The sequence below is a fragment of the Hylobates moloch genome, unplaced genomic scaffold, assembly GCF_009828535.3.
Source record: "Hylobates moloch isolate HMO894 unplaced genomic scaffold, HMol_V3 SCAFFOLD_10, whole genome shotgun sequence".
In the NCBI taxonomy this organism is placed as follows: Eukaryota; Metazoa; Chordata; class Mammalia; order Primates; family Hylobatidae; genus Hylobates; species Hylobates moloch.
Genome location: NW_026652285.1, coordinates 28,838,412 through 29,119,005, shown reverse-complemented (window position 1 = coordinate 29,119,005; position 280,594 = coordinate 28,838,412). Strand labels below are relative to the sequence as shown.

At 51.5% G+C, this 280,594-nt stretch overlaps 5 protein-coding genes, 2 long non-coding RNA genes and 1 pseudogene across 28 annotated transcripts; 5 read left to right on the top strand and 3 right to left on the bottom strand.

Annotated features, from left to right (window-relative positions):
- Positions 1-10,424: 10,424 nt before the first annotated feature.
- Positions 10,425-64,723, top strand: PLEKHM1 (pleckstrin homology and RUN domain containing M1). Its single transcript, XM_032163930.2, has 12 exons — positions 10,425-10,563; positions 18,293-18,381; positions 22,663-22,910; positions 25,405-26,031; positions 32,460-32,835; positions 42,866-43,136; positions 47,030-47,947; positions 50,453-50,598; positions 55,085-55,278; positions 60,405-60,468; positions 60,997-61,154; positions 62,653-64,723. Exons 2-12 carry the CDS (start codon positions 18,334-18,336, stop codon positions 62,762-62,764), a joined length of 3,162 nt encoding a protein of 1,053 aa, XP_032019821.1. The 5' UTR covers positions 10,425-10,563; positions 18,293-18,333; the 3' UTR covers positions 62,765-64,723.
- Positions 21,711-21,757, top strand: LOC116476014 (U7 small nuclear RNA; annotated as a pseudogene).
- A 2,860-nt stretch (positions 64,724-67,583) lies between the features above and the next one.
- ARHGAP27 (Rho GTPase activating protein 27) lies at positions 67,584-106,903 on the top strand. 5 transcript variants are annotated; one of them, XM_032163927.2, is made up of 20 exons: positions 67,584-67,732; positions 68,137-68,270; positions 68,728-68,859; positions 70,180-70,854; positions 94,927-95,334; positions 95,745-95,927; positions 96,170-96,250; positions 96,323-96,406; positions 96,516-96,581; positions 96,754-96,821; positions 97,141-97,231; positions 98,032-98,136; positions 102,778-102,876; positions 103,802-103,913; positions 104,039-104,161; positions 104,245-104,343; positions 104,546-104,623; positions 104,713-104,847; positions 104,981-105,086; positions 105,190-106,903. In XM_032163927.2, the coding sequence occupies exons 4-20, from the start codon at positions 70,198-70,200 to the stop codon at positions 105,365-105,367; spliced, it is 2,673 nt and encodes an 890-aa protein (XP_032019818.1). In that variant the 5' UTR covers positions 67,584-67,732; positions 68,137-68,270; positions 68,728-68,859; positions 70,180-70,197; the 3' UTR covers positions 105,368-106,903. The 5 variants fall into 5 exon arrangements, with proteins under 5 accessions (XP_032019818.1, XP_058301598.1, XP_032019820.1 ...); XM_058445615.1 differs by lacking the exon at positions 96,516-96,581; XM_032163929.2 differs by lacking the exons at positions 67,584-67,732; positions 68,137-68,270; positions 68,728-68,859; positions 70,180-70,854 and adding an exon at positions 90,618-90,798.
- Positions 106,904-158,331: 51,428 nt separating this feature from the next.
- On the bottom strand, positions 158,332-176,713 carry LOC131384522 (uncharacterized). Of its 2 annotated transcripts, XR_009215448.1 has the most exons (6): positions 176,657-176,713; positions 169,123-169,220; positions 164,231-164,362; positions 163,021-163,189; positions 159,999-160,159; positions 158,332-158,580 (listed from the first exon to the last, which is right to left on the bottom strand). It is a non-coding gene; the product is annotated as an uncharacterized LOC131384522 (long non-coding RNA). The 2 variants fall into 2 exon arrangements; XR_009215449.1 differs by lacking the exons at positions 158,332-158,580; positions 159,999-160,159 and adding an exon at positions 161,605-161,708.
- A 7,320-nt stretch (positions 176,714-184,033) lies between these two features.
- MAP3K14 (mitogen-activated protein kinase kinase kinase 14) lies at positions 184,034-237,419 on the top strand. The gene is made up of 16 exons (XM_032163925.2): positions 184,034-184,217; positions 210,241-210,516; positions 211,715-211,784; positions 213,641-213,851; positions 213,960-214,574; positions 216,049-216,186; positions 226,211-226,340; positions 226,543-226,674; positions 227,190-227,294; positions 229,563-229,726; positions 230,221-230,371; positions 233,031-233,384; positions 233,589-233,695; positions 234,106-234,250; positions 235,530-235,630; positions 235,992-237,419. The coding sequence occupies exons 2-16, from the start codon at positions 210,261-210,263 to the stop codon at positions 236,154-236,156; spliced, it is 2,844 nt and encodes a 947-aa protein (XP_032019816.1). The 5' UTR covers positions 184,034-184,217; positions 210,241-210,260; the 3' UTR covers positions 236,157-237,419.
- Positions 230,981-238,434, bottom strand: LOC116474981 (uncharacterized). 5 transcript variants are annotated; one of them, XR_009215445.1, is made up of 5 exons: positions 238,353-238,434; positions 237,393-237,618; positions 234,269-234,571; positions 233,459-233,674; positions 232,526-233,374 (listed from the first exon to the last, which is right to left on the bottom strand). It is a non-coding gene; the product is annotated as an uncharacterized LOC116474981 (long non-coding RNA). The 5 variants fall into 5 exon arrangements; XR_009215444.1 differs by having other exon boundaries at positions 234,269-234,539; XR_009215447.1 differs by lacking the exons at positions 237,393-237,618; positions 238,353-238,434 and adding an exon at positions 230,981-232,350 and having other exon boundaries at positions 232,534-233,374; positions 234,269-235,536.
- Positions 238,435-238,535: 101 nt separating this feature from the next.
- On the top strand, positions 238,536-246,314 carry SPATA32 (spermatogenesis associated 32). Of its 6 annotated transcripts, none has more exons than XM_032163926.2 (5): positions 238,558-238,668; positions 243,483-243,537; positions 244,285-244,324; positions 244,633-245,609; positions 246,194-246,314. In XM_032163926.2, the coding sequence occupies exons 1-5, from the start codon at positions 238,656-238,658 to the stop codon at positions 246,279-246,281; spliced, it is 1,173 nt and encodes a 390-aa protein (XP_032019817.1). In that variant the 5' UTR covers positions 238,558-238,655; the 3' UTR covers positions 246,282-246,314. The 6 variants fall into 6 exon arrangements, with proteins under 6 accessions (XP_058302147.1, XP_032019817.1, XP_058302143.1 ...); XM_058446160.1 differs by having other exon boundaries at positions 244,612-245,609; XM_058446161.1 differs by having other exon boundaries at positions 238,639-238,668; positions 243,452-243,537; positions 244,612-245,609.
- A 6,993-nt stretch (positions 246,315-253,307) lies between these two features.
- FMNL1 (formin like 1) lies at positions 253,308-278,934 on the bottom strand. Of its 8 annotated transcripts, XM_058446149.1 has the most exons (28): positions 278,377-278,934; positions 269,934-270,017; positions 268,192-268,305; positions 267,352-267,425; positions 266,918-267,001; positions 266,449-266,577; positions 265,824-265,841; positions 264,380-264,488; positions 263,243-263,319; positions 262,960-263,053; positions 261,960-262,034; positions 261,533-261,643; positions 260,001-260,150; positions 259,391-259,492; positions 258,987-259,239; positions 258,446-258,739; positions 258,130-258,254; positions 257,277-257,479; positions 256,602-256,836; positions 256,383-256,451; positions 255,729-255,809; positions 255,520-255,649; positions 255,212-255,375; positions 254,895-254,996; positions 254,655-254,750; positions 254,298-254,418; positions 254,024-254,123; positions 253,664-253,843 (listed from the first exon to the last, which is right to left on the bottom strand). In XM_058446149.1, the coding sequence occupies exons 1-27, from the start codon at positions 278,503-278,505 to the stop codon at positions 254,032-254,034; spliced, it is 3,315 nt and encodes a 1,104-aa protein (XP_058302132.1). In that variant the 5' UTR covers positions 278,506-278,934; the 3' UTR covers positions 253,664-253,843; positions 254,024-254,031. The 8 variants fall into 8 exon arrangements, with proteins under 8 accessions (XP_058302133.1, XP_032019811.1, XP_032019805.1 ...); XM_032163920.2 differs by lacking the exon at positions 254,024-254,123 and having other exon boundaries at positions 253,309-253,760; XM_032163914.2 differs by having other exon boundaries at positions 253,653-253,760; positions 254,024-254,418.
- Between the last annotated feature and the right edge of the window lie 1,660 nt (positions 278,935-280,594).

The window sequence follows — 280,594 nt, the reverse complement described above, 5'->3', positions numbered from 1 at the left end:
TCCTGGTGGGAGGGAGATGCTGTTGCGACTCAGAATATTGGGGGAGGGCCACCCCCATTCGAGAAGAGTGAAAATCCTGAGCCTGAAGGAGTGGAGCCGGTTGGAGCCTAGGCTTTAGAGGATGGCGTTCGAAAGAGGGTCTGGCGCCGCCCTGTGGACTGTTCGGGCTCGCAGGGTTGAAGGCTCGGAAGACTGAGACCTGTGAACTATGGGGAGGCTCCATGCGGATGGGGCCACAGCCCCCGCCGGAGCCCCCACACTAGTCCTGGACTTCTCCGCTGGCTTACAACATGAGAGCTCAATAAGCTCCTTATTTAACGCACTATTGTATCAGGTCCCTGTGGGAGCCACTGGCCCTATAGCCTAATAAAGGAGCGGGTGCACGCATTGGATTGGTGAGCTACCGCCACGGCAACGCGTCCTAATCAACCATCCTAAACGGCGGCTGGAACAAGGTTCTCGCAGCCCTGTGCTTGGGCTTGAACGCTGGGCCGGCCGCTGCGCTCTGTGGCTCCCTGCAGGCCTGCGGATCGGCCAGGGGGGCTCCTCCGTTCCTTTTGGGCCGAGGCTGAAGAAGCAGTGGCTGCACCAGAGAAGGCCTTCTGGGTGAAGGTGGAACAGCACGGGGCCCGCGGAACCACCTAAGGCGACTTGAGACGTGGGCTCGGAACTGGCAGCCTTTCGTTTCTGCTTCATTCCACGGCCAGAGCAAGCCACGTGGGCAAACCCAAAGCCAGGGGGCAGGAAAGTACCCTCCACCCACAACAAAACCATGGCAAGCGGTGGGTGCAGGTAGGGCCAATAGTCTATCTATCCCGGTGAGTGAGGAGGCCTGCTTTGGGGGTTGCACAGCCTGGGTCTGCTTTTACAGTGGTGTCTGTCACTATGAAGACTCCACCATGGGTCGTCGCCATCAGGTCAGGGACCCTGACAAGGCACGAACTGCATCTTCCTCTGCACACAGCTCTGCTCCCTTCCCCGCCATGCGTAACACCAAGCCCAGCCCTGAGGGATGACTCAGGAATATTACTGAGAGCATTTTAGGCCATTCCTTCATTATCCCCATGTGACTTGTTATGAAATATAGACTGACTTCCTGAAGATCAGCACATAGTGCTAAGTATTTGGCTTGTAATCTGTAGAGACTCTGCCATTTGGAGCTGGGATCTGTCCCGAGATCTGTCAGACACCAAATCCCGTATCTACTGCCACCCAAAGGGACCTCCAGAAGAAAGGGGTTATACAGAGTCAAACACCAAGGCAGGTTAGTGAAATTTCTCTAGAGGCCATTTAAAGCTGGAGTCTCACCACCTGAATTGCCCTCAGAGGAAGGCTGTCTAGGGCACAAACCTAGTCAGGGGTCCACATGGACTTAAGGACAATTTTTTTTTTTTTTTTTTGAGACAGTCTCATTCTGTCATCAAGGCTCGAGTACAGTGGTGTGAACTCAGCTCACTGCAAGTCTCAACCTCCTGGGCTCAGGTGATCCTCCCACCTCAGCCTCCCGAGTAGCGGGGACCACAGGCTCGGGCCACCATGCCCAATTAATTTTCTTTTAAATTTTTTGTAGAGATGAGGTCTCCCCATGTTGCTCAGTCTAATCTTGAACTCCTGGACTCAAATGATCCTCCTGCCTCTGCTCCTCAAAGTCCTGGGACTACAGGTGTGAGCCAACGCACCTGGCCTCTTAAAAATAATTTTAAAAACAATGAGGTTCACCGTCAGAGCACCTGCTGCTCTACCAAGTCCCTTGGCCCCTCTCAACAGGGCAAAAGCAAGATCAGCCCCAGATGTTCTGCTTAATGACCACCTTTCCCAGGAGACTTTGCTCTTTAAAGGAGAACCACTTAGAGATATGAGCAACCTTAAAGAATGCCACTAGCACTAGTGAATGCCAGGCATGGGCCACGTGGGTGGAGAGTATCTTTTAGGGCAGTCACTCATGGCAAATTATTTTCGCCAGCCCCCAAAAGTGACTATTCGATGTCCAACTATGTCAGGCCCAGGCTGATAGAAGTAGAGGCATGAGGAACCTAGGGTTGTTTTGAAGTGCCTTGGTTATGGTATATGTGGAAGATTTTAGAGCTTGTTGTAAAAAGTGATGACCCATGGCTCTCCAGGCTGGGTCTGGGATTGCCTTTGTGGATTACAAGAGGATATTATGCAGCAGTTTTTAAAAATGAGGCAGACTGGGGCAATCTATCTCCAAGATGCATAGGTGCTGTTAAGGGAGCAAAGCAAGATTTAGTAGGGCGTGTATAGTATGCTACTCTGTGCTGTGCATTATCTGTACAGAACTGTGAGGTCTGATACAGTAGCCACTAGCCACATATGGCTATTTACATATAAATTTAGGTGGGCCTCGTGGCTCATGCCTGTAATCCCAGCACTTTGGGAGGCCAAGGTGGGAAGATAGCTTGAGGCCAATAGTTCAAGACCACCCTGGGCAACATAGTGAAACCCCTTTTCTACAAAAAATTTGTTTATTTATTTATTTATTTATTTATTTATTTATTTGAGACGGGTCTCGCTCTGTCACCCAGGCTGGAGTGCAGTGGCGCAGTCTCAGCTTATTACAACATCTGCCTCCTGGGTTCAAGTGATTCTCGTGCTTCAGCCTCCAAGTAGCTGGACTACAGGCACGCACCACCATACCCAGCAAATTTTTGTATTTTTGGTAGAGACAAGTTTTTGCCATGTTGGCCAGGCTGGTCTCGAACTCCTGACCTCAGGTGATCTGCCCGCCTCAGCCTCCCAAAGTGCTGAGATTACAGGCATGAGCCACTGCGCCCAGGCAAAAAATTTAAAATTGTAAAAATCAGCCAAACATGGTGGCATGCATCTGTAATCCCAGCAACTTAGGAGGCTGAGGTGGGAGGATTTTTTGAGCCCAGGAGGTCAAGGTTGCAGTGAGCTATGACTGCACCACTGCACTCCAGCCTGGACAACAGAGTGAGGCCGTGTCTCAAAAAATAAATAAACAGGAGTTTGAGGCCATGTTCACACACCGCTGCAGTCCAGTCTGGTAAACAGAGCAAAACACTGAGTCTTTAAAAAAAAAAAAATTTTTTTTTAAAGTCAGCTCCTAAGACACACTAGCCACATATCAAGTGCTCAACTGCCCCGTGTGGCTAATGGCTACCAAACTGGGCAGCACAGGTAACTGTTTTCATCATTGAAGTTCTGTTGGACAAGAATACCTCTGGAAGCACACACAAGAAACTGGTAATGGTGGTGGCCTTCGGGGAGGGAAACTGGGAGGGTGCAGGGCTGTATGCCCTTTTGTACCTCTTGAATTTCACATCATGTGTTTGTATTAGGTGTTTACAAATTATTTTAAAAACATACTGGGAATTAGGAATCCCCATATGTCATCACTGCAGTGGGACACTGATTCCCAAAAAATTACTTTGCAATTTGCTTAAAACAAATTAAGCTAATAGCTATCATGATTTCATATTTAATATTTTTTCACAGCTTAGAGTTTTTTAGCTCCTGTTGCTATCTCTCTGCTCTTATGAGCTCACAGGGTGACAAAGTGAATTAGTAAGTAGCAGGAGAACATTAAAGGAAAAATTCCTGGGCAACATGGCAAAACCCCAGCTCTACAGAAAATACAAAACATTAGCCAGGCATGGTGGCATGTGCCTGTGGTCTTAGCGACTTGGGAGGCTGAGGTGGGAGGATCGCTTGAGCCTGGAACGCGGTAACTCAATCCCAGCAGAATCCCAGGGAGCGAAGGTGGCACATCCCAAAAGAAAAACAAGAAGGAAATTCTATTACCAGAAGACAAAGGGATGAAATGAGGGATGGAGAATCAAAGACTGAAGCTACTAGGGTTTGTTTTTATTAATACTTAATTTTTTCAGAGGCGAGGGTCTCACTATGTTGCCCAGGCTGGTCTTGAACTCCTGGCCTCAAGCAATCCTCCTGCCTGAGCCTTCCGAATTGTTGGGATTACAGATGTCAGCCACTGCATCCAACTTTGGTTCTTGTTTGTTTGGTTGGTTTTGTTTTGTTTTTTGACAGAGTTTTGCTGTGCCACCCAGGCTGGAGTGCAGTGACTCAGCCTCGGCTCACTGCAGCCTTGACCTTCTTTCTGGCCTCAAGTGGTCCTCCTGCCTCAGCGCCACCCCCCACCGTCCTCCAATATCTGGGACTACAGGTGCGCGTGACCACGCACAGCTAATTTTTAAATTTTTTGTAGAGATAGGGTTTCGCTATGTGGCTCAGGCTGGTCTCCAACTCATGGACTAAGTGATCTGCCTGCCTTGGCCGCCTCCCAAAGTGTGAGCCACCGCGCCCACCCATTGAACATTGAAGCTAGCAAACCCTTAAGCCTAAACCAGTAACAGTTTTTCACAAGTTCATAGATGTTACTGTGGTGGATAACATACAAATTCATTTAAAAGCACGTGTGTCCGCATGGTAATTTTTGGTCCTTATTTTTATTTTTATTTTTCAGTTAATGGATATTAAAGATACAACTTTTTTTTCTTTTTTTTGAGACAGGGTCTCACTCTGTCACCCAGGCTGGAGTGCAGTGGCATGATCAGAGCTCATTGCAACCTCCACCTCCTGGGTTCAAGAGATTCTCCTCCCTCAGCTTCCTGAGTAGCTGGGATTGCAGGTACATGCAACCACACCTGCCTAATTTTTGTACTTTTTGTAGAGATAGGGTTTTACCATGTTGCTCAGGCTGGTCTTGAACTCCTGAGCTCAGGTGATCCACCTGCCTCGGCCTCCCAAACTGCTGGGATTACACACATGAGCCACCACGCCCGTCCTAAAGATATAACTTCTATCATGAGGAGGTCCAAGAACTATTCTCTTTTTCTTTTTTTAATGTTAGAAAGGGATTCTTAACTGAGTATGTGCTGCAGCAAAGGGAGGGGAAATTAAGCAAGAAGAGAAGGGAGCCAGGAAATAAAGGCCCCAACCCAGGAAGCAGTTTAGCAAAGTTCAGGATGACCACATGTGACAAGTTTAGGGGATAACTTGAGCACATGGAGGACAGAACTTGGAGAGGGCACTGCGAGCATGGGCCCCACCTGCTCCGCCAGAGCACTGGAAGAGAACGAGGGCATGATAATGGCAGATGGCACTGAAAGAAAAGGAGAGAGCATGAGGCACCCTTGGGGAAAGCAGCCATCGTCAGAGTGTATTTTATTTTTATTTTATTATATTTTGAGATGGAGTCTCACTCTGTTGCCCAGGCTGGAGTGCAGTGACATGATCTCGGCTCACTGCAACCTCCGCCTCCCAGGTTCAAGTGATTCTCTGCCTCAGCCTCCCAAGTAACTGGGACTACAGGGGGGCACCACCACACCCAGCTAATTTTTGTATTTTCATTAGAGACGGGGTTTCTCCATGTTGGCCAGGTTGGTCTTGAACTCCCGACCTCAGTTGATCCACCCACCCTGGCCTCCCAAAGTGCTGGGATTACAGGCATGAGCCACCGTGCCTGACCTCACAGCACATTATTAAGCTCTGTGGTGAATACTATTTATATAGTCACAATTCTGTAAACACTTAATTTTCTACAAATTGTGGCATAACCAAACCTCAAGAATGGACAGGGCTGGGGTGTAAAAGAGCTACGTCCTTGCCTGGTTTACTAGGAAGGCAACAGACAGTGTCTAAAACTATGAGACAGCTGGGCGCGGTGGCTCACGCCTGTAATCCCAGCACTTTGGGAGGCCAAGGCGGGTGGATCACGTGAGGTCAGGAGTTTGAGATCAGCCTTGACAACATGGTGAAACCCCACGTCTACTAAAAATACAAAATTAGCTGGGCATGGTGGCACGTGCCTGTAATCCCAGCTAGTAGGGAGGCTGAGGCAGGAGCATTGCTTGAACCCAGGAGGCGGAGGTCGCAGTGAGCCAAGATGGCACCACTGCACTCCACACTCCAGCCTGGGTGACAGCGAGACTGTGTCTCAAAAAAATAATAAAATACAAACAATGAGACGTGCAGGAGATGTGGGGAGAAGCACCAGAAGATTCCGCTGAAAGCCTGCTCCCCAGAAGGGTGGGAACAGTGGGGACAATGAACTGCTGTTTTTTGTTTGTTTGTTTTTTGTATTTTTACTAGAGATGGGGTTTCACCGTGTTAGCCAGGATGGTCTTGATCTCCTGACCTCGTGATCCACCCACCTCGGCCTCCCAAAGTGCTGGGATTACAGGCGTGAGCCACCGCGCCCGGCCTGAACTGCTGTTGTTCGTTATGTTTCATCCCCATTCCGTTTCATTTTATTGAATTGTAAACCATGTGTATAACAACACTTTTTAATCAATTTCTTTAAAAAGAGAGAGTGGAAAGAAATAGCTTCCTACAACAGAACTGAAGAGCACACCAGTGATTCCAGTGTCCAGAGAGGAGGGTGCATTAACGCTAGTTTTATGATTTCAATCAGATGCCAAGTGAGAATATATCTGGGGTTCAGACAAGAAAGGCTCTCATTCAAGTGCTCAGAAGAGCAATGGAAGGCAAGCACCTGCCCAACTGGCAGGGTGAAAATTAGCCAAAACTAGAATAGTAACAGCTGTTCATCTTTGAGCACTTACTACAGGCCAGAACTTGCATTAAGGATATCATCTTTTGCTTTTCTTTCTTTTTTTTGTTGTTGTTGTTGTTATTGTTTTGGAACCGTCTCACTCTGTCATGTAGGCTGCAGTGCAGTGGCGCAATCTCAGCTCACTGCAACCTCAGCCTTCCAGGTTCAAGCGATTCTTGTGCCTCAGCCTCACAAGTACCTGGGACTACAGGCATGCACGACCATGCCTGGCTAATCTTTGTATCTTTGGTAGAAATGGGGTTTCACCATGTTGGCCAGGCTGGTTTCGAACTCCTGGCCTCAAGTAATCCACCCACCTCAGCCTCCCAAAGTTATGGGATTACAGGCATGAGCCACTGTGCCCAGCCGGGATATCATATTTAATCCTCACATCAACTGACATTAGCCCCTATTTGCAGATGAGGAACTGAGGCTCAGAGAGGTTTTGGCACTTGCCTGAGGTCACACACTCTGGGCTCTCTGCTTGGGGCTGAAGGCCAAGGGGCGTTGTGACTTACTTCTCTTTCCTGAACATCGATAAAATTCAATTTAGAAATTTCTGTCTTCAGTGCTATCTCAAGGGGCCTGTGAAAAATGCTGACTCGGTGGCAGCTGTCTTAGCCCCATACTCATCGGGTTGCCCTGAGCCCCACACTGTTTTAAGGAAGTCCCAGCAAATAATATGGGGTAGAGGTGAGATTCAAACCTAAGCAGCCCTGGCTCTAAAACCCACTGAACAAAGCTGAAACTAGAATCAGAAAGAACTAGGTAAGAATCCTACTTCTAGCACTTACTACTTCTGTGGCTGTGGGCCCCCCAAGTTACTTAACCTCTTTTTTTTTTTTTTTTTCTTTTTTTAGAGATGAAGTCTCGCTCTGTCACCAGGCTGGAGTTCAGTGGTGTGATCTCGGCTGACTGCAACCTCTGCCTCCTGGGTTCAAACAATTCTCCTCCTTCAGCCTCCCGAGCAGCTAGGACTACAGATGCGCGCTACCACGCCCAGTTAATTCTTTGTATTTTTAGTAGAGACAGGGTTTCACCATGTTGGCCAGGAGGGTCTGGATCTCTTGATCTCATGATCCACCAACCTCGGCCTCCCAAAGTGCCGGGATTACAGGCGTGAGCCACCACACCTGGCCACTTAACCTCTTTTAAGCCTATTTTCTCATCCATACAATGGAGATAATGGCAGCACCCACCTTTCAGGTGGCTGGTAAGGAATATAAGGTGAACACAGGTGCCTATGTGGGTTCTTCCATTTTCCATAAATGTTAATTCCCTTACCCCTCATCTCTTAGGTTAGTCCCGGAGGACAGATTTGAAAACAGAAAGTAACTGCCAAAAGGGATTATTTAGGGCACAGATTCCCCCCTTTCATTATCCTTTAGGTCCTCAGTGGTGAAGGCAGGGGACAGGAGAGGTGGGATCAAGCCCAAATTCTTGGACCTCATCCTAGAGTGACTCTTTAGGGTTAGTGTGGGGCTTAGGAATCTGCATTTTGGACCTGTCCCCAGGGCATTCTGATGTCTGCGGTTCTCCTGTCTGGCTTTGAATAACTCTAGGTAGTGCTTTAAATCTAAGCTGACAGACCAGTGGGATGTGAACCATCCTTGCAAATAGTTTGAGCCCTTCCTGCACTGGCCTCCAACTTTGCCTTGCTCAGTCTTCAGCTCCCCTTCCATTCTGGCCCTCTTCCCTTACCCTTTCCTTTTTCACTTCCTTTTATTTTTATTTATTTTTATTTTTTGTTTTATTATTATTAAAAAAAAATTTTTTTGAGACAGGATCTCACTCTGTCACCCAGGCTGGAGTGCAGTGGCATTATCTTGGCTCACTGCAATCTCTGCCTCCCGGGTTCAAGCAATTCTCATACCTCAGCCTCCCTAGTAGCTGAGACTACAGACGCACACCACCACACCTGGCTAATTTTTGTATTTTTAGTAGAGATGGGGTTTCACCATGTTGGCCAGGCTGGTCTCAAACTCCTGACCTCAAGTGATCCACCCGCCTTGGCCACCCAAAGTGCTGGTATTACAGGCATGACTCACCGCGCCCAGCCTCCTTTTTCACTTCCTACCTTCCTCCCCACCTCTGGGTGCACCCTCCCCTGAGCTCAGCCTGTATTCCTATCTGCTGGCCACTTACCAGCCAGTCCCTTCACCTGCAATGCCCTTTACTCACCTAGAAAGCTCATATCAAAAGTCGCCTCCTCCAGGATACCTCTCAAGTTCTCCTCTCTGGTCCCTTGGCCCTTTGCAGGTACCTTTTTTCTTGTGCAAGTCACATGATAATGTAAAGGTTTTTTTTTTTTTCCCCCATCTGGAGCCTGCCTGGTCCATTTGTGGAAACATGGCTTTGTGTTTGTGGAAACAAATGGCTCATGGTCCATTTGTGGAAACATGCATTTCCCTCTCCTCCGCCCCCCTCCTTCATGATCCATGCTTTATGCAGCTTCCCCAAGGCATGCAGAGCAAGCTGAGAAGAGGTAGACAAGCCTGCAGACCTTTCAAAGAAGCAGGGTAGCTTGGGAAGTAAGAGTAGACCAGGAGATAGGGGCTCCTAAAAAGCAGACAAGAGATTACCGAGGGGTTCCCCACAGCTCCAGCACACAGCCGCTGCACAAAAATGCAGTGGAATTACTGAGGGACATTATGTGCTTGATGGGGGACAGGGAATGCTTGTGCCAAGCCACCAAGGATCATGCTGTGCCAGTTGTATACTATCCTTTTGCTAAGGTGAAAGGATTTCCCTACTAAATCCCTTACTTTCCACTTTGTTTAAAATGAGTTGTTTTTTTTTTTTTTTTTTTTTTTTTTGATACGGAGTCTCGCTCTGTCGCCCAGGCTGGAGTGCAGTGGCGCAATCTCGGCTCACTGCAAGCTCTGTCTCCTGGGTTCACGCCATTCTCCTGCCTCAGCCTCTCCGAGTAGCTGGGACTACAGGTGCCCGCCACCACGCCCGGCTAATTTTTTTGTATTTTTAGTAGAGACGGGGTTTCACCATGGTCTCGATCTCCTGACCTCGTGATCCACCCGCCTCGGCCTCCCAAAGTGCTGGGATTACAAGCGTGAGCCACCGCGCCCGGCCTATAAATTTTTTTAAAAATGAAAAAATTAGCTGGGCGTGGTGGTGCCCGCCTGTAGTCCCAGCTACTTGGAGGCTGATGTGGAAGAACCACTTAGTCTGTGAGGTCAAAGCTGTGGTGAGCCGTGATCGTGCCACAGCACTCCAGTCTGGGCGACAGAGTGAGACCCTGTCTCAAAAACAAAAACAGAAAGGAAGAAAGAAATCCTCTACATGGGCTAGAAGAGAATAACCAGGCCCCTAAGCTTCATGCCAGGCGGTGCTAATGGGTGAGTTACACACTGGAGAGTGCCCAAGGGGACCTCAAGGCGTTCCCTTGGGATAAAGTGTGGTCAAAACAGCTATTTTTATCCTGAAAGCGCAAGGCGGAGGCTCCAATTTGGGCCCGGGCTCCGCCCCACGGGCTGCACTGCTGCCCTCGGGAGGCAAAGATAGGGCAGGCGTTATTAGTCCCACTCACAAGTGGGAACTCTTCAACTGAGGGAGGCGAAGTGACAGCCCCAATGTTGCACAGATGGTTCTGAGGCCAAACGAGGTCAGGAATCCAGAAGCCAGGATCTAGTTTGACGCAGATCTGCGGGAGGCGGGCGGTAACGGACGCGTTCCCCCTGACACCGGTGCCTTCGCCTCTCTGTGCCCGGCAGGCGCCCCCGGTTCCCCAGCCTTCCAGACCTCGCATCTGCACTGGGGCTCAGCTCCCAGGGACTTCCGGGAGCAGCTGGCCCCGCCCCAAGGCTCCTCCGGGCCGCGCGATTGGCACCGCGGGCCGGGGGCAGGGCCGGAGCGCCGAGCCAACGTGATGGCGTCAGGGGCCGGGGGCGCCGCTTCCTGTTGTCAGTGACCGAGAGACCGCATCGTCGGCTCGGAGGCTGAGGGGCTGCCGCGGCCGGGAGCGCCCCTCGCCTCGCTCCTCGCTCCGCTTGGTGAGTTAGGGGGTCAAGATGCGAGGAGGGCGGCGGAGGGGCGGCGGGGTCGAGGCGCGAACGGGCGGTGGGTCTCCCGCTCCCTCCGCGATCCCCGGCCCCTGGTTACCCTGAGACTGCCCGGCTTCAGAGCCCTCAGCCCTGCCCAGCCCGCGCCCGCCCCGCTCCGACCCAGCCTTCCCCCTGCACCGCCGCTGTGGCCCCGTCCCCTCCGCCTATCCAGCCCCCAGCCCGCGCCCGCATCCCCTCACCAGCGGTCTTGTTTAAATGCAGCTTCACTGGTGACCTCACTTTACCCCGGTTCCAACCCCGATCTCGGCCACGTCCCTCCGCCTCGCCCTGACACACCTCATCCTCTCTCCTGACCCCTCTGGTAATCCCGATGCTCCGCGCTCACCTCCTCGAGACCCACCATTCAGGTTTCCCCTTTTCTGGCTCAGCTTTCTTATCCCAGTCACCCCCATCTCCTGTCCAGCTCCCCAAGATCTGCTCATCCCAAACATTCTACCTCTGCCCTCTCATCTGAGACCCACCCCCAAAGTAGGTGCCCTGTTGAGCTCACCGCTTTCTTCTGGATAACTCCGATCTCAGTCTTATTCCAAGTCTTAACTGTGTCTTCACGTCCTTAGTCTCCTAGCCCACTGTATACCTTCCTTTGCATCTCCTGCCGTACGGAGGACACCCCATCCCTAAGTCTTTGCCAAACTGTCCCGAACTCTTGCTGCCTCCATTCCTACCACCCTCACCCAATCTTGTTAAAAATGACATCTCCATGTCCTTTCACCCCCGCTGACCCACCGCAACTCTTCACCCCAACTCTGCGTCCATTCCTTCCCTCGACCCAACTCCCATTCAACCTGAAAACTTAGTGCAGAGTCGCCTGCCAATTCCACCAGCTGCCCCTCAACAGCCAAATGTAGGTGCTCACTCAGACCCGCAATTACAGACTGAGCAGCATGATTGGCGGGTGCAGGGCCTCAGGTGGTAAATAAGGGTGGAGGAGCAGTGGGCTCTCCCCAACTCTTGGGTGGGGCGGGGGTTTTTCCTGGCATCTGGTCTCCTGTACCTGTCCTCAGGGATTGTGTTTCTGGCATTCATATTAAATGACTTGTGCTGGCTGCTGGAATGGTAGGTATCATTCAGATATCTGGAAGGTGAGAGATGACCACTTACTCAGCTCACTTAGCACAGAATGATGGAAGCTGTCACTTCCTTCTGGTTGGTGTTCTGGCCCTGGAGAGCCTCTGGGAAGTTCTGTGTGGTGTTGGCTGTGGTCACAGAATATTGTTCATGTTCCTTTTCTTGGCACTTGTAAGGGCCTCTCCCTGCCAGAGCTGATGGCAGATCAGTCCTGATGCTGAATTCAGGGGATATGATGGGTGCCAGAGGCAATGTTACCTGTTGTGAAGAGTATAGGTGAGTAGGTCCCGGGGAGGCTGAGGCCTAGGTGGGTACAGAGGCTCTTGAATCGCTTTCTTTTCTTGCAAGTGCTGGATCATTGACTTTTGGCCATTTGGGTTCCATGAACACAGGGAACCATGTTATCTCAGAGTAGCTGAGGCAGAAGGACAGTCCAGAGGCACCCAAGTCCCATGCTCAGCATTTATAGTTTCCTGAGGGCTTTTTGGTACACATTTTCTCTGAATCCTGAGGATCCAGTGTCAGATGGGTGGGTTATTTGATTGCAGGTTTTTTTTTTCTTTCTTTCTTTTTTTTTTTTTTTTCGACGGAGTTCACTCTTGTTGCCCAGGCTGGAGTGCAGTGGCACGATCTTGGCTCACTGCAACCTCTGCCTCCCAGGTTCAAGCAATTCTCCTGCCTCAGCCTCCCGAGTAGCTGGGATTACAGGCATACACCACCATGCCCGGCTAGTTTTGTATTTTTAGTAGAGATGGGGGTTTCTCTGTGTTGATCAGGCTGGTCTCCAACTCCAGACCTCAGGTGATCCACCCACCTTGGCCTCCCAGAGTGCTGGGATTACAGGTGTGAACCACCGCGCCCGGCTGATTGCAGTTTTAAAGGGCCCCAAAGAACGTTGTCTCTGCTTGCCATTTATAGTCGTATTCCTTTGAAAAGTGAATGCTGTTTACCTTCAATGTCCTCCCATTAATATGCAGTATATTTAAGTTGTTTTCAGCCTTATTGGCAGCTTGGCTTAATGACAGGAGCTCCACAGTTGCCCCAGCACTTAAGAGTTATATACCCCAACTTCCCACAGTGTGTGAAGTGGAGGTACTTGCACCATGCCTTGTTTTTATTTTATTAATCAATTCATTCAACAGCTTATTTTTTGAGCACCAGTGTGTGCCAAGCACTGTTCTAGGTACTAGAAATACAGTGGTGAATGGGTCAGGCAACGGTGCTGTTTTCATTCATTCAGAGTTTGGTCCTCGTCAGAATCCTCTGGGATGTGGGACAAGAATACAGGGAAGCTGGGTGATATTGGATGGAAGGAAGGAGGGAGGAAAGAAAGATAGCCAGTGTTCACTGACTCCACAATTCTGCCCTCATCCACTAGCCCTGAGTCTGGGAATCACAAGCTAGAAGTTTCTCACCCTTCATCTGGTATTTAATTGCTTCAAAGCTCCAACCCCCACCACTCCACCCATCACAGAAATCCAACTTTCCTCAGGTGGACAGAGGTGCAGTTTCCTCAGTCAGCACTCACATGCCTGAAAAATCAGCTGCCTTTCTGAATCAGAGGATAACTTTGTCATTCTTTTCCAATTGAAAAAACATGACTCATCAATTGGTAAGCAGTTGGATGGCTTAAAGCCAGGCTGTGGCTCTGAACAGCCAGTTACACAATTGAGGCAGTGGAGAGAAGGCCATGGGGAGTGGCTGAGAAGTCCCTCAAGAGAAGAGGTTGCTGTTCACTGATGGTAGAGTGTTTTGAGAGTGGTGAAACCAGGTTATCCCTTTCTTCTTTTAACGTAAGTCTCATCCAAGTCATTCTCTTTTTTTGCTTCCTTGATCTCTGGAGGAAGTGAAATTGGACATATAGAGAAGGCCAGGCAGTATAATGCAGGAAACCATCCGGAACTGTTCCTTCCTAACTATGTTGGAACATTTAAGAAAGTATAGCTCTGAGACTTTAGGAGCATTGGTAGGACCTGGGCTCAGCTGGTTGGGGCTATAAACCTGATTGGCAGAACTATTTCTTGTTGGTTTTAGAACTTCTGTGATGAAATGGAGCTTCTGAGTACCTCTAAAGAAGAAGTAATAGTTTGCCTGAATTTGAGCCAAAGACCTGAGGCCTTTTGGTCCAGGGAAAGATGCAGGAGTTGGGATGAAGAAACCAGAGAGTTCTGTCCCTTACCCGAGGCCCATTGCTACTGAGCCTCAGTTTTGTCCTCTGTAAAACAGGGATAATCAGTCTCTCACGGGATTGCGGCAAGAATTACATGAGGTTAGAGAGGGACATCAGAGAAGCTTGCTTTCTGCACTCTGGAGAGCTATGTGAGGGTGAGTGAATACATAGGGTGGCAGTAGACTTGGTGTGGTTTGGGGCTTCCTAAATGGCACCAGTCACCTCTCCCCTGCTAAGCTTTCACCCGTCATGTTCAAGAGCCCTTTGGTACTGTTGCCCAGCTTTGCCTTACTCCCTTCAGGTAGGTCTCCTTGAAGCCACACCTCTCTTCAGTTTGGTTCTTTGTGTCAATAAAGAGCATTTTGAGGACAGAAAGTGGAACCAGTTCCATCGGATGGTAGATTCAGAATCTGGGCCACCAGGGTGGGTGACGCAGTGCTGTCCCCACAGTCAAGAGACACAAAGCCTCCTTCCGATTCCCGCCGTGAGTTCTTATGTCACTGACCATCTGAGCCCTGCCTCCCTGAGCATGATGGAACAGATACGGATAGGTGGGGTGCTATGGCTGCCTACAAACAGAGGTGTCCTGCATTGTGGCCGGAACCCCAGAGGCTCAGTCCTATCTTGTGAATTTTCAAGTGGCTCTTCTGCTGGATTTCTCTGAGCTCTTGTCAGTCATTTTGTGGCATTTCTGACTCTGTTTTAGGCCAAGTGACCCTTCTCTTGTCTGGCCCTGTCTCTCTTAGCTTCAGTTTATTATTATTAATTTTTTTTTTTTTTTTTGAGACGGAGTCTCGCTCTGTCGCCCAAGCTGGGGTGCAGTGGCACAATCTCGGCTCGCTGCAAGCTCCGCCTCCTGGGTCCATGCCATTCTCCTGCCTCAGCCTCCCGAGTAGCTGGGATTACAGGCGCCCACCACCACGCCTGGCTAATTTTTTGTATTTTTAGTAGAGATGGGGTTTCACCGTGTTAGCCAGGATGGTCTCAATCTCCTGACCTCGCGATCCACCCGCCTCGGCCTCCCAAAGTGCTGGGATTATAGGCGTGAGCCACCGCGCCCAGCCAGCTTCAGTTTATTATTTATTTATTTATTTATTTATTTATTTATTTATTCTTGCTTTGCTGCCCCAGCTGGAGTGCAGTGGCACGATCTCGACTTACTGCAACCTCCGCCTCCTGGGTTCAAGTGGTTCTCCTGCCTCAGCTGGTATGGTAGCTGGTATTACAGGCATGGGCCACCATGCCTGGCTAATTTTTGTTTTTTTTTAAATTAGAGACAAGGTTTCACCATGTTGGCCAGGCTGGTCTCAAACTCCTGACGTCAAGTGATCCTCCCGCCTTGGCCTCCCAAAGTGCTGGGATTACAGGTGTGGGCCATGGCACCTGGTCTATTTTGTTTTCTTAGCATACTGTTACTTGGCCAGAGCACTCACTTACCAATGGCCTGCCCCTCCCGGTGAATACTCTATTACTCTCAGCTAATTAGTTAATGAGGTCTTAATGGGCTTGGGCTATAATTCAAATTATTGGGTCTAAGTCCTTAGGGTCCCGGCCCTGTAGCTGGCTAAGGGAAGGGCAACTTTGGGGCTTTGGGCTGTCTAGAAGGGTGGGCCTGAGGGCCTCAGGCCACTGGAAATTGTGGATTGGGATTGGAGCCTAGGGTTTCGGAGCCAGAGAAGCCAGACGTGGCCTGCTGAGCTGCAAAAGGGTAGCCTTGAAGGAGTATGACCTCAAGACCAGGCCTGTTTCTGGAAGTGACCCTAGATGCAGAGTCACTGCAGCATACAACCGCCTTTTCCTGTCACCCCATGGCCAGAATGTGGAACTGGTCTCCGGAGGAGGGCCCTGAGAATCCCTGGGTAGCTGGGAGCAGACTGTGGTGAAGGGTGAGGCAGTCAGACTGAGGGCTCTTCTGGCCATCTGCAGCACCCGGCCTGTTACTGGGTCTGCAGGAACCATCCTCCATACACACCTGCTTCCTCCTGAGGGGTCTGACTTAGGGAGGTTGGCTCTGGGTCCTGACTCCCTGTGTCATGTTTGCCCTCTGCTATCCCCAGAAGCCAGAGATCCAATCGGAGCACCTTCCACCATTTAGGGCCAGCCTGCCTGTCTGCTTTCCAAACCTCCTGCTGCTCCAGGACTGTCCAGGAAACCTTTCCTGCCACACTGGCCTTAATGTTCCCCTGCACCCCCTGTTCCCGGCCCCCAGCAAAAGGGTCTTCCCAGACTACCCCTGGAATCCTAGCTCTGAGGTGATGGCACTGTTGATGAAAAAGCCAGACTCTGTTAAATATTTGAAGAGGTTTATTCTGAGCCAAATGTGAGGGCCATGACCTGTGACATAGTCCTGGGAGGTCCTGAGAACATGTGCCCAAGGTGATTGGGGTACAGCTTGATTTTTATCCAAGTTACAGGCAGAAGTTACAGGCAAAGACATAAATTAATATATGTAAGGTATACATTGGTGGGGGCAGGGTAAGGTGGATTAAAAGATTTCCTGATTGGCAATTGGTTGAAAAAGTTAAACTTTGCCTAAAAAGTTAAAGTCAGCAGAAGAAAAGCTTGGGGTTAAGATAAGGTGGGTTGTGAAAGCCAAGGTTCATGTTATGCAGATGAAGCCTTCAAGAGAATAGATGGTAAATGTCTCTAAGGTGTCAGACTCTTAGTTAAATCTCCTGTAAATCAGGAAACGGCCTAGAAAGGGAAGGGAATCGCTGCAGGATATAAATTTTCCCCACAAGAGATGGCTTTGCAGGGCCATTCCAAACTATGTAAAAAATATACTTGGGGGTAAGATACTTTGATTTCCTTAGGGCCCGTTATCTCCCATGTGATGGTAGACCAGCATCAGGTTGGAGTTGGTATCTTAATTGCCGAGAGTCTGTTCTGTCAGTCTTAGGATTCTGTTTTAATGTTAATGCTGGTCAATTGTGTCTAAGCTCCAAAAGGGAGAGGCTAGGATGAGGCATGGCCCACGCCCCACTTCCTGTCATGGCCTGAACTCAGTTTTCAGTTTTTTCAAAATCACTTTGGCCAAGGGGGGCCCATTCACGCAGTTTGGGGGCTTAGAATTTTATTTTTGGCTTACAGCACTCACTCAGGAATCAGATTTTCCTAGGGCTAGGGTTGGCTTCCTCCTGGGGGCTGGTGGTGGAGTCAGGCCACTTATCAGCCCTAGGACCTCAGGAACTTCCTTGACCTGGGTCAGCTGCCATTTCTTTATCTGTCAAGTGGAGACAATAAAACAGCAGTCCTAGCGCTATAAGTTAGGCAATATATATAAAGAGAATCGAGCCCATTTAACTTTTCTTGGTTTTGTTAACTTCTTTGTGCGGTGATTGTTTGAGAGCTGAGACAGCCATCACCTTTCCCTGCGTTCCCGTGATGCTCAGCCAGGTGTTCGCTAGAGATTTGTTTACATGTGAATGTGCCTGCCTAGCCCAGGTCTGTCCAAGTTGCTGGGGTAGGACCAAGCCAGCCAGCAGCCCCCTCAGGCTCAGGCTGTAAGTCCCCACCCCACCCCACCCCACCCACTCCCAGGAGGAAGCCGGCAGCCCTGACGGATTTAACCACTCACTGACTTCAACTCTTCCTGCATACTCATTTAGGCGATGACATTCTTGGTCTGTAGGTTTAGGTGGTCACTCCACGGGGATGACAGATACCAGGTACAACATATCAGGTACAGGTACATATCGGGCCCTGTGATAGGCGTTTACACATTCTCCATCTGAGAGGTCTGTGCATGCCTCCCTGGTTAGTGGCAAATTGCGATGAGACCTCGTGGTCGTCCCGGTTAGACAAGTCCCTGTCTGTGCTGCTCAAGCCAGACCCTGGAAGCCCAAATGAGAAGCAGAAGTGTAGCAAGGGAGCCCTTCCCTTTTGAAGCCGTTCCAGTTGTACTTTTACTGCTGAGCTGACAGACATCGGACTGGGACAGTAGTGAGGGGTGGGGGCAGGGTGTTGCAGGACCCAGCCCCTGAATGTGATGTGTGAGCCTGTGAGCCCCTGGCTTCCTGGTCCCAGTGGGTTCCTGCCACCTTCAGCTGCAGCCTCCCCCTCGAACCTACAGCTCCGTATCTGAATCAGCCTGTCGTTCCCTGCCTACAGGTTTCGATCCTACAGGGCCCTGGCTTTCTGGGCAGCATTTGATGTGAAGCGCCCTTACCACCCACTCCTTGGGGTGGACCCACCCCCGGCACCCAGGACTCCTTGCCTCCCAAGGACTGAGCCCCCTGGGCTTTCCTTCCATGTTTCTTTCCTTCAAATCTATTATCAGTTTTTACTTTTGTGTTCCTCAAAGGCCTTTTTGGTTGCAGTTTGAGTAAGAGAGGCTGACCTCCTACTGCTTGCTGGGAATGGCCTCTGGCTGGCGGGGAGTTGCCTGCCCATTCATCTGGCTGCCATCTGTCTCTTCAGGTGTCATGTGATTCTCTGAGGGAGCAGCTGCATGAGTGGAGATGCTCTCAGTGGTGGAGAATGGACTGGACCCCCAGGCTGCTATCCCGGTAGGTGGGCAAGGGAGGATCAAGGGTGGGGAAGGGCTGCAAGGGACAGTTGTATCATTGGCTTGGCTCACTTCGAAATGAATGGGCACTGTCCTGCAAGAGAGACCAGGTTGAGAAAAAGTTACAGCATAAGCAGGCTCCGAGGAGACCCTGTCCTTTCTAGATCACCTTATTGGTGATAAGATGGAGATTTATGAAAAGCAGTGGGAATTTAAGATCAGTAACCTGAAGACCAAGGATTTCCCTTCAGCCCTTCAGCCCTCTGCCCATAGGCCATGATTTGGTCACAGTCTGGCCAAAGCACTGAATGGGTGGAAAACAGATATTCCCAGGCACTGGTTTGTTGTTTCAGTAATGGGGGTAAATTGGTAACTTACATGTATCTGAACACTTACCATTTTCTAGGATATTCTAAATATAATTATTTGTGAGCAGTTCACTGGAGCCCCCTAGGACCTTTTCTTGGACAGCCCTTTGCACCCTTCTGGGCTATCTTGGGTACTCCAGATGGAGCTCTCTGTTCTCTTGGAGAGGCAGGAAGTCAGGTAGCTTTGGGGCTGGTCCCTTAGCAGCATCCTGAGATGGCTTTCGGGGAGAAGCCAAGATTTCCCTTTCCTCCCCACTGCTGCTTCCCAGCTCAGAGAACTCTGCTTGAAAGAAACTATAGCCCTGAGAGACATGCTTTTCCCCATCCTGGCCACAGGAGAGTCCAGCTCCACCTGTTTCCCAGCTGGCTTTCATGCAGAGGCTCTTCCCTCCCCTCTGCACCCTCACTCTCCCACCCCCAGTGCCTGCCGAATCCCACCCCAGGACCCTCCAGAGCTAGGGCAGAACCCTGGCCAACTCAGCCTTCTAACAACAGCTGCACAAACTGACTCCATGAGGGTATGCGTTTCTTGAGGGTATGCCTTATTTCTCCCCATATACCCTAACCCAACACCTAGTAGGTGCTCAACTGAACGAAGTATGTATGTACTTTTAAAATATAATATACTAATAACATCTTGCATTTAAAAGAACATTTAAAATTAGACTATTTCAAGATTAAAAACTTTTGAGCTTCAAAGGATACTATCAAGAAAATGAAAAGACAGCCCACAGAATGGGAGAAAATATTTGCCAATCAAATATCTGATAAGGGTCTAGTATCCAGAACCTATAAAGAACACATAACTCAACAATAAAAAGACAAATAATCCAGTTATAAAATGGGTAAAGGATTTGAATAGACACTTCTCCAAAGAAGATACACACATGGCCAATAAAGATGCTCATTATCATTAGACATCAGGGAAATGCACATTGAAACCACAGTGAGATACTACTTCACATCCCCTAGGATGGCTGTAATAAAAAAGGCAATAACTAGTGCTGGCAAAAATGTGGAGAGATTGGAACTCATATATTGCTGGTGGGAATGTAAAATAGTGCAGCCACTTTGGCACATAGTTTGGCAGTTCCTTGATAAGTTAAACATAGGGTTATGTATGCAATTCCACTCCTAGATATATACCCAAGAGAACTAGAAATATAAAGTCCACCCAAAAACTTGTACATGGATGTTCATAGCAGCATTATTGATAATAGCAAAAGAGTAGAAACAACCCAAATGTCTATTAACTGATGAACGGATGAATAAAATGTGGTGTATCTATGCAGCAGAATATTTTCTGGCAATAAAAAGGGATGAAGTCGTGATACATGCTACAGCATGATGGAAAATATGCTAAGTGAAATAAGTCAGATTCAAAGGGTCATATGTTGTATTGGTATCTATTCATGTGAGATGTACAAAATATGCAAAGCCACAGAAACAGAAAATAGATTAGTCACTGCATTCACTTCGTATTCCCCTTTCTCCCAGCCCCTGGCAATCACTAATATACAGTATTTCTTTTTGGGGTGATGAAAATCGTTATTTGTTTGTTTGTTTGTTTTGAGATGGAGTCTCAATCTGCCGCCCAGGCTGGAGTGCAGTGGCACGATCTTGACTCACCACAAACTCCACCTCCCAGGTTCAAGCGATTCTCATGCCTCTGCCTCCCAAGTAGCTAGGATTACGGGTGTGCACCACCACGCCTGGCTAATTTTTGTATTTTTAGTAGAGATGAGGGTTTCACCATGTTGGCCAGGCTGGTCTCGAACTCCTGACCTCAGGTGATCCACTTGTCTTGGCCTCCCAAAGTGCTGGGATTATAGGCGTGAGCCACCGTGCCCGGCCAGAAAATCTTCTAAAATTAGATAGTGGTGATGGTTGCACAATTGTGTGAATATACTAGAAACAATTGAACTGTATACTTTAAATGGGTGTATTTTATGGTATATGAATTATATCTCATTAAAGCTGTTATATTTTTTCAAATTTAACTTTTCAAAGAATGTTAACATTTATTGTTTTGGCTGAAATCAAAATAAAAAATTAAAATATATATCCATAATCCTATCACCCAATAATTCAAACCAGTTTTTCTTTAATCCCTTCCAGTCCTTTTCCAAACACTTGTGATTTTCACATACTTATAATTATGCTCAATTTTTACTCTATATTTCCAAAACACTCTATGTACATTTTGTGGTGTATTCATTTAACAAACATTTATTGAGTATTTCTATGTGCCAGGCATAGTGCCAACTGTTGACACAAGGATGAATAAAACACTAGTCTTAGTGCCACACTCAGCTCTTTTATATATATGTTTTTTGTTTTGTCTTGTTTTGTTTTGTTTTTTTTGAGATGGAGTTTCACTCTGCCACCCAGGCTGGAATGCAGTGGCACGATTTTGGCTCAGTACAACCTCTGCCTCCCGGGTTTATGCGATTCTCCTGCCTCAGCCTCCTAAGTAGCTGGGATTGCAGGTGCTCACCACCACACCTGGCTAATTTTTTTTTTTTTTTTTTTGAGGCGAAGTCTCGCTCTGTCGCCCAGGCTGGAGTGCAGTGGCGCAATCTCTGCTCACTGCAAACTCCACCTCCCGGGTTCATGCCATTCTCCTGCCTCAGCCTCCCGAGTAGCTGGGACTACAGGTGCCTGCCACCACTCCCAGCTATTTTTTTGTATTTTTAGTAGAGACGGGGTTTCACCGTGTTATCCAGGATGGTCTCGATCTTCTGACCTTGTGATCTGCCCGCCTCGGCCTCCCAAAGTGCTGGGGTTACAGGCGTGAGCCACCGCGCCCAGCCCACACCTGGCTAATTTTTGCATTCTTCGTAGAGACAGGGTTTCACCATGTTTGCCAGGCTGATCTCAAACTCCTGACCTCAAGTGATCTGCCTGCCTTGGCCTCCCAAAGTGTTGGGATTACAGGTGTGAGCCACCACACCCAGCCTCTTTTTAGAATTTATCTAGTAGGTTTTCTGGTTTTCACCAGAAACCACTTCTCTAAAAAAAAAAAAAAAAAAAAAAAAAAAAAGTAGTCCTGTCCTCAGGAGAATCCTCATAGTACTATAGTACTATAGATCAGAAAGTATTATTTCCACTTTAACAGATAAGGAAATTGAGGCTCAAAGAGGTTAAATGGAATGTCTGAGGAGGCCCATCTGGTTACGGACAGCTGGGACTGAGCCTAGTCCTCTGGCTTCCAGGCCTAGGATCTTTCTTTTTTTGAGACAAGGTCTTGCTATGTTGCCCAGGCTGGAGTACAGTGGTGTAATCACAGCTCACTGCAGCCTTGAACTCCTGGACTCAAGCAGTCCTCCTGCCTCTGACCTCCCAAAGTTCTGGGATCACAGGCTTGAGCCACCACGCCCAGCCTAGGATCTTTCTTAACGTAAACCATGCTCCTGTTCTCCTCGTGTTTTTGTTGTTCTAAAGCAGTATGGGGTTTTTTTGGTTTGTTTTTGCCTCTTGGCTTACTGATTCTCTACAGAAGCTTGTCCATGTAAAAAAGGTGGGAAGCCCCACCCTTGTCCTAGATGGACTTACCCAAGCTCCCATCACTGCAGCTATGATGGGGCCAATATTTAAACACAAATTCTATGGCTCTAAGTTCACTTAAGTTTAGTCTAAAAAACAAAAAGTATCTACACTAAAGGACATATGAAACAACAATAACAGTAATTATCTCTGGGTAGTGTGTGTGATTTGCCTTTTCTTCTCTATGCTTTATCTTTCTTTGCTGTAGTTAACAATGTGCTAATTTTGCAGAAGGAATCTACAGACACACCCATAGATGTGTGTGCATGTGGTTGCACATGTATTTGGCACCAGGTAAAGGATTACACTCTAGGAACTCTCCATAGGATTTTCTCCTAAAGGCTTGTGTTTTGTGTGGTGCTGCCTAGGTCATCAAGAAGAAGCTGGTGGGATCTGTGAAGGCCTTGCAGAAGCAGTACGTGTCCCTGGACACGGTGGTCACTAGTGAAGACGGAGATGCCAACACCATGTGCAGTGCCCTGGAGGCCGTATTTATCCATGGCCTGCACGCCAAGCACATCCGAGCTGAGGCCGGAGGAAAAAGGAAGAAAAGTGCCCACCAGAAGCCTCTGCCCCAGCCTGTCTTCTGGCCCCTCCTGAAAGCTGTCACCCACAAGTGAGATTTAGCTGTAGAGGTTTTGCTTTGCGGAGGAGCAGCAGAGTATGGGACACTTGGCTTTTCCTCCCCAGCTGTTCAGGAAGCCAACAGAGGTGCCCTATGTTCTAGCATAGAGATAGGGTGAGGTAGGGGTTGAAAGTGTCTTCTAGAAAGGCTTATCTCTAGACCAAGCTTCCCAGCCAGTGTGCCAGCAGATCTTGAGACCCTCAGCACTCAGGCAAGAGCCTGTGGCTGCTTTGAGCCCTGGGACTGGTCACCTTTAGCAGGAACAGCCTTTTTTGCCACACTGGGGCAGAGTTACATAGTTGCAACAGAGGTTGTGTGGCCTGCAAAGCCTAAAGAATTTACTGTCTGGCCCTTTACAGAAAACGTTTGCTGACCCTGCCTTAGATTATTCAAATCCGAATTGTAAATCTTTTTTTTTAGTTTGGGGATCGGAGTTTCGCTCTGTCACCCAGGCTGGAGTGCAATGGCGCGATCTTGGTTCACTGGCACCTCCGCCTCCCAGGTTCAAGCAATTCTCCTGCCTCAGCCTCCTGAGTAACTGGGACAACAGGCGCGCACCATCACGCCCAGCTGATTTTTGTATTTTTAGTAGAGATGGGGTTTTTCTATGTTGGTCAGGCTGCTCTCAAACTCCTGACCTTGTGATCCGCCCACCTCCGCCTCCCAAAGTGCTGGGATTATAGGCATGAGCCACCGTGCCCAGCCATTAATGTTATCTCTTAAGGAGGTATGGGGTTATTTTTATTAAAGAGTGGAATCACGAAAAGCATATGAATATTCACCCTGAGACACTTAATCTCTTTGGCCCCTAACTGTCTGGGCTTTTGAGCAAGTAGCTGGCACTGTGCCTCTAAGGACTATTAAATGCCACCTTCAGCCCAAAAGAAGCCTTGCCAGTCTCTAATCTTCCTTTCCATGCCAACTGCCACTGCCTTGTCTCACGTTCTTCTTTCCTGGGTGACACTGGCTTTCTATTTATACCCCTTATCTCACTCTGTCTTTCCTTGAGTCCATCATCTGGTCAACATTTACTGAGCTGAAGCTCCCTGGAGCTACTCACTGAGCGTAGTAGAGTGCGGTCTACATTCCCATGGAGGAGATAAACCCATGCCAGGGACTGTGGTAGCTCAGAGGGGCATGTACATCAGACTGAGGCATTCCGGGACTGAGTTTGGTACACCTGGGGTCTGATCTCCTTATGCAGAACATCTACCCTGCAGTCTGCATGACTGTGGTCAAGTCACTTTTCTAAACAAAAATCTGTAGCCCACAGGCTCCCAGATGCTAGCCTGGAGACTGATTCACTAGGTTGGGGCTCCAGAACTTGTATCCTGCTCAAGTTCCCCAGGGGATTCTTGTGCATGGCTGGGTGTGGGGCCATTGCCCCATGTTGCCTTATTGATTTGATATTTAAGACCCTCTCTTTCCTGGCCTTGCAACCAAACCACCCACTCTTCCACAACATGCTATAATTGGAGCGCTCCCCAATCCTCTTACAGGGTTGTTGATTTCCTACCCTTTATGCCTTTTTTCATCAGTCCCTTGTGCCTGAGTGCAGGGACCATGTCTTTACCCTGCATCTTCACTGCTCCAAGGACTTTGCACTTAAGGAGCAATGACAGCATGCCTTGGATGAGCAGATGTGTCAGGGGCCCAGTGGTAGTTGGAATGAACATGGAAATTACCTTTCACAATTCCAATCTCAAAAAATATATATATGTAATATGTAAATATATATAATTTATATTTATATATTATATATTTATATATTATATAATATACTTATATATTTATATATTATATATTTATATAAGTATATTATATATATATAGTAATTTTTATATATAATATATATAATAATATATTTAAATATATTATTAATATATATAATATATATATTTATAATATATTACAATATATTTTATAATATACATAAAATATATTTATAATATACAATAATATTTATAATATATAATAATATATTTTATTATAATATATAATAAAATATTATATTTATAATATATATGATAATATATATATTATTATAACTGGAGTGCAGTGGTGCAATCTCCGCTCACTATTGCCTAGGCTGGAGTGCAGTGGTGCAATCTCCGCTCACTGTGACCTTTGCTTCCCAGGCTCAAGCTATCCTTCCACCTCAACCTCTCGAGTAGCTGGGTAGCTGGGACTACATGTGCAAGCCACCACATCTGGCTATGTTGTTGTTGTAGAGACAGAGTTTCGTCCTGTTGCCCAGGCTGGTCACGAACTCCTGAGCTCAAGTGATCCGCCTGCCTTGGCCTCCCAAAGTGCTGGGATTACAGGCGTGAGCCACCACATCTGGCCTAAAACAATATTACCCAATATTTTTTCATGCCTGTATCTATTTGCAGTGGTTAGTCCTGGTTCCTGCTAACCAGTGGATAAAAGCACATCTCTGTGATTTGGAGTAGTTTCTTGAAACACGTCTGTTCTCCCTTCCCAGACACATCATCTCAGAGTTGGAGCACCTGACGTTTGTCAACACGGATGTGGGCCGCTGCCGGGCATGGCTGCGGCTGGCCCTGAACGACGGCCTGATGGAGTGCTACCTGAAGCTGCTGCTGCAGGAGCAGGCCCGCCTGCATGAGTACTATCAGCCCACCGCCCTGCTCCGGGATGCTGAGGAGGGCGAGTTCCTCCTTAGCTTCCTGCAGGGCCTCACGTCCTTGTCCTTCGAACTCTCCTACAAGTCTGCCATCTTAAATGAGTGGACGCTCACCCCACTGGCCCTGTCTGGGCTTTGCCCGCTTTCTGAGCTGGACCCTCTCTCTACCTCTGGTGCAGAACTACAGCGGAAGGAATCTCTGGATTCCATTTCCCATTCCTCAGGCTCTGAGGACATCGAAGTCCATCACTCGGGCCATAAGATACGGAGGAACCAGAAGCTGACTGCCTCCTCCCTCAGCCTGGACACGGCCAGTTCATCCCAGCTGTCCTGTAGCCTAAACTCTGATAGCTGCTTACTCCAAGAGAATGGCTCCAAGAGTCCAGACCATTGCGAGGAGCCCATGTCCTACGACTCAGACCTGGGCACAGCAAATGCTGAGGACTCAGACCGGTCTCTGCAAGAGTGAGTACCCTGCCCCCACTCCTTCCCATCTTCTCTCCTCCCTCCTTTCTTTCCTCTCCTCCTCCCTTTCTTCCCATAGCATGTGATTGTCTGTTCCTGAACTCTATTAGTAATTAAAGAAAGCCAAGGGAGTCATCGACTTCTCCAGGGACTGGAGTCGCTGGGAACTATAGCAGGAAATACAGGCATAGTGGAGAAAGTGGACTTAGAACAGCCTAGAGCTGGTTTGGGCTCCAGCTCTGCCCCGGTGACTTTTAGCAAGTTACTTGGCCGGGTGCGGTGGCTCATGCCTGAAATCCCAGCTCTTGGGAGGCTGAGGCAGGAGGATTGCTTGAGCCCAGGAGTTTGAGGTCAGCCTGGGTAATGTAGCAAGATCCCACCTCTAAATTAAAAAAATAAAATAAAGCCAAAACTAAAAACAAACAATAACAACAAAAAAACAAGATACTTAGTCTCTACAAGGCACAGTGTAAAATATTGTTGTCTTCATCTAGAAGGAAGGAAACTAATAGGTCAGAGTACATTTAAAACTGCCAACAAATAGATGAAACATAATGCATAAGAGTGTGACTTCACAGAATACCTCCTGGGGGCCACAGGACCTGAGTGCTGCATGCAGGAGGTGGTGGACAGCTGGGGACAGACAGATGTGTGGAAGAGTATGTGGGGCAGATGAACTAGGCTGAAGAGAGAACTGGGCAGAGCCTTCTTTGCACAGCCTTTGAAAAATTTTTTTGCAGCTGGGCACAGTGGCTCATGCCTGTAATCCCAGCACTTTGGGAGGCCAAGGCAGGTGGATCACGAGGTCAGGAGATTGAGACCATCCTGACTAACATGGTGAAACCCCGTCTCTACTAAAAATACAAAAAATTAGCCGGGCATGGTGGCGGGTGCCTGTAGTCCCAGCTACATGGGAAGCTGAGGCAGGAGAATGGCGTGAACCCGGGAGGTGGAGCTTGCAGTGAGCTGAGACCGCGCCACTGCACTCCAGCCTGGGCGACAGAGCAAGACTCTGTCTCAAAAAAAAAAAAAAAAAAATTTTGCTTAATCTTTTTATGGTTAAAAAAAATCTAAAACGTATACAGTGAAAGCCTTTCCCATTCCTGTTCTCCCTCTACCCTATTCTTTCCTCCCACCCCTAAAACCATAATAATCAATTTCCTGTATATTCTTCCAGATTTCTAAATGCATCTACAACAAATACCAGTATAAAGATTTTCAGCTGGGCGCAGTGGCTCACGCCTGTAATCCCAGCATTTTGGGAGGCCGAGGCGGGCTGATCACAAAGTCAAGAGATCAAGACCTTTCTGGCTAACACGGTGAAACCCCATCTCTACTAAAAATACAAAAAATTAGCTGGGTGTGGTGGCGGGCGCCTGAAGTCCCAGCTACTCAGGAGGCTGAGGCAGGAGAATGGTGTGGACCCGGGAGGCGGAGCTTGCAGTGAGCCGAAATTGTGCCACTGCGCTTCAGCCTGGGCAACAGAGTGAGACTCTGTCCCAAAAAAAAAAAAAAAAAAAAAGATTTTTAAAATTTCTTCCTTATTTATTACTTTCTCCCCTAAAAAGGCAGTATATACACACTGTTCTATATCGTGTTTTGGAGAAGATCTTTTCATATCAGAGCTTCTTCGTTCTTTTATTTTTATTTTTTATAGAGACGGGGGTCTCACTGTGTTGCCTAGGCTGGTCTTGAACTCCTGGGCTCAAGAGATCTTCCTGCCTCAGGCTCCCAAAGTGCTGGGGATTACAGGCGTGAGCCACCACGCCTAGCCTCATTCTTTTTTTTTCTATTGCATATTGTTCTAGTGTATGAATGTACCTTAGTTTACTTAATCAGCCCAGTATTTAATGGGTGCTGGGGCCTGTGTTTTCATAAATAACCTTGTGTACGTGGTCTTTTAGTTCTGCATAGCTATCTCTGTTCAGTAAACTCCCAGAAGCAAAATTGCTGAGCAAAAGTATAGACTAATATGGACATTCCACCAGGAATGTCCTTGTTTCTTAGCCTTGCCAACTGATGGTATTAGTGAACTTTTGGAATATTTGCTCATCTGATAGGTGGAAAATGAGAACTTCTTATTAAAAGCCTCCTTCAGTTGGATCCATGTTGCATCAGCGGAAAAGAAGGTCCCATGTGTTTGGGACCTTCTTTCCACTCGTCTTGTGCCCTCGCCTTGGTTGAGGTCCCTCCAGGGTTCTTACCCAGCATGGAAAGAGCACCAGCATTGGGTGGTGTTATGGACTGGGCTTGGAGCAGACCTAGTTTCAAGTCCTGTTCCACCACTTACAAGCCCAGGAAGGTCAGGCACATTGCTTGTTAGTCAAACACATATAAGAGACTGTCTCATAGGCCCAGAAATGGCTTCTGAGCACATTAGGTGGAGTTTTCAAATGTTAAATGGAGGAATTTAGATAGAATACATTGGGGAGGAACAATCTCTGCCTCCCGTGACCACTGGGACCATGGCATGACAGGCCTGCAGTGTGATCTGGGCACAGGGCATGACCTAGGTTCACTCACCTGTCAGTCCTTCCTGTGTGTCTGCCTCCTCTGCAGACCAGCTAGCCATCCCCTTGTCATATGTCTCGCCTTTATCTCATATGTCTTGTGATTGGAAAATTCCAGCTTAAGGTCACTGAATCAGTAACCATCCTCTCTGTGCAGGAAGTGTTGTCCCGGCTATTGTGGGGAAACTGGAGGGGCAAGGGTCAGGATGTATAGACAAATGCCAGACAGTGGTGTGAGTAACTGGCAAATGTAAGACACACAGATGCACAAACACACAGCCAGCACCAGCATTTGTAGAGCTGGGCCTTGAAGTTAGTCCTTGAGCATCCACAGAGACCAGCATTTCTTGAAGTGTATATTTCAAGGGTAAAATGTTCTCACCCATACTTAGAGTTCATCAAAGTTATTACATTATTTAAATATTTGTAACTTTAAATTAGACATAAATTCCTTGTGCTTATCATTAGACATATAAAATCAAAACATCCACAAATTAAACATAAAGAAAAGCATAAAAGACACAACATTCAAAATGAAATTTATTAATATAAAGCGGTTCTGTTTGGCAGAAACCAAATTGCAGTTGGCCTAGTGAATTGACTGTCCTGAATAGCTTCTTCCGTGTAGATTGGATCTGTATTATAATCATCACTGGATGGCGTAGGTATAGTTTGGAGGGTTTAAGTACTTAGATGTAAGTACTTAGAATGGTCCCTGGCACAGAGGCATCAATAGTGCTCAATTGATGGTATTGTTGTATTTTATTTTATTCTATATTTTATTTATTTTTTGAAACGGAGTTTCTCTGTCCCCTAGGCTGGAGTGCAGTGGCGTGATCTCGGCTCACTGCAACCTCCGCCTCCTGGGTTCAAGCGATTCTACCTCAGCCTCCCGAGTAGCTGGGATTATAGGGGCCTGCCACCACACCCAGCTAATTTTTGTACTTGTTGTAGAGAAAAGACTTCACTATGTTGGCCAGGTGACCTCTTGACCTCAGGTGATCTGCCTGCCTCAGCCTCTCAAAGTGCTGGGATTACAGGCATGAGCCACCACGCCCAGCCTGGGTAGACATATGTTTTTAATTCTCTTAGTTACATACCTAGGGGTGGAATTGCTGGGTCATATGTAACTCTATGTTTAACTTTTTGAGGAACTACCGAATTGTTTTCTGCAGTAGTTGCGTCATTTTACGTCCCCACCACTAATATATACGAGCTTTAATTTCTCCACATCTTTGCCCACCCTTATTATTTTCTGTCTTTTTTATTATAATCAACCCAGTGGGTATAAAGTGGTATTTCATTGTAGTTTTGATTTGCATTTCTCTGATGACTAATAATGTTGAGTACCTTTTCATGTGCTTATCAAACATTTGGATATCTTCTTTGGAGAAATGTCTGTTCAGATCGTTTGCCCATTTAAAAATTTAGTTATTTGTCTTTTTATTGTTGATTTGTAAGTGTTCTATATATATTCTGGATAATAGGCCCTTCTGTATAATTTAAAAATATTTCCCCCCATTCTTTGAGTTGTCTTTTTACTTTCTTGATAGTATCCTTTAAAACACAAACGTTTTGGCCAGGCACGGTGGCTCACTCCTGTAATCCCATCACTTCGGGAGGCCGAAGCGGGCAGATCACTAGGTCAGGAGATCAAGACCATCCTGGTTAATACGGTGAAACCCCATCTCTACTAAAAAAAAAAAATACAAAAAATTAGCTGGGTGTTGTGGCGGGCGTCTGTAGTCCTGGCTAATCGGGAGGCTGAGGCAGGAGAATGGCATGAACCCGGGAGGCGGAGCTTGCAGTGAGCCGAGATGGCGCCACTGCACTCCAGCCTGGGCGACAGAGTGAGACTCAGTCTCAAAAAAAAAACAAAAAAAAACCACACAAGCATTTTTTATTTTTGTTTTTTGAAACAGAGTTTCACTCTGTTGCCCAGGCTGGAGTGCAGTGGTGTGATCTCGGCTCACTGCAGCCTCCCCCCTCCCGGGTTCAAGTGATTCTCCTGCCTCAGCCCCCCGAGTAGCTGGGATTACAGGTGCGCACCACCACGCCCAACTAATTTTTGTATTTTCATCATTCACTATGTTGGCCAGGCTAATCTCGAACTCCTGGCCTCAGGTGATCCACCCGCCTTGGCCTCCGAAGTGCTGGGATTACAATTTATTTTTTATTGCTTTCTTATGCTGTAGATCTCACATCTAAGAAACCATTGCCTAATCCAAAGACATGAAGTTTATACCTCTCTTTCCTTCTAAGAGTTTTACAGTTTTAGCTCTTACCTTTAGGTCTTTAATCCACTTTGAGTTAATTTTTGTATACAATGTGAGATAGCAGTCCAGCTTTTTTCTTTTGCATGTGATTATCCACTTATCTCAGCACAATTGTTGAAAAGACTATTCCCTCCCCATTAAAATGTGTTGGTGTCTGTGTTGAAAATCAGTTACTTTTTTTTTTTTGAGATGGAGTCTCGCTCTTTCACCCCGGCTCACTGCAACCTCCACCTCCCGGGTTCAAGCAATTCTCTGCCTCAGCCTCCTGAGTAGCTGGGATTACAGGCGCCTGCCACCAAGCCTGGCTAATTCTTGTATTTTTAGTAGAGATGGGGTTTTACCATCTTGGCCATGCTAGTCTTGAACTCCTGATCTTGTGATTCTACCCACCTCAGCCTCCCAAAGTGCTGGGATTACAGACATGAGCCACCACACCCAGTCAAAATCAGTTACTTATACATGTATGGATTGGCCACCTATTCTTGACTATAATGTCTTGAAATGTTGTTTGGGGTTAAGATGGTGCAGAGCTCACTGGGAAGACAAGTTTCAGGTAAGCAACTTGAATTCTAAAATCCTCATTTCCATAAGCCCAAATTAAGCAGAGCTTCATGTATCTTCTGGACCCAGTCCAAGCCATCAGGGCAGATGCATGGAGGCTTTGGGGCCTTAGACAGCCTGTGGCCACCTGAACCTGGCTTTGCCCATGACATGCTCCCCTGGTTTTATAAGCAGAAGAGATAGCAAATGGGTTTATTTTCAAAATGGAGCTTGGATCTTCAGAAGCCTCAGGAGAGGGAGGAGCAGTTGCTAGTCAGTGCACATTCCAGAGGGCCCAGGGCATGTTTCTGTGCAGTGTGTATATGTGAGTGTGTGTGTGCATGCACGTGTACCAAGGCAGTAACATTTGCTCCCTGTGGCCCCAGGAAGCAGCACGGAGGAGACAGGGAGTGGCAGTCCCACCATGGAGAGTGAGCAGGGACACATCTCAGGTGTACTCATATCCACCCTCACACACCTGGTATACACTGAGCTCCAGCAGCAGTTTCTGGGGATGTGAGGCTTTGCTGTCTCCACATCTAGTCCAGCTCTGAGGGGACCAGTCCTTGCACCTCCCCTTGCTGTCCCAGTGCCTGCACAGGAACAAAGTATGACCTCGCTTAGGAAACCTGCCTAGCCCTCGCTTCTCCTAGTCCCTGCCCCAGGGCACAGAGTCCTGGCACCTCTACTCCCTGTGCTGTGGAGGAGGAGGCTCTGCTGCATACCATGTTTGGGGATATGATTGCCCACATAACCATGTGTTTGGCTGAGCAAGCTCTCCAGGCCCACAGCTAGCCTGCTCAGAATGCCAGTAAGTCCTCATTCACACCAAGTCCTCTTTCTCTGGGGAGCTTTTTCACCTGAGATCCCAGGCTCCACAAATCACCTGTCCACCCAGTCTGCCTAAATCCTGGCCAGGAAAAAAAACGTGGTGGGAGTGTCAGAGGAGGACTGTGTGAGGGGGAGTGCAGTGGATAATTTAGAGGGTGTGGGTTGTTTTAAATCATAAAACAGCAGTTTTGCATTCTTCCCTCTGCCCCAGTTGCCTTGGGCATTATCGCAGACAACCTGTCACACAGGTTTCTTTGTTTAAAACTTCTAGGGTATTGTTGGAATTCAGCAAAGCCCAGGTAAACTCTGTGCCAACCAACGGACTGAGCCAAGAAACGGAGATCCCCACACCACAGGCCTCGCTCTCCCTCCATGGCCTCAACACCAGCACACACCTGCACTGTGAGGCACCTGCAGAGCCCCTTCCTGCCCAGGCAGCCTCTGGAACTCAAGATGGTGTCCACGTGCAGGAGCTGCGTCCCCGGGCGCCCAGCACCCTGGACTTACAGCAGCCTGTAGAGAGCACCTCAGGCCAGCAGCCTGTCAGCGAGACAGCCAGAGAAGTGGGCCAAGGGAGCAGCCCGCAGAAGGCCCAGACTCATGACGGAGCTGGTCTGAAGCTGGTAGTTTCCTCACCCACCAGTCCGGTGAGTGGTGCAAGCCGTTCAGGGGGCAGTCTTGGGGAATGTCAGCTGACACAGGGTTTCCCCAGCTAGTGACCCTGAGTGGTCTCTGCCTTCTGCCTGTTAGCCTTCCTCTCCCTGCATAGTGATAGTGTTAATAGCATCATGATGATGGGGCTCATGTTTCTTGGCATATGAGCTGTAGATATAAGCCCGGCTGTTTCTTGGCATGTGAGCTGTAGCTATAAGCCCGGCACTGTGCTGATCACTTCCCATGTGTATCTCCTGTCATTTTCACGTCACTTTGTGAAGGTCGTTCTCATCTGACCGCAGTCTCAGCTCTTTAACCACTACCACTCACCAGCGTAAGGCCTTGGGCAAGTCACTTCAGCTCTCTGAACCTTCATTTCCTCCTTAGTACTTGTTATTATTAAATTAATATTTTTTGATTTTTGGTTTTTGGTATTTTTTTCAGATGGTGTCTTGCTCTGTTGCCCAGGCTGGAGTACAGTGGCACAATCTCTGCTCACTGCCACCTTCGCCTCCTGGGTTCAGTGATTCTCCTGCCTCAGCCTCTCGAGTAGCTGGGATTACAGGTGCCCACCTCCATGTCCGGCTAATTTTCGTATTTTTAGTAGAGATGGGGTTTCACTATGTTGGCCAGGCTGGTCTCGATCTTCTTGCCTCGGCCTCCTGAAGTGCTGGGATTACAGGCATGAGCCAGTGCACTCAGCCTATTAAATTAATATTTTTAGAAAATACTAGGCCTTGAACATACTCACTTTGCAACATGACCCAGGTTTTAGAGCTGTGCTGTCTAATATGGCAGCTACAAGCCATGTGTGGCTGTTGAACACTTAAAATGTGGCAAGTCCAAATGGAGATGTGCCATGTGAAATAAGCGCTGGATTTCAGCAACTTAGCATGATAAAAGAATAGAAAATCTCGGCCGGGCGCGGTGGCTCACGCTTGTAATCCCAGCACTTTGGGAGGCCGAGGCGGGCAGATCACGAGGTCAGGAGATCGAGACCACGGTGAAACCCCGTCTCTACTAAAAAATACAAAAAATTAGCCAGGCGTGGTGGCGGGCGCCTGTAGTCCCAGCTACTCAGAGAGGCTGAGGCAGGAGAATGGCGTGAACCCGAGAGGCGGAGCTTGCAGTGAGCCGAGATTGCACCACTGCACTCCAGCCTGGGCGACAGAGCGAGACTCCAACTCAAAAAAAAAAAAAAAAGAATAGAAAATCTCATTTTTATGGATTACAAGTTAAAATGAAAATATTTGGGGGCTGGGCATGGTGGCTCACACCTGTAACCCCAGCGCTTTGGGAGGCCAAGAGGGAGGATTGCTTGAGCCCAGGAGTTGGAGACCAACCTGGGCAACAAAGTGAGACCCCATCTGTACAAAAAATACAAAAATTAGCTGGGCATGGTGGTGTGTGGCTGTACATGTAGCATGAGGCTGTAGTTCATTCTTTTCCATTGTTCTGCAGTATTCTATTGTAAAAATATATCGCAACCTATTATCCATTCTCCTGTTAATGGACATTTGGGTTGTTTCCAGGTTTTGATTATTATGAAGAAAGCTGTAGTGAACATTCTCATACATGCTTTTGGAGAACCTCGGTGCTTATTTCTGTGGGTATATATACCTGGGAATGGAATTTCTAGGTCCTTGGGTGGCTTATGTTTAGCTTTAATAGATACCACCACCAAACAGTTTTCTAAAGTGTTTGTGCTAATTTATACTCATATTGGCAACAAATGAGCATTCTAGTTGCTCTTTATCCTGGCCAATGGTGTTACCAATCTTTTTAATTTTAGCCACTCTGGTAGATGTGTAGTGGTTTTAATTTTCACATCCTTGCTGACTAAAGATGATACCTTTTCATTTGCTTATTGGCCAGTCAATCCTCCTTTATAGAATGTCTGTCCAAGTTGTCATCCCAGTCTTAAATTGAGTTGTATGTGTATGTGTTGATTTGTAGGAGCTCTTTATATATTATAGATATAAGTCTTTTATTGGACAAAAATAGTATATATGTCAAGTATCTTTTTCTAGTCTATAGGGCTTGACTTTTAAACCTCCTAATGGTATTTTTATTGAACAGAGATTCTTTTAATGATGTGCAGTTTATCAGTCTTTTTGTTTATGGTTTGCTTGGTTTTTGTCCCATTTAAGAGATACTCATCTCCCCCCAAGGATCTGAAGGTATTTGCCTATATTATCTTCTAGAAGCTTTAGTGATTTATCTTTCGCAATTAGGTTTATGATCTTTCTGGGATTAATTTTTGTGTGTGGTATTAGAAGTCAAAGCTCATATTTTTCCATATGGATATCTGATTGGCCTCGCTGTGTTTCTTGAATATGACCATGTAAATCACAAAATTGTCAGTGTGGGTCAGAGTCTTCGAATTTGCTACTCTGAAGATGCTTCAGTACATCCTGAAGATTTCCCTCCTGAAAATGAATGCTCTAGGACCCTGAAGGTTGTGACTGCACCTGCCAACTCAAGCTGAAGGCTGAAGAGGAAAGCTCTGCAGCCCCTTCCTCGAGCTGGAGGCAGAGTGACGTCTGCTGGGGATGCAGGCTGTGCGCCCCACAGGACTCCAGAGTGGCACTAACCATGTTGAGTTCACTCCTGCCCATGGTCTAGCTTCTGCTTTGCAGGCTCAGGCATCTTATCTTGCCAGGGCCTCAAAGCTGATGGGACAGAATAGCATCTTTGCTCACTAAGCTCTAACCCACTGGCCTCCTTGCAGCTCTGTAGTCCAAGCGAGCTCCTTCCAACATCAGGCTTCTTTAAAAAAAAATTTTTTTTTGAGGCAGAGTGTCACTCTGTCACCCAGGCTGAAGTACAGTGGTGCAATCTCAGCTCACTGAAACCTCCACCTCCTAGGTTCAACTGATTCGCATGCCTCAGCTTCCCAAGTAGCTGGGATTACAGATGCCTACCACCATGCCCAGCTAATTTTTGTATTTTTAGTAGAGATGGGGTTTCACCACATTGGCCAGGCTGGTCTCAAACTCCTGGCCTCAAGTGATCTGCCCACTTTGGCCTCCCAAAGTGCTGGGATTACAGGCATGAGCCACCATGCCCGGCCCAGCCTCAGGGTTTTACATTTGCTGTTCCTTCTTTCCTGACTCACTTCATTGTTGTCTCAGCCTTCCCTGACCGGACCCCCGTAGCTCAAAAGCACCATCCCCAGTGACTCTCTGTCCCATTCATCTGCTTGACTTCGCTTATAACACTCATCACTATGCGCAATTACAGTATATTATCTCTTTGTCTCCTTGTTTATTTTCTGTCTTCCTTACTAGAATATTAGCTCTATGATACAGAGCACCAGGCCTGTTCACTTCTGTATTGTCAGCACCAAGCACTGTACCTGGGAGAAAGTAGGCATCGATGAATAGTTCTTGAACTCCCAAGAGACTCTTGAGATGCCAATTCCTAAGTTTATTTTATTCCCCCATCCTAGCTATAAGGCTGTTTGGTTCTTTTTCTTGGTATCTCCAGCAAGTACCTGGCCCAGAATCATACAAGATGTGTGAATAAATCATGACCATCCCAATGTCTTTAATATAAAATGACAAAGATAAGTCAAGGGGACTGGAAGGAAGGAGACAAATGTGAAATTTAAGATTATGGACATTCAGGCTGGGTGTGATAGCTCACGCCTCTAATCCTAGCACTTTGGGAGGCCAAAGTGGGTCATCGAAGTGTACCATCGAGTGGACAGGGTGGTCAGGTTGGTGTGATCATGGCAGGCTCTGTCTCTGTGCCAGCTACAGGGGACTCTGATTGCTGGAAGGTTGCTTAGGGAATGTGACATCTAAGTGCTTGGTGCTGAGTCTGATGTGAGAATCTCGGATCCTGCCCCCGTCCTGTGTCTGTCTCACAGGGAAGTTGTGGATTCATTCACTGCTTATTCAGTAGGTAGTCGCCAGGTGCCACTGACGACTGCCAGCTTACGTGGGCCTGCTGGGCTCCTGGCCTGTGGACGGTGCCAGGCTGTGCCCTGCATGTCTGCCCCTGTGGTCCTCATCTTTCTATACTTCTATCAGTTAGCTACGTGCTTTTTATTTGATGTTATTTCGGGGGAGATGTTGGGGTCACTGTCAAGTTTTATAGTGTAGAGACCCCTTCAGTCTTTCTTTTAAAAACATTTATTTTTAATTCATTGAACCCAAAGCACCTACTATAAGCCAAGCACCATGTTAGGTGCTAGGGGTAGAGTGATACAACAGGACAGACAAAGGCCCTTTGGGGACAGACATTAAATTAGACAAATGATTATCCACATCATAATTACACTTGTGCCAAGCACTGGGAAGGAGAGGTGCAGGGAGTAGGGGCCTCTCAAGGGTGACGCATGTTTGGGATCTGGGGGCTGTGAGTTCATTTCAGTTTAACTCCCAAAAGGCAGTGTGAGTTCTAGGACTTGGTCTTAATCACTGTCCCCATGGACCACTTGCCCATGGTATGTGGTTCCCCTTCCACAGTTATGAGTACAGGCAGTTCCTTTGCCTGGCATAATGAGGACAGGCTGGACAAAGTCTCATCCTTCTGAAAGTGTCCCAGAGACCTTCATCTCACTCCTCAGCCACACTCCTCTCGGGGATTCAGCTGTTGTATATGGTGTCATGAGCCCTTTAGTAACACAAGGTGGCGTTTCTCTGTCTTGGGTCCCTGGTGGCAGTTGCAGCTCTGGTATAGATCCTTAGTCGGTGATAGTTTCTCTCCACTGTTAAAGGGCAGGGTGCTGGCCAGACATGGACCCTGAGTGAGCAGGTTGTCGGAAGGTGGTGGGAAAAAAGGAGAGAAGGGGGCCAGGTGCAGTGGCTCACGCCTGTAATCCCAGCACTTTGGGAGGCCGAGGCAGGTGGATCACCTGAAGTCGGGAGTTTGAGACCAGCCTGACTAATATGGTGAAACCCCATCTGTACTAAAAATACAAAAATTAGCCGAGCATGATGGCATGAGCCTATTATCCCAGCTACTCAGGAGGCTGAGGCAGGAGAATCACTTGAACCTGGGAGGCAAAGGTTGCAGTGAGCCGAGATCACACCACTGCGACCCAGCCTGGGCGACAGAGTAAGACTCCATCTCTAAAAGAAAAAAAGGAGAGAAGAGAGAAACACTGGTGTTCATGCGTGCACTCTCTCTCACACCCTCTCCCTGCTCCCCACCCGCCTGGGGCCAGGGGCACACAGCCTCAGAGCTCTGTCCAGGCCCACGTGCAGAAGCTCCAAGGAACCTGCATTTCCACTGTTTTTTCCCCGTTGCTTAAGAGAGTAAAAGATGTTCCCTAGTTTCATTTCCTGGCAGCTGTGCTCAATGGACTGTGTCTGAACATTTCCTAGTAGTCTCTTCCCTCAAAGGAGAGAGAAGTCCTCCCCAGTGAATGTCCATAAACTTTTTTTTTTCTTTGAGACAGACTCTTGCGCTGTTGCTCAGGTGGGAGTGCAATAGCTCCATCCATCTCCGCTCACTGCAACCCCTGCCTCCAAGGCTCAAGCAATTCTTGTGCCTCAGCCTCCCGAGTAGCTGAGATTACAGGCATGCACCACCACGTCCAGCTAATTTTTGTATTTTTAGTAGAGACGGGGTTTCTCCGTGTTGGCCAGGCTGGTCTCAAACTTATGGCCTCAAGCAGTTTTCCTGCCTCGGCCTCCCAAAGTGCTGGGATTACAGGCATGATCCATCACGCCCATTCTGAATGTCCATAAGCTTAAAATTTACATTTGCCTCCTTCCTTCCAGTCCACTTGACCCACCTTTGTTATTTTATGTTAAAGACATTGGGATGGTCATGATTTATACCCTCATCTTGTATGACTCTGGGGCAGGCACTTGCTGGAGATATCAAGAAAACCATTCCAAACAGCCTTATAGATGCTAGAATGAGGGTAAGCACAGAATATTGTGGGATCCCAGTAGGGGCCCTAACCCAGCTAGGGGGTGGGAAGGGGTGGAGGCTGGGGAAGGGTGAGAGAAGTTTCCAGGCAGAGGTGATGGATGTCTCCTGAGCTGAGTCTTCAGGGACAGTGCCCTCTCCCGCCAGGCGCTGGAGATCACACAACTTCCCAGGTATATGTGAGGCTGCCAGGACAGCCACAGGGTTGCCGGGGAGCTGTTTATTCCACCCATTTTCCTCAGGGAGGTCCCCCAGGTCTTGATGACCTAGGCAGACTTTGCTCAGAATCTAGTGTTGTGGCTGGTCCCCAGTGGCTGTCCTGACTGACACATCATCTGTCACTGGCAGGGGGAAGCACCTGCCAATTCTGAGGGCCCCATGGAGGAGTCTCTGGGGACCTAGTTCTGTGAGCCACCCCCCAAGTTGCCTGAGTCAGAACTTGCCACCCTTGGCTTGAGGAGTCATGTAGCATCTGAATGGATCCAACTGTCCAAAGCAACCCTTCCCTGTTTACAAAGCAGGGAGTGCAGTCTTGATTCAGGGACTGGAAATGGCGATGTCAGGGTGAGGTTAGTGGCACTTAACAAAACAGCAGGGCTGGTCCCACTGCTTGTGTGACTCATTTCCTCTGTGTACACAGCCACTTAGAGTGGCCCAGCCAGCTTCCTTGCCTCTACCCTTCCATGTCGAGGCACAGAAAGCCAGGGAGGACTTGAAATACTGGAGAAAAGGAACCAGAATCCACTCCCACAAGCCCACTCACCCCAGATGCTCCCCGCAACCCCATCTTCCCCAGCCAGTGAGCAGCTTCAGATTCAAAAGAGAACAACAAAGGGAAGGGGCAGGGCCTGGCTGCCTGGGTCGCAGAGGCCTGTACAGAAGTGGGCGGCAGAGGCAGAGGCAGCCAATGAGGACCCTGAGGCCTGCTCGCCAGGACTCCCTCATCTCAAACCCAAAAGCAGGACTGAAAAACCCTACATGCTGGGACAGCTGAATACCCACCTGCAAAATAATAACACCCCTTCCCTTACACCTTACACAAAAACTAACTCAAAATGGATCAGAAACCTGAATGTAAGAGCTAAAACTATACAGCTCTTGGCAGAAAACACAGAAGTAAATCTTTGTGATACTGACTTAGGCAATGGTTTTTTAAGATACAACACCAGAAGCACAAAAACAACAACAAAAATAGATAAACTAGACTTTATCAAAACTAACAACTTATGTGCTCCAGAGGGCACACCATCCGGAAAGTGAAAAGACACCTCACAGAATGGGAGAAATTATTTGCAAATCATAAATCTGATAAGGGTCTCGTATTCAGAATATATAAAGCACCTTACAACTTGAATTAGTTCCTAGGGCCGCCATAACAAAGTACCATACACAGGATAGTTTAAAACAACAGACATTGGCCGGGCGTGGTCGCTCATGCCTGTCATCCCAGCACTTTGGGAGGCCGAGGCGGGCGGATCATGAGGTCAGGAGATCGAGACCATCCTGGCTAACATGGTGAAACCCCGTCTCTACTAAAAATACAAAACAAAATTAGCCGGGCGTGGTGGCGGGCACCTGTAGTCCCAGCTACTCAGGAGGCTGAGGCAGGAGAATGGTGTGAACCCGGGAGGCGGAGCTTGCAGTGAGCCAGGATTGTGCCACTGCACTCCAGCCTGGGCGACAGAGCAAGACTCTGTCTCAACAACAATAACAATAACAACAACAACAACAACAAAACAAAAAACAAAAACAGACATTGCTGGGCAGGTGGCTCATGCCTGTGACCTCAGCACTTTGGGAGGCAAAGGTGGGTGGATCACTTGAGTCCAGGAGTTCAAGACCAGCCTGGCCAACATGGTGAAACCCCATCTCTACTAAAAATACAAAAAATTTGCTGGGCGTGCTGGTGCATGCCTGTAGTCTCAGCTATTCAGTGGGGCTAAAGCAGGAGGATTGCTTGAGCCCGCACAGTCAAGGCTGCAATGAGCTCTGATTGCGCCACTGTACTCCAGCCTGGGCAAAGAGCGAGACCCTGCCTCAAAACAAAACAAAATAGGCCAGGCACAGTGGCTCACGCCTGTAATCCCAGCACTTCGGAAGGCTGAGGCAAGTGGGTCACCTGAGGTCAGGAGTTCAAGACCAGCCTGGCCGACAAGGTTTTGTCTCTACTAGAAATACAAAAATTAGCCGGGCGCGGTGGCAAGCATCTGTAATCCCAGCTACTCGGGAGGCCGAGGCAGCAGAATTGCTTGAACCTGGGAGGCGGGAGTTGCAGTGAGCTGAGATTGCACCATTGCACTCCAGCCTGGGTGACAGAGTGAGGTTCTGTCTCAAAAACAAAACAAAACTGATATTTATTCTCTGATAGTTCTGGAGGCTCCTTCTGGAGAATCTAAGGAAGAATCTGTTCCCGCCTTTCTCCTGGGTTTTGGTGCTGCAGGTGCTCGTTTGCATTCCTTGGCTTGTAGACATGTCACTCTGGTCTCCCCTCTGCTGTCACACATGTTCTTCCTCTGTATCTCTGTCTTCACTTGGTGTTCTCCTCTCTTTGTGTATCTTTTCTCCTCCTCTTATAAGGACATCAGTCATACTGGATGAACAGCCTATTCTACTCCAACATGACCTCATCTTAACTAATTACTTCTGCAAGACTCTTTCCAAAAAAGGTCACATTCTGAGGTACTGGGGGGTAGGGTTTCAACATGTCCTTGGGGGGGGGGGTCACAATTCAACCCACAACACAACTCAGCAACAAAAAGACAGCCCCATTTTAAGACAAACAATGGATTTGAGCAGATTCCAATGGATTTGGGTAGATTTCCCAAGGAGAGAAATTGGAACCCTCGTTCATTGCTGGTGGGAATATAAAATGGTGCGGCCACTTTGGAAAACAGCTTGGTAGTTCCTCAAAAAGGGAAACATAGAGTTACACGTGACCCAGCAAGTCTACACCTAAGTATATACCCAGGACAATGAAACATGTCTACACAAAAACTTGTGTATAAGTGATCATGGCAGCATTATTCATAATAGACAAAAAGTAGAAACAACCCAGATGTCTATCAGCCGAGGAGTGGATAAGCCAAATGTGGTGGATCGAGACAATGGAATATTATTTGGCAATAAAAAGGAATGAACACTTAAACATGCTTATATAACATGGATGCACCTTGAAAACCTTCCACTAAGAGAAAGAAGCCAGGCACAAAAGGTCACATGTCATATGGTTCCATCTATATGAGATGTCCAGAACAGGCAGGTGTGTAGGGACTGAAAGTAGATAAGTGGGTGCCTAGAGCTGCGAGTGGCCAGGGGAAATGGGGATGATGGCTAATGGGTATGGGGTTTCCTTTTTGGGTGAGGAAAATTTGCTAAACTTAGATGGTGGCGACGATTGCACAACTCTGTGACTAAGCCAAAATGATTGAATTGGACACTTTATTTATTTATTTTTTTAGAGATGGGGTCTCATTCTGTTGCCTAGGTTGCAACCAGGCTGGAGGGCAGTGGTGTGATCACGGCTTACTGCAGCCTTGATCTCCCTGGCTCAAGCGATTCTCCCGCTTCAGCCGCCTCAGTAGCTGAGACTACAGGTGTGTGCCATCACACCCAACTAGTTATTTTTTGTAGAGATGGGTTCTCACTGTGTTGCCCAGGTTGGTCTCAAACTCCTGGGCTCAGGTGATCCTCTCACCTCAGCCTCCCAAAGTGCTGGGATTACAGGTGTGAGCCACCATGGCTGGCTGAATTACATACTTTAAGTGGGTTAATTTTATGATATATGAGCCATATATCATATGGGCACAGTGTCTCACACCTGTAATCCCAACACTTTGGGAGGCCGAGGCGGGTGGCTCACCTGAAGTCAGGAGTTCTAGACCAGCTTGGCCAACATGGTGAAACCCCATCTGTACTAAAAATACAAACATTAGCTGGGCATGGTGGTGGGCACCTGTAATCCTAGCTACTCAGGGGACTGAGGCAGGAGAATCGCTTGAACCCAGGAGTCAGAGGTTGCAGTGAGCCGAGGTTGCGTGATTGCACTCCAGCCTGGGCAACAGAGCGAGACTCCGTCTCAAAACAAAAAAACAAAAACACTTTAAAACAAACAACTGTTGTCTTCTTTCCCAACAGAAAAACAAGAGCTGGATCTCAGAAGATGATTTCTACCGGCCTTCCCAGGAGCAACCCCTGGAGAGTGCTTCAGACCACCCAATAGCTTCTTCCAGGGGGACTCCAGAGTCAAGGCCTGGTCTCCACAGGCATTTTTCTCAGGGACCAAGAAAAAGCTGCTCCCTGGGGGCGTTAGACCAAGCGTGTGTACCTTCCCCAGGAAGAAGGCAAGCCCAGGCAGCCCCATCCCAGGGGCATAAGAGCTTCCGGGTGGTACACCGGAGGCAGATGGGTAGGTAACCAGGAGGGTCCCGGGTGGGTCCCATCTGCAGGGACCAGGCCTTTCAGAAGGCAGCTCTGAAGTTCTGTTTTCCATTGCTAAAGGGGTAGTGTGTTCCCACAAGTGTTATAAAACCTCATTCCAGAATCATCATAATCATGTTCATTCAGGGAAGCATTTCAGGAAAAGTAGTATATTGTCTCAAAACTGCCTACAGAGGACAAAAATACTGTTTCACCAAATAGGAAAATATTTTCCATGAAAACTATGCAATTTATGATCATAGAAAACTCTTGATTCCACCTGTAGCTCAGAGCACATCTGGCCCCATGAAGCCCCAGGTGTTTTAAATGGTCCTTCCAAACGTGTTTACCCTCAGTAGTTTATGTAACAGCTCTGGGGGGCTTGATCAAATCTGCTATTTGTTTTGTTTGTTTGTTTGTTTTGAGATGGAGTCTCCCTTTGTCGCCCAGGCTGGGGTGCAGTGGCATGATCTCTGCTCACTGCAACCTCAGCCTCTTGGGTTCAAGCAATTCTCCTGTCTCAGCCTCCCAAGTAGCTGGGATTACAGGCACCTGCCACCACACCTGGCTAATTTTTGCTTTTTTTTTTTTTTTTGAGGCGGAGTTTCCCTCTTGTTGCCCAGGCTGGAGTGCAATCATGGGATCTCAGCTCACCACCGCCTCCCGGGTTCAAGCAATTCTTCTACTTTAGCCATCCAAGTAGTTGGGATTACAGGCATGAGCCACCATGCCTGGCTCATTTTGTATTTTTAGTAGAGACGGGGTTTCTCCATATTAGTTAGGCTGGTCTCCAACTCCCGACCTCCGGTGATCCACCCGCTCGGCCTCCTAAAGTGCTGGGATTACAGGTGTGAGCCACCGCGTCTGGCCAATTTTTGCATTTTTAATAAAGATGGTGTTTTGCTATGTTGGCCAAGCTGGAGGATCTGCTATTTGTTTAATGTCCTCCAGTGCTGCTGCTTTTTTTTTTTTTTTTTTTTCTGAGACAGAGTCTTGCTCTGTCACCCAGGCTGGAGTACAGTGGTATGTTCTCAGCTCACTGCAGCCTTTGCCTCCCGACTCAAGTGCCTCAGTCTCCCCAGGAGCTGGGATTACAGACATGTACTGCCACACCCAGGTGATTCTTGTATTTCCAGTGGAGATAGGATTTTGCCATGTTGGCCACGCTGGTCTGAACTCTTGGCCTCATGTGATCCACCCACCTTGGCCTCCCAAAGTGCTGGGATTACAGGTGTGAGCCACCACGCCCGAACTCCCCAGTGCATTTTACAGCAAGGTCAGCTTGATCTCCACACACTATGAAATTCCAGAAAGCCTTAAATGACCGTAACCAAATTTTTCTATAACCCTCATGATGGGTTTCCTCTTCAAAACAAAAAAAGTATGCTCTAGAATCGGTGTCTTTCTCTCCTCATTTTCTGTTTGCAGTGACCCGGCAGAGAATCCTGCCTAGCTCAGGGGGCCTTGCTGTGGGTAGCCCTGGCATGGGTTGTGTGGGTAGAGCCCAGTCTCCGGGCTGGCTTCTGTTAGGTTTGTCTGTTGGTCCGTGTGATGGCTGTGATCTCTAACCTGCCAGCGAAGCTGTGCTTCAGGTCTAGGCCATCAGGTTTCTTGAGGGGCAGGGAACCCCGCTATACAATAGTGTGAAATCTCCAAGGCTATTCCGGGCTGGCAGAGAAAGAATTGTGTGTCCTTTGGACACCCTGGTTGTTGTCACACCCCAGGGAGCAGGGAGCTTTGGGCAACATGATACATAGGCACTCACCTGCTCATTCATTCAGCAAATATTATTGAGCCTCTGTGATGTGCCAGGCACTGTTCTAAGTGCTGGGGACATAGCAGGAAGCAAAGCAGTGTCCCTGTCTTCATGGGATTTAGATTCTAGTAGAGGAGACGGGAAATAAAATTAACAAGTAAGCATAGTGTGTGGTCAGGTGGTAATAAGTGCTATGGAGGACAGTAAATCTCTGCCTGTCTACAGAGGTAGAGAGTGGACCACTGCATATAGGATGGCCAGAAAAGCCCTCACCAATAAGGGGATGTTTGCGAAGATGCGAGGGGAGGGGGAAGGAGGCTTGAGGTGATGTACGTGTTTCAAGCAAGGAGAACAAATGCAAAGACCCTGCGCTGGGGCTGCACTTGACACATCCAGGGACAGTGGAGACCAGAGTGGCGGGAGAGAGGAGATGGGGGCATGGCAGCAAGCGATGAGGTCAATCTGACGAGGCCTGTGGGCCACTGGAAGCACTTTGGCTTCTGCTAAGGGAGATGGCAGCCACTGTGGAGTTTTGGGGCAGAGGGACATGCTCTGACTTCCCTTTAAATAGGTCCTCATGGCTCCTACGTTGAGGGACTACGGGGGAGAAGGGGAGAAAGACCAGTTAGGAGGTTGTCATCACAAGCCAGGCCAGAGATGACAGTGGGTGGGGTGCAGCTGGGGAGAGGCAGGGATTCTGGATGTGTGGAAGGCAGAGCCAATGGGATTTGCTGTTGTAGGCTGCAAAAGAAAGAAAATCTGGGGTAACACCAAGATTTTTAGCCCAAGCATCTGGAAGGATGAATTTTGCTATTTGGTGAGATGAGGACCATTCAGGAGGAAGCAGGCTGGCAGCAGGAATTCATCCTGGACATGTCAGCTGAGGTCCTAGTGGACATGGATGGCACAGGTGGATATATGAATGTGGATTTCAAGAACAAGGTCAGGCTGGCGATAAAAATTGGGAGCTAAAGCCTGAGAGCAGGTAGAGTGGTGAGAAAGTGGCATCTACAGAGAGGAGACAAGGACCCAGGACTGACATCTGGGCACTCTAACGTGAGCGGCCACGAGGAGGACCGAGCCAGAGAGATAGAAGGGTGGGGGCGAGGGCTGAGGAGTGGCCTTGGGGGTTGGCAACGAGGAGGGCATTGGCCATCTCAGAAGCAGTGTCAGTGGAATGAGGGGAGAGAAGCCAACTTGGAGCAGGTTCGAGAAGGAATGGGAGCAGGGAAACTAGAGACCAAGAGGTTTTTTGTTTTGTTTGAGATGGAGTCTCACTCCTCTGTTGCCCAGGCTGGAGTGCAGTGGAATGACCTCAGCTCACTGCAGCCCCCTGCCTCCCAGGTTCAAGCCATTCTCCTGCCTCAGCCTCCCTAGTAGCTGGGATTACAGGTGCTCACCACCACACCTGGCTAATTTTTGTATTTTTAGTAGAGACGAGGTTTCACCATGTTGACCAAGCTGGTCTCAAACTCCTGACCTCAAGTGATCCACCCACCTCAGCCTCCCAAAGTGCTGGGATTACAGGCGTGAGCCACCGCTTCCGGCCAAGACCAACAGTTTTGATGCCTCTTCAAACAGGTTTTCTGTAAAGGGGCCTGAGAAACCTGGTGGTCATTAGGGAAGTGCGTGGAGATGAGAGGTGTTTCTAAGGATGGGAGAAATGACAACATGCATGTGTGCCGATGGGAGTCACCCCACAGAGAAGGAAGAAAGCAGCAACAGATGAGAGAAGGACTGCTCCTTGTCCTTGAGTAGTTGGCCAAGGGAGAGACCTCCTGCACAAATGGAGGGTTTGGCCTCACACAGAAAGAAGCACACTTGGTTCATCCCTGGCAACAGGGGGGAAGGCGTGGGTGTAGGGAACAGGGCGTGTGGAGGTGATCTTTTGGGTGCTCTTATTTTCTCAGTGAAATACAGGACGCAAGAGCAGCAGTGGACGGTGAGAATGGGGATGTTCCCATCCAGCTTTCAGGGTCCCATGTGATAGTGCCCCGTGGCTGGCCTGTGTTCTGGGGACAGTCACTGGCCACACGCACTGCAGGGCATCAGGCAGCAGAGGCTGCCTTGGGCAGGACAGAGACAGGCCCACCAACTAATGTGCCCCTTTTTGCCCCTGCCTCCAGGACTGTCCAACCCATTCCGGGGTCTCATGAAGCTGGGCACCGTGGAGCGGCGGGGGGCAATGGGCATCTGGAAGGAGCTCTTCTGCGAGCTCTCCCCGCTGGAGTTCCGCCTCTACCTGAGCAACGAGGAGCGCACCTGTGTGGAGAACTGCTCCCTGCTTCGCTGTGAGTCTGTGGGGCCAGCCCATAGTGACGGGCGCTTCGAGCTGGTCTTCTCTGGCAAGAAGCTGGCCCTGCGCGCCTCCTCCCAGGATGAAGCTGAGGACTGGCTGGACCGGGTGCGGGAGGCCCTGCAGAAGGTCCGGCCTCAGCAGGAGGATGAGTGGGTGAACGTGCAGTACCCAGACCAGCCTGAGGACCCCCCCGAGGCGCCCCAGGGCTGCCCCTCTCCCTCAGACCTGCTCTCGGAGCCCGCAGCCCTCCAGGGCACACAGCTTGACTGGTCGTCCGCCCAGGTTCCAGAGCCAGATGCCATCAAGGAGTCCCTGCTGTACTTGTACATGGACAGGACCTGGATGCCCTATATATTTTCTCTGTCCTTGGAGGCTCTGAAATGTTTCCGCATCAGGAACAATGAGAAGATGCTGAGTGACAGCCACGGCGTGGAGACCATCCGGGACGTCCTGCCAGACACGAGCCTTGGGGGCCCGTCCTTCTTCAAAATCATCACGGCCAAGGCTGTCCTGAAGCTGCAGGCTGGGAACGCCGAGGAGGCCGCCCTGTGGAGGGATCTGGTCCGCAAAGTCCTGGCATCCTACTTGGAGACGGCCGAGGAGGCGGTGACCCTGGGCGGGAGCCTGGATGAAAACTGTCAGGAGGTGCTGAAATTTGCCACCCGGGAGAATGGCTTCCTGCTGCAGTACCTAGTGGCCATCCCCATGGAGAAAGGCCTTGACTCCCAAGGCTGCTTCTGCGCAGGTGCCGACTTGCTCTGCTGCCACCCCCAGCCTGCCAGCCTCACTCTGCCTCCTGCGGGTTCCTGATTTAGGCTCCCCACCCTTCTGCCTCCCCGCAAATGCCCCCATCCTTCCCCTAGGGATGAGGCCACAGATCAGGCTTGCTCTACAGCTTCTGCTCCTCCCCAGCCCCGGCTGGGGCCAGTGCCCTGCTCATAGGCTGTGGGCCCTGCTCACCCGTCCCTCTCCTGCCACCTCCCGCTGATGGGCGGCAGGCTGGCTACTCACTGCACTGCTCAGGGAGTCCCAGCCTGCTTCATTTTCTTCTTGCTCTACTGTCCTGTTCTTTCAGAGCAGGGGCATGGTTTCCTTCCAGATATTTCTGCTGCTTTTATAAGTGTACACCCTTTTTTTTTTATTACAAAAATGGGCTCGTGCTATTCAGTGCTATCCAATAGAACTTTCTGTGATGATGAAAATGTCCTCGATCTGTGTGTCCAGTGCCATAGCTGCGAGCCATGTAATGCTACCAGGTGCTTAAAGTGTGGCTAGTGTGGTTAAGCAATTGAATTTTCCATTTAAATTCATTTACATTTAAAGGGGACACACGGGGCTCTTGGCTGCTGTGTTGAATGCTGGTTTATATTGGTCCACAACTTGGTTTTTTCCTACACTGTGGATGTTATTCCAAGTCAGTACATCTGCTGTGTCTTCCTCATCATCAAATCTAATACTTCTGTGCTGGGCACTGGGCCAGCTGCTTTATTTGGATTATCTCATTTAAGTCTCATAACAACCCTGTAGAGATCGGCGCTGCTATTATCTCTGTTGATAGAGGAGGAAACTGAAGCACAGAGCTGGTAAGTACCTGGTTGGTGTCTGCTACTGAGCTCACACAGCTAGTAAGTGGCAGAGGCAGAATTTTCCTTTTTTGTTTGTTTGTTTTAGTAGAGATGGGGTCTCCCCCTGTTGCTCAAGCTGGTCTTGAACTCCTAGGCTCAAGTGATCCTCCTGCTTCAGCCTCCCAAAGTGCTGGGATTACAGGTATCAGCAACCATGCCTGGCCAGAGGCAGAAATGGGACCCTGATGGTCAGGCCCCAGAGCCTGTGCTCATAGGCAGGACCCTAGAGGGCATCCCTCTAGGGGCAGATGGCATCCCATCACCATGGGACCCTTAGGTGACCTGTGAGGGGGTTGCCCTGCTGCAGAAGGCCAGAGGAAGAAGCTGAGCCTTGGTTTGGGAGCTGTCCTGTTGGCACAGACTGGAGGGAAGCCTGTTTCAAGCGTCTGAAAGGAAGCGGTCTGCGGTTGGCCCCAGGAGGATGGGAGAAGCTAGGCAGAACAGAGCTTCCTGCAGAAAACACCTGCAAGCCTCGCTTGGCCTCTCCCCTGCCTGCCCCAGCACTCACACTTTGCTCTTCAGCCTGTGGAGGCCAGGCTCTGAGGGGGCCGGGACTCCAGGGCTTGCAAGAAAGGGTTCCTCGCCTGTGGGTGTGAATGCTGCAGGGGCAACTCTCACCATGGCTGCCACCCACCAGCGGGTGGGACTGTGCCACCAGGGAGTTTGGGTTTCCTTTCTACCCAGCAGGCATGGCTCAGTGGCAGACACCAACCACTGGCATCTGGGTTGTATTTAATAATTTGCAGGGTACTTGCAGAACCTTGTCTCATTTAAGCTTTGTAATAACCACACAAAATAGCTGGTAGTAGCTGAATTTTACAGTCACTGAAATGGAACCTTGAAGAAATTAGGTGAAGGTCAGGGTGAGGCAGCTGGTGAGCAGCAGAGCCCACCCTCTGGTCCCAAGGCCCGGGGACCCTTCTGTCTGCCCCTGGAGGAGTCAGGGCACATGTTCAGGGTTTGAGTCAGGGCCTCTGCTTTTTGCCCAGGGCACACCCCACTCCCATTCCCACTGGCCTCGGCTGTGGAGACGCCTCCAACCAAGGGGGCTGAAGCCAGCCCTGCCCCACAGTCCCGAGGCATCAGACACTGTACAGACTCCCCTGCCCCCCGCTGGCTGCCCATCCGCTCCCTGTTGCCAGTGCCGACCCCAGTCCCTGTCCCCCAGCTACTTCGCTGCTTGCCACAGCCCCTACTCTGCTGCTTCGATTCTGGCGCCTGAGTGGAGCGGTGGACCTAGAGGAGGTTGGCATTGCCAAGCCAGCAGTGGGGACACGACACAGGCAGCAAGGGGTAGTGGAGCAGAACTCAGGCTCTAGAACCAGCCAAACCCAGATCTGAATGCCAGCCACGCCACTTCATCACTATGTGACCAGACAGATTTCCTAACCTCTCTGAGCATCCATTTCTTCAGCTATAAAATAATGATAGTTCTTACAGTGTGTTGTTGTAAAGATTGATTAGTAGGTGAATTCTGAGTGGTGGAAATACAAGTGGTGGTTATTCTTGTGTTGGTGCCTACCTTAAAAAAAAAATCAACTAGCAGATCCTTTCCACCACAGCAGCTCCCAAGTTACTAGGAGCTGACTCTGGCCACACCACTCACTCTCCACCCATCTCCCCAGGCTGCTCCCGGCAGATCGGCTTCTCCTTTGTACGACCCAAGCTCTGTGCCTTCTCTGGCCTCTATTACTGTGACATCTGCCACCAAGACGATGCCTCAGTGATTCCGGCCAGGATCATCCACAATTGGGACCTCACCAAGCGCCCGGTAAGTCTTGAGCCCAGCCTGTCACAGCCACTCAGGGCTGCTGAGGGACAGAGGGGTGTTCACTCCTCTTTGCTGCTGCTGTTCATCTATTTAGAGGAGTTTGGCTCCTCTAAACAAGGGAAGCCAGGGTCACTGGTTCAGGCACTGTGATGTGAGGGAGCTAATCAAGAGAAAAGCTTGGTACCTGTTCACAGCCCTGGGCAGAGCTCTATCGGTGGCTGTCTTGGTCCCTAGGAGGGAGTTTGAGGATGGTTTCCTGCAGCTACAAACGTAACTGCTTAAGGCACCAGCAGATAAATGATAGAGAGATAAAATAGATTTGATAGATTAGATAGATAGATGGATGGATTGTGGATGGGCAGGTAGGTAGGTGGATGAGCAGGTGGCTAGGTGGATGGCTAGGTTGATGGGCAGGTAGGTAGGTGGATGAGCAGGTGGCTAGGGGGATGGTTAGGTGGATGGGCAGGTAGGTTGGTGGATGAGCAGGTGGCTAGGTGGATGGTTAGGTGGATGGATAGGTAGGTGAATGAGCAGGTGGTTAGGTGGATGGGCAGGTAGGTGGATGAGCAGGTGGCTAGGTGGATGGTTAGGTGGATGGGTAGGTAGGTAGGTGAATGAGCAGGTGGCTAGGTGGATGGGTTGGTGGATGGGTGGATGGATAGGTGGTTGAGTAGATTGGTGAATGGGTGGATAGGTAGGTAGATGGGTGCCTAGATAGGCAGATGGGTAAATGGTTAGGTGGATGAGTGGATGGGTTGGTGGGTCAGTGGATAGGTAGGTAGATGGGTAGATGGGTGGGTGAATGCGCAGATGGCTAGATGGGTAGATGGTTAGGTGAATGGGTGGATGGGTAGGTAGATGAGTAGATGGGTGGACGGTGGGTAGATGGCTGGGTGGATGGGTAAATAGGTAGGTGGATGGGTAGATGGGCTGGCCAGCGAGCTGGCTATACCTTGGAGCAGTAATCCCTGCCTTTGCCAACCCTATGAGGCCCAGGTGACTGCACTCCCCTGTAGGCCCTACATGGGCTTATTTATTTTATGTTTTTGAAAAGCACTTTTTCTGTGGCTCCCCCCATTATTAAGATAATACACGGTTATTGTTTAACATTTTAAAGTTACAGAAAAGCCCAAAGACCAATCAAAATTCTGTGTCATAACCGAGAGATCACCATTATTAACATTTCGGGGTATACCCTTTTCTGTGCATTTATTGACATATGCATCTATTTTTTATAAAGTTGGGATCACACAGGACTCATACTGCTTTATAAGAAGCTTGGTTCACTTAATATTATACCTTGAGTACTTTTTTATGTTCACCAAATGCTTTTGAATAAGATGTATCCTAAAGTCTTTCAGAATTTTCCTTTTCTCCAGCTGAACTTAGCCACTTTCCTACCAGTGTTACCATGAGCAAATTAGCTTCAGTTTCCTCATCTGTAAAAGGAGGGTTAACAACAGTGTCTGTGTCAGGGTTGTTGGGAGGGCAGGTGTGGCAGTGTGTGCCTGTGAGAACAGTGTCCTTTCCCTCCCTGGGGCCTGTCACACCTCCTGCCTATATTCACCCACCCATCTACCCATCTACCTAATTCATTTGGTCAGTGTCTGCCTCAAGGGGTGCAAATTTGGTTTTCTTCCAAAGGCACAGATTTCTACTAAGACAGACACAGAAACACAAGGAAGAAGCTGTTTGCTCCTCTGGAGAGCCAGGGCCTGCCAGCTATGTAGTCCTGATGTGTGGATGTGTCTTCATCATAGTACAGGGTGATTCTCTCAGTCAGTTCTACCTCAGCCTCCCCCTCCCTGGGGCAGGGAAACCCCGCAGAAGTTGGCTGCATTTTGATTTTTTTGTTGTTTGCCTTGTCCCCACCCTTGCTCTCAGTGTTAAATATTTAACTAACTACATAGAGGAAATTAAGCCTCAAAATCACCAAAAATGCAAAGAACCCTTTAATCATAAAACACGTTAACTATTTACAGGACCCTGATACTTCCGTTGAGCCATCTCCTTATTCACTGCCCTCATCCTGGTGCCACTTCCTCTTCTAACTAGAAAAGTACAATCCTAGCCGGGCGCGGTGGCTCACACCTATAATCCCAGCACTTTGGGAGGTTGAGGTGGGTGGATCACCTGAGGTCGCGAGTTCGAGACCAGCCTGACCAACATGGAGAAACCCCGTCTCTACTAAAAAATATAAAAATTAGCTGGGCGTGGTGGCACATGTTTGTAATCCCAGCTACTCGGGAGGCTGAGGTAGGAGGATCACTTGAACCTGGGAGGCGGAGCTTGCGGTGAGCTGAGATTGCGCCATTGTACTCCAGCCTGGGCAACAAGAGTGAAACTCCGTCTCAAAAAAAAAAAAAGAAAAGTACAGTCCTTCTCTAGGCATATCTGAGATCAGGAAATCCTCAGCTCGCTCTCCCTCTCAAAGATTGCTGGCCTAGGAAAGACAGGGAAATTCAAGATAGAAAGTGGCTGGCCCACAGGTTTGGGGCCTTATTGTTCGCCGTTGCTGTTCTGGCTGACCCACTTGTGCTGAGGTCTGGCTGGCACTGACAAGATGTCAGCCCAGGAGTGGGGCTTCTTTCTGTCTGTCTCCTCCATTCCCACAGGATAGGAACAGTCGCTGGGGAGCACAAAGCCCCTGCCCATCTGCAGTGCTTGGCAGTGTTCAGCACACATTCCTGTGTGTTATTTCACTGGAGCCTCACTCAAGGCCTGGGGCCAGGTCATGGGAAGAGCTGAGTTAGGGTTAGAGGACAGCAGCTTGACCCAAGTCACCAGGAGTTTGCCATTGGGCTGTCCCTAGGCTGGGGGGCTGGTACCTCAGGGCTCCAGGCTACGGGAATAGAAGAGGTTGTCCATTGCTGGGGGAGGTGAGAGATGCTGGTGGAGCTGGGAGACAAGAGGTTAGAGGCCCCCTCAGCCCCCAAATACAGGGGCAGGTCTCCTGAGGGCCAATTTAGTCCCCCAACCCTCAAGGGGACAACAGGGCCACACCAGGAACCACACAGCAGCTGTTAGCAGCTCACATTTACTGGGGATGTGCCACCTGCCAGGCTCTGTGCCAGGAGCTCTCCTGGAATACCTCTTTTAATCTGAATTCAAAATAATCCCATGAAAAAGAAGCCCCAGTCCCGGGCTGACATCCTGCCGAGTGCCAGGCCTCAGCACTAAAGCAGCAGCAGCAGCAAACGAAAAGGCCCCAAACCCGTGAGCCTTAATTGCTCTCATTTTTCCCATTTTACAGATGAAGAAACTGAGTCACAGACAGGGATAAGTTTCACCAATTCATATAGGTATAAAGTGGTGGAGGCATAATTCAATTCCATTCTGACTCTGAAGCCAGACTTTTTTTTCCCTACACAATTTATTAGAATTTGAAAAGGTTGCTGGATACGACAGTCAAATAAATCAATTTCATTTCTATATATCAGCAAACAAATTACTATTTTAAAAGATAATCATTTATAATAGTATCAAAAACAAAGCCACCAGAAATAAAATATGTAACGAGAGGACTAGTTAAGATGTTAAAGATCTGAGCCAGGCCAAAACCAGACTTCTAATCACTATGCACTTGTCGGCTGTGGAGACAACGGCTCCTCTGTCCTTATGATGCAGCGAGGCCACTGCAGGGGAGGCGGCTTCTGGTTAGTGCAGCAGCCTGGTGTTCAGAGATGACAGCTCAGCTTAGACCTGGCAGGTTCTGCAGGCAGGTTGTATAAGCTACGTTAGCCCCTCTAAGCCTCCGTTTCCTCATCTAGAAAACGGGGACAGGGACATCCTCCCTAACGGGTTGTTCTGAGAATGACGGGAGGATGTGGTCAAGTTCCTGACCCAGTGTTTTGCAAATAGTAGGCGCTCGATTACTGGCGTTGGTATTAGGATCAGGGCCAAGGGTAGAACCTTCAACACCCTGTCAGCCAGGAGAGACTGAGATGGATCACTCAGCTGCACACGGAGTCCCGGTGTTGCTACTGGTGTGAGCCGAGGGAGCTCAGGGAAGCCTGTTGGTGAGCTGTGTCTGATCTGCAGCTTCCTGTGGCTGGAGCCTGACTCAGCCCGTCACCTGGTTCCTGAGTCAGGGCACAGAAGGGAGTGCCTGTTTCCTTTAGTCGGGGGAAATCGGGGCTGGGAGGACAGGAAAGAGTGGGAAGGATCTGTGAGGCCCAGAGGGAGGGGGCGTTACCAGAGCAGTCCCTCCCTCATCTCAGCATGATTGGGGAGGGGGCAGTGACCCTTGCCATTAGAGGGACAGTGGGTTTGGGAGTCAGATAAACTGGGTTCAGAGCTTGACTGTACCATTTACCAGCTGGGTGACCCTAGCCAGATCTCTTCATCTCCCTGAGAGCCTCAGTTTCCCCATCTGTAAAATGAAGATAGCCCCTCAGGTAAGTGAGCAGGTCATGTGGCACCTGGCCAGGCAGTGCTCACTGAACAGCCATTCTTTCCCATCCCTAATGCCTGGTGGTACCCCCAGATCTGCAGGCAGGCCCTGAAGTTTCTGACGCAGATCCGGGCCCAGCCCCTCATCAACCTGCAGATGGTGAACGCGTCTCTGTACGAGCATGTGGAGCGGATGCACCTCATTGGGAGGAGCCGGGAGCAGCTGAAGCTCCTGGGGGATTACCTGGGCCTGTGCCGGAGCGGCGCCCTGAAGGAGCTCAGCAAGAGGTGAGCAACCTCTACGTGTATGCGTGTGAGTGCACGTACACACGCACATGCATGCACACAAACACACATACATATATGCACATGTACACACAGACACACACGTGCACACACACCCACACACATAAATTTATACACAAATGCATAGACATCCACACCCATGCACATGCGCACAAATGTACACACATGCAGGCACTTGTGCACACGCACACACACACGGGGGCAGTGCCCAGGGCAAGGCGTCCACCTGGAGGAAACCTGGGCAGAGATCTTCCCACTGGGCCTCGGAAATGATCACATCTTTTGGGGGTGATTTTGGGGTTTTGTTCATGTATCTATTTGTTCACTCAAAAACATGGACTGAGAACATACTAAGCACTGCACGCCTGGCGAGGCATGTGGGCTCCAACACTGAGCAGGGCAGAGCCAGGGCCGACCCGCCGGAAGCCTCTGGCCTGGCAGGGAAGACAGGTGGGAAAGCCAGCAACTCCATCCGGGGGTGAGGGTGAGAGGCAGGACGTCCTGGAACCACAGAGGCTTGACATCCAGCCCAGATCAGAGGAGGACAAAGCAGGAAGGACTTCCTGGAGGAAGTGACTTCTAAGGTGAGACTTGAAAAATTAGGAAGAATCAGAAAGGAGAAGCAAAGGGGGAAAGAGCGTTCTAGACAGAAGGAATGGCACGCACAGGCCATGAACGAAGGCACCGTTGGTGGAAAGCCCAGGGAGAACTTTGGCTACAGTGAGGAGGGAAGTGGGGAGTGTGGCAAGAGGCAGACGAGGGCTGGATGTTCCCACCTCTTCCCTGTACCAGCCAGCCGTCTGGCCCATGCCAGCCGCCCTCCTGAAGTTCTCCAAAGAAGTGTGATCGGGGCGGGGCCCTCAGGATGCCCTTCAGGAAGCTTCTCTTACCCAGGGCCTGGGGCCTTTGGTGCTCAGGAATGGGATGTGATGCTGGGCTTCAACAGGGACTTAGGCCTCTCCATGCCTGTCATAAACGCTTCCTAGTCCTCAGGTCACGCCCAGGCCGCAGTCTTCCCAGGGCTGTGCTCTCCCGGCACCCTCAGGAGGGCAGACCTCAGGCAGAGAAGCCTGCCGGTGCCTACTGCCCAGAATGGGCTTCGAGTCCATCTCTGCTGGGTTTCTGGGGGCAGGGACCAGTTCACAAGCCCCTCCAGGTTCCCCTGTCCGGCCTTCCCTCCCCACAGGGCTGGCCTAGACAGCGCCTCTCTGAAGACTGCCTCCTCCATCCTGGCTGCAGTGCTCCCAGAGCTGGGCCTCCTCAGGGCCAGGGTGTGCCTCGAGCAGGTCCCCAGGGGCTCTCAAGGGGTGCTACAGGGGGCTCTCCCCTAGGCAAAGAAGAGAATCTGGCCCCACAGCTGCCAGCTGAGCCTTGGTCTCCTCTGCAGGGCCTGGAAGAACAGAAAGCCCTCTGGGGACCACCATGTGGGACCCTAGACCCTTAGAAGGCTTCGCCCCAGGAGGCTCTGCCCATCCCAAGCATCACGGGTGACTGGGTCTCCACCTCTTGGCCAGTGCTAACTCACTCCCTACCTCTGAGAGTCCATGACCCAGGGCTCCAGAGAGACTATCCTCCTGCCCACCTAACCAGGTGGTGAAATCTCTGGGGTCAGGTGGGGCCTCATCACCTTCCTTGGTCAAGGAGCCAGGTACCTGCACAGGCCTGCAGACCTGTGTAGACCAGATGCCTGTGGGGTGGGTTGTAGACCCCAGCCCCATTCACCCATCCCCGCCCTGCTGAGAGAGTTTGTTCATTGGCTTTACTGACCTGTCTCTGTGGGCACCAGGGGCAGCCCTGTCTCTCTCTCCCTGACCCTCCTGCTATGCACTCAGCCTGCTTCCCATGCCTGTGGAAGTCCCATGGAAACAGCATGGGGTAGGGGAAAGAGCGTGGGAGGCCCTCGCCCACTGCAAGTCAGGAAAGTTGCTTCACTTCTCTGGGTCCAGCTTTCCCATCTATAAAATGGGCCAGTGATTCCTCCATTCCTGTGGCCTCCTGAGCAGTGGTGAGGGCTGCATGAGGGACCCAGAGTCCGGGCCACAGATGGCCGTGGGTCAGCATCGTGTGTGCCCTGAGGGCACCTGATCCAGCCTTGGTAGGGACCAGAGGAGCTCCCAGAGGAGATGGCATCTGAGCTGAGGGCATGCAGAGATCTTTTCCTTTTTTCTTCTAAAATGTTTTTCTTCTTTACAAAGGTCAATCTTCCAAGCGAGGAAAATTTATGAAAGGGAATAGAGGAGACCATTCAATCAGCCCTTGTCAGAGCCCACCACCACCTGCTTCTGCACCTCACTCCATCCACACACACGTGTTGCCACAACACCAGTGGCATCGTGTGTCTGTTGAACTGGTGCTTAGAAAAATGAGAGAAGAGTAGAAAGGGCAGGGGAGAACCTGGCTTTCCTGGCTAAGAGACCGGTAGCAAGAGGCGGGCAGGAGCACAGCTCACTGACACCCTTGAGGGGCTCTGGGCAGCTGGGCTTCAGGTGCAAGGCCCAGAACTCAAAGGGCCCTCGAGACCTTTGGATTTGATCTGCCACCTGTGGGGAACGATTGAAGGGTTTTGAGCACGGGGCTGTCACTTCCAGTCAGTGGCTTAGAAAAGACCACTCTGAAAAGACCAGGTGCGGTGGCCCATGCTTGTAATCCCAGCACTTTGGGAGGCCAAGAAGGGTGGATCACCTTCGGTCAGGAGTTCGAGACCAGCCTAGCCAACATAGCAAAACCCCGTCTCTACTAAAAATACAAAATTAGCCGGGCGTGGTGGCAGGCACCTGTAATCCCAGCTACCAGGGAGGCTGAGGCAGGAGAATCACTTGAACCCAGGAGGCAGAGGTTGCAGTGAGCCAAGATCACGCCACTGCACTCCAGGCTGGGAGACAGAGCGAGACTCTGTCTCGAAAACACAAAACAAACACACAAAAAGACGATTCTGGCCCCAGTGGAGTGCAGTTGGTGAAGGGGAGCGCCCTGGGTGGCAGCTGGTGCTACTAATTAGCCCAGGGAGTTGCGCTTGGACCGAGTCAGCCAGAGGGAAGGTTGAGAGGAGAGGGCTGAGGCATGGGCAGGTCGTGGATGTCAGGGAGTCAGGGAGGAGCTGTCCTGCACTAGTGGCAGCTGCCTGGCCGGGTTCTCTCCGGCAGACCTGGCACATGTCTCCAAGGGCCAGAGAAGCCCCTGAGAGTGTCCTCTCCAGCCCTTGGGAGGAAGCCATCACAGAAATGCCCCACACCCTGTCCACCCACCAGACCTCATTGTCCCTCCCGACAGCCAGGGAGGGGTGGGCAGAGGAAGAGCCAGGGCTCAGGAGACAGGTGGCACCCAGGCCCCCACCCATGTCCCCCACCCATGTCCCCCCGATCTTCCAGCTCCTGCCTGGCCCTTTCCTTCCCCATCACTTCATCGGTTCCAGGAGCTAAGATTTGACCTCTCCCCTCATCTTCCTCTCTCCCAGAGAGCCCTCCAGATTCCTCTGGTCTCTTTCCCAGGTAGCCAGCCTCACGCCAGAGGACAAAGAGGGTTCTCCTCATTGTGTGGGTGGAGAAACTGAGGCCCCAGGTAGGCCTGGCTGTGCCCCGGTGCATGAGAGTTTCTCTCCTGGAGGCCAGGAGGAGAAGTGGCCTCTCACCCCTGGGTCAGCGCCCTCTCCCCTCTGGCCTTGACTGAGCACTGCAGAGAAGCCACTTGCAAGTCCTTGCTGAGAGGGTGACAGGCCCAGGGCACAGGGGCTCCCAGGGCTTCCACGACTGTGGTCAGAGGACAGATGGCAAAGCTAATTCTCCATCCAGATCAGCCCACCCTCCTGCCAGCTGAGGGCCAACCTGTGTCCCCCCAGCCCGCTGTGTCCCATGTTTTCTTGGTGACAAATGGCAGCTTCGCTTCCTAGAGTGCAGGAAGTTTACTGGGGACACCAGCATGGTAAACTGAGGGGCCAGTTGGCATCTTGGCCTGTGTGGCTGCTTGGTGGGACTCACCCTCTCCACCCCGGATTGGGCTCCCCTGGACCACAGCTGAGGCCACCAGCTGGGACAAGGCCAAGCCCCCATTCCAGATGCTCCACAGCTTGCACCCCGGAGGTCCGGACCCAGGGCTGGCACCATCCTGTCCCCAGATATCTGGGGCATCCTGGGGCAGGTTCCCAAGCATCCTCTGACTTGGAGTAACCTCCCACCCCCAGTACCCACGCAAACACACACAGCCAGGCCAGGCAGGTTTTGCACTAAGGGACTTTCTGCAGGTGTTTCCTCCCCATCAGGATGGGGCCCGCTGGATCCCTCCCGTTGGTGTGGTGGAAACTAGAGCTGCGTTGGCGGCTGAGCCCTTGTTCTCTGCTCCCCCGGCCACCTCTAAAATGGGATCTGCTGTGCTTAGGACATGTCTCAGTTGCTTTCATGTAGCACTGAAACCAGACACTTGAATGTCTGTCCCTCGGCCAAACCAGGGGCCACAGGAGGGCAGGGCCATATCCTGTGCATTGCTGTCCCCAGCACTGTCCCTCGCATGTAATGGTGGCAATAATGACAACAGCCTGCATCTCTAGGCATTTGCCAGGTGGACAGGGGTGCAGGCTCTGGAGCCAGGCCCCTATGTTCAAACTCCAGCTCTCCCACCTACTAGCTGTGTGACCTCAGGCAAGTGATTTAACCTCTCTGTTTCCTCTTCTCAAAGTTGGGATTGTGATAGTACCAGCCTCACAGGATTATTGTGAGGATCAAATGAATGAATGCGTATGAAGCTCTTAGCCCAGTTCCTGGTCCCAGGTGTCTGCACCCATCCTCCTCCTCATGATTAATTACGTGTTTACTGTGAGCTCTGCACCAAGCCAAATGCTTTAAATAAGTTACTTAATCCAAACAACTCCATTTCCCAGAGAGGGAAACCCAAGGTTCAGAGAGGTTAAGTAATGTGCCCAAGGTCCCACCAGCTAGTTAGTTACCTTGAAGACCAGGCCCCAAGCCCAGGCAGGCCCAATTACACTCCTAGCCCCTGCCCCGCCCAGGCGGGGGGTGTCTGCCTGGTGAGCAGCGCCAGGGGAGTGTAAACAAACAACACAGGCTGGCCTGGGTCCTGGAAACCTTTCTAAAGAATCGCTTGTGTTTTGTTTGAAGGCTCAACCACAGGAATTATCTCTTGGAGTCTCCGCATAGGTTCAGTGTTGCTGACCTCCAGCAGGTGAGAGTGTCATGCTTCCCCCGCCCAGACCTCTAGAGAGACTTCATTCCCAGAGAAGTCAGCAAGGAAGATGGAAGAGGGGGTGTCTGTAGTTTACTGAAGAAGACAGCAGTCTGTAGCTTTTCTGCAGCTCAGGGTGGGTTGCCCTGCTGCCCCAGCTTCCTGGGCAGGGACGGATACCCCCAGCACCCCTGGAATAAACAAGCACTCCAGCAACCCCAGGATCACAGGGAAGAGAGTTTGGAATACTCCTATCCCCAAGGGGAGGGTACAGTGGATTTGGGTCTCATCTATAAATCCCATTAGCCCCCAGTGACCTCAGTGCCCACGGGCTGGACGCTGGCATTGCTCAGCCTGATTCAGGGAGGTTTTCTTTTCTTGCCCACGTGGAAACTGCGGGTAGAAGTTCTCCAGGCAGGGTGCCATAGCGCCTCAGTGCAGCTGCTTGAAAGGCCTAGGGCCTCAGTTTACCAGCTCTCCACAGATCGCAGACGGGGTGTATGAAGGATTCCTACTTGCCCTCCACAGATCGCAGACGGGGTGTATGAAGGATTCCTCAAGGCCCTGATTGAATTTGCCTCCCAGCATGTCTACCACTGCGACCTGTGCACCCAGCGCGGCTTCATCTGCCAGATCTGCCAGCACCACGACATCATCTTCCCCTTTGAGTTTGACACCACAGTCAGGTATGCGGGACACTCAGCCAGCTGCCTCCCAGCCCCACCCTTCCCCACACCCACAGCCTGGCCCAAGCACGCAGGGCAGCAGGCCTCGCTCTGTGGGCAGGAACGTATTGAACATCCACTTTGTGCTGTGCCAAGGGGTGGTGCAGTTTTTGGGGCAGCCCATGCTGTGGGCAGTCATGGCCAGCTCCAGTCCAGCTCAGGGGACAAGACAAGCTTTCCCAGGACTCCTCTGCCTCTACGGAACCATCTGTCTTCCTAAAGAAGAGGTGGCTGCCGGCTCTCTGAGTGGAGCCTCCTGGCGCCTCAGTGTATGCATGGGTTGAGGAGGGTTGTATGAGTTACCACCCTGCACTGTTGGCATGAGACCGGGCACAAAGTGGGCACCTGGTGGGTGGTACCTGCCACTGCCACTGTGTCTGTTGCTGAAATGATCCCTCTTGTTCCCACTTATTGCTCATTATCCGCAACCTCTCAATGGAAGAATTTGTCCAGACCTTCCTGCAACCCATGTGGGCGTGGAAAACTGAACTGGGAACATTAGTTCTTTTTCTGTTGGTGTCCACTGGCCAGGATTCAGCCCTGAATGGGCCTGGGGCTGAGTTTTTAAAATTATACCATCTTGGCCGGGCGTGGTGGCACACACCGGTAATCCCAGCACTTTGGGAGGCCAAGGCGGGTGGATCACTTGAGGTCAGGAGTTCAAGACCAGCCTGGCCAACATGGTGAAACCCCGCCTCCACTAAAAACACAAAAGTAAGCCAGGTGTGGTGGTGGGCACCTGTATCCCAGCTACTTGGGAGGCTGAGGCAGGGGAATCACTTGAATTCGGGAGGCAGAGGTTGCAGTGAGCCAAGATCGTGCCACTGCACTCCAGCCTGGGCAACAGAGCAAGACTCTGAAAAATAAATAAGTAAAATTTTTTTTTTTCTTCTTTTTGAGATGGAGTCTCGCTCTGTCGCCCAGGCTGGAGTGCAGTGGCGCAGTCTCGGCTCACTGCAAGCTCTGCCTCTCGGGTTCATGCCATTCTCCTGCCTCAGCCTCCCCAGCAGCTGGGGCTACAGGCACACACCTCCACGCCCGGCTAATTTTTGTATTTTTAGTAGAGACGGGGTTTCACCGTGTTAGCCAGGATGGTCTCGATCTCCTGACCTTGTGACCCGCCCGCCTTGGCCTCCTAAAGTGCTGGGATTAAAGACGTGAGCCACCGTGCCTGGCCATAAATATTTTTTAAATATAGGCAAGAGATCTTTAATGAATCTCAAGCAGCATTTATAAAAAATGCAATAGGACAGACAATATCAGTGTGCATTGTATGACGTATGGGTAAGCACTGTTTCGAGAATCTCCTGTTCCAGAACGGAGAGGCACGGTGTGTGTGCATCGGTTACACAGTACGTCACAGCCGTATCATGGGTTCTGATCAAAAGGGCTAGCCAGCGTGGCCACAGGGCAACCTCCAGCCCAGCCGGCACCAGCAGGCATACTGCTCTCTCCCCAGGTGTGCTGATTGCAAGACCGTCTTCCACCAGAGCTGCCAGGCTGTGGTGAAGAAGGGCTGCCCCCGCTGTGCCCGCCGGCGCAAGTACCAGGAACAGAACATTTTCGCCTGATGCCCACCTGCTGACCCCGCTCTGAAGGCCGGGGGTGAGTGTGGCTCAGCCATCCCAGCTGGGTTTGCCATCAGCCCAGGATACTCACCGTGTCACAGCTGTGTCCCCTTGTCAGGAAGACCCTCAGATGTGACCAGAGCACCGGCCTCCCAGAGAAAGCCCAGGAAGTCCCCGTGATGTCCCCTGGCCCTCCCCCCACCCCTCTGCTGCAGGAGGCGTGGCCCCCGCCAGATGCTCCCTGTCTCGGGGCAGACAGGGCCTTTACTCACCAGGCCCTGGCTCACCAGCGTCCCGGCGCCTCCGTGAGGGCTGCCCAAACACTGTGGAAAGGGGACTTGGGGAGCATTTTCAATTCCACATTCCTGATTAAAAGGTCTAGTTTTTTAAGGTGGGTTTTTCCCATTCATATTTCAACAGAAAGTATTTTTTTATTCTTGACCCTACGTGAGTCACCCATGAAATCCAGACATTCTCACCCCCGGCGGATGCACAGGAGCCACTCAGGCCTGGCCTAGAGGCAGCGGGTGGCTGGCGGGCAGACCACTGCTGGGACAGGGCCTGCAGGCCCACCCGGTGCCTTTCCTAGCCCTCACTGCCAGTGCCAAACCGCCCCTCGGCAGGGCAGGGCCAGTCCTGGTGACCCCACTTCCTCTCTGTCTCCTCTTTACTCCCCACCCCAGTGCGTCTCACCTGCTGAGCCCACCGCTTTCTCAGCGTCAGAGCCCCTAGCTCTTCTCTAGCCTGGGGCCTCGGCCCCATTAGGAGAAGGAGAAATGACTGGAAACCAGCACTGTCAGCACTTTGAGCCCTCCTCAGTTTAGGGAGGGTCGCCGTCTTGCCCACCCCCGATCCCCATGCCCTCCTCACCCCTCTACAGACAGGGGCGCTGCTGCAGATGCTCCAGGCCCACCTTGGTGGGTGCCCAGGGACACACTCTCTGCCTGACTGACCCCTGCCAGGGCACAGATAGGCAGGACCCCAGAGAGGGCAGGCAGCCGCACCCTGCACTGTGGAGAAGTGACCTGGTCCTTCGCCCTAAGCTGTGCAGGGCGTGTGGGGGAACTGCCCTGTGGATGCAGCTGCCGCCTCACAAAGCCATTCAGCATCACTGAACTTGCCCAGCCAGGACACTGGAGACTGAAGAACTTCCCCGGAGCAGGATGCCTTTGAAGGGTCCTTGGGGCTGGTGCGGGAGCCTGGGATTGTTTTCAAAGTGAAGTTCAGACCCTCCAGGCTTCAGGGAAGTGTGGGTTTGCTGGTCTGTCTGTCGCCTTCCCCCACCTCTCCTGGACCTAGCAGGCCCTCAGTCCTAGCTGTCTTACCTGCACTCAGCTTGGAGTCTGGGGCCTCAGGTGGAGAGCCGCATGTCACTGTCAGAGATGAGCCCACCCCCACCCTTCCCTGGGGGCGATTAGCTGCTGAGTCACCCACCCAGCCTTGGAGCTGGATGCCTGTGCAGCAGAACAGAGGCGACGGTGGCAGGCAGGTGGAGGCTGTGCACAGCTTCTCCCGGTCATGGCGCACACCTGTGCCCAGACGCCAATGCCTCCTAAGCCAGGAGCTGGGTTATGCACTGCCATGGCCCACATTAACGCTCCACCACAAGCCCGGCCTAGTCAGAGCCCTCATTGCCCCATCCCTGTGTGGGCAGGAGCCTGGCCTGGGGAGGGCTTGGGCCTGTGAGGATTCTCCCCGAAGGTGCCCTCGGAGGCAGCAGGGTTGAGGCCCTGGGGGGCCCGTTCCCCAGAAGCTGCCAGTGCTTTCAGATGCATTGACTCTTCCCGCCTCCCCTCCCTCAGAAAGGTAGTGCCCACACTATTTTTAAAATGTTATTTTATGCAATACACTGTTCCTAGTGAGCGGGGCTCTGGCCCTGAGGAGTCTTTGCAATGTATTGAAGGAATTGCTGCCGTGTGAGTTTTGAATGATTTTGCAGTAAAGACCTGATCTTTCTCATCACTGGTCTGGCTTCTGAATTCTAGCACTGCCACTGCCTGGGGGGAGACCATCAGCCATCCGTTACCATCTGTCAGGGTCCCCTACCCTCATGTTAGTCCCTGGAGGGGGGGAAGGCTTGGGAGGTCCGTGGCAAACACTTGTAGGCAGAGGGCTTGCATGCCAGGAGTGGGCAGGGAGAAGAGAGTAAGAAAACCACCTTGCCAAGCCCAGCAGTCAGGCTCTCCCTGGGGTAGGATCTCAGGGTCTCTGGGGAGGTGTACTCACACTTGTATAACAACTCAAGCTGATCCCACGCCGGTGGCTTCTTTTCCTGTGACTTAAATGTCAAAGCACAGACCCTTGACACTGGATCATGTGAAACCTCAGGATACAGGGGACATTTCTCAGAGGAGAAATAAAGGAGAGACGGGGCTCAGGAAAGATGGGTTATTTAAGCGGAGCCCCAATTCAGGGCTCATGGTTTTAGGGCTCAAAATGACTTTTACTTGGCTGCTGACCTTCCTCAGAAGTTCCAGGAGAAGCCCAGGGGACCCCTCCAAGGGGAGGCCCACACCATTGTCCATTTTAAGAACAGGAGCAGCAAACAGACTAATTCTCAGGGAAATCAGGTTGCAGTAAAATGGGATGGAAACAGACAACATTCAGGTCTGAGATTTCCTGTCCTTAAAGGCCCCTTTCAGATTACAAGGTGGCACCCTCTGCCAATCTAGGTGCCCCAGCTTCCCCCAAGGGCCTCACCTCCCTCCAGGACAGTAGATGGTAGGCCCGGAGAAGAGAAGAGAAACTGGGAGAGGGAGGCCCACAGCACGTGACCTGGTGCTGCCCTGCCGGTGGGCTCAGGCCCTCTCCAGCCTCAGCAAAGCGCCCCTGAGGGCACTTGTTTCCCCTTCTCCCCTCCCTTTTTTTTTGGATACGGTCTCACTCCAATGCCCAGGCTGGAGTGCAGTGGCGTGATCTTGGCTCATTGCAACCTCCACTTCCTGGGTTCAAGCAATTCTTCCGCCTCAGCCGCCTGAGTAACTGGGACTTCCCCTTCTCTTCTCCCTGAAAGAGGACAGGTGGTTTGGAGATTCCAATCCAACCCCCAAGAGCTTATCACATAATATAAGTAGTCATAATAGCTGATATAGCCAGGCATGGTGGCTCACACCTGTAATCCCAGCATTTTGGGAGGCCAAGGAGGTTGGATCATCTGAGGTCAGGAGTTCAAGACCAGCCTGGCCAACATGGTGAAACCCCATCTCTACAAAAATACAAAAATTAGCTGGGCATGATGGCAGGTGCCTGTAGTCCCAGCTACTCAGGAAGCTGAGGCAGGAGAACCACTTGAACCCGGAGGCGGAGGTTGCAGTGAGCCAAGATCGTGCCGCTGCACTTCGGCCTGGGAGACAGAGTGAGACTCCATCTTAAAAAAAATAGCTGATATATTGTGTACGCTGGGCATGTGGTAAGCACTGCTTAGTGGACCTCATTCAATCTTCCCAATAATCCAGTGAAGTGGGTGTTACTATCCCATTGACAGGAAAGAAATCTGAGCTGCAGAGATAAGGCAGAACTCCCAAGGCCTACCAGCCGCCAAGCAGCAGAGTGGGGCATCATACCTGCCTGACCCCATGCAAAGACCACCACCACTGCCAGCCACTGCCTGGCTGTGCTGCAGGTGGAGAGGGACCTAAAAGGTAGGGAGGGAGAGAAGATTCCTCCAGCCACTATTTTCTTTTTTTTGTTGTTGTTTTTTGAGATGGAGTCTTGCTCTGTCGCCCAGGCTGGAGTGCAGTGGCATGATCTTGGCTCATTGCAAGCTCTGCCTCCTGGGTTCACGCCATTCTCCTGCCTCAGCCTCCAGAGTAGCTGGGACTACAGGCTCCCGCCACCACACCCGGCTAATTTTTTATATTTTTAGTAGAGATGGGGTTTCACCGTGTTAGCCAGGGTGATCTCGATCTCCTGACCTCATGATCCGCCCGCCTCAGCCTCCCAAAGTGCTGGGATTACAGGCATGAGCCACCGTGCCCGGCACCAGCCACTATTTTCTAAGCATGTCGGGCACCAAAGACCAATGCTGAGTTCTGCTGTGTGCTCACCCTGGAGGGTCCCAAGGTGCCACCAAGGCTCAGACACACTGAGATTCTCAGAGGAAGTGTGGACTCACAGGTGGGCAATGCCTAGCAGAGGCAAAGATACAGAGGTAAGGGAGTTCCAGAACGAGCGTGGCCAGATTCAGCTTCCCACCCAACCCTGGGTCCCCAGGAGGTGGTGTCAAGAGAGGCCATGGCCTGGGATGCGGGCCCTTCTTCCTCCCAGAACACTGGCCTGAATCAGCCAGCTCTTGGCACACACAGCCAGGTCCACAGGCACAACTGTTCCTTGGGGCCCCTGAGGGCAGGGGGTGTGCTGGGGCTGTGGCTTGTGATGTCTGGAGTGAGTGCAGGCTCAGTTCAGGGCGAGGCTGCTTGTCCAGAGAGGCAAAAAATTCCCAAACAGAAGACCCCCAAGGCGGAGGGCCCTGGGGCTGGACTCCTGGAGGTTGTTCTGAGCTTACCCTGTGGACGGATTGGAGGGTGGCCCTCCTTCCCCACAAGGATCAAGAAGGGGTGGGGGATGGTGGGAGGGCAATCTGGCCAGGAGAAGCTGCGGGGGAGGCTCCCGGCCTCCCCAGTCCCACCATCTCAGCCCCGCAGCCTCTTTCTCCCTGGAGACAGCCAGGTGTGGCCCAGGATCCCGGGAAGTGCAGGGGAGGGGGTGGCGTCTTCGCTCCTCAGGCGCTGGCCCGGGCCAGAGGGGACAGGAAGCCAGGACACCGGGGATTGTCTCTCGCAACCGCAGCCCAGCCCCAGTCCGGGAGGAAGTTCTGCCGTGCGCTCTCCGCCGGTGCCTCCCTGGTTATATTGTTGAACAGGAAACCCGGCAGCGCGGGAGCCGCACGGTCGAGGAGGGAGCGCGGGACGCCGAGCCCACGCGCGCCTGCCGGGGCAAGTGGAGGCGAAGCCGGCGAGCGGACGCCCCGAGGTGCCCGGGCAGGCAGGGTCGGGAGTGGGGCGCCGAGCGGGGGTTGGGGGGTGGGAGGTGGGGTGGGGGTGGGGAAAGGGGCAGGGTGGGGGAGGGAAGGGCGCGGCAGGTGGCGGGTCCGCACCCGGGAGCTCCGCGCGCCTGCTCCCCTTGTCTCCGCAGTGGGGCGGGAGCTGCGCGGGCCGCATCCCACGGGGAGGAGAAGGTAGGCGAAGGGCTGCCCTCCGTCTGGGGGCTGGAGGGGAGCAGGCCCGGGCCCCCAGCGCCGACCCAGGCGTTGACGCCGCTGTAGCTTGAGTCGCCTGGGCAGTGGACGCAGGGGACCTCCTGGCGACTGGTGCGCGTTCGCGCTCCAGGGATCCTCCCGGCTTCCCCAATCCCTCCTCTTCTCTGTGTTTCCCCAGGGTCGGGGAAGGAACCGAGGCCGGGTCCCCTTCTTATCCAGCCCGAGACATTGAGCTCCGGTGGGTGTCCCTGCGCTGGGAATCCCGCTCGGAGTTTTTCCAGGCCCGGCCGGGCTGCGCCGGGAAAGGCCCTGGTGAGGGAGGAGGTGGGCCCGGAGCGGGCGGGTTTGCAATCCGGTTGAAAGGGCTCGCAGTGGGTCTTTCAGGGTGCAAATGACCTCACCGGGAACGGGAACGCCCGCACGAGACAACCAGCCCCAGCCCGGCATTCCCAGAGCCGCGCACGGGAGGGACGCAGGGACTCCCGGACAGCAAATCCCGGGGGGGTGGGGGGGCTGGGAATGGAAGGGGAAGGCGGAGCAGGGGCGGTCCCATCCTCCTTGGGCTCCGCTCGCGACCCGCCAGTGCCCCTTCAGACGCAGCCGTCCCGGCTCCAGGTGCCGGCCTTCCGCTCTGGGCCTCGTCCCAATGCCCCCCAAGGTCCCCAGCAGAGGCATTCAGGCTCCTCCTCGCCCCACCCAGACACGGCTGCTTTGGGTATCGGTGACAGCACTCCTGAGCGTCCCTGTCCCTCTTCGCTCTACTTGCCAGCTCCGGTTCCGCGCAGCCTCTCTGGCCTCGCCCCTGGAAACCCCGCCCAGGGCGATGGTAGGGGCTTAACCTGCAGCCACCGCCGGCTCCGCCCACCCAGCCCATGGGCTCCCTGAGGCCCGCCCAGCCGACGTGAGTGCGCTGCGGGGTCCAGGGGGAAGGGGCGCCGGGGGAGTGTCCCGCTTGGGGTTTGTTGGCTCAGCACTGGGTAGCTCGATGACCCCGCCTCCGGGGCCCAATGTGCTTAGTGACTCAGTTTACACCCTTTCCTCGTCGAGGAACGCTTGACAAAGTGGCGGAGGAGCCCTGCTGGGGCCCCCGTTGGAACCTGTTCCTCTGCCTCGGCAAGCGGCGGTCTCCTGGCCCCGGGTCCGGGCCACCTTAGGGGGCAGGAGGAGGTGTGGTCAGTGTGGGAGTTTGGAGGGGCCATGCACTTCCGGAGAAAACCACCGACTCATGGCTTTGGTGGAGGGGCGCAGGCAGATTTAGTTAGGCTCTCCCCCATCCCTGACACCCCAAGCCCGGGCGGGAGCGGGGCTTATGACCACCACTCCGGAGAGCTTTGGGTGGCCCTGCTCTGGGACTCCGCACTTATAGTCACTGTCTCAGAGTGCATTCTCCAGGAGCCACTCGTGGGGACACTGTAGGGGTGACAGGGCAGGTGGGCAGGCCACAGGGGCAGGGCCTTTCTCGGGAGGCGGCGTGAGAGCCGGAGAGCAGGGGGTGGTGCGGGCCGGGCTGGGCGGGCCGGGCTCACGTCTGCGGTGATGCAGCTGGGGAAGGAAAGAGAAACCAAGAGAACCGGTTCCCCCGCATTGGCAGCGGAGGCCTCTACACCAAGGTCTTTGGACTAAGCGGGACAGGGACAGCCCCCAGGTAGAGCTGTTCGCTGGGCCCCCTACAGAGCCCGCATCCCAACTCTGACCAGGGGGTGGGGGCGCAAGCTCCTGGAGGGAGGCAGTGCTAGGAGATCCTCTGCGGATTCTCTGCGGGCGGGAGGCTTCCAGGCGGGACAGAGCCGGGGAGCGGCAGTAAATGGGGTGTTCTTCCTACTTGACGGACGGGAAAACTAAGGCGCAGTAAACTATTAAGCAAGCGTGGTGTCGACCTTAGAGCGGGCAATCACCCCTCGTTTTAAAGCCAAGGCTTCCCTCGCAGTCGATTTGGACCAAGACTACCCACAATCTCCCCACCGCAGGACTGAAGCAAGGGTGAAATCTTATAATCAACCCCACAGAACGAAGGGTTGTCCCAATTCCAGCACTGAGTGTAAGAATGGAAGCCTTAGATGTGATTTTACGCAAGTTGCCATTTTAGAGATGGGAAAACTGAGGCCCGAAGGCGAACGGCGAGTGCAGGATCGGGACTCGAACCCAAGTCTGCCCCCGAGTGCGGGGCTATTCCAGGCTCGGTGGTCTTGACCTCCGCGGCCCTCCTTCTTGTTGCCCGCAGGAAAACGCCGCGGCCGCGATGGCGGCGGACGTGGAGGGGGACGTGTACGTGCTGGTGGAGCATCCCTTCGAGTACACCGGCAAGGACGGGCGCCGCGTGGCCATCCGGCCCAATGAGCGCTACCGGCTGCTGCGGCGCAGCACCGAGCACTGGTGGCACGTGCGGCGTGAGCCCGGCGGCCGCCCCTTCTACCTGCCTGCGCAGTACGTGCGCGAGCTGCCCGCGCTCGGCAACCCTGCCGCTGCCCCGCCGCCAGGTCCCCACCCGAGCCCCGCGGCCCCTGAGCCGCTCGCCTACGACTACCGGTTTGTGAGCGCGGCGACGGCCGCGGGCCCCGACGGCGCCCTCGCGGAGTCCGGAGGCAGAGCCAGCTCCCTGTGCGGCCCTGCGCAACGCGGCCCCGTGACCCAGCGCAGCAGCCTGGCGCCCGGCCTGCCAGCCTGCCTGTACCTGCGGCCCGCGGCGCCCGTGCGGCCCGCGCAGTCCCTGGACGACCTGGCCTGCGCCGCCGTCTCGCCTCCCGCCGGCCTCCTAGGAAGCAGCGGCAGCTTCAAGGCCTGCAGCGTGGCGGGCTCCTGGGTGTACCCGCGGCCCCTGGCGCGCAGCGACTCAGAGAACGTCTACGAGGTCATCCAGGACTTGCATGTCCCGCCGCGGGAGGAGAGCGCAGAGCAGGTACCTCCCCGGGCGCAGGGGCGTGGAGGCGGGTGGCGCGCTAGGGACCGCGCCTGCACGGAGCCGGGGCGCGAGGAGACCCGCTCCTCTCAGCGTCGGGCACGACGCCCACCTCTGTCCGAAGACTTCGGATGAGCTCCCTCTCCCCAACCGCGAAACGTGAGGGGTGCAGGCCCGCAGTCCCTCATCAGCAATTCCCAAGCTCCAAAGCTCCCTGGAAGCCCAGAGGTTTTTCGTAATCCAATTGGTGGCAAAATTGCACTTGAACTGATGTGAGGCTGCTGATGGTCTTTATTTATCGCACTTGTGTGAATATTCATGTTTCGCTGCAGAAATGCAAATGAGCTCGATGGTCGGCTGCTGCCCCAAGCCCTGCTGGGAGGTTATATAACCTACTGCAGGTGTGTGCACTATATTATCTTTCCAAGTCCCAGCTGTTCTGTATTCCCAAGCGCATCTGGGCATGGAACGGGGGATTGCGGGCCTGCCCCGGCTTAACGGCCTTGCCGGTCTCCCAGGAGCCTGGGGTCATATGAGAGGGTGGATGTGAAAGTCAGGCGTCTGCTTCCCTTTGAGGGTGCTTCCAGCATTTCAGTTCCTTTTTTTAAAGAACTCTTGATGGGTTTGTTTCAGAAAGACGTCCGGTTAAGTGAGGTTGTTTTTTTTCCCCTCTTCAGAGTCCAATTGTGTTAATCTGGGAAATCGAAAATAGACCACGTTTTAAAAACAGGTCTTACATCCTCAGAACACTCTGGGCGACCCTGACATTTTGAACTTTAGGAACTTTTCAGAGAGGGGCAGCCCTAGGGGGAAAAAAAAGATGCTCAGAACCGTTCTGCCATCTGCCACCGGCCGTGTGATGATCTAGGGGCAGTTCTTTTCCTCTCTTAGGGTCTCGGTTTGTTCTTTAGCCCAAAGGGAGGGGTTGGACAGATGACCTCTGATCCTTGGGAGCCTCTGACTTCTTTCGCTGTGCCTGATGTCATTACCATGAACACTGATGCCCACCATGTGCCAGGACTGAGTCCGGAATGCCTAGACGAAGGAGACACGCCTTAGGCCCGCTGCTGGGTGTTCCCTCCGCCCGACTCGTTATGATGCAGAGCTCAGGTTTTGAGACTAGGGAAAGGGGAACTGGATTCTGCTGGGTCACCTGCCAGCTGCTGACAGCCACTTAACTTACACCGAGGACGCTCCCCCAGGCCCAGTGTCCTCTGGTGTAAGCACAGTACTTAAGGATTAGGGTTGTGAGCCTTAAACGAGGTAAGGCTTCGAAGCGCTTGGCAGCAGCAGGGGGTCCACCCAGGCTGTCTGGGTAGTCCTCGTTTGGCTTCCCTGGGTCTCCGCCGCCTTCACTCGGGCTTCTGCAGCGGCAGCCCGCCGCCTTGTGGCCAGGGTGGGGAACGGCACCCGGCGGGCGGGGCTGGGCACCGCGGCGGGTTCCTGTCTCGCGCCCCTGCCAGCCGGCCAGGCAGCTTCTCTGGGATGGGTGGTTGGATCCCAGCGCTCTTCCCCCACCAGGGCCCCTCTGGTTCCTGCACAGGTTCCCGGTGGCACACTTCTGGGCCTCTCCACATTCTCTGTCCTAGTGACGGTGGGAGGATGCCTGCCCATCTGAGCGGAGCCCCTGGAGGTGGGGGAATGGCCTTGCTCTTTGAACTTCGCATCTGGCCCACGGTCTGGCTCAAACAGAGTGCACAGAGAGTGTGTGTTGAGGAGCGCAGAGGTGCGGCAGCCCTTTCCTATGAGCCAGGGCTCTGTAGGTCTGCAAGGGCCAACACCCCAGGCCCCAGGACCAAAGAGGAAGGAGACTGCCCAGGTCCTGACATCTCCTGAGAAGACAGATCACCCCAGCTGCCAGGGCACCTGCCAGGTGGCCCCTCTGCCTATCCTTCCTCCAGCTCCCAGCAGGTTCCTAGTTGCAGTGGCATATGGAGGGAGGGGCACTGGTGATGGGGGTAGAGGACTTACCCAGGGGGGAATCTAGGACATTGGCCAGAGACAGGCAGCTCCCTGGCCCCACTTGTGGCCCTAATTCACTGTGTGACCTCCACAAGTCACTTTGCATCTCTGGTCCTGTTTCCTCCCCTGTGCGATGGGTGCAATAATACCACGTTCCCTGCCACAGAGCTTTATTCAAGAGGCAGCTGTGGGTCTCCCTGGTGCTCCACCCCCAACAAAGTCCAGGGTAGGGAGTTGGTCCTGCCCCCCACAAGGGAACCCCACCCCTGCTCTTAGTTGTCCCAGGCGGTGTTTGCCCACCATGATCCTCCAGGCCCATTCACTCGTTCATTAGGCATGAACTAGCTGAATACCTGCCAAGCCCTGGTGAGCCTTTGGATCTAGAGAGGACTGAGGCACAGCCACGGTCCTGGGGGACTCACCCTCTTGGATAGGAGGCCAGCAAGAGAAGACATGGGGCCGGGGCTCAGAGTGGAGCATGGGGTTGAGAGTGGGTGCCCACCCGGGCAGGGCCTCATGGGCCCTTGCCAGGAATGTGCACATTATCCTGCAGCCGCTGTAAGCCTTTTAGCAGAGACAGGAGTGGGATTGAGAAAAAAATCCCTGTGGCCAGGGCTTCAAGAATGGCTGAAGCTTTTGGTAGTCTCGTGGGCATGTGGTGGTAACAGAGGTTTGGGAAGTGGATGGGCAGGGTCTGGGGGCTGAGGGAGGTGGGAGGGAAATCGGGTTGAGTTCTAGATTCCCAGTGGGCACTCGTGGGCAGACAGTGGTGCTGCTTACTGAGGGGGGGATGACTTGGGGAGGAGCAGGGTGGAGAAAAGATGGGGCCCGCCTGGATTTAGGTGCCAAAGGGAAGAGAAGCATGACAGTGCTGGCTCAGAGGCCAAGACGTGTCCAGAAGAAGGACACACAGGAAGGTCATGTGAGAGAAAGGCCATATAACACTTATCCTAAGTGACCACTAGACGCTCAGCTGGTCACGGGGCTGCTGAAGGCAGAGGGCAGTGGTCAGTAGTGAAGTGAGGGTGCGAATTGAGCGTGTGGACAATGGGCAGAAGGAGAGAGACACAGTGTGGCCAGAGGGGGTGTAGGGTCATGGATGGAACCGTCCCCAGGTTCAGGTGGGTGGGCAGGAGATGGGGAGGCTAAAGATGGGGAGAAGGTTGCTGCTGAGAAGATATCTCAGAAGAAAATGGGTGCAGAACAGAGGGGGCAGGATGTGGGGATGGCATGGCACAGGGGCACTGGGGAGTGTGTGGGGATGCCCTACTGTCACGCAGCAGCTCAGGGCTTAGGGCAGGCTACCCGGCAGGGCCAGGGACCCCCAGAACAGAGGAGCTGCTGCCATGGATGGTATTTTACAGCCTTGTCACTCCCCGTGCACTCTAATCGCGCATATTGAGCACTTGGGGTGGGCTGGTCACCGTGCTGGACACTGGGGACAAAGTGTGGTAAGATGCAATCCCAAAGGGGCTAACAGTCACGTGGGCTCTTGCTCAAAGGCTTCTAACCCAGGGTTAAGCTCCCAGGAGCTTGGAAGGCAGGCGTAGGCACTTCCATTTGCCTTGAGTACAAACAGAGGTTCAGAGAGGTTTAGTGACAGGACGAAGCTCACACAGCCAGGAAGTGGCTGTGTTCAGGACAGTTCCAAGCCCCCTGACCCCAAGCCCCACCCTGGCCACCAGGTTCAGTTTCAGCCAGGTGGCCTTTAGGGTTGGCCACCCTGTTCCCCTCAACAAGAACAGTACAAGCTGAAGGCAGGCACACGCTCCTTCTTCTGAGCATCCTGTGTGCCCAGCCCTGTTGTGGAAGAGTTGATGCCCCAGGAGAGGGACATCTGTTCTTTTGCTGCCCAGGAGAGGGCAGAAGCAAACCCTTCTGAGAGGGGAGAGAGACAGGGAGAGCTAAGCAGGGATGACTCCTCCCCTCCCCCAAAAAGGCTACTCAGGGAGCCCTGGGAAGCCAGGCCAAAGGCGGTGCAATAAAGGGGCCTCTGAGACTCTTCCCGTGGCTCTGGGATCTCAGGGTGCGGTCACCATCCCCGCCCAGAGGTGGGAAGGCCCAGGCAGGTGGAGCTGGCCTGGAGCCCGCCCCTGCTGCTGGGGCATTGGCTGCTGGGAGGGAAGTTCCAGCCGGGCCGCTGCACCCTCTTATACAAGCAGCCCTGGAGGCACCGCACCTGAGCAGGCAGCCCCGACTGGAAGGAGCCCGGGGCCCTCATTCCTCCTCCTCCGCTGGGAACTGAGTGAGTCCTCGCCCCTGAGGGACTAGAGGGCAGCCACAGCAGTTTCCCCACTCTCTCCCCTCCCTTTCCCGAATCCTAAAACCCACCTGGGGGCCCCTCCTCTCTGGATCCAGGCCCAGCACCCACTTCCTAGGACAAACTCCAAGGGCAGCCCGAGGCCGCTGTGATTGAGAGAAAGAAACTGGCTTTGGGACAGACCCTCCTGTCCCCCTTCGGGGCCAGCCAGGGGGCCTTTGGCAAGGGCGTCGGTAACAGCAGGAAGCTGAGGCCAAGTTGAGGGGACTCCAGCTAGCCCCTTGCTCGTACTTTCTCCTCTGGCAACCCCCACCCCCAACCCCCAGGTGGGGCAGCCGCCCTTGGATGGCCCTGCTGGTTTCTTTACACCTGACCCAGTTCCCTCCCAGTGACTCACCTGCAGCCCCAGGCTGTCCCAGGAGCCCCTCTGCCTGCCTAGGACCTGACTTAGGAGAGAGCAGCTTCTGGGATCTCCCTCCCACCCTCACCCCACACTGCTGTCCACCCAGAGATCTTCCTGCCCACCACCCCCACCCCCCGGCTCTTCTGCAGGCCCCATGATCTCTTCAGGTCTCGCTGGAGCTTGTGCCTGGTTCTCACCTCTTAGTCCCTGGCTCCCTTCACCGCCCAGGGGCCTGAGATGGGCCCCAGGACAAGCCCAGCTGCCCCCTCCCTTTCTTCCCAGGCCTCAGCAGTTGACCTCACTCTAGACCTATTTTTTGTAATGTTTACTTCAATGGTTTTGTGGAGCAGGTGGTGTTTGGTTACGTGAATAAGTTCTTTAGTGGCTATTTCTGAGATGTTGGTGCACCCGTCACCCCGAGTGGTGTGCACTGTACCCAGTGTGTAGTCTTTTATCCCTCACCCCCCTCCCACCCTTCCCCTACTCCCAAGTCCCCCAAGTCCATTATATCAATCTTAGGCCTTTGCGTCCTCATAGCTTAACTTCCATAGACCTGTTTTCTCTGCCCTTCTTAGAGCTGACTGCGTCCAGTACAGGGAGGGGTGGGCATCAGTACTGAATGCCAGCCTGGATGGGTGGTCAGTGCCAGGCCCTGGGGAATGGGAAAGTCCATGATCGTGACCAGTGGGTAGCTGATGACCAGGGATGTGGTCGAGTCTCCATGCCTGAATGTTAGGGAGATTTGGAGCTGGATCTGTGCCGGGGAGTGAGAGGTCAGTGGCTGTTGGTTCATATTGAAGGGGAAACAGGGCTGCCAGGACTAGGGCTCTGGGGCACAGGGGCACAGGTGCTCTTGCTAAAATTTGGGAAGCTCTGTTTCCAGATTGCAGAAGGATTCTGGTGTTGAGGGAACTTCCAGAGCTGTTGCCTGGGCCGGGTGAGGCCTGCAGGACTCTTCTGTCCAGCTGAGGCTGCTGTGGGTGCCCACCCTGCCTCCTCGCCTTCTCCTGGCTGGGGGTCCCCTGTGAGGCATGAAGGGAGGGGGGCATGGGCCCCTGCCTAGGCCTCCGTGTCTGTCTAGGGACTGGGCCAGAGAGAGGAAGCAGAGGTAGCAGAAGGGCCTGCCTGCAGAATCCTCCCAGCCTCCCCCTTCCTTTCTCCTCCTTGGCCCAGTTAAATGTGTAAATCACTATTCTCTTCCTACAAAAATAGCTTAACTCCATTACAAATATTTGAATAATAGGAGGAAATCTCAATCGAATGACTGTTAGCATGTTGGTTTCTTCCCATTTATTCTGCCTTCTTACGCGTATGTCTTGGGCAGTTCCCGTAGAGACATCACAGCGTAATGACGATCGTGCCTTCTGTTTTTTCACTTACCATATTCACCTAGTCAGTGAATGTCAGCCGCTGTACTGGGGGCTAGGGAGCAATGAAAAATAAAGGACAGTTCCTGTCCTCAGGTAGCTTACTGTCCAGGAGAAACTGAACAGCAGATCCAGTGATGATATTGTATGGCATGGCAGTTATGGTATGGAAGATTATGATATGATATGATATGATATGATATGATATGATATGATATGTCTGCAAAGACCTGTGGGGGGCATGTTGGAGGAGCTGCCCTCCCAGAATCTTGTTGGCAAGAGGGAAATCCAAGAGTGCTTCCTGGAGGAGGAAGGTGTTGGCAGAGATGAATTCAAAAGGTTTCTACAGTTCCCTCTCATGAAACCCTCTGGACTGGGTGCCTTTTTCAGTGGCAGATTTTTTTTTCATCAGTGGTAATTAGTTTATTTGAGTTTCTACTCACCTTCTAGTTAATTTTGGCCATTTTATATTTTACTAGGAAAGCATTCATTTTCTCCAGATGTGTAAACTCTCCACTTTTAAAATTTATTATGAATTTCTTTGTGACCAAGTAAATTATTTTGCTAAGTTTTTCCACAGATATGTAAGAAAAATGCATATTTTCTTTTTTTATTTTTATTTTAATTTTATTTTTTTGAGATGGAGTCTTACTGTGTCACCCAGGCTGGAGTGCAGTGGCGTGGTCTCGGCTCACCGCAACCTCCACCTCCTGGGTTCAAGTGATTCTCCTGCCTCAGCCTCCTGAGTAGCTGGGATTGCAGGTGTGCGCCACCACACCGGGCTAATTTTTGTATTTTTAGTACAGAGGTGATTTTGCTATGTTGGCCAGGCTGGTCTGGAACTCCTGACCTCAAGTGATCCACCTACCTCAGCCTCCCAAAGTGCTGGGATTACAGGTGTGAGCCACCACGCCTGGCCGGAAAAATGCATATTTTCTATTTAAGGGATATAAGGTACTATCTGCATCAAATCGTGTTTATTGATTATATTATTCAAACTTTCATTTCCTTTGTATCCTTTGCTTGGGGGCAGGGATCTTTAATTCTGATAGAGATGTGTTATGTTAAACCTTCCACTCAAATTTTCTCTATAAAGCTCTTCTGGTGCTTTTCCTAGTTTTTGCTTTTTATGTTTAACTACGATGCTGTCGGGAGGATGCAGATTTCAAGTGTTCTGTCGTTACAAATTGTGCTTTTCTATCATTACATGGTGTCCCTCTTTATCCTATTATAGTGCTTAACCTTAAATTTCGCCCTTCTATTGTTAATATGACCACTTCTTATTTTACTTTACCTTTTTTTTGTACTTGCTTAGCATTCTTTTATTTCCTACTATTATCATTTTTTGAAACTACTAATTTCTTGTATATGTCACATCACTGTTTTGTTTCGTTTGAGACGGGGTCTCCCTCTGTTGCCCAGGCTGGAGTGCAGTGGTGTGATCATGGCTCCCTGCAGCCTCAGCCTCCCTGGCTGAGGCAATTCTCCTGCCTCAGCACCCCGAGAACCTGGGACCACAGGCCCACGTGCCAGCATGCCCAGCTAATTTTTTTTTTTTTTTTTTTTGTAGTGATGGGGTTTCTTCATGTTGCCCGTCACCACTGTATTTTTATTATTTTCATGGATTTTTGTTTGTTTTTTGAGATGGAGTCTTGCTCTATCACTCAGGCTGGTGTACGGTGCTGCGATTTCGGCTCACTGCAACCTCTGCCTCCCAGGTTCAAGTGATTCTCCTGCCTCAACCTCCTGATTAACTGGGATTACAGGCAGACGCCACCACATCCAACTAATTTTTGTATTTTTAGTAGAGACAGGGTTTCACCACGTTGGTCAGGCTGGTCTCAAACTCCTGACCTCAAGTGATCCACCTGCCTCACCCTCCCAAAGTGCTGGGATTACAGGTGTGAGCCACTGCACCCAGCCTATCACTGTATTTTTAAACCCAAGCTGACTCTTTGTCTTTTAGTGGGAGAATTCAGTCTGTTCACGTTTCATTTAACAACTGATCTACTGTACTTGATTTGATTACCTTTGGCTTATTTGACATTTATTGGTTTACCTTCCAGTTTTTTCCTTCTGATCTCGTTATCGATTTCCTTTTTCTTCCCGTTACACTTTCCATTTCATTACTGGCAGCTGTCCCTTCTCTGGGATTCCTAATCAAACACATTCTTTAGCACATGCCTCACTGGGGATTCTTTTCTCAGCACCCTCATCTGGAGCTTACAGGACCTGTCACTCTGTAGACTCTGGTCTTTTTTCAGCTTAGGAACATCTATTTGTTGCTTGATTTGATTATTGTTTCTTTATTTTTTATTTTTTTGAGACAGGGTCTTACTGTGCCACCCAGGCTGGAGTGCTATGGCACGATCACGGCTCACTGCGGCCTCGACCTCCTGGGTTCAAGTGATCCTCCCACCTCAGCCTCCTGAGAAGCTGGGAATACAGGCGCACGCCATCACGCCCAGCTAATTTTGTTTGTATTTTCTGGAGAGACAAGGTTTCGCCGTGTTGCCCAGGCTGGTCTTAAATTTCTGGGCTCAAGCAATCTGCCTGCCTCGGCCTCCCAGAGTTCTGGGATTACAGGCATGAGCCACTGTGCCCGGACTGTTGCTTGGTTATTGTCTCTTTTACCTTTTCTTTCCTTTGCATGTGAGCTCTCCTGACTGGGTCTCCCCTAGTTTATCTTTGGCCTCTTTATTTCATTCTTGTACTTCTGCTCTGAGGTTTGATATTTCTTCTTGACCTTCCAGGCTGCAAATTTGAATCTCAAGAGTGAATTTCTTCTCCTTCAACTAGTACAATGACATATTTTAAGTTCTAAAAATCAGTCCCTTGTTTTTTTTTTTTTGAGATGGAGTCTTGCTTTGTCGCCCAGGCTGGAGTGCAGTGGCGCGATCTCGGCTCACTGCAAGCTCCGCTTCCCGGGTTCACGCCATTCTCCTGCCTCAGCCTCCTGAGTAGCTGGGAGTACAGGCGCCCCCCAACACGCCCGGCTAATTTTTTGTATTTTTAGTAGAGACGGGGTTTCACCGTGTTAGCCAGGATGGTCTCGATCTCCTGACCTCGTGATCCACCTGCCTCGTCCTCCCAAAGTGCTGGGATTACAGGTGTGAGCCACCGCGCCTGGCCAAAATCAGTCCTTTTTTAAAACCCTGCTTGATTTGAGTCTCCTTAAGAGTTTGTATTCAAGTTGTAATTGCATTCTCCAGCCCCTCCCTTTTGCCAATAGCCTTGAATTTATTTTACTAGATAGTATATTTACAGGTTTTTTTTTTAAATCAAAGCAATGTTTTAAAGTCTATAGTAAAAATCTCACATGTACACCGTTTCCCTGCTCTGTTCTCCATCAACTCAAAAGTCACCCCTTTCATTCATTCTTTCTTCATTCTTCCAAAGTTTCTGAGTACAAACTAGTATAACTATGTATCTGATTACTTAATTTTCTCTCTCTCTTAAGCAACACCGTCCTGTGTGTAAAACAAGGTAAAAAACAAAACAAAACAAAACAAAAACCTTGTTTACTTTTTGTTTTATTTCTTTGACAATGTATCTTGGAGATTGTACCTAGAGAGGTCTGTCTCCTTCCCTACAACTACAAATAATCCATTTTACCAGTCTCCTGTTGACAGGCATTTGGGATGTTTCCCATTTTTTGCTGTTACAACAATGTCATAATGAATACTCTTTTATATACTCTTTTATATATGTACAGGTAGAAGTAGGAAAAATTCCAGAAGTGGGATTTTGGGGTCAAAAGGTAAATAATAGGTATTTGATGAGTATGTCCCATGAGGCGTATACCAATGTGCCCTCACCAACACAAATTAGAGTGTCTGGTCCCCAAAGCCTTGCCAACTGACTGTTGTCAAACTTTTGTTTTCTGCCAACCTGACCATAAAATGTATTATCTTAAGGTACTTTAAATTTGCATTTCTCTTTCCAGTAAGATTATCTTTTCATATATTTAAGGGCTGTTTGTTCCCCCCCCTTTTTTTTTTTCTGTGAATGGTCTATTTATATCCTTTGCCTGTTTCTGTATTGGGTTGTTGGGCTTTTTTCTTATTGAGTTCTAGTAGCTTTTTCTATACTAGGGAAAATAATCCTTTGTCTATTATTACATGAGTTGTAATTCCCTCCCCCACCCTGAGTTGTTTTTTGACTCTGCTAATAGCATTATTTTGCCACACAAGTTTTCTTAAAATATACTTATGTAGTCCAATGTATCACTCATTTATTTTATGGCTTTTATATTTTGAGTCTTCATTACAAAGTCTTTTACATATATATATATATATATACATACAGCATATTTGTCTTTTATATATATACACGCCAGCATAGTATATATTATATATATTTACATGTACATACAGCATATTGAAGTCTTTTATCTATATAGACACATATATAAAATATATAGGCTTATATATATGTATATACATACAGCATATTAGAATTTGTTTTCTTCTTTGATTGTATTTATGGCTTCATTTTTAAAAATGTAAATCTTTAATCCTTTCAGGGTTATTGTGGATGGACAGAGTGAGATGTGGACCCTCCCTTATTTATATACTTGTTTATTTATGTTTATCTCTGGATGGGCAGCCAGTTGTCCTGTGACCTTTCACTGACAAGTTTGTCTTTCCCCATGACCTGTGATGGCATCTTTAGTGCGTCCTGGGTCCTGGCTGTGCTGGGGTCTGGTAGCCGCATCTGGTTTAGTGTGTCCTGGGTCCCGGCTGTGCTGGGGTCTGGTAGCGGCGGCTGGTTTAGTGTGTCCCGAGTCCTGGCTGTGCTGGGGTCTGGTAGCAGCGGCTGGTTTAGTGTGTCCTGGGTCCCAAGTGTGCTGGGGTCTGGTAGCCGCATCTGGTTTAGTGTGTCCTGGGTCCCGGCTGTGCTGGGATCTGGTGGCGGCGGCTGGTTTAGTGTGTCCTGGGTCCCGGCTGTGCTGGGGTCTGGTGGTGGCAGCTGGTTTGGTGGTTCTCTCTGTTCCCCCTGCTGAGCTGTCACAGAGTGAGTTTATATGACTTTGCTCCCCGGAGCTGGGGTCGAGCTGCAGGACTACCCCACTTGGTTGGGGGGGCCCTAGAGTGGAGAAGAGATGGTGGTCTCTGCCAGTGGGCCTGTGGGCATGGGACATCTGTGATGTCAAAACACCAGCAGGAATTCTCCCTGTCTCCTTGGTGCCCTGGCCTTATGGGTAGAGACTACCTGGCCCACCTGTTTGGCCCCCCTCAGCTCCTGGGCGCAAGGGTACAAGAGCCACCCTGCCTTCTCCCCAGGGTCCCATGATGGGCCAGCCTGCCCCAAGGTTCCCCTGGGAGCCTCCACCTCAGACACAGCCTCTCACCTATGCCAGCCAGGTCCCACCACCCACCCACTGCCCCAGCCTCTGCTTGACTCAGGCAGTAGCAGCAGGTGGCAGTTGGGAGCAGAGGGGAAACGGCGTGTTTAAGTGGCCTTATTCCCAGAATCCCGGCTCCAGAGCTGTGTCTGAAAGGGAGAGGAACTACTTTGTAACACTTCGGGGGCAGGGGGAGCTGGAAGGGCAAGTCTGTTTCCAATTGAGAAATAATGAACAACTTTTTTTTCTTTTCTTTTTTGAGACAGGGTCTCGCTCTGTCACCCAGGCTGGAGTGCAGTGGTGCGATCACGGCTCACTGCAGCCTCAACCTGCTGGGCTCAAGCAGTCCTCCCACTTCGTCCTCCCAAATAGCCGAGACCACATGCTTATATGGTAGTGACAATGAGGATGGAGAATAGTAAAAAGTTTATTTTATGAAAATGTCCAATAGGTGGCCTGGTGGTCACACCTATAATTTAGATTTGGAGCCGAAGTGGAGTTGTGAATCAGATTTGTCGCCCAGGCTGGAGTGCAGTGGCGGACTATAGGCGCCTGCCACTGTGCCTGGCTAATTTTTTATATTTTTAGTAGAGACGGGGTTTCACCGTGTTAGCCATGATGGTCTCGATCTCCTAACCTTGTGATCCACCCGCCTCGGCCTCCCAAAGTGCTGGGATTACAGGCGTGAGCCACCGCACCCGGCCAAAAAAATTTTTTTTATGAGACAGAATCTTGCTCTGTCACCCAGGCTGGAGGGCTGTGGCAGAATCTCAGCTCACTGCAATCTCTACCTTCTAGGTTCAAGCGATTCTCATGTCTCAGCCTCCTGAGTAGCTGGAATTACAGGTGCGTGCCACCACACCTGGCTAATTTTTGTATTTTTAGTAGAGACAGGGTTTCACCATGTTGGCCAGGCTGGTCTCGAACTCCTGATCTCAAATGATCCACCTACCTCTGCCTCCCAAGTTGCTAGGATTACAGGTGTGAGCCACCATGCCTGGACACAAAGAATTTTTTTTTTTTTTTTTTGATACTGAGTCTTGCTCTGTCACCCAACCTGGAGTGCAATGGCATAATCTTGTCTTATTGCAACCTCTGCCTCCCGGGTTCAAGTGATACTCCTGCCTCAGCCTCCCAAGTAGCTGGGATTACAGGCATATGCCAACATGCCCCGCTAATTTTTGTATTTTTAGTAGAGGAGGGGTTTCGCCATGTTGGCCAGGCTGGTCTTGAAAGTCTGACCTCAGGTGACCTGCCTGCCTCGGCCTCCCAAAGTGCTGGGATTACAGGCATAAGCCACCACGCCTAGTCAAAAATAATTTTTTTTTTTTTTGAGACAGAGTTTAGCTTTTGTTGCCCAGGCTGGAGTGCAATGGCTCGATCTCGGCTCACCACAACCTCCACCTCCTGGGTTCAAGTGATCCTCTGCCTCAGCCTCCCAAGTAGCTGGGATTACAAGCACGGGCCACCATGCCCAGCTAATTTTTTTGTATTTTTAGTAGAGACGGGGTTTCTCCATGTTGGTCAGGCTGGTCTCAAACTCTCGACCTCGGGTGATACACCTGCCTCAGCCTCCCAAAGTGCTGGGATTACAGGCATGAGCCACTGCGCCCGGCCAATAATATTTTTAAGAAATGAATACAGGCCGGGCACAGTGGCTCACGCCCATAGTCCCAGCACTTTGAGAGGCCGAGGCGGGTGAATCACAAGGTCAGGAGTTTGAGACCAGCCTGGCCAAGATTGTGAAACCTTGTCTCTACTAAAAATACAAAAAATTAGCTGAGTGTGGTGGTAGGCGCCTGTAATCGCAGCTACTCAGGAGGCAGAGGCAGAGAATTGCTTGAACCTGGGAGGCAGAGGTTGCAGTGAGTCAAGATTGCGCCACTGTACTCCAGCCTGGGTGACAGAGCTAGACTCTGTCTCAAAAAAAAATTAAAAAAAGAATACAGTTACTTATTGCCTAGATTTAACACTAGCAAGGAGCCAGCTCCTTGCTGGCTGCTCTACTAGAAAAAAAAAAGAGAAAAGAGAAAAAATAATATTTGCCATGTTTATTTTTATTTATTTATTGCCGATGACTTTAAATTCTAGGCCGGGTGCAGTGGCTCACGCCTGTAATCCCAGCACCTTGGGAGGCCGAGGTGGGTGGATCACGAGGTCAGGAGATCGAGACCATCCTGGCTAACATGGTGAAACCCCGTCTCTACTAAAAATACAAAAAATTAGCCGGGCGTGGTGGCGGGCGCCTGTAGTCCCAGCTACACGGGAGGCTGAGACAGGAGAATGGCTTGAACCCGGGAGGCGGAGCTTGCAGTGAGCCGAGATCGCACCACTGCACTCCAGCCTGGGCGACAGAGCGGGACTCCGTCTCAAAAAATAAAAAAAATAAAATAAAATAAATTCTAGACATCATATTTCACCCCTAAAAACTTCAGCATGCATCTCTGAAAAGTGATGTCTTTCTCCCTAAACACCCTACCATTATTATATCTGACAAAATTAACAATAATTCCTTAGTGTCATCTATGACCTAAGCTATCGTCAGATTTCTGCCTTATCCTAAAACATCTCTCTCACAGCTGGTTTATTTGGTTCAGGATCCCGTCCAAGGCCATGCCTTGTATCTGGCTGTCTCTTCAATCTCCCTTGAAGAGCCCCGCCCTTTCCTTCTGCCTGGACATTGACTCATTGCCCTGCCTGCAAGGTGTCTGTTTGCTTCCTTGCAGCAGTGTTTCCGTCTTCCTCTAACCCTGGTGTTACCTGAGAACTGGTAGGCAGGTCTGCAAGGCTTAGGCTGGTCAGATCAACGGGGCTCAGCGTCAGATGAGGCAAAGCCAGCAGGAGGCAAGGATGATTCTACCTTGAGTGACAGAGGTAGATGTCACTCAGATGCTAAGATCGGGGAAGGAGGAGGGAGAGGACAAATTTGATTTGGGGCACACAGTTTTCGACATGTCCAAAGGACATCCAGATGGCAGTGGGATATGGGAGCCTGGAGACTTTGCTGCGAGTTGTTGATCTACAGCCGGTGGGGCTGGGCTCTCCCAAGGCGGTGGAGTGAGAAGCCAGGTGAGACACCAAGCATGAGGCCGTGGCAGAGGAGGTGGAGCCTGGGAGCCAATTACTGAGCAGTAGCAGAGAAAAAGGAGGAAAACCAGGAGGCCTGGCCCGAGGATGCCCAAGGAGAGGATTTTAAAGAGCAAACACTGGAGAGAAGTCAGGCCAAAGGAGGACCAGATCTGTCATCAAGGAAGTGGTGGAAGGCCTCTAAGCAGTGGGCTGGTTGTCTAAGTGAGGGGACAGAGAAGTTGGCTCAAAAAGGAGGAAGGGAAAAAGGAATTAGTTGTTAAAAGGGGATGCAGAGCTGGGTCCAGGGAACAAAACTTTTTTTTTTTTTTTTTTTGAGATGGACTCTCTCTGTCACCCAGGCTGGAGAGCAATGGTGAGATCTCTACTCACTGCAACCTCTGGGTTCAAGTGGTTCTCCTGCTTCAGCCTCCCAAGCAGCTGGGACTACAGGCACCTGCCACCACGCCTGGCTATTTTTTTTTTTTTTTTTGGTATTTTTAGTAGAGATGGGGTTTCACCATGTTGGCCAGGCTGGTCTTGAACTCCTGACCTCAAGTGATCCGCCTGCCTCAGCCTCCCAAAGTGCTGGGATTTCAGGTGTGAGCCACTGTGCCCGGTCAACATTTTCTTTTTAAGATGGAGAGACCAGCCGGGCACAGTGGCTCACGCCTGTAACCCCAGCATTTTGGGAGGCCGAGGCGGGCAGATCACGAGGTCAGGAGATTGAGACCATCCTGGCTAAAACGGTGAAACCCCGTTTCTACTAAAAATACAAAAAATTAGCCGGGCATGGTGGCGGGTGCCTGTAGTCCCAGCTACTCAGGAGGCTGAGGCAGGAGAATGGCGTGAACCCGGGAGGTGGAGCTTGCAGTGAGCTGAAATCATGCCACTGTACTCCAGCCTGGGCGACAGAGCAAGACTCTGTCTCACAAAAAAAAAAAAAAGATGGAGAGACCAACTGGGTGCAGTGGCTCAGGCCTGTAATCCCAGCACTTGGAGAGGCTGAGGTGGGAGGATTTCTTGAGCCCAGGAGATCAAGACCAGCCTGGGCAACATAGTCAGACCCTGTCTCTAAAAAAAAAAAAAAAAAAAAATTAGCCAGGCGTGGTGGTGTGGGCCTGTACTGCCAGCTACCTGGGAGGCTGAGGCAGAAGGATTGCTTGGGTCCAAGAAGTCAAAGCTGCAGTGAACTGTGATCGTGCCACTGCCCTCCAGCCTGGGCGACAGAGCAAGACGCTGTCTAAAAAACAAAACCAAAAAAAAAAAAACAAAGACATGGAGAGGCCTTGAGTTTGTTGAAATGAGAAAGGGACAAAGGTAGTCAGAAAGGAAGGGTTGGAAATTTGAGGTGAGGCCACTTCCAAGCAAGTGGGAGGCTATGGGGTCCTTCAGGACTGGGCTGGGGAGGTTGGCTTGGACGGCAGGCCCCTGTGCCTTCCACTGAGGGAGGGGGAAGGAATGGTGGGTGCAAACACAGATACGTTTGAGTGGGAAGGCAGAAGGTGACCACTCCTTGGTCTCATTTTCCCACTTCCCTAGTCTGGCTTATCCCTACAGCCTTCGCTGGCTGGGAGGTTCCCTCATGGACCATTTCTTTTTTTTTTTTTTGAGATGGAGTCCGCTCTGTCACCCAGGCTGGAGTGCAGTGGTGCGATCTTGGTTCACTGCAACCTCTGCCTCCCAGGTTCCAACAATTCTCCTGCCTCAGCCTCCTGAGTAGCTGGAATTACAGGCGCACGCCACCACACCCAGCTAATTTTTGTATTTTTAGTAGAGACAAGTTTTCGCTATGTTGGCCAGGCTGGTCTGAAACTCCTGACTTCAAGTGATCCTCCTGCCTCAGCCCCCCAAAGTGCCGGGATTGCAGGCCTGAGCCACCACGCCCAGCCCCTCATGGACCATTTCTGATCCCTCCTGTCCCCAGTGGCCCTGCTGGGTCTCTGCCAGCCTTACTTAGAGCACAAGCGGTGTGAGCCCTGCGGAGGCCCCACCCCAGCTCCCACCCCACCCTGGAGGAGCAGGCCAGGCAGGCAGCCCCATGAGGTCACCCAGAGGCTGGGGACGGAGTCCAGAGCTGAGGGCACCCAGTCGAAACCTGAAGTCAGAAAAGCAGAAGTGCAGGCCTGCTTTCCCCCAATCCCCATGGGTGTGGGAACCCAGGGCCCGCTCGGTTCTTTCATAGAATCAGCCCTGTGACGGGGTAGGGTTGACAGCTCTGTTCTACAGATGAATAAACTGAGGCCCAGAAATTCAAGCAGCTGCTCGGCGAGACGCTGAAGTAGAGTTTAGACAAGAGTCCAAGTTTCTGGACTCCGGCTCCACTCTTTTTCCCTCTGAATCAATGGAAGCTTCTGCCCCAAGCTCAAGAAAAGGGTCTCATCTGAAACCGTTACATTTGGAATCTCACCCCACATCCGTGCAATAAGATTACACTGAGTCAGCCAGGCTGCTCATGCCTGTAAGCCCAGCATTTTGGGAGACCAAGGTGGCGGATCACTTGAGGTCAGGAGTTTGAGACCAGCCTGGCCAACACGATGAAACCCCATCTCTACTAAAAGTACAAAAATTAGCTGGGCACGGTGGCAGGCACCTGTAATCCTAGCTACTCAGGAAGCTGAGGCAGGAGAATCACTTGAGCCTGGGAGGCAGAGATTGCACGCAGCTGAGATCAAGCCACTGCACCCCAGCCTGGGTCACAGAGTGAGACTCCATAAAAAAAAAAAAAAAAAAAAAAAAAAAAAAAAAAGATTATACTGAGCCGTGGCACCTCACCTGGGGGGCACAGTCAAATCACCCAAGGAGGCTTAAAATTCAACACTTTCCCCAGGTCCCGGCCCAAACCACTTCCATCAGAATCTCAGAGGGCTGAGCTAGGCACGGTTCCCTAAAGCCTACTGAGGCCTGAGGCCCAGGACCCTGTGGGGTCACCCCCAGCTCCCCCCGGTCCTGCCCCTGGACATGGAGCTCTTGGCCAGGCCGGGATGGTTAAAGGGAGACCCAGTTTCTGTCCTGGAGAACATGTGTTTGGGGGAGTGACCTGTTGTGTGAACATGGCTGAGCTCCTCGAGGCAAGGATCACCATTCCTTCCGGCTCTCCCTCCACCTGGCCTGGGTGGCACAGAGCAGACTCACTGAGTCAACAAAGGGCACCATGTCCCCTCGCCAGCCCCTGAGCCAGTTCCTGGGCCAAGTCCTGGTTTGGAGGCGTTCATTTTGCCTCTAGCCCCAGAGGACTGGGTCTTCCTAGTGCACCTGCTCCTGCCCCAGCACTTCCTATGAGGGTTTGGGAGGGAAGAGTGAGGTCAGAGTGGAGAAAGGAGGGGTGTTGTGCAGGTGGTTTGTTCTAGAACCTCTCCTGACCCTCCCCCTTGTGCCTCTCAGAGGCCTGAGGGTGTGGTGGAGGGAGGCGGACCCCTCTGGGAGCCACTGTGGTAATCACCTCCTCTCACTGGGGGAAGGGAAGCCCAGACAGGGCCTGAGAGCCAACTTCTGTGGCCAAGAGCAGGCAGGAACTGTGTAAGTTTGTTCACTCCCTATAGTTTGGGGCTGGAGCCCCCTGGGAGACCCACATCTTGGAGGCCCAGCTTCCTACTGGGGAAGAGAAGCAGGTGAGATGCCAGATGAGTTGCTGGCTGCCCATTTGGCAGTCCCAGCCCTGACACTGACACTCCTGGCCCCTGCCATAGGGAGTCACTGCCCCCATTCTACCTGCAGGGCAGTGCTGAGGGCCTGAGTTCCACACCTGTCCTCTTCTCTCCCCTCCCCACCCAGCTCCTCCCTGGTGGCTCAGAGTTTCTGGCCTCTCTGGAATTTACAGAGGCTCTTCCTGTCTCTGGGGCCTGGTTGCATATCCCTTGGTGATCTGTCATATGCCCACACATGTGTGTAGTGTGTGTGTGTGTGTGTGTGTGTGTGTGTGTGTGTGTGTGTGTGTGAGAGAGAGAGAGAGAGAGAGAGAGAGTCCGCATCCCTGGCCTCAGGATGGGGACAGAGATGAGTCAGGTGTGTGATAAGCATGAGGCCTTCAGCCTTCTGTGATTCTCACTGTCCTCCACCCTGGTAGGGAGGAGGGGATTAGTCTACCCCTGGAGTCTGGGCTTCTCAGTCAGGCACAGGGGATGGGACACTGGTATGAGAGCTTCTGCGGGCCGAGCAGGGCATGGGGCACAGTCTTGCTCCTAGTGTGATCTCTCCAAGTGTCTCATGCCCCACATTCACACTGTGCCTGGCTCTGCTTGGGGTCCTTGTCCCCAGCGCACAGTGGGTACAGGAGAGGAGGGGCTGAGAGACATGGCAGGGGAGAAAAAGAGAGCCAGGGCGGGGGCCAGAGGAGAAAGAATAGGCCTAGAGTGGGAGGGTGGGGGTCAGAGCCTGACCAGGAAGGGAGGTGGCCTTCAGCAGGGGTGGGCTGGTGGGCTTAGTGCTGCCTGGCCCTTAAGCCTGGGGAGGAAGCATTTCTAAGGGAGGAGGGAAGATAAGATGGACCCATGGGCTCAGAGGAGGGGCTGTAACTTCTCACTCAGGGCATGTGTCCACTGTACGTGGCTGGGGTCTGTCACCCCCACACAAGGGGGTGAAGGGAAGAGAGGCCAGGAAGAAGATCTAACCTTCCTCCTAGAAGAAGCTGGTGCCTGGCCCTCTTCTCTGGGTCCTTAGAGAGGAGGGGACAGGCACGGGCATACTTGTACATGTATGTTGACACGCAAGTGGGAGTGGGCGCATGTGGGCATGCAGGCGTGGGAGGGCATATGCATCTTGGTGATCGAGTCTGCAGGATACAGACCCAGGTGGTCAGGCGGGCAGCTAGTGGCGTGGTCAGAATCCTTCCTGTCCTCCTTGGGGCTGGCACAGTCCAGACGCCAGCTCCCTGCGATATCACATCTGCCCAGACCCCTTCCTCTTTGGGAACCCTTCCCCTCCCCCCCCCCAACAAGCTTCCTCTTTCCCATCACGCCTTCCCTGGGCCTAGAGGGAGTGGATAACCACTCATTGTCCTGTTTCCGCCCCAGGAGCCACTCCAGGCCAGCCCAGGCCCCCGGCACTCAGCGCCCCCTCTGCTCGTCCTGTCTGTGCAGCGCGCCCCTCCCCCACAGGCTCAGCCGTGATTTTCTCTGTGCAGTTCATGCTGTGGCTGGGTCTGGCCGTGATCTTCCCCTGTGCAGCCCACACCATGGCCGTGTCTGGGCCTGAGATGCGGCTCACTGGTCATTAGAGCACTGAGTGGGGCAGCCAGCAGTGTTTCTAGAAGCATAAAAATACCCTCAACCTGAGGCCCCTCCACAACCCCCCCCGCCCCCCGCGCCCCAACTCAGGCAGCACTTCCGCAGCCCTGACAGGAAATGGGCTAGAGTCTCAGCCTCCCGCCATCTCGGCAACTTCTTGTTTCCCTGTTGCCCTGTGCCAGCACTGGGGTAGTGCCCCTGGGCTCCACCCCCAAAACCTTCCCAGGGCTCTGTCCCGGCAGCTCAGAGGGGCCAGGATGGTGGACATTATCGCCAAAGTGACCAGGAGGCAGAGTCGAGCCTTGCGGGCACAGGTAGGGGACACTGGGGTCAAGGGGTGCCCGGTGGGCCTCTACCCCAAGCCCTGTTAGGAGCTGGGTGAGGTGGGGCTCAGAGCAGGGAGCCTCTTGGAAGTTGGGGCTCATACTTCCTTTTCTCTTTCCTTCTCAGCGGCCCTGCCCATCCAAGAGGTGGTCAGCTTGGGGCAAGAGTGGCAGGGCTGCCACCCGCTTGTGGACAGGGGAGGGAACTGGAGACAAGGGGTGAACCACTGTAAGGAAGTGCCAGGGGGCTGGGCAGCCTGGAGCCTGAGAGCCGGGTCCCTCTTGGCTCCTCCTCTGGCCTGAGGTGGGAAGGCCACTTCTTGTCTCTAGGATGCGACCCAAGAGCCATTGATCCTGTAGTCAGGCCCCTGCTTATGAGCTGCATCTGGGTCTTGTCTGGGCCTCCATGAACAGGAGCCAGGAGGAGGGTAGGGGTGGCAGGCGCTGCCGTAACTCCTTGAAGGCCAGAGGATGTGGAGGGCGTAACTGCACCTGGCCCCAGGAGCTGGTTAGAACCCAGCTGAGGCTCTGCCAGGAGAGAAGAGCATCTCTATCTCAGCACTGTGCGGGGTCTGCCGAGAGTTCTAGAGTTTGAAGGGGCCTGAAGGACACTGCAGTTCAACACCCACCACAAGGCTGTGGCTTCCCTAACAGGGAGTAGACTCTGCTCAGTCACCTCCAGTGAGGGCCCCTCACTACCTCCAGAAGCAGCCTGTGTCTCTGGCAGCCCCAGTCCTCAGAATGCTTCCTTCAGAGGAATGCTGCTGTGCCCCTGCAGCGTGATACCACGTCTTCTCTTCCTTGTGACAGCCCTGTCATGCTGGGGACCTAAACTTCTACCTCCCAAATCTCCTCTGTACCTGCTGGGGACATTCCTTCGTGTGAGGGCCCCATCAGCCTCACTGGCCTGGGACTCCTCGTGGACTCAGAGCCATGGCCTACAGCCTGCCAAGTAGAAATTCCTGCTCCAAAGAGCCTGCTCCTTGTCAGCTCATCCACCCCTGGTGGAGCCTTTCAACCCCTGCCCCAGTGGGTTCAGCTGGGAGGATGAGAGGTGTGTCTGGTTCCTCTGCCTTCTTCTCCCTGCTGCTTCCATCCTGCCCTCCCCAGGAATCTCCTGGTTTCTGTGGCTCCAACCCTCCTCCTCAGAAAGCTCAAGCTCATTCCAGGCCCTCCTGTCATGTCAGGCATGTTTGTTGCTGAAACTGGGCATGGGTTAGATTTGTGTACTCAAGCAGTTTGTGGCAGACCTGCTGTGTGCTTCAGGGCATTGGCTCAGCTGCTGGGGGGCAAATGGAATCAGCTACATTATCCTTAGTCTTGCTCTCAAGAAAATCCTGCCTTTCGGGGCAGAGGAGGTGGGCAGATGGTTGGACAACTGGCTGCCCACCAAGGCAGAACGCCACTGGGCCTCAACAGAGCAGTGAGCAGAGTGCCAGCAGGTTTGACCTCTCCCTGGAGAGGCTTGTCAGCTGAGCACCGTGAGAGAGCAGGATTTGGGTAGGCAGAGAACCAGAAAAGGGAATTCCAGGCTGAGGGAACGGCTGGAGCAAACACATCGAGATGGGAGGATGCCTTTTCTCTTGGGGGCCAGTGAGAGGCCCGTTGTGGTTGGACTACAGGATGCCACATCAGAGCTATGGTGGGAGTAGAGAAAGGACAAGTGGGGTGAAGGGTCCCCTCTCAGCCACACAGGAGCCTGGAGGAAGGAGAGAGGAGCGAAGAAATGATGGGCTGGGATTCCCCAGCTCTCCCTGCCCCCCAGGCGCCTGGGGACCAGCACCCTCTCTAAAACTGTAACATCCTCTTCTTTGACAGCGTTTTCATTTCTTGCCTAGCAGTGATCAGCACTGACATGCTGTCCATTTACTCATCACCCCCACCATTTACACACAGGTGCACTTGAGTGCCAGCTCTGCCAGGAAGGGATTTTTGTCCCTTTCTTCCCTGCTGTATTCCCCGTGCCTCAAACAGTGCCTGGCACAGAGCAGGTGAATCTTTGCTGAGTAAACAAATGTTCTTCTTTTCCTTCTTCTTTTCGTTGTTTTGGTTTGGGTTGCTTTTTTGGCATCAGTTTGGTGAAAAATGTATTTTTTTTGTTTTGGCATCTGCCTAAGGCTCAGGGAGAGGCCACCTTGAACAGATGCTTCCTCTTTCGAGGAGTTTACAGCTTAGTGACGGTGTCACAGTCAGCAGAGGAACTACTGTGAATTTTTAAAAGTTTTGTAGTACAAAATTTTGAGGCTGCAGGAACGTTCAAAGAAAACAAAACAAAAACAAACCCCTATAATCACAGTGCTCAGGAGGGACCTCTGTTAGCATTTTGGAAAGTTTCTGAAAACACAAAATTGAAATGTAGAAATCTGCTTTCCCCTGAAGTATTGTGTATGCTTAGAAAATAGTAGTAATCGGCTGGGTGCGGTGGCTCACGCCTGTAATCCCAGCACTCTGGGAGGCCCTGGTGGGCGGATCACCTGAGGTCAGGAGTTCAAGACCAGCCTGGCCAACAGGGCAAAACCCCATCTCTACTAAAAATACAAAAATTAGCCAGGCGTGGTGGCGCGTGCCTGCTATCCCAGCTACTCGGGAGGCTGAGGCACGAGAATCGCTTGAACCCAGGAGGTAGAGGTTGCAGTGAGCTGAGATCACACCATTCCACTCCAGTCTGGATGACAGAGCGAGACTCCATCTCAAAAAAAGAAAAAAAGAAAGAAAAGAAAATAGTATCCCCGTATGCCATGCTGCTGCCTGGGGTTTGAGAATGTAGTCATCTGTCCCTCTGTGGGGCCGAGGGTGCTGGGCTGAATGTGGGGGCACAGGGATGGGGGGAATCTCGGGAAAAGGCTGGAACCTGGCACCTGAGCTGAGTCCTGAAGAAGGAATTGGAGTCAGCCAGGCAAAAAAAGGGGTGGAAATGGGCCTGGGCAGGCTGCAAATGAGCCTAGGCCTGGAGGAGACACAGCAGGGAAGGTGGGGACCTCTAGCAACTGGTGCTACTGGAGCTTAAAGTTCAAGGCAAGGGGCAAGGAGTGGCAGGAAATAATAGTGGAAGCACAGGCCAGTGAGGGACTGTCTCTTGTGCCTGGTTAAGGGCTTAGACTTTGCCCTGCAGCCAGCAGGGAGCTCTGAGGTGTGAATCAGGAGAGCCTCTGTTCCGGGAGGCCTACGCGTGGCTAGGTTTATGTTCTATGTAATTGAACCCCCAGCTGCCCTCACTCTCCTTTGGGGTGGAGTAAAACAATTCACCTCTCTTTGCCCCTCCATTCTCCAGCCCATCTGGCTGTCCTGTCTCCCTCTCTTGTCTGGAATTGGTTCTGACACCTGCAAACTTCACCTTGGAAAGTTCAGTCCCCACATCCAGACAGGGTACTGATTCCAATCCCAGAGCTTTCTGGGCTGGGAGTAGGGTGGGGTGGGTGCTCTCAGTGGAGCTGTAAGAACGCAGCTTGAACCCGGGAGGCGGCGGTTGTAGTGAGCCAAGATTGCGCCACTGCACTCCAGCCTGGGTGACAGAGCTAGATCCCGTCTCAAAAAAAAAAAAAAAGAATGCAGCAGGGCCCTGAATGGGCACCATAAACAGGGGCACGCCCCAGGCCACTTCTCAGTTCCTGCCCAACCTCTGACTTGCCTCTGTGAGTGCACAGTTGTGAGAACTGGGTTATCGATGTTTTATTATTATTGATAAATATAATTAATGTAATTGACCCACCCATCTGGGGCACTAAATACAAAGGACTTTCAAGAGCATTTTCTCATTCACTCTTCACTACAATTTCCGGAATGGGCAGAGCAGACATTTTACACCCAGGAAACTGAGGCAGAGAGGTAGTGTGACTTTCTGAAGGTCGCCCAAGGGGCTAAAGCTCAGGGAGAGGCCACTTCTGACAGGCACTTCCCCTTTCAAGGAGTTTACGGCTTAGTGATGGTGTCACAGTCAGCAGAAGAACTTACGTGATCTTTAAAAAGCTTTGTTGTACAAAATTTTGAGGCTGCAGAAAAGTTTAAAGAAAATAAAACAAAAACAAATAAACCCCTATAATCGCACTGCCCAGAGGGGACCTCCGTTACCATTTTGGAAGGTTTCTGAAAACACAAAATTCCCCCTTTCTCCTCCAGCAGGTGGACGACCCCCCGGAGCCCGTGTACGCGAACATAGAGAGGCAGCCCCAGGCCACTTCACCGGGCGCCGCTGCAGCCCCCCTTCCCAGCCCGGTGTGGGAGACGCACACGGACGCGGGCACCGGGCGCCCCTACTACTACAACCCAGACACGGGAGTTACCACCTGGGAGTCGCCCTTTGAGGCTGCCGAGGGTGCCGCCAGCCCAGCCACCTCCCCTGCCTCGGTGGACAGCCACGTGAGCCTTGAGACCGAGTGGGGCCAGTACTGGGATGAGGAGAGCCGCAGGGTGTTCTTCTACAACCCGCTGACGGGCGAGACGGCCTGGGAGGACGAGGTCGAGAACGAGCCCGAGGAGGAGTTGGAGATGCAGCCGGGCCTGAGCCCTGGCAGCCCCGGGGACCCGCGGGTGAGGGGCAGGGCCAGAGTGGGCGGTTCTACCTCTGAGCGCCTCTGATCCCGCCTCCTGCTCCCGGAGGCCCGAGGACAGACGGGCGAGGGGTGGTGATGGGTGGGCGGGGCTACCTCTGAGAGGCTGACCCCTTCTCCTGCTCCCACAGCCCCAGGGACTAGAGGGTGAGGGGCGGGGCCATGGTGGGCGGGGCTACCTATGAGTATCTCTGACTCCACCTCCTGCTCCCACAGCCCCAGGGGCCAGAGGGTGAGGTGCGGAGCAACCTCTGAGCGCTTCTGACCCCGCCTCCTGCTCCCACAGCCTCAGGGACCAGAGGGCAAGGGGGTGGGCCTGGTCCAAAACGGCAGGGCCAGCAGGCAGTACTGGCACTCAGAGCCTCTAACTCCACCTTCTGTTCCCTGCAGCCCCCCACTCCCGAGACGGACTACCCCGAGTCGCTGACCAGTTACCCCGAGGAGGACTATTCTCCCGTGGGCTCTTTCGGTGAGCCCGGCCCTACCTCTCCCTTGACCACACCCCCCGGCTGGTCTTGTCATGTCAGCCAGGACAAGCAGATGCTCTACACCAACCACTTCACCCAGGAGCAGGTAGGGGCAGGGGGCAGATGGACCCGGACAGCCTCAGAGTCCTCCCCACAACCTTCCTCACTAGTAGGTCGCCTCAGTGCTCTAAACTGCAGCTCCCACACAGAGTCTAAACCAGCCAAACGCAGTCACCTGCACCTGCCCCTCCAGACTCCCTGGTGCTGTCTTGGAACCTGGTTAGAGGGAACCTTTTCCTCCCCTCTCATGAGCCGGGCTGGAGGCCCTGACCGTTCCTCTCCCCACAGTGGGTGAGGCTGGAGGACCCCCACGGGAAGCCATACTTCTACAATCCAGAGGACTCCTCTGTTCGATGGGAGCTGCCCCAGGTAACAACCTGGGGAAAGAGGGGTACTGGGGAGAGAGGAAGAGATCACATACGACTGTGTCTTTCTCCCCAGGTCCCTGTCCCTGCCCCTCGAAGCATCCATAAATCCAGCCAGGATGGTGACACCCCAGCCCAGGCCAGCCCTCCAGAGGAGAAGGTAGGGGAGGAGCCATTGAGGTCCTGGCAGGACCACCACAGAAGCAGTGGGGGGCTTCTGGATGTCCTGGGAGGAGGGACTGGGTGGGATATATCTGTCTCCCCCATAGGTCCCAGCAGAGCTGGATGAGGTTGGGAGCTGGGAGGAAGTCTCTCCTGCCACAGCTGCTGTGAGGGTAGGCATCGCCCCCTACCCCCAGCCAGGTGGTGGGGCTGGCGAGGAGGGTTCACTGGAGACATGGGCCCAGACCATAGAGAGTGGCAGCTGAGCAGGTGACCAGCCTCTACTCCCCATAGCTCACCCCTTAACTACCCACTCTTGCGCCTGCTGTCTCTTCTCTCTCTTAGACCAAGACCTTGGACAAGGCGGGGGTGCTCCATCGCACCAAGACGGCAGACAAGGGAAAGCGGCTCCGGTGAGAGCCCATCTACACCCAGGCCGGGGCAGGGTGGGCCTTGGTGACGATGTTCACTGAGCACTTCCTGTATGCCAGGCTCTTATTATTCCTCACAACAACTTTGTGAGTGGTCCTCTGTGGACCCTGAGACACTGCGAGATAAAGTGACTTGCTCAAGGTCCCTTGGCTGCTAGGTGTTAGAGTCAGAATTCCAGCCCTCATAATGGGGTGCCCTAGCCTGTGTTCCTAAGCTCTGACTTGTTCCTGGGGTAGGAGGGGCCCTCAGCCCAGGACCACATCTAAGTCCTGCCACCCCCGCTTCCCCACCCCCACCTAGGAAGAAGCACTGGAGTGCCTCCTGGACTGTGCTGGAGGGTGGCATCCTGACATTCTTCAAGGACTCAAAGACCTCGGCTGCAGGCGGCCTGGTAAGGCCAGGCCCTCAGGGCAGGGACCACCCCATCTGCTTTTTTTAATTTTTTTTAATTTTTTTTTTGAGATGGAGTCTCGCTCTGTCGCCCAGGCTGGAGTGCAGTGGTGTAATCTTGGCTCACTGCAACCTCTGCCTCCTGAGTGCTCCTGCCTCAGCCTCTCGAGTAGCTAGGACTACAGGCATGTGCCACCATGTGCGGCTAATTTTTGCGTTTTTAGTAGAGATGGGGTTTCACTATGTTGGCCAGACTGGTCTTGGACTCTTGACCTCAGGTGATCCGCCCACCTCGACCTCCCCAAGTGCTGAGATTACAGGCGTGAGCCACTGTGCCCAGCCCCCATCTGCTCTCTCTAGTCTGGCTTGGAGATGACCAGGTCTGAGAGAGTGGTCCATGAGTGTCAGAGGAGCTGGGCCTTGGCAGGAAGGGGGTGATGCTGGCAGATTCACTCCAAGACAAGTAGTTTTAGCCCATTGGAGATGGGGAACAGTCTTGAGGGTGGCCAGCTCCAGCCTGGAGGGCAGGGAGGCTGGGGGAGGGCGCACCTGCTTGCAGGGATGCAGACTGCACTCCTTTCTTGCCCTCCCCTGGGTGGGTGGGCAGCAGTGGACATGCCAGCCAGCAGGCTTCATGGTTAAGAAGCATCAGGGTCTCTGGGTTCAGGAACCCTTGGGGCTCTTTTCCCCAGAGTTGTTTCCTGGCCATGCCAGTGACCCCATCCTATTCCTAGGGTCAGAGTGCCACAGCAGACACATCTGAGCTGAGGGCTCCCTGTGACCTTCCTCCCTCTCCCACAGAGGCAGCCTTCCAAGTTTTCCACCCCTGAGTACACAGTGGAGCTGAGGGGGGCCACTCTCTCCTGGGCCCCCAAAGACAAATCCAGTAGGAAGAATGTGCTGGAGGTGAGTGGCGGGGTTGGGGAGAAGGAGGGAAGGGGCTTAGTGATGCCTGCCAGCCCTCTGACAACTATTGACCTGGAAATGACCTGGGAGTTTTTGACCCTTAATTCCCTATGATCCAACACTGAGTGCAGCTTTTGGCTGTATTAATAGAGGTAGGAACCCAGAGCCAGAGAGGTGATATTTGTGCAGTTGTTGGCAGTGCTCTGGGACCGTTACTGTAGGCAAGCCCCAAGAAGGAGGACCTGGGAAGAATCGGGGCTACCATTCTCAGGGCTCAAGGCCAGCGCTGCACCCCCGCCCCAGGGGACCTGTCCTGTGTTTCTAACATCACAGATTCTGCAGTTCCCTCTCCAGGAGCTGAGTTAATACTAATCCTTGTCCTGGAGGGTGGTGAGGAGTAGGGCTTCCGGGAGAGGAAATCCTCATGACTAGAATGGCAGCCCTCGCCCCAGCCTGAGAGAGACAAGAGGCTCCGTGTCCTTGGCTGCTTACTGTGACAGGCCTGGTTGGGAAACCTTTTTCTACCCAGGTCTCCTTCCCTGCCCCTGAGCCAGAGCCCCATTTCCGACTGGACTGCATCCCCAGTGAAAAAACTGGGGCAGTGGAGAAGACTACCATGCTACCCCCGCAGGAAGGGAGAGAAGACCCAGGAAGGGTTCTCCCAATGCCACACCCTTCACTGTCCACGTGTTGTCTTGTTTTTAAACTCTTACCCTGACCTCAGTGCCTAGAAGGTTTGAGGCAGATCACAACAGAAACACACGTGGTGAACTGTCAAATTAACTGAAAAGCCAGGACCACGAAAAACAAGTAGGAGATGGGACTCAAGATGGAAAGGAATTAGGGGGCAGATGATGTACGGGTGCTAAGGTGGTGGTTACTAAAGAAAATTTAGCTCCGACTTTCCTGCTAGGTGAGGTGAAAAGAGAAGGGCTATCAGGTGCATGTCTCTTTGTTGCTGAACAAATAACAAAACCCACCCAGATGTTGAGGGAATCAAAGCTTTTTCCTAACCCTTCGCTCTTAAATTTCTTGTGTGTAGCTCCATGAACATGGGATCTAGAAGGACAAGTCAGGTACCCTGCAAAACAGCTCCAGGGAGGTTTAATTCAGGATCCGGGGCTGCTTCAGGTAGCATCATTATGATGAAGGCCAAGAGCATGACCTCATGTCTAAGCTCAGAAAAAGCAGTTCTGCAAGGAACCTGAGTGTGTAGTTTCCTGATTATTCACCAAGCTCCATTCAGTTCTAGAGCCAGGATATCTACAAAGCAAAGTTGGAAAACTGGTTTCATCTCATGAGCTACTCTGATGAGTAGGTCTGGAGTCTTGTGGGGTTTTGTTTTTGTTTTTATTTTTTGTTTTTAGAAACAAGGTCTTGCTCTGTTGCCCAGGCTGAAGTGCAGTGGCACGGTCATAGCTCACTGAAGTCACAAGCCCCTGGGCTCAAGCGATCTTCCCATCTAAGGCTTCCGAGTAGCTAGGACTCGGCGCCTGGGTGGCTTGCCGCCCACACATCACATCTGGCTAATTTTAGTTTTTATAGAGATGGGGGCTCACTATGTTGCCCAGGCAGGTCTCAAACTCATGGTCTCAAGTGATCCTCCAGCCTCAGCCTCCCAAAGGGTTGGGATTACAGGTGTGAGCCACTGTGCCTAGCCTGGAGCCTTCTTGAGAAGAACTCTGAAGCCTTCTCTGGGCTTGGCAGGATAGAGTTCTGTGATCAACTAACAATATCTGCTATGGTGTTAAATTGAGGAGAGATATCACCATTATTATTATTATTATTATTATTATCCAGAGTCTCACTCTGTTGCCCAGGCTGAAGTGCAGTGGTGCAATCTTGGCTCACTGCAACCTCTGCCTCTCGGATTCAAGTGATTCTCCTGCCTCAGCCTCCCGAGTAGCTGGGACTACAGGCGCCTGCCACCATGCCCGGCTAATTTTTTTGTATTTAATAAAGACAGGGTTTCACCATGTTGGCCAGGATGGTCTCAAACTACTGGCCTCAGGTGAGGCCTCCCAAAGTGCTGGGATTACAGGTGTGAGCCACCATGCCGGGTCTAAGACATCACCTTTGCTAGTCATGTTTCTCCCCTGACTTTGAGGGATAGGGATATCCTTCAAACAGTTCTCAATGAAGGTCATCACTGATGGACTTTTGATGAAAGTTTCAGAATAGGGCTTTTTGAGTCGTCTTTGCTGGCAAGGACTGGAAGGCAGGTGCTACTCAGGCCAGTGGGAAGGTGAGCAGGCCTGAATGGAAATCACAAGCCCCTGCCTCCTGGTTGACTGCTGGCCATCCTCTCTCCATGCAGGGGGGCCCGTAGGCAGCTCCAGGGTTTTCCTCAAGAGACTGACCCAAATTTTATATCCTTGAGGATGGATGGCTTTGTTTGGGCCCAGGAAATTTTCACAGCAGGTCTTCCTAGTCACCCCAAGTTACAGAAAACTTCAGCAACATTCCCCCGAAAGCTGCTAGCATTTGCCTGTGCAGTCAGCAGGATAAATGTTTTGTTTATTTGTTTGTTCTTAGAGATAGGATCTTACTGTGTTGCCCAGGCTGGAGTGCAGTGGCTTGATCGTAGCTCACTGCAGCTTCCAACTCCTGGGCTGAAGTGATGCTGTCGCTTCAGCCTCCCGAGTACCTGGAAGTACAGGTGCACACCAGCATGCCTGGCTAATTTTTAAAAATTTTTCTAGATATGGGGTCTCACTATATTGCCCAGGATTGAACTCCTGGTCTCAAGGACTCCTCCCACCTTGCCCCTCCAAAGCACTAAGATTATGGGCATGAGCCATTGTGCCTGGCTGGGGGTGAATATTTTGTGAAATACATTGCTATGTAATGATACAGCTTTGCCCTCTATATGAAACTTGCAAATATGAACTGATTATGTTTTGAGAGAGCTGCCAAAAACCATGGCTGTTGTTTTAGAAGTGTTGTCAAGCCATTCTCTGGGATACTCTTGAGCAAGGTTCTTGTCTGCTTTGATTAGAGTGAGGCTGTGTTATCTGCCTCTTGAAGGTTCTCTATCCTTTGCAGGGGAGGGCTAGGGGATGGGATATGCCATTTTCTTTTCTTTTCTTTTCTTTTCTTTTCTTTTCTTTTCTTTTCTTTGAGACAGGGTGTTTCTCTGTCACCCTGGCTGGAGTGCAGTGGCACGATCTCGGCTCACTGCAGTCTCTGCCTCCCGGGTTCAAGCGATTCTCCTGCCTCAGCCTCCCAAGTAGCTGGGACTACAGGTGCCTGCCACCAGGCCCAGCTAATTTTTTGCATTTTTAGTAGAGACAGGGTTTCACTGTGTTAGCCAGGATGGTCTCCATCTCCTGACCTCATGATCCACCCGCCTCAGCCTCCCAAACTGCTGGGATTACAGGCGTGAGCCACCGCGCCCAGCCTGTTTTCATTTTAAGCAGTTTAAATAGTCTTCAAGTATAAGTTTAAAAGGACAGCCAAAGATAGTCCATTCCAATTCTAGAAGTTGTTTCCTGGGGTCTGAGACAGTTTCTGTTGTCTCTGACTCTCGCTGAACCGAAAGCGCAGGGTTGGTGTGAGCTGTTGCCGCCAAACATTCACATTAACCTGGAACACTGGGTCCTCAGAGCCAGAGGCTGATAAAGAATCCATCTAAGCTACCATCCAACTCAGAAAGGGCTTTGGGCATCAGTCCTGCAGTGGCAAGTTTCCCTCTGGTGTTTTGTTTAATTTATACTTCATGATGAATCAGGCTAACAGAAGATGTGTTGCCCAGGCTGGAGTGTGGGAGGTGGTGGGGACTCCTGGCTGCAGAAGGTGGGACAACGTTTCTGAGTCCTCAGTGTGTGTATGGGGAGGGGCAAGGGGAGACCTTGCTTTCACTGGGATCAGCCATGATCGGCTTTCAAATCCTCTCTCCCTATATTCACTGTTGCTTCTAGTAGACGGGGGTCTCAACATAGGAAGTTTCTGGGTTTGTTTGGTTTTTTTTGAGATGGAGTCTTGCTCTGTCGCCCAGGCTGAAGTGCAGTGGCGTGATCTCGACTCACTGTAACCTCCGCCTCCCGGGTTCAAGCAATTCTTCTGCCTCAGCCTCCCAAGTAGCTGGGATTACAGGAGCCCGCCACCATGCCTGGCTAATTTTTGTATTTTTAGTAGAGACAGGGTTTCACCATGTTGGCCAGGCTGGTCTCGAACTCCTGACCTCATGATCTACCCGCCTCGGCCTCCCAAAGTGCTGGGATTACAGGTGTGAGCCACCGCACCTGGCCTCACATAGGAAGTTTCTTTCACCTAGTTTGCAGGCCAGTGCTCTGCATGAGGCCTGCCGTGTTCTGTGGCTTGCAGGGAGGCAGGATGGGGGAGGGAAAGTGTACCAGACAACTGAGCCATGCAGCTCTGCTCATCACTCACTAGCTGTGTGCCTATGAGGAAGCAGCTAAAACTTGCTGAGCCTCAGTTTGCTCATCTGTAACACAGAGATGCTGTCAGCCACTGCTTTACGTGAGGCAGAAGATCCAAGACTTGGCCTGGGGTGAGGCCCTTGCTCCATTAAGCTCTGAGTGCCTGGGGTCAGGGACAGGTCACCTCTATCTCTGTACCTACCCCCAACTAGGGCCAACCCCCATACCAGAGATGACCCAGTGACTTGTGTCCCTCCAGCTACGGAGCCGAGATGGCTCCGAGTACCTGATCCAGCACGACTCAGAGGCCATCATCAGCACCTGGCATAAGGCCATTGCTCAGGGCATCCAGGAGCTGGTAAGCAGAGCCCAGGGCCTCTAGGGGTGGTGGGGAGGAGGTGGCCATTATGAGTGGGGCCCTCTGCTCAGGCTCAGGGAGCTCTAAGGTACCAGTGGGTAATGCAAATGCAGTCCCCACTAATGGCTAGGATGGCAGGGTAGGCTGCTGAAGAAACTGCCTTCTGTAAGTCTGCGAATCCAGGCCTGGGGTTGGCCCTGCAGGAAGACTCTCCAGGCGAGGGTAGGGGCACATTCTAAAGGAATTTCCCATTTCACGGGAGGCAGAAGGCCAAATAAGTACTCTGTAAGCCAACCAATGGCAGGCTGAAACTAGCAGATACAATTTTAAAGGATTGATTTCAATAGTCGACCATTTTTTTAAGGCTCAAAATACCAATTGCATAAGTAGAGCTAGGACAGGGGCCCTCTGAAAACTACTGACCTGGAAATGACCTGGGGCTTTTTGACCCTTAATTCCCTATGAGCCAACATTGAATGCAGCTTTTGGCTGTATTAATAGAGGTAGGAATCCAGAGCCAGAGAGGTGATATTGGTGCAGTTGTTGGCAGTGCTCTGGCCACAGCTGGAGGTGCAGGCTCAGAAGTGGGAGCCACGTATTGAGGAATGCTGACCTAGTTAGAGGAGCTGAGGAAAATAGAGAAAGAAGGCACCAGGTGGGTAGGAGTCGCCCGGATAGGAAGGGGTGTGGGAGAACAGGATGACTGTCTCTGCACCTTAAGGGCTCCATGCAGCTAAGGGAGGTGAATGTTCTCAGGCTCACTGGTGGAGGTAAGGAGAGTTAACCTGGTTAAGGGAAGAGAGGACTCTTCGCTGAGGGTCTCCAGGCCATGCCTGTTGGGAGTGCATTTCGGGTCCCTTGCCCCATCCTGGAAGGCCCCGCAGCTGGCGCAAGGCCCCGCCTCTCTGAGGCTATGGGAATCCAGTCCGCAGACCTGCCCCCAGAGGAGGAGAGCGAGAGCAGCAGAGTGGACTTCGGGTCGAGTGAGCGCCTGGGAAGCTGGCAGGAGAAAGAGGAGGATGCGCGGCCGAATGCAGGTGTGCGCAAGGCAGGATGGGGTGGGGGCTCCAGGAGGCCTCTCCTGGGGAATGACGATTGCTGGGGCCTGCCTGGCCTGCCCTGGCGCTGCCTCCTGACTCAGTCCTGCCTTTCCCCGCGGCAGCCGCGCCGGCCCTGGGCCCCGGGGGCCTGGAGAGCGACTTGAGCAAGGTCCGGCACAAGCTCCGCAAGTTCCTCCAGAGGCGGCCCACACTGCAGTCGCTGCGGGAGAAGGGGTACATCAAAGGTACCCGAGGCCTGCGGGGAGCGGGGACCCGGGAACGGGGACGGGGCGCAGGCTGGGCAGGAGCTGATGAGCCTCTGCCCTAGACCAGGTGTTCGGCTGCGCGCTGGCCGCGCTGTGTGAGCGCGAGAGGAGCCGGGTGCCACGCTTCGTGCAGCAGTGCATCCGCGCCGTCGAGGCCCGCGGTACGTGCGCTGCGGGGGTGAGGGCGGCAGGCATTGGGATGCCAGCAGGCCTCCTGCCAGGACCGCAGGCTGGAGACCCCTGGATGGACGCAGGGTCCAGGGGGAAAGTACGGGAGGCCCCGAGTGGGAGTCATAGCAGGGACCCGTAGCCCCACCCTACCCCCATCCCTGAACCCGGGATCAGCGCCTCCCTCTGGCCCAGGGCTGGACATCGACGGGCTGTACCGCATCAGTGGAAACCTGGCCACCATCCAGAAGCTACGCTATAAGGTGGACCACGGTGAGGCCCGTCCCCAACCCCTGCCCCAGGGCCTGAAGGCGCAAGGGGTACTGACTTCCCTTCTGTCCTCCTCCCTTCCTCCGCCACAGATGAGCGCCTTGACTTGGACGACGGGCGCTGGGAGGACGTCCACGTTATCACCGGAGCCCTGAAGCTCTTCTTTCGGGAGCTGCCCGAGCCCCTCTTCCCCTTCTCGCACTTCCGCCAGTTCATTGCGGCCATCAGTGAGCACCTGGGGCAGGTGGGGCGGATGGGGTAGGGGCGTGGCGGGCCACCCCTTTAGCAGGCTCCCCTCGCCCAGCCGACACCCCCTACCTCCCGTTCCGACTCCCTCCCTCTAAACCTTCCCTCACCCAGAGTTGCAGGACCAGGCCCAGCGCAGCCGCTGTGTGCGTGACTTGGTGCGCTCGCTGCCCGCCCCCAACCACGACACTCTGAGGATGCTCTTCCAGCACCTCTGCCGGTGAGCCGGGCGGGCCGCACGGGAAGTGGGAGGCAGGTCCCGGCTGGAGCCCCCAGCGCCTCCCCGCAGTTCGGAGCCCTGAACCCACCCACCCCTGCCACAGGGTGATCGAGCACGGCGAGCAGAACCGCATGTCGGTGCAGAGCGTGGCCATTGTGTTCGGGCCCACGCTGCTGCGGCCCGAGGTGGAAGAGACCAGCATGCCCATGACCATGGTGTTCCAGAACCAGGTGGTGGAGCTCATCCTGCAGCAGTGCGCGGACATCTTCCCGCCGCACTGACTGCTGGCTTGTGGGGCGGCGGCCGCGGTCCTGCCACACAAGCTGGGCGGCGAAGGCCACGCAGCCGGGCCTTCTTCTCTCTGGGACCTTCCGCCAGCGCATAGCCGCAGGCCGGTGTGACTTCTGCACCCTCGGTTCTGAGGGTACAGTGACCCCTAGTGGGCAGTTTGCAAAATGTGATTCCTTCCCCTCAACTCCCCATCCCCCCCCCTCCCCTCCCCGTCACGTCCTGTTTGGGGGTTAATTAGGTTTTTTTCTCTATTGCATCGCGCCTACTGTGCGTGTGCGATAGAGTGTGTGGGGGTGAGAGTTTGTTTTCTGGAATGGTAGGTGCTGGGAGGAGGAGTTTGATGGGGGGCTTCCTGGTTGCTTCTGGCCCTCCCCTCGTGGAGGCCTTCACAGAGACCCTGTGAGCCCTGGCCCTGTGCCAGTCATGAAGCAGCTGTGACCACTTCCCCACTGTGGAAACAGGACTGACCCAGCCTTCAGCGTGGGCAGCTGAAGCTATCCTCCTCAGGCCTCAGGGATGACCTCCTGCCTGAGCCTCACAGGCTGGCTGTGGGCCAGTTTCATCTGCTTTCCTGTTGGGGGTCCCCGGCCTCTGCTGTTGCTGACCCACTGGTGTTCTGTGCAAGGCTTCTTCCCATTCACCAAGTGCACACCTTGCATCTGCCGCTCGGCATGCACCAGTTCCACACAGCATCCCATTTTACAGACAAGGACGCTGAGGCCTGCAGCAGCAGTGTGACTTGCTCAAGGTCCAGTGAGTGACCTCATTCCCCAGAAAAGGCTCCTCCCACACCAGAGTACAGCCTGGGTAGGGGGGAAATCAGTTCTTTCAGCTACCACCCCTCCAACCTTTGGGCCTATGCGAAAAGAAAGGAACTAAACTGGGTGTGTTCTGTCTGGACCTGGGGAGGCCCCTGAAGGCAAAGAGGGAAACTGCCCCAACTATTCTGTCCTAGGGGAGGGGAATATAGCCCTAGCAGGAGCTCCCAGCCCCTCTTGGCACTCTGACACACAAGTACGCCCATCTGGGGCCCACTTTGCCATGAAGAGCTGGGCAGGCCTGCAGGGTGTGGGGAAGGAGGACACGACCTCAAGAAAGGAAGCGTGAACCCCAGGGAAACAGCCGGTCCCTTCCCTCCTGAGACACAAGCCACCTCAGCTTGTGGCTCTTGGCCCCCAGCCCCACCAACCCACCTGTTCATTTATTCAACAGACAATGACAGCTGATATTTATTGGACATTTGCACCATGCCAAGCATTTGGCTTGGATTATCCCATTTGTTTCTCACAGCCGGTATTTATTGTCTGCTCTTCTGTGCCAGGTGCTGTGCTCTGGGCAGGGGCACTGCATGGGCTGCCTGCTCTGGTGGAGCTTGTGGTCTGATGGGTGAGGCTGACCCAAGCCCACCCCATTGCCAGCAGGGCCAGGGCAAGAGTACACACAGGGGCCTCATACCATATGTCTAAATATTTAAAAGTTATCAATCAAGCTAACAACTGTTAAATAAAATATGTTCTATTCTCCTACTTTGACAAACGTGTCTTGATAATGACCTGAAAGGCCAGGTTCTAATTTAAACTTCTTTGACTTTTCCAAGTTCCATGCCCAAATGTGGTGGCCGGAGAAGGGCAGGCCTTGGGCTCAGCCTTCCCTCTCATCTTCCCCCCCCAACAGAGCCCTCTTCCCCCAAGCAGAGGCTCACGGGCACATATGTGGACATCATAGTCCATGTGTGCAAACTGCCCATACCCCCTGCAGCCAGCTGCCACTTGGCTACCCCACTGGTGACATAGCCCACCCTTGAGGGAATGGGCTTGGAGCTATTTGGGCAGGGCATGCTGGGGCCCCATGTATCAGAAGCATGTTCTAAAGGGCGGGGGTCCAGGCTACAAGAGGGCTCCCCAGATTCCTCATCCTGTGGGGAGAGCCACAGACACAGGAGCCTTCTCCTGCAGAGGACCCATGGCAGGGACCCCTCTCATTTGAGTCCAAGGGTGAAACTAGACAGACAGTAAGCAGCTAATTACTTGGTTACCACATTTGTATAAGAGCTAGCAGAAGTGTAGAGTGCTCAGAAGGTGTGTCATGGGGTGTGAATGTTCCCCAGGGACCTGAGATGCTTCTGCAGAAGCCACATTTCAGAGAAGCAGTAAAGAATGAAGAGGAGTCGAGCAGGCGAGGGGTTAAGGGAAGGGTGCTAGTCAGTGGGAGTGGCACGGGTAAAGGCTCTGGGGCAGGAAAGCTTGTGGGGAGAACAAAATCTGAGAGACCATTGTAACTGGAGCCCAGAAAACCAGGGAGCATGGGTACGAGGTGAGGCTGGAGAGCTGTAAGGGACAGAGCATATGGGGCCTTATGGCCAAGGACATTGGGTCCCCAAGACAAGGAGCTGAAAGGCAGGGAGATCTTGGAAGGTGTCCGCTCCCCACCTCCTTCACCACCCCAGGCTTCTGACCCTGCCAAGGCCTCAGTGGGCAAATAATACAGCAGCAGGCAGGAATTATCACATTTTTGTCACCAAGGGGAACTTCAGAAATCACCTACCACCAATGAGGAAAGCTCTAGAGAGAACATCATAAGTCACCTGCAGCCACGTGGCAGGTTGGTGGCAGAACCTGGCCCAGAGCTTCATTTGCACAGTCTAGGGACCTACTGTGCCCCTCACCAGAAGTCCGAGGCTCAGTCATATGTCCCCAGCCCTGAGCACATGCATGGTGAGCACTGTAGGTGTGCATCGAATAGGTTTGGAACGAATTGGATTGTTCTGAAACACAAAGAATGTAGAAGTGGTGTCTTCCCTCTTGAAGCTCCGTCTGGTTGGGGAGAGCTATAAAAAGGAGCGACAGTGGCACAGCTGATAAGGGCTGCCACGGGGACCTCTCCCCAAGCCTACTGCCTCTCAGCAGATGCCCTTAAGTCCTCCTGCAGCCTACAGTCTGCCCCTGAAGCTACTCTCAGAAAGGCCATGGTGCCACTTGGTTGCTAAGTCAGGGGACGTGCTCAGTCCTGTGCAAGTAAACACATAAACTGTCTGTTGTCCTTCCTGAGACACACTGTTCCTTTGCCTGCAGCAACATGGGGTTTCCTTTCTCTTTCTTTTTTTTTTTTTTGTTTGAGACAAGGTCTCACTCTGTTGCCCAGGCTGGAGTGCAGTGGTGCGATCGTAGCTCACTGCAGCCTCAACCTCCCAGGCTCAAACCATCCTCTTGCCTCAGCCTCTCAAGCAGCTGGAACCACAGGCACACACCACCATGCCTGACTTTTTGTAGAGATCGATCTCACTATGTTACTCAGGCTGGTCTCAAACTCCTGGCCTCCAGTGATCCTCCTGCCTCAGCCTCCCAAAGCACTGAGATTACAGTATGAGTCACTGTGCCTGGCTTACATGAGTCTTCTCTACCACTCCACCCCTCTCTTCTCAGCTCCCTGTGTGCTCTGCTTGCCCTATAAATGGTGATGCCGCCACCCCCAGATTGTGCCCTTGGCCCGCTGCTCTCTCCCTTCCACATCCCTCATCCATTCCACCCTGCAGAGTCAGCCACCAAGCCTGCACCCATGTCACCCAAATCTCTAGCACCAGCTTGGAGTGCTCTCTTGCGAGTCCTGTGCAAAATCTACCTGTTCAGGAGACACTTCCATGTGGATGGCTGCCAGACACCCAAAGTGCAATCCATCTGCAACAAAGCTCAAACCACCCCTGCTCCGTGTCTCTGAGCATGGCACCCCCAGTCCCCAGAGTCCCAATCTTCTACTCCTAAATATGTCCCATCCTCCATCAGTCTCCCTCATCTGGGTGATCACAGCGGCCTCTGAATGGCTGCTCTCCTCCCCATTTAATCCTCCACCCAGCAGCCACCCCTCCCACCTATGCACACCAGCTGTGCCCACGCTGCCCCGGGACACTCCAGGCTGCTTCTTGCCTGGATACTTTTGGGCCAACAGTCTTCCTGCCTCCTTCCCTTTCCCCTGGCCAGTTCCTCCTCCTCCACCACCAAGCCTCAGTTCACACCTGCCCCCTACACCCTCTTCAGATCTCACCCATGTGTCTCTCTCATCACACTTAGCTCACTGGATACAATTGTGCTTCCGTGGCCAGGCCTTCCCACTGGGCTGTGAGCTGGCAGAAGTTTGCAAGGTTCATCCAGGTCATGGCCTGCATCATTACCTCATTCCTTTTTATTGTATTTATTGTATTTATTTATTTATTTATTTAGTTTTGAGACAAAGTCTCACTCTATCACCCAGGCTGGAGTGCAGTGGTGCAATCTTAGTTCACTGCAACCTCCACCTCCCAAGCTCAAGCAATCTTTCCATCTCAGCCTCCCAAGTAGCTGGGACGACAGGCGTGTACCACCACACCTAACTTTTGTATTGTTCGTAGAGACAAGGTCTTACCATGTTGCCCAGGCTGGTCCCGTACTGCTGAGCCCAAACAATCCTCCGGCCTCCACCTCTCAAAGTGCTGAGATTAGAAGCGTAAGCCACCACACCTGGCCCTCATTCTATTGTCAAATAACGTTCCATTGTATGGATATATCACATTTTGTTTATCCATGTGTCAATTGATGGATGTTTGGGTTGTTTCTACTTTTTTTTTTTTTTTTCTGAGATGGAGTCTCACTCTGTCTCCCAGGCTGAAGTGCAGTAGCATGATCTTGGCTCACTGCAACCTCCGCCTACCAGGTTCAAGCAATTCTCTGCCTCAGCCTCCCGAGTAGCTGGGATTACAGGCGCCTGCCACCATACCCAACTAATTTTTTTTTTTTTTTTTTTGTACTTTTAGTATTCTGGGGGTTTCACCATCTTGGCCACGCTGGTCTTGAACTCCTGACTTCGTGATCCACCTGCCTCGGCCTCCCAAGGTGCTGGGATTACAGATGTGAGCCACCGCACCCAGGTGGGTTATTTCCACTTTTTGGCTAATATGAATAATGCTGCCATGAACACTCACATACAAGTTTTTCTGTGGACGTATCATTTCGGTCAGCTAGGGCTACCATAACAAAATACCATAGACTGGGTGGCTAAAACAACAGAGATTTACTTCCCACAGTTTTGGAGGCTGGAAGTTCGAGTAAGGGGCCAGTACAGTCAGGTTCTGATAAGGGCTCTCTTCCCGGCTTGCGGACAGCCACCTTCTCACTACGTCCTCATGTGGCACAGAGCGAGCTCCAGTCATTTCCATTTATTACAAGGACACTAATCTCACCTTTACGGTCTCACGTGAACCTAATCACCTCCCAAAGGCCCCACCTCGATACCATCACATTGAGGGTTAGGGCTTCAACATATTAATGGGGTAGGAGGCACAAACACTCAGTCTATGACTCATGTTTTAATTCTCCTGTGGAATTTCCAGGAGTTTGCTGGATTAAATTGCTGGAATAAAAGGTAACTCTACCTTTAACCTTTTGAGGAACCATCAAATTGTTTTCTATAGGTGCACAATCTCCCACCAGCTGTGTTTGAGGGTTTCTGTTCCCTCTCGCCTTCTGCAACAATTGTTTCGGGTCTTCATTCCCTCCAACTCCTGGCCCTCCCGGCCTTCCCTCTCTCAACAGGTGACCCACCTCCACCTCCCGGAATGGTGGACACACTTAACATCCCACCACAAAGCTCAGCCCTCCCTCACCACAGCCTCGCTGGCCTCCTTTCCTCGGTACCTCAGAGCAGACATTTCTCCAGGGTACAGCTCATCTGTGTTTTCAGGAAATATCCACGATCACTGGCCCCTCTTCTTGCTATTTAGCTGCTGTCTCAGGTTGAATGTCCCAGGAAACAGAGACGTTGGCAGGGGGCTTGCTGGGTGTGATCTCGGGATCAATGCCTGAGGGGCGGAGCCAGCATGAGTGGCTGAGGGAGAAGCTGAGCTGGGGCGCAGGCCCATCTAAGGCCTCAGCCACCCCATGGGAAGCCCTGGAGCTGGGACAGCCTCAGCCTTGTGTCCCATTATGGCCAGGGGGCCAGGCCACTGGATATGGGCTGCCTTGTAAGGTGGGAGAAGGGAGGGCATGGATTTGGGCAGAGCGGCTCTCTTCAGACCAGGACACATCCTGGAGAAAGGCTCAGATGAGCGCTATTGGCCGCTGACCCTCCCTGCACTTTGGGAAATCCTTGCTCAGTCCTGGAGGACGGCATCTGAGCAGCACCCATGGTGTCCACTGCATCAACTGGCCACTTCCCCTTGCCACGGGAACATGCTGAAGTGCCTCTCTCTGAAACCCGCCACAACCCCACATCTCTCTGCAGCTGCCACCATCCTCCTCCCCCTCCCCTTTGCAGCCAAACTTCTCAGAAGTCATCTACACTCACGGTATCCATCCGCTTCTCTTGTTCGCTTCTCAACCCCACCCCCCGCCCACATCACACCACTGAGTTTTTTCCCCTAAACTCACTGATGATTTCCCATTGATAGCTGCTGGATATTTGGGGGTCTGTGTATTAACTGCCTATTTAGCGGCACTCTATCCTCTGCTGACCACCCCATTCTTGGAAATGTTCCCTTTCTCTTGGCTTGCACATTCCCCTCGTTTTCCTCCCACCTCGGGCCATGTGTCTCATTCTCTGCTGCACAGCCAGTACAGGCAGAGTCCTTGGGGTCCACCCCTCCTCACTGTCCTCCCTCCCTGGATGAAACTGTCTACACTCACAGCATCAGCAACTCACTGATCCATAGTACCAGGCCTGACTGCTCTCTAAGCTCCCAATCCTGGTGTCCTCTGACAACCTGACATCTGCTCCTCTGGGACGGTCCTCAGCCCAAGACTGGATTTGTGATTTTCCCCAAACCTTGTACTCCTCCAGGGTTTCACCTGTCCCAGGCAAAGGCTCCATCATCCCCCAAGTGAGGTGAGCCAGAAACCTGGGAATGTGGCCTACTTCCCCCATCTCATCTGTCTCTCCTGCTTCCTGATCTGTGTCTGTCAGTCCTTCCTGTGTGATCCACCCCTCTCCATCACTAGGGCCCCTTCATGGTCTAAGGGGCTAATATCTCCAGCCTGGACCCTGCAGCAGCTCCCAGCCCCCTTCCCCATCCAGCGTCCTCATTGCCCCCACTGCATCCAGCCTCATTTCAAAACACGTCTGATTAAATTATCACCCTGCCTAAAAGCCTTTCCACTCATCTAAGGAAAAGACCAAGCTTCAGCATGGCCTGCCTTCTCTCGTGAACCAGTGTGAGGCAGTGGCTCAGAGCGTGGGCTCTCGACTCAGGCTCCCTGGATTCAAATGTGAGCTCCACATTGCCCCTGCCAGATGGTTCTGGATAACTGACTCATTCCTTTGTGCCCCAGTTTTTTCATCTGGAGAATGGGGATGTAATAGCAGCACCAGCCTCACAGGTGGTTGTAAAGATGCCATGAGACGATACTCACAAGGCTCTGAGAACGCAGTCTGGCTGCAGTGAACACTTGCTGGGTCCTGTGCCTTACATGCTCTTTGGTTTCCAGACTGCAGCTACACTGGCCTCCCATCGATTTCACAAATGTTTCATACTCCCCTCTGCCCTAGGACCTTTGCATGTGCTGTGCCCTCTTTGCAATTCTCTTCTCCCTTTGCTTAGTCATCTTTTAGCACTGTGCTCAGGTAACTTCCTTGGGCAGCTCCTTCCAATGCCCAGCTAGGTCAGCGTTCTTTGTTACACACCATCAAAGACCCATATGCTTCTCTTATCTAAATTTGTCATTTTACATTCATATATCATGATTATTTATTGCTGTCTGGACCTCCCTGCCATGATACTATAAGCCCAGGATGGTGGGGACTCTGTTGTTGCTCACCATCGTATGCACAGTGGCTGGCACATAAAAGGTGTTTAAGAGACCAGGTGCGGTGGCTCACGCCTGTAATCCCAGCACTTTGGGAGGCCGAAGCAGGCGGATCACGAGGTCAGGAGATCAAGACCATCCTGGCTAACACGGTGAAACCCTGTCTCTACTAAAAATACAAAAAGTTAGCCGTGCATGGTGGCGGGCGCCTGTAGTCCCAGCTACTCAGGAGGGTGAGGCAGGAGAATGGCGTGAACCCAGGAGGCAGAGCCTGCAGTGAGCCGAGATCGCACCACTGCACTCCAGCCTGGGCGGCAGAGCAAGACTCCGTCAAAAAAAAAAACAAAAAACGGGTGTTTAAAAGATACCCATTACTGAGCTGATACATGGAAAGGAAGACAGTTAGAGTTCAATCCCCAGCGCTGCCATTTCCTATAAAGTGATCTTGGGCAAGTGGTTCACTTCAGTGTGCTCATCTGTAAAGTTAGGACATTCACGCCTACCTCAGAAACTCCTCACCATTATAAAATGACATGTGCAACATGCATGGCCCAGCACCTGGTGGTGGAACATTTGCAAAGTCTTCATAGTCTTTGTTCCTCAGGCCCAAGGATAGTCCTGGGTGCTGGGGTGAGACGGCCTCTGTGGTGGGACAAGACGTGGAAGGGCTGTAGAGAAGCCCCTGGGGTGCAGCCAGATCGCCTGGTGGACAGTAGAGCACATTGAGTCAGTGACTCTTTGGTTTTCAGAGCACTGGAACCGTCCTTTTTCAAGTCTTCAGTCCAGCAGTATTGTAGGGAAAGGTACTTTTGTCTGGTTTAGGCAAGAGCATCAGAAGCAGAAGACTGTCTCCTCAGGTCAGTACAGGAGGGGACCCACTGGTATCAACAAGAGAGGCCCTGCTGGGTAGAACTGGAGCTGTGAGTGAGGTACAGCCCCCTGTGTCCTCCAAGAGTGGATGTTCTTGTTTTGTTGCCAGTCTCAGAGCAGGGCTTGGTATATTAAGGGAGATGGCAAATGTCATTCCAGAAGAAAGGGCCAGCCCATGAAGGGCTCCTGTGCACTGCTGGGAGAATGGACTTCATCCTTTATGGCCCACTGGGTGCCACTAGGTGATGATCAGGTGGACAATATGGCCAGGAATGCTTTTCCCTTTTTATAAACTTTTTATTTTGAAAGAATTATTGACTCACAAGAAGTTACATAAGTAGTACAGAGAGGCCTGGTGCAGCCAGCACCTGACTTCCCCTGGTGGTGCCATCTTACGTAACCATTGTGCCTTATCAAAACCAGGAAAGCGATGTAGCTAACTATAGACCTTGCTTGATTTCACCATTCTTTGCATGCACTCATTTTTGTTTGTCTTTGTGTATAATTCCATGACATTTTATCACATGCACAGATTCATGTATAGCCAGCACTGCAGCAACCAGGATACAGAATGTTCCATCATCTCAAAAGAAACTCCTTATGCTTCCCCTTTCCACTGACATCCTCCTGCTCTTTCCCTAATCCCTGGCAACCTTGTCTTTATCCATCTCTATAATTTGATTCTTTTGAGAATGTTAATGGATGGAAAGTTACAGTATGCAACCTTGTAAGGCCGGCTTTTTGCACTCTGCATAATGCCCTTAGGATCCATTCAAGTCATTGTTGACTATCAATAGTTCATTACTTGTTACTCCTGAGTGGTATCCTACAAATATGCTTTTAAAGAGATTTTCCCAGCTGTGGCTGAAGGAGGGAGGGAGGAGACCAATTAGGAAGCTGCTGGTGTTCAAGTAAATATCACAAGACTTCCATCCTGGTCCAGCCCCCACACCACCTCTCTGCCGCCTGGAATTGGCCCTAGAAGTGTTCAGGCTGGACCTCACTTCAGACAGGGTTGAAACGTTGAGGGATTGGGAGTCTTGAAGCTGAGCTGCCAGTAGGGGGCGCCAGAGGCCTTTTGCCCAAGGGGCGATTCCGAGGCGGGAACAGCAGGGAGTGTTAGAGGGAGCTTTGGGCTGCTATGCATGGGGCCAAGAAAATCCTGAAGGCTTGGCCCTCTCTCGACCCCAGCCCCCATGTTTCCGGCCAGTCCTGAGCTTTGAGGCTGGGGGATGAAGCTGATGACATGTAGTCGAGGAGGAGACAAGGTGAGGTGAGGCTTGGACTAGGAAGAGGCGGTCTGGGGTCAGGCAGAGGGAGGTCCCTGTGGGCCTGGGGTTCCCCATCAGAGGGTGGATCTGGGATCAGGCCACCAGGCTGGGCATTGGCACCTCTGCCTCGCCCATCCTTCCCATCCTCAGCAACCAAGGATTCTCCCAAGAGAATCCCTCTCCCAAGAGAATCCCTCTCCCAAGAGAAGTCTCCCCAGACCCTGGAGTGTGTGCTAGCCCCTCTTTGCTCCCGCGCTCTATACCTGGCTCTTGCCTCCCTGCAGGATGCCTTTCCTGATGCCCCACTGCCCTCCACTGAGTGCCTTACCCAGCATGCTCTGGGCTGCGTGGATCCCGCACTTGTGCAGGGTGCAGAGTGGGCGCTTACTAAGCTCTGGCACCTGCTAAGTGCTGAGGAGCCAGGAAGAGATGCCCTGTCCCCAGTATCCCAGGGGCCTTGGCATTCAGCCGCCTCTGACTCCTGTCTGCTTGGTGGAACATTCCTGAGCAGCAGGTACTCTCCTCAAAACCCGCACGGGTCCTCCATGCCCTTCAGAGCTCAGCTCGCTCTCCCTGTGCGATATTTGCCCCATCCTTGGCTGCTTGTCCTCTGGCTGACTCTCTCTGCTCTCACGCCTATCCCCAGCCTCCCGGGATGCCTCTGCTGTCCCTCGCCCCCATTCTCTGCCTCCTGCCCCACCACCATGAAGCCTTCCCCAGGGCCTTGCACATATCAGGCTTAAAAAATGTGAGCCCCCATCTTCTGTGCCCCCACAATGCGTGGGCATGTGGACTTCGTAATAGAATCTCCTTCATGTGGCCTGGTCTCCTCACTGGCACACAACACACCTGTCGCCTCCAGAGGCTTCTCATTCATTTCTGATCACCCAGAGCCTGGCACACAGAAGGAGTCAAGTGAACTTAGATTGAATAAATGCATGAATGTGCCAGTTGTCATATCTTTGAACCCTCCTCCTGTGACTGGTTGCCCGTCTGATTGCTCCTTGGTGGTTTTCCTTGTGGGCACTCCTTCCCCTGTGGCCTGTAAATGCTGGCAGGCCACCCTCCCCTCTGCTCAGCTCACTCTGCCCCCTCCCTAGGCAAGCTCACCCATCCAGCCAGCTGTAACTGCTGCCCTTCTGCTTCCAGGCCCCAAATCCACTCCACAGCCTGGAGCTCTGAATCCCAGGCATACCTCCCACCACTTCCTCTTTATTTGCTTGTCTTTATCTATCCTTCCCCCTATCTGTCTTTCCCACAAACGTTAAGCTCCATTAGAGCAGGAATTTTGTCTGTCTGATGGACGGCTGCATGCCTGGTGCCAGCACATGTTCAGTAAATATGAATGAATGAATCTCCCTCTGAGGTCCTGTAAACACTTCCAATTCAACGTATCTCAGATTGATTTTGTCATTTCCTCTCTCCCCATAATTTCCTTCTCCTGTCTTTGCTACCTCTCTCCTCCCGGTCCCCCAGTTTAGAAATCCCAGTGTTGGCTGGGCGCGGTGGCTCACGCCTGTAATCCCAGCACTTTGGGAGGCCAAGGCGGGTGGATCACGAGGTCAGGCGATCGAGACCATCCTGGCTAACACGATGAAACCCCGTCTCTACTAAAAATACAAAAAATTAGCCAGGAGTGGTGGCAGGCGCCTGTAGTCCCAGCTACTCCGGAGGTTGAGGCAGGAGAATGGTGTGAACCCGGGAGGCGGAGCTTGCAGTGAGCGGAGATCGCGCCACTGCACTCCAGCCTGGGCAACAGAGTGAGACTCCATCTCAAAAAAAAAAAAAAAAAAGAAATCCCAGTGTCACTTAACACATCAACCCATCAAGCAGTCACTGCTTTCCCAGATTCTACCTCCAGTCTTTCCCACTCCACCCCACCCCAGCCCCTGGCTCACTCCTGGCTTAGACCCTCCCCATTTGCCATCTGGATCTCCTCAACTGCTCCTCCCTCGGGCTCTCCTCCTCCACTTTTGCTTCTGTGCTCATTGCCACTTGATTTCTCTAAAACACCACTCTTATTATGTCAACCCCTGCTTAACAACCTCATTGCATCCACATTCCATACAGCTGTGTTTCCCTAAGTGGCGGACTCACAAAGTGAGTGGCACATGGCATGATTCTAGGAGGTTCAAGGACCCCCATACCATGTACCAAAGGTGCACTGCAGTGATCTTTAGTAGTTGCAAGATGAGGAACTTGTTTCTTCTCTAACTGTGTCCAGCCTTTTGAGTACACCAAGGAGAGTCTCCCTGTTATCCTTCACATCTGTTTTTCTCTTGCTAATCTCTCATTTTTGCAGGGATCAGGATCCCAGCCACAGCCACCAGCAGCAAGATATCAAGCTAGAATGGAAAGATAACATGGTCTTAATTTTATTTATTTTACAGTTACCTACTATATGTGACATGTGATATTGGGTCTTTAGTTATGGTAGTAATGTTCCATTAAATAAATTTATCTGGGAGACAATATTGCAAATTGCATATCTATCAAAGAAATAACATCCCAAATATATCAAGAACTCTTGGCCGGGCGCGGTGGCTCACGCCTGTAATCCCAGCACTTTGGGAGGCCGAGGCGGGCGGATCACGAGGTCAGGAGATCGAGACCATCCTGGCTAACATGGTGAAACCCCCGTCTCTACTAAAAAATACAAAAAAATTAGCCGGGCGAGGTGGCGGGCGCCTGTAGTCCCAGCTACGCGGGAGGCTGAGGCAGGAGAATGGCGTGAACCCCGGGGGACGGAGCCTGCAGTGAGCCGAGATCGCGCCACTGCACTCCAGCCTGGGTGAAAGCGCGAGACTCCTTCTCAAAAAAAAAAAAAAAAGAACTCTTGGCGGGGTGCGGTGGCTCAGCACTTTGGGAGCCTGAGGCTGACGGATCACTTGAGGCCAGGCGTTCAAGACTAGGCTGGCCAACGTGGCAAAACCTGTCTCTACTAAAAATGCAAAAATTAGCTGGGCATGGTGGTGCATGCCTGTAATTCCAGCTACTCAGGAGGCTGAGGCACGAGAATCACTTGAGTCCAGGAGGCGAAGATTGCAGTGAGCCAAGATTGCACCACCATACTCCAGCCTGGGTGACAGAGTGAAACCCTGTCTCAAAAAAAAAAAAAAACCACTCTTACTTATCAATTTTAAAAATCAATAGAAATAAAAATGGGCAAAGGCCTTAAAACTTAACAAAAGAGGATATGTGAGTGGCCAATAAACATGAAAAGTATCAATTTCATTAGTCATCAGAGATATGCAAAACCACAGCATGATATCACTATACACCCACAGGGCCAAAGTGAAAAAGACAGTATCAAATGTTGGCAGGATGTGGAACAATTGGAAGTCTGATTTACTTCTAGTGAAGATATAAACTGTAACAACTGGAAACTGGCCATATCTACTGAAGCTAAACATATCTACACTACCCTATGACCCAGGAATTCAATGCCTAGGTATAATTCCAGCAGAAATGAGTACGTGGCATTTACCAAAGTCATGCACAAGCATGTTCATAGCAGCTTTATTCATCACAGCCAAAAATGAAAAATAACCTGTATGTTTTTCAGTGGAATGGGTAATGTGGTATATTCACATAATAGAATACTGTATCAAGTGAAAATGAATTAAGCCACACAAATGCTGAGCAAAAGAAGCCAGGCACAAAAAGAGCAGTTGTTATGTTTCCATTTATATAAAACTCAAAAGCAGGCAAAATTAATCTATGCTGTTAAAGCTTGGAGGGTGGTTACCCTGTGGAGTTGTTCCTGGGAGGGGGCTGCTGAAGACTCGTAATATTCTGTTTTTGACCTGGGTGAAAAATTACTGTGTTCTCACACAAATGAAAAGTGATTGATTTGTGTACTCTTTCATATGTACGTTATGCATGAAGAAAAAATTACTTAAATTTTTTTTTGAGACAGAGTCTTGCTCTGTGGCCAGGCTGGAGTGCAATGGTGCTATCACAGCTCACTGCAGCCTTGACCTCCTGAGTTCAGGCGATCCTCCTGGCTCAGCCTCCTATGTAGCTGGGACCAGAGGTGCATATCACCACACCTGGCAAATTATTTGATTCTGTGTAGAGACGGGAGTCTCACTTTATTGCCCAGGCTGGTCTTGAACTGGCCTCAAGTGATCCTCCCGCCTCGGCCTCCCAAAGTTCTGGGTTTTGGGTTTTTGTTTGTTTGCTTTTTGTTTTTTAACGTGAAACATTTAAAGACAAACATTAAGAAAATGAGCCAGGTGCAGTGGCTCACGCCTGTAATCCCAGCACTCTGGAAGGCCAAGGCAGGCAGATCACCTGAGGTCAGGAGTTCAAGACCAGGCTGCCCAACATGGCGAAACCCTGTCTCTACTAAAAATACAAAAAAAATAGCCGGGCATGGTGGCGGGTGCCTATAATCCCAGCTACTCGGGAGGTTGAGGCAGGAGAATTGCTTGAAACAGCAAGGCGGAGGTTGCAGTGAGCCGAGATCGCGTCACTGCACTCCAGCCTGGAGCAACAAGAGTGAAACTCCGTCTCAAAACAAAAAAACAGAAAGAAAGAAAATGAAAGTTCTAGGCTCTGACAGCTTTAACTTGAAGGTACAGCACAAATAGCAGGTATTTGGGGGAACTTTGCCTTGGATCAAGTCCAAATTGCCATGCCTGGCTTATGAGGTCCTGCATCATATTATAAAGGCAGTTCCGCATGGTAGTTCAGAGCACAGATTTGGGAAAGGGGAGCTTAAAAAATAAGAGCACAGATTTGTGAAGCTGACAAACTTGACTTTGAATCTGAGCTGTGCCACTGGCTGTGGCACTCTAAGCAAGTTACCCAGCCTCTCTGAGCATCAGCTTCCTCACCTATAAATCACCTTAGAGGATGATGGACTTGCTAAGTGGGATGAAGAGGCCCAGCACTAAACACACCGGGTGAGTGGGATAGCTGCCTGCTGCTCCCTGAACCAGCCCTGCTGTTTCACACACACCTCCGCATCCCCAGGTGTTTGCACATGCCATTCCTCTGGAATGCCTTTCCACCTGGCGATCACACTGCTCATCCTTCCATGTCTAGCTCAAGCGCCTCCTCCCATGTGATGCCAGCCCCAGGTGGGGGCTGCATCACTCTCTCTGCACCATTCCACTCATGACATGTGCACGTCCGATGCTAATTATATCCTATTTGGGCTATTTATATGGTTGCTATTCCCGTAGCTGTTGGCACCGTACTCGGTCGGCTTCTAGGAGGAGGCTTTCAGTACCTACTTACTAGACAAATGAAAGAATGGACAACTCTTCAAATGATTCTAATTTCCCTGCAGCTTCCTGGCAGGGAGGGCCTGGTTCCTTTTGCGTGCTCATGAGAACATCAGACGTGCAGCCCTGTATTAGGGACCTTATCCATCTTATGGAGAACTGGCACCACAAGATGTGTTGTGGGTGAGTGGTTATCACCATGACGTCAGCCTCAAAGGTTAGGGATGTCCCCAAGTCATTCCAGTTCCCTTTAGCACCCTATATGGATAGGTCACCCATAACAGCACCTCCAACTTCTACTTCATTGCAGAAGGGTAACAGGTTCCCTAAGCCAGGCACTTGCTGCATAAGAAAGGGATGCTTTTTTTTTTTTGAGATGGAGTCTTGTTCCGTCACCCTGGCTGGAGTGTAGTGGTGTCATCTCAGCTCACTGAAACCTCCGCTTTCCAGGTTCAAGCCATTCTCCTGCCTCAGCCTCCCGAATAGTTGGGACTACAGGTGCGCACCACCACACCCAGCAATTTTTGTATTTTTAGTAGAGACGGAGTTTCACCATATTGGCCAGGCTGGTCTTGAACTCCTGACCTCAAGTGATTCACCCGCCTTGGCCTCCCAAAGTGCTGGGATTACAGGCGTAAGCCACCACACCCAGTGCTTTATTTTAAACTTTTATAAGTAATCAGCAGGTGCAGGGGGAAGAAAGGGGCATCTTGTTCTGATTTGACTTTGCATGTGACTGAGTTCACAGTTCCCTTTGTGGTTTGATAAATTGGGCCATATTCCTTTAACAAGAAAATTGCCATAGAACCCCTTTGAAACCTGTGCTGCCCTCCAAGATCTGGCGAGACAATGAGCATCTCACTTCACCCCACTCCCCTGCACTCGTTGCTCTCCCCAAATATGCAGGCACTTACACAGCACCTGGCTGTGGCCATGCCCGTCCCTCAGCCCTACCTTTTCCACCGGTGGAAGTCAACCCACAGGTACAGTTACCACCAAGTGCTGGCCTTGTGCTGGTCAGAATAAGATGGAAACGGTAAGAACCCTGTCGTCTTATCTCCTATGCGGAGTCAGATACAGACAGAAATTCACAGTACAGGATGGTGCGTGTCGTGGGGGAGGGGCATGGGGCCTGAGGGAGACCAGAAATTTGGGGACGGGTAGGGAAGGCTTCCTGGAGGAGGTTGACGTTTTGATTGCTGGTGAGTTTGCTCTGTCCCACTAGAATGTGAGCTGCATGAGGGCAGGGCCCTCCACCTTGTCCTCAGCTCTTTCCCCAATTATGAATGCTCAGGACCACGGTGAACATACAGGAGCTGTTTAATCAACAACTGCAAAGGAATTGGGCAATTGCTAAGCTAGCTTGGGAGGGCTCCGTGACAGCTGGCCCTTCTGAAGGCATTCTAGGATGGAGGTCCTTGGTGAGCACAGGCCTGGCACGGGGAACCAGAAGGATGTGTGAGGGGGATGGGATGCAGTTGGAGTAGACAGGCAGAGGCTGGAGTGCCCAGCAGGCAGGGCAGGGCCGGGCAGCGGGAGCCCTCGCCCTCCCTCACCCCCTTCCTATTCTGAGACCCCATTGCCCCTGGCTCTTTGTGTATACTTCCTACACACCCTAAATCCCGCCTCGTGTGACACAAGTTCATTTATCAGCACTTATTGAGCACCTACTGTGTGCCAGGTGTGGTGCCAGGGCAAAACACCTACCATGTGCAGCATGAGGCAGTTTCCAGAGTGATTTCCCATCCAGTACCAGTATCCCTAGAGAAAGGGATCCATCCATCCACACATCCCTTTATTCATGCAATCAATGACAGGCAGGGAACACAGCAGGTACAAAGGTCCTGCGTGGGACAGTGCTCAGGCACCGGAGGAGGAGAGGAAGGTGGTCGGAGTCTATGGAGAATGGGAATGTTTAATGGCGGTGAAGTGGGAAGTGGAAGGTTTGAGGTAGGAGCCAGCAGCCAGACTGGGAAAGGCCTGTAGACATCTGGATTAATTCTGCAGTGAGATGCAAATCCACGGAAAGCCTCTACAGAGGTGAGGGATGCATTCTGGTTGACATTTTAACAAGACCATGGGGCCAAACTAGAGTTAGAGGATGTAGAAAGACTGGCATTAGCTTAGGGTCTATGCAGGAGGTAAAACTGTGGAATCAATTGCGGAAGCCATTGTTGCTGTCCCAAACCTTTCTCCCCATCATTTCAGAAAATGGTACCACTAGAACCCTATTGCCCCAGCCAGAAATTTCTAATTTCTGCATCCTTTCTCTCTTTCACCTCTTACATTCGATCAGCTCTGACAGTGTCCAGCAAGAAAGTGGAACAGCTTCCAGGCAGTGCCATGCGTGCATTTCAGGTTAATGTGCACCAGGCAGCCTGGCTATGAGATGGGCTCAGCAACTTCGGCTTCCCTGGTGCAGCCGGGGGAAAAGCGCACAGCTGTCTTTGCCACAGTGAGGTTCTGCCAGCTGAAGACGACAAGGGGAGCAGGAAACAAGAGCTGGGGCTGTTACAAGACAATAATCAACATGGTAGACCACGGACCCCAAGGTGGGAAAGGAGGGAAAGAAGTGGGGGATGGCCGGAGAGATAGTAGAACTTTAGAAGGAGCCTGCCCCAGAGAAAGGGAACTGGAAGGATAAGAGGTGTGGTCAGGGTAAAAATTCAGGGATGGTGCTGTGATAAAAGAGGACAAGGTCTAGGATGTGACCGTGGGAGCGGACAGCTGGGTGCAATGGAGAAAGTAATGTCTGGAGGCGAGGAGGTCGGGATGCAGACGAGGCACCGTGTGGATGTTAGAGTCATTTTGAATGAGGCTGGGTGGACCACAGGCAGTGAGCCAGGAGCTAAAGGTGCCCCAGTGAAGGGGAGTGGCTGGGAGGTGGTGGGCACCAGCACTGGCAGGGGCATGGGTGGTTGGTGTGTTCAGAGGAACCGAGGGGCTGGGCGAGGTGGCTTACACCTGTAATCCAGGCACTTTGAGAGGCGGAGGTGGAAGGATCGCTTGAGGCAAAAGTTCAAGACCAGCCTTAGCAACATAGTAAGACCCTCGTCTCTACACATAGGTTAAAAATTAGCTGTAGGCCGGGCGTGGTGGCTCCCACCTGTAATCCCAGCACTTTGGGAGGCTGAGGTGGGCGGATCACGAGATCAGGAGATCAGAACCATCCTGGCTAACACGGTGAAACCGTCTCTACTAAGAATACAAAAATTAGCCAGGTGCCTGTACAGGTGGCACGCGCCTGTAGTCCCAGCTACTCAGGAGGCTGAGGCAGGAGAATCGCTTGAACCCAGAAGGTGGAGGTTGCAGTGAGCCAAGATTGTGCCATTGCACGCCAGCCTGGGCAGCACGGTGAGACTCCATCTCAAAAAAAAAAAAAAAAAAAAATTAGGTGAGTATGGTGGCATGTGTCTGTAGTCCTAGCTATGCAGGAGGCTGAGGTAGGAGGATTGCTTGAGCCCAGGAGTTCAAGGCTGCAGTGAGCTTTGATCACCCCACTGCACTCCAGCCTGGGTGACAGAGCAAGACCCTGCCTCAAAAAGAAAAAAAAGCAGCAGCCAAGGGTTGAAGGAAGCAGGGTTTGGAATTGGCCTACCTCCACGTCCTGGCAATGAGGTGCTGCCTCTGAACAGGGCTGCTGGGACGCTTCTCCCCGGGGCCAAGAGTGAGAGGTGGGGTAAGAGAAGGATGTGGGGATGGTGGGAGGATAACACTGGAGGGAGGGAGGGTCCCAAGGAGGGTGCAAAGTTAACTATCTGTTAGCACAGGCTAGCTTTTCTAGGATGGCCTTTAACCCCTAAACTGCTCAAATTGAGTTTTGCCGAGGTCTTTCCAGGCCAACAACGCTAGTCTCCCTCAGTTCACTCCCTTCCTCTACACTCCGGGGCAGACCCAGGTGTAAACAGCTGAAGGGCACAGGGGGCAGGCCCCATCCCTTCAGCCCTGCTCCTTTGTAGATAATCTCTGCAGGCACCAGAGAGGTGCCACCTTACGGCACAGAAACTGCTCTTCGACCATCAGGAGGGTTGGGGGAGCCTGGGGCTCTGTATTAGCCACCAGGACCCCCTCATTCTCTGCTCTGTTTGAAGAGAAAGCAGGTGCCTCCCAGAGGGCCACCGCTGCCTTGTCTGTGTGTGCAGGTGGGGCCTGTTTAACGGCAGCATTTCCTTTGTCCTGATAGGCTCGGCATGAGATTTCTACCTTCTGGGCAGGAAATGGGAAGACATTGGCCCTGTGATCCATCGTCTTGGCTTTTTCTTCTTTTTCTTTTTCTTTTTCTTTTCCTTTCCTTTCTTTCCTTCCTTTCTTTCTTTCATCAGGTGATCTCAGGGGACGCTCTGAACAACTCATTTTCCATTCTCCAGCGCTGGGCAGGAGGCGGGGATAGACCCTGGGATAAAGGGGATGAGGCCTGGTCCTGAAACTCCAGGATTTCAACAAATGATCAGTGGGCCAGAGCTGGAATTGGAGTACAAACAGTGAGGGAGTGTGGGATCTCTAAGGAAGCTCACAGGTTGGGTGTCTTCATGGAGTCTGGGCCAGGGGCAACAGAAAGCCTGGATTTGTCTTTCCAGATGGAGGCACTCGCCTAGTGGCCCTGTCACAACTGAGAAAGGCAACACTCCCAGCAATCCCCATCTGAGCATTAGCAACGTATTAGGTCACCCTTTCCAGTGACCTCACCACACCCCTGATGGGTAGGCAGTGCCGCAGCTTCCATTTCACAGAGGAGAGAGCCGTGCCCAGTCTACAGCTGGTTTTGGCCTCACAGTAGCGGGCATGTTATGCATCCATTCACTTATGCATTCAGGGACTGTTTATTAAGCACCTATTATGTGCTAGGCACTGTTGTAGGCATTGAGGATGCAGCAGATTACAATGCAAAGAAACCTCCCTGCCTTCATGGAGCTCACACTCTACCGGGGAGAGAGCTAAATAGTAAAAAGAGCTGAGGTGGTTTAACATCACAGACCACCAGGCGCAGTGGCTCACGCCTATAATCCCAGCACTTTGGGAGGCCGAAGCAAGAGGATCACTTGAGCTCAGTAGTAAGACACCCCCCAATCTGTACAAAAAAATTTTTAAAATTAGCTGGATATGGTTACGCACACCTGTAGTCCCAGCAACTCCAGAGGCTGAGGTGGGAGGAACGCTTGAGCCCAGGAGTTCCAGACTGCAGGGAGCTGTGATCCTGCCACTGCACTCTAGCCTGGGTAACAGAACAAGACCCTGTCTCAAAATAAATATTAATAGTCCAGGCACAGTGGCTCACCCCTATAACCCCAGCACTTTGGGAGGCCAAGGTGGGCAGATCACTTGAAGTCAGGAGTTCAAGACCAGCCTGGCCAACATAGCAAAACCCCATCTCTCAAAAGTACAAAAATTAGCCAGTCGTGGTGGTGCACGCCTGTAATCCCAGCTACTCAAGAGGCTGAGGCAGGAGAATTGCTTGAACCCAGGAGGCAGGGGTTGCAGTGAGCCGAGATCATACCACTGCACTCCAGCCTGGGCAACAGAGCGAGACTGTCTCAAAAAACAAACGAAAACAACAACAAAAAGAAAAATCAATCAATAAATAATATAAATAAATAAATAAATGTCTTCCTAAAACGAAATATCTAAAGATACTGACTAAAATAGAAATACAACTCCCATGTAACTGCCAAACCCGCAAAATAAATAAATAAGATGACTCCACAAATGCTGACCGCCCTGAGGGAGTCTGAGGGCTTATAAAAAGCAAAGGGTTTGGGATTGAAGAGCCAGAGAGACCCAGGAGAAAAGGTCTTGTGCCGGCTTTGAGGAGAAAAGACACAGACTTCAGTTTCTTTCTTTTTTTTTTTTTTTTTTGAGACAAAGTCTCACTCTGTTACCCAGGCTGGAGTAGAATGGCGTGATCTTGGCTCACTGCAACCTCTGCCTCCCAGGTTCAAGTGATTCTACCTCAGCCTCCCGTGTAGCTGGGATTACAGGCACATGCTACCACACCCAGCTGGTTTTTGTATTCTTAGTTGAGACGGGGTTTCGACATGTTGGCCAGACTGGTCTCAGACTCCTGACCTCAAGTGATCTGCCCACCTCAGCCTCCCAAAGTGCTGGGATTACAGGAGTGAGCCACTGTGCCTGGTCAGACTTCAGTTCTTGACGGGAGGAGTGCCAGATAATTTGCAGACATTTAGGACTGCCAAACAGCTAGGAGTGGTGGCATCAGAAGGTGAACGTGGGGTGTCTGATGACAGAGTCTACACACTAGGACTCCACACGCTGCCAGGCTGCAGGGAAAGAGAGGAGAGGGTCTCTGCTAAGGCGGTGGATGTGTGGATGGGGATGGAACAGACAGGAGACATGCTAGGAAGGTCGAAGTGTTGTCCTAGCTGGCATGGACACCCCAGCTTGGGCATGCAGAGGCTGGGGGACTGCTGGGTTGGAAGGGGGGCTCTGTGGGCTGGAGACGTACATGCTCAGGAGGCCCCTTCTCCCCTGCTGGGGGCCTGGATCAGTCCCTGGGGCCAGGGAGAAGGGAGAAGGAGGGTCCTGCATTCAGTTAGCCCAGTGAGGTTTTGCAAGGAGCTGGCGAGAGAGCACTGGGGATGCCGTTGCCCAGATTGTAGCCACCACAGCCCTAGGGAAGTGAAACTTGTTCAAGGCCAGCTTTCTCATTTGTTTGAGGTTGACGTTCAGTGGCTCTCCTGTTCAGGGAGGCAGACAGAGGCCTGGTGGCCCCAGCCCAGGGCCTGAAACACACTGAAACTTGCATGGGGGATGTGGGAGAAAGGAGGCCTCCCAGATGACCCCCCTTCCCAGTGGGGATTCCCAGTTGGGTAGCGGGGAGGGCTGTGAACTCCCAGGGCCTGAATTCACTGGGTCCTTCTCCTTTAACACTATACTCAGGGGGTAGAGGTGGGGGTGGGGCAGGGACTCTGGACTGGCTTTTGGTAGCCGCTCCACCAGGAAAGATTTTTGTGACTTTCATAGGTCACTTCCCTCCTGAGTACTCAGTTTTCTCATCCACCAAATGTCAGGTCAGGCGATCTTGAAGGTCCTCTGCTCCCCCAGCATCACCAGAAAGATTATTCACCTCAAGCTCCTTCTCTTAGCCCCCAACAACGGTCGGCTGGCTGGACGAATGCCCAGGAGGTGTTCTTAAAGATGAGGGTGGGGTCAGCCCGGATCCACCATGACCTCAGTTTGGGCCTTACGGCAGCTAGACCTGCCACCTCCCAACTTGCTCCATTCACAAGCGAAATGGGGAGAGAATGCGGGTGGCTTGGGGTGGGCTCAGGCCCCCTTCACTTTTTTTTTTTTTTTTTGAGACGGAGTCTCACTCTGTTACCCAGGCTGGAGTGCAATGTCACGATCTTGGCTCACTGGAACCTCTGCCCCCCAGGTTCGAGTGATTCTCCTGTCTCAGCCTCCAGAGTAGCTGGGATTACAGGCACGCGCCACCACACCCGGCTAATTTTTGTATTTTTAGTAGAGACGGAGCTTCACCATGTTGGCCAGGCTAGTCTCGAACTCCTGACCTCAAGTGATCCTCCCGCCTTGGCCTCCCAAAATGTTGGGATTACAGGTGTGAGCCACCACGCCTGGCTGAGGGTATCATTATTATGCCCCTTTATGGATGCGGGAACTGAGGCACAGAAGGGCTAGGTAACCTGTCCAAGGTCACACAGCTGAAAAGTGGCCAAACCAAGGCCAGGGCCTGGGGAGCTGGAGCCCTGAGTCTGGGCTTAGTTACCGAGATTTCTTGTCTCCCAATAACTGCCTGTAAGTGGTAGGCATTGGCTCTGCGACCCAAGAGGGGAAAGGTCGTTTGCCAAGGATGATGTCTTTGGCTGTAGTGGACAAGGAGAGCTTTCCAGAGGAAGGACAGGAGAGGGAGTGGGACAGACAGGGTGGGCACAGCCTTGTGGGCAGCCCCGTGAAGAAGACAGGAACTCGGGCTTAGACCCACTGGCTTGCTTCCGGCTGTGACTTGACCTCTCTGAGCCCGGGCTGCTCTGTAAAATGGGTATAACACAGACTCACAGTTTCTTACTTAAAATCTTGGGGCCAGATGTGCTTTGGAATTCAGAATTCTTTAGATTTTAGAAACAAAATTTGGCGGGTGTATAGAATGGCACCCTCAGGGTACCTGGGACCGCATTCTTGTAATCAAACATGTACTTTTTTTTTTCTTTTTCTTTTTCTCTCAGCAAACATACAAGTATTCACGTGCAGCCGGATAAGTGAAACTGCAACTTAATCTCAGGTTGGTTCAGGTCAGATTTCGCCATCCTGTAAGCTCGGTTTTCAGGCATTTGGGGATTCTGGAATTGAGGAGAGGGGAACGTGGTTCCTTAGATCAGGCCTGCGAATCCCCGCACGGAGAGAGAGGGCGCTTCCTCCGCAGGCTTCCCTGCCTGCTGGGGGGCCAGGGAGGAGACCAGCTTGTTGGAAGCGGAGGCGTCTAAGGAGTTTCCAAATAGGAAAACCAGCGGCTGCAGGCCTCAGGACGTGGCCAGGCGAGCCGCAGTCTCATCCCGCGAGCGGGCGTTCCTGAGCTGCCTGCACCGTGAGTCACCCGGGCAGCGCGCAGGAATGCGGCCCGGCCAATCGGCGGGGAGCGGGTGGGCGGCCGGCAGGCGAGGGCACCTCCGGGCCCGAGCCGCTGCGCGTGACTCATCAGGGACCCCCTGCGCGGGCGAGCCGGCTGCTGCCCTGCAGGGGACCCACCCGCTGGGACCTTGGTAGGGGATATGGGAAGAAACTGTACACCTTCCATTTGTATTTATTTGTATTTCGTCCTTTTACGTTTAAATTTATTTTCAAATAGGTGGTACCTTCATATGCTTTAAAAAAGTAAAGCGGCCGGGAGCGGTGCCTCACACGCCTGTAACCCTGGCACGTTGGGAGGCTGAGGCAGGAGGATTGCCTGAGACCAGGAGTTCGAGGGCAGTCTGGGCAACAGAGGGAGACCCCCATCTCGACAAATAAAATAAAATAAAGATACAAAGATCTGGAAGAGATACTTGTACACCCATGTTCATAGCAGCATTATTCACATTGGCCAAAAGGTGGAAGCAACCCAAATATCTATGGAGAGATGAATGGATAAACAAAATGTGGCCCACACATATATGATTCAGCCTTAAAAGGGAAGGCGCTTCTGTCACATGCTACAACATGGGTGAACCTTGAGGACATTGTGCTCCGTGAAATCAGCTTGTCACAGAAATACGAATACTGTGTGATTCCACTATATGAGGTGTCTGGAGCAGGCTTCTTCACAGAGAAACGGGGGTGCCAGGAACCTAGGGAGAGGGGAACTGGAGTTCTTTTACGGGTACAGAGTTTCAGTTTCGCAAGATGAAAAGAGCTCTGGAAATGGATGGTGGTGATGGTTGTACCAAAAGGCGAATGTACTTAGCACCACTGAACTGTACACTTAAAAAATAGCTAAGATGGTAAACTTTGTTATGTGTATTTTACCAAAATTAAAAGGAAAAAATGTAAAGGTACAAAAGTCACTCTCCCAGTCCTGGCCTGCAAGCCATCCACTTCCTTCACCCAAAACACCTAGTCTTACCAGTTTTCGTGTATCCTTCCAGAGCGTCTGTGCAAATCCATATAGGCATATGTAAGTATAAACATATAAATATAAATCTGCATAATAGTCTATATATACACACCTGTTCCTCTTTAAAAAACACAATGGGGCTGGGCGCGGTGGCTCACACCTGTAATCCCAGCACTTTGGGAGGCCAAGGCAGGCGGATCACTTGAGGTCAGGAGTTCGAGACCAGCCTGGCCAACATAGCGAAACCCTGTCTCTACTAAAAAATACAAAAAATTAGCCGGGCGTGGTGGCAGGTGCCTGTAGTCCCAGCTATTCAGGAGGCTGAGGCAGGAGCATGGCACGAACCCGGGAGGCAGAGCTTGCAGTGAGCAGATTGCGCCACTGCACTACAGCCTGGGCGACAGAGCGAGACTCCATCTCACAAAAAAAAAAAGAAAAATTAGCTGGGTGTGGTGGCAGGCACCGATAATCCCAGCTACTTGGGAGGCTGAGGCAGGAGAATCGCTTGAACTGGGAGGTGGAGGTTGCAGTGAGCCGAGATTGTGCCACTTCGCTCCAGCCTGGGCAGAAGAGCGAAACTCCATCACAAAAAAAAAAAAAAAAAAAAAAAAAAAGCAATGGTAGCGTATTCTGCGCTTTGTTTTTCCATTTAAAAATACACCTTGGAGGCCAGGCATGGTGGCTCACACCTGTAATCCTAACACTTTGGAAGGCGGAAACAGGTGGATCACCTGAGGTCAGGAGTTCAAGACCAGCCTGACAAACATGTTGAAACCCTGTCTCTACTAAAAATACAAAAGTTAGCTGGGCATGGTGGCAGATGCCTATAATCCCAGCTACCGGGGAGGCTAAGGCGGGATAATCGCTTGAACCTGGGAGGCAGAGGTTGCAGTAAGCAGAGTTCATGCCACTGCACTCCAGCCTGGGTGACAGAGCAAGACTGTCTCAAAAAAAAAAAAAAAAAATCTTGGAGACCTTTCTAAACCAGTACCTAACAAGCTTCCTCATTTTGTTTTTTTTTTAAACAACTTCATTGAGATATGATATAATTTACATAAAACACATCCATTGTAAATGTACTATTCAACAGTTTTTTTTTAAGTGTATAGAGTTGGGCAGCTATCACCACAAGCCAGTTTTATAACATTGCCATCATCCCCCAAAGTCCTGTTGGATCCATCTGCAGTGAATCCTCACAGCCATCCCAGCTCCAGCAATGACAGATTTGCTTTCTCTACAGATTTGTCTTTTCTGGAAATTTCATATAAATGGAAGCATACAATATGTAGCCTTCTGTGTCTAGCTTCTTTCACTGAGCATAATATTTTTGAAGTTCATCTATGTCATAGCTCGTTTAAGAAGTTTGTTCCTTTTTTGCTTTTTGTTTTTTGTTTTTTGATACCGAGTCTCATTCTGTCGCCAAGGCTGGAGTGCAGTGGTGCGATCTCGGCTTACTGCAACCTCCGCCTCCCAGGTTCAATCGATTCTCGTGCCTCAGCCTCCTGAGTAGTTGGGATGACAGGCATGCGCCACCACTCCTGGCTAATTTTTGTATTTTTAGTAGAGATGGTGTTTCACCATGTTGGCCAGGCTAGTCTCAAACTCCTGGCCTCAGGTGATTCACTTGCCTCAACCTCCCAAAGTGCTGAGATTATGAATGTAAGCCACTGCGCTCGGCCAATTTGTTCCTTTTTATTGCTGAGTAGTATTACACCAAATGGATATTTCACATTTTGTTTATCCAGTGACCAGCTTTTGCACATTTGGATGATTTACAGGGTTTTTAAAATGCACAATGCTGCTATGAACATTCACGTACAAGTCTTTGTGTGGCCACATGTTTTTACTTCTCTTGGGTAGTTTCTGTTTAACTTCTTAAGAAACTGCCAAGCTGTTTTCCAAAGTGACTGCATCATGTTACATTCCCACCAGCAATGTATGAGGCTTCCACTTTCTCCACATTCTCCACCACACTTGTTATTATTATCTATCTTTTTGATTATAGCCATCCTGGTGGGTCTGAAATGGTATCTCATTGTGGTTTTAATTTGCATTTTTCTAATAACAAATTGAAATTGAACATTTTTGTATGCTTATTAACCATTCTTTTTTTTTATTATTAGGAGAGAGACAGAGTTTTCCTCTGTCACCCAGGCTGGAGTGCAGTGGCACGATCATAGCTCACTGCAGCCTTGAGCTCCTGAGCCCAAGAGATCCTCCTCCCTCAGACTCCTGAGTAGCTGGGACTATAGATACACACCACTATATCAGCTAAATTTTTTTTTCTTTTTTTTTTTGTGGAGATGGGGTTTTGCTATGTTGACCAGGCTGGTCTTGAACTCCTGGCCTCAAGCAATCCTCCCACCTTGGCTCCTGAAGTGCTGGGATTATAAGCATGTGCCACAATATCTTGAGCCATGCCAGCCCATATATTTTCTTTGAAGAAAATGTCTATTAGAGTCTTTCATCTTTTTTTTTTTTTTGCAGCAGGAGTTTTGGGGTGGTAGGGGGGGAGTCTTGCTCTGTTGCCCAGGCTGGAGGGTAGTGGCACAACCTTGACTCACTGCAACCTCTGCCACCTGGGTTCAAGCGATTCTCCTGCATCAGCCTCCTAAGTAGCTGGGATTACAGGTGCCTGCCACCACAACTGGCTAGTTTTTGTAATTTTAGTAGAGACAGGGTTTCACCATGTTGCCCAGGCTGGTCTCGAACTCCTAGCCTCAAGCAATCCACTTGTCTCAGCCTCCCAAAGTGCTGGGATTACAGACATGAGCCACTACACCTGGCCTGTTTTGTCCATCTTTACATTTAGTTGTTTGTCTTCGTATTATCGAGTTATAAGACATCATTTTAAAAAATAGGTCAGTCATAGTTGATTGTATGGATGGGACATCATTTGTTTAACTTGTTTCCTATTGATATCTCTTAAATTTTTCGTTTTATACATATTTTTATAATGGGCATAATATATTAATGCAATAGTTTATGTTCCTGACATAAATAAGTAAATACAATTAGAATACATCCTCAAGTTAGTTTGCTAAGAGGGGATCATTAAAGCCTGGTGAGCCCTGACCTGAGCCTTCCTCCCCCCCCCCCCCTCCCCGCCTGTCCCACCCCGTCCATCAGGCCCTTTCTAGCAGTCTCAAGGTTTGTAGAAACCTTGTTAAAAGGCCTCTCTTCTGGCAGCCTCTGACCTCCAAAAAGCCTGATTGGGATCCCCTAACTGATGAGGGAAGCCGAGGCTGAGGGAGTCCACCCAGGGTAACATTGGCACGGTCTGAATCGCAGGGCTTTCTGGAATGACCCAGAGGCCACCCCTTCCTTAATTTGGGAAGCTCCAGGCTAGAGGACCTGATGAGTGTTCATGTTAAGGTTCTCCTGAGTCCAGCAGCATGAGGCGAGCTCAGAGCCCAGGAGTGTGGTTCGGGATGGTGCTGCCCTCAGCCCCCGTGCTGTGTCCTGACCCCCCGCCCATCCATCTGCCCAGCTTGTCAATGTGGACTCACTCACACCTGGTGTCACCTCAGAGCAATCCAAAGGAAAAGACCCTGCTGGTCCATGTCTCCCCTCCTGGTGGTTCCTTCATCTCCATTATCTTCTTCTTCATCATCATCTTTGTCACCACTTACTGCAGACATGTCCCATGCCTTCAAGTGACATCCGGGATCCTGTTTAATCCTCCAACAAATCCTATGAGCTGGAGCTTATTAGTTCTCTATTGCAGAAGAGAAAACTGAGGCTCCAGGAGGCCATGTGACTTCTCTGTCCCATCTTAGCAACAGAGGTGGAATCCACAGTCTGCACTTTTGACTGGGACATGGCCCTACCCACCCTTCAGGGGCTGAGAACTGGCACAGACTCAGCCTTCAGCTGATTTTCACCTGATTCTTAGCAGACGTCTTGGAAAAACCTCCTGGTGACATAATAAGAGCAGTGTGGCTCCAGGGTCAGGGGAGGAATTTAGGGGGTGAGAATTGGGGGTGCCCCCCTTGCCCTGAGCCAGGGCAGCTGCAGAGAAAGTACTATTCAGGGCAGGGCAGGAGTGGACCCTGGAGAGCCTGAGGGTCCCACAGGGAGAGCATGCTGTCTATCCCCAGCACAGCCCCCACCTATCCTGGGGCTCAGCAGACAGAGGGGAGAGGGCAGGTTAAGCCCAGAGAAGAGGGACTGTCACAGGTACCCTGTCTGCTTTGGCAGGAGAAAGCTAAGGTCTGTAATCACACTTTCTGAGTAAGCATTTCTATTGGAAAACTCCAGTCTTGTCTGAGCTGAACGAAAGGAAAAAGGATCTGTGGACACCCAGAGCAGGCCAGGGCTGGGGGTGGGGAGCTGGGCCCCTGAGTGGGTAGTATGCGTTTCCAGGGGCTCAGATCTGATGATCCCATCCTTGGCTCCACAAATTCAATCCATGCCCCTTAGCCTGGCATTCGAGGCCTTTCCTTCATCCGGCTTCAGCCCCTGCTTCTCTCTGGGCTTACGTCCAGGTTTCTGCTCACGTTGTTCCCTGCGCCCACAGTGCCCTTTCCTCCCATCCTAGGAGATCCAATGCCCAAACTCTGGTCATCCTTCAAGGCCCAGCCCAGATGCCTCCTCCTCCATGAAGCCTCAGCTGGATATGACATCTCCCTCTTCTGAATTACCACAGCCCTTGGTTCATATTTCTCTGAGGGCGTATTCCATTCTCCCACCAGCAGCAGGCCTTTGTTGTGACTCTACCCAGCATCCTTCCTCCTCCTGATCAAAACACTCCAATATTCCATGAGAAACATCTGTCCCCCCACCTTCAGACATGTGGTCCAGAAGAAGCTGATTCCACCCCCCGGATCCAGAGAGGCTCATGAGGCCCAGGCCTCGAAGTCAGAGTAGCCCATCTTTTCTCCCACCCCCTCCACTCCCGAACCCTGTGCTTGCTATGGGATCAGTTCAGGTATGGGGCTGTGACTCAGTCAGAGCCAGAACTGTATCAGGGCTTTTTTTTTCTCTCTCTCTCTTTTCTTTCTTTCTTTTTCTTTCTTTCTTTCTCTGTCTTTCTTTCTTTCTTCTTTCTTCTTTCTTTCTTTCCTTCTTTCTTTCTTTTCTTTCTTTCCTTCTTTCTTTATTTCTTCTTTCTTCTTTCTTTTCTTTCTTTCCTTCTTTCTTTCCTTCTTTCCTTCTTTCTTTCCTTCTTTCTTTCTTTTCTTTCCTTTCCTTTGTTGTTGTCGTTGTTGTTGTTTTGAGACAGAGTCACCCTCTGTCGCCCAGGCTGGAGTACAGTGACTGCAACCTCCACCTCCCAGGTTCAAGCAATTCTCCTGCCTCAGCCTCCTGGGTAGTTGGGATTACAGGGGCATGCCACCACCCCCAGCTAATTTTTGTATTTTTAATAGAGACAGGGTTTCACCATGTTAGCCAGGCTGGTCTCAAACTCCCGACCTCAAGTGATCTGCCCACCTCAGCCTCCCAAAGTGCTGGGATTACAGACGTGAGCCACCGTGCCCAGCCTCTCTATCGATCTTACCCTGGCCCTGGGTTCGCATCACTTGCAAGTGAAAAATCCCTGACTGCTATTTGTTCCTTTGCTCTGTTTCTCTGCAGCTAATATCTTACTTGGGCCTGCAGGATGGAGGCTCCTGGAAGTCAGGCGCCATGATCTCTTGCCTTTGTGCTCCCACAGCACCAAGCACAGGGCCAGCCGCACAGAAAGTTTCCACGAGGGTTTGCAGAACCGTCTGTGGGAGGAGTGAACACGCTGGCCGTCCTGCCCCTCCCCACCCCAACCAGGAGCCCGTCTCAGGCCTGGGACTCTCCACCTTCTCCCCAGACCTGACCTGGCAGTGGACAGCCCAGACTGGAGCTTCCTGCCTGCCACACTGGCTCTCCAGTCAGCAGAGGCCAGAAAGTGGTGATTTCCTGTATTGCAGGATCAGATGGCAGAATCGCAAGAGCTCTGCATCCCCAGGGACCCATCTGAAAGACAATGTGAAGCAAAGACAATGTGAGGCGTGGGGAGACTTCCAGGCACTTGGCAGCATCTGGGGAGGGGCCAGTGGTGTCTGAGCTTTAGCTTCTGGAAGCCGGCTGCTGGGGGTGGAGACAGAGGGGCTGTGCCAGAGGGGGGAACAGCTCTAGAAACCAGCAACAGGGAGAAGTTTGATGCAGGGCAGAGGGGAAGCTGGGATGGGAGGCTGGGCAAGGGGCTCCTGCTCCCCAAGGGGCTGATGAAGACCCTCGGTGTTCTCCCACCTGCCTCTGGGAGCTTGTGGTGTTTTTGTTGTTGTGTTTTGGTGTTTTGTTTTGTTTTGAGACTGGACTGAGTCTCACTTTGTCGCCCAGGCTAGAATGCAGTGGTGCAGTCTTGGCTCACTGAAACCCCCGCCTCCCGGGTTCAAGTGATTCTCCTGCCTCAGCCTCCTCAGTAGCTGGGATTATAGCGCCCGCCACCACGCCCAGCTAATTTTTATATTTTTAGTAGAGATGGGGTTTCACCATATTGGCCAGGCTGGTCTCGAACTCCTGACCTCAAGTGATCCGCCCACCTTGGCCTCCCAAAGTGCTGGGATTACAGACGTGAGCCACCGCGCCCAGCTGGGAACTTGTGTTTTAGAAAGTCCTTCAGTTCCATCCTTACTCTGGAGCACTGTAAAGTTTATAAAACAAAATGTCTGAGAGCACTACCTTGTCAGTAAGCAACTGAGTGGAACCCTACTCTGTCTGGTGTCCTGTTCTGGTATATTGGTCAGGAGAGGCTATAGTGTGCTGAGGTAAACATTTACCTCCAAATCTTAGCGGCTTCTTGACGCAACCGAGGTGTATTTTTCTCGTTCACACAAAACTGCTGCAGGTTGGGTAACTGTCCAGGTTAGCTGTCCCTTGTACAGCTACTTCCTTCTAGTGGCTCTACCATTTCAAACCATGGCCTCTGTGGTTGCCACTAAAGGCTAAGAGAGAACAAGAGGGTTGGACACCACCACTTCAGTGTTTCAGTCCAGAAATGACACCTGTCACTTCCATTCACAGCCTGTTGGTCAGAGTCTGTCTCAAGACCCCACCCTGACTGCACGGAAGGCTGGGAAGTGTGGAGGAGGACATGGGTAGTCAATGACCATTGAGTGCCTCTGCCATGCTGGGTATCCCAGGGGAAGAGGAGACAGAGGCACAGAGGACTGGAGGACTTTGAGGTTGGATATCTAGGTTTAAACCCAAGCTCTTCTAGAATGACTAGAAGCTATGTGACCTTGGGAAAATTACTAAATGTCTCCGAGTCTTGCTTTTCTCCTGTGCCAAATGGGGATAAAATAAGAGTTCCTACCTCACTAGGTTATGGGGAAGGTAAAACAGACCATGCTTATAAAAAGAGCTAGTGGTGCCCAGCACAAGGTTGGTATTTGTATTAGTCTGTTTTCACACTGCTAATAAAGACATATCCAAGACTGGGTAATTTATAAAGAAAAAGAGGTTTAATGGACTCACAATTCTACGTGGCTGGGGAGGCCTCACAATCATGATGGAAGACGAAAGGCATGTCTTACATGGTGGCAGGCAAAAAGAGAATAAGAGAAGCAAGTGAAAGGGTTTTCCCCTTATACAACCATCAGATCTCATGAGACTTATTCACTGTCATTCGAACAGTATGGGAGAAACCACCTCCGTGATTCAATGATCTCCCACCGGGTCCCTCTCGAAACGTGTGGGAATTATGGAAGCTACAATTCAAAATTAGATTTGGTTGGGGACACAGCCAAACCATATCAGCATTTAATAAGTGGACACTATTTGATTAGTCTGTTTAGAAAAAGTTGAAGATGCTCAACATATGACTGAAAAATAGAGCTGATTGAAAAATATAGCCAAAACCTCCCTTTCAATAGCTGGCTCCCTTGTCTGCCCCTGCCCGGGGTCCCCTTGCTCTCCTTCCCTCCCCTCTGCAAGGACTTATAAGGATCCCCCAGTCAACCACTCCCCTGTGTGCGAGAAGATCTGCCCCCTCCCCCCAGGGTGTATGTATCTGATGTCTTAGTGTTGGGTACACGCATCTGAAGTCTTGGTGTTGATCGTGGGGAGAAAACCTTGGTGCTCTGTTGAAGAATACCAAACATTAGCAAGCAGATGAGAGAGGGGCACATATGTTCCCCAAACAGTGCTCCTACTTGTGTTTATGGCAAACAGGGTGCCCAGAGAATGGAAGATGCTGAGATCCTTGAAAAGTGTCTTGGAGGAGGTCAGGTTTAGGCAAGCGACTAGAAGGAGGGGGACCCCGGGTGGCTAAGGGAGGTGGGAAGGGCTGGAGAAGAGCCTGTAACAACCTCAGCAATGGAGGAGACAGTAAGAAACCATGCTGGTGATGGGGTGGGAGATAACTCCTCACATCCAGAGAGCTCTGCACAGTTTAAAAGCAAGGCCACCTGACGGGTGAAAACTCAACAGAGCTCAGTGGCAGGGACAGCAACATCTGAACTCTCCTTTCCAGTGTTGCTGTCACTAGGAAGCAGTTGCCAAGCCAGGGACCACATTTCCCAGGCCCCCTTGGCCCCATGCCACGTTCTTGCCAATGGAATGGGAGCAGAATAACGTGTGTCACTTCCAGGCCAAGGCTTTTGAGGAGTGGTTACGCCTTTCATGGGGTCTCTTTCCCTCCTATTAAATGAGTGTAGAAGATGATAGTAAGACCAGGGGGTGGTAGAGCCTCAAAATGGAAAAAGCCTGGTCTCTAAATCACTGCATGGGGGAAGGTCACCTGCAAACCAAGAACATCTGCAACGAACTGGTAAATGAGTGAGAAATAAACAAAATATATTTGGGGGTTTATTTGTTGTAGCAGCTAGCATTGTCTTGAAGCATGGTGAGTACGTCTTTCTTTGAAGGGGCTTCTGGAGCACTGTGAGGGGTACAGAGGGATGAAAACCCGCTTTGGCACTGCCACTGCTCCTCTCCCAATGGTCCTCTTGCTTCACAAGGGGGAAGCTCTCTTGCTCTCCTTCCCTCCTTCTCCACCCACATTCTTCCCAACAAGACAGGGACAGGACCCAGCATGGGTGGAGTTCTGGACTGTCCAGTTTTCTATTTCTTAAGAATCCTTCCTCAGAGCATGAGTTGGAAGTTTTGGCACTTTTGAGAGATGTGGCCAGCTGACTCTATAACTGGGTGGGGCAACATGGGAAAACGGGATGGAGAGACCACGAAGGGAGGCAGTCAATGGAAGGGAGCGGAAAGGAAAGCCGGGCCAGGAGCTTGGATGTGATTTTTTTTTTTTTTTGAGACGGAGTCTTGCACTGTTGCCCAGGTGGGAATCCAGTGGTACGATCTCCAGTCACTGCAATATCCGCTTCCCCAGTTTAAGCGATTCTCCTGCCTCAGCCTCCCAAGTAGCTGGGATTACAGGCGCCTGCCACCACGACCAGCTAATTTTTGTATTTTTGGTAGAGACAGGGTTTTGCCAGGGTTGGCCAGGCTGGTCTCGAACTCCTGACCTCAAGTGATCCGCCTACCTCGGCCTCCCAAAGTGCTGGGATTACAGGCATGAGCCACCGCACCTGTCCTGGCTATGATATTTTGAGTAGAGGGAAGTCCAGGTGTTTCAGCCCCCATCTCCTCCCTGCAGGCTGAGCCAGCTAAGTAAGGATCAGGGGCCACTGTGGCTTCTCCTGGAGAGGGGAAGAGTATACCACCTGTACCACTGAGGCCAGCTCATCTGTCCCCAGAGGACCATGCTCATGTCAGGCCATGGTGGCAACAGCCCCCACAGAGGGGTGGCTGCATGATGCAGCTCAGAAGGCTTGGGGGAACAGGAACACCTTCCCAAGGCTCCTTGGCATTGCCCTGCCTTCAGCTCCCAGGAGAGTGCTGAGGAAGAACATTCCTTCTTAGTAACAAGGCAGAGAAAGGAAGACAGTCTTTCCCGAAGTGTTATGCATCCGACTTCCCCCCATCACATGGCCACCTTTCTTTTCCACCCTCCCAGATCTTGCACAGCCATCTGCAAATAAGTGGTGTTCCTCCACCCCACTTCCCCACACCTAGGATATCCTGATGGACTGTCTTTTCTGGTTCTCATCTCTGCTACTGTCAATAGAAAATGAAATTTTAAAAATTTCCTGGCCGGGTGCGGTGGCTCATGCCTGGAATCACAGCACTTTGGAAGGCAGAGGCAGGGGGATCACCTGAGGTCCAACCTGCCCAACATGGCAAAACCCTGTCTCTACTAAAAATAAAAAAAAAAATTAGCCAGATGTGGTGGTGGGCACCTGTAATCCTAGCTACTCGGGAAGGTGAGGCAGGAGAATCGCTTGAACCTGGGAAGTGGAGACTGCAGTCTTGCTCTGTCACCCAGGCTGGAGTGCAGTGGCACAATCTCAGCTCACTGCAAGCTCCGCCTCCTGGGTTCATGCCATTCTCTTGCCTCAACCTCCCGAGTAGCTGGGACTACAGGTGCCCGCCACCACGCCCGGCTAATTTTTTGTATTTCTAGTAGAGACGGGGTTTCACCATGTTAGCCAGGATGGTCTCGATCTCCTGACCTCGTGATCCGCCCGCCTCGGCCTCCCAGAGTGCTGGGATTACAGGCGTGAGCCACCGCACCCGGCCAAAAACAATGTTTTTAAAATTCCATCTTTAATAGCTCTTTTTAAAACCATGAAATACTTAGAAATAAATTTCACAAAAGATACGTAAGACCTCTACATTGAAGATTACCAAATATTATTGAGAGAAATTCAAGATCTAAATAAATGTTCATGGATTGGAAAACTCAATATTGCTGGGATGACTATTCTTTCCATAATGATCTCTAGATTCAACTCAATTTCAGTCATAATCCTAGTAGACTCTTGTCAAAATTGAATGTGTTGATTCTAAAATTTTTATGGAAATGCAAAGGACCTAGAATATCCAAACTGCCTTGAAAACAAACAAAATTAGACGATTTATCCTGTCTGACTTCATGACTTTTATGACTTTTTTTTTTTTTTTTTTTAGATAGGGTCTTGCTCTGTCACCCAAACAGGAGTGCAGTGATGCAACGATAGCCCATGGCAGCCTGGACCTCCCAGACTCAAGCAATCCTCCTGCCTGAGCCTCCTGAGTAGCTAGGATTACAGGTTCACACGACACCTAGCTAATTGTTAAAATTTTTGTAGAGATGGGATCTCCCTATGTTGCATAGGCTGGTCTTGAACTCCTAGCCTCAAGCCATCCTCCCACCTCAGTCTCCTAAAACACTAGGATTACAGGTGTGAGCCACTGTGCCCAGCCTTCATGACTTATTAATTATAAAGCTATAGTAATCAGAACATCGTGGTAGTAACATATGGTTAAACAAACAGATAAATGGAATGAAGACCTCAGAAATAGACCCACAATCAAACAGTCATTTGATTATTGTATGAAGACATCAAAGCAGTCCAATGTAAAGTCTATTTCACAAATGGTTCCAGAACAATTGACTATCCATATGGAAAAAAATAAACTTTTTTTTTTTTTTTTTTTTTTTTTTTAAGACAGGGTCTCACGCTGTCACCCAGGCTGGAGTGCAGTAGCGTGATCTCGGCTCACTGCAGCCTCTACCTCCCAGACTCAAGCAATTCTCCCACCTAAGCCTTTTGAGTAGATGGGACCACAGGTCCTCACCAGCACGCCTGGCTAATTTTTGTATTTTTTGAAGAGACAGGGTTTTGCCATGTTGCTCAGGCTTGTCTCGAACTCCTGGGATCAAGTGATCCACCTGCTGTGGCCTCCCAAAGTGCTAGGATTACAGGTGTGAGCCACTGTGCCCAGCCTGGAAAAAAATAAACTTCAACCCCTCCTCCCTCACACTATTCATAAAAATTGATTTTAAATAGATCATAGAAATCAATCAAAAGCTAAAATTATTTTTTGAGTTAAAATGTTAAAATTTCTAGAAGCAAACAGGAGAATATCTTTGGGACTTGGGAATAGGTAAGGTATCTTAAAATAGATCACAGAAAGCAATATATATATTTTTAAGATTGATAAATTGACTTAATCAAAATTAAAAATTTCTGTTCATCAAAAGACACTATTAACAAAATTGTATGCAAGCCTTAGGGATAAAATATTTGCAAAACATATCTGACAATGGATTTATATGCAGAATATATAAAGGATACCTACAACTCAATAATAAAAAGATAAATACCTCAATTTTTAAAATAGGCAAAATATTTGAATAGACACTTCACAAAAGAAGACACACGGCCAAGAAACACATGAAAAAATGCTCAACATCATTAGTCATCAAGAAAATATAAAATAAAACCATAATCAGACACCAACATACACCCACCAGGAAAGCTAAAATTAAAGATTGACAACATTAAATGTTGGCAACGATGTGGAACAACTGGAACTCTCATACATTATTAGTGGAATGTAAAATGATGCAACCACCTTGGGTAAAAAGCTGGTAGCTTCTTATAAAATGAAACCTATCTACGACCCAGCAATTTCATGTTTAGGTATTTACCTAAGAGAACTGAAAGCATATGTCACAGAAAGACTCATAAAAGAATTTTCACAGCCGCTTTATTCATAATTGCTAAAAACTAGAAACAGCTCCAGTGACTATCAACAGACAAACAAATAATTCTTCTGTTATAATTGCCTAATACAATAGCACTGAGCAACAAAGGATATTAACTACCAATATGAGCAACAACAACATGGATGAATCTCCCACTGCAGTAAGTGAAACTAGCTAGATCCAAAAGAGTACTTACAACCGGGACTCATATTGTAAGTCATAAAATAGGCGAAAACTAATCTATGGTGACAAAAATAAGAATGACTGAGAAGTTGCATGAGGGGACTTCCTCAGGTGATGATAATGTTCTTGATATCTTTTTTTTTTTTTGAGATGGAGTTTCATTCTTGTTGCCCAGGCTGGAGTGCAATGGCGCGATCTCGGCTCACTGCAACCTCCGCCTCCCAGGTTCAAGCAATTCTCCTGCCTCAGCCTCCCGAGTAGCTGGGATTACAGGCATGTGCCACCACACCCAGCTAATTTTGTATTTTTAGTTGAGAAGGGGGTTTCTCCATGTTGGTCAGGCTGGTCTCGAACTTCCGACCTCAAGTGATCCACCCACCTCGGGTGGCTCACGCCTGTAATCCCTGCTGTTGATATCTTGATAGGGGTTTGAGTGACACAGGTACAGGCATTTGTCAAAACTCACCTTAAACTCACTCATATTTAAGATCTGTGCATTTCCTGTATGTAAATTTTACCTAAAAAAGGCAAATATTGAACTCCAGTTAATTATATTCATCCTGAAGTGTTTAGGGGTAAAATATACTGATGTCTGCAACTTTCTTTAAAATGATTCAAAAAATAAATAAAAAGGCGGAAGGATGGGTGGATGGGTGGGTAGACAGATGGGTGGATGGAATGATGGACGGACAGATGGACAGATGGACGGATGGATAGATGGAGACAGAGATGTACAGATATGTGATTAAGCAAATAGAATAAAACATTAATTGTAGAATCTATGTGGTAGTTATATGAATGCCCACTGTATAATTCTTTCCAGTTTTCTGTCTGTTTGAAATTTTTCATAATAAAATGTTTTGGAAAAAAGGCAAAACAAATCTTGGGCAGCACAGTCTGGACCATTTTTTCTCCTCTTAAGAGACGGCTGGGTTGGGCGCAGTGGCTCACACCTATAATCCTAGCACTTTGGGAGGCCGAGGCGGGCAGATCACGAGGTCAGGAGTTCAAGACCAGCCTGACCAATATGGTGAAACCTCATCTCTACTAAAAATACAAAAAAAAAAAAATTAGCCAGGTGAGGTGGCGCGCACCTGTAATCCCAGCTACTCGGGAGGCTGAGGCAGGAGAATCACTTGAACTTGGGAGGCAGAGGTTGCAGTGAGCCAAGATCGTGCCACTGCACTCCAGCCCGGGCAACACAGCGAGACTCTGTCTCAAAAAAAAAAAAAAAAAAGCAAAACAAAACAAACAAACAAACAAAAAAACAAAACACTGAAACTACCCCATCAGGCCTGCATCCTTGTTCACTGGAAGAAGCCACCATTGATCCACCATTACCAGTCACTCATCCCAGGCGGCCCAAGCCTTCTTCTCATCTTCCCAAGCCCTCCCCCTGGGCTCTCTGGAACTCCCACTCTACCCTACTCTCAACCTCTCCTGGAAGTTTCCCCCTACTTCCTGGCCCTAATGGAAACCAAGCAACTCCCTGAGATATACTTCCTCCTGGCTCAGGGGAAGCTATTGTTTCTCTCCTATTCCAAGATCCTCAGAGCCAGGAGGTGAGAAGGGCACGTGTTTTTCTTACTCCCTACTACTCTTTCCAAGTCCTTTCTCTTCCTTCCTCCTTCAAAAACCCTAGTTCTGGCCAGGCGCAGTGGCTCACACCTGTAATCCTAACACTTTGGGAGGCAGAGGCGGGTGGATCACTTGAGGTCAGGAGTTTGAGACTGCTGGCCAACATGGTGAAACCCCCATCTCTACTAAAAATACAAAAATTAGCCGGGCAGGGTGGCGCACACCTGTAATCTTAGCTACTCAGGAGGTTGAGGCACGAGAATTGCTTGAACCCGGGAGGCGGAGGTTTCAGTGAGCCGAAATCATGCCACTGCTCACCAGGCAGCCTGGGTGACAGAGCGGGACTCTGTCTCAAAAATACAAAAACAAAAACAAAAAAACCCTAGTTCCTTTGAAGTGCACACTAACTGGCTAAACCACTCTGGACCTCTCCCCAGTGCATCCATCTGTCTCCTGCCCAACCTCCTTGTTCATTGTGGACTTTAGCTCCAGGCACTGTCTCCACTCCAGCCCCACACCCTGTCAACATTCTTGTGACCTCACCATCCACATGTGTGAACTTCAATACCCTGGCTTCTCAGTCACTTGACCTCCTCACCTCCAAAGACCTTTTGCTCCACTCCAACTCTGCCACCCATTTGTGTAGCGCACTCTAGACCTTGTCCCATCTCCAACATCCTGATTTCAGGATCCCACACTTAGACACAATCACCCACCCCTCTGGCCCTCTGGCTCTCATTCCCCACTGCACCAGTGTTCTGAGTGTGAGGAGAGCTGCAATCCGGCCAATCCACCGCTTTTCCTCCACAATCCTTCTCTTGTTCTCTTCTTCCCATCAAAATGCCCTACCTTCTTGCTTGCTTTACTTTTCTCTGTAGCATTGGCCACCTTCTAACATCGATAAAACTGACTTATTCATTTTATTAGTTGACACTCTCCACCCAATAGAATGTGTGCTCCAGGAAGATAGGGGATTTTGTATGTTTATTTGCTACTATAGTCTCAGTGTCTAGAGCAGTGCCGTGGCATGCAGTAGGTGCTTAATAAATGCTCATTGAAGGAAAGAGTGAGAGAGGGAAGGCAGGAAGGCAGGCAGGCAGAAAGGCAGGAAGGAAGGCAGGAAGGCAGGAAGGCAGGCAGGCAGGCAGCAAGGCAGGAAGGAAGGCAGGAAGGAAGGCAGGAAGGCAGGCAGGCAGGCAGGCAGGCAGGCAGCAAGGCAGGAAGGAAGGCAGGAAGGCAGGCAGGCAGGCAGGCAGCAAGGCAGGAAGGAAGGAAGGCAGGCAGGCAGCAAGGCAGGAAGGAAGGCAGGAAGGCAGGAAGGCAGGAAGGCCACCTTTAATTAAAAAACAGTACCTGTGCCTCCTCAGGAATGCCCTTTCCTTCCCACCTCTCCATCAGTGCCATGTTCTCCTCCTCGTGACAATTGGAAGCGTATCCCTGCTCCTCTCCAAGGCCATTTGCTCCACAAGTGCAGTAGACGCTGTCTCCTCTCACCTCCTTAAGAACTGATTGGACTCGTAAGACATTCTCCCTCCTCTGCCATCACCAGTCTCTGTCTCTGAATTAGATCCTTTCAACTGGGTGTGGTGGATCATGCCTGTAATCCCAGCACTTCGGGAGGCTGAGGCAGGTGGTTTGTTTCAGCTCAGGAGTTCCAGACCAGCTTGGCCAACATGGTGAAACCTGTCTCTACTAAAAAATACAAAAAATAAAAACAAAAATAAAATAAAAATGAGCCGGGTGTGGTGAAGCACGCCTGTAATCCCAGTTACCTGGGAAGCTGAGGCAGGAGAATTGCTTGAGCCCGGGAGGCAGAGGTTTCAGTGAGCTGAGATCGCACCACTGCACTCCAGCCTGGGCGATAGAGTGAAACCCTGTCAAAAAAAAAAAAAAAAGATATTTCATTTGCCTCTACTATCTTCCATCTTTTAAAATTCCTTTCCTGATGCATGTGCACATGCAACTACTGTGCCATTGCTTTGCTCCCTCTGCCTCAATTTCCATTCGTTATTATCATTATTTATTTATTTATTTATTACTCTGTCTCCCAGGCTGCAGTGCAGTGGCATGATCTCGGCTCACTGCAACCTCCACCTCCCAGGTTCAAGCAGTTCTCCTGCCTCAGCCTTCTGAGTAGCTGGGACTACAGGTGCGCGCCACCACCCCCGGCTAATTTTGTTTGTTTGTTTGTTGTATTTTTTTTTTTAGTAGAGATGGGGTTTCACCATGTTGGCCAGGCTGGTCTCAAACTCCTGACCTCGTGATCTGCCCACCTTGGCCTCCCAAAGTGCTGGGATTACAGGCGTGAGCCACCACGCCCAGCCCCCATTCATTCTTAGACCCACTTCAACAGCCATCTCGGCCCAGGAAAATCACGTGCTAGGACGACACAGAGAGACATAAAGAGCCTGAATTCCCAGTGATGCCAAGGAAATACAGAACCAGCCCACGACTACCTACTTCCAGGCTTCTATTTTGTGTAAGTGAAATAAGTTCTATCTCATTTAAGCCATTGCTATTTGGGGTTTGCTCTTATGTCAACGGAATCTTCAGTGATAGATCTTATCGCTCCTACTAGGCTGAAAGCAACTTGAGGGCAATGGCTGTACTTATTTTCTTCAAGTGCTTTTAAGAACATAGGTTCTAAGTAAATGCTTGTTGGGGTGAATGAGATCTTGAAAATTAGCCAGACACATCACCCTAGAAGACTGAGGACCCACGCTGAGCACCAGCCTAAGGTTAGCGGCCAGGATTCCTTTGTTCTGTGGATGAGTGTTGTCACGTGTGGGATGGGGAAGCCAAGGGGAAACACACTGAGGACGGAAGAGGAAGTGAGAAGTAGAGGTAATGAGTCATGCTTGGTCTCCTCCTGGGTGTGAGGAGGCTGATTGATCAGGGGGTGCAACTGGAGTTCCATCCCTAGGTTTCTTTTCTTACAGTTTTATTGAGATATAATTCACATACCATACAATTCACCCATCTACAGTGTACAATTCGGCTGGGCACGGTGGCTCATGCCTGTAATCCCAGCACTTTGGGAGGCCGAGGTAGGTGGATCACTTGAACTCAGGAGTTCAAGACCAGTCTGGCCAATATGGTGAAACCCTATCTCTACTAAAAATACAAAAATTAGCTGGGCATGGTGGGAGGCGCCTGTAGTCCCAGCTACTCGGGAAGCTGAGGCAGGAGAATCGTTTGAACCCAGGAGGCGGAGGTTGCAGTGAGCAGAGATTGTGCCACTGCACTCCAGCCTGGGCGACAGAGCGAGACTCCATCTCAAAAAAAAAACCATTTAAAGCATTAGCCTGGTGTGGTGGCACATGCCTGTAGTCCCAGCTACTTGGGAGACTGAGGTGGGAGAATTGCTTGAGCCTAGGAGGTTGAAGCTGCAGTGAGTCATGATCACCCCACTGCACTCCAACCTGGGCAACAGAACAAGATCTCCCCCACAAAAAATTAAAATTAAATCAAAAATAAAATAATAAGGTGTACAATTTAATGATTTTTAGTATATTCACAGAGTTGGGCAACCATTGCTACAATTAGTTTTAGAACATTTTTATCCCCTGAAAATGAAACCCCATACCCGTTAGTGGTCATCCCCCACTTCCCCAACCCCCATTTTAACCCTAAGCAATCATTAATCTACTTTACATCTCTATGGATTTTTACTTCTTCTGAACATTTCAAATAAATGGGATTATACAGTACATGGCCTTTTGTGCCTGACTTCTTTTACTCAGCATGCTGTTTTCAAGGTTAACCCAGGTCGTAGCATGTATCAAGACTTCATTCCTTTGCAAGACTAAAATAATAGCCTTGTATAGATATATCACATGTTATTCATCCATTCATCAGTTGATGGGCATTTGGGTTGTTTCCACCTTCTTTGGCTATTGTGAATAATACTGCTATGAACATTCACATGCAAGCGTTCTTGTGTCTGTATATTTATAGTTATCTTGGGTAGGTACATAACTTGGAGCGGAATTGCTGGATCATACAACTCTGTGCTTAACCTTTTGAGGAGCTGCCAGTCTGTTTCCCAAAGCAGTTGCACTGTTCTATATTCCTATCATCACGTTTTCTCCCCCACATCCTTGCCAACAATTGTTATTGCCTGTTTTGGTCTTTTTAATCTCAGCCATCCTAGTAGGTGTGAAATGATATTTCATTATGGTTTTAATTTACATTTCCTTGATGGCATGATAGTGAGCCTCTTTTCACGTGTTTATTGGCCCTTTGCATGTCTTCTTTGGGGAAATGTCTATTTAGATCCTTTACTCATTTTTAAATCAGGTTATTTTTTATTGAGTTGTAAGAGTTTTTATATATCAGGCCCTTATCAGATACATGATTTGTAAATATTTTCTCCTATTCTGTGGATTGCCTTTCACTTTCTTGATGGTGTCCTTTGAAGCACTAAAGTTTTCAATTTTGATGAAGTCTATCTTATCTATTTTTTGTTGCTGTTGCTTGTGCTTTTATTGTCATATCTAACAAACCATTGCCTAATCCAAGGTCATAAAGTTTAGCCCCATGTTTTCTTCTAAAGAGTTTTATAGTTTTAGGTCTTTCATCCACTTGTAACTTTTTTTAATATAATGTGAGGTAGAGAGGCAACTTAATTTTTTTGTGTTTGTGGCCATTCAGTTATCCCAACACCATTTCTTGAGATTCTTTCCCCATTGAATTGTTTTGGCATCCATGCCAAAAATTAGCTGATCATAAAGGTGAGAGTATTTCTGAATTCTTGATTCTATTTCACTGATCAATATGTCTATCCTTATGCCAGTACCATACTGTCTAGATTACTGTAGCTTTGTAGTAAGTTTTGAAATTGGCAAGTGTGAGTTCTTCAATTTTGTTCTTCTTTTTCAAAATTGTTTGCCTATTCTGGATCCCTTGAATTTTCATATGAATTTCATAATCAGTTTATTGATTCCTGGAAAGAGGCCAGCTGAGATTTTGATATGGACTACATTGAATGTATAGATACATTTTGGAAGTATTGTCATCTTAACAACATTAAGTCTTCCAATCCACAAACATGGGATGTCTTTGCATTTATTTAGATCTTCTTTAATTTCTATCAACAACATTTTGTATTTTTCAAAAGTATAAGGTTTGTACCTTTTTGTTAAATTTATTCCTAAGTACTTTATTATTTTTGATGTTCCTACAAATAGGATCATTTTAAAATTTCATTTTCAGATTATTCAATGCAAGTGTATAGATGTACAACTGATTTTTTTAATCCTACAACTTTGCTGAACTTGCTTATTAGTTCTAATAGTTTTTTAAATGGATTTTCTATATAAAAGACCATGTCATTTGAGAATTTTGACAGTTTTACTTATTCCTTTCCAATCTGGATGCCTTTTATTGCATTTTCTTCCCTAATTGCCCTGGCTAGAACCTTCAGTACAATGGTGAATAGAAGCAGCAAGAGCGAATATCCTTGTTTTGTTCCTGATTTTAGGGGAAAAGCATCCAGTCTTCTACTATTAAATATGATGTTAGCTGTGAGTTTTTTATCTATGCCCTTTATCAAACTGAGTTCTTTACTGGTCTTAGTTTGTTGATTATTTTTATCATAAAGGGGTGTTGGATTTTGTTAAATGCTTTTTCTGTGTGGATTGATATATGATGTTTGTCTTCTATTGATACGATGTATTATATTCATTTTTTTTTATTCAACCAACTTTGCATTCCTAAAATAAATCCCACTCTATCATGGCGTATAATCCTTTGATATACTGTTGGAATTGGTGGTTGGTATTTTGTTTCTATTTTTATATTTTAAATTTTTCTTATTTTTAAAAAAATTTCAATAGCTTTTACGGTACAAGTGTTTCAATAGCTTTTATGGTACAAGTGGTTACATGGATGACTTCTATAGTAGTGAATTCTGAGATTTTAGTGTACCCACCACTAAGTGTACACTAGTGTACAACCAAGTAGTGTACACTGTACCCAATATGTAGTCTTTTATCACTCACCCTCCTCCCAATCTCTGCCTCCCGAGTTCCCAAGGTCCATTACATCATTTTGTGTGTCTTTGCATCCTCATAGCTTAGCTCCCACTTATAAATGAGAACCTGAATTACTGAATTACTTCTTGAATGACTTCACTTAGAATAATGGCCTCCAGCTCCACCCAAATTACTGCAAAACATATTATTTTGTTCCTTTTTATGGAGCAAAAAATATTAGTACTTTTTAGTAGTAGTATTCCATTGTGTATATATACCACATTTTCTTTATCCACTCATTGGTCGATAAGCACTTAGGTTGGTTCCATATGTTTGCAACTGTGAATCGTGCTGCTATAAACAGGCATATGTATGTGTCCTTTTCATATAATGACTTCTTTTCCTTTGGGTAGATAACCAGTAGTGGGATTGCTGGATCAAAAGGTAGATCTACTTTTAGTTCTTTAAGGAATCTCATACTGTTCTCTGTAGAAGTTGTACTAATTTACATTCTCACCAGCAGTGTAAAAGTGTTTCCTTTTCATCACATCCACACCAATATCTTTTGTTTCTTGACTTTGTAATTATGACCATTCTTGCTGGAGTAAAGTGGTATCTTATTGTGGTTTTAATTTGCATTTCCCACTGATGTTGAGCATTTTTTCATATGTTTGTTGGCCGTTTGTATATCTTCTTTTGAGAAATGTCTATTCATGTACATTGCCCAATTTTTGATGGAATTATTTGATTTTTTTCTTGCTGATTTGTTTGAGTTCCTTGTTGATTCTGGATATTAGTCCTTTGTTGGATGCATAGTTTGCAAATATTTCCCCCATTCTGTGGGTTGTCTGTTCACTCTGCTGATTATTTCCTTTGCTGTGTAGAAGCTTTTTAGTTTAATTAGGTTCCATTTATTTATTTTCGTTTTTGTTGCATTTGCTTTTGGAGTCTTAGTCACGAATTCTTTGCCTAGGCCAATGTCTAGCAGAGTTTTTCCAATGTTATCTTCTAAAATTTTTATAGTTTTAGGTCTTAGATTTAAGTCTTTGATCCACCTTGAGTTGATTTTTGTATAAGGTGAGAGATGAGGATCCAGTTTCATTCTCATGCGGCTTGCCAGTTTTCCCAGCACTATTTATTGAATAGGGTGTCCTTTCCCCAGTTTATGTTTTTGTATGCTTTGTTGAAGATGAGTTGGCTGTATTTAGTTTTATGTCTGGGTTCTCTATCTGTTCCATTGGTCTAAGTGCCTATTTTTATACCAGTACCATGCTGTTTTGGTAACTATAACCTTGTAGTATAATTTGAAGTCCAGTAATGTGATGCTTCCAGATTGTTTTTGCTTAGCATTGCTTTAGCTATTTGGGCTCTTTTTTGGTTCCATATGAATTTTAGGATTGTTTTTTCTAGTTCTGTGAAAAATGATGATGATGTTTTGATGGGAATTGCATTGAATCTGTAGATTGCTTTGGGTGGTATGGACATTTTCACAATATTGATTCTTCCCATCCATGAGCATAAGATGTGTTTCCATTTGTTTGTGTCATCTGTGATTTCTTTCAGCAATGTTCTGTAGTTTTCTTTGTAGAGATCTTTCACCTCCTTGGTTAAGTCTGTTCCTAGGTATTGTATTTTATTTATTATTTATTTATTTATTTATTTATTTATTTATTTATTGCAGCTGTTGAAAAAGGGATTGATTTCTTGATTTGATTCTCAGCTTGGTCGTTGTTAGTGTATAGCAGTGCTACTGATTTGTGCACATTGATTCTGTAACCTGAGACTTTACTGAATTCGTTTATCAGATCTAAGAGCCTTTTCGATGAGTCTTTAGGGTTTTCTAGCTATACGATCATATCACCAGAAAACAGTGATAGTTTGACCTTCTCTTTTCCCATTTGGATGCCCTTTGTTTCTCTTGCCTGATCGCTCTGGCTAGGACTTCCAGTATAGATTTTTCTTATTTTTAATTCAACAAAGCCTCATTCTGTACCATAGAATGTATCTATATTCATAATATAGATTGGTCTGTAGTTTTCTCTTTTTTGTGTTATCTTTGCCTGGTTTTGGTATCAGTCCTCAAAGAATGAGTTGGGAAGTGCCTAAGTTTCTTTTTGACTAAACTGTTGGTCAAACTTATATCTTGATATTTACAACACTCAGAAAAAGCCAAGGCCTTGCAAAGTTTATCTGGTATTCTCAAGTGGAACATACATCACCATCAACTGGGCACTGTTCAAAGCAAATTCCTGGTTCCTGGGCTCCAGAGACTCTGATTTGGAAAGTCTGCAGCAGGGCTGGGTACTCTCTATTTCCTTTTTTTTTTTTTTTTTTTTTTTTTTTTTGAGACGGAGTCACTCTGTCGTCCAGGCTGGAGTGCAATGGCACAATCTTGGCTCACTGCAATCTCCACCTCCCAGGTTCAAGCGATTCTCCTGCCTCAGCCTCTTGAGTATCACCATGCCCAGCTAATTTTTGTATTTTTAATAGAAACGGGGTTTTGCCGTGTTGGCCAGGCTGGTCTCAAACTCCTGACCTCAGGTGATCCACCCACCTCAGCCTCCCAAAGTGCTGGGATTATAGGCGTGAGCCACCATGACCAGCCAGTACTCTCTAACAAGCACCCCTAAGAGATTCTGACATGAGCCCCCTCTCACTTCCCTTTAAGAAACATTGATACAGTTGCCCAAGCTGACCCAGCTAAGCAGCCAAAGAGGATGGGCTAGAAAAGTGATGTTTCTTCACCCAGGAGTCTGAGCTTTTAGCGTGTTTGTGTCCATAATGAATATCTAAGGCGGAAGTTAGAGTATGCATTATTTCCCAAAATTATTTGTCCACAAAAATCTCTTATCTTTGGAGAAGCACCTCATAGGATTGATGTTTCACAGCATATACTTTGGGAAGCACTGCCCCAGAATTATGCAAATGTCCCTCTGGAATCTCATGGGGCTTTTTTTCTAAGCACTCACGCATTGTGGCTTGAAGCTGCTTTTGTATGTGTCGCCATCAGTCAGATGTTTGTCGGGGCCTCCATCAGGATTAGCTGATTTAGGCGCTTGCCTCGAGAGCAAAATTTCAGGAGGTGCCAAAACTCCATAATCAAGAAAAATTATTATTTGGAGGCTGGGTCAACAAGATAGCGCATTGGCAGCCAGTGGAATAAGGAAGGGATACAATGGTGTAGTGTAGGGGGTGCTTAATACTCACCATGAGTGGAACCGAGAGCCAGGGTCTATCTCGGTGGGGCAGCAGGGCAGTCAGGCCAGGCATCTGGTCTGTCTCTCCTGTAGAAACTGCTCCAAAGGAGGGGCAGCCCTCTCTCACCTCTTAACTCCCATCCCAGGCACAATACATGGAACACGGGATTATTCAACTCCCTTAGAGCACAGAGATGATGCCAAGTTGACTTACCTCCCAGCTCCTGCTCAAGTATCTAACCCACTGAGCACAAGGAGACTCAGGCAACGCCTGTGGGCAGACAAGGGGCTGGATGTCATCTGGAAAGCGTCCCTGGTCTTTGTGTGGGTGCCTTGCTTTGGATGTGCTCCCAAATCTGACTCGGGGGGAGAGAGGCTGGGTGCCAAAGAGTTTCTGGAAAAAGTTTGTCCTTTTCCGAATACCCTTCCTCTCTGTGTCCAACAGAACTTGACCTCAAATGTGCAAGTTCTAACATTCAAAAAAGTTGAGTTTGGGCCTGATTGGGCTAGTGCTAGATGTTTGTGATTTATGCAATCATCGGGGTCTGATTAAGCTCCACAGCTGGGAGGCCTTCAGCCATGACTTTGGGGAAAAAAAAGAAAAGAAAAAAACACACAACCCTGAAAGCCAAGAGTAGGAACAGCTTCCTGGGCCCACCCTTCAGGCTGGTTCCAGGACACTCCCTTACTCCACCACTACCCACTCATGTATCTCATTAAAAGGGCTTTACACGTCTGTCTCTTCCTTGGAATTTCCATTTCTTCTTTATTCCAAGAACTATAAAAGCCTCGTCAATTAATTGCTAACCATATGAATCAGAACAGGGTTCCCTTTAAATAAGTGTGCAAAAGAGTTATTACAGAGGCTCCACGTTGGTCTGCTCAAAAGAGGAAATGTTTTCTCTTAGACATCTAACTGAAGATAAGCCTCCAGCTGACTATAGAAGATTATTCTTTATGCAACAAAAAGCTGGTTCCCCACGGCCTCTACTTGTCAACACCTCATAAATTTACTTTGAGTTGCTTCATAAGCTCAAAAGTACAGTGATATCTTCTGGGAATTAAGCTTTGTAATAACTTGATTGTGTTAAACAAATAAACTTCAGAAGGCAGGGCAAGCTAGACCCCAGGGAAGCTACCCGGATGTGTGGCCTTGAGGGTTGCTGGAAGGCAGGTTCTTAGGGACTGTGTCCCTAGCTCTAGGATGCTGGCTTTCAAACAAATGTCATTTCACAGAGCAGGACCTGAGACCTAGAGTGAGAGAGGGGGTGATTGGTCCATGTTCACACAGTGGCAAATCTGGGGTTAGGATCTGGATGTTGTTGCCAGATCTTCTCTCTCTTTCCCTACCGACCCCCAGGGTCCAGCCCCTCCACTCTGCTCCCCATCCTCCTAGGAGGGCAGGAAAGAATCTGACAAGACTGGGCGCAGTGGCTCACACCTATAATCCCGGGACTTTGAGGGGCCAAGATGGGAGGATCACTTGAGGCCAGGAGTTCAAGACCAGCCTTGTCAACATAGCGAGACCCCCATCTCTATTAAAAAAAAAATAGAAAAAAAAGGAAAGAATCTTACAGCTGCCCAATGGAACACGTGTGGAATGAGATTCAGCCATTTTCTCTCCTCAATCAGTCTCTGCATTTTAAGTCATTTATCTTTATTGTGCTATGAAAGTCTTTGGGTTGTGTCAAATGGATTTCAGGCAGGGAGGGAGCAACTGGTGAGAAGTTAGGAGGCTGCTAAAGTCGTACTTGGAATAAAGCAGAAGTTCTCACCCCAGATTGCACAGTAGAATCACTGGGGGTCATTTTTTCCTTGTGTGTGTGTGTGTGTGTGTGTGTGTGTGTGTGTGTGAAGCACCTGTCTGCTATTGAAAGGGGGGTTTGATTTTTTTTTTTTTGAGACGGAGTCTCGCTCTGTCGCCCAGGCTGGAGTGCAGTGGCACCATCTCGGCTCACTGCAAGCTCTGCCTCCTGGGTTCACGCCATTCTCCTGCCTCAGCCTCCCGAGTAGCTGGGACTACAGGCGCCCGCCACCACACCCAGCTAATTTTTTTGTATTTTTAGTAGAGATGGGGTTTCACCGTGTTCACCAGGATGGTCTCAATCTCCTGACCTCGTGATCCACCCACTTCGGCCTCCCAAAGTGCTGAGATTACAGGCGTCAGCCACCACGCCCGGCCGAAAGGGGGGGTCATTTTTAAAATCCCAAACGTGCAGACCACATCCCAGACCAATTACATATAAATCTCTGTGGTGGAGCCCCAGACTTCAGGCTGGAGGGCAGTGGCACTATCATAGCTCACTGCAGCCTTGACTTCCTGGGCTCAAGAGATCCTCCCATCTTAGCCTCCCGAGTAGCTAGGACTACAGGCACAAGCCACCATACCTGGCTAATTTGTTGTTGCTTGCCTTTTTTTTTTTTTTTAGAGATGGGGTCTCACTATCTTGCCCAGTCTCAGGATTTCTTAAAGCTCCCTAGTGATTCCAACAAGCAGCCAAGTTCCAGAACCATGGAGTAAAACCATTCTAGATCAGGCACAGTGGCTCTTGCCTGTAATTCCAGCACTTTGGGAGGCCAAGGCGGGCAGATCAGGAGGTCAGGAGATCAAGAACAGCCTGGCCAACATGCTGAAACCCCCTTCTCTACTAAAAATACAAAAATTAGCCAGGTGTGGTGGCGCGTGCCTGTAGTCCTAGCTACTTGGGAGGCTGAAGCAGGAGAATCGCTTGAACCTGGGAGGCAGAGGTTGTGGTGAGCCAAGATCACGCCACTGCACTCCAGCCTGGGCAACAGAGTGAGACTCCGTCTCAAACAAACAAACAAACAAACAAACAAAAAATTTCTAAACCAGATGAAGCCAAACAGGGGTGGGACAGTTGCAGTTGTGGCGATGAATGCCCAACATTTATGTAGACAAAGCTGTGTGATCTTGGGCAAATCACTTAATCTCTTGGGGTCTCTGTTTCCTCATCTGTAAAGTGAAGATGATTCTATAACCTTCCTCATAGGGTTATTATAGGGTTGAATGGGACAATGCTTGTAAGTCCTTGGCACAGTGCCTGGCACACAGAAAACACCCAGGAATTTTAGGATTTTGCCTATTATTTTAGAGTTTACAGTGATGTTTTCTATGCAGTATCTCAAAATTATACCTTACTTCCTCAATTATAGGGGTGCACATTTTTGCATTTTAACATCTTTAAAAGTGTAATGCATCTTATCATAGATAGTGTCTTATATTCAGCGACATGACCCTCACCTGCGCCAAGCACCTTTCTAAGGGTTTTATGTGAATTACCTCCTTTAACTCTCACAATATCCCTATGAGAAGAGGATGATTATATCCATCCTCATTTAAGAGACTGGTAAACTGAGGCCCAGAGTGAAGTGCCTTGTCTGTGTTCCCACAGTCAGTGGCAGAACAGGCATTGACCTTGGGTCGGGCTCTAGAGTCTGTGCTCCTAACCACTCTGCTATATAGCAGCTCATGGAAACTGAAAGGCAGGTGAGGTGAGCAGAGTCACCCAGCTGGGATTTGAATCCATGACAGCAAAACCACCATGCTTGTTCCCTATCCTGCTTCTGACTGGAGGCCGATTCCCAGCTGCAGCTGGGGGAGAAGTCCACATGTGGCTGTCAGTGTGTCTGCACAGAGGGGGAGCTGAGACCTAGGGTGAGAAAGAGGGTGATTTGTCCATAATATTCACACAGTGGCAAAGCTGGGGTTAGGATCTGGGTGTAGATGCCAGAGCCTCTCTCTCTTTCCCTACCCACCCCCAGGGCCTAGCCCCTCTGCTCTGCTCCCCACCCTCCTAGGAAGGCAGGAAAGAATCTGAGAAGGCTGGGCACAGTGGCTCACACCTATAATCCCAGCACTTTGAGAGACCAAGATGGGAGGATTGCTTGATTTACCTACCCTGCCTGGTCTGTCTGGCTGGTGCCCCCTCTCCTCCTCTCCCCTCTTCCTGTGCTAGCCGCATCTCCTCTCTTGCTGACCTCCATAGGCAACCACCAGGGTATATTCTCTGGCCCATCTGACATGATTTTAGCCAGTGTCAACGGCAAGGATGAATTCTTTCCTGCCATCCCAAAGCACATCGGGCCCCCTGCCTCACACATGTTCTGTTCACCATGCATCTGCCTGTATGATGGATCCTGGGCCCTCGCCCTCACCATCCCAGCACAAGAGGGAGTCTCATCATAGCGGTTCCTATCCCTTCAGTGTGTACTCTGCCCCGCCCGGCATTCTGCTAATTGTTGCATGTGCACGCCTCAGTTTCCCCACAGCCGCCCCGTGAGCCCGGTGGAACGATTACCCCCACTTTGAAGGTAACAAGCCTGAGGGACTCAGGCTGAGCAGCTTGCTGAGATGGAACATGAACCCAGGCCCATGTGACTTCCACACCCATCTTCCAGGAAATATTTGTGGAGTCCATCATTTTATTACATTACAATATTAATCCATACAATAATGGGTTCAACAAATATTTCCTGGGTTCCTCTCGTGGGCTGGCTGAGCTGGGCATAGCATGGTGAGCAGAGCAGGGTGAGTCTCAGCCTTCAGGGAACTTAGAACCCAGTGGGCCAATGGACTCGATTTGAAGACTCGCACCCGGATGTGGTGCATCTTCAGATGCAGAGGGCCGTGGAAGAGGCCAGCGGGAGGCTGGAGCTGGGAGCAACCGTGGAGCCTGTTTCAGCAGAGTGGCAGGAAGTGAGGAAGGGAGGCCTGGAGAAGGAGCCAGCCTACCTTCAGGAGTCAAGGGGGCAGGACTTTGCTGGGATGGGGAGGGCCTTGAGCAAGCATCCAGCCACGCCCTCTCCACCCCTACTGGGAGAGCCACAGGATGCCCCGAGAGCGAGAGCGCAGGCAGAGCCCTGACAGGATCCAAGTCGAGTCATTAAGAGACTCTCCACCTGGGTGGATCCACTGTCAGTCTCAGCATCCACCAGCTCCCATCCTCCTCTGGCAAAGGAGAGGTCATCCCCCAGGTCCATGGCTGACGGGGCAGAGGACCGTATTTGTCATCCAGCTCCAGCTCAGATTCTTAGGAAATAACAAAGTAACAAGAGATCAGAGAGGTCTAACTCAGCCAGAGGCGCTGGAAGATTTTAATCAAAAACAGCACAGAAGTTAAAACCTTAACCCAAACCATCCCTGCCAGATAGAAATTCAGTCTCTCCTGGAAGTTCTTTTAAAAGGGTTCTCCATGCTCTACACAGTACACAGTCATCAGTTTCTGTGCTTAAATAATACTCATGGGCTGTGAATCCTTCTTCACCCTAAGCCTAAATCTTCTTTACTGGAATCTAACATGAATACCAGCTTCTCACTATATTTCTATTTGTGAGATAATATATATTTGAAGATGGTAAATTGTTTTCCAATACAAACTTAAAAATTACACCAGTCGCAGTGACTCACGCCTGTAATCCCAGCACTTTGGGAGGCTGAGGCAGGAGGATGGCTTGAGGCCAGGAGTTTGAGACCAGCCTGGGCAACATGGCAAAACCCCTTCTCTACTAAAAGTTTTAAAAATTAAAAAATCCGGGCATGGTGGCACACACCTGTGTTCCCATCTACTCAGGAGACTGAGGTGGGAGGATCGCTTGAGCCCAAGAGGTCAAGGCTGCAGTGAGCTATGAGCGGACCATTACACTCCAGCCTGGGAAACAGAATGAGACCCTGTCTCAAACAAACAAACAAAAAACTTAAAAATTTTGTGATTCACACCTACAATCCAGCACTTTGGGGGGCCAAGGCAGGTGGATCATTTGAGGTCAGGAGTTCCAGACCAGCCTGGCCAACATGGTAAAACCCTGTCTCTACTAAAAATACAAAAAAAATTACCTGGGCATGGTGGTGTGCGCCTGTAATCACAGCTAATGGGTAGACTGAGGCAGGAGAATCGCTTGAACCCAGGAGGCCAAGGTTACAGTGAGCCGAGATCACACTACTCCACTCCAGCCGGGGGTGACAGGGTGAGACTCTTGTCTCAAAAAAAAAAAAAAGTAAAAATTAAAGATGACCTTAGAGCTTTGATGTAAAATGGCAGGGTTATCTTAAGCCACTTTGCTCCTTTGGTTCTGTTGGCACTGAGACAGCCAGTGAGGAGGAGCAGGGGCACAGGAAGGAGGGTGCAACTGCAGCAGAGCCAAGGAGACAGGGACCAGGTCCCACCCCAGCCCTAAGCAGAGCAAAGACAGGAGCCCAGATGCCCAGGGACCCCTGTGAACCACCAGTCAGCACATCCCAGAAAGGTCCTGAGGACTCCAGAGTCACTCCAGTCCTTCTCACCTACCTTGTCACAAGAACCATCATACACACACACACGTACATACTGACTGGCATGAACATTTTGGGGTGTCAGATGTAACAGTGCCAACTGAGGGTAGGCTTGACAGATCTAAATGCTTGTCCCAACTCTGCCCTTTCTAGCTGTGTGACCTTGGACAGGTACCTACCTCTCTGATGGTTGGTATCCTCTCTGGGAGAATGGGGTGAAGAATCACACAAGACAACCCTCATGAGGTAGTTGTGAGGACCGATGGAGTCATGGAGCCAAAGTGGCTTGTGAACTGGACTAACACGATGTATTAGATTCATGGTTGCCTTAGGTCTGACCCTGAGCAGGAGTCCAAGAGGGACAGGCAGGAGAGGAGAAAGAAGTGAAAGGTGTGGCAGCCCTGGAAATGTCCCTAAGCCCCAAAGCTAGGCACCTTGCTGCTGTTGGGGTCTCTGCCAGGGTCTGAGGTGAACATACATGGTGAAAACAGTAGGGGGTTATCTGGGTCAGGTCCTGGACCTGACACTTTTCATGGGATCATCTCAAAAGAGCACGAGGGCTGGGCACGGTGGCTCATGCCTGTAATCCCAGCACTTCGGGAGGCCAAGGCAGGAGCCTCACTTGGGGTCAGGAGTTCAAGACCAGCCTGGCCAACATGGTGAAACCCCATCTCTACTAAAAATACGAAATTTAGCCGGGCATGGTGGCATGTCCCTGTAGTCCCAGCTACTCGGGAGCCTGAGGCAGGAGAATCGCTTAAACTTGGGAGGTGGAGGTTGCAGTGAGCCAAGATCATGCCACTGCACTCCAGCCTGGGCGACAGAGGAAGACTCCGTCTCAAAACAAAACAAAACAAAACAAAACAAAAAAAAGCACCAGGAGGCAAGCATTTTCGTTCTCCCATTCTACAGAAGAGGAAACTGGGGCTTGGGGAGGTTCAGTTTCTAGGCTGCGCTGGCATTCCCCTGGGTGCTAATGGCCATGCTGCATGGCTGTGTGGGGGTGCATGGCTTCTGCAGGACAGGAAAGCGTTAGAAGCTTCCCCCATGGGGCCAAATTCTCCATTAGACACAGGAGGCACACTGACACTTTTGGGGCCTCATGAAAATGTTGGTGGTGGTGGTTTTTTTTGAGACAGGATCTCATTTTGTCACCCAGGCTGGAGTGGAGCAGTGCAATTGCAGCTCAGTGCACCCTCCAACACCCCGGACTCCGGTGATCCTCCCACCTCAGCCTCCCGAGTCTGGGACTACAGGAGTGTGCATTTTCTTGTAGAGATGGGGTTTTGCCATGTTGCCCAGGCTGGTCTTGAATTCCTGGGCTCAAGCAATCCACCCGCTTCGGCCTCCCAAAGTGCTGGAATTACAGGCCTGGCTGAAAATGTTTTAATTTTATTTTATAATCAGAAGAAACGTTGGACAAAATAATCAATATATAATCATGAATCCAGCTTGGGTTATATTCATCTTTATACCAACACAGTTGTATAATATACTTTGTAATATTTTTCTGTGGAGGAAGGGACCCATGAACACAAAAGGCAGATGTGGCCCTGGTTCCCCAGGGCTCTGTCTCCACATGGGAGAGAAAAGTCAGGAGCTCCTTCTCTGCCTCCCCACCTCACTGCTTCCTCCCAGCCCCTGGTCTGGCTCAGCAATGCCAGGCCAGACCAAGTCCGGCCGACTGAGCCAAAGCCAAAGCCCCAAGGGCAGCCCAGGTCACCCCAGCTTAGCCTGCGGAGCCCCCACCCCACACCCTGTCCCAGGTTCTTCTCCCAGAGCCCCCTGCCATCCCAGCATCCTTGCAGCCCAGAGCTGAGGAAGGGAGTGTTCTGATTCCTGGCAGTGCCCAGTTTCCTGTTTTTCTCCAAGTGGACGAGGTCAGGCTGCTGGAAAGGGACATGGGGGCCATGTGTGGGCCAACAGATCCCAGCCATGTGGATGGACTCAGTGGCTGGGGGAGGAGCCAGGGAGCTGCCCTGGGCCCCCGGGCCCCCCACTGTCCACCTAGAGGGCCCTCTCTTCCTGATACCCCCGCAGACTCCGACAGATCCCCACACACCTCTGCAAGGCCTCCTTGTTCTCTCTGACCTCCTGAGCTTCAATTTGCTCATCTGTGACACAGTGAGGGGGCTTCTGCAAGTGCCTGCCTACCTGCTCTGGGGATCTAGGCCAGACCGAGAGTGGAGTGGGAAGGGCTCTGCCAGCCACTGAGCAGTGAGGCTGGTGACGCGAGCTGCAGGAATCACAACTGCGCCCGTTTACCGCACCCCCGCCCTGTGCCAGGCCCTCCCCCTGTGCAGTTTCAGCTTCACCATGGCCTTATGAGGATGGACTTCTTATTTCTATTTTGTGACTGAGGAAAATGAGGCTAAATGCCTCACCTATGATCACAGGGATAGGAAATGATGGATATCAGGCCGGTGCCCACACCACAGCCACCTCCCTCCTCACATGGCTGCTGTGGACGGTGCTGTCTCAGAACCCGGTGAATACAGGTTTCCCTCTGGTGGGAGGATCACTGGATCCTGACCCGAGTACATGGGCAGTTACTTCATGGGGAAGACAAGACGCTTCACCAAACGGGGCCAAAAGACACCAGGGATTACATCTGTAATCCCAGTGACTGGGGAGGCTGAGGTGGGAGGATCACTTGAGGCCAAGAGTTCGAGGCTGCAGTGAGCTATGATCACACCACTGCACTCCCGCCTGGGTGACAGAGCAAGACCCTGACTCTTTTTTATTTTATTTTATTTTTTATTTTTTTGAGACAGAGTCTCACTCTGTTGCCCAGGCTGGAGTGCAGTGGTACAATCTCGGCTCACTGCAACCTCCACCTCCCAGGTTCAAGTGATTCTCCTGCCTCACTCTCCTGAGTAGCTGGGACTACAGGCCTGAGCTACCACACCCGGCTAATTTTTTTATTTTAGTAGAGACGGGGTTTCACCATGTTGGCCAGGCTGGTTTCAGACTCCTGACCTCAAGTGATCTGCCCACCTTGGCTTCCCGAAGTGCTGGGATTACAGGTGTGAGCCACCGTGCCCAGCCATGACACTGACTCTTAAGAAAAAAAAAGAGCCAACTCAGAGCCTTCAGCCTCCCCACATCCCCCCAACACACACACACACACACACACACACACACACACACACACATACACACACACACCCCACTGTCCATCCAACACGATTCATTGCACACCTTGGGATGCCTTTTGAGAATTCTGCACCCTTCTGGGGTGGTGGAGTCAAACTATTCAAGTTCAAATTCCAGCTCTGCCAGTTGCCAGCTCCAAGGCTTTGGGCAAGTTTCATAACCCACTTTGCCTCAGCCTCCACTGTAGAGTGGGGATAATAACAGCTCTGACCTCCTAGGAATTAAGGCATGCATTAATCAATCATGTCAAATGTCATCATCAGCATCCTCTCCTCCTCCTCCCTCTCAACCCCTCTTGCCTGACTTGGCATCTCTCTTTTCTTCCACTTGCCTCTGCCCTCTTCTCTCTCCTGTGAACTCCTCCCTCATCCCTTCTAGGCCCTTTCCTGAGATGGAGAGCGGCCACCCAGAAAAAGGAGGCTCAGGCCAGGAGTACACGAGGCCATGGCCAAGGGAGGATCCACGTGGAGGAGGCGCCCATGAGAGGGGGCAGGGCCCCACCCTGCAAAGGGCCCAAGTAAACCGCTCAGCCTCCTTTCCCGCTGAGCCCTCTGGGGTCTGAGAGGAGGGCCTAAGGGTCATTCTCATGCTCACTCTAAGCCCAAGGACTCAGACCCAGCAGCCAGAGATCCAAAAGGGAGAACAATAGGCAGCTGAGCCACACAGAAGCTGGCTTTTCATCGGGATGACCTTGAGCATGAACAAGAAATGATGGGGAATGGAGCCTCCCCTGTGCAGCAGAAAGCAAGCCTAGGTCAGCCTGCCCTTAAGCTCAGCGACTTTTGGGATATAGGAAAATAACACAAGAGTTCAATGCCTGATACGTGAGTAGGCGCTCAAGAAATACTTGTTGAATGAATAAATGACTCCACACGGGGGTAAAGTGTTGGAGATGGGAGCAGACAAGGAGTGCTAACAGCCACATTGGCCACACTGAATGTGGACCAAGATGGTAGCTCCCAGGGTAATGCCTGCAGCTAACCCTGGCAGAGCACTGCTCCAAATGCCTTACCCATGGTGACTGATTACTTCACCTAAAACCCCTTATGATGGTTCTATTATCATCACCCCTGTTTTACAGACAAGGAAACTGAGGCACAGAGACATCAAGAAGCTGGTCCAAGGTTACAGAAACCCAGGCGCTCTGGCCCAGAGGCCATGCTGTTAACCCCTGTGCTCCCCTGCTCTCAATTTTGTTCTGAAGAGGGAATATCCTGAGCTTTCAGCTCATGTGCTTATCTCTCGGTTCAGACACCATGCTTTTGGCTTTCCTGGAGTTTTCTCAGTGTACGTGCTCTACTTGGGCCTCTGTCCGTGGCCTGTTTCTGCTGTTGTTTTACTGCTGTTATCTGCCTTCTCAGCAGATCCATGCTGTTGGCTACCTGGGCTGAAAATCAAAACAATGTCAGCAGTTAGGGGAGCGATGGTGGTGGTTTGCACCAAGATGGAGGTGTTGAAGACAGAGAAAGGGAATGGCTGGGCTCTGTTTTGGAAGTAACAGGGAAAGGACTGCCTGATAGTTTGGATGTATGGGGTGAGAATAATAATTACACCCACTTCACCACAAATTAAAGAATAGAATGCATGGAAAATGGGTGATAGAATGATATGAAGTAGGTGATGTAGCATGTGATAGCCATGACTGGTTCTATAAAGCAAAGAAGCCAGGCATGATGGTGCACACCTATAATCCCAGCACTTTGGGAAGCCGAGGCAGGAAGATCACTTGAGCCCAGGAGTTTGAGACCAGCCTGGGCAACATAGTGAGACCCCGCCTCTACAAAAAATCAAAAAATTAGCTGGGCATGGTGATGCACACCTGTAGTCCCAGCTACTCAGGAGGCTGAGGTGGGAGGATCCCTTGGACTCAGGAGTTTGAGGCTACAGTGAGCCATGATGGCACCACTGCACTCCAGCCTGGGCAACAGAGCGAGAACCTGTCAAAAAAAAAAAAAAAAAAAAGCAAAGGAAACAGTTGAGAGAAAGGAGAGATAGCCATGAAGAGGATGCAGGTTGAGCAAGCCCTGGGCTTGTTCCTATTGCTGGGAGCTTTCTGCCGCCCCACATTTGTGCAGGATTCCAGCTGAAACTGGCAGCACCAGCCAGGTGCTCTTGCTGTGGGTACTTGGGCCAGCCCTGCAAACGCCTATTATCTGGACATAATTATCAACAGTGCTTCTGTGGCGGATGCTGGGAAGTGCCACCCAAATCCTTGGCTATTGGCAATGGGAAGACACCTTCAGCTGTCAGCCTTCTTTGAAGGCTGTCTCAACTGAGAACAGCCTCGCCCAAGGTCATACCTCCTTCCAGAGGTAGCCAGTATCCAGTGACTTATCAACATAATGGCATGAAGGCCAGGCCTCCTCACTCCAACCGGAGATGAAGCTGAAGGGCCATCTCAGCCGAAGGTGCCCTGTGGGATTGGCTGAGGCCTTCGCTGAGACTCCATCACATCCCAACATCTCCCTCTGCTCAATCTTGCTTTGGTCCCTTCCTTTTCACAGGTGTTGATCCCCAAGGCCTCCTAATCAACTTTCTGCACACTAATCTACATTTCAGAATCTGCTTCCTAGGGAATTCAACCAGCAACCATCACTTTTACTCTCAAAAGGTGTCCCAGTTAGGATAATAAGTTATACCATCACCCTAGCTCTATGAGACCTACCAAGTCACAGTGTTTGTTACTACTCACTGTAATTACTTATTTAATGACACTAGACTAGGAGCTGGAGGAGGCAGGAAATGGGTACGTTTCATTCCCAATCATGCAGAACCCAAGGCCTGTCACAGCAGGTGCTCGATAAACATTTGTTGAATGGATGAATAAACCACCTTATCTAAGCATTTAGAGACCAGGGCAGCTCTAGGGAGAGGAGGAGGAGGAGGAAGCTATGAGCAGTGAAAACAAAGCAAGCAGCCGCCAGACAGGTGCGTCCACACCTCCATCCCAATCAACTGCCCTTGCTTGTAGCTCCCCCTTGGTGGGCCTGGCACATGGGGAGGGCTGAGTCAGTCTCCTTCACTCGTTCATGTAATATCTATTGAGCCCTTCCCATGTGCCAAGCCCAGTGCAGGAGGCTGGTGTCCAGAGGTGAATCCAACCCAGGCCTCCATCCTCCAAGACCTCACAGGTTAGAAGGGGAGGCACATGTGCGAACAACGATTATGACATAGTATGAGAAGCTGACAGTATGCCAAGGCTACCCTTGATTTTTATTTTAGCAAGATTTCACCTGCACTAACAGTGGGTGGAGGGAGGAAATGGAATCCCTGGATTTGTCTGCAACCTCAGGAGTGGTTCCGACCCCAAGTCGGTAAGAATCCCATCCCTGCTGGTGTTCCCTGGCTCTCGCCTCCTGCTCCTGATTCCTTCTTTTCCTCCCTTCTACTGAAATTCATCAGTCCTGCAGCCCAGGCCAGGCTCACAGTGCCTTCCAAAGTGGCAACCACTTAATCACATTAATAAAAATGGCTGTGGGGCCAGTTGTTCCCTCCTATGTAAAGTTCATGTTTTAGAGATGGCTTTCTAGAGATCATGGCCTTGGTTTTGTTGCCTACTCCAGACCAAGTGGGCAGACAGCTTGATCCTGGGTGGGAAGAGAACCTGACTTGTAGACTTGCCCAACCTCTGCTCAGCAGGCAGGCAGCCACTCACCCAAGTGGGTGAGATTCCCAGGAATCTCAGCTCAGTTCCTGGAGGAAATCTGGAGCCAGTCTGGGGAGCTGGCAGTGCCCAGGAGAGCTGGCAGGCCCAGCCACCTCTCTACCCACCCTCTTCACCTCCCATTCTCATCTCCTGTTAGTCAGAAGGGGCCTTGGCTGCCACGGGAAGCTCACCCACAAAGCAGAATTCCAGGAACTCCAGGCTGAGCAGACTCCTGGCTGCTTTCTCAGTTCCTTTTTGCTTCTTAAAGGTCTCTGGTGCCAGAGCTCAGCCCCCTGACCTTCCAGGCAGAACCCTGGCTGGTTGTCTCTGCACTGCTCCCTCCCTCCCCCACAATTACACTTCTCCCTTCTTGGGGCTTCTGAGACTCCTAGAAGGTCATCGCTGGAAAGGACCGTATAGATAGCAAAAGAGGAAGCTGCGAGGCCCTAAGGAGAGCCTCTATCTAACCGCTCCCACCTGCCAGAGTCCCCAGCCTCCACAAGTGTAGTCATTAATTGGGCCCCAAGTGATGTGGGCCACTCCTTTGTCCCTGGACCCTTTCTGTAGGTGATGACATAAAAAGATTTAACTGCCCTAAAAAAGGGTAGTGGGGGTGGGTGCCAGTAGCTCATCACATAGCCCAGGATATGAACGGAAAAAGCAGAGCCCGCCATCTGTAAATTATATACCAATTATACAATGGGGTAGTATGCAGTCTTTGCAAGGAATGAGGCAGCTGTATATGTACTGCATGGACCTCTAGTGCACAGGGGATACAGAAGTTTCTAGAAGAATGAAGGTGTACCTGGAGGGGCTGCTAACTCAAGCGTCTGAGTGCCAAGTAATGGGAACATTGAGTGGAGGAGACTCCAGGCAAGAAGGGGGTGATCTCTTTGGAGAAATTAGGAGGAGGCTTTCCTTAGCCTGTGATTTGTCCTGTAATTAGGATGACACAGCAGGCTTGGGCAAGTGTATATAAGTGCCATTTGGGAGCAGGATCCCTTTGTCCCCTTTCCACTCCTCCACTGCCACTCCTCTCCCTCGAGCCACAGAGAAGAGCCCTAGGTAGGATGGATTGTGTCCTGCCTTCTTGCAAAATGTCTATCCATTTATTTCTTCACTTATTTCTTCAGCAAAGACTTTTGAAGACCTGCTGCAGACACTGATGGCACAAATGTAATCAAGATAGATGTGGTGTCCGTCCTCATGGGGTGCACACAGTCTGATGGAGACAATTAATGCCACATAGTGTGGGATAAAGTGTCAGGTGAGCAGAGAAAAAAAGTAGGTTCTAAGGGAGCACAGATGATGCCCCATCAGTGAGAGCTGGGTACAAGGGAGAAAGTCGAGTCCTGCCTAACCTAGGGGATGACAATGAGTTGGTCAAATGACAGTACCTCAGGCTCAGAGAGGTTAATTGTCACCAAGATCACATATCTAGGCCGGGCGCGGTGGCTCACGCTTGTAATCCCAGCACTTTGGGAGGCCGAGGTGGGTGGATCACGAGGTCAGGAGATTGAGACCATGGTGAAACCCCGTCTCTACCAAAAATATAAAAAAAATTAGCCAGGCGTGGTGGCGGGCGCCTGTAGTCCCAGCTACTCGGAGAGGCTGAGGCAGGAGAATGGCGTGAACCCGGGAGGCGGAGCTTGCAGTGAGCCGAGATCGCGCCACTGCACTCCAGCCTGGGTGACAGAGCGAGACTCCGTCTCAAAAAAAAAAAAAAAAAAGATCACATATCTAATCAGTGATAGTCACCAACTCAACTGCCCATCTGTATAGACTGACTGGGTTGGAATCTTGACTTTGCCATTTTCTTTTCCTTTTTTTTTTTTTGAGACAGAGTCACCCAGGCTGGAGTGCAATGGTGTCATCTTGGTTCATTGCAACCTCCCCCTCCCAGATTCAAGAGATTCTCCTGCCTCAGCCTCCCAAGTAGCTGTGATTACAGGCACGCACCACCAAGCCTGGCTAATTTTTGTATTATTAGTAGAGACGAGGTTTCACCATGTTGTCCAGGCTGGTATTGAACTCCTGGCCTCAAGTGATCCACCCATCTTGGCCTTCCAAAGTGCTGGGATTACAGGTGTGAGCCACTGTGCCCAGCCACCATTTTCTTTTTTGATTTATTTTATTTTAAATTTTTTGTAGAGACGAGGTCTCACTCTATTGCCCAGGCTGGTCTTGAACTCCTGGGCTCAAGCAATCCTCTCGCCTTGGCCTCCCAAAGTGTTGGGATTACAGGTGTGAGGCACCATGTCTGGCTGACTTTGCCACTTTCTAGCTTAGTGCCCTTGGGTAAGTACTCTGTACCTCAATTTCCTCATTTGCAAAATAGGGACATAAGAAACCTGCCTCACTGGGCTCCTTGGAAAAAGTAAATGCATTAGTATAGCTATTCTCAAAGTGTGGTCCTAGGACCCCCTGGAAGTCCCCAGGACTCTTTCAGGGGGTCCATGAGGTCAAAACTATTTCCATAGTAATGCTAAGACATTATTTACCTTTAGTGCTCTTTTGTGGAGTTTTCCAAAGACCACGTGATACAGGACATCACAACTGATTGAATGGAGATCTATGAATGCTGCTGTCTTCCATTAAGCTAGATTAAAGGGATTTGCAAAATATAAAACAATGCCACTGTCTTCACTAATTATTTTTTATTTTGTTAAATAGTTATTTTCAAAAAGAATGTTTATATTCATATGTAATGGGTTATTAGTATTTTTAATGAAGGCATTTTTTTAAATTTATGAGTTTTAATTTCCAGTACTGTAAATATCAATAAAAATTCTAGCGGGGTACTGGAGTCCACTTGCACTGGCTTGGGAAAGTTGACTGTAAATATCTCTTCCCATTTCACATTCAGTGATGTTAGGTTGGTATCTTGAAATGGGCCATGGTGGGCCAGGCACGGTGGCTCAACGCCTGTAATCCCAGCACTTTGGGATGCCGAGGCAGGTGGATCACCTGAGATCTGGGGTTCAAGATGCCTGTAGTTCCAGCTACTCAGAAGGCTGAGGCAGGAGAATCTCTTGAACCCGGGAGGCAGAGGTTGCAGTGAGCCAAGATTGCACCACTGCACTCCAGCCTGGGCGACAGAACAAGATTCTGTCTCAAAAAAAAAAAAAACAAAAAAGAAAGAAAGAAAAAGAAATTGGCCGTGGTGGAAGTATTTACACTATGGAAATTGGTAAGTGCTACAAATTAGGACTTTTCAGCAGAGAACCAATTGTTAAACATGTACCATCACACCATCGGATATCATCTATAAAAACAAAAGCTCTTTGGAGTCCTCAAAAAAATTTATGAACAAGCCAAAAAGCTTGAGAACCACTGAGCTGGTACTTATAAAAATGTTTAAGTCAGGCCGGGCACGGTGACTCATGCCTGTAATCCCAGCCCTTTGAGAGGCTGAGGGGGGCGGATCACGAGGTCAGGAGTTCAAGTCCAGCCTGGTCAACATGGTGAAACCCCACCTCTACTAAAAATACAAAAAATTAGCTGGGCATGGTGGCAGGCACCTGTAATCCCAGCTACTCAGGAGGCTGAGGCAGGAGAATCACTTGAACCCGAGAGGCGGAGGTTGCAGTGAGCCAAGACTGTGCCACAGCACTCCAGCCTGGGCAACAGAGCGAGATTCCACCTCAAAAAAAAAAAAAAAAAAGTTTAAGTCAGGGCTTGGTACATGGTAGGTCCTCAGTCATTAATTGAGAGCTCCACTAGATTTCAAAACTCAAGGACTTGCCCTCTAATGGATGGCCTTACTTTTTGTTGTCTCTTATTTCTCAGGCTCCCAGGTGCTCCTTCGGTTGCCTTGGAGCCCTGCTTGCTCCCACCTACTCCCTCTCCATTCAGCTCTGGTCCCTCGTACTGCCCACCTCAAAGGTACTCTGCCCAGGGCCCAGAGGCGCCACCCACTCTCCGACCTGTGCCGCAGAGAAAGCCAACAACCACAGCCAGAGACTTACTACCACCTACTTGACCTAAAGAGCACATTTGTGAAATGCCCCTTGTTTACCTTTCCAACCACCAAGCTAATTGTTTGTGTCTTTAGCTAACAAGCTGTGGGTGATTACAGCCCCACTGGTGGTTGTGGGCACTGTTCAGAAGCTTCTGGCTTTGAGATCTCCTCAAAGGCTTACTTGGGCTTGGTTGTTTCATCATATTATATTTTTAGAGAATTACAGGGCAAGCCTCAGCCAGATTACGAAAATCTGACTAAGGGTGTTGCATCAAGGTCCCCAGCAGGAGCATCTCCAACCCCCTCCAGAGCCAGCAGTGACAAAGAGAGCGGGGCCTTTGGGGGATTCAAAGAGATCTTCTAAGAGAATGCAAATTGGTGACAGTTCTGAAAGCAAAACAAAGCGCCCGGCGCGGTGGCTCATGCCTGTAATCCCAACACTTTGGGAGGCCAAGGCGAGCGGATCACAAGGTTAGGAGTTCGAGACTAGCCTGGTCAACACGGCAAAACCCCATCTCTACTAAAAATACAAAAATTAGCAAGGCTTGGTGGCGCGCACCTGCAATCCCAGCTACTCGGGAGGCTCAGGCAGGAGAATCGCTTGAACCTGGGAGGCAGAGACTGTGGTGAGCCGAGATCACTCCAGTGCACTCCAGCCTGGTGACAGAGCAAGACTCCATCTCAAAAAAAAACAAAAAACAAAAAACCTACAAAGCAAAATTTTCATGACCAGGAACTCCAGGAAATCTAAGCATAAGAATCACCAAACAAGTAGTAAACAATAATAAATGATAAGCAAATCAGCTGCCTAGGAAGAATTATGGAGGTGAGAACGTTTCAACATGAAAGATGAGGGAGGATACAAAAATAAACATCAAATACAATATAACGAGCCTAGCCTTTTCTCCTTGCTTTGTTTAATTTGATGATTTCCTAACCTCACTCATTTGACTATCACCTTTGTGGATTTTTTCCACATCTGAATTCCACCTATGTTATTAATTTACTTAACATTCTTCTCTATATTGACTCTTTTTTTTTTTTTTTTTTTTACTTAAATTATTTTGAGGCTGGGCACGGTGGTTCATGCCTGTAATCCCAGCACTTTGGGAGGCTGAGGTGGGAGGATTGCTTGAGTCCAGTTTTAGGAGACCAGCCTGGGCAACATAGTGAGACCCTGTCTCTACAAAAAATAAACAAAATTAGCCAGGCATGGTGGTGTATGCCTGTAGTCCCAGCTACTCGGGAGGCTGAGATGGGAGGATTGTTTGAGCCCAGGAAGTTGAGGCTGCAGTGAGCCATGATGGTGCCACTGCACTCCAGCCTGGGTGACAGAGAGAGACCTTGTCTCAAAAAATAATAATAAAAAAAAGTTCAAAAAATTATTTTGAAAGGAACCTGCGTATTTTAAAGGGAACCTTCATATTTTGACTATAGATGGAAAATCAATAATATTTGCTATATAGAAATAAATCCAGTAACAACCAAACATTGTTATTCAACTCAAGCTAGGCTCTGTGGCCTGTCATACACTCTAAACCTAAGGCCAGCACTTTCTGTCTTAAAGAAATTTATAAGTGTCAGAGAGAGATACATTGAAGACATATTGGCACTCTGCCAGGTGCGGTGGCTCATGCCTGCCAGTACTTTGGGAGGGCAAGGCTGGTGAATCACTTGAGGTCAGGAGTTCGAGACCAGCCTGGCCAAAATGGTGAAACCCCATCTCTACCAACAAAAAGACATATTGGCACCAAAGTAAGACTTTCTACTTGACTTAATTAGAAGGATTGAAAGTGTGACCCACTTCTAGGAGTTAATCCTATGGCTATTCTCCACTACAGAATGGCAGCTCCGTGATGCAGGGACTCCATCTATTGTGTTCACTGCTCTGCCTCTGGTGCCTAGACCTGACCTGGTGCATAGTAGGTGTTCAGAAAATATTTGTTGAATGCATGGATTAACTAATATGCAAAATGAAATACGTATAAGGATATTTATTGCAACAATTCTTATAATGGTTGGAAATGGTTGGAAACAAGTCTATCAACAGTGAACTGGGTAAATTATATACCAGTCATACAGTTGAATAGCATGCGTCTTTATAAAAGAAGGAGGCAGTTCTATATGTACAATGTGGAACCCACTGATAAGTGAGATAAGCAAGGTACAGGGCAGTTGTGGATAGTATGCTTCCATTAACTTTTTAGAAAGAGGCTATAGGAATGTATTGTTTGCACATGCTGAAGTACATCTGGAAAAATACACAAGGAACTGGTAAGAATGATTGCTTCGTCTACTGCCATACCACCCGGAACACGCCCGATTTCGTCTGATCTTGGAAGCTAAGTAGGGTCAGGCCTGGTTGGTACCTGGATGGGAGAATGGTTGCTTCAAAAGAGCCTGGGGGCTGAGCACAGTGGCTCACGCCTGTAATCCCAGCACTCTGGGAGGCCGAGATGGGCAGATCGCCAGAAGTCAGGAGTTCAAGACCAGCCTGGCCAACACGGTGAAACCCTGTCTCTACTAAAAATACAAAAATTAGCTGGGCTGGTGGGTGCTTGTAATCTCAGCTACTCGGGAGGCTGAGGCAGGAGAAGCACTTGAACCGGGAGGCAGAGGTTGCAGTAAGCCAAGATCACGCCACTGCACTCCAGCCTGGGCAACAGAGCAAGACTCCATCAAAAAAAAAAAGAAAAGAAAAAGAAAAAAAGAGCCTGGGGCCAGAGGTGGGAGAAGCATGCTCTTTGGAATTTGTACAAACTGCATGCATCAATTATTCAAGAAATAGACAAATCTAAAAAAGAATTAGAGAATAACTAGCTCAGCATGAGATCCAATGTTTCTTAGAGCTGTGGGCCACCACACATCATCTAGTGCACCCCTGGGGAACCACATGCCTCCCTTTGGGGAACTGTGATTTATAGTAAAGCTCTGTCCAGATGGCACGGATTGCGTGAAAGCATTCTCGTCTCTACAGACAGACATCTGCTCTAATCTCTGCATCTTAACACCTGGGTTTTCCCTCTACCTAATTTGAGCATCCTTTATCTGAATCAGGTGAAATATATCTTGGTCCTGATCAAGACTTCTTGGTGATTAGCACAAGGAGTCACGTAATCCTTGACTGACATTTCCGGCATCCTCTCTAGCCCATGAAGTCACTCATCTCCTTCCACAGCTTTCCCAGGTGACATTCCCTTTCTCAGAAAATAGGAGTAGCTCTCTCTACTCATGTAGGCTACAGACCCTCTTTACTGTTTCCATGTGTTACACAATCCCTAATAAGCATAAGCTTATTACATTTTTTTTTTTTTGAGATGGAGTCTCACTCTGTCACCCAGGCTAGAGTGTAGTAGCGTGTGATCTCGGCTCACTACAACCTCCGTCTCCCGGGTTCAAGCGATTCTCCTGCCTCAGCCTCTTGAGCAGCTGGGATTACAGGCATGCACCACCACACCCAGCTAATTTTTGTATTTTTAGTAAAGACGGTGTTTCAACATGTTGGCCAGGATGGTCTCGATCTCTTGACCTTGTGATCCACCCGCCTTGGCCTCCCAAAGTGCCGGGATTACAGATGTGAGCCACCGTACCTGGCCAGCTTATTACATTTAAGGCTTTTGCTGCAGTGTAATTTCATCCTGGGGCTACTTTTCGCTGTTGGGAATTCTCAAGCTGGCTAAATTTTACAACTCTTAACTGTACCGGTCAGTATTGCATGTCACAGAAACCTAGCTGCAGTGGCTTCATCACATGCCAGAAGCTGACGGTCAGCATTCCCCAGGAGGTGGGCAGTCCCCGGCTGCATGATGGTTCCACGAGGCTATTGGGGACTCAGAGCCTAGCTTTCTGCTCTGCCATCATAGAATTATTATGCTCAAATGCTGGCTGCTACACCTGCAAGCACTGGGTGTGCATTCCAGACTAAAGAAAGGGGATAAGGCCAAGGGCAACAGACAAAAGGGCTTGTGCCAGCTGGGTCAGCCCCCCAGCTTTCCCAGAAGCTCCATCCAGAGACTTCCATGTACATCTCACTGGCCAGAATTACATCAAATAACCACCCTAGCTGTAAGAGAGTCAGGGAAGCATTTCACACTGGGCAGGTCACCACTATGAATAAAATCTGGGTTCCGATCATAAAAAGGAGAGATTGGATATCCCCCTCTGAGCAAAAGATATGATTTTATTTTATTTTTTGAGACGGAGTCTTGCTCTGTCACCCGGGCTGGAGTGCAATGGCACGATCTTGGCTCACTGCAACCTCCGCCTCCTGGGTTCAAGCGATTCTCCTGCCTCAGCCTCCCAAGCAGCTGGGATTACAGGTGCATGCCACCACACCCAGCTAATTTTGTATTTTTCGTAGAGATGGAGTTTCACCATGTTGGCCAGGCTGGTCTCCAACTCCGGACCTCAAGTGATCCACCTGCCTCAGCCGCCCAAAGTGCTGGGATTACAGGCATGAGCCACTGCACCCGGCTAAGATATGATTTTAAACCAATTCTATTAGCTGTTAGTATGCATGGCTAATCCACCCTAGGAGAATGCATACTTCTGGAGGGCAGTAATGCCTTTTTTCATGTTTATATCTTTCATGCTTCTACCGAAGGGTTGAAACTGAACATGAGACATATTTGGAGGCAACAGTGGGGGAGTAAGGTTAGATACTAAGATGGAACAGGCTTCTGAAGTGATCAACAAGCAGCCACAGCAGGTTTTTTTTTATTTTTTTATTTTTTGAGACAGAGTCTCGCTCTGTCACCCAGGCTGGAGTGCAGTGGCACGGTCTTGGCTCACTGCAACCTCTGCCTCCCAGGTTCAAGCAATTCTCTCGCCTTAGCCTCCCAGGTAGCTAGGATTACAGGCGCCCACCACCATGCCTGGCTAATTTTTGTATTTTTAGCAGAGATGGGGTTTCACCATGTTGGCCAGACTGGTCTCGAACTCCTGACCTCAAGTGATCTGCCCGCCTCAGCCTCCCAAAGTGCTGGGATTACAGGGGTGAACCACTGTGCCCAGCCCACAGGAGGTTCTTGATCTGAAGAATGGTTTTGGAGCCACTTCAGGTCAACATACATTTACTAAATACCAACTCACCATTTGGTGATTACAAGCTGCCATCAAGGTGCATACTGTCTGTTAAGAGAGATAAGGTAGGCAGATACATAGCTCGGCTAAGTGGTGCTTGGAGAGGAGGCGTTTCATCAGGAACTTGATGGATGGGTATGATTTGACAGGCAGAGGCGGAGGGGTGCATTTCAGTCCACAGGGCAGCCTTGGGTCAGGATGTACAGACAGGTGGTTTGGGTCGACGGTAAGTAGTACAGAGGGTGCCCACAGGGAAGCTAGACCAAAGAGGTGAGTTGGGGCTAGACTGTGAGGCCCTTATAAGCCAGATAACAAGCTTGTACTTCATCAGTAGGCAATGGGGAGCCATTGAAAGTTTTGGGCGAGGGAGTGACAGACAGTGTAGGAAGGATTGGAATATAAATGACAGGAAGCAAGAGGAAAGGCTGACATACCACAAGGGCATCATCAGAAAGGGGAGATAAAGGGAAGCCACAGACACAGAGGTATCACGGAGAGAGCATCAACATGGCTTGGCATGAGACAGCAAGAAGAGGCGGGTGACAAAGACTCCCAGGGTTGGCGGTGAGGTCATTAACAGAGAGGGGTGGCCAAGGAACAGGTTTGGGGAACAGTGCAAAGCTGGAGATGCCAGATGGCTAGAAGGTGGAAATACTCTATGGGCCCCTGGAAACTCTGGTTGGGAGCCCAGGATCATGGTCAGAACTGAAGGTGTTAATCTGGCAGTCAACAGCAAAGAGAGGACAATTGAGAGAGCCAGGGCAGCCCAGATACACTATGTCCAAAGCCAGCACTCCTCTTCTTCTTCCAGAATCCTCTCTTCTCCTGTGGCTCCCAACCTCTGCAGCCTCATCCCAGGCTCGCCCTCCCCACCCATGTCCCCATCCTGTCATCATACTTATTTTCTTAATACTGATTCTCTCCGTATTTTGCTCATCTCTCCTGCTTCCCATCTTCCTGCCACTGAGAGTCCAGTTCCCATCATTTCTCACCTGGTTCACTGCAAAGCCCCCCAGCTGGCCTCCGGGTCTGCAGCCTGCACTCTTCACTACTGCAATCAGAGAAAGATTTCTAAATTCCATTCTAGCAATGTTATTTGTCTTTTCTCCAACCCAGTCTACTAAGAGTTGCCTACAAGGCCCTCCTCCACAATCCAGGTTGCAGACTGCAGGGCCAGCTGCATCTCCCTCTCCGTTCCTTACATCCCAGACCCCGTTCCTCAAACATGCTTTGACTGTCCCTTGTCTCCATGCCCTTGTATATGTTATTCCTTCTGCCTGAATGCTCTTCCTACCTCATTCACCTGGCTTACTGCTAGCGTAGCTGGCAGCAACCAATTCAAGTATCACCTCCTCCAGGAAGCCTTCTTTGATCTATTCTATGAGTTCTTACCTCACCCAGGGATTCCTTCTACCCTCCACATCTATCATTACCATGTCCATCTCCCCTGTTGAGGCCAGGCCTCACGACTCATTCATCTCTCTCTGGCACCAGGGCCTGGTCAAGTGCCTGGCACCAAATAGGTGCTCAACTACTGTTTGTTGAATGATTCAATACAGCCAGTAGTGGATGAGGACTCCAAGGGAGAGAGTGTAGAGAAATGAGGGGCTTAGGCCTGAAACTTGGAGGGTCTCAATTTTTAAGAATGGGAGAGGGAGGCCAGGCACAGTGGCTCATGCCTATAATCCCAACACTTTGGGAGGCCAAGGCGGGCAGGTCACTTGAGGTCAGGAGTTCGGGATCAGCCTGGCCAACATGAAGAAACCCTGTCTCTACTAAAAATACAAAAATTAGCCAGGCGTGGTGGCAGGCACGTGTAATCCCAGCTACTCGGGAGGCTGAGGCAGGAGAATCGCTTGACCTGGGAGGTGGAGGTTGCAGTGAGCTGAGATCACACCACTGCACTCCAGCCTGTGCGACACAGTGAGACTCTGTCTCAAAGAAAAAAAAAAAAGAATGGGAGAGGCAAACAGACAAAAAACACAGTATCTCAGAAGCCCTGGAAAGAGGATTGGCCAAAAAAAATGCTGGTGATTGCTGCGAATACTTTCCCCTTTTTAACTACCTTCATCTTTTAGGTTGCAGCTGAGTCCCTTCAGGAAGCCTTCTCTGAGCCTCTTCCACTAAGTTAGTCCCCCTTTATCCTCTCCCATCCCATACCTGTGCTGGTCCTGGGCTGTGTGCTCCCCCATCCAGCCCTCACCTGCTCTGCTCTGCATTGCAAGTGACTGACCCCTCTAGGCTCCCAGGCCAGTAAGAGGCTCTGGCAGGAAACCCAAAGGTAGAAGGAAAGGAGAATCCAGGGATTTCTCCCCATCCCTCTCAGTCTTAGTGGTATCTGTGGAAGTGGTTGTGTCTTCTCTATGGTTTCAACTTCTTCCAAGTGACCCCAGTCCCAGCCTTTGATTACACTGCCCCAGTCCAGTCCCTCCAACCCAGGGGTCGCAGCTGGATTCCTGGTTACTTCTCCCATTGTCTGAAGAACTTCTCCATCCTTTCATTCCCTATGTAACCAATTTCCTGCATTCAATTCTATGTTTATTCTATGTTTAAAAACTCAGAGGCCAGGCGAGGTGGCTCACACCTGTAATCCCAGCACTTTGGGAGGCCGAGGTGGGTGGACCGCCCGAGGTCAAGAGTTCGAGACCAGCCTGGCCAACATGGTGAAACTCCGTCTCTACTAAAAATACAAAAAAAATTAGCCGAGTGTGGTGGCAGGCGCCTGTAATCCCAGCTACTCAGGAGGCTGAGACAGGAGAATCGCTTGAACCCGGGAGGGGGAGGTTGCAGTGAGTCAAGATCGTGCCACTGCACTCCGGCCTGGGTGACAGAGTGAGACTTCATCTCAAAAATAAATAAATAAATAAATAAATATAAAAATTCAGAATGAGGCTGGGCTTAGAGGCTCCTGCCTGTAATCCCAGTGTTTTGGGAGGCCAAGGTGGGAGAATCGTTTGAGGCCAGGAGATCGAGATCAGCCTGGGCAACATAGGGAGACCCCTACCTCTATCAAAATTAAAAAAAAAAAAACGCTCAAATTGGGTTCTGTTTTCCTGGCTGGATCCTACCTGACACAATACAGTCTCTCCATCCTCTTGCCATGCTCGCAGTGGCTTAAGTCCTCATCTGTTGCTACCTGTTCAAGGAAGCTCCCTAAGGGCAGGGACTGGTCTGGAGGTTCCATGCTTCCTACCCAGAGCCTGACACAGAGGATCTCAGTGCATCACATTTGTGGCTGGCTGCAGATAAGAAACTGAGACGAGGTCATCTACTAGGAGGCAGTTCATGGAGAGAAGGGCTGGTGAGCAGAAACCAGGCTGCAAGAAGCACACTCAAGTGGGAGATGAAGCAGACTTTCAAGAAGTTTGGGAGTGAAGGGGGAAAGAAGGCTGGGCTAACAATGCAGGGGAAAGCCAGGACTAGCAAGGTTTTGTTTGTTTGTTGTTTTTAGGGTGTCCTCGGCTTGATCTCCTTTGTAGGTTGAAAGGAAGAAGCGAAAGGGGGGAGATATTGAAGGGCAGGAGATGCTGGGACATTGGGAGTGGAATGACAGGACCTATGCGATCTCTTAGGAAGATTCAATCCACCAGAAGGCTTGAGGATAGTGTGGAGACGAGACTAGAGGTAAGCAGGTGAGTTTGGAGGGGAAAATCTCCAAATCAGGAGGTGAGAAGAATTTGTGTCAAGCCAGGGCACCCTAAGAAGGCTCCAAAGTTGGGAGAGGAGGCTAGATCTCTGGAAGCTATGCCCAGGGCCTGTTCTCGTAAGGTGATCTTTGCCCAGTACCCTCCAGAGACACCCACCAGCCCTCACCTCCACTGTTTGCTGAAATTGGCACTCCTCTCTCCCTCACCCCCTCACCCACATCACCATGGCCCCTCCTCTTCTCCAGCAGCTCTGTGGTTTGTGGTGCCCCCTGCCATCTCCCTGTGTGGGGTGGGTTTGGTGGGCAGCAGGCACAGGCCAGAACCAGCATACAGGGTGTGCCAGCAGGTGTTTAACAACCAACTCAGGGGATGGGTAGCCCTGATTTATACTGTTTGCCAACTTCCATGGTATAAATACTCCCAACATGTCCAATTTCAAGCTACCAATATGAGATCACTGATCACAAAATAGCTAGAGAGAATGGATCACACTTTTGCCTGCATCCATTTATCCATTTCCTCTCCTGCCTCCCTGGCCTCTCCATAGACCTCGGCTGACAGCAGCAGGGCAGGTCCAAGCTGGGGAGGGCAGCAACAGCACTGTGGCTGCAACTTCAGGCAGTCTCCACAGGGAAAGGAAAACTGCTCTCCTCCAGGAACATCCACCCTACAGTCCCCAGTCATCTCTTATCTCAGCCTCACATCTGAATTCTCAAGTGTAACTTCAGAATCTCACAGTAATTTGGGGCCTGAAATCCACAGACATTCAGATGACTCATCAGCCACTTTCTCACTGGACATGGCTCAGCACCATAAACCGTGCTGACTAAGGCAGTAAAAACCAGAATATAATTTCCTTCCTTCCAAGGCAAACAGAAAAGGAAAAATGATCCAAGGATAGCATTCCTTCACTGATTTACTCACTCTTCAGCACTCTCCTAGAGAACTGATGGGCAATTGGCTCCCTGAAGCCTGAAGTCTCTCTGCAGAGTCTGGCATGCAGGAGGGCAGGGGCTCTGGAGTCAGACATGGTTTGAATCCTGGGTCTCCTGTTACAGCAAAGTGACACTGGACAAGTTACTTCTGTCTGAGCTTCAGTTTGCTCATCAGTGAAATGGGGACAGTAATACTACCTATTCTATGGGGTCAGACTGTAGGGGTTCTCAACTAGGGGCAATTTTGCTTCCTTGGTGACATCTAGCAATGTCCAGAGACATTTATTGTTGTCACATTGGGTGGATGAGGGAGTGCTATAGGTATGTAGTAGACAGAGGCCAGGAAAGCTTTTAAACATCCTCCAATGCACAAGACAGCCCTGATGTGGTTTGGCTGTGGCCCCACCCAAATCTCACACTGAGGCCAGGCGCAGTGGCTCACGCCTGTAATTCCAGCACTTTGGGAGGTTGAGGCGGGTGGATCACTTGAGTTCAAGACCTGCCTGGCTGACGTAGCAAAACCCCATCTCTACTAAAAATATAAAAATTAGCCGGGCATGGTGGTGCACACCTATAGTCCCAGCTACTCAGGAGGCTGAGGCACGAGAATCACTCGAACCCAGGAGGAGGAGGATGCAGTGAGCTGAGGTCGCGCCACTGCACTCCAGCCTGGGTGACACAGGGAGACTCCACCTCAAAAAAGAAAAAAAAAATCTCATCTTGTAGCTCCCACAATTCCGTGTTGTGCGAGGGACCCAGTGGGAGATAACTGAATCACTGGGGCAGTTTCTCCCATACTGTTCTCATGGTAGTGCGTAAGTCTCATGAAATCGGATGGTTTTGTAAGGGGTTTCCCCTTTCACTTAGCTCTCATCATTCTTTCTTGTCTGCTGTCATGTAAGACATGCCTTTTGCCTTCTGCCATAATTGTGAGGCCTCCCCAGCCACATGGAACTGTGACTCCCTTACACCTCTTTCCTTTATAAATTACCCCGTCTCAGCTATGTCTTTATCAGCAGCGTGAAAACAGACTAATACAAGCCCCGTCCTCCAACAGTGAATTATCCAACCCCAAATGTCTATAGTGCCAGGCTGAGAAACCCTGGCCTAGAGGGAACATTCAGTGAGGTTATGCACATGAAGTACTCTAAGTCTGTCTGGCTTACTTTTTGTAACGTATCAGAAAACAAGCTGCGATTCTTTTGGAATAGCACAGTCTTACGCTATTTCCAGAAATGAAATGGATGGGATGTGAAAACCCTTGAGTACTGAGAACCTCGTTCACTGCTCCAGGTGTGAGTCATCCTGTAAATGTCAATTTCTTGTATTTAAAGCAGAGCTGAGGCTGCACAAGTGACTCAAGGCCAGAAGCTTTCCCAGGTTGTCTCAACTTAGGCTGGGAGGAAGTAATCTCGTCCTGAAGCTCTCCTTCCAGAGGGTGCAAGCAATTCAAGACTCAGAGACACCACACTGCTCACTCTGGGTGGGTGTATTGTTTCTCACCTCACCCACACACAGTGGGGCTTGGAAAGACCTCAGAAAAGTAGCTGAAACCGAGAGGGCTTGCTTATCCCAAATATCTTCCTTACCAGTGTTTAGTGGTTTGTTCCTCCCCTGCAACCTGATGTGACATTCCTTCTCCAGAGTTACAGTTTTGAGTCAACACAGTTCACTCTCTCGGATTAATACACATTAGTGTTCAGGGACGGATTTAAAGACAGATCATCTTGATGGGGTAGGTGGGAGTGTACAGGGAACCCAGGACCAGAGGTGTCAAGGGAACCTGGGCAAAGTACAGAGGCACTGGGTGTTTTAAAGAAGGAATAGTGAAAGAGAGAGAAGGCAAAGGCAAGCCAGGGAGCGTCTGCAGACTCTGGAGGTGTGCCCACATCTTTCCTGAGAAGTGGTGTGCCCAGAGGCAAACAGGTGGTGGGAGAGGCAATAAGGGCATCCAAGATTGCCGATACCAACCTGTACATCTGGCCAAGCTCTGCCTCTCCCTGAGTCACTGAAATGCAAAACCCTGGGGGTGGAAAGAGATTTGGGGGCCACCAGTCCAGCTTCTTTCTTGCCTGCCATCTCCCAGCTAGTCAGTGGCAGAGCCAGGGTGGGCACCAGAGACTGTTTGGCTCTAAAGCACGGACTCTATGGGAGCCACAACCTCAAATGCTCCAGGGGCCAGACAGGTGACATAAGGTTAGATGGTTGGGTGGCGGGAACTGTAAGGAACCGCAGGCTCTGCTCTAAGGCATTCAAATTCAAATTTAAAAAAATATTGGGCCAGCCAAACAAAGCATATTTCTGGCCTGGGTGAGTGAATGAGGCCTTCAGGTTGTGAGTTTTTGACCACTGCCTAAATAAAGGGTCTTCCCTATTCCCCAGCAGAGATGACTGTTTGGCACAGATATCCAGAAAGAGTTCAGCTTTGGACTGTCTGCAAAGTAGTCTCAAGCAGATGGTGGTCTTTGCTCAAACACTTTCAGAGATAGGGTGTTCCTTACTTTTCAAGACAGCCTTGGGTGGGGCCTGCCTATCCCTGGACTAGAGCCACTCACCACACCTACCATGGACCCTTCATGGAAGTGGGATGCCCAAGGTAGGAGTATATCTTTTATTTTGCAATAAGAAAAATAGAGTTTGGATTTTTTTTTTTTTTTTAAAGGATTGCCTCACTCTGTTACCCAGGCTGGAGTGCAGTGGCACGATCATGGCTCACTGTAACCTCAAACTCTCAGCCTCCCCTCTAGCTGGGACTGCAGGTGCGAACTACCACGCCTGGCTATTCTTTTATTTATTTGCAGAGACGAGGTCCTCGCTATATTGCCCAGGCTGTTCTCCAACTCCTGGCCTCAAGAGAACCTCCTGCCTTAGCCTCCCAAAAGCGCTGGGATTACAGGAGTGAGCCACCGTGCCTGGCCTGGAATTTATTACAAATAAAATACAAGCTCAGTGTGGAAACACTAGATAATACAGAGGAGCAAAAGTTAGAAAAAATTTCCATACCCTCCCTACTCCCCACCCCCGACCCCCATTCAGAAAGCAGCACTGTTGACACTTCAATGCATATTCTGAACTCCAGGTCCTTTCTTTGCATACATCAAGCTCTCATCCTCTTGCCAGCTCTGTGGTCTGCAAACCCAGCGAGCAGATGCTTTGCTCAGCGCTCGTACCACGCCACGCACACACATGCTCTCTTTGTACCTGGGTTTCAACCCACAAGTCGGGCCCCTGTAAGCCCTTGGCTCCCCAAGCTTCTCGAGGGCAGGCACTGTAACCTTCTTTACTCATTCCAGGGATTCTACAGGACCAGACACACGGTAAGAGCTCAATAAAAACGTCTCTACCACCCACCACCTCCCGCCTCAGCCGCCACCGCCTGGCAGCAGAGAGGAAGCGGAACGCGCGCGACCCACGAGGGAGAGCGCCTCGCTGTCTCCAAGGTAACCGAAGTCAGTGGCAGGGAGTGCCCACGCATGCGTACACTCGCCCTTCCTTCCCGTAACCTCGAGAAAGCAGCTGGTAAAACAGCCAGAAGCCGAGGGCGCATGTGTGGTTCCACCAACACCCTAGTCGCCTCCGCCTTCTGTCAGTCCGCCCGCCCAGCGATCTCCCTTCTACAAACATCGTCCGGAAATAGTACCCATTTCTGGAAACCAGGCCTTGTTAACCAATCGTTGCTAGGGAGCGGGAAGAAGGGCTTGCCGGGACGGCCGTCTCATTGGCTGGCTTAGAGCAGTGGGCGGGGCCACGGGTCGCGGTGCGGCCAAAGAAAGGAGGCGCAAAGCGAGGCCAAAGTACAGCCTCCGGGGGAGGCGTGGCCCCGGGGGTGGCCGAGAAGGCGAGGGGGCGGAGCCCGGGACCGGGGCGGGGCGACCACGGGCCGGGAGCTCAGCGGTCGGCGGCCGGCGGCGGGAGATCGCGGGCGAGCGGAGCGCAACACTCGCTTGGTTGGGGAGATCGGCGCTTGGCCGGTAGGTGACGAGGCGGGACCCTGGGGCCCGCAGCGAGGCGCCCAGGGAGCGGCTGGGATGGATCGCCCCTCAGCCCCGGGCTGGGCTGCGGCCTGGCCCCTCGCCCCGGAGCAGTGGGGTCGGCGGCCAGGCCAGCGCAGTCCGACGTATCCCGTCCAACCCACTCGCGGCTGTCCGCGGGCGCGCCCTCGCACGCGCTGCCGGCGCCGCGCTCGCCCCGGGCCTCCAGGCCGCGCACTCCTGCCGGCCGCACGCTGGCTCCGAGCGCGCGCAGGGGCCCCCTGCTTCCCCTTCACTAGCGCCCCGCGCCGCCGCCAGGCCCGCCCGCCTGTTCTGCGCCCCAGTGCCCCCAGGATGGAGCTCGCCTGGCGCGGGGCGGACGTGTCTCCTGCAGGAGTGCGCCCTGGCATCTGCCCTGGCGTGAAACCCTCCTGGCCTTTCCTGGGAAGTTCTCAGGTCACACCTCAAGGCGGGGAGCAGGAGCTAAGCCTGTCCTCAGCATGCAGCGGGGCAGTGCTGGCCGCCCGCAGCATCCTCCCTCCGCCTTCGGACCCCAGTCCTCCTCTGTAATTCTTCTGGGCTCTCCAACTCGGGACTTTATCTGTCGGTTCAGATATAACATTCCCATCTTCGAAACCCATTGTGGCCCTGGCATCTTGCAGCCACCGGGCACCAGGCAGAGAGGGGCCACTTGTACAGTTTCCCACCTGCCCGGGAGCCTCCTTAGTGCTGGCTAGCTTCAGAAAAAGTGTTTCCTTCCTAGTCGGGGTTAAAAAGTTGCTCTCGGCCCTAAAGGGTGGACTGGAGGTATGAATGAGGGAGAGGATAAGTGGTGAAAAGGTACATACATCAGCAGAGTAAATGGTAAAACTACTTTTGATCACTGGAGACAATGAACACCAATGACTTAATTAAGGACTTTAAAAGCACGTGAAATTAAATGATTAGAGTGAGGTCATGATATAAAATAAGAGACTGGAGTTTATTCCAAGAAAAATGTTGAAAACTCCTTGACTAGAAACATGGTCTTTCTGAAAGATTAGAAGGAGACAGTATCTTAACATTAGTGATGTGTTTTTTACTTAGTGTCTTCATACCTGTGAGCTCCGTTTTCCTTCAGATGGCTGTGTGATAAGACAGATTGTAGTGTCTTGTTTTATAAGCGAGGCACCTGAGGCAGGTGTGTATGAGGGAGTGGGGGTGGTATATATCTTGCCTGACGCCTCATAGCTGGGACTAAGGATGGGTCTTCCCCAGAATCCTAGATCAGGACCACATTATAGAACTAAGATGCAGAAAGGAGGGAGAAGGTTTTGGTGTGGTTTTTATGCTCTTAATGTGAGAGGACACTTAAAAAGTGCTTGCCTTACTTTGGTTGTGTTTGGATTTACTCTTGGTGTTTTTTAAGTAATATCAATCAGTTCCTTTGGAGCGATGCCAGACCTCTGAATTTTTCAGACACCTTTCGGACGTCCTTATTTATTTTGAAGGGTGTGGAGAACTTCTCAGAAGATCTCAAAATAAAAGTAATCGTCTCTGACTCTAATTTTAGAGATAAGTACCCAGGTATATGTACCAGCTCTTTTTGAAATCAGACAACAAGACGCCGCCAAGCTTCAGGCCATCTTCTGAGTATTTTCTGATTATAAGAAGCAGTTCTGAAGGGGGTTTTTTGTCATTGGTATTGTCTGTTAAGAGTTTGTGGGAGCGGCACCACAGAGACCCTGCCAAATCAGTCTCCCTCTATTAAACAAAAATGTCTGGTGGGGCCGTTTCGCCTCAACAGATGAAGGTTTGGTTCCTCATTTTGGTTCTCCTGTTGAACACTGACTCCTTTGTGATCTGCCTGGAATATGTGTATATCATTTACTGCTGAGAAGATGGCTTGCGCTGATTGGTTGTCCAGCCCTCGGCAACTGTTGTGATTTTTTTTTTTTTTTTTTTTTTTGGTGATTGATAACAGTTCATCCCTGGCTAGGGTCTGGTGAGAGATCTGCGGAGATGTGAAAGAGATGAAAGCTTTATCCAGGGTTGTTTTCTTCGTTGTTGGCACCCTCTGAACAGCGTTGTATCACTTTGGCCTGTGAAGGCACTTTTAACTTCCTATTTTTTTTCCTGTCTCAATGGACAGCACATGGGCTTTCCTAACAAGCCTGCCTGTCTCGATGAAGAGCTGACAGATTCATATTGGTTGGTTTGACAGATGCTCTTTCTGGGGGAAAGTTCAGAAATCTTAAAAGCAAAGTCAGTCCTAAGTAAAAAGTCTAAGTCAGCCCGATACGCATAAAGGCAGCGTATTTCTACTGATGGCTTCCATCATCTCAAGGTTGTTTTTTTTTTTTTTTCCTGGCAAAAGGTTAAAATGCAACTAAAATTCTGCTTTCATGATTAATAAGTCACTACCGCAGTTATGTCTGATGCTTCCTGTTTGCCCCATTTTAGTATTTCAGTTAAACTGGAAACATCTGAGCATTATGGGCACTATTGATGGCACCAGTGTGAAATTGGTGGGCCGGGGACAATTCCTTGTCAGTGGATTTAGGGAGCTCTAAGGATGTCAGCTCCTCTGGTCTCCACACACCAGGATTCCCTAGTAAGGGAACAGAATGGGGCTGAGCATCTGCAAGAGCTGGGTGGGCATTCAAAGTGATGCATGTGTGAAGGTTTTGCATTTACTCGGTGATGCCAGCTAAAATGCTGACAGTAGTAGCCCAGAAAGGGAAGGCCAGATGTAGGGCAAATTGTAGGGGAGCATTTCTGTTGAGCTGAGCAGGACATTGAAGTATGAGATTTTTTGTTCTGGGCTTATGACTGCCTGAATGACAACGCAGAAAAAGTCATTTTTCTTCAGTGGCCGGTGTGCTCTTTGTGTTCTAGTTTAAAGGAGCCTCTTCCCTTCTTGCTTTTCTACATCTCTTAATCCCTCAGCTCCCTGATAGAGATCCCTTGAATTTATGTGGCATCAAGAGTAATTTTATAGCCAATCTTTGTATTTACACAATACTCATGTGAAGAAGGGCAGGGACAAAGATCAGAAAAGTGAAGCCTCATAAGGAGAAATAGACAGGATTGCTCATAATCTAAACCCCCTTTTCTTGATATCTGGGTCACTGCTTTTTCTACTAACTTGCTCATGAAACGATAAGGATTGTCTTCCCCCAAACATGTCAATTTTGAATATAACGAAACCAGGTTGGCAGCTTTATTTATTTATTGTACCAATCAATTATTAATTGATATTGTTAATAAAAGGCAAAAAGATGAATAGCCTGCTGCCTGGACAGGTGTGCTTGTGCCCATTTTCCAGATGTAGAAACAAAGGCAGAGAGCCTGTGATTTGTCCAGAGCAACAGAACAAGTCCTTGGTGTCTCCGTGTCACATGTGGTGGCTGAGGCTGTCAGGTCAGAGAGACCTGGGTCGGGTCGAAGTCTGCCACTGCCTGCCTGTGTGCCCGCAAGCAAATCACTTCACTTCTCTAATCATCAGGTGCCTCATCTGTGAATGGGATCAGAAATACTTCATGGGGCTGTTTTGAGTAGAAAATGAGAGGAGATATGTAAAGTGCTGAGCCCAGTGCCCAGCACAGAACATAGCGGCTGTAACTGTTGTTGTTGTTGTTATCGTTGGTGGTGGTGGTAGTAATAGTAGTAGTAGCAGTAGTAATAGTAGCAGTAGTAGTTGCCAATTACTGCATTGTGACTAAACCTGTTCTCTGTAAGATAATGTCAAGAAGGGTCAGACTGCCTGACAGCCGGAGTCATTTTCTCAGTAGGACCTTTAGGGGGACAGTTCTTCAGTCTAAAAGCTTCAGCTGTCGGGTTCTCCCTGTCTTACACTATATACTGCCCTCACCATACTCCAAATGAGGCTACAAAGGTCCAGGCTCTGCCCAGCTGACAGTCCTAACTCTGAGCTGGAGACACAGCTAGGCCTGTCTAGGGGCTTCCTGCGTCCCACATGTGATCAAGTAGGTTCCTGCATTAACCCTGGAGGTCAGGAAAGGGAAAATACTGTATGGCATGTAGGTCAGCAAGGACTTGTTCTTTGGGGGAATAGAAGGGAACATTTGGTTCTGTGGGATGAGGTTCCCACTACCACATGGCATCCCCAGCTCACCACCCTTTCCCTCTCATAAAGATGTCTTTCTCAGCTTCTCTCTGGGACTATGTCTGGGGGTCCAGGATCTGCAGTCAAGGACTTGCAGATTTCCCTTTAAATCTCACAAGAAGCCTGGAATGGTGATGTGTGTTTCTTTAGTCCCAGCTACTTGAGAGGCTGAGGCGGGAGGATCACTTGAGCCCAGGAGGTCAAGTAGCTATGGGCAACATAGCGAGACCCCATCTCTTGAAAGAAAAACGTTTGTTTTAATCTCACAAGGGAAAAAAAAAGTTTCATATTATATTTTAAAGTCTTTTTTCCCCTTAATACAAAACAAAAATATAGGCTCTCACCAGGCTGCCGTTCCCTTTAAATAACATTTTGTTTTCTCTTGGGGAAGCTGACTTGATGGCCAAAGAGTCATTTCTAAAGTGAAGCTAGTTTTTAGAAAAAATAGATCACCGGATGTCAAGCCTCATGTGGAGCTCGGTTCAGATGAAAATGAAACCAGCAGGCCTGGCGTGGCAGCTCTGCACTTGACTTCAGGCTGGAGGTGAGAGGCAGAGTGTGCCTGGACCTTGCTCCATAACTGGTTGGCCCCACAGAGTGCATTTGATAGGTGTCTTAGTCATTTTCCAAGCAGCTTTGCTTAGGTGAGCAGAGCGAGCAGAGCACTTTCTCTGGAAGGTGAGTCACCCATGCAGGGGTGTAGGTGACAGGCGATTTATTCCCCAGCACAGTTGCAGAGAAAGTCCTGAGCAGACATTCGTGAGGAGCCCTCTGCCACCAATCAGCCTCATCCCAGCCCCAGGGCTATGGAGGCAGGGGGCAGGAGGCAAACAGGTGGCTTCTGGGGCCTGTGGGCTGACAGCGGAGGGGGGATCTTGGACGGGGCACAGAGCCCAGATCAGCAGTGTCACTGACTCCTGAGTCCAGCCACCCTGAGGGTGGAAAATGGCCTGCTTCCAGTGACAGTCAGCAAAGAAGCAGGAGGGGAGCTTTGGCCCTGGGGAGCTGGGAAATCCCTTGGCAGAGAGCAGAGAGACAAGCCCTATTTTGGTGTGAAAAACCTTTTAGGAACGCTTTTCCACCTGCCTCCTTTTCAGCCACCTGAGTTGGAGGCTCTGCAGAGCTCCAGCGATTGTAAAGGCTAGATTAAACCCTGGATTTCAAAAAGCTTTAGGAATCCCAAGCCTGCCACCACCTCAGTTGTCTACACTTCTAGGATCAGGATTTGTACCCGGAAAGAAGCAGCAGGAGGGACTCCTGAGTCATCCCTCTCTCCCAGTTTCTGGTTACTACAGCTTCTCCTGACCCTCTTTCCGCTAAAGCCACTATCAGGTGTCCATTAAGGCAGAGATTTTCTTCAGACACTGTTCTGGACTAGTGCAGTTGGTGTTGAACTTGACCGCTTATGGTCAGGGACATCTATGAGCAATGTCCAGGACCAACTACAAGGAGGGCTTGACTTTAATGAAGCTGCAGCCGAGGAACGGTTATTCTCTTGCAAATAATCTTGTTCCCTGTCTCTGGCAGACTACCAACCCAGCCCCTGTACCCATACCCCATCAATCTGGACCAAACAGCAGTCACCTCCTGCTGGCATGGCTAAATAACTTTAACCTCACTGTCCAGAAAGAGCTGTTAGGATTATAGCCTGGATATGATCATTCACATTTTTTGCAGTGAGAAAATGCAGAAGAGAAAATGGTGGCCCAAGAAAGCCAAGTGGGTTGCCCAAGGCCACACAGCTAGTTAATGGCAGAGCCTGAACATAAAACCCAGACTCTTCACTGTACTCTGCTGCCAGGGAACGAAGGAACTAATCCTGAAACAGGATTTTTTTTTTTTTTAAACTAGCTCCTCCTTTTATTCCCCTACCCCAACCCTATCACTCTCAGCCTTTCTGCAAGCTCTGCCAGGCCTAGGAAGGGTGGAGCCACAGCAGCTGCTGCCCTGGGTCTAAGAAAAAGTAAACAGAAAGCTATTTGTTGGACGCTGTCTTATACCATGAGGTTCATGTAATCAAAAGGAGGTCAAGGTTGATAAGAAAATACAATTACCAGGAAGTCTCAAAGGTTGCCCACACCTTTAGGGCACTTTCCTACCTAGCCAAGCAGTATCTCACCTAGAGTGGGTATTTAGTAACTTTCAATGATTGATTACAGGGGTCCAAACCCACAGTGCACAAAGCTCTTCTGCATCTTTCTTCTGTGCAGGAGGTGCATGCATACTCTGGGTGTTATCCTAGCTGATCTGCCTGGCTCCTCTCAGTGACAGGCTCTTCCTTGTGGGTGAAGCATGATGTCATGATGTCATATCTGGATGGTGGCCCCTGAAAGTGCAAAGAATTATTATAGCCAAAATCTACCACCCACCTTCTACTGACATTAAAATTTCCTTTTACTGGGCCAGAACTAAAAGGTAGGTGTTTCTGGTCCATACTAGGAATAGCCAGGAGGGTTGGGAGGAAAAGGAGGCATAGCCAGCCTCCAGTGAGGATGTGGTTGCCAATTAAGATTATAAATGGAGGCCAGGCACGGTGGCTCATGCCTGTAATCCCAGTGCTTTGGGAGGCTGAGGCGGGCGGATCACAAGGTCAAGAGATTGAGACCATCCTGGCCAACATGGTGAAACCCTGACTCTACTAAAAATACAAAAAAATTAGCTGGGCATAGTGGCACATGCCTGTAATCCCAGCTACTCGGGAGGCTGGGGTAGGAGAATCACTTGAACTTGGGAGGTGGAGGTTGCAGTGAGCCAAGATCCACCATTGCACTCCAGCCTGGGCGACAAGAGGAAAACTCCGTCTCAAAAAAAAAAAGATTACAAATGGACTCCTTTGGCCAAGGGAGTTGACTGGACCCACCAGACTCCTTGAGTCCTGCCCAGCGGTCTCCACTGGCAGATGGTGTGCCTGGAGAGGCAGGAATAGCTTTGTATAGATCAGTGTGAAGAACAGAGTTCAGCACCACCTCCCTCTAGCATGTATTAGGTACATGCAAATACATGCAAATCCGAGCCCAGATGGGTGTTGTCCAGTTCAGAAGGGTTATCTTCTCAAGCAATTAGAAGTAATTGGGTCTCTAGGTCAGCATTTAGGAAAGAGGATGGCAGGAGTGGCTCCACAGCCATCTTTCAGGACACCTGCTTGCTGGGATGCAGTTAGAATACAGCCACCAAGCTGTGACTCCCTCCCTTCCAGCCTGCCAGGTGATTGGACAGTGTGGACATGTGTCCCTGTCCAGCCAGGCTCTCAGAGCCTGTGGCACTCATTTATTCCTCAGAAGTGTGTCTGTCCTTTCACTCAGGAACACTGGCCAAGTGTGTCAAATGGGCCATGTCTGCTGGGTGCTAGAAAACCAAACACAACTGAGGCACCGCCCTGGAGGACCTCACCACAACGGGGGCAAGCTGGGCACGAAGACCGACACCTCACAGGTCAACCCCGGTGCTGGTCGGGAGCCATGACTATAGGAGCTGGAGGGAGCGAGGAGGCCACCATGCGCAGCCCAGTGGCCCTCTTTTTCCAGCCTGAGCCAGCACTGTCAGGCATAGAGCGTCTCGGAGGATTCTGCAGGTGCCTGGGTGGGAACACCTTGGTATTTCTCTCACCGTGGGGTCTTGTACCACTTGTCAGCTTGGAGTGGGAGCTTGGTAACAATTGGGCAACTTCAGCTCTCTGGGGGAAAGAAGTGCATTTTCAGAAGCGTAGGGACAGTCAGGAGAAATGTGCTCAAATGTTGCTTGGGCACAGTGGCTCATGCCTGTAATCCCAGTGACTTGGGAGGCTAAGGCAGGAGGATTGCCTTTTAGGCCAAGAGCTGGAGACCAGCCTGGACAACATAGTGAGATCCACCTCCAAAAAAAATTTTTTTAAACTGGCTGGGCATTGCCAGGCGCAGTGGCTCACACCTGTAATCCCAGCACTTCGGGAGGCCAAGACAGGCAGACCACTTGAGGCCAGGAGGTCAAGACTAGCCTGGCCAACATGGTGAAACCCGTCTCTACTAAAAATAAAAAAATTAGCCAGGTATGTTGGTGGGCACTTGTAATCCCAGCTACTCGGAAGGCTGAGGCACAAGAATCACTTGAACCTGGGAGGCAGAGGTTGCAATGAGCCATGATCGTACCACTGCACTCCAGCCTGGGCGACAGAGCAAAACTCCGTCAAAAAAAAAAAAAAAAAATTAGCTGGTCATGGTGGTGCATACCTGTAGTCCTAGCTACTTCAGAGGCTGAGGTGGGATGATCACTTGAGCTCAGGAGTTCGAGGCTGTAGTGAGCTATGGTTGTACCACTGCATTCCAGCCTGGGTGACAGAACAAGTCCTCTTCTCAAAAAAGAAAATATAGTTCAAAGTAGAATCAGACAGTGAGTAGCCAGCTAATAAACACTTAACTGACCACCTCCCACCCCTCCAAGTGGGAATTGGGAGGGCAGTGACCACTCTGGCACATCCCATAGGCTTGGTACCACTGGAGAGTTGTAGGCAGGTGGATCAAGGCAGTGCTTCTAGGTAACTGGGTTCAGCATTCCAAGAAGGCCTTTCGAGGGTTTCAACAGAGAAGGCTCTTCATCATCCTCATATTCTCGCTGGCCAGCACGGTGCCTGAAACATGGTAGCCACTGGTTAAGTATTTGCTGTTGAGTGAAAGTACAAGACTTGAATCCAAACTCCTCCTGTTAAGCCCTGCTGGCCTCGGGGAGGACGAGAGAGCCGTGGGCTGTTTCATTATCTACCCTCTTTTACCAAAGAATAGTGTGAGATCCTCTGAGAATATTCCTCGTCATGCCCCATGTCCCAAGCCCTTTTTTCCCTTCCCAGGGGAGGACAAGAATATGACCCCTCATTATAAAGGGACCCCTCTGCCACTCATGTCCTCAAGCTGGTTACTTGGGCCAGCTTGTCAAAGAGCATGTGGGGCAGTATCTGAAATGAGGCCAGGGTCAAGGTTGCCCCGCCACAGGGCGGAGCTGGACCTGTGCCTCCTTCCATGCGTTGGAAGCCTTCTGTGGAAAGCTGAGTTCTTTGGGTTTCTTGTTTATTCTGAAGTTCCTCAAACTAGTTCCTCAATTTCAGAACCAGTCACCAGTGACTACAATGAACTTGAATTCTCCTATACAGGGAGCCTGAGCCTGTCTTTCTTCATCTTTTCTGAACACAGGTAGACGCTGCTTGAAGCCACTCCCACCTCTGAAAACCAGATTTCTAAACCCAGAAAGGAGCGGCGGGTGGTTGTCTTTCAGCGAGATTGACCGTAGCCTAGGGAACTTCTTGCTCAGAATCCACCCCGAAAGGTTAAATAAGGAGAGTTGTTTTTCACAACCAAAATGCTGCTTGTAACGATGATCTCAAAGCTTGGCAAGATCACAAAGTACGTTTTGAGTCATCAAAGAAACTGGCTGTGTTTCCCATGATTTTAGTGTCAAGGGCAATTATGGCCATCTAATCTTTGGAAATTGGTCATGTTAAGTGGCATACAAGGCAGCCCCCACTTAATCAGAATATTCAGTTACACAAAATACCCTGTTGCAGATTTCAATGACACTTGAAAATTTTTTAATTTTTTTTTATTTTTTATTTTTTTTAATTTTTGGAGACGGAGTCTCATTCTGTTGCCCAGGTTGGTTTGGAGTGCAGTGGCACGATCTCGGCTCACTGCAACCTCCACCTCCCGGGTTCAAGTGATTCTTGTGCCTCAGCCTCCCAAGTAGCTGGGATTACAGGCGCCCACCACCACACCCAGCTAATTTTTGTATTTTTAGTGGAGGCAGCATTTTGCCATGTTGGCCAGGCTGGTCTCAATCTCACAACCTCAGGCAGTCCGCCCGCCTGGGCCTCCCAAAGTGCTAGGATTACAGGCGTGAAATTTTTTTTTTTTTTTTTTTTTTTTGAGCGGGATTCACTTTTGCCAGGTGGATAAAAGGTATACGCCTCCCAGGTTCAAGCGCTTCTCCTGTCTCAGCCTCCCAAGTAGCTGGGATTACAGGCATGTACCACCATGCCTGGCTAATTTTGTATTTTTAGTAGAGACGGGGTTTCTCCATATTGGTCAGGCTGGTCTTGAACTCCCGACCTCAGGTGATCCGCCCACCTCGGCCTCCCAAAGTGCTGGGATTACAGGCATGAGCCACCGCGCCCGGCCCTGAAAAATTTTTTACAATATACATTAAATATTCCTTGTTGCTTATTGTATAAAATTAAGTACACGTGTGACAGGTTTTTATCTCAGTACTACCTTGCCCCACATGTTCTCCTGCATATTGGGTCTCTGTGGATCCATGATGCCCCCTGTGGCATCTTTTCTATTTGCTGTTGGCTCTCCTTTGCAAAGGATTTGAAGGTTGAATTGAAAATACCATTGTAATACTTCTCTTTTAAAGCTTATAAAATGCCCTGTATCAGGGCCTGGGGGCAAAAGTACTGATGAAATTTATGAAGATAGCAAATGATGCTCGAGTCTTTGTTATAAAAAGAATGGTAAATAGGCTCAAGAAGCCTGGAGCCAGGCTTTGTAAAGTGAATGACAAATTTGCATTTGTCATAGAATTTCTCCTTGGAATGGGCCCAGCTACGCCAGGCCTGGGTGGGCTGAGGAACACAGGCCCACCACAAGTCCAGCTTGGAGTCTTTCTTCCCTGTTGTCATTTTAAAGTTGCTTTTTCCAGAACATAGGCTGGCTGTAGTTCATGCTTCCTAATTAAGGTGCTTCCTCCCAGGCCAGTCCCTAGATTTCTAACTAACCTTTGACTTGTGACAGCTTCTGCATCTCGGTCCCAATTTTTAAAGCTTAGATCATTTGGAAGTAGAAAGAGTGTCATGGTTAAGAGTATGGGCTTTGACATAAAAGTCCCTTGTGCAGATCCTGCCGCTGCCACTTCACTGCTGCGTGGCCTTGGGCAAATTACTTGGCCTACTGAGGCCCAGTTTCTTCCTCCTTGTAGAGGGATAACATTAGTGCCTTGCTCACAGAGTTGTAAGGATTCAAGAAAAAAATGCATGCATTACCTAATACATGGCAGATAATAATAGCTGCCATTATTATTCATTTGTATGATTACCAACAACCAGCGTGTAGTTATGTGTATACAAATAGCAGGTTGTTTTAACAGCCAAAGATGACCACAGGACAACTAATTTCAGCTTTAGCTGCCAAGGAATTGTGGGTCCCAGTTCATCACGCAGAGCTGAGGCACTGCCAGTGGACACAGAAGCCAGATGGGGTGTACAGAATGCTCTTCAAAGAACATCTTCGTGGGTTCTTGCTGACCACTCTGTCCCTCTGCTCTCAGGATTCTCCTCCTCCTGCTTTGACCACATCTGTTCCAGACTTTCTGTCTGATGCTAGGGCTGCTGGCTAGAAGCTGTGGGGGAGGTAGGCTTCAGCGCCTTATTAGCAGCAACTTTCAAGCAACTTGACATTTATAGACCATGACTCACGTCTGTAATCCCAGCACTTTGGGAGGCTGAGGTGGGCGGATCACTTGAGGCCAGGAGTTCGAGATCAGCCTGGCCAAGATGGCAAAACCCCGTTTCTACAAAAAAATAAATAAATAAAATTAGCCATGCGTGGTGGTGCATGCCTGTAATCCCAGCCACTTGGGTGGCTGAGGCACAAGAATCGCTTGAATCCGGGAGGCGGAGGTTGCAGTGAGCCAAGATCATGCCACTGCACTCCAGCCTGGGTGACAGTGAGACTCTGTCTCACAAAAAAAAAAAAAAAAACGGCCGGGCGCAGTGGCTCACGCCTGTAATCCCAGCACTTTGGGAGGCCAAGGCGGGTGGATCACGAGGTCAGGAGATCAAGACCATCCTGGCTAACATGATGAAACCCTGTCTCTACTAAAAATACAAAAAATTAGCTGAGCGTGGTGGCGGGTGCCTGTGGTCCCAGCTACTCGGGAGGCTGAGGCAGAAGAATGGTGTGAACCCGGGAGGCAGAACTTGCAGTGAGCCGAGATTGTGTCACTGCACTCCAGCCTGGGCGACAGAGCAAGACTCCGTCTCAAAAAATAAAAAATAAATAAAACCAAAAAAAATCTTACACTTCCAGTCATACAAAGGTCTGACTGCTCATCTTGTAGCGGCTTCCATCTCACTGGAGGTTCCACTGATGTTTCCAGAGTGCCCACTGCATGCCAGGCACTGTGCTATGTAATTTAAACTTTGTTCCTTGCATTGAGTCAACCTGTAAAATTCTATCATGTAGGTTTGAGGATCCCTATATTACAGATAAGACTCCTGAGTCTCAGATTATGTGACCTGCCCATGGTCACACACCAGAGTATTGAGAAACTCAGATTCAAACTCAGATCTGACTCCAAGGCTATCCTGTCATGTAGCTGAATGGCCATTCTTCAGGATTAGTAAATAATATGTTGGAATAAATTACCTCTGAGGGTCTTTCTGATCCTAAGATCATTTTGATTCCTTTATGATTTATTTATCCATCTACCCATTTTTCTCCCCATCTAGACTGTAAGCATGTTGAAAGCAAGGATAGCATCTTCACAGCAAATAAATAATATAATGTTTGGAAGCCATCTATCTGATGCTGCCTACTTCTCTGACACATAGAAACAGGAGAAAAGAGATACCCATTAACAAAAGAGTCACCCAGAAATTCCAACCCCAGGAGCTTACCACCTAGAATTCCTTCTACAAGTACACATAAATGTGAATAAAGGAAGGGTTTTTTCCGTTATTACTTATAAGTGAAAAATTGGAAACAAAGTTTCCAGGTGGGAAAATGATGGTACCTCTGTACTTTGCAATCTTATGAAGCCTTAAAAAGAATGAATCACAGGTCAGCTGTGGTAGCTCACACCTGTAATCCCAGTACTTTGGGAGGCCGAGGCAGGTGGATTGCTCGAGGTCAGGAGTTCAAGACCAGCCTGACCAACATGGTGAAACCCCATCTCTACTAAAAATACAAAAATTAGCCAGACGTGGTGGCTGGCGCCTGTAATCCCAGCTACTCGGAAGGCTGAGGCAGGAGGATCACTTGAACTCAGGAGACGGAGGTTGCAGTGAGCCAAGAATGGGCTGCTGCACTCCAGCCTGGGGGACAGAGCGAGACTCCGTCTCAAAAAAAAAAAAAAAAAGAAAAGAAATAAATCTAAATGTGCTGAGATGGAATAGTATTCATAGTATCTTGTTAAGTGAAAGATGCAATTTGTATGACATTACATGTGTATAATCCATGTTTCTTTTAAAAATAGTCCCAAACTAGGCCAGGCACGGTGGCTCACGCCTGTAATCCTAGCACTTTGGGAGGCCAAGGTGGCTGGATCACGAGGTCAGGAGATCGAGACCATCCTAGCTAACACGGTGAAACTCCGTCTCTACTAAAAATACAAAAAAAAAAAAAGTCCCAAACTATATGTTTATATATGTATAGTAATTGGAACTAGAAGGATTTACATGAAATTTAAGTGTTTTTTATGTTGCAGAGAGGACAGGATGGTGCCGGGATTTTTTTTCTATATACAATTTTGTTTCGTTTACAGTTTTATAATGAACAATTATTTTGGTATTGGAAAAAAATTTTTGAGATGGAGTCTCACTCCGTTGCCCAAGCTGGGGTGCAGTGGTGCAATCTCGGCTCACTACAACCTCTACCTCCTGGGCTCAAGTGATTCTCCTGCCTCAGCCTCCAAAGTAGCTGGGATTACAAGTGTCTACCACCACACCCAGGTAATTTTTGTACTTTTAGTAGAGACGAGATTTCCCCATGTTGGCCAGGCTGGTCTTGAACTCCTGACCTCAAGTGATCCACCCACCTTGGCCTCCCAAGGTGATGGGATTACAGGCATGAGCCACTGCATCTGGCCTGAAAAAAAAATTTTAAGCAAGGTTAAAGATCATATATAAGAAAGGTAGGAGAGGCTAGCTAGGAAAACTGTCCTCCCTTGGGTTTCCCAGACTAGGACTAACCCTGCGATTCCCACCCCTTTGCACAAGCAGTGGAGGAAGGGCTGGTTTTTTTCTCCCTGGTCCACTTCTGCTGTTTTTCACTCTGGGGGGCCACTCATGCCCAGGGGCATCTGGTCCATCCAGCACTAGCACGTGTCCGTAACCACACATGAATTTGCCATTCGATAAATCAAAGCAGGAAACAGTCCCCATCTTCTGAGCACCTTCCTATTTCTTGAGTCACAACTGATAAAACTCTCAGTCCCCAGCAGAGAACAAGGGAGGGAATGAAATGAAAACCAAAACCAGGAAGGACAAGCTTGCCCATCTCCAGCTTTGTGTTTTAGCGGCCCAGCTGCCAGAACTCAGTGAGCAGAACAGAAGAGCCACAGACTTTCTGGTGAAGTTTCCTGCCTGCACATGGGTTTGTGCTTGCATGTGTGTGCATGTGCGTGTACAGGGTTGGAGAAACCAGCTCATCACATATTTATAAAGCCCCAATCTCAGGTGTGGACCTAATGCCTCCTAAATCCTCATCCCATGCCAAGAGATTCTTTTTTAGTTGTTTTCATGATTAAAAAGTAATACTTGGCTGGGCACAGTGGCTCATGCCTGTAATCCCAGCACTTTGGGAGGCTGAAGCAGGTGAATCTCGTGAGCTCAAGAGCTCAAGACCAGCCTGGGCACCATGGCAAAACCCTGTCTCTACCAAAAATACAAAAAATTAGCCAAGCGTGGTGGCATGCACCTGTCCCAGCTACTCGGGAGACTGAAATGGGAGGATCACTTAAGCCTGGGAGGCAGAGGTTACAGTGAGGTGAGATCGTGTCACTGCACTCCAGCCAGGGTGACAGAGTGAGACTGCATCTCAAAAAAAAAAAAAAAAAAAAAATGAGAACTGAGAAAACTAATACTTGCTCACTGAAAAAGTGGAAAAATCAGAAAAGTATAAAAAGAAATATTAAATCATCCATAAGCCCACCACCAAAAGAGAACCATTGCTATATGTCCTAGGTATCTGCATTTTTATAAATCTCATTGTAATATACCGACACATGTATATAGTGTCATATTTTAGATACACTTGTGTATCCTCTTTCTACTAATTTCATATTCCCATTTTTCCATATTGTTAAAATGATTTATAAACATTTTAATGGATGTTCCATGATTTATTTAATAATTATCCTTCCCCTGTAATTAGACTTTTTTGTTTCAGTTTTTTACTGTTATAGAAATACTGTGAACTTTTTTTCTTTTTTTTGAGATGGAGTTTCGCTCTTGTTGCCCAGGCTGGAATGCAATGGCATGATCTTAGCTCACCACAACCTCCACCTCCCAGGTTCAAGCGATTTTCCTGCCTCAGTCTCCTGAGTAGCTAGGATTACAGGCATGTGCCACCATGCCTGGCTAGTTTTGTATTTTTAGTAGAGACGGAGTTTCTCCGTGTTGGTCAGGCTGGTCTCAAACTCCTGACCTCAGGTGATCCGCCTGCCTCGGCCTCCCAAAGTGTTGGGATTACAGACGTGAGCCACGGCACCCAGCTTTTTTTTTTTTTTTTTTGAAACAGGATCTCATTCTGTTGTCCAGGCTGGAGTGCAGTGGAGTAATCATGGCTCGCTGCAACCTTGAACTCCTAGACTAAAGCAGTTCTTCCACCTCAGCCTCCTGAGTAGCTAGAACTACGGGCATGTGTGACCATGCTCAGCTAAGTTTTGTATTTTTTTGTAAAGATGGGATCTCACTATATTGCCCAGGCTGGTCTCAAACTCCTAGACTCAAGCAATCCTCCTGCCTTGGCCTCCCAAAGTGCTGGTATGACAGGCATGAGCCACCATGCTCAGCCCTGAACATTTTTGATTATGCTTTTTTCTGTTTTTTTTTTTAATTTGTTCCCTACTTAGATTGCAATTCTGTGAGTTGTGCACACAAAAAGTGGGTATCTTCACTTGCTATGATGCTTTATTGTTCCCAGAGTTCCTTCATCTACATTATTTCATTGAATGAGTAAAAGGGAGTGGGGGTGTCAGGACCAGGAGGAGGATGAGGATAGAGGAGACAAGGTGCTGTGGGCAGGCAGAAAAGGAGGCCGTTGTGCAGTGGAGCTGATGGGAGGGGCTTCCTGGGTGGAGGCTGAGCCTTGCCTTTGAAAGACAAGCAGGATGTATCGGGTGGCCCACACAACAGCATGGCACACGTGGGACCTGGAGAGTTGAGTAGCCAAGGGGCTGTAGAGAGATCAGACTGGCCAAAGCCAAACCCTGTGTCTGGGGAAACAATGGCCAAAAAGATTATGGACTACAGAGTTGAGACTGAGCCCATAAGCAGTGCAGAGCCAGCAGATGTCTTTGAGCTTGAGGTTGTCTTAAGTACACGATGTTTCAAGATTAGCTCAGCACCAGGATGGGAGGTCAGAGAGAAGCTGGAAGTGGGTAAGACCAATGCCAATAGAATAGATGCGAAGGAATTGCCTTAAACATCTGAAGGGGCCTTATAGACAGTAGTTTCTGCATGGCTAGGGCTGGCCAGCCATCATCAGGCATGTGGTGGTAATTGCAGGACAGTCAGAAACTTTACCCCATAAATTGTATTTACCCTGCAGTTTGACCTGTGGGATTGGCAGCAAGACTGAGTTTTGTTTTTTGTTTTTTTTGAGATGGAGTCTCGCTCTGTTGCCCAGGCTGGAGTGCGGTGACGCGATATCGGCTCACTGCAAACTCCACCTCTGGGTTCAAGCAATTCTCTCATCTCAGCCTCCTGAGTAGCTGGGATTACAGGCATGTGCCACCACGCCCAGCTAATTTTTGTATTTTTAGTAGAGACGAGGTTTCACTATGTTGGCCAGGCTGGTCTTGAACTCCCAACTTCAAGTGATCCACCTGCCTCGCCCTCCAAAAGTGCTGGGATTACAGGCGTGAGCCACCATGCCTGGCCGAGACTGAGTTTTTGAGAGCGTGTCAGATTTGTTTCTTTTTAATAATTGATCTGTAAGATTTTATTGATTAATGTACCTTCACATTTCATATCCTCCTTAATGGGAAATGCTTATTCAGAAATTACTCTCCTGGGAAGCAGGCTTCAAGCGGGCCAATGAGTCCAGTTTTGAGGTTCCTCCGGCTGCGTTTCACTCACAGTGCCTGAGTGCAGGCCGCAGTAAGGCCCCTTCCTCCTTCCTCAGACATCTGTTTCTGTGTCCCAGGGATCACATGGCCATTCTCCTTCTCTGCCTGAGGGAGAGAGTGAAGCAAGCCTTTCAGAAGCCTGTGACTTGTCAGATTGTTAGCCCAGGCCAGGGTGAGGGTTCTGTACCAATGGCAGGATTTTCTTTTCTTTTTTCTTTTTTTTTTCTTTTCATAAAGACACAGTCTTGTTATGTTATACAAGCTGATCTCAAACTCCCAGGCTGAAGTGATCCTCTTGCCTCAGCCTCCCAAAATGCTGAGATTACAGGAAAGAGCCACTGTGCCTGGCCAATGGCTCACTCATTTAATGCCCAGCATCCACCATCTGCCCCTACTCTGCGGCTTCTGCCATCTGGAACTTTACCCCCAAGAGTCTGGGAGGAATGTGGAATTATACCCCGCTCACTCATCTGATAATTTAAACCCTGGGGGTATATGAGGATCAAGCGGGTGTCCATGGTCTGATACCTGAACTTCATCTGCAGCCTCCTCTCCTGGGACTGCCTGACTTACACTTTACTCACTGACAACTTCAAGTTGCTGGTGATTGCTGCATTGACTCACCTCTGTGCCTTACCTTTTGCCATCCCCTCTACCCAGAACACCCTCTCCTTTTTCTTGGGCAGGTGTTGCTCACTGCTTCAGACTCAGCCCAGGCATCACCTCCTGGGCTGGACCAGGTGTCCCTGTGTGTTCCCGTCGCATCTGCTGTGTGTCTATCTCTGTCCTTGCATCCCTGTATTGTACCGAACTCTTCTGACTTCTTGTCTGTTTCCCCCAGTAGACTGTAAGATCCTCAAGGAACAGTGTCTTCTTCCTCAGTGTACTGCCAGCAGTCGGCACAGGGCCCAACACCCAGCAGACCCAGTACATGCCCAGGAACTGCCATGCATAAGATCCTTGCTCTGCAGCTAGACAGGACACTGTGGGGCCAAGACCTTACTCGACATAAAGCCTCAGCCTGCCTCCACTCATTGGATTTGGAGGCTCTTTGTCGGGTGCCTAGAAGTGATTATATCTTTTTGTCTTAAGTATTTTGTCTGATACGAATATTACTTCTTTTTGGTTAATACTGGCCTGGCACATCTCTTTCTATGTCTTTGTTTCCAACTTTTCTGGATAATTTTGTTTTGTTTCTTTTAGTCAGCATCTAGCTGGGTCTTTTAAAATCCTATCTGGTTTGCTGTTTTGTAATCTACTCACATGTACTGTGGTTAATGACATGTTAATATTTTGCCTTATTTCTGCCATCTTGTGTTTTTATTTTATATTTATTGTCCTTTTTGCTTCTTTTTTCCTCCTTTCCTTGCCTTGTATCAGATTGACAGCATTTTCTATTTTTCCTTCTTTACTCTTCTGATCTGAATTGTATTTCTATTATTTTAGTCATTACTCTTAAATCAACATACATACTAACTGTAATTTTTTCTAATAAAATTTAAAAGTTTTTTACATAAAGTCCCCAAAAAGGCAAGGATCATATTATTTTTTACCCATTGAACAACCCATTTCACCCATCTTCCTTATTATTGGTGTCTAGATTTTCATGTTTTAAAATGATTTAAACTGGCCAGATGTGGTGGCTCATGCCTGTAATCCCAGCACTTTGGGAGGCTGAGGCAGGCGGATCACCTGAGGTCAGGAGTTCGAGACCAGCTTGGCCAACATGGGGAAATCCCATCTCTACTAAGAATACAAAAATTAGCCAGATGTGGTGGCACATGCCTGTAATCCCAGCTACTCAGGAGGCTGAGACAGGAGACTGACTTGAACCGGAAGGCTGAGGTTGCAGTGAGCCAAGATTGCGCCACTGCACTCTAGCCTGGGCGACAGAGCAAGACTCTGTCTCAAAAAAAAAAAAAAAAAGATTTAAACCAATTTTTCATATTCAACTGTTAATTAAATTGACCAACATATTGTTTGAGTTCCTGTGCCTACCATTGTTTCTTTTTTCTGTTTACTTTTTTCTTTGCAAAGCACATCCTTCAGTGGTTCTTTCAGTGAAGGCAGTGCCACCTTACCTAGAACTCCTGTTTGTATATGTTTGTATTAGATGTGCATTTATTTGATTGTTTCAAGAAAATGAAACGACCTGTTAAAACCATCAAGTTAAGTCATAACACATAACATAACAGGATTTAGTGGTGTAACTGAACTAAAAGTCTGACAAATTGATGGCTGATTCAGCCCTGACTGACGAGACCCCTCATCAGTAAGGGATCTTCTTCTGCTTCCTGTCTACATGGGCTAAGAAATTATTACCAATAGTAGATGGGCAGATGCTAGGGGTAGTAATATCCACATGAGTAGTAATACTGCTCAGTTCCTGGATGTTCTAGATGCCTCTGCCAACCAGATTTTATTCTAGGAAGGAACTGGAGATCCTTGGGTCCCAAGAGAATGGGCCAAGAGTGTCCTGGCTTGAGCCCTAACTCCATGTTGGATGCTCTAACAGTATAAATTGAGCCTCATTTATTCCTGTAGGTAATGTACCTCTGTAAGCCTTAATTTCTTCATCTGTAAAACTGGAGATAATATTGCCAATCTTGCAGGGTTAGTGTGGAATGCATCAGCAAGGGCAGATAGAGTTCCTGGCACAGTGCCCCATACACAGAAGACATTTATGGACGGTAGTGGCTATTACATTCCTTGGCACTTGGGAGACACTCATTGAATATTTATAGAGTGGATGCAGAAGCCTACCATAAAAGGCTTCATTGAGTAGATAGGCCTTAAAGGATAGGTGAGATCTGGGCAGACATTGATAAGGGAGGAAGGCAAGCAGCCACTCCCTATGGGAGGAACAGGGTGGGCAGAAGAAGAGAATCAGAGGCTTGCCCAGTGCTGCCCTGCTCAGGCAAGTGAAGGAATCAGTCTGGAACAAACTGGGGGAAGGGCTGCAGGAAGGGCAGAAAGGGTAGAAAGGGGAGTCAGGGTGAGCATGTATGGGGACTTCTGAGTCTGCCTCGCCAGATGGCTGTTTTGCCAGGCCAGCTTGCTCTGCCTGATACTTGCCCTTGGTTCCCTCTTTTTTTTTTCCCTCCCTTTCTTCCTTTATTTTTCCTTTTGAGATGGGGTCTTGCTCTGTTGCCCAGACTGGAGTGCAGTAGTGCAATCATGGCTCACTGCAGCCTCAACCTCCCAAGCTCAAGCAGTCCTCCTGCTTCAGGCTCCCAAGTAGCTAGGACTACAGGCTTGTGCCACCATGCCTGACTAATTTTTAAATTTTTTGTAGAGATGAAGTCTCACTATGTTGCCCAGGCTGGTGTCAAACTGCTGGTCTCAAGTGATCCTCCCGCCTTGGCCTCCCAAAGTGCTGAGATTACAGGCATGAGCCACCGCGCCCAGCCCAGCCTCTCACTTTGGGTAGGCAGAGGTTTGCTTATTGTGGCCTGGTGGCCAGGCAAGCTGAAGGCTTAAAAGAGGAAGTCGGAAGAAGATTGGTTTTCAACCAATATCTTATTAAGGAAGTTGAGTCATTCTACTTCTGCTATTTATCCCCTCTGGGCATTCAGAGAAGGACAAGTTTTTACTTCCAGATGAAATAGTCATGAGAGGGATTTGCCTTGGCCCCTTGTAGACATTTTCAAGCTGGCCCTGTAAGACAGATTTTTATTTCCCTTTCGTGTATGGAGAATCAAGGCTCCAAGCATTGCATGAACTAGGTAAGGCTCAAGATACCTTGGCTATATGGTGCTGAAACAGAGAAGTCCCATCTTCTCAGTGATAGCTTTTAGTAGCCTGGTGACAGACAAGGGAATGAACATTCATTTAGCCTCTTCTGTTGGCCAGGCAACCCGATTGGCGTTTCATGTACTTATCTTCATTCGGTCCTCAAAACAGCTCTGAAGGAGCTAAGAGAAGAAACTCAGAGAAGTTAAGTGGCTAGCTCAAGGTGTAGATGTCGGCTTAGGAGGCAGCAGTCTAGGTTCAACCCCACCTCTGCAACCTGCAACTGCCTAACTTTTGGTATGCTACTAAACTTCCCTAAGCCATATCTTCATGTCTGAAAATGAGATGACAGTAGGTGCTTTGTAAATATCGACAGTTAGTGTTCTGAATTGGAGTTGTCTGTCCCTCAAAGAATCCTGACAGATGGACTATATTCACAAAACTAGAAGGAACCTCAAAAGATTTCCTAGGCCGCTGGTTTCCAAACTCTTTTCTTGGAGAACTAGGATTTTGTAGAGGTCCTTGGTGGATGAAGGGACACTGAGCATGTGGAGCTCTTTCAGCCAGGGCAGCGGTTTCAAATGTGAGTTACATGCCAGTTGCATGCATCTGGCTCTTTTAGTTATTGGGAGTTGAGGTATGATTTCATTTGACAAAAATGGTCCCACTGCTCTTCTTAAAAAAAAAAAAAAAATTGTTAAGGCTAGAACCCATAACTTCTGGTTCCCAGTCTGGAATTTTTACTGTGTTATACTTGCTAAAACAGGGAACTGAAATATGATATGTTCTAAAAAGGTTATCATCTTTGAAGATTAACATTTAAAACATTGCTTTTGTACCTTCCAGTGAATCAAAAATTTGTTTACTGTAAACCCCATTCCTGCCCCAGAATCCTAGGAAAAGAAATTTTGCTGTCAGAGAAAACACCGCTCTCATCACCTCAGAACAGCACTGTCCAATAGAACTTTCTGCAATGCTGGACATGTTCTCTGTCTGCACTGTTGAGTATGGTAGCTAGTGTAACAAGGAAATGATTTTAAATTTTTACCTCATTTTAATTAAATGTAAATAGCCACATGTTGCTAGTGGCTACCATTTTGGACAGTATCGCCTTGACTATAGAGCAGGGGTCAGGTGGCAGTCTCTGGCCCTTTGGCATCAGAATCATCCAGAGAACTTGTCAAAAGTACAGATTCTGGGCCTAATGCCCAGTGACTCTGGTTCAGCAGGCCTAGGAGGAATGCATTTAAAGAACTTATCTGGTTATTCTAATCTGTGGTCAGATTGGAAACTGCTGCATTGGAGAGCTTTTCCTTGGAGTGGAAGAATAGAGCCAGAATCAGGCATTTAGCCCGGCCCTGATCTTCTAGGGAGACTAGAGCAACTTTCTGGGGAATGGCAGATCCTTGGAGAATCTGTCGAAAGCTATGGACCAAGTCTTCCCTGGAAAAATGCAAATTATATTTTTCTGCCTGAATCCATCCTTGAACCTAGATTAAGAACTCCTTATACAGCTATGCCCAGAGGTTGATCTGGTACTGTCCAGATCATTCCTATCCCCCAGGCTTCTCCAGGAGGTCACTGAGGCACCACAGAAGAAAGAACTAACAGTGTCTGTGCATCAGGCCTCAAAGAATATGGAGTGAATTCCGCTCCTTTCCTTTCCTCTTCTGATTTCATGGGCTTATGGGTGAGCCATGTGGGTTTGGCTGTTGCCACTGCTCATGTCCTCAACTCTTATGCAGAGAGTAGAGGGCCCAATGCATTTGGGGCCTGAATGAAACTGAGGAGAGTGTCTAGGCTGAGGAATGAATCAGGAGTTTGACTTGCCTTCAAAGGCAGAGACATAACTGGCTCCCACTTTGTCCTCCCCACACACTGCAGGAGGGAGAAGGGGCAAAGCGGTAGGGCCATGAGCTGAGGTGACAGCCAGAGGCCAAAGTCCAGGGCTGGGAAGGCCCCCTAGCCAGTAGTCCTGGACTTAATACAGAACCATGATTTTTGTAGACCAGAGTCCAGATAGAATTAGGAAAGGAGGGAGGGAGCAAGTGCGTCTGTATGTGTGTGTGTCTGTGTGTGCATGTGTGTGTGTGCATGTGTGTCTGTGTGGGAGGTGGTGTTTGGGGAGAGCCACTGTCAGGCCAAAGTGTCCCAAGAATAGCCTCTTGAACTTGGAGGCTGTCGGTGAGGGTCTGAGTCATGGTGATGTGGCACAGAAAAGCCAGCCACGGGAGGAGCTTTAAAGCTCCCAGGCTGTGATTTGTGCCCCTGGGAGGTGAGGGTCAGCCTGTTTTCCCCATGTCCTTCACAAGTTCAGCTGCCATCTGCTGGGTCAGCTTCTCAACAACCTCCTTGTTACTGTCTGCCTGCCAGGCTGTTGGATGAGTCATCGGGGAACTGCAAAGGAGGCTCTGAGCGTGGCTGCCTCAGCCTCAGCTTCCACTTCTCTGGGAAGAGGGGAGCCTGGTGTGCTCACAGAGGGGCGCTGGACAGCTACCTACCTAACACCAATATGAAAGGACAACTCTGGGACTCGGGATGCCCTGCACCCCCTCTGGAGGAGTTCTAGCTCAGGATGACCTATCCAGAACCGTCCATTGGGCCATGCCAGGCAGAGACAGGCTATCAGAGCCCCCACACAGCCAGATCTCTAATAGCCACGTGCCCTCAGAGCAGCAACTGCACTGCCTGGCCTCATTTTTCTCATTCATCAGGCAGGACTCTCTCTTCCTCCTCAGCATTCAGGATCATCCTGTCTCCAAAGGTTATGGAAAAGCAATCTTTGTCCTTGGAGTCCCTCGTTCAGCCAGCGTCAGTTGCCTGGTCTGTGGCCCCTGTGCTATACACTGGGGAGGCACTGTGTGCAGGGCCCCACCTCTGCCCTCAGAAGCCTGTTGACCAGGGAGGACCTTAGTGTCCCCTCCTGCATTTGCCTGTAACCCAGGAGCTTGGGGAGTGGGCATCATAGCCTAAAGAACCTAGGGTCTGGATCCTGGCCATGCCCCGTCACACGTGGGTTGGGTGACCTTGGGCAAGTCTCCACTGAATTAGGCCTCAGCTTCTCCAAATAGAAATGAGGAGGTCATGCTCACATCGAGCTCCCTGTGAGCATTCCCTGCTGCTGCTAGGTTTGGAGACTTTTTGGTCTGTTCTTAAGATCTCGTTTCCCCTGGTAAAGAGGCTGAGAATGGTGGGATCAGCTCTGGGCTTAGGTCAGTTTCTTTTTTGGAGGTAGAGTGGGGTGGGGAAGTGTGAGGTGGGATGAAAGTACAGTTACCAGAAGCATAGCCAGCCTTGAAGGGCTTTTGCCTAATTGGATGTCAGAACACCCCTTAGACTTTTTTTTTTTTTCTTTTACAGACAGGGTCTTGTTCTGTCACTCAGGCTGGAGAATACAATGGTGCAATCTCAACTCACTGCAGCCTCAACCTCCTGGGCTCAAGCATTCCTCCCACCACAGCCTCTAGAGTAGCTGGGACTACAGGCACATGCCACTACCCCAGCTAATTTTTTGTATTTTTTTGTAGAGACAGGGTTCCACCACGTTGCCCAGGCTGATCTTGAACTCCTGGGCTCAAGTAATCCTCCTGCCTCAGCCTCCCAAAGTGCTGGGATTACAGGCATGGGCCACCGTGCCCAGCCCCTCAGACTTCTTAAGATCCTCGGGTAACAGTGAGGCCACCCATTCGGCCTCCTCAGCATCTGACGTTTGGTACCAAATCCAGGCATCCTTGCAGGAAGCTGGAGCTGCTCCGAGTTCAGAGCTAGAAGACCCTTGAAGACAGAGATGCAAGGAACTAATCAATAGTGAACAACAAACCCCACCACACCCCCCAGCCAAGCTGGCAGAGCCTTTCATAGACATTGAGGTGGGAAGACCGGTGAGGCAGATTCAGAAGGAGGAATGCTTCAGCCTAGTACCTCAGCTTCCCACCATCTCATTCAGTCCTCAGGCCTCAGGGCAAAAGGCCAGAGGCCTTAGCGTTCAGCTTCCAGATGGTATGCCTGTCTGCCCCAGAAGCAGAGAAGTGATCCAGGGTTCACAGAGTTATCGCAAGGAAGATGATTTCTGCTGGTAGCAGCTTTAAGACAAACCTACCATCAGAGAGCAGTTATTAAAAATCTGTCTGAATTTGGGACCTTCTCAGGCTGTTTCTAAAGCAAGTCATGCCTGAGAGGGGCCCTGCCCTTTAAAAACTCCCAGTCTTTAAAAAGGTTTCCAAATGGTAACAGTCTCAAATCAGTGCTCTTCTCTTTTTTGCCAATTCCAGTCTGCAGGCTGTTTGCACAGATTGTTGGCAATTCTGGGTTGCTCTTCTTTGCAGCTTCCTAGGGCTGGGCAAGACAGAACCCAGAAAGACATGAATTTTTGTGCTTTATTCTTTATTTCTAGAGGTATAGGTTGGTGTTAGGGCCTTTAATATAAATTCTACTCCTGATGTTGCCTGAATGAAAAATGATACCTAGAAGTTTTCAGCCAATGAGTTTGGACATTAGAGGAGGAAGCATGTTAGTTCCTTCTGGAGAGCCACAAACAGACGCATTGGGCAAGGAACCACGTGCTGAGCACCATTTGCATGCTGAGTTTTAGACTTTGTAGGACACACGCACACACACACATATCTACCTCCTACTAGGGAACAGAATAGAACCTTGCTTCTCTCCACTTGGAGAAAAGTCGCTGTGGATGGTGTGTGTCAACAGGTCTTCTCCAAAGGCTTATGTGGGGTCAGTGAGGCCATGGTTTTGGAGTTTGGGATTCACCACCCTGTCCTGGGGAAGCAAAGTTTGCCATAAAACAACAGAAAAAGATTCAGCCACCATAAAGGCAAGAAAGAGCCAACCCAGACATTTGTGCCACAGCTGTCCTAGAGGGAGTGGGCTGGCATCCTTGCTGGACACAGTGAAGGAGGCTGTTTATGTTGTGGTACTGGGAGGACCAGGGGCCTGTGCCGTGTGGAACATGTGTAGATGTTGAGAGGTGGACTCTGTTACCATTGAGGATGTTTGGAGGATGAGTATGTGTGGCAGAGGCACACATAAAGAGGCAGAGACCCTTTGCCCCTGCCTTTCTCCCCCAACCCAAGGCTGACCTGTGTTCTCCCAGGTCTGGGATTCTAAGTGACCTTCTCTGTGTTTGCTCTCTCTCAGGGTGAGCACAAGCCTGGGAGATGGCAGTGATGGAAATGGCCTGCCCAGGCGCCCCTGGCTCAGCAGTGGGGCAGCAGAAGGAACTCCCCAAAGCCAAGGAGAAGACGCTGCCACTGGGGAAGAAACAGAGCTCCGTCTACAAGCTTGAGGCCGTGGAGAAGAGCCCTGTGTTCTGCGGAAAGTGGGAGATCCTGAATGACGTGATTACCAAGGGCACAGCCAAGGAAGGCTCCGAGGCAGGGCCAGCTGCCATCTCTATCATCGCCCAGGCTGAGTGTAGGGGCCTGGGGTTGTTGTGGGCACGGGGCAGGTGGGTGGGCCTACAGGTGGGTAGCTGGGCCCAGGGGTTCCCTATGGAGGAGAGATGTCCGTGTCACTGCTAGATAAGATTCTCATGAGACACAACCAGAGGTCTGTGCCGAGAATCATGGAAAGTGGGGTGGTAAAAGTGCACAGATGGTGGATGTGGCAGGGGAGGCTGTGCCCATCATGACTGGAGCAGGGGAAGAGAGGTAACAGATGAGCGCTCGGGACTCTTTGCAGAATCATCAAGCAGGCCATCAACCTTCTGCTGTGACCTTGAGCAGCCCCAGTGTCTGGAGAGGCTCCAGACAGGAAAGGCCAGGTCTCCTGGAAAGCCCCGCTGGGGCCTGTAGGGCCTTCACCATCTTCCACCTAGAGGTGGCCCCACCCACAGGAATGAGCACTGTGCTCTTGAGCCTGCTGGGCCAGTCCTGGAGTGGCAGGCCGCCGCAGGATGAGGCCTAGTCTGGTCCTTTCTGCTTCTACTGATGATACCTTATGATGACTAGTAATGGTAGCTTCCCTTGGAGACAGAAACTCCCACGAGGCCTGGGTAGGGCCAGGAGTCCTCTCTCTCCAACACCTTCCCTCAACCCAGGAGGCTTCTTGGGGTGGAACCTGGAGAGCTGGACAGCCGTGCTGGCGTTTCTCCACACGCACACATCCTGCCCTCATCTCCCACTTCCTCCTAGTTGGTTTTTGAGGAGAGATGAGAGAATAAAAACTAAAATGTGGAGAGTGACATAATAATTGTTTTTAAAAAATACACATATATCCACACTTATATGTACACACCTATGTAAATACCTAATAGCTGGTATATATTGAGCTGTTTTTCCTATGAGCCAGGCACTGTGTTAAGTGTTTTCTGTAGATCATCTCACTTCAGCTTCATAGGAAGTGAGGCGGGCGCCCTGTGATCCCCATATTATAGGCATGGCTGTTTCAGAGCAGGTGGCTGAGGCCGTGGTCTGCTCTTGACCAGTAAGCTGAGAAGCTGGGGAGAGACAGTGCGGGAAGGAGGCATTGGTGGGGAGGTGACTGCCAGACGGGTTGTCTGGAAAGGAGGGGAAGGAGAGCCGCCAGAGGGGATCTCTATAAGACGTCTCTCCCCTAAGTGCTGAATTCCTATTTTTTCTCCTCTCTGCTAATCTAACTCCTTTTGCTTTAGGTGAGAATAGCCAAGAGTTCAGCCCCACCTTTTCAGAACGCATTTTCATCGCTGGGTCCAAACAGTACAGGTAAGCAGGGGAGACAAGCCTGAGTGGGAGGTGGGGACTGGACCCAGCGTCCTCGTCCCCAGCGCTTGCCTGGGCCGCTCCTGCTGACCCCGGGCTCCCTCCCTCAGCACCTGTGGTTCAGCTCCTGGAACTCGCCCAGGCTTTCCTGGCTGAGCTGCTCTCTCAGCCAAATAAGCTTTTCAAAGGCTTTTCACAGCTTGTGGCTGACTGCCTCTGGGCCACATCAACTTGACGTTTTATTTTTATTCTCCTCAGAGTCCTTAATGCACCCCCTCGTTTCCCATCAACAGGGAGGGTGCTGGGAATAGAAGCTGCTTCCCACTCTTGTGTGACCGTGAGCGCAGGCCGGGTTGGTGGGGCGGGGGGGGCTTCCACTGTCCTCTATGAGAGAAACCTGTTGGTGCCTTTTCTCCTGGGAGATGCACCGAGTAGGGATGCAGGCAGTAGAAAAGGAGGGGACAGATAGACTTGGTGGCCCGGTAGAAAGGAAGCCAGGGTGGGGCTGAGTCTGTTCCCAGGCTCTGCATTCCCCCACAGATGATTTTTTGAAACAAGAGTTCGAGTGCTAGGCGCGATGGCTCTCACCTATAATCCCAGCTCTTTGGGAGGCCGAGGCAGGTGGATCACGAGGTCAGGAGATCGAGACCATCCTGGCCAACATGGTGAAACCCCATCTCTACTAAAAATACAAAAATTAGCTGGGCGTGGTAGCGCATGCCTATAACCTCAGCTACTCGGGAGGCCGAGGCAGGAGAATCGCTTGAATCCAGGAGTCGGAGGTTGCAGTGAGCCGAGATTGCGCCACTGCACTCCAGCCTGGTGACAGAGTGAGATTCTGTCTCAAAAAAAAACAAAAACGAGTTCAAGCTAGAAACAGCTCCTTCCCCTATCACCAGGCAGGTTTTTGTATCAGTGGAGTTTGGAACCTGCTAGTGATGAGGAGGGCAGCTGGCTGCCTTGGAACCAAGAAATGCTCAGTTTGATGGGATTCCTTCTGCTGTCCTGGGTGCCTTTTGGCCCAGGGTAGAAGCCTCTGATAGACACACTTCTTTCAGCTGTCCAAGAGAAGCCTGTAGGCCTCCAGTGGTCTCCAGGACTGCCATGAGTCTGCCTCCTCTGTGGGGGCAGAAGATGAGGCCAAAGGAGGGTGGCTGAGGCCATGATCTGCTCCACAGCTGTTCTGCAGCAACCCGTCTGTTGCCAGGTCCTTTAATACTTGGCAGGGATCCCAGTCCAGTTAGAGCCATGGCAGTGATGAGCCCCAAGGCCAGCAGAGAAAGTCAGGCTCCCCAGTACCAAGCAGCAGCCCAGGCTGTTCACCTTCCACAGCAGCCAGGGACCCCCAGGAACTGTGAGAGTGGAGGTGACCAGCCTTACCTGTTCCTCCATCCGGAGGCAACAGAAACAAGCTCTGCTCAGTCAGAGCTGAGAGGCCTGCCATGAGTGTGGCCCCCTCCTGGGAACTCTCCAGGGGCAGCTCACCTTGGAGAGCAGTGAGCGAACCGTGTCTGCTCCCCTGACTCTCTCCAAGAAGTGCTGAGTCTATACCCCATCACCATAGTAACAAGCACAGCCTCTTGGCAACTTGCCTTGGGGCCAGACACTGAGCTGGGCTTTTTAAATGAACTAAATTATTGAAACTCCATTTCCACCCTGTATGGCAGAAAATACCAAACCCATTTTATAAGTGAGAAAACTGAGGTTCCTTGGGATTTAGAAACTTTGCCGCATTCACACAAGTAATGGCAAGCTGGGATTTGACCTTGGATCTGCAGGAGTCCAGATACAAGTGTCTGGACCATTCCATCTTCCTGCCTCCTCCTGCTCAATATGCAAATCTGTCCCTTTTTTGACAGCCAGTCCGAGAGTCTTGATCAGATCCCCAACAATGTGGCCCATGCTACAGAGGGCAAAATGGCCCGTGTGTGTTGGAAAGGAAAGCGTCGCAGCAAAGCCCGGAAGAAACGGAAGAAGAAGAGCTCAAAGTCCCTGGCTCATGCAGGAGTGGCCTTGGCCAAACCCCTCCCCAGGACCCCTGAGCAGGAGAGCTGCACCATCCCAGTGCAGGTGAGACCCTCCACCCACTGCCCAGACCCCGGGTTCATGGGGCCTTGGAATTGGAGCCTGTCCCTGGGCCCTGGCCCTCTGTGCTGACAGCTGTGTTTCCCCCCACAGGAGGATGAGTCTCCACTCGGTGCCCCATATGTTAGAAACACCCCACAGTTCACCAAGCCTCTGAAGGAACCAGGCCTTGGGCAACTCTGTTTTAAGCAGTTTGGCGAGGGCCTACGGCCGGCTCTGCCTCGATCGGAACTCCACAAACTGATCAGCCCCTTGCAATGTCTGAACCACGTGTGGAAACTCCACCACCCCCAGGACGGAAGCCCCCTGCCCCTGCCCACGCACCCCTTCCCCTATAGCAGACTGCCTCATCCCTTCCCATTCCACCCTCTCCAGCCCTGGAAACCTCACCCTCTAGAGTCCTTCCTGGGCAAACTGGCCTGTGTAGATAGCCAGCAACCCTTGCCTGACCCACACCTAAGCAAACTGGCCTGTGTAGACAGTCCGAAGCCCCTGCCTGGCCCACACCTGGAGCCCAGCTGCCCGTCTCGTGGTGCCCGTGAGAAGTTTTCTGTGGAAGAATACCTGGTGCATGCTCTGCAAGGCAGCGTGAGCTCAGGCCAGGCCCACAGCCTGACCAGCCTGGCCAAGACCTGGGCAGCAGGGGGCTCCAGATCCCGGGAGCCCAGCCCCAAAACTGAGGACAACGAGGGTGTCCTGCTCACTGAGGTAACTAATCCCCCAGCACCTGTATACATCCCTCCACCAGCAACCTGGGGGATGCTTTTCTCTCTTTATCAGAGTCACTCTTGCCTGTGGTGACAAACAGTAGGATAGTGCTCATTGTGGGTGAAAAGTATAATCTCTTATCCGCCAGCCTCACTTCTCACAGCCTTTTTAGCGTCTTCTGTTCTGAGTTCTTCTGGTTGGTCACCTCCTGCTTGCTGAATGTGGGCACTGCATGAATAGTACACACGCTGAGGACAAGGGGAATCAGCCAGGAGCCACTGGAGATGTTATCATGGCCCCCAGAGACGGAAGATGAGGATGGGACCTGTTTTCACCACCCACCTCCTTCCCTTTTTCCTCTTGTTCACTTCCCAAGTAATTGTATAACTTTAAATGATTTTATCAAACTTTGATTTCCGGGTTTTATTCCATCCATCCACTTTTTTTTTTTTTTTTTTTTTTAATAAATGTGTTTTTTGAGACAGTCTCACTCTGTCACCCAGGCTGGAGTGCAGTGGCACAATCATAGCTCAGTACAGCCTCCATCTCCTGGGTTCAAGCAATCCTCCTGCCTCAGCCCCCCAGTAGCTGGGACTACAAGCGTGTACCACCACACCCAGCTATTTTTTTTTTAATAGAGATGAGGTCTTGCTGTGTTGCCCAGGCTGGTCTCAAACTCCTGGGCTAAAGCAATCCTCACACATTGACCTCCAAAAGTGCTGGGATTATAGGTGTGAGCCATGCACTGTCTTATTCCATCCACTTTTTAATTTTTTAATTTTTTTCTTTTGTTTTGAGACAGAGTCTTACTCTGTCGCCCAGGCTGGAGTGTAGTGGCACTGTATCAGCTCACTGCAACCTCCCCCTTCCAGCTTCAAGTGATTCTCCCACCTCAGCCTCCTGAGTAGCTGGGACTACAGGTGTGCGCCACCATGCCGGGCTAATTTTGTGTTTTTTGGTAGAGACAGGGTTTCACCATGTTGGCCAGGGTGGTCTCAAATTCCTGACCTCAAGTGATCCGCCCACCTTGGCCTCCCAAAGTGCTGGGATTACAGGCATGAGCCACCATGCCTGGCCCCTCCCTCCATCCACTTTTAACATCATCCTTGACCCCGGCCCCTCTTCACTGTTCCTCCCTTCCCTCCACCTTCTAGCTCCTGAGTTTTGTTTTTTCATTGTCAAGGTGATTGGCAGTTCTGTTTCTGTCTCACCATCACAAGTCTGGGATGTTTTTCATCACAAGGATCAGTGGCCGCAGCCCATGAACCCTTCCCTTGCCTTCACCTCATTCCTCTACCCCCTCTCTGGTGCTGCCCGGCTCAGATCCCTGACTTCGCCCCAGGCTGCCTGGTTGTGAGGGCTCAGCTCAGCAGCCCTGGCAAGGTCACCAGCTGGAGAGCCTTCCTCACTGTAGCCCTGTAGTCCTCTGCTGCCCTGGCCACTAAAACTGTCCTCTCTCTCCTGCCAACCCCAGAAACTCAAGCCAGTGGATTATGAGTACCGAGAAGAAGTCCACTGGGCCACGCACCAGCCCCGCCTGGGCAGAGGCTCCTTTGGAGAGGTGCACAGGATGGAGGACAAGCAGACTGGTTTCCAGTGCGCTGTCAAAAAGGTACGCCAGGGCTCAGGGGCTGAGTGAAGAGGGAAGCCAGGAAGGGGGCCTGGTGTGTTCCCTCTGCTTTCTGTCAAGGACAGTCGCAGGGTGGCCATGGGTCTGACTTGTGAACAGAACTTGGCTGTCACTAGCCACCTGAGGTCGGCTGGAACTGGAAGGGAGCAGCCTGTCACGTGTCCTGGCCTGGCTGCTGCCCCTGGCATATGTGTATGTGAGAGGCAGTGTGAGAGGACACACGTGGCCTCGGTGTCTCAATACAGCCAGGGCCCTGAGGGGCAAGTCCCAACATGGAAGATGGTTGGAGCGTCATGAAATTCACACTGAGGTAAAACCCCTGAGCCACATAGGAGGCCGCCCCCGACCTGGGCCAGATGATGGGAAAGCAGTAGCCTCCACCTGTGGGGTGCTTCCAGGAGGAAGCCAGCCTCAGTGGGAGTGGGCAGATCTGCCGGAGTCAGAGCTGCGCCCCCTGTTGGCCAGGTGTGCCACAGTCCTGCAAGACAGACATGGTGGGGACATGAAGCTTGGCAAGACAGGAAGTCACTGGCCGGGTAGCAGAGCCCTGATTCAGACCAGGTCTGTCTGACCTGAGAGTTCGGCTTTCAACCACACTCTTCAGGAAGAAGAGGAAAGAAGATAGACTTGTTGTCCTAGAGTTTTGAGTAGAGATAGAAGACAGGAATCACCTCTCCCACCCCTTCATCTCACTGATGTTAGAAGTGGAGAGCAGAGAGGACAGTGTGGCATGCTGGGCCTGGAGCTGAGGCTCCTCCTGTCAGATCACACTGTCCGGTCCCAGAGGGAGCATCGGTGGCGGCTGCAGACCCACAGGCCTCACGGGTGTCGGTCCTTCTCCCCGTCACCAACCTTTCCCCCACCCCCAATTCTCGATCATCTTGATTGGAAGCCACCTTGTCCCCAGTCAAAGCTCTTGGCCAGGACCTAAGGCGCGTTTCTGTGGACCATTCCCTTGGCCCTCTGGGCAGGGTGAAGTAAGCTCAGAGATATACCTTGTTTCAAGTGGCTTATGTTAGAGACACTCCAATCCCCAAAAGGAAAGCAACAAATACAGGTAGAGCATCTGCAATCTGAAAACCCAAAATCTGAAGTGCTCCAAAATCCAAAACTTTTGGAACACCAACCTGACACAGGAAATGCTCACTGTAGCCAGAGCACAAAAGCCCAGCACACGCTGGCCCCATTCAGAGCAGACACTGCCACCACCGTCTGGGGTGCCTGTGGCCTTAAGGGCAGAGGAGACAACTGGGATGTGAATAAACCCGGCTTCCCTGGTGTGTACTTGGGCTGGATGGTGAGACTAGTGAGGGGACTATCTGCAGGTACCACCCCAAACTTCAGACACACTATGTCAAATACGAAAACTCTGCCCTCACCACCCCCGACTGGCAACACGTGCTGAGTGCGTGCTGAGTTCTTGCCGAGTTCTTGCCAGTGTGGATCATCGTCTTCCACTTGGGGAGGCCAAGGCCGCATGCCTGACCTGCTCAGCTGCAGTTCCCCTCCCCAGGCTACCGGAGAAGGCTCAGCTGTCCCTCCTGAGAGGTGGTGGGAGGAGAGTGTGAGAGTGTGAAGAGACGCGCACCCAGCGCTGGGAGCTTAGTCACTGGGCTTCTCAGCTGTTCCCCTGCTGAGGGCCTCAAGAGTCCTCCCAGGCAACAAGGTAAACAACCCTAATATAGTGGAAGAGGATAAATACTCCATGTCTCGCCCCTCCCATCCACTGCAAGGCAGTTGGAAAAGCTCCAAGCACAAGGCGTGGACTTCTCAGTACCAGAGCTGCAGCTCAAGCCCACCAGAGCTGGCCACTTGCAGAACCACTTCCTTCCCACCCCGGAGAATGCAGTGGGGATGGCTCTTTGGCAGCCCGCACAGCTGCCATTGGTTGGGCAGGCAGTGCCTGCTTTCCCTCAAGGCAGTGGTGTCCTTTAGGGTTTTCAGCTGGAAGAGCAGGAGAAACAGTTCCCTGATTAGGGGATGGGGACCAGGAGGTGGATCAGGCATCAGAGGTCAGGCCTCACATCGGATCAGAGCAAGTCTGTGCCCCCGCCGATGCTCCTTGGGGAGAATCCAGTGTGTGAGGTGTCACATGGCGGTGCCAGCACTCCTTCGTCCCCCTGATCTAGATGCTGATTGGCCATAGGTCCAGGGTTTGATGCAGTTGTTTTTTGGTTTTTTTTAAGGTTTTGTTTGATCTTTTTTCTTTTTTTTTTTTTTTTTTGAGACAGGACCTCGCTCTGTTGTCCAGGCTGGTATGCAGTGGCATGATCACAGCTCACTGCAGCCTCAGCCCCACAGACCCAAACAACCCTGTTGCCTCAGCTTCCCATGTAGCTGGGACTTCAGGCACGTACCACCACACCCAGCTAATTTTTTATTTTTTGTAGAAACAGGATCTCACTATGTTGCCCAGGCTGGACTCAAACTCCTGGGCAATCTCCCAAAGTGCTGGGATTACAGGTGTGAGCCACTGTGCCCCACCAGGATTCCATTTTAATAGAAGAAACGACTACTTGTTTATACACGCATAAAAAGTCCAGGCTAGGTACAGTGGCTCATGCTTGTAATCCCAGTACTTTGGGAGGCTGAGGTGGGAGGATTGCTTGAGGCCAGGAGTTGGAGACCAGCCTGGGCAACATAGCGAGATCGCATGTCTACAAAAAAGCAAAAAACAGAAATAAAAAAGAAATTTTAAAAGTCTAAAAAGATTTCTGTCAAAGGGCAGTTACCTCTGAGAATAGGACTGGGGAATGGAGACTTTTGCTTTTTTTGGTATCATTTGAATTCTTTTGTAATGAGCCTATATTTGTTTGCAATTAAAAGTAAGATCAGGGCCGAGCACGGTGGCTCACACCTGTAATCCCAGCACTTTGGGAGGCTGAGGCAGGTGGGTCACAAGGTCAGGAGTTCAAGACCAGCCTCTGGCCAAGATGGTGAAGCCCCATCTCTACTAAAAATACAAATATTAGCCGGGTGTGGTGGCAGGCGCCTGTAATCCCAGCTACTGGGGAGGCTGAGGCAGAGAATTGCTTGAACCTGGGAGGCGGAGGTTGCAGTGAGCCAAGATCACGCCACAGCACTCCAGCCTGGGTGACAGAGCAAGATTCAGTCTCAAAAAAAAGAGGTAAGATCAGGCCAGGCCTGTGGCTCATGCCTGTGATCCCGGCACTTTGGGAGGCCAAGGGTGGTGGATCACAAGGTCAGGAGATCTGGCCAACACAGTGAAACCCCATCTCTACTAAAAATACAAAAATTAGCCAGGTGTGGTGGCGGGCACCTGTAGTCCCAGGTACTTGGGAGGCTGAGGCAGAATCGCTTGAACCCGGGAGGCGGAGGTTGCAGTGAGCAGAGATTGTGCCACTGCACTCCAGCCTGGCAACAGACTGAGACTCTGCCTCAAAAAAAAAAAAAAGATCAGCCGGTGCAGCACTTATGCCTATACTCCTAGCACTTCTTTGTAGAGACCCTGTCTCTACAAAAAAAAAAAAAAAAATTAGCCAGGCATGGTGGCATACACCTGTGGTCCTAGCTACTCGGGAGACTGAGGTGGGAGGATTCCTTGAGCCCAGGAAGTAGAGGCTACAGTGAGCCAAGATCATACCACTGCACTCCAGCCTGGACAACAGAGTGAGACCCTGTCCCCCAACCCCACAAGAAATGGGATCCTACTCTAGGGACTATTCTGTACCATGTTTTTTTCATGCAATAATATATCATGACAGATTTCCTTATTGGCACATATACAACTCTCTTATGCTTTTTAATGGCCATGTAGAAGTTCTTATCCTAGTCAGTGGATGGATTGATAGGATCCATGAATTCTAGGAACTTTATTCAAAAGAGTGTTTGTTGGCCAGGCACAGTAGCTCACGCCTGTAATCCCAGCACTTTGGAAGGCCAAAGCGGGCAGATCACTTGAGGTCAGGAGTTCGAGACCAGCCTGGCCAACATGGTGAAACCCCGTCTCTACTGAAAATATAAAAAATTAGCTGGGTGTGGTGGCACATGCCTGTAATACTAACTACTCGGGAAACTGAGGCAGGAGAATTGCTTGAACCCGGGAAGCAGAGGTTGCAGTCAGCCAAGATCATGCCACTGCACTCCAGCCTGGGCAACAGAGCAAGACTCTGTCTCAAAAAAAAAAAAAAAAAAGTGTTTGTGTGTTGCATTTATGGGCAATCACACATTTTTGAAGAATAATTCATATCATTTACCAGATTCTTATAGGGGTCTGTAGCCCAAAAAGGGTTAAGAATCACTCCTTTTAGAACATCTGGCTCAAGTGTGGAGTTCTGGGAGCTTTACTTTGGCTCTGCTGCTGATCTAGGATAATGTGGCCCTGGCCAAGTCAACCCAGCTGTCACCAAACACCTGCTCTATGCCAGACAGTGTGCCGGGGCTGGGGACAGAGATGTGAAATCCACAGGCCTGACCTGAAGGAACCCAAGTTGTAATGGGGGATAGACATTTATATTGGGGTAAAGGTGAGCAGCCTTCAGTCCTGGACACATGTTTAGAAGGAAAATAGCACAAGGATCAGAGGAAAATACCTTGATAGTGGTGAGAAAATAAGGCGGGACCCTCTAATATTCATTGGACATCTGTGCACAGTACTGTGGTAGTCCCTTTCACATAGTTTACATTCCTGGAATCTTCAAAAGAATTTATAGAATTGCTCTTACGCCTTTTTTTAATTGATGGAATAAAACAGATAAGAATACCAAAGAAGAGGCTGGGCACGGTGGCTCACGTCTGTAATCCCAGCACTTTGGGAGGCCGGGGTGGGCAGATCATGAGGTCAGGAGATTGAGACCATCCTGGTGAACATGGTGAAACCCCATCTGTACTAAAAATACCAAAAAATTAGCCAGGCATGGTGGCGCCACCAGATACTCGGGAGGCCGAGGCAGGAGAATCGCTTGAACCTAGGAGGCAGAGGTTGCAGTGAGCCAAGATCACGCCACTGCACTCCAGCCTGGGCGACAGAATGAGACTCTGTCTCAAAAAAAAAAAAAAGAATACCAAAGAAGGCTGGGTGTGGTGGCTCACGCCTGTAATCCCAGCACTTTGAGAGGCCGAGGCGGGTGGATCACCTGAGGTCGGGAGTTTGAGACCAGCCTGACCAACATGGAGAAACCCCGTCTCTATTAAAAATACGAAAAGTTAGCTGGGCGTGGTGGCGCATGCCTGTAATCTCAGCTACTCAGGAGGCTGAAGCAGGAGAATTGCTTGAACCCGGGAGGCAGAGGTTGCAGTGAGCCGAGATCGCGCCATTGCCCTCCAGCCTGGGCAACAAGAGCGAAACTCCATCTCAAAAAAAAAAAAAAGAATACCAAAGAAAACAAGAGGGAAGTTCAGGGAGGAAAAAGTGATCCCCAGTGTCCAGCGTGCAGCCAATTGAGGGGAGGGAAGTGGCTTTTGGATCAGGCAGTAGGCTCATTGCTGACAGTGCTTCCACCTGGGGATGCTCCGTCCTGAATGTATTTTAAAACATTAGCATGGATGCCAGGCACAGTGGCTCACACTTGTAATCTCAACATGTTGGAGGCCAAGGTGGGAGAATCATTTGAGCCTAGGAGTTCAAGACTAGCCTGGGCAATATGGTGAAACCCCATCTCTACAAAAAATGCAAAAATTAGCTGGGCATGGCACCTATAGTCTCAGCTACTTGGGAGGCTGAGATGGGAGGATCGCTTGAGCCCGGGAAGGTCGAGGCTGCAGTGAGCTGTGATTGTGCCACTGTACTCCAGCCTGGCCAACCAAGGGAGACCTTGTCTCAAAAAAAACAAACAAAAAAAACGGCTGGGCGCAGTGGCTCACGCCTGTAATCCCAACACTTTGGGAGGCCAAGGCGGGCGGACCGCAAGGTCAGGAAATCGAGACCATCCTGGCTAACACGGTGAAACCCCATCTCTACTAAAAATACAAAAAAATTAGCCAGGCATGATGGCGGGCGCCTGTAGTCCCAGTTACGCGGGAGGTTGAGGCAGGAGAATGGCGTGAACCTGGGAGGCGGAGCTTGCAGTGAGCTGAGATCGTGCCACTGCACTCCCGCCTGGGCGACAGAGTGAGACTCCGTCTCAAAAAAAAAAAAAAAAAAAAAGTTCGGCATGGAAAGGCCTTCTGGAGGCGCAGAGTAGCTGGCAGCTCTGCAGTCAGGCTTGCCCGAGTAAAAGCCTGGCTGTGATCTCTTATACCCAGTGACCTTGGGCAAATTACTTGCCCAGGCTTCAGCTTCATCATCTATAAAATGGGGATAATGATCCCACCAGCTTACAGGCTATTGTAAGATCTGAATAACTAATGCTTAGAAAGGGCTTTACCAGTGCCTGGGAAATGATAAGTGGGCATTAGATCTTAGTTCTCATGAATATCTTCATCGCAGTCCAGCCCCCTTATTTCACGGATGAGGAACACGGAAGTTCAGAGAGGAGGGGTGGCCAGACGGGCAGCCAGCTTGGTCTGGAAGACTGGGCTGCTTTCTCCTCTGGCACCGACTTCTAAAGCACCTTGTATTTTGAAGTATCTGCTCCCACCTCTTTGGTCTGGGTGGTTGGAAATATTTTTAGCATGGATGGGACACTCTAAGAGGACTTATAGATTTCTGCAAAGTTAAAGCCAAGTTTCCCCAACTCTTTTGGATCACAGCCCTGTTAATATCTCAGTCATTGTTTCAGGGCAACCCAGGCCAAAACAAATACCCAACAGTTCTGTTTATGAAGCAATGAGATCAAATAATAAGTCTTTATCCTAACAACTTAGTAGCCATTTGAAAAGCTCAACATAAGTTGAAAGAAAAAGGGTCCTTCCATTTCCAAACCGCCAGATTATTAATGGGTTGTATGCTTTGTTGCGCATCTCAACCCTTGAAATCAGATAGGACACCACCACCTTCATATCCCACATTTTCTCCTTGAAGTACTTTTAATCACAGTGATCTGCAAAAACCTAGCTTCATAGAGATACATTATCAAAGGGAATGTCGCGTGCGTGATTGAACTTTCAAGCTGAACTATCTCGAGTGAGTAGTTCACGTGGTGTCCTGCAGATGTTGCGGTGGCCGTTTCCCTCAAATGTCAGATATCCATTTGGCGCCCTTCTGAGTTATCTGCAGTGCCCCGGGGTGCCTCAGCTCAGTTTGGGGGTGGTTAGGCTGAAGACATTTGCTAACAAGTCCTGTTGTTGAATTAGTTCCAACTCAGGTTCAGAGGCTTTTTAGAGCTGGAAACACTGGCAGAGTCAAAGTTCATGGGAGATGATTAACCAAACCAGATATTAGGGAACCAGAAGGGTGACATTTTCCACTGATAGGCAAAAGTCCAAAAACCCCACAGTGTCAGAGCTGTTTGCCAAGTCAGCAAGTCTGTGGAGATCGCTTCCAAGCTGGTTCTGTTACTGCCAGCGCCCCCTGGCGATGCCACTCAAGGCTTACTTGAGAACCATCAGCAGCCAGGAAGGAGGACAAGTCTATTAAGAAGCTAAGAGGCCGCGCGCAGTGGCTCATGCCTGTAATCCCAGTACTTTGGGAGGCCGAGGTGGGCTGATCATGAGGCCAGGAGTTCAAGACCAGCCTGGCCAACGTGGTGAAACCCCGTCTCTACTAAAAATACAAAAATTAGCTGGGTGTGATGGCACGTGCCTGTAATCCCAGCTACTCAGGAGGCTGAGGCACTAGAATCGCTGGAATCCAGGAGGCGGAGGTTGCAGTGAGCCGAGATATCACGCCACTGCACTCCAGCCTGGTGACAGAGCGAGACTCCGTCTCAAAAAAAAAAAAAAGAAGAAGAAGAAGTCTAAGAGGCCGGGCACAGTGGCTCACGCCTGTAATCCCAGCACTTTGGGAGGCCAAGGCAGACAGATCACCTGAGGTCAGGAGTTTAAGACCAGCCTAATCAACATGGTGAAACCCTGCCTCTACTAAAAATATGAAAAATTAGCTTGGCGTAGTGGCAGGTACCTGTAATCCCAGCTACTGGGGAGGCTGAGGCAGGAGAATTGCTTGAACCCAGGAGGTGGAGGTTGTAATTAGCTGAGATTGCGCCACTGCACTCCAGCCTGGGCGACACAGCGAGACTCTTGTCTCAAAAAAAAAAAAAAGGACTAAGTGTCAGTCTAAGTATCAGCTTCTCTGATGTGAGCTGGAGGAATTGGGGAGCTAGCACTTCCTGAGTGCCCACTGGTTGCCAGGCCTGGTGTCAGTTACCATCCTTCGAAATCCTTGCTCTACTCAGGAGCAGATACCACCGTCCCTGCTGTTTGCATATGGAAACACGTGGATGGGAAGTCTGCTGCCTTGTTTTAAAAGGCTGAGCCAGGATCTAAGCCCAAGATGTTTATATCCAAGGCCTATTTCCTCTCACCAAGTTGCTGGTCCCTGCAGAAAGGAGTGGATGATCCCGGACCTGCCAGTCGGCAGTGGGAGTGGCCTTGGCCAAACCCCTCCGCAGAAGCCTCCTTAAGTTCCCAGATGCTGGGAGACAGCTGCAAACAGAATAAACAGTGCTCTGTCTATGTGGATGTTTTAGTCCTCCGGGAAAGAAAAGTGTTGAGGCCGGGCGCGGTGGCTCACGCCTGTAATCCTAGCACTTTGGGAGGCCGACGTGGGCAAATCACAAGGTCAGGAGTTTGAGACCAGCCTGGCCAGCATGGTGAAACCCCGTCTCTACTAAAAAATATAAAAATTATCCGGGCCTGGTGGCGCACACTTGTAGTCCCAGCTACTCGGGAGGCTGAGGCAGGAGAATCGCTTGAACCCGGGAGGCAGAGGTTGCAATGAACAGAGATCACGTCACTGTACTCCAGCCTGGGTGACAGAGCGAGACCTCTGTCTCAGAAAAAAAAAAAAGAAAGAAAAGAAAAGAAAAAAAAATGCACCCGATGGAGTCCAAATCTTGGTTCTTGACAGTCAGATAAGTCAGAAACCCAGCTTCTGAGAGTAAACAAGGATGCTGATAAGCAAAAGGTCCCACATCCTAGAAATTGCCCAGACATTTAGCTGGAGGAAAAAATGTTCTGCGTTTGGCAGATTTGAGGGCGGACAGTGTGCCAGCAGCCAGGATGAGGAATGTAGGTTGTTTTTTTTTGTGGGGGGGGGGGGGGGTTTTGTTTTGTTTTGTTTTTGAGATGGGATCTCACTCTGTTGCCAGGCTGGAGCACAGTGGTGCGACCTCGGCTCATTGCAACCTCCGACTCCCGGGTTCAAGTGATTCTCCTGCCTCAGCCTCCCGAGTAGCTGGGATTACAGCCACGTGCCACCACGCCCGGCTAATTTTTGTATTTTTAGTAGAGACAGGGTTTCGCCATGTTGGCCAGGATGGTCTTGATCTCCCGACCTCGATCTCCTTGATCCGCCCGCCTCAGCCTCCCAAAGTGCTGAGATTACAGCCATGAGCCACCACGCCCGGGTGGAATGTAGAGTTTTTTTTTTATTTTAATTTTTTTTTTTTTTTTTTTTTTTTGAGACGGAGTCTCACTCTGTCGCCCAGGCTGGAGTACACTGGTGCGATCTCAGCTCACTGCAAGCTCCGCCTCCTGGGTTCATGCCATTCTCCTGCCTCAGCCTCCCGAGTAGCTGGGACTACAGGCGTCTGCCACCACGCCCAGCTAATTTTTTTGTATTTTTTAGTAGAGATGGGGTTTCACCGTGTTAGCCAGGATGGTCTCTATCTCCTGACCTTGTGATCTGCCCGCCTCTGCCTCCCAAAGTGCTGGGATTAGAGGCATGAGCCACTGCGCCCGGGGCGGATGTAGTTTTTATGTGGCTGTTTTTGCACACAGGCAGCACTCCAGAACTTTAATTAAGTACAAGAAGTTGCTCCTGATACCAAGGGCATGGGATACACAATTTAGCCTCTGAGGGTCCAGCAGGCCCCCCAGGCCCCTGCATCACCACTGGAAACAGCAGCAGCCTGTGTGTGTGGAGCACTAGGGTGCTGACAGGATGCCAGGGACCCAGCTCTGGTCCCCTCACCCTGTCTTAACAGCTGCCTCTGGGCCCTTGCAGGTGCGGCTGGAAGTATTTCGGGCAGAGGAGCTGATGGCGTGTGCAGGATTGACCTCACCCAGAATTGTCCCTTTGTATGGAGCTGTGAGAGAAGGGCCTTGGGTCAGCATCTTCATGGAGCTGCTGGAAGGTGAGGAGCCAGATCCCACTCTTTCTCCAAATTCAGGGCCAAGAGTTCCCTCCCGAGTCTTGCCCAAGTTGGCCTTGGTCACTAACCTCTTGACCCTGTGACCCTGCGACCCTGCTTTCCACCGCCTGCCCTGTGCTCTTGCCCTTGGCTGGCGTGGAGGCTCGGGCAAGTCCCATGTATAGCCTGGCCTTTGGTCTCCTAGGTGGCTCCCTGGGCCAGCTGGTCAAGGAGCAGGGCTGTCTCCCAGAAGACCGGGCCCTGTACTACCTGGGCCAGGCCCTGGAGGGGCTGGAATACCTCCACTCGCGAAGGATTCTGCATGGGGACGTCAAAGGTAAGGCCCAGGCCCCACGGCCCTGATCCCCAGCAGGCTCTTCTCTCACACCATCCTGCCTGATCTCCTCTCAGTTCTGGGCTAGCCTGGTCATCTCCAGTAGCAGGCCCTGAGTCAGGCTGACAGGACTGTGCCTGTAGGAAGGGGAATGATGTTCTCCAACCCCTTAGCCAAGCACTGTAGTTTCTGGTAGATGGTGGCCACAGAGAACCGAAGGTCAAGCTCCCACCCACTGGTGACCCCTGGTACGGGGTCGGCGCAGGCTAGCAGAGTGGCAGCGTTCCCGAGTAAACCCTCCTCCTGTCCCCTTGCCCTCAGAGATCCTGCCTGCCTCTAGCCTGAATTGATACCCTCCTGCCTTCCTCCACGATTAATGAAACTAATCAGAAGCAGCAGCTGCCACGTAGGATCAGCCAGAAAATTATGTCACTGGAGGGCAGGCCAAACCGAGCCAGGGTGGGCTGGGACCCGGCATGACTCACCTGTTCCTTTTCCTCCCCGGGGCGGCCTGGCAGCCGACAACGTGCTCCTGTCCAGCGATGGGAGCCATGCAGCCCTCTGCGACTTTGGCCATGCTGTGTGTCTTCAACCTGATGGCCTGGGGAAGTCCTTGCTCACAGGTAAGGCCCCCCACCAACTGCCATGCCCCCCAGTGCATTCATTCGCCAAATGCCTTCCATGCTTTCCAGAACGGGAATTGAGATGTGAACACTTAGGTCCACCTGTGTGTTTAAGCCCCGCAGCCAGCCTGGATGATTATCAGGGGTTTCTTTGTTATGCGTAAATGTGATAATGGATGTCAGGTGCTCATTGTCAATGCTCCTGTACAGAGGGAAGAGAAGGGAAAGGCTGGTTGACGCTCCGTAGGTCCCAGGCCTTCTGCCTTGGAGGCCCCGTGGCTCCCCACCTCTTGTCTGGCCTTTTCAGGGGAGTGCACCGCCAGCCTGTGACCCCAGCTCTCCTGCGCCTCTGAGCACAGTTGGCTGGAAGCACAGTGGGCAGGCTGACTAAGGGGCCTGGGCTCTAAAGCCAGTGAAATATCTTTCTTTAACTCCTCTGATTATTGAAATAATCCATGCCCACTGTGAAGTATAGAGTTAAGCATATAAAAGAGGCAGAGAACAGAATTCTCACCATTCCTCTTACCCAGAGAGAGAATCACAAATTTTTTTGTTATTTTCATTGAGACAGAGTCTCACTCTGTCACCCAGGCTGGAGTGCAGTGGCACAATCTCAGCTCACTGCAACCTCCGCCTCCCGGGTTCAAGCAATTCTCCTGCCTCAGCCTCCTGAGTAGCTGGGATTACAGGCACCTTCCACCATGCCCAGCTAATTTTTGTATTTTTAGTAGAGACGGGGTTTTGCCATGTTGGCCAGGCCAGTCTCAAACTCCAGACCTCAGGTGATCCGCCCCACTCAGCCTCCCAAAGTGCTGGAAGTACAGGCATGAGCCTCCGTGCCCGGCCGAATCATGAGTATTTTAAATAACTCCTTCCAGGCTGTTGTTTTCCCTGTGCCTAGTTAGGGCCATTATAACACAATTTTGTGCCCTGCTTTTTTCATTTATAGCATTAAGGATAAAATGATTTCATTTTGTCCAACGGAAAAAGAATCTTTGGCAAGTATATAATTGTGTGTTGTTAAAGGACTATGTTGGCAATTCTGAAGATGTAAATTGAATGTGGACACTTGACCTCCACCCGTGTTGTTTTAAGCCCTTTTAAAATAACCGTAGTGGGCTTTTTCTTGTTACAAAAAAAAAAAATGTATCTTTTCTGATTTTTTTAACTTTTATTTTTTACAGACAGAGTCTTGCTCTGTCACCCAGGCTGGAGTGCAGTAGCTCACTCATAGCTCACTGCAGCCTCAAGCTCCTTGGTTCAAGCGATCCTCCCACCTCAGCCTCCTGAGTAGCTGGGACCACAGGCATGCACCACCATGTCCGGCTCATTTTTTGTATTTTTTGTAGATATACATGGGGTCTCAATATGTTGCCCAGGCAGGTCTTAAATTCCTGGATTTAAGCATTCCTCCCACCTCAGTCTCCCAAAGTGCTGGGATTACAGGCATGAGCCACTCCTGACCCTTTTTTCTAATATCTTTTGAAGAAAGTAGAGCTAAGCAAAAATTACAAATACAAATCACCAGGAAAAAAACCACTGTTCACATCTGCCATCTATCCTTTCAGTCTTTTACACATATGTTTTTCTATTGCGATTTTTAAATTTCACTTACTGGTATTTCAGGAACATCTTACCAGTAATTAGCCTTCTACAACCTCATTTGTAATGTCCAGCCCCTGCCCCATTTTCAAAAAACACTTTAAGGGTTTGGTCCAAAGGGCAGAGTCCACATCATGGATGCTCTGTTGCTTTGTACAAGTTCCCAGCAGAGTCCCCGCCTAGCTCTTCCCTACAAATTTGACTTGGAGACTTTATTTCTATATTTAAAGTACTTTAACATGGCCTGGCGCGGTGGCTCATGCCTGTAATCTCAGCACTTTGGGAGGCCAAGGTGGGCGGATCACCTGAGGTCAGGAGTTCGAGACCAGTCTGGCCAACATGGGTGAAACCCCATCTCTACTAAAAATATAAAAATTAGCCGGGCATGGTGGCTCATGCCTGTAATTCCAGCTACTCAGGAGGCTGAGGCAGGAGAATCTCTTGAACCCGGGAAGCGGAGGTTGCAGTGAGCCGAGATCGCGCCATTGTACTCCAGCCTGGGTGACAGAGCAAGACTCCATCTCAAAAAACGAAAAAGATAATAAAATAAAAAGTACTTTAACAGTGACAAATGTAGGATACCCCGAGGATTAACTAGGGTGGCCATTGCCTAGGCTCCTGCCCATCGGCATTCCAGGTGACTTTATGTCTCATCCCCCTTCTCAGGGGACTACATCCCTGGCACAGAGACACACATGGCTCCGGAGGTGGTGCTGGGCAGGCGCTGCGACGCCAAGGTGGACGTCTGGAGCAGCTGCTGCATGATGCTGCACATGCTCAACGGCTGCCACCCCTGGACTCAGTTCTTCCGAGGTCCGCTCTGCCTCAAGGTCGGTGACGGCGCCCAGCATGGCCAACAGGGGGAGCTGCAGGGCCCTGGGGCCCAGGCCGCAGGCTTGAGGGGCTGCTCTGCGGTGGCAGATGGAGCAAGGGGAGGCCTGGTCATCCATGTGGGATCCTAATTCAAATACTTGCCACCCAAATCTGGGGGTACAAGGGGAGATCCAGCTGCGGGGGCTCACCGAGTTCATGGCAGGTGAGAACTCTCTTCTGTCCATACCCTGGGCCCCATCCACCTGCCTCCTAACGGGCCGGGCCTGGAGGCTGTGGGCGTCTTGCTGCCTGGCTCTGGCCTGTTTTACTGGCTCCATTTGTCCCATTCCTGGGAAAAGTGCCCTCACTGTAGCCCAGACCCCTCCATTCCTTGTGGTAGACCCCAGCACAGCGGGAGCAGGGGCCGGCGGGAGTTGCGCAAAGAGCAATAACAACCGGGCATCAGGAAATGAGGGGAGGCAGGCCTCACCTGTTGTCTTTTGCCCCCCAGATTGCCAGCGAGCCTCCGCCTGTGAGGGAGATCCCACCCTCCTGCGCCCCTCTCACAGCCCAGGCCATCCAAGAGGGGCTGAGGAAAGAGCCCGTCCACCGTGTGTCTGCAGCAGAGCTGGGAGGGAAGGTGAACCGGGCACTACAGCAAGGTAAGAAGAGCCCCGCGCTGGCTGACCCGGGGGGCAGAGGACAGAGGTGGACAGAGGAGGCAGGTGGGCACAGGTCCGGAGCAAGGCACCCCTCAGAGCCTTAGTTTCCCCCTCTGGATTATGGGGGTGCAGCAGTCTCAGGGTTGTTGGGAGATTGCGGCAGTGCCACGCCTTGACTCAGAGGCAGCGCTCAGGAGATGGGAAAGAGAAAACTCACACACAAACTCGAAGTGCTTTTTCCATTCTCCCACTCAATTACAATCAACCCAGAAGACTCCTGTGACCACATGTGTGGGGATTTCCACCCCACCAAGCCAGCAATCAGTTCTGCAGCAGCAGACACTAGCTGGGTGTCCTCTAATTCAGTTCTGTTCCAACACTATCTGCCTGGAGGTAGCGTCAGATCCCGCAGCAGGAGGGCTCGGTCCCCAAGACTGCACCCCCAACCCATGGCAGTCTCAGGCCCATGTGTTTACCTGTGCTTCTGACCAGCTGGCTATAAGTCAGGGACCCCATGACCCCCTCCTTGGGATCGATTAATTTGCTGGAGTGGCTCAAAGAACTCAGAGAAACACTTCCTTACATTTACCAGTTTATTAGAAAGGATATTACAAAGGATACAAATGAAGAGATGCATAGGGCAAGGCGTGTGGGAGGAAGCGCGGAGCTTCCAGGGCTTGGCACCCTCCAGGAACCTCCATATGCCCAGCTACCAGAAGTTCTCTGAACCCTATCTTCTTGGGTTTTTGTGGAGGCTTCATTACATAGGTATGACTGAATAAATCACTGGCCATTGGCGAACAGCTTAACCTTTAGCCCCCTTCCCTCCCAGTATGTGGGATAGTGGGATGAAAGTCCCAACCCTCTAATCCTACCTGTGTCTCTCTGATGACCAGCCCCCATCCTGAAGCTACCTAGGGGCTGCCAGCCTTCAGTCAATCCATTAGCACACAGAAAGAGATCATTTTGGAGAGTAAGGCTTTTAGGAGTTATGTGCCAGAAATGGGGTTAAAGACAAAATATATGTTTACCAGTATCACAAGGGTTATGATATATAGAGGGGGCTCAAACTCACTAGGAATCCAAGAATACAAAATAAAGACAGGCCAGGAGCAGTGGCTCACACCTGTAATCCCAGCACTTTGGGAGGCTGGGGCAGGAGGATCGCTTGAGGCCAGGAGTTCAAGATCAGCCTGGGCAACATAGCAAGACCCTTTCTCTGCAAAAAAATTTAAAAATTAGCCAGGCATGGTGGCACGTGCCTGTAGTCCCAGCTACTCAGGAGGTGAGAGGATTGTTTGAGCCTGGGAGGTCGAGGCTACAGTGAGCCATGATTGTACCACTGCACTCCAGTCTGGGCAACAGAGACCCTGACTCAAAAAATAAATAAATAAATAAAGCCAGGTAACACTCGAGAGCCATTTGACTGGAAAAAAGCAGAAAGTTGGTGGGATGTGGGGGCTGTTGGGACCCCTCAGGTGCTGCTGATGGGCATGTGGACAAGGCTACCCACTCTGGAGGGCACCTGGCTGCACTCAGGCAGACGTCTGCAGACTGAGACCAAGGACCTCTACCCCTGGGTGCACTGACAAAGGAATGCCAGCAGATCCATATGGGGACACGCCTGAGGACGCGCACTACAGCTTCCTTTGCGGGAGGGGAGTAGGGTACGATGGGGTCCCTCACTGGGAGGACAGAGACACAAAAGAGGATGCCGCATGGAGCGCCAAGCAGTTAAAGCAACTCGGTGTTCACAGAGCAGCATGGATGGATCCTAAAGCCATGGTGCCGAGTGAAAAGAGAACCCGACACAGAATGGGACCCAGAACATAATGCCTGTTTGGTAAACTAAAAATTGATCAATAGCCAGGTATGGTGGCGCACATCTGTAGTCCCAGCCACTCAGGAGGCTGAGGTGGAAGGATCGCTTGAGCCCAGGAGTTGGAGTCCAGCCTGGGCAACATGATGAGACCTCATCTCTTTAAAAAACAAAAAATAAATTAAAAAATAAAAATTGATAAATAAAACAACACACATTTTGCAAGGACACAACCAAATCAAAAATGACACATCAAACATAATAGAATGTCACCTGAGGGATGGGCACAAAAAGGCTGTGATTATAGGAATGAAAATGAAATAAAACCAGAGAGATCTTGCACCTCACCAAAGACAGCTGGTAGTTTTAAGGATGAGGGTGGTCCCAGGGCTGAACTCGCCCCACGCCAGAACAAACGGTGCCTGGGGAAGTACTGACTGAGGATGGGGTAGGAGAGATTGTGGGTCCAGGACGCCACTTTGCCTGGGAGCTCTTGAGTTGGTGTAGCCCCAGGGCTGTTTTCAATCTTCTCTTTCTTGTTAACAAAGTCCTCTAGAGCTGATTCTGTAGTTTTTGAATTTGCTACTGATACCTAGAAGAAAACAGAATCAAAGACAGAAATCCAGTCCTATCCCTGTTATATTGGGACCATCTTATTGAGGAAGTCTCCTGTGGAGACCACCACGCTGCCTTCTGAAGTCACCTCCCGTGGTGGCCTGGGGCAGGGTCCTCCCCTCTGTTCGCCTCTAGCCCTTCTGCACTCAGGACAGGCCACTCCTGCCTGGACCACTGTCTGTGCACAGCACGCTTCCCCTCACCATTGTACTCTCTGTTTTCTAGTGGGAGGTCTGAAGAGCCCTTGGAGGGGAGAATATAAAGAACCAAGACATCCACCGCCAGATCAAGCCAATTATCACCAGACCCTCCGTGCCCAGCCGAGGGAGCTTTCGCCAAGGGCCCCAGGGCTCCGGCCAGCTGAGGAGACAACAGGCAGAGACCCTAAGCTCCAGCCTCCTCTCCCACCAGAGCCCCCAGAGCCAAACAAGTCTCCTCCCTTGACTTTGAGCAAGGAGGAGTCTGGGATGTGGGAACCCTTACCTCTGTCCTCCCTGGAGCCAGCCCCTGCCAGAAACCCCAGCTCACCAGAGCGGAAAGCAACCTTCCCGGAGCAGGAACTGCAGCAGCTGGAAATAGGTATGGGCAGCCATGGCTGCAGTGGGGCCCTGAGCACTGGCCCTGCACCCACGGAGGCCGGCGTTCCTCTTTACCTGCGGTGTGGGCTTTCTTCCAGCCCCTTCCCCAGCAGCTCAGCTTCTACAGACTGTGCAGGAAGAACCCCTGAAAACACAGCCAGCCTCCTCCCAGTCTTTCACAGCCATCTTCCACTTTTCCCTGCAGAATTATTCCTCAACAGCCTGTCCCAGCCATTTTCTCTGGAGGAGCAGGAGCAAATTCTCTCGTGCCTCAGCATCGACAGCCTCTCCCTGTCGGATGACAGCGAGAAGGTGAGTCAGTTGTGGCCCCGGAGCCATGGCTCCAGGGGTGTGGTTCTCCCGGCCCTGGCACAGAGCAAGCAGCTTTGCATCCAGCTAGTGAATGGACACTGTGCAAGTAGTGGGTAAAGGGAGGGTGATGGGGGTCACCCCTTCCTTCTGGTAGGGGTCCTCACTAGGTTGGGGGAGGTGGTCATGGTTCAGAGTGAGAGAAACCATGGGAATCTACCCTTCTGGGATTAGGGAATGTGTGTTGCCACCAGAGATAATGGGGAGGCAGGCCTTGGTCCCCCATGGAGGCAACCCTTACCCTCCTCCAGCTAAGGGCATGAGCAGTGCCCCTTTGCCCCAAATGAGACCCAAGCCGGAGATGGATCCCGGAGCCCAGGGCCCTGAGTCCGTACCCAATCCTGTTGTTTCAGAACCCATCAAAGGCCTCTCAAAGCTCGCGGGACACCCTGAGCTCAGGCGTACACTCCTGGAGCAGCCAGGCCGAGGCTCGAAGCTCCAGTTGGAACATGGTGCTGGCCCGGGGGCGGCCCACCGACACCCCAAGCTATTTCAATGGTACAGTCCAATTCTCACCTGCTCAGCAGCCCCCGTAGCAGCCGATCTGCCTGGAGCTAGACAGCCATTGAGGGATTGTGTCTCCCCTCCCCTGGCACAGTGGGAGGGAGGAGGGCGCCTGGTCCCAGAACTTGAGGTTCCTGGCCAGTAAGTTGGGTTTCAAGCAAAGGTCCCAATCACCCACGAGCCTTTCCTGATGGGGCAGTGAGGGACCATTATCCCCTCATTGGCGGCTGATGAAGTCCCAGAAGGTTCCCCTAGCTTGGGGAGGAGAGCAGTCTCTCTTGACCTGGAGTCAGGAAACTGAGCAATTAATCTCTTCTAAAGGGAAAAGGAACAGGACCCATGAGCATTTTAATCAAAAACTCAGCAAAAGGAATCCCCCTCTGGGATTTGAGGTCAGATGAGAAAGACAACATAAAATTCCTTTGTTTTCAGGCTTGATTGCATAGGTTATGATGTGGCTTTGCTATAACGAGGGCATCAGCTCGGAGTTCCCTGGCCCTCTCCAGGGCAAGTGTGACTCATGGCATCAGGGCCCCATGGCTGGCCAAAGGCCACTTCAACTCAGGGAACAATCTAAATTGCCCATAATCTAATTTAAGAATCCTTGTGTTCAGTTCCTTTCTGCTTTGCATCCAAGTTGAAATACTACTTCCCCATAGGAGCCAACCCCAGCTCTTAGCAATGCACAGGCCAAATCCCAGGTGCTGACGGCCAGGAAGAACTAGCAGGTGTATATAACATGAAGGCTGTTCCAGCCTGAATTTTTTCTTTTCTTATAAAATGCAGCTTTATGACCGGGTGTGGTGGCCCACACCTGTAATCCCAGCACTTAGGGAGGCCAAGGCAGATGGATTACATGAGGTCAGGAGTTCGAGACCAGCCTGGCCAACATGGTGAAACCCCGTCTCTACTAAAAATACAAAAATTAGCTGGGTGTAGTGGCGCATGCCTGTAATCCCAGCTACTTGAGAGGCTGAGGCAGGAGAATCACTTGAACCTGGGAGGTAAAGGTTGCAGTGAGCTGAGATCATGCTGCTGCACTCCAGTCAGGGCGACACAGTGAGACTCCGTCTCAAAAACAAACAAACAAAAATGCAGCTGTGCTTAGACCAGCCTAAATTTTATCTCTGCTGCTTCATCACAGCCAGACCTGCTCCCCCCTACATAGGGCAGAGTGACCTTTAACAAAAACGTTCCCCCAGCCCCTGCCAGGACCCTGGTCCTTGGGGAGCCAGCAGCCGCTCTCCTGACTATCACCTTGCCCACCTTCTAGGTGTGAAAGTCCAAATACAGTCTCTTAATGGTGAACACCTGCACATCCGGGAGTTCCACCGGGTCAAAGTGGGAGACATCGCCACTGGCATCAGCAGCCAGGTAAGGGGGGCAGGTACACTCTGACGGTCAGAGTCCCAGAAGCCAGTGCAGCTGCCCCACCCTCCAGGAGGAAAGCTTTCAAAGAAGTAGAATGATACTCTAGGGAATACTTGGAATTGGCCTTCGACGTCCCCCAGAGCCTCAAAGCATTCCGCAGGGCCTCAAAGCAAGACTGGCAGTGGTGACAAAGAGGTCCTCCAGACCCACACTTGGGCCAGGTGGGATTCTCTGAATCCCATGGAATGACAGACAGACAGTGCCCTTAGGGCTGCCGGTCTGGCTGGAGGGAGACGTTTTTACCTTTCTACGTGGCTTGAGCCCCATGCCATGATCTCAGCCCACTGGTTTGCTCCACCCTTAGATCCCAGCCGCAGCCTTCAGCTTGGTGACCAAAGACGGGCAGCCTGTTCGCTACGACATGGAGGTGCCAGACTCGGGCATCGACCTGCAGTGCACACTGGCCCCTGATGGCAGCTTCGCCTGGAGCTGGAGGGTCAAGCATGGCCAGCTGGAGAACAGGCCCTAACCCTGCCCTCCACCGCCGGCTCCACACTGCCGGAAGCAGCCTTTCTGTTCGGCGCATGATGCTGCCCTGAAACACAGGCTCAGCCGCTCCCAGGGATCTGCCAGCCCCCGGCTCAGCACTGGGACCAGGGCCCGGCAGCAGCAAGGTGGGGGCAAGCAGAACGCCTCCCAGGATTTCCCACCTGAGTCCTGCCCCATCCTGCTGAGAAAACACTCCGCCACGTGAAGAGACAGAGGAGGACGGCAGGAGTTACCTCGGGAAACAAACGGGATTTTCTCTGCCCTGCTCCAGTCGAGTTGGTCTGACCCGCTTGGATCAGTGACCATTTGCTGGCAGACAGGGGAGAGCAGCTTCCAGCCTGGGTCAGAAGGGGTGGGCAAGCCCCTCGGCCCCTCACCCTCCAGGCTGGTGTGAGAGTGTCAAGTGTGTAAGGGCCCACACTCAGGTTCAGTGCAGAACCAGGTCAGCAGGTATGCCCGCCCGTAGGTTAAGGGGGCCCTCTGACCCCCTTGCCTGGCCTCACCTGGCCAACTCGCCCCTTTGGGGTGTAGGGGAAAGGAATGCCTGACCCTGGGAAGGCTCCCTGGTAGAATACACCACACTTTTCAGGTTGTTGCAACACAGGTCCTGAGTTGACCTCTGGTTCAGCCAAGGACCAAAGAAGGTGTGTAAGTGAAGTGGTTCTCAGTCCCCAGACACGTGCCCCTTTGCTGCTGGCTACCACTCTTCTCCAGAGCAGCAGGCCCCGAGCCCCTTCAGGCCCAGCACTGCCCCAGACTCGCTGGCACTCAGTTCCCTCATCTGTAAAGGTGAAGGGTGATGCAGGATGTGCCTGACAGGAACAGTCTGTGAATGGACATGATCACTGCTAAGGAAAGCAGCAGAAAGAGACGCTCCAGCGCCCCAGCCCCACTATCAGTGTCCAGCGTGCTGGTCCCCAGAGCACAGCTTAGCATCACACTGACATTCACCCTGCCCTGCCCCTGGCCAGAGGGTACTGCCGACGGCACTTTGCACTCTGATGACCTCAAAGCACTTTCATGGCTGCCCTCTGGCAGGGCAGGTCAGTGACTCTAGGAGCATAGCAAACCAGGAGATGGGGTGAAGGGACACAGTCTTGAGCTGTCCACATGCATGTGACTCCTCAAACCTCTTCCAGATTTCTCTAAGAATAGCACCCCCTTCCCCATTGCCCCAGCTTAGCCTCTTCTCCCAGGGGAGCTACTCAGGACTCACGTAGCATTAAATCAGCTGTGAATCGTCAGGGGGTGTCTGCTAGCCTCAACCTCCTGGGGCGGGGGACGCCGAGACTCCTTGGGAGAAGCTTATCCCCACGTCTTGCCAAGACGGCCTTTGTCCAGCTGTCCACATCGAGCCAAACTGCTCCCGGGGAGAGAGCCCCGGCCCCCAGCACATAAAGAACTGCAGCCTTGGTACTGCAGAGTCTGGGTTGTAGAGAACTCTGTAAGCAATAAAGTTTGGGGTGATGACAAATGTTTCCAGGCCGTCAGTGTCCTCTCTTGCCTGCCGGCCTGCTGAACCTCACAACCCTAACAACTGCCTCTCTGTGCCTTCTTGGTGAGATCTTTTCAAGTCCCCCTTGTTTTGGACAAGGACTGTTTCAGCCCTTGAGTGGGGCTGCTTTCCCACCACTCCTCCCAGTGGGTGCTTCTAGGCCCACCTCTGGGTTATTCATTCAGACCAGCTAGGCAAGATGCCTTGCCCAGTGGCATCAGGGAAGTCCCTCGCCAAACACTGCCAGGCTGAGGGGTGGAGGAGGACAACGAAGCCTGCATGCTTTGTGCCACTGCCCAAGTCAGGCAGCCCCCTACCACCAGAAGGGAAATAGGGATGGGTTCTGGACCCTGAACAGCCAGGGGTGCCGGATGCACACCACAGGCCCTCCACCCTCCCCTCCTGTCCTTGAGGCCTGGACTCTTAACCCTTTCCACTGCCTCCTGAGCCCTGCATGGGGCCAGGGATGCCTTTGTGGGCTGAGTTCCTTGGTCATAGAGCTGGGGCACACGGGGTGCCTTATCGAATCTGGCTCCACACTCCCTATGTGCACAAGTGTGTGTGCGCGCAGCTTGGTTTAGCCGGTTCTTGGAAGGGCCCTGGGACCACGAAAAGGGCGGCAGCCCTGAGCCCCTGGCGTGCAGAGCGGGTGCAAGTCCGGTCCAGCAGAGCCAGGCTTACCTGCTGCCTGCCTCTCGCTCTGGGCCCGCTGCGGAAGCGCGAGCCCCACCCCCGAGGTCTTTGGAGAGGAGTTCTGGCTTCCTCACTCGGGCCGTCCCCCGTCCGCCCGCCCGGAACCTAACTAAATGCGGTTCCCTGCCTGCGGGGTCGTGGCGGGGACGTCACAGAGGCGGCGACATCACAGGCACCGGCGCCTCTAATATTTCCAGCGCCCCCCAGTCCCTCAGCCAAAGAGCACACTGGAGGCGGAGAGGCAGCATCCACCAGCCCGCTCCCCGCCTCCAGGACAGAGCCTCGGTCTGCATGGGGGTGACAGGTGGGAGCGGCCGGGCGCCCGGGCGCGGGGGTTGGCGCAGGCGGGGAAAGCGAAAGTGAGGGGGGCGGGGCGCGAAGGCGGCGGTCAGGAATCCGCCTGGGGCCCGTTCCCCTGCTCCCAAACCCCCGGCACCTGAAAGGCAGGTCGACCCGCCGCCAAAGCCCACCCGGTGCCCGTGACTACGGCGGCTCCCAGACTCAGCCCCTGCGCGGTGCACACCCGCGTGCGCTCACGGACACGCATGCGCGCCTTGGGGTAGGGACTGCAGAGTCAGTGGTTCTTGAAGGGGTTCTGAGACCACAGAAGGAGCAATGGCCTTGTGCACAGGAAACGACTCATGAATTATCCTGAACTGCAGATCCAACAAATCACATCCAGTTGTCCCTGCTTGATGCTTGAGGCTTTGCGGGGAGGAGCGGCAGTCTTTATGAGATTTTTATGGAGCGCTTCCTTGATGCCTTGTACTCTTCTCTGAACCAATGAGCAAAGATATTTGCCCCCAGTGCCCTGGGTCTCCCCTTCCCATGGGGCGTCAGATCCCCCACTGAAATGGTGGCTTTCTTTTGGGGATCCTCTCTCCCAGAAGGGCATGGGCCAGCATTAAAAATGGTCAAAAATTAGGTGGGCATGATGGCTCAACGCCTGCAATCCCAACACTTCAGGAGGCACAGGTGGGAGGATCACATGAGGCCAGGAGTTCAAGACCAGCTTAGGCAACATAGCGAGACTTTGTCCTATACAGGAAATGTTTAAAATTAGACAGGTGTGGTGGCATGAGCCTGTAGTCCCAGCTACTTGGGAGGCTGAGCTGGGAGGCTCACTGGAGCCCAGGAGTTGCAGTGAGCTATGATGGTGCCACTCCAGCCCGGGCCACAGAGCAAGACCCTGTCAAAAAAAAAAAAAACTTAACCAGAGATCGGGTGCAGTGACTCACGCCTGTAAGGTAAAACATAGATTAGACAGCCAGGTCTGTCATGGAGAGGATTACACTGATTATGTGAATTGGGCTTTCAGGCATGAGTAGGACTTTGCCAGAAGAAGGCTTTCCAGGTATGAGAAATAGCATTTGCAAAGGCACTGGGTGCAGCAGGGCCTGCCGTACTCTGGGGATAGCTTCGGCTTAGGGTGGGGGATAGCTTCGGCTTAGGGTGAGGGACAGGAAGCTGGATGCCAAGAGTGAAAAATGAAGGTAGAGATCAGACCAAGAGGCCACATGGAGTCTGGGGGTGACCAGAGACAAGTGAGATGTAGCAGGCTCACTCTGAGGTCATTGAAAATCCAGGTTGGAGGGGGACATAGTTGCAGTGGTCCCACTGGAAGACTAAAGAGATTTAAGACAGTGCAGTGAGTAGCATCCCAGAGTTTGGAGCCAGCCAGACCTGCCTTTGGGTCGTGTGCTGCTCTTAATAGCTGCGTGACCTCATACACGTTTCCTCATCTGTGAGAGGAGAGCCGTGGCCAACTGGGCATAGGGTAGGTATGAAGACTGAATGTGCAAAGCACTCAGCACCAAGTGCCAAAGGGTAGGAAGTCATGGGCGTGTGTTGGCTCTGGTACTGGGAGATGAGGAGAGCATCAGGGGTAGGAGGGCAGGAGCTGCGGAGTGAGGAGTCACAAATGACCCAGGTTTCTCATTTGAGTGAAAAGATGAAGGATGAATAGGGCGAGGAGAGTGGGGTATGGAGAGATGACAGACTAGAAAGGGAGACAGGGGTCAGACAGACAGAACCGTGGCGGCCACACTTAAAGAGTCTGGACATACAGGGTGTGAATTTGAGGTAAGAAATTAGGCCGGGCACGGTGGCTCACGCCTTTAATCCCAACACTTTGGGAGGCCAAGGTGGGAAGATCGCTTGAGCTCAGGAGTTTGAAACCAGCCTGGGCAACATAGCGAGACCTCATCTCTTTTTTTTTTTTTTTTTTCTTTTTTTTGAGACTGAGTCTTGCTCTGTCGCCCAGGCTGGAGTGCAATGGCACCATCTCGGCTCACTGCAACCTCTGCCACTGGGACTCAAGCCATCCTCCCTATCAAAACCTAACAAAGACATTACAAGAAAAGAAAATTATACACCAATATCCCTCACAAATACGTATGTGAAAATTCTGAAAAACAGCCAATCAGATTCAACAACATATAAAAAGGGTAATATATCATGACCAAATGAGGTTTATCCCAGTAATGCAAGGCTGATTTAACATTTTAAAAAATAAATTTATAGCTGGGCGTGGTGGCTCACACCTATAATCTAGCACTTTGGGAGGCCAAGGCAGGTGGATAGCTTGAGCCCAGGAGTTCAAGACCAGCCTGGGCAATATAACAAGACCCATCTCTACAAAAAATACAAAAATTAGCTGGGGGTGGTGGTGAACACCTGTAGTCCCAGCTACCCCAGAGGTGAGGCGGAAGGATCACTTGAGACAGGGAGGTTGAGGTTGCCGAATCTGCACCACTGAACTCCAGCCTGGGCAATAGAGTGAGACCCTGTCTCAAAAAAAACAATGTATTTTACCATAAACAATATAAAAATATAAAAGAATTATCACCCAAATAATATAACATTACTCATATGTTAATGTATTATAACGTATGTTATGTATAACATATATAATACAGTATTAAAGAAAAACCATATGATCATCTCAATAAATGCAGAAAAAGCATTAGGCAAAATCCAGCATCCATTCCTAATTAAAACTAAGCAATCTAAGAGAGGAAACTTCATGAAGATGCCCAAGCTAATGAAAGGCATCATGAAGAAACCTACAGCTAGCATCATCCTTAACGGTGAAAGGCTAAACACTTTCTCCTAAGCTCAGAACGAAGCGAGGATGTACACACGCACTCCTACTCAACATTGTATGGAGATTGTCCCCAGTGCAATTAGGCAAGAAAAGGAAATAAGAGGAACCAGATTGGGAAGGAAGAAGTAAAAGTGTCTTGACTCACACACATTATTGTCTATGTAGAAAATCCGATAGAATCTAAAAGAAAAAAAAAAAAGCTATGAGAACAAATAAGATTTTAGTATAGTTGCAGGATACAAAAGATGGATATATTTCTGTGTACTAGCAACAAACCACTGGAAATTGAAATTATTTCGGCCGGGCACGGTGGCTCATGCCTGTAATCCCAGCACTTTGAGAAGCCGAGGCGGGCAGATCATTTGAGGCCAGGAGTTTGAGACCAGCCTGGCCAAAATGGTGAAACCCCATCTCTACTAAAAATACAAAAAGTGAGCTGGGTGTGGTGGCGCATGCCTGTAATCCCAGCTGCTCAGGAGGCTAAGTCAGGAGAATCGCTTGAACTCAGGAGGCAGAGGTTACAGTGAGCCAAGATCACACCACTGCAACTCCAGCCTGGGTGACAGAGTGAGACCCTGCCTCAAAAAAAAAAAAAAAAATTATTTCAATTATTTCATATACTGCAGAATATCACTGAATCCCTAATAGAACATTCTCCAGTCAGGCACAGAGGTCCCAAGCTGAGTCAATGTCTGACTTTTTCTCCCAGCCCCCAGTGCTGTTAAGAGGCTCACACAACAGTAATTTCTTCTCCTGTCCATACCCAGCTGCCGTTTATGGAGGGGTTGAGGCTGTGGGTGTTGATTAAACTGCCCAGGGAAATTTTGTAAAGGGAGCAAAGGCCCTGAGGTCAGAAGACTGGGGAACAGCAGGACCTGGGGCAGGGGGAGTTGGAGAGGGAGAAGAGAGACACATGAGGAAGCCAGGGAAGCGCAGTGATCAAGGAGGTGGAGGGTTCTGAAGAGATCATTGAGCTGGCCACTCTGCTGATACATCCCCCAAGACCAGGCTGAAGCAGATGGTCCCAATCCCAGGACCAGCCATGCAAGGACCCCTCCCTCTAGCCACTACATCTCTAGGAAGAGACCGCAGTACATTCTCATCCTTCCAATATGATCCTGGGAGTGATTCTTCCCAGCCAGAGCCAGGGCTGTCACTTCCTGCCATACCCCAGGCTGATGGGGACCCACCTTGCATGATGGCAGGGTTGTCATGATGGCCCTGGGTAGCAGAGAACAGGGCAGCCTGGTGCTTCCCACCCCCACAGGGTGAAGAAACAGCTTCTGCAGTAAAAGATACAAGCCTCCAGGGAGGGGTTTGGGGTTGGGGATGTTCCCAAGGAGTCAGTCTCCCCTGCAGAGGGTGATCTGAGCTCATAAATCGTCGGATAGGTGCTAGCACCACCTCAGATCACACACCTGGGGTGCAGGCCTTGGCCTGGAGTCAGTGACGGATGACCCAGAGAGAGTAGAGGAAGCCGGCAGAGAAGCAGGAATGGGGAGATGGGGGAGGTTCACATGGGGCGTTATGGGGACTCCACGCAGTTACGGGGTCCTGGGAGTAGCCGGGGCGGGGCAGGGGGGCAGTTAAAAGTTTCCTGAGTCAAGCCTGCATTCAAGTCATCACTTCAGCTATGATCAGCTGGGGGGCCTTGGGCAAATGGACCTGTCCTAATTTTTTGTGTTGAATCAATGAGATAAAGCAGGTAAAGTGCCCAGGCTATGGAAGCGCTCCGTCGTGGTCGGGGTACTGTTAGCAGTCACGGTTTTGGGGGATGGAGATGGAACCAGGAGCCTCCGAGGAGGCAAGGCACAGACAGAGAGTGGAGGGAGCAGGACTGGAGGATAGGAATGGCGACTGGCTCGGGAACAAGGAGAGCGGGGCAGGACGGTGAGGGAATGGCAGCCGGGAAGAGAGAAAAGAAGGGCAGGAAGAGGTGGCTGGCTCTGGAATCCCTCCGGGACTGTCCTCTACCCTGCAGCTCCCTGCCCTCACGTCCTTTGCCCTGTCAGGTACCCATGGATTTCCATGCTGCAGCAAAGGGTCAGTGGAGGTTGCAGAGATGCGGTGAGAACCATCCTCAATCAACACAGGGCCTCCCCTGAGCCCTCCAGGACCTCCAACCTCACCCCCAGCCTAGGATCCCCCAGCCCAGGATCTCCCTCCATTCTGCCATTTCCAAAACCTCCCCGGGACCAGTGTCCAGGCAAAAGGCTGGGGAGGGCGTGGGGCGTCTATCCTCCCACTTCTGTTTATGCCCTCAGCCCCTGGCATGAGAGGAAGACTGAGGGGTGGTGGGGCACACCCAGGGATGGGATAGGACCTGACCCCTCAGAGCTGCCTGGCTTGCTGAGGACAGAGCTGCTCAAGGCGGGGGTGGGCAGGCACTTGAAGAAAGAGTGGGCAGGTGGGTGGGAGGACGTTGCTCTGGGGCTGCCCTGCTGGGGACTAGTGTTCTGGGCACTAATCCTCAAAGTGAGTTGCCCCAGCTCACCTGCAATGCTTGATAAAAATGAGATTCCTGGGCCTTACCTCCAACCAACTGGATTCCTCTTTGGGGGTGGGGCATGAGTTGGCAAGGAGCTTCCTAAACTCACTAAAGTTTCAGAATACAACTGCAGACTTCCTGGTGGCAGCGGAGTGGGACAGCCAGGGGAGTGGATGAGCTGGTGGCGGGGTGGTCGGGGGGAGGTGCATCGTGCCAGCCTCTGTTACAAGGCAGAGGGCTTTGAGGGCCCCAGAAACCCCCTTCCCGCTGAAGCCACCACCCACCCCACAGATCCCCATCACCCACTCTGTCTTCTTCTGTCTTAGAGATGATTTAAGTCAACACCAGATACAAGAGGAACAGGAGGTAAAAATGGGAGTGTCCTCTTACAGGGAGGTGGTAGGCAAGTGGCAGGGCTCTTCCCTAAGTCCCCACCAGCCCCTACCCTTGACAATCCTGGGATCCTAGTACCAGGCCGGTGTGGGTACACCCACACACACACACCCTCACCAGGCAGGTCTCTGAGAGGAGGCAGGAATGGAGTTAGGGGGCGGGGGGAAGAGAGCAGGACCCGGGGCAGGGGTGGGGCAGGGACTCGGTGCCAGGGAGGGCCTCAGGGGCAGGACCTCCTGCTCCTGCTCCTGCCTCCTCAGCTTCGAGTTGAAACATTTCAGCTGGAGGCAGACATGCTAGAGCAGAAGCCCCAACTCAAAGTGGATCCGGACCTGGACCCAGAACCAGACCCAGACCCAGATCCAGACCCAGACCCAGAAGTGGAGATCGGACAAGTGCCGGCTTTACTGGAGTCAGAGCTATACCCAGCCCTCAAGCTTGAAGCTGAGCTGGACACGGAAGCCAGCTGGAACGAGGAGTCTGACTTCGAAGAACCCATGCAGCTGGTATGCAAAATAGAGTCCGTCCACTCCAACATGGGGCTGCCCACGCCACAGACCTTCAGACCATGGAGTCTGAATTCAAACTACCAGAGTTTCACGGAGGAGAACCACATGTCTGCCTGCCATCACTCCATCAGTGCGCAGACCTCCAAGCACCTCTTCTGGGCAAACAAGCTCATCCAGGCCTCAGAGCACAGCCTGAGGCGGGCCATCAACATGCAGCTCAACAATGGCAGCGCAGGCCAGCCCATCAGATCCCCCCTCCGGGAGGCCATCCCCACCAATGCCCTGTGCTCCGAGGAGCAGCTCCAGATCCCTGATGCCCACTCAGCTCCTCCAGCCACAAGCTCCCAGGCACCAAGCCCCCTCCTGTCCTCAGATCTCCCGCCACCCATTGGCCTGGCAGAGCTAATCACCTTTGCAACTTCCCTGGCCATGGCCTCCTCCAGCAGGACGGACCTGCCCAGTTTGGAACACATGATGAAAGCTCCACCCCAGGAGGCTCTGGAGCCTTCCACAGAGCCCCTCCTGACCACTGTGGAGGAGCAAGAGCCAGAAAAGCACGCAGAGACCCTGCCAGAGAAACCACGTGAAGCCAGAGCACCACTGAAATCTTGGAGTCAGGAAGACAAGAACTTCGCTCAAGCTTACTTTGACTTCGGCAAGCCGGGGATCAAGAGGGCCACCATCGAAGGGCAAATGCAGCTTCTCCAGCCACCGGCCACGTCCCCTCTGCTGCAGGGAGGCAAGGAAGAGTGAGTGAGGCCAGCCCCGCAGCTCCCATTGAGGGGCTGTGCTAGAACGTGGCGGGGGTCCTCACACAGCCGGGTAGGGGTGGAGAACAGTGGAATGGGATGTGGTGGGCTGTGACGCCTCCACCTCAGTAACCTCAACGGCTGCTGGAACGACGTTCCAGTGGACTGACGCGCAGAGCCAAGACGAGGGCAGGAGGAGGCCTGGGGACCAAGGAGGGTGGGCACAGGGGCCTGGGTTCAAAATGGGAAGGACCACACTGGCATTAGGCGGCTTTCCACCTTGGGGGTCGGGCCTCACCAAGGTTGGGAATGCTCAGGCTGGGGTCTGCCCTGTTGAAAGCCTATTGGCCTCAACCCTGGGGTCCAGGACACTTTTCTTGAGGTGAGAATGAGGGTGCAGGGCTCTCCAGTACACCTTGCTTTCTGCTAGTGAATGGACACAGAATACAACCTCAGCTGCCCAGACGCAGGCAGCAGCAGAAGACCCCTTACCCCCAGCGACCTCTTCAGAGGGGCCTCTGGGCTCACCCCCTCCTTCAACCACCCTCTGGGGCCCAAGTGACACTCTCTCTTTTGTGTTGCAGCTCAGTGCCACCAGGAAAAGAGAAAGAAAATCCATTATTGGTGAAAATCCATTTTAAGCTGTCAGCCCCTACAACCCCAGAGAAATGACTAGACAGAACCAATAAAGCCTCCAGTGCTGACCGTCGGCTCAGACTTTTGTGCAAATGCCCCTGGGCCAGGGAGCCCACCTGGCTGCTGTGTCCTGGTCTCAGTTTTTTAGGGATGCCACCCCATTTTTTAGCTGCCCCAGCTCCACCTGCCCCCAGAGGGCAATGCCACCCCTGGCCACCCATCTCTCACCTGCCCACTCCCCAGGGTCAGTTCCCTTCACTCCCTCCTGGCCAGCCCTCTAGGCCAGCAGAAAGACTTGTGGCTGGTCTTGAGGAGACCTCGGTGTCCTCTGAGGCTTCCATTTCTTAGACTGTGAAACGAGGCTTCCTCTTGGCCTGAGGCCAGGGACGTGTTGGGATCATCTGAGGAGATGGCCTCCTGGGCGTGGACTGGGCAGGTGAGAAAGTGGGTCTGAGGGGGTTCTTCCTGCACTCTTCATGGGGAAGGGCTGGCATGGGGAAGGGATGGTGTCCAGGAGCTTGAAGGGGAGGAAAATGAGGCTGAAGGACTGGTCCTCCAGGGGGTCACAGGCCGGAGCTAGACGTACCTCCAAATGCAGGAGAGCCACAGATCACCCAGACATGTGCACACAGACACCACCAACTGCCCAGCACATCACACGTACAGCACCCACACACAGAGGATGCAGCACATGTCACACATGCCCATACACACATGTGCCTGTGACAGTCGCATGTACCAAACATGCACACAAAGCCAGGCGTGGAGTCTCACGCCTGTAATCCCAGCATTTTGGGAGGCAGAGGACAGCAGATCACTTGAGGCCAGGAGTTCGAGACCAGTCTGGCTAACATGGTGAAACCCCATCTCTACTAAAAATACAAAAATTAGCTGGGCATGGTGACATGCGCCTGTAGTCCCAGCTACTGGGGAGGCTGAGGCAGGAGGATCTCTCGAGTCCGGGAGGCAGAGGTTGCAGCGAGCTGAGATTGCACCACTGCACTCCAGCCTAGACAACAGAGAGAGACTCCATCTCAAAGAAGAAAAAAAAAATACATGCACACAAATGCACACGCCTCCCACCCAGGCTTTGGCCTTGGAGGCCCAGAGGGCAGGCAGTATAGACTGGCTTCTGGCAGAGTAGAGATGGCAGCAAAGGAAGGAAGGAGATTCGGAGTACCCGGATGGACAAGGATGTGGACAGGGAAGCCTGGGGGAAGGAGAAGGGGAGGCCACGCCATGGCCTGGCCTCAAGTTCCCTGCTAAGCAAAAGCCCAGCCTTGTGGATCTTCAAAAGCCTGCCCAGCTTTTGGAGGGGCCAAGGAGAGAGATGCCCAGGGCCTGGAGGGTGGGATTAGGAAGGGGTGAGCAGTTCAGAATGGGCCAGGGCCAGGAGGAGAAGCGGGCAGGAGACTAGAAGGAGGGACAAGGAGGAGCTGCAGAGGTGGGTGTCTTGGGGGTGGTGCGGGACTGAGCCAGAAGCATCAATGGGCTCTCAGGACTCATCTTTCCATAGGTTTTTTTAAATTAATAGACTTTATTTTTTAGAGCAGTTTTAGGTTTGCAGCAAAACTGAGTGGAAAGTACAAAGAGTTCCCATGTACCCCTGTCCCCACCCACATACAACCTCCCCCGCTATGGACATCCTGTAGTGGTACATTTGTTACAACTGATAAACCTACACTGACTCATCATCATCACCAAAAGTCCACAGTTCACATTGGGGTTCACTATTGGTGTTCTACATTCTATGGGGTTTTGTTGTTTTTGAGATGGAGTTGTGCCCTGTCACCCAGGCTGGAGTGCAATGGCGTGATCTCAGCTCACTGCAACCTCTGTTCACCTCCTGGGTTCAAGCGATTCTCCTGCCTCAACCTCCCAAGTAGCTGGGACTACAGGCACCCACCACCACGCCCATCTAATTTTTGTATTTTTGTAGAGACGGGGTTTCACCATGTTGGCCAGGCTGGTCTTGAACTCCTGACTCTAGGTGATCCACCCGCCTCGACCTCCTGAAGTGCTGGGATTACAGACGTGAGCCACCGCACCCGGCCCGTTCTATGGGTTTTGATTGTAGTATGATACAGAGTCGTTTCACTGCCCTAAAAATTCTGTGCTCTACCTGGCCCCTCCAACTCCTGTCAACAACTGGTCCTTTTACTGTTGCCACAGTTTTGCTTTTTCCAGAATGATTTGGAATCATACGGTATGCAGTTTCTTTGGGTTGGCTTCTTTCACCTGGTAATACATGTTTAAGGTTCGTTCCTCCATATCTTTTCCTGGCTTGATAGCGCATTTATTTTTAGTGGTGAATACTATTCCATTGTCTGGGTGTATCACTGTTTATTTATCCATTCACCTACTGAAGGACATCTGGGTTGCTGCCAAGTTCTGGCAATTATGAATAAAGCTGCCATAAACATCCATGTGCAGGTTTTTGTGTGGATATGAGTTTTCAAAACATTTGGATAAATACCAAGGAGCACGATTGCTGGATCATGTGATAAGGGTGTGTTTAGTTTTGTAAGAAACTGCCAAACTGTCTTCCAGATTGGCTGCACCATTTTGCATTCCCACCAGCAATTAATCAGTTCCTATTGTTCCACATCCTCACCAGCATTTGGTGGTGGCAGTGTTTTGGATTTTGGTATCTGAATAGGTGCACAATAGTATCTCGTTGTTTTAATTTGCAATTTGCTGATAACATATGATGTTGAACATTTTTTCATATGCTTACTTTCATTTGTATATATTCTTTGGTGAGGTGCCTATTTAGATTTTTTTTTTTTTTTTTTTTTTTTTAAGACAAGGCTTCATTCTGTCACCCAGGCAGAGTGCAGTGGCTCGATCATGGCTAATTGCAGCCTTGAACTCCTGGGCTCAAGTGATCCTCCCACCTCAGCTTCCCAAAGTGCTGGGATTAAAGATGTAAGCCACCACATTTGGCTTTTGCCCATTTTTTTTAAATCAGGCTGTTCGTTTTCTTACTGTTGAGGGGTTTTATTTTTTTGTTTTTTGAGACAAGTTCTCTCTCCATCACCCAGGCTGGAGTACAATGGTGCCATCATGGCTCACTGCAGCCTTGAACTTCTAGGCTCAAGCAATCCTCCATCCTCGGCCATCCAAAGTGCCGGGATCACGGTCCTGAGCACCATGCCTGGCCTTACTGTTGAGTTTTAGGAGTAATTTGCAGAGAGCAGAAGACCAAGAGATCCGAGTCATCACAGAGAACAAACAGGTGACCAGAGGGGGAGGAGGGTCCTTTTCCCTCACCCGGGGTTGGGGGAATCACTGCCCTACCCCTTTCCCCAGAATCCCCTGCATAGAGGGCTGTGGTACAGCTTCATATGGAGGATCCTGGGAGGAGGTGGAACTGTATACCCACAGGCCTGGTCCCAGGTCCCCTGGAGTCTGAGTACCTGAGTGGGCTGGGCCCCTCTGCCCTCTCTCCTTCCTGCCTCTGAGGCCTCCACAGCACCCTCAAAGGCTGCTCACATGAGATCCAGCAGAGGAGCAGGCTGGCAGGAGGCAGAAAGGGAGGCTGCAGCTGCATACTGCCTGGCTGACCCAGACAGAGCCAGCAGCAGCCATGGCCACAAAGGCTGAATACACCATGAGGGCAAGAGAAATCCAGGGCCTTGTGAAGCTGCCCATCCAGCAGAGTCAGGTCCAGATGCTGGGTCTCAGAGGTGAAGGCAGGGACTGGAGGCCAGGCCTTGGGTGCTGGGTTTGGGGTAAGGCCTGGCTAGCCCTGGCATTTCTATGCAACAGGTGCAAAGACCTTTCCAACCTCTTTCTTTCTCCTGGGGCAGCTTGACAGGCGAGACACCCCAGCAGCTGGCAGGTAAGGGCCCCAGGACTGAGAGTAGAGAAGAAAATTAGGGGGTGCTCAAGGAAGAACTACAAGGGATTGCCTGCCCTGAAGCTGGGGTCACTGAAAGAAGCCAGTGTTTGCAACCATCCCTCCATGCTTGTCTGATTTGCTCATCTCTACAACCCTAGGGCTCACAGAGTCTTTGTGAGTGTGTGTGTGTGTGTGTGTGTGTGTGTGTGTGTGTGTGTGTGTGTGGTGTGTGTGTGTGTGTGTGTGTGTGTGTGTGTGTGTGTGTGTGTGTGAAGGAGGGAGGAAAGGAAAAGAAAACTCAATGGATTGGTAGATAGGTGAATGCAGGTATTTAGACAGATGGATAGATGGATGATGAACAGGATGGAAAATAAGGGAGAAGGTAAAGAAGGAGAAAAAATGGAGGGAAAAATCTGAGCTTCCCTGCCTCTTGGGGTCTAGGACCATAGGGGTAAAGGCAAAAGAAACCCCAACCCCAATGCTCCCCCAAACAACATGTCCTGATATCGGCAAGGGCCCCTCAAAGCAGAATCACTTTATTCATCATCAACAATGTTCAGTGCCTACTACATGCCAGGCACCAGCAGGGCTCCAAGGCACTGTAGCTTCAGAGCCAGACTGCCAGATGTGACCTTGGACATGAGTTTTGAATGTTTTTCAAACATGAGTTTTGGACATGAGGACTGGATGGGCACATAACATGTACCAACACACAACAGCCACTGCTACTCTTTATATTAAAAGTTATAGGCCAGGTGTGGAGGTTGACGTCTGTAATCCCAACAGTTTGAGAGGCCAAGGCGGGAGGATTACTTGAGCCCAGGACTTTGAGACCAGCCTGAGCAACATGGCGAAACCCCATCTCTACAACAAATTAAACAATTAGCCAGGTGTGGTGGCACGTACCTGTGATCCCAGCTACTCAGGAGGCTGAGGTGAGAGGATCATTTGAGCCTTGGAAGGTTGAGACTGCAGTGAGCCGAGATCTCGCCACTGCACTCCAGCCTGGGCAAAGAGTGAGACTCTGTCTCAAAAATAAATAAATAAATAAAAATTTAAAACACCCAGGAGGGAGTTGGAATGAGCCAAGTCGTCAGTTCCACCTGAGTTAGAGTGGGCAGCTCTCAGGGTTCCTGTGTGGGTGGTTCATCTTGCCACCTGTCCCCTCTACCCTCAGCCTTCCAGGATATCTTCAAACTTTTCAGCTCCAGCCCAACAGGCACCGTGGACATGTGCAGCATGAAAGTTGCCCTGGGCAATGTGGGTATCCAGCTGAGTCCACAGCAGACGTTCGAGGCTCTGTAGCAGGCAGACTTGGATGGTGGGTGCCCCATCCCTGTCCTCTTGTCCCCTCCCACCTCCAGGCATTCTTTTAAAGAATGCTTCCCCTTCCCACAAAATCCTGGCCTGGTCCTATTTTAAAGTTCCCTCTTCCAGGAAGCCTGCCCTGACCAACACACCTATCTCAAGGCCTGTAAATGTTGCTGCTGTGTTAATCCTAATCCTGATTTGGGAACCCCCAAGGCATGGGCCATTTCTCCCCCATTGAAACTGAGGTCTGCCCTTGGCTAGAGGCAGGACTAGATTCTCTAACACCTGGAACTGTCAGCAGGCATGTGCAAGGCAGGCCTTCTGCAGGGGGCAGGCACCCACAGCACCCCCTCTCCTCTCTCCAGGTGATGGAATCGTAAGCTTCAGTGACTTCCTGGGTGTCTTCGATGACAACTACCGCTTGGCTTAGTGCATGGGTGAGGGGCAAGGCTGGTGGAGGAGGGGTGGGCCTGGCCTAGGGGGTGCCCCCTCCTCACCCTCCTTCACCTTTTTTGCCCCCAAGCCGGGTGAGGAACAGCCAGGTCTGTGACCCCCAGGGACTGCAGACCCTGTTCTTGGAAATGCTGTTCAAGCTGCTGGGCCGGGGCTTTGTGCCCTCCAAGTTGGCACACGAGGTGATGAGGTGGGCACAACCATACCAGCTCCTGGGCCCAGAATGGGAGGAGCAAACCCTGCCCCGTGATGTTCCTGCCCTAGAGACGGGAGCCCTGAATTCTGGGTCTGTTTCCTGGGCCCCAAGTCGCCCCAGGACAAAGACAAAGCAGTGGCTTCCGGCCCTGCTTTGGCTTCCGCACCTGTGAGACAGAGAGGGCTGGGGGTGTCTGAGGCGGCCGCCCCGCCTCTCTTCTCCAAGCTACTACTCCAAGAAGCAGCGGGCTCCGCGGCTCAGCCCAGGCTGCGGGGGTTGGGGGGCGCTCCCACGCGGGCCTCACCTTCTGCCACGCGGCGCGCATCAGTGGCCTCTCCAACTAGGAGCTGGCGCGCTCGCTGCACAAACTGGACGAAGTAGGCGCGTCCCCGAGGGGGCGGGGGACGCGGGGTCCCGCGGGAGGGACCTCTCCCAGCCACTCACAACACCCGCCCTCGCCTCCGACCCCCAGGACCCGCTCTGAGGACCGTCTCCTCCTCTACCTCCTCCCCGGCACCCGCCCCAGGTGCGCGCAGCCCCTACTCTCAGATTCCTAACCTGGAGGGGTTGGCGCTCCCGGAACGCAGGACACGAAGCCCAGCCCGGGGCCCCGGCTTCCGCCTGATCCAGCCCTACTGGCCCGGCCGCCCCAAGATCCCGCCCAGCCCGGGGCGTGACTCGGCCTAGGTGAGAGCCGGCGGGCGGGGGAGGGACACGCAGTGAGGGGCGGGACAAGTGCGCGGAGGCGGGACAGGCAGATGGGGCGACACCCGCTGGCGGAGGGGAGGGACAGGCGAGGAGCGGGGGCAGGCCCGGAAGAAATGGGGACCCGGCAGGCGGTGACGGAGGCGGCACGCGCGGAAATGTAAGGCGAGGTCACTCATGGCGTCACTAAGTACTGGGTAGGGCGAAAGGAAAAGGGGCCAGATGCCTAGGTAGGCGGCAGGACTGGCGCAAATGGGGCGGGGCAGCCGGAAGGAGAACTGCTCCGGGGCTGGCCCGGCGAGTCTAACCCCAGCTGCCCGCTCGCCCCTGCGCTCGCCCCCTCCGGCCTCCCGCAGGGATACTGGGCCAGCCACGAGAGCCTCCGCACCCTCGAAGCGGGCTCCCTCGCCGCCAACTCTAGTGAAGAAGCAGCCCTTCTCCCCGGCGTCCGCTGGTTTGCAGAGGCCTGCTATGAAGAGCTTGTACAAGTAAAGCGTTTGCTGAGCGGAAACGGGCTGCGGGTGGCTGCGGCAGGCACGAAGCCGACGCAGATCTTTTGCAAACATCTTTATTAATCTCGTATAAAAATAAGGTCCATGGACGGTCCTCGGGGCTGGGGCTTGCGGGGGCGAGGTGCACTTTATAAGTTACAGGCCAGGCTCCTGCTGAGGCTAAGTATGGCTATTTGGAGGGGGCTTTAGGGTGGGTGCTGCAAGCAGCATTTGGGGGGAGGGGCGGGCGATGCTGCCCTCTGTGGCCAAGAGGAGGATGCACCAGCCCGTTTGAGGCGTGCCACAGCGGAGGAGGGGCTGCCCGGCCAGCCGAGCTGAGGACCACCTTCCTTGAGCCTCAGCCTGTCCACGGCCCCACACCCCTGCAGAATCCACCTGCAGAAATAGCGGCTACAGCGAGAGGTCGGAGGTGACCTGCAGTGGAGGGCCCGGGGGACGCCGGCGGGCACTGCGACGGCCTGTGTCTGCGCGGATGTAGGGCTGGTTCCGCAGATCTGGCAGCCGAAGGAGACACATTTACCATTCAGGAGTCCGCCCAGAGCTGGGAGCATGGCTCCAGGGCACAAAGCTTAGCCTCCTAAGGATTCAGATTGTGTGCACATGGCAGGGGTACCGTTTATGTTTGCCAGACCCCCCCACCCCACAAATCACATCCCAGCCATCCACTGGCCCAGGAGAAGGCAGCATGCCTCAGTTTCCCCAAGGGTCCCAGGGGCTGTGGACAGCGTGGTTATCAGAGGCCAGGTCATCTGGGTACCTGAGGGGCTAGAGGGGCATCTCTTCTCCCAGGCTGGCCTCACAGAGGAGCCGGGATGTCCGCTTGCCGGTGCGGGCCGTGAAGGGCACCGTCTTGATCACTGAGTGGGGGTGGGGCGGGTGAAGGGGAGTAGAGAAAGGAAAAAGGAAAGAAAAACAGAAAAGGTAGCAAGAAGCAATGTGGCAGCCAGTCCCCCAGAGGGTAGGGGATTGGGTCAGAAGAAAGCATAGAAGGACAGACTGAGGATAAGACCAAGGCCTGGCCAAGCCCTTACCTGTGATGATATCTTCAATGGCCCCGTCACGGTCACTCTCATAAATGAGTGGCTCCTTCTGCTGCCTCCGTTTCAGCTCAGAGATGAGGTCCATCTGTGGTCGCCGGGCCTTTGGCGGTGACTAGGGGGAATTTATAGCTCCAGCTCCAGGATGCCTCCCCATCACCAAAACCCTGGAATATCTGCCTGGTCCCCCACAGCAAGGACAGCTGGCTTGAGCAGAAAGAACCCTTTCCCATCCCAGGCTCCTGGGGCAGGGTCTGTCTGTAACAGTGAGGGTGTGGGGGTGACACCAGAGGGTGATGAGATGCCATGCATCCCTGCAGCCCAGTACCAAGCCCAGGAGCAGCTGCCTACCTTGGGTGCTGGGGGCTCCCCTTTGCCCGGGGTATCAGCGCCTGCCTCCTGGGCAGCGGCTTCTTTTTTCCACTGTTCCACCTCCTGCTCGGCTTTCTGTGGGCCAAGGCAGTCTCCATGAGGGTGGCCCTCCCTACTGCCCTACCCACCCCCTAAACAGAAGCAGCCCCACCCGTCCGCTGCCCAGTGGAAAGGCTTCAGTGCCCTACAGGGCTCCCAGCCTGCCCCAGACCCGAATACCTTGTAGGCCTTAATGAAGCGGCTAAAGAGGGAGAAGAACAGGCCTGGGGATGTGGTCTTGGGGTTCTCTCCGAAGTACTCCACCACGGACTCAAAGGCCTCCTGTGGGCACAGCCTGTCAGCCCCCCAGCTTAGACCTCTCACAGCCTGTACCCCTCAGGACACTGGCCACCTGAACTCAGCTCCTCCCAGGCAGGGTGGCCCCTCATTCCTGCTGCATCCCCCCAAGGGGTCCCAGCTACGGCCACACCCCACCAGCCTGGGCTACCTAGTGCTCCTACATGCCCCACCTCCAGGTGAGGCCAGCCCTGGCGCACCTGAGCCGTCTTGCTGTCTGCCAGCAGCTTGTCCATGGTGGGCGAGTTGGCCCTCAGGAACTCCTTGAGCACCATGCAGTCATCCTGCCGCACAAACTCCCTCTGTGTCAACTCTAGGCCTCGCTGCAGGGAGCGCACGTCCGCCAGGACACTGTCCAGGGACACTGGGCCAGGGATGGGGCAGTATCAGGTCAGTGAATCGGAGAGGCAGCCCTCCCACCAATTATATCCTGTGGCACCCTAGCTTTCTCCCAACCTACCCCAGCCCACGGCCCCTCCCCGCAGCCAAGGATCTGTGTGTCCCCTACCTGAGCCCGCCTTGTCCAGGAAGTGCAGGTCGCTGTGGAAGCCTGTGAGTTGCGGGTACTTCTCTGCAATGACCTTCACCAGGTAGTGCAGCAGCGTCTGCTTGCGGTCAGTCGACTTCATCTCCAACAGCTGCACAAGAACCCATTGTAAGCCACAGGCCACCAGCCGGTCCCCAGCCCCAGTCCCCAAGCCAGGGGACCCTCCTCACCGCATCCAGGCTCTGGAGCCGGAAGCCATAGGCTGCCCCACGCTTGCTGCTGTTCATGTAGTTGCCAAAGGCCAGGACGATCTGGGAGAGGCAGGAGAAAGGCTCAGCAGAATGCCAGGGCTGAGGACACCGCTTAAGTATATTGCACAAGGAGAACAGGTGGCAAGGAGCAGGCCCCACACACTCAGCCCCTACTGTACTCCTGCACAGTCCCCTCAGATCCACAGCACATGTACATGTGTGTACACACAGGTCTCACACATGTGCACGGTTAACACCATGGGCACACCCAATCTTGTCCTCTGCTAGTCCAACCCACAACTTGTTGCCAGCAACCCCTCCTAGTCTGTGTGGTCACTGCCTTTCCACCAGCCATTTCTACTGGTTCCTGGGCCCTCCACTGAGCAGGTGAGGTTGCTCACAGAGCAACACTAAAGGGGACTGAGCCCTCCAGCAGAGTCCCAGGTGAGCTGCTACAGACACGGCTGCTGTACCCCTTCCCCAAATCGCCACCCCCCTTAGATTTGTCCTTCTCAGCATGTACATGAGAAGTGGGAATGTTATCTTTGTTGCACTGCAGGTAGGCAAGGCCTGGGTCTCCCTCTCACACTATCCAGAACAGGCAAGAATGGACCCCACCTCCTGGCCCCTCACCTCCAGGATCTGGCGGAGCTTGTCAGAGGACTTGACGGACATTGAGGCTGCAATGATGGCATTCAGTTGCTGGGGGTGGGATGGGGGAGATAAGATAAGTTGGAGCCTCCTCCATCTGGAGGCTCAAGTACTCCCAGGTTCCCTGCTGCAGCCCAGGCTGGGAGTTGCCTCCTGCCCATCCCCACCCAAGTCGCACCGCCCTGCCCGCTCCGCCCACACCGGCATGAGCAGCTGGGCTGTGTCCGGGAAGTTGCCCAGGAAAGTGAGTGTGGTCATGCGCTCTGGCAGGCGCGGGATGCGGCTGAAGCATAGCATGAAGCGGTCCTCCTCTGACAGCTCCTCCATCGGCCGCTGCTCCCGCTCAAAGCGGGTGATGAGGCTGCGCTCATACTCTGTGGGCAGGAAGCGCATCAGCAGCTCCAGGAAATCCAGGCCCAGAGCCTGCAGGTCGTACCTGTGGGAGGGAGGAGAGGGGAGAGTGGGCATCATCCATACCCACCAGTCCCTGGGAGCAGGGCTACCCCTGCCTTGATTGAATAAATGAATTTCAGTATTTTCTATTTGCCAACAGCTTCAGAGAGCAAGAGGTAGGAATCCAGAGAAACTGGGAAGCTGGGGTCCCCATCGTACATCAGTGGCAGACGCCCTGCTGTAAATCCCACAGCCTGGGTGCTCACAGCTAGGCAAAGAGGCAGGGAGGAAGTGGGACATCCTAATTTAGGCATGGACTCAAGTTTTCTCCACCTTAAAATGGGGACAAGGTTCCTGGACCAGGGTTGGTACGAAGCTTGATGAAAGAGCTCACCATTGAGGCTCTTTTACTAGGATCTGCCTGACAACCCCAGCCTAGCAGAGGGGCCGGACTGCCCACAAGCCCAGGACAGGGACACTCACGCCTCAATGGCTTGGCAGATGCGCTCGGCCCCCAGGTTGCCCTTCCGCAGGGTGATGGCCAAGTTCTTGGCCCGGTTGGCCTCAATGAGTGTCGCCTTGCTGGGGGCCTTCTGGGCTGCCTTACTCTTGAGAGCGCTGAGGTCCAGGCTGGGGCCTTGGGACTTGGTCTTGAACTGTTCCTCAAAGTCACTCATGTCCAGCTCCTGAAGGTGCAGGGTGAGGAGGCGGAGCTGGGTGGGGCTGGGGTCTGGCACTCTCCTGGCTGAGCATAGTGCTGGAGCCACCCATCTGGCTCTGACCAGGCCACCAGCAGAGAACCAGTAACCCAGCCTGACCACAGGCCCTGCTGGGAGGCACAGGAAGCACAGGGAGCCTGGAGGAGCAGGGCCGTCTAACCTGGGGGACCCAGACTTGGGGCCACAAGAGCTAAAGGAAGAGCTGAACTGGCCAGCGGTAAAAAGGAGAAAGGAAAGGACATTCCAGGCAGAGGGAACAGAATGGAACAATGGCCTAGAGGCAAGAGAACACATCCTTTTGGAAAACTAGAAGTGGAATCAGGAGGGCTGAAGCCTTGGCTGCCTGTGGGAAAGTGGAAGGAAAGAGGCCTGGAGGCAGAAGAACTGGGGTGAGGGGATGCACCCCTCTGCAGGGATGGAGGGGAAGGCGTTTGGGAAGGCAGGATTCTGCCTGTTAGAGGTACTGGTCCAGTCTGGCTTAATGCCCATCCCTGGGCCTCCCCCTCCTCATCTGTGAAATGGCTTGGAAAAAATGACTACCCCCAGGGCCCAGTCTGATCCAGGCAACTCCCCTCTTCCTCCGGTGCCCACATGCGGAGCCAGGCAGGGACACTCACCTGCAGCACCTTCTCATCATTGAGCTCTGTGAAGACAGTGCCGGTGATCTGGCTGGGTTTCAGTGCCACCCAGTTCAAGAGTGGCATTCGGAACTTGGTCTGGATGGGCTTCTTGGCCTTCACTCCTGGGACGGGGGTTTGTGGGGAGTGGTGAGCACTGGGGGTACTGGAGGGAACCTGGGCCCAGGGAGGGCTGATGGGGCAGCCAGGAGGCAGCAGAAGACCCCCAGGCAGAGGACCCTGGAGGACACTGAGGCCCAGGCCCCTCCCTCCATCTCCCCCCAGCCCCGTGCCCAAGGTGGTCCACTCCACTCACCTGGGCCCAATTCTGAGTCGCGTCTTCCTAGGGCATCAGGAGGACCTCCGGGAGGCGGCGGCGGCGGCGGAGGCACAGGCCCGTCAGTGCCCGGAGGTGGTGGCGGTGGCGGGGGTGGGGGCGGCTGGTCTCCGGGCAGCGGCGGCGCCGGCGGGGGCTCCGGGCTGCCAGGGAGAGGCGGGGCCTGTGGGGGCGCCGAGGGCGGGGCTTCCTGCGGGAAGGGGAGGCCGGGCAGTGGGGGCGGCGGCGGCGGCGGCGCTGCTCCGGGAGCCGGCTCTGCTGCAGGTGCGAGATCTGAGCCAGCGAGGGCAGGGCAGGGCAGGGCAGGGCAGGGCGGGGCGGGGCGGGGCGGGGGGGAGACGCGAGTCAGCTCCTTGGCTTGGGTGGGCTCCTCTCCGCCTCCCCGCTCTACGCATGCGCTCCTACCTGAGCCGAGCCTACAATCCAAACCTCCCTCGCCCAACTCTGCCCGCCACAGATGCCCCTGGGCTCCCCTCCAGACCCTGCCCCGCATCCGCGCCAGCCTGAAGCTCCTGCGCACCTGGGCTGGGGGAGCCGGTCGGCACCCCCGGAGTCGGAGCATCACCGCCGCTCGGAGTTGCCACAGCGACGGGGAGGATCTCGATGGAGACAGCATCCCCCGGCCCCCGCAGGATACGGATTAACCCCTTCTCCTCCAGCTCCTCCACCTTCAGCTCCAGGGCCGAGGGCCGCTTCGGGGCAGCGGGAGGCGCTTTCTCAGGCTCTGGGGGACGCCTCGAGGCGCCCATGGCGGTCGATTCGCTGAAGCGCTCCTGCGAACCCCACGGGAGGGGTCAGTGCCCACCAGCAGACTCCTTGGCACCAAGTCCCCATCCTTTTCCCGGGGTGGAGGGAGATGTCAAGCCTAGAAGCCTCAGCTGGCCTGTTCTTGGGCGCCTGGCCCACCACCCGCCCCAGCCTCACCCGCAGGGTCTCCAACTCCTTGCGCGCCTGGCTTAGCTGTTTTTCCAGTTCTGCAATCTTGGCCATGGATTCGTTCTCCGCGTCCCGAAGCCGCTCTGTCAGCTGTAGCACCAGCACATGGTGAGCCCCGACCCGCAGCCCGGCACTGGCACCGCCGGTGAGGGGGCGGCATCAGGCATGCCTGCCTGGAAGACTGGGGGAGGCTCCCAGATCCGCTCAGCCCAGGTGCCAAGGGTGGGCCGAGCCTGGCACTCGAACCCAAGCAAATAAAGAGAGGAAACCAAGGTACCAGTGATGCGGGAGGTGGAGGGAGAGGAGGAGACTGAGCTGGGCGGGGCCCCAGGCACCCATTTCAGTTCACCTGGGGTCTGAGCCTGGGTAGAGGAGGGGCCTGTCAGTGAGGGCGCTTACCCACACTCATTGAGAAAGACACCCAACAGATTCAGGCTTTGGATTCAGGCCAGACTTGGGCCAGGCAGGCAGCACCTCCAATGCACAACTATAACACTGTCTGCCGCCCAGTGCCCAGTGCCCGTGCCTGCGTGGCCCTGTGGCCCGTGTGCCCTGTGGGCCTATGGTGTGCTGGGCTGGGGTCAGGACCCACTCTCACCAGTGCCACCTGCTCCTGCAGTTCCTCCATGTGCTCCAGCACAGCGTTCTTGGTCTCTGTGTCCTCCAGCAGCGCCCCCACATCAAAAACATTGTCCAGGTACGCCTGGATCTGCACCTGCAGCTTGTCACTCTCAGTGAGCCGAAGCCTCTGTCCCCCAGATGGAAGGAGCGGGGTGAGGCCTGGTGTGTGTGGTAGGGGGGAGTCTTTCCAAACCCCCCACCACCACCACTGCCATCCAGAGGAAGGGGCCTGAGCCCTAGCCTACTTTTTCTTTATTTTTAAAGATATAATTCGCATATCATAAAATCCATTTTAAAGTGTACAATTCAGTCATTCTTAGTATAGCCACAAGGTTGTGCAACCATCACCATTATCTAATTCCAGAACATTGTCATCAGCCCAAAAAGAAACCCCATAGGCGTCAGCAGTCACTTGCCATTCTCTCCTCCCCCAGTCCCTGGCAACCACTAATCTACTTTCCATCTTTATGGATTTACCCATTCTGGACATTTCATATAAAGCAATCATAGATAGCTGGGCGAGGTGGCTCACGCCTGTAATCCCAGCACTGTGGGAGGCTGAGGCAGACGGATCACCTAAGGTCAGGAGTTCAAGACCAACCTGGCCAACATGGTGAAACCCCTGTCTCTACCAAAAATACAAAAATTAACTGGGTGTGGTGGTGGTGGTGGGTGCCTATAATCCCAGCTACAGGGGAGGCTGGAAAATCACTTGAACCCGGGAGGCGGAGGTTGCAGAAAAAAAAAAAAAAAAAAAAAAAAAAAAAAAAGCAGTCATAGAGTGCGTGACCTTTTGTGTCTGGCTTCTTTCACTTAGCATGTTTTCAAGGCTCACCCATGTTGTACCATGTGTCAATACTTCATTCCTTCTTGTGGCTGAATAATATTCCATTGTACAGATAGACCCCCCTGCCAGCCTGCTGTCTACCTTTTGTTAATCCTGGCTTTCAAAAATCCAACCCCGAAAGCCCCGCTCCTCCAGGAAACCTCCCAAAGGAAGCAGAGAAGGAGCTGCAGCTTCTCTGCTCAGGCTGGGCCAGGAAGCACCAAGCAGCTCTGCCCACCTTCCCCAGGGCAGGGAACTCCTCCATGTCCTGGGCCTATCCAGCATGAGCCAGCTCCTGCTTCTACCCTGTATCTCTGGGTTCCCCGTTATATGCTGGAGTCAGAGCACCTGTCTGAGGCTGGTGCTCCCAGAGCCAGACTCTGGGCCACCTTGACTTGTTCTGGTGCCTGCAAAAACAGTTGCATAGACGGGGGGCCTGGTATGTGCCAGGCGCTGGTCTATGCATTTACAGTCAAGATTATCTTCTATGATTCTCCTATCTGACAGATGGCAAAACTGACACTCTGAGAGAGAAAGAGACCTATCCAAGGTCACATAGCAGGAAATGGCAGAGCCAGGATTTAAACTCAGGTCTGCTTGACCCCAGCACTCATGCTGCCAACCACTCAGCCATACTCTACCGTGGGCAGGCAGTTCAGTCTGGGGGGCAGTACAGGGCTTACCTCCAAGTACAGGTCCAGGCCCAAGTGGGTGAACTCATATTGCAGGAAGACACGGAAGTTCATGTTCTCCACCGAATGTACCACAATGTTGATGAATTGCATGCAGGCCACCTGGGAGCCAGGGACATGGGTAGATCTATGATCCTCTAGGTGGGGTTGCTCAATGCTTTCCACCTCCACTTACCCCAAGCCTCCCTCCTTCTCCACAATTCTCACTCCACTAACTCCCAGCCTTGGCCTGCCCAACATTTCACCTCCATGTTCCCTCAATCCAGCCCCCTGCCAACATCCACCCTTCCCCTACTGACCACTCAATCCTTACACTTTGCGGGGGCAGGGCCCATTGCCCAGCACCCAGGACCCTAGCTGCTCCCTGTACCCAAGAGGGCCTGGCCCAGGCCTCAGGCTGCTGGGCTCCTGAGCTCACCATGAAGTCAATGTTGCTGTCCTCATTCCGGAAATATTCCATCAGCTTTTCAAAGCGGTGCTGCTCCCCACACACCTGGGTAAGGGGAATGGCTCTCACTGAGGCCCAGTGACACACATCCTAAGCTACCTTCTGGCTGCCACAACTGTGCTTCAACAGGCTCCTCTCCAGTTAATTCTAAGTTGAGCCACATCACTCTTCTGCTCAAAACCTCCACTCCCTCTCAATCTCCCACTCCCCCTCACTTTTTCCACTCTGGCCACACTGGCATCCTGGCACATTCCCACCCCAGGGCCTTTGCACTTGCTGTTCCAACTCCCTGGAGTGCCCTCACTCCCACACCAAGTCCCTTGCTTCCTTCACAGCTTTGCTGAAATCTCACTTGCTCAATGAGGCCTTCCCTGACCACCCTGCAACCAATTCCCCCTCCTTCTGCAACATTGCTGGCTTTTTTCTCACAGCATTTGTCATTTCCTAACATACTATGTAATTTGCTCATTTATTATATCGTTTCTGTCTTTCCCTATATGGTTTCCTTTGTTCACTGATGTGCCCCAAGTGCCCTGTTCCTGACACATAGTAGGCACTCAATAAATATTCAATAAAGAAATGAATGAATGAAGATATCTTGTCTTATGCATCTTATGCATCCCCACACATCTACTTCTTGCAAGCCTGTTAGCCAGAGTCCGCAACTCCTGGAGGTATGAACCAAGGCTAGTTTGGATCTGGCAAGGCTGAGTCAGAGGTTCAGCAGGTCCCTGTAGTTGTCCCTACCCCCACCCAGGTGGTGCCCTTACCTGACCCTGCACCTTCCATTCAGAACTTCCCCATCCCAGATTGTTGAGCCAGCGATGTGGCTAAACTTCAACTTTTGGGCGTTCCCCAAATGCCCACCCAATGTCCCCAGCTGCCTCCAGCAAAGGCCACAACTGCCAACAACAAGACTCCAAGCAACACCATAGGGGGAAATGCATGTTTGGGTGAGGGACTCCGGTACCTCCTTGAAGTTGTCAAAGGCTGCAAGGATGATGTCATGGCCTCCCCGCACCAAGCACACGGCCGCCAGCAGCTCCAGCACCAGAGCCTTGGTTCTGGAGAGAGAAGGGGCAGGTTGTCCCTTGAGAACAGGCAGGACCCGCAGCAAGGGTGGGCACAGGCCTGGCTAGGAGGAGCACAGTGGGTGTGGAATGAGCCTCTGAGACCTGGAGGACACAGTAAGCAAGGGGCTAAGTAGGAGAAGACCCTAGATATGGAGAAAGGTTTGGGGGCCTGGACCTCACCTGGGGTTCTTGTTGTTGAGGCTCAGAGCAATCTCATTGACACAGGCTGGGTGGTTCATGACAAGGCTGAAGCCAGACTAGGGAGAGAGGAGAGGTCAGTTTCTCCAGGAAGGGCCCCCCTGGACTTCAGGCACCCCAGCAGAGTCAGTGCCGCGCCACGCGGATCTTTAACTGCCCTCAAGTTTAGGAAGTTCTTCATATCCAACCGCAACTTCTTCTGTGGCCACCAAAACCTGGCCTTGTTTCTCTCTTTTTTTTTTCAAGATGGAGTTTCCCTCTGTCACCCAGGTTGGAGTGCAGTGGCGCCATCTCAGCTCACCGCAGCCTCTGCCTCCCGGGTTCAAGTGATTCTCCTGACTCAGCTTCACATGTAGCTGGGATTACACGCACCTGCCACCACACCCAACTAATTTTGTTTGTATTTTTTCAGTAGAGATGGGGTTTCGCCATATTGGCCAGGCTGGTCTCGAACTCCTGACCTCAGGTGATCTACCCACCTGGGCCTCCCAAAGTGCTGGAATTACAGATATGAGCCACCATGCCTGGCCTCTTTATTTTTTTTTTTATTTTTTATTTTTTTTCATAGAGCTGGGGTTTCGGCATGTTGCCCAGGCTGATCTCGAATTCCTGGGTTCAAGCAATCCTCCCGCTTCGGCCTCCCAGAGTGCTGGGATTACAGGCATGAGCCATTGCACCTGGCCTCTTTTTAAAAACCTTTGTGTTTCCAAAAGCCAGCATCAGGCACCTTGGAAACCATGAAGCTGGCTTAAAGGCCGGCTAAGTAAAGGAGGACCCAGCTTCATCCATCAGCCCTCCAAATGAATCGACCCGAGGCTGTTCTCCCCTGGCCCTCTGGCCAGCACTTCTTGGTAGGTGAGCCCAGTCCCTATGTGAGGCTCCTTCATGTCCCAGCCTTGGGCAGGGGTACTCAGAGAACCTGACAGAGGCAGCAAAAACATGGGCTTCCCCTCAAGACTCATCAGCCTTAAAAGCCCGAGCCAACAGCCCAGATGCGCAGGTTGCCCAGCGCGGCAGAGGGTAAAGGGACAGTGGATCCCAGAGCCTCGGCAGCTTGTGTAGCCCCCAGTGAGGACAGGCTGGGCTCTCTAGTCCCCAGTCCCATGCCCCCCGGCTGACCTGGTAGTTCATGATGGCACGTAGGCACATAATACAGACATGGACGTCGTCCTTCTGGCTGACGATGCGGGAATTCCTCAGGGCCTTCCTGCTGTGGGCTGGGGTCAGCCTGGGCGGGGTGTGGAGGAGGCAGCAGGAGTCAGAGTGAGCCCCAGCTTCCTGTTTCCCCACCACTCAGATGGCCTCTGGGGTAAGAGGAGGCGCATCTGGAACCTGATGGCACCATATCCCGTCTACCCAACCAAAGAGGCTGGCTGAGGGCAGGCAGGCTTCCTCAGTCCTTAGACCTGGGGTCTGGCATGCTTGGAGGAGGGGGGACACGGAAGCTAGAGCTGGGGTCTGGCATGCTTGGAGAAGCGGGGGACACGGAAGCAAAGACACTTCCCAGGGACTTGGTAGGGCGAAGGTCTATAGAAGGAAGAGACGTGGGAAGGATCACCACAAGGTGGCGCTCATGGCCACTTGGGCTCATCTCCCAATGTGAGAGGCGGATCTGAATTTACACTGCCAGGGTTCAGGAGCATCCCAGCTCACCATTTACTGGACGAGTCACTTAATCTCCCTGTCCCTCACTTTCCTCGCTTCTAGAATAGGAATGCTAATAATAGTAGCTTCCTGTCAGGGTTGTTGGGACTATGGAATGGGCTTAGAACAGTGCCTGGCACATAGTAAGTGCTATATGACTGTACTCCCTTATTCTTCACCAACAAATGTGTGATGTTTTCATTGTTGCAGAACTGCCGACCGGGACTTCCACATGTCAGTCTCCCTGACGATTCTATCACATTCCCAGTAATACCGGGAGGCCCCGCCTTCACCCCCTCCTGCCACATCACCCTTTCTTGTCATTGTGCTAATATGCCAGAGTTTTCGTTCATGCTGTTCCTTCTGCCTGGAATGCCCTTCCCTATTCCCATGGCTGCCTGTAAAGCCTGTATCTGTCTGTAAGACATAGTTCCAGTGTCACCTTTTCTGGGAAGCCTTCCTGATGCCCCAAGTGGTGGTCACCTCCCTTCTCAGAGCTCCCAGGCACACTTCCATGACAGCCTGTCACACTAAATTGTCCCCCACTTAGACTGTGGGCCCCTGAGGGCAGGGTGACCTGTCTCCTGGGCACCTGCCACACAGCTAATACATACTAAGTTTTAAAAAAATGTTTGTTGAATGCATAATTGCATGAATGGACAAATAACATATTGTGAAAGTTTGAGGCTTAATATGCAATCAATTCTCTAGACCCAAAGTAGGAAGCTAGGGATCCACAAGATGCTCTAGGGTCAATCTACTGCCTGCTTCCTGCCTCCCAGCAGATGCCCGTGTTAGGATGGAGGAACCCAGCCACAGCACTGAACCCAGGGACATCAGTTGAATACCTCATCCTAACCCACCACCACCCTGGGAGGGAGTCAGCCAGGCATGCACCTGCCCCTAGATGGCTACGTACCGGGGAGAAGGGGGACACCTGGAGGCCGCATGGGAGAAAACAGGGGATTAGATGCATACAAGAGGGGTCCCACCAACCCAGAAACTCCCTTCTTATCCCAGACCCATCCAGACTCCAACTTCTAGGTGCCCACCCCTGATGGCTTCTTTTTTCTTTTTTTTTGAGACAGGGTCTCACTCTGTCACCCAGGCTGGAGTGCAGTGATGCGATCTCGGCTCACTGCATCCTCCATCCCCCGGGCTCCAGCGATTCTCCCACCTCAGCTTCCTGAGTAGCTAGGATTACAGGCATGCGCCACCACACCCAGCTAATTTTTGTATTTTAGTAGAGATGGGGTTTCACCATGTTAGCCAGGCTGGTCTCAAACTCCTGTCCTCAAATGATCTGCCCACCTCAGTCTCCCAAAGTGCTGGGATTACAGGCGTGAGCCACAGCACCCAGCCCCACCCCTGATTGCTTCTTAACATACTGGTGTCCCAAACTCTGTATGAGTCCCTTACTCAGACCCCTAATGGGTGGCTACCCCTCTCGCCAACCCCAAGGGCCCGGGGTGGGCTGGCTAGATGCAGCAGTGTGGGGGCTGAATTCTCTGTTCTCCCACGACCCCACCTTGTGGCCCACATACTTGATGGTCAGGTGGCGACTTTTGGGCACGGAGGAGGGCGGACCCTTGCTGAGGTCTTCCACGGACTGCTCCAGGGGCTTGTTTTTCTCTGAGTTGGAAGCCCCGTTGTCTGTGCTCTCCATGTCATACCTGGGGACAGGATGTAATGGGGCTGGAGGCCAACACTGCAGGGGCCACTTAAGAGGAGGCAGAGGAAATGCAAGGAGAGACAGACCTGCAGGAGAGACTAAGGAGCAGGAGGAGGAGGCTGTGTTCTTGGCATTGTGCTGAACCTAGTGGTGGAAGAGAGGCCACCCCTCCCTGTTGGGGGCAGGCCTTCTGGAAGGAGCATCACTCAAGGCCAAATGGACGGTTCCAGGGTAGGCTCGGGCTGCTCAGCTTGAAACTGGCCAGGGGAGTGGGTGAGATGCAGGGAGACAGGGATCAAAGCTCTGAGGAGCGGCATGAGGGCTGGGAGCGGGGGGCTTACGTGACGGAGCACTGGGCAAAGGCCAGGTACTCGAGGAGCACATCCAGGCCACGGTTCTCTTCATTGAGGAATTCCTGCACCCACCTGTGGGCACAGGGCTCCCTGAGCTCCAGCCAGAAAGGAGGTCCTGCCCCAGATGGGCACAGAACAGGGACAGCAAGGACCCCTGGGGTGCCCTTTCAGCCCCCAAAGACCCAATGATACCAAGGGATTCTGGGAGACTCAGGTGGGTCCCACAGCCCAGCCATGCCTCAAGGTGCCAGTCAGAGCATGGGCAGGAAGGGGAGGGGAAGCTGTCCTGGACACCTCCAGGAGGTGGTCCACAAGCACATCCTTGTGCGGGGGGCAGGGGGAGTAGGAAGGGGAAGCTCCAGGAGCTGCCTGGAAGCAGAGCCTTCCTAGGCCCAGAGAGGAAGATCTGAGCCCTCACTCACCCAATATGGTTTGTCCTCAGGGAGGTCTCCAGCTCCCGTAGCACCTGCGTGGACTCCTGAACTCGCCTCTTAAACTGGGGACCGAGAACAGGGAAGGCTGGTGGGTGGAGCCCAGCCTCCCACAGGCCCACCAAGTCCTGAGGCAGCAGGCAGCAGCGCCCACCCTCCTCCAACTGGCACAAGTGGCCTTTCATGCTCAGCCTCCCCCACCACCTCCACACACCTGCCCAGCAGAATAAGAACTCACAGGCTACGTGTGCTCCCCCATACATAGACAAGCAGGGTGCACACACCCCCGATACATGGGCACACAAGGTATACACATGCACACACACAAAGAGGGTGTGTGCGCACACACACACACAGCACATGAACATCCGTATACATGACTCTAAATACCGACATAGGATATCCACACATCCATACATGGACACACACACACACACACACACACACACACACACACACACATTCTCTCTCTCTCCTAGATATGGACTCAAGGGTACACATACACACATCCATAAGTGGACAAAGTACACACATAGTATACACACACACCTATATATGGACATATGGGCTGCACATGTGTATACACACAGTATAAGTACACAGAATGTGTCCATGTAAGCACACACTGGATGTACAGAGGAATATCTAAAGTGCACACCCAGGGCACTCTCAGTCCCCTATAAATACACAGACACACACAAACACACACACACACACTCATACATGCACCCACACACGCACATAGAAAAGTCTGTACACACAGGTACTCCAGCTGACCAGAGCTTGGAAAATGTGGGGGAAAGGGACAGAGTAAAGAGGGGAGACATGTACCCCCAGGTTGGACATCCAATCAGCTGCTACCTTTCGGCTGACCCCACCAGTGTCCACATAGCTCTTCAGCTTCTGGATGTAGGCTGCGGGGGGGTTCTTGACTTGAAACCGCTCCTGGGGAGATGGAATGGGGTGTACAGAAAACCAGCCAGAGCTACCCCAGGGCAAATGATCAGTTCTCCTCCCAGTGTCCCATTCTCAGCTCTGATCTGAGGTCCCAGGCTTTCTTAAGACGCCTCTGAAATACCAAAGGTATAAACCCAAATAGTCCACCAAGCCACTTTCTTTTATTTTATCTTTCCCTTTTCTTGCCCTGTGGCCCAGGCTGGAGTGCTGCAGCATGAACATAGTTCATGCGATCCTCCTACCTCAGCCTCCCAGGTAGCTGGGACTACAGGTGTGCACCACCACGCCCAGCTAGCATCGGGCCACTTTAAAGACCCCTGGCCTAGGCCTAGCCTGCCCTTCCCATATGGGCTCCCAGGTCACAGCCCTGACACAGCTTTGGGGTGGACTATGCAGGGGTCAGTCCTGCCGTAGGCCCCGCCCTGGGGTGGGAAGGAACTCAGTCTAGCCGGCAGGTGGCGCCTTCCCTGGACCAGAGCTGGGATACGGCAGGGAAGGACGGCTGGAGGTGCCTCGTGAAGGGGACCCAGCACCTGGGTAGGACTCGGACCCGGCCGCCCTACATGTCTGGGTTGGCAGGAACCTGTGTGCTCCTCTCCTGTGCTCAGCGATGCAATTCCTAACTCCCCTACCCCACCGCAGCCTCCAGCGGCCACTCACACAAAGAGGCAGGGACCACAGCAAAGACCCCTCCCCAGAGGGTCCCCCACCCTTCCAACCCAAACCTCTCAGATTCGCCAAGCCACCCCTCAGACTCACTTCTTCCAGCCCTTTGAGCCCCCAACCTCTGAGATGTCAGGCTGAGCTGCTCCGAGGGGACCCCTACCAGAGACTCCAGGGGCAGCTCTCCACCCTCTTCCCACTTCCCAGCCCGTACCCCTGGACTGCTGCCCAGCCAGCTCAGGCCATCTGCTTCATTAACAGGAGGCGAAGGCCCAGCCTTGGCTCCCAGGGGAGGCTCTCAGCTCCCAACTCCCCACCCCCAGCCTCTGCAGCCTCCCTCCTTCACAGAATCCCTGCAGCAGCCGAGCCCCACCCAGCCCAGAGGGTGGGCCCATGGCCGACTGCAGCCCTTGAAGCTGGAGGGGTAGGGGCAGCTGAGTGACCCGCGAGTCCAGGCACCTGGACGGAGCACCAAAGCAGGGGTCCAAAGTGGCAGGCCTTGGGGAGTTGCTGGTCAACCGCAGCTCCTCTGGACCCAAGGCAAAAGGGTGGGAATTCCTTCCTCCCTCCCTCCCATGGGGTCAGGTGAAGATGTCCAACCCCAGGGTCACCCCCTCCCTTCCCCAGTCCAGAGAAGTTTCTCAGGAAGCTCAGCAGGAGGACAGTGACAGTGATGAGGCCCCAGCTGCCCTAGCCTGAACCAGCTCTGCCAGCTCCTCCGAAGCTGACCCAGCCCTGCTAGTGACTCACAAGGTCTTTTGGGGAGTTCAAGAGAAAGGGATTTGGGAGTCCTGCAGACCCCAGCACCCTCCCCAGGTGCTACATTGGCCACTGAGCAGAGTCTTGGCCCTATGGGCAGTATGGCGGTGCCCCTCTCCCCATAGCCCCAGCCTGGTCAGGGTGGGGTGCTGACAGTGGGAGGGAAGGGGTGGCTGGGCAGTGCTGGCACCTACCTGATCACAGATGAGCTCCCACTTCTTCTCGTTGTCATACTGGCTCAGCAGCTGGACCTTGTCCGGGGGCAAGTTCATGCAGTTCTGGGGAGAGGAAGGACAAAGACCCCTGAGCCTGGGGCCCCAACAAGCGGGAGAGGGGAGAATGGGCATTTGGGGGAAACCCACTTGGCTCCCTAGGAGGTGCATCACCCCCATGAATCCTCTGACCCTAGGAGATAAGTAGTGTTATCCAATGAGAAGGCCAAGGCCAAGAGAGACAGAGCACCTTTCCCGGGGCACACCAGCTAGAAGGGACAGTAGGATTTGAATTCGAGTCTGCCTGCGCTGTGTCGCCCCCCACACCGCCTCCCTGGCCTGCCTGGTGTGCAGGCAGGTGCGTGGGTTGTCAGCCTACCTCTCTGGGGAGCTGAGACACTTCTGGGCCCCAGTTTTCCCATTGGGGCATCATCTCTTCCCCCATTCTGGTGGGAAGCTAACAGGGGAGCCATCACCAGTCAGGCCAAAGTGTGGCCAGTGGCCAGTGTCCCACCAGATCCCACATGTACACAGACCAGGCCCAGGGCACCAGTGCCTCACCAACACCAGGAAACCTCTTGCAAGGAGGGTGGACAGCAGCCTTCTCCTCATCTCTCTCCAGCCCCCTCCCACTTGGAGGAGAAGGCTGAGAAAGGAAGGAGAGGGCTGGGGGAGCTGAGGGCAGCCATGTCAGCAGGCAGGGAGTTCCAGATCACAGCTGCAGGGGTGGGGAGATTTGTGGGGAAGGTCACTCGGCCACAGCACTGGGGAGAAGAGCTAGTGCCCTGGGTCTGTGGTGCAGGCCGCCCAGCTGGGACTCCCCCAGGAGCTGAGAAAGGTCAACAGAGCTCTGCCTGGGTCCTCCTCCCCTGGCCACAGACGACAAGGGTACGGTGCCCCTGCCACCACGGAGCAGGTTAGGGCCAGCCCAGGGCTGCAGAATCAACCAAGTGTCAATAGCACCAGGGGCTTTCTGGACCCCCAGACTTGGCTTGTCTCCCTGACAGACCCAAAAGATGAGGGCAGTTCCCTTCAATTTAGTAAACCTCAGGTTATTGAGAGCCTTCTATACGTCTGGCCCAAAAAGACAGTTCCTGCCCTCAAGGAGCTCTGAGTTGAGTAAGGGTCTCCATCGGGCATGTGGGAGACCCCGAGGGGCTCACCAGCCATAGTGGTTCACGCTCCACACCCTCAGTCATGTGGTTCTGAGGAGAGGCCACAGCTGGAGCAGTCAGAGGGCCACACCCACCTGAGGCTCCCCAGCCAGCTTCCTCTCCAGGGTTCTGGGCCTAGTTCTGGGGCTCCAGCCAGACCTTACCCCCAAAATCACTGCCTCGGGTCAGGCCCAGACAACAGGAAGCTGGGTGCACTCAGCCTCCATTGCCTAAGCTTTCCGGCCAGGCCCTGCTGGAGAGGTGAAACTGCCCCTCCGCCAGGCCCCCCGCCCCCAGCGGCTGGGGAGGGTGGAATACGTCATCCCTCTCCCCCATTGCGAAAGTGAGCCTGGATTGAGGAAACCACCGCTGTCTCATCGGCCGCGCTCCCCCAGCCCTCCAAGGACCAGGACAGCTCCTGCTACCACAGGGGCAGGGAGTGGGGGGGACCGCCCAGGAGTACAAAGGTGGCGAGGTCATTCTCTGTCTCTGTCCATCCGTCTGTCTCTCTCTCTGATCCATCTTGCTGATGATCTCTCTCAGTCACCCCCACCCCACACGGACAAAGGGTGGGGCAGGGCCAAGGTGGGAGCAAGGTGGAGGAAAGGGACAAAGAGGGGAGACAGGGCCAGCAGTGCCAGGGAAACTGGAGCCGTGGCCAGCACAAAAGACGGAGATGGTGGCCAGGGAGTAAGGGGATGGCTGAGCCCAGCAGCACAGAGCCACAGAGGGGACAGCCGCTTCCCGACATGAATCCTCCCAGGCCCTCACCCACCCAGGGACCTTTATGGTTCTGGAATGGCCCCAGCGGCATTGCTAGAGGCAGTAACTAGTCATAATGACATCCCCAACAGTCAGGTAGCCAGCTCCGCCAGAATGCCCACTGTGCAAGGCACTGCTCTGAGCCCCGCACGCCAATGACTGCCTTCCACCCTCACTGCCATCACTGGCACCGTTAACATTCCCACCTCACAGGTGCAGGCACAGATTAGTTTAGTGACCTGCCCAAGGTTACGAAGCCAGTAAGAGGAGAGCTGGGCTGGCTTTGAGCCTGGAGCTGACTCTGAGCCACCACTCGGGTCCACTCTCCCCAGGACAGCCCCCTGGTTGTTACTGCGGAGGGGAGGCCTCTGCTGGGGCCTGGAGCACCTGTCTGAACAGTGGTGGAGGGCAGGGTGCCCATGCCCCTTCCCCACCTGGGCTTTCTCAGGCCCCCAGGCCCACATGCCAGCCTGCCAGACGGGCTAAATTTAGGCTCAGAAATCAGAAATAGCTCTGACAGCGCCGAACACTAATTAGCAGCTGCTCCTCAGCTGTGGCTGTGCCCACCGAGGAGCCAGGCACTCCAGGGAGTAGGAGAGGGGCCATCAGATGCCACTCACTCGGGGTGGAGACCACCCTGAAAACAGGAGCAGACCCCCAGACCAGGGCCTTCAGCAAGGCAGCGGCACCATGGGATGGGGGGCTGGGGGACACACGGAGAGTTAGCTGACAGTGCTCAAGTAGAGGGGAGGGGCTGGCAGTCCAGGTGGGTGGGATACCTGCCTCCTGAGGGGGGCGGGAAGGGACAGCTATGAGCTGCCACATGGAGGACCTGGAGCTGGCTTCAAAAGACCCAGGCTCTGGGCCCAACTAGCCCTACAGCTTCTTTGCCCCCTTAGACCTCAGCTTCCTCCTCCATAAAACGGGCGCACTCCTTCACTGGAGCCTCACACTCACGGAGCTCCTGGAACACTCAGTGAGAAGCTGAGTTTGGATTTAACAAAGCTCTTCAGTGGCCTGTGAAGAAGCACTTCACAGAGGCAGGAGCGGTGGAGAGGCAGGGGTCCATGGAAGACCCCAGGGTAGGGGATGGTAGGATGAGCAGAAGTTTGTGAAAACATCCAGAAACACAGACTTGTCTCCAAGGCTTTGGCCAAACCTTAACTAGCCTTCAGCCTACTTTCCCTGCTGCCTTTAGTGCTTTGGGTCAGATGAGGAAAGAGACAGGATTCATCTTTTAGGGTGTGGCCGAGAAAAGGAACTGATTCCCCACATCTTTCTATTAGAATGTGTGGGGACCATTCTCCTCCCTCCCTGCCCTGGGTGTGAGAGGGGACCCCCAGCATCTGCTCACCTAAGACCAGCCCCCAAAAGACACTGCTAAGAGCCCTTCCTCCACCTCCCCCACACCAGTGCTGACTTCTGAGACAGTGTCCCAGGAGGCTGAAGGGGCTGCGTCCACATCTGGACACAGCCACACCCTAGGGTTTCACTTTCAGTTTGAGCAGAGCCTACGTCTCAGTCCACCTGCCCATCTCTCCCTATGGCCTAGCCCTTCAAGCCCCAGGGTACCCCTGAACTTGGACATCAATCCCAGTCTCAGGCCAGCCCCACAGGCGTTCCTCAGCCCGATGGGCCTAGAAGCTGAGCCTGTCCCCCAACCCCCACTCCCCCATCCATCTCCCTGCCACCTGCCCACCTCTATATGGTCTCAACCTTAGTTGTAGTGCTCTCGGCACATCTCCAAACACAATCAATTTTACCCACTTTTTTAAACTTGGCATATAGATTTTCTGGAGCTCTTATAAGCAATTCCAGGCTTACAGGAGACCTATGAGGAGACCCAGCCCTAGGATCAGGTGCTGAGGACCCAAAGAGCTAACAGCTTCTCCCATCAGAGTTCAAGGGTCCCCACAGCTGGGACAAGGGCAAGCAGGGTGGAAGCCACTACCGGTATCATCCAGGCTGGTAGGAGGAAAACAACACCGACAACAATAACAATAAGAAGTGCTCCCCAGACACTTTTTTTCAACTCAGAATTAATCTCTCAGTCCCCAAACACTCGGTGCTAGGTGCCGTTCTAAGCGCTTTACATCAAAACTCACTTAAACCTCAACAAGCCTACAAAATAGATACTGTTATAATCCCTAGTTCACAAATGGGAAACTGAGGCTCAAGGAGGTTAAGGTGCTTGCCCAGGGTGGCCTCAGTGGCAAGCTAGCAAGGAAGACCCAGCTCCCTCCAAAGAAGGAGCACCCGGGGAATGGGAAATGTGGGTCCTGGCCCCCAGGGGTCTTCTGCAGACAGCCTGGCCCAGGTCTCCCATCTGAGGAACCAGGAACAGCCAGCCCCATTTCCTGCCACCCAGCGCCCCACGCTTCCTGTTGTTGCCCACACTGAGCTCTTACTCACTGGGGAACCCCCCCCCCCAGCACACCCTCTCTCAGGGGGAAGTGGAGGCCTCCCCTCCCCCTCCCATGTGCACACTGCTACCGTTAGCAGCACCGCGGCCCCACCCTCCAGGAGAGGTGGGCCCTCCCTCCAGCGGTTTCCGGCCACCAGGCAGTTTTCGGTCTAGGCCCCACTGCTGGTGACCTGCATAACGGTGGGGAGGTTGCCTGGCCCTCACTAGCTAAGGATCTGGGGCTCCTGGGGAGTGCACAGTAACCTTGGGTGCTCTTGGTAGTGGAGGTGGAGGGAGAGGAGAGGCAGGGTCTGGGCTCCCTCCACTAAATGGGCCCTGAGATGGAAAGGACCAGATCAGCTCCAGCTTTATCCCCTTCCTCACAGTGGAGCGGGGGTTACTGAGCATCTGCTCTGTGCCAGGCACTGTGCGAAGTCCTCTACTTCACCCTCTTGACAATCCTAGGAGGCCAGCAGATGCCATTATTATTCTCTTTTTACAGGTGAGGGAAACTACAGCTCAGAGAAGTTAAGTAACTTGTCCAGGGCCATGCGGGTAGTGACAAAAATGAATCTTAACCCCCAAACATCATGACCCCAAAGCTCAGGAAACGTCCCTCCCTTTCCCGTAAGTAACCCCTGTCCCCTCAAAGGCCACCCAAGCCACCTTCCAGGGCTCCATGTTCCCAGGAAAAAGGCAGAGGTAGCCCCGAGAGCACCTGCTCCTGCCCATCTCACCCAGCTCTCTGCCAATCAGCCCCAGATGTCACTGTGAATCATGCCCACCACATCCGTGGCTTTCCAGGGTTAGTGTGTGCCAGCTCTGCCTGCTGGGAATGTCACCCCTCTCCTCTGCCCAGCCCAACATCAGACCACATGGCCACATCCCCCCTGAGATCCTCTGTCCTGCAAATGGGAGGCATAAGGCCTGAGCGACCCCATGGCTCCATGTCCCCACACTTCCTCTGCCCTGTCCCAGAGGTGGGAGTGGCCAGGGGGCAGTGCCTCAGTTGCAGTCCCTCCTGCCCTTTACTGCCAGCCCCAGAAGGGAAGGGCCCCAGCTGCAAGCAGGACTCCAGGCCCACACCCAACATGGGGCCATCCTGACCTCCCCACACAGCCTGGCCAGGCACCCGGGCCCCTGGGTACAAGCTAAGAGCACCCATCAGACAAATTCCTCTCCACTGCTACTGGATGCCAGCATGGCTCTTGGCCTCACGTACACCACCCCTGACATCTTCCCTTGATCCCTCTGCCCCAAGGTTATGGGATTCTCCCTGCCCGGCAGATCAAGGGTGTCCCAGGCCCAGGTATAAGCGTGGCTCTTCTGGCAGGCCTGGAAAGGTCGCCTTGTCATCCCAGTCCCTGACCCTGCGTGCCTCCCAGGGGAAGGCATGAAGGGGCTGGAAGACACCCAGCCTTGGGCATGGGCGTAGGAGAGGCGAGAGCTTGGCGCCCCGCCGGCTGGTGTTCCCACCATCGCAGCAGGCCCGTGGGGCTGGGCAGCCACCGCTCCTCTGCTGTTGCTAAGGCAGCAGCCGGAAACCCTGGCTCAACCTGCTCTTTCTCTCCACCCCCATTTTAAGCAGGGGGCACCCCTTTCTTTCACAGCTTTCTTGGAAAGGTAGCCCCCCACCACCCACCCTTGCATGGGAGAAGGGCTTCTTGCACCTCCTGTCTGGCTGTAAGTGGGGACACCCCTCACCCACAAGAGAGGTCCCACAGCCAGGAGAGGAAGGAGAGTTTGGAGTATCAGGATCCTATGCCCCACCAGGGACAAAAGGGGAAGGAAGAGGTTCCCTGGGGTCGCTGGACTACATCCCCGAGGGCAGGACGGTGCTTCTCCCATTGAGACTGGGGACCACTGATGGCGGTGGGCCCCTCCCCTCAGCAATCTAAGGTTCTTCTTCTCTTAGACACTGACTGAGGACAGGACTCAGCTCTGGCCATGGTGGTTCGGGTGGGGGTTCAGATAGTGACCCACTCTGCGATACCCACTGCCAGACCTGAGGGTTGAACCAACTCTTTAGCCCTGGGCAGCCTCAGGCAGAGGTCAAGGTTGTCACCCTGGGGCAAGCCTCATGCCCCTGCTGGTGGGGAATGAGAGGAACCAGGGTCTTAGCCAAGTGTCCTTAGATTGGGTTTAACCTGCCCACAACAGGATATAAGACAGGCTGGGCCAGCCCAGGAAGAAGGTATAAACACACTGGGGTTCCTGGGCACCCGGTAGGGGGTAAGCCCTGGTGGGTGCTGCTACCCTAAATTTCTGCTAGTCACCTCCACTTTCTCCACCAGCACACCCTCTCTGACCCACCTGTGGGTGTCCCCCCTCCACGTCCTGGTACTCAGGGACTCCCAGTGGCATTTACTGTCAGACTGAGCCAATCAGTTACAGCCACAAATTCAAGCAGGGCAAACAAGTCCTACACACACATCAGAACCTCACCATCTGACTTGTGGATTTTCCCCTGGTCCGAATTATTCACAGGGCTCCTCCCCATCAGCGTGCTAAATGGAAATTGGGGTCAGGACCTCACCCCAAGAGCCCACACCCCCGATCATAGACACAAACTTGGGGGAAAGACAGACCCATGTCCCTCCAACCAGGCTGGCAGGGGTCCAAGGACCCACCACCAATGCAGGCTCTCCAGATGGCCCCCAGAGACTGTGTCTCCTCATTCTCTCCCCTCCCCCATCTGCTCAGCTCAGCTCAGCTTTGTGAAGTCCTATGCTTGGGGAGCGGGGAGCAGGGCAGGTGGAGAGATGGAGAAGTCAGGGGCCAGACTGGTGTGAGGCATCCCTCAGTGTCCCTGCCCTCCTCTAATCAAGCAAGGTGTCTTCACAAGGATGGATCCCTCGCCACCCCATAGCTCCTCCAAACTCCCCCCAGCCTTCTCTTGGGAGAGGACAGAAGCCAACATTTTCAGGAACTGTTAGGAGGCGACCCTTTGGGGCCATGCTGAGGATCTAGCACATATGGCCTAATGACTGGCCAGGCGAGGGGAAATGATGTCAAGGAGATGGAGGGCCACCAACTGAGCCAGCACCCTCTGTGGCCTGTGTCTCCATTGAGCCCCCACCCTCAGACCTGCAGGGCTGTCTGCACAGACTGGGAAATGCATCTGGGAGAAGGCACAGCCTCATTTGCCTGTCACCCAGCGTCCAGCAAGGGAAGGCTGACAGCAGGCAGGCCACCAGGCAATTAGTTAGAGGAGGGAGCCAGGACCAGGGCTTGGGGGGGTGGGGGGAGTGAGAGTGAGCAGCTCTTCCTCTCCCTACTTCTGCCTTATGCAGGGTCTTGGGGACCCCTGAGTCTGCTCCGGAGCCCCCACCCCACTGAACATGTTGACTGTTTCCAGGCTCGGCCTGAGCTGATGGTTCCCTCCCAGAGACTTATTCCCCAGCGCCCCCCCTCCAATTCCCCAGGTAGGCACAGTGGGGGGTGGTTCCAGATTTTGCTCCACCCCTAGCCTGGGCGACCCACCCGTACTGACCCCACCCTCCCTCATCTTACTCCCTTCAGTGGCTTGGAAAGGATGCCCCAAGATAAAGACCCGCAGGCACCCTGGCTCTGACATATGGCGGGGCAGAAACACAGATACCTCCTGGCCATGATCCGACAACCCGACTCCCGGCAGCCCAGGCGCCCAACAAATCAGGACCCAACACCTCCAGCAGGTCTCCCGCTCCCGGGAGGTTGTAACCCTTTCATCTTTGACCCCAGACACAGAAAGGCAGATGCCCCAGACCCGTGCCCGGTGGCTGGGCCTGCGTGCAGTGGGGAAGGGGGCGACCCGGGACCCCTGTGTGTGCCCCGCTGCCAGCTTCTTCACAGGACATACTTGTTTAGACCTTTAGACCCGGCAGGGGTGGAGGTGTCTTAGGGAGGGAGACTGGGCGATTACTGAAGAAAGTTTTGGGGGGAGAGTGCTAAGTCACTCTGAAAAAAAAGGCCACTGTCGCTCCCACCTCCTGGAGGGGGCAGCTGCCGGACCCGGGATCTCCAAGCGGCACCTGAGTCCCCGGGGGCGGGGACGCGCGCCCAGCCCCTGCCGCGCCCCTGCCGCCCCCCGCCCGCGCCCGACCCGCCTCCGGGTCGCACTCACCAGGGCGCGGTTGAACCTCTCCTCCAGCTCTCCGGCCGCAGGCATCGGCTGCTTGGGAGGCGCGGGCTGCTTGGGGGGCGGCGCGGCGGGGCCCGCGGGCTGCTCGGCGCTGCCGGCCGCGTTACCCATGGTGGTCCCCACCCAGCCGGCCAGGCGCCTCCAGCCTCGGAAATCCAGCTTTCCGGGGGACGGGGACGAGGCTCCCGGCCCGGGCGGGGGCGACGGGGCAGCGGCTGGCGGCGGCGGCGGGGGTCTCGGCGGCGGGGGGCGCTCGGCTCAGCGGCGCGCAGGGGCCGGGGCGCGGCGTCCCATCGGGGCGGCCCCGTCCGTGGAACCGGGCGGCGAGCTGCAGGGTTGGGGGAGGAAGTCAGGCTGCAGGCCGCCGGGGCCAGAGGGCTGGGCCGGGGGCAGGAAGCTGCGGCGCTGGCTCCCCCCTCGGCGATTTTCGAACTTCTGCTGTCGCTCCCCGTGCGCGCAAACCGCAGTTCGCCGCCGCCGCCGCCGGGCACCCAGCCCCAGGGGGGCGGGCTGGAGGGAGGGGGCGGGCGCCGGGTGCCGGCCGGGGGACCCCCGCAACCATGGCGGGCGGGGAGTGGGCTGCCGAGCCGCTTCACCTGCCGCAGAGGGGGCGGCCGGCGCCGCTTCACCTGCCGGAGCAGGAGGCCACCGAGGCGAGGCCGAGGCGGCGGCGCGCTCGGCGGCGCCTCCGGGTCCTAGAACCGCATCCTCCCGCTCGCCTCGGGCGAGGGATTGGCCGGGTCTGGGTGAAGGGGGTCACGGCCTGGGGATCGGAGGGGCACATCTCCTCCGCACCGAGGATCTCAACGACTGCGAGCACGGCTCAGAGACCCACGGTGGTGCAGCGTTGGCGCGCCAGGGCTGCGTTCCCGTCTCGGGTCCCGAACTGAGAAGGTGGGAACCCCCTTCCAGGCCCCCCACCTTTTATTTCTCTCCTCCCCTGCTTAGCCCAGAGACAAGCTGAGGACCAGGGGGAGCCATCTCCAAACAGGAACTCCTAAACAGGGTGGGGGGCGCGGACGCAGGCCAGTGGAGACCCCCACCACCTGTCCCACCTCGACCAACCGTGCGCCTGTGCAGGGCACCCCTACAGGTTTTAGAATGGGGGCACCTACGGAATAGGGCAGGCTGCGAGAAGCTGGGCCCGCCAAGGTGGTCCCAAGGAGGAGTGGGGGGTTGCGGAAAGGAGGATGAGAGCCAGCCGCAAGGCTGGAAAAGGAGCGGGCACCGCAGAGGAGGGAAAAAGAATCTTGACACTGTCACCGCCAGGGATCTAGAGGGGCCTCTCACCTTGGAGAATAACAATCTCTGATGTCTGCTAATTACAGAAATACTTCCAGAGCTCTTTCATTCATCCGGACAATGGCCAGAGAAGGTAGGTATTGGTAGCCTTATTTTAGAGCTGGAGAAACTGAGGCTGAGAGTAGGTAAGTGAGCTGTCCAAGGGCACTCAGCTAACAAAGGACAGAAGCAAGACTCCTCACTGTCTACCTCCAAAACCTACACTGGCTTGGAGTTGCTATCCTGGCCCTCCACTGCCCATCTCATGTAGGATGGGAGAGTATGGGGGGCTGGGGTCCCATCTATAGCCTGAATTTGAGACTTTCAGTTGCTCCTCTCATTCCCCATTGAATTTGTGGGGATCCCCAACTGACCCCTCCCTACACTTCCAGGGCACTGAGGAGGGAGGGCCCGCTGAAGGAGCCCGGGATTATCTCTAGGCCAGGTCAGGAGCCATTAGTGTCCCCTCCCCTGACAGCATCCTCCTCCTTCTGCCCTCACATTCGGAGCCACTGACGAGACTAAGCAAGAGACGGAAAGTTAACATCTAATCTGGAGGAAGACCCTGGAAGGAGCCAGCCCCTTCCCCCAGGTTGACCTGGTTTAAGCCTTTCTTCTGCCAAGGTCACCAGCACCCCAGATGGGTGAGAGATGTGATCACTGGTTTCGTGGCCTGACCAAGGACCTCCAAGGTGAATCAAAGCAGGATTCTCCTTGGGCATGCAGGGAAAATGATCCATTCCCTGCACACTGCCATATTCTCCCTCTCAGACAAACCAGAGCCTTGCCCTTGGGTCCTTGCCCTTCAGATTAGCTAGGACCTCCTCCTCTTCTTCTCCTTCTTTTTTCTTTCTTCTTCTTCTTGTCTCTATAAGATAACTGTTGTGGAAGACTTTTTTTTTTCTTTTAAGACGGAGTC

What these genes read in the sequence shown, in the direction of transcription:
- PLEKHM1 (XM_032163930.2), top strand. Translation starts at nt 18,334, where the DNA reads ATGCTCTCAGTGGTGGAGAATGGACTGGACCCCCAGGCTGCTATCCCG. An exon ending in TTTCCTCACCCACCAGTCCG is followed by an intron (nt 32,836 to 42,865) that starts GTGAGTGGTGCA and finishes CTTTCCCAACAG; the next exon opens with AAAAACAAGAGCTGGATCTC. An exon ending in GGTACACCGGAGGCAGATGG is followed by an intron (nt 43,137 to 47,029) that starts GTAGGTAACCAG and finishes CCCTGCCTCCAG; the next exon opens with GACTGTCCAACCCATTCCGG.
- ARHGAP27 (XM_032163927.2), top strand. Translation starts at nt 70,198, where the DNA reads ATGGCGGCGGACGTGGAGGGGGACGTGTACGTGCTGGTGGAGCATCCC. An exon ending in ACCACTTCACCCAGGAGCAG is followed by an intron (nt 95,928 to 96,169) that starts GTAGGGGCAGGG and finishes CTCTCCCCACAG; the next exon opens with TGGGTGAGGCTGGAGGACCC. An exon ending in CTCAGGGCATCCAGGAGCTG is followed by an intron (nt 102,877 to 103,801) that starts GTAAGCAGAGCC and finishes ATGGGAATCCAG; the next exon opens with TCCGCAGACCTGCCCCCAGA.
- MAP3K14 (XM_032163925.2), top strand. Translation starts at nt 210,261, where the DNA reads ATGGCAGTGATGGAAATGGCCTGCCCAGGCGCCCCTGGCTCAGCAGTG. An exon ending in GCTGGGTCCAAACAGTACAG is followed by an intron (nt 211,785 to 213,640) that starts GTAAGCAGGGGA and finishes CTTTTTTGACAG; the next exon opens with CCAGTCCGAGAGTCTTGATC. An exon ending in GGGGAAGTCCTTGCTCACAG is followed by an intron (nt 227,295 to 229,562) that starts GTAAGGCCCCCC and finishes CCCCCTTCTCAG; the next exon opens with GGGACTACATCCCTGGCACA.
- SPATA32 (XM_058446160.1), top strand. An exon ending in GTGGAGGTTGCAGAGATGCG is followed by an intron (nt 243,538 to 244,284) that starts GTGAGAACCATC and finishes CTTCTGTCTTAG; the next exon opens with AGATGATTTAAGTCAACACC. An exon ending in AGATACAAGAGGAACAGGAG is followed by an intron (nt 244,325 to 244,611) that starts GTAAAAATGGGA and finishes CTGCCTCCTCAG; the next exon opens with CTTCGAGTTGAAACATTTCA.
- FMNL1 (XM_032163914.2), bottom strand. Translation starts at nt 278,505, where the DNA reads ATGGGTAACGCGGCCGGCAGCGCCGAGCAGCCCGCGGGCCCCGCCGCG. An exon ending in TTTGCCCAGTGCTCCGTCAC is followed by an intron (nt 266,578 to 266,917) that starts GTAAGCCCCCCG and finishes TCCTGTCCCCAG; the next exon opens with GTATGACATGGAGAGCACAG. An exon ending in CAGCCCAGCTGCTCATGCCG is followed by an intron (nt 256,452 to 256,601) that starts GTGTGGGCGGAG and finishes TCCCACCCCCAG; the next exon opens with CAACTGAATGCCATCATTGC.